The sequence below is a fragment of the Apteryx mantelli genome, chromosome 7 (assembly GCF_036417845.1).
Source record: "Apteryx mantelli isolate bAptMan1 chromosome 7, bAptMan1.hap1, whole genome shotgun sequence".
In the NCBI taxonomy this organism is placed as follows: Eukaryota; Metazoa; Chordata; class Aves; order Apterygiformes; family Apterygidae; genus Apteryx; species Apteryx mantelli.
This window is the reverse complement of record NC_089984.1, coordinates 41,870,977-42,106,755: the sequence shown is the minus strand read 5'-3', so window position 1 is coordinate 42,106,755 and position 235,779 is coordinate 41,870,977. Positions and strand designations below refer to the sequence as shown.

At 40.0% G+C, this 235,779-nt stretch overlaps 2 protein-coding genes across 5 annotated transcripts; one reads left to right on the top strand and one right to left on the bottom strand.

Moving 5' to 3' along the window:
- Window positions 1–10,107: 10,107 nt before the first annotated feature.
- ADAM12 (ADAM metallopeptidase domain 12) lies at window positions 10,108–207,201 on the top strand. 4 transcript variants are annotated; one of them, XR_010884767.1, is made up of 24 exons: window positions 10,108–10,359; window positions 26,317–26,450; window positions 58,349–58,422; window positions 118,722–118,800; window positions 121,863–121,939; window positions 133,640–133,823; window positions 138,692–138,757; window positions 139,095–139,166; window positions 141,642–141,811; window positions 143,019–143,103; window positions 148,447–148,595; window positions 167,461–167,638; window positions 173,605–173,694; window positions 175,175–175,370; window positions 184,276–184,384; window positions 184,495–184,693; window positions 187,861–187,938; window positions 190,176–190,284; window positions 193,161–193,296; window positions 193,942–194,050; window positions 194,498–194,680; window positions 199,509–199,636; window positions 202,271–202,521; window positions 206,876–207,201. XR_010884767.1 is itself a non-coding variant. In XM_067300374.1 (23 exons), exons 1-23 carry the CDS (start codon window positions 10,242–10,244, stop codon window positions 202,329–202,331), a joined length of 2,784 nt encoding a protein of 927 aa, XP_067156475.1. In that variant the 5' UTR covers window positions 10,108–10,241; the 3' UTR covers window positions 202,332–203,571. The 4 variants fall into 4 exon arrangements, 3 of the variants coding, with proteins under 3 accessions (XP_067156475.1, XP_067156477.1, XP_067156476.1); XM_067300374.1 differs by lacking the exon at window positions 206,876–207,201 and having other exon boundaries at window positions 202,271–203,571; XM_067300376.1 differs by lacking the exons at window positions 193,161–193,296; window positions 194,498–194,680; window positions 199,509–199,636; window positions 202,271–202,521; window positions 206,876–207,201 and having other exon boundaries at window positions 193,942–194,013.
- A 2,621-nt stretch (window positions 207,202–209,822) lies between these two features.
- FANK1 (fibronectin type III and ankyrin repeat domains 1) lies at window positions 209,823–226,140 on the bottom strand. The gene is given in 11 exon segments (XM_067299627.1): window positions 209,823–210,512; window positions 210,611–210,643; window positions 210,718–210,807; window positions 211,381–211,456; window positions 211,458–211,534; window positions 216,180–216,330; window positions 219,641–219,706; window positions 220,053–220,135; window positions 223,932–224,032; window positions 224,035–224,051; window positions 226,028–226,140. Coding segments are annotated over 11 exon segments (849 nt in total). The 3' UTR covers window positions 209,823–210,470.
- Window positions 226,141–235,779: the final 9,639 nt, after the last annotated feature.

Sequence of the window (235,779 nt, the reverse complement as noted above, 5' to 3'; positions counted from 1 at the left end):
ATACTGCCCATAAAAATCATTGCAGTTGTTAACCTCTGTTGCAGGAACACTCAATGTGAGCCTGTTTGAACAAGATTGGAATTTGGCCTTTGATATCCATGCTTTATTTTTCTAATCTAGACTGAGATGTAAGGTCAGGTTTTCTGGAAGAGTAATGTTTGTGAGCAGAGCATTGGCCACTTAGGTAACCTCCGGCTGTGTGACCTGTGCTGGACACAAGGAGCCTGGCTGTATTTAGTGCTGTTATTGTCTCTGTTAGATTACTTCACTTCTTTGTGTTTCAGCTTCCCAGTTTGTAAAACGGGATTAATGATGTTAATATTTTCTCACAGAGAAGATAGAGATTTATTGAACAAACATATTGCATGCTAGATAGGTATTTCTAACTACTCGGCAATTGGTTCAATAGGTTTCAAGAGGACAACGTGTGAGGTAAGGTAATGCTGACCGTAAGAGGGAAAGTGCCAGGGCTCTTTCCCCCCAAAACTCTTTTTAACCAAGTAGGTAATGCTACACAGGGGACTCGAGTGAGGGCTGGACCACAGCTGGCTCCAAGCAGAAGAGCTTCTGAAAGGGACTGCAACATCTTCCCAGCGCAGCTGCTTGCTCGATCTGTTCTCTTTCGTGTTCATTGATCCCTCTTGTTGCAGAGGGAGGAGAGGGTATCTCACAGCATCCCTGGGAATACCACAGAGATGAGCTTATCCACTCTTGTACTCAGCACTAAACACCTCTGCAGTGCTGATGGCCAGAGGGAAGCCCCGCAGGAGTGAGACCCCCTTAGAAAGTGCCGCACTCAGGTCCGAAATGGAGAATGAGAGCAACAGGGATGGAGAGCACAGCATTGGTACGACATGGCTCAGCTTATTTTCTGCCATTTGGCACTCCTCTGCGAGTCGTGCCCGGGGCGGGCTCCTTCTCCACCAGCGTGGTTTCCTCCAGCTTCTGCTGCTGGCCATCACCGGCACCATGCTACCATGCTGCCTTGACACGTCCTCCCTTCACCTGACTCATGAACACCTCCACCTCCTGACATACTTAAAGTCAGTGCACTATTCACCAAATCTTTTGGCTTTGTAGAAGTCATATTTCCAAATATTTTTATTCTCCCTAAATGTGGTTTTCTAAATCTGAAGGACAAATATGTGGCAATTAGAAGTGAAAATCGTCTCATGAAAAGAAGCTTGGGAGTACACTTAGTGAGCAAAATGCCTAACACAAATCACTGTCTGGGAATGTTTTACATGATATGAGACCTTTGCTTTAAGAAAACAAAAATGTTCTCTGTTGCAAACCTAATTTGTCTTTCTGGGCCTCTGAAAAGAGGATGTCTGGTAATGCATCCAGCAAACAATTTGAACATTCATTTCAGCGCTACAATCAGGTCATTGTAATAGCAAATAGATGGTCCAGGAAAATGTTGCTTCAGAAAAATACAGGTTTAGCCCTCTACAGGTAGGTATCAATTTAGTAAAGCTTAAAATTTGGAACAAAATTGGCATAATTTCACTTTGAACTTGCAGGCATTTGAAAGTAAAGAGTACCTTTGCCATAGGATAGTAGTTTACACAGAAAACTCCCCAGCCTAAACTTGAAATAACCCCCAATTGTTAAATACTGGAATTTTTCTTCTCTGGATACTGTTCGGAGTACTGGTTTGCTACCTGTAGGCCCATGCCCCAGGTCTTCAGCAGGGACAGATCTGATACCTGATAAAACTACACAAGGATGAACATTTCTAGTAGTAGGCATTGCCATTTGTCCCTCAGCTCTGAAGGTCTGTTGTCTCTTTTCTCAGCACTAGCGTGCCCACAGAAAAACCTTTAATGATGGAGCATCGTTCTGCGGAAGAAGCGTTGATGGTTTCTGAGCTTTTTGCTGTGCCACCATCAACTGCAGTAAGATCTCAGTGGCTAAAAATACTGCAGCTGGCCTCTCCCATGGAGATGTTTGCCCCCTTTGACTTCAGTGACAAAAGCGCCTATATGTGTTGAGGGGTGAGTAGTTATCCATCCTGGAGCACTGACTGCCCACTTGTTCACGGTCAGGGTAGGTCAGTGCACACGGTTGTCCTACGAGGTTGTATTTCACCGCGTGATATGACATAAGCTCATGTAGTCTATTACCCAGGGTGCGTTTTGCTGACCTCTGCCATGGCAGGCTGAACGTCGCTGAAATGTCCCCATTCTCGTGCTCGTCCGCGGTCAGAACCAGGCAGTCGGGGATTTTGTAAGTCCCAACCCTGACTGTGGCACTTTCCAGTTTATGAACTTCTAAATAAAAGACAACCAGAAGCCAGCGGCACAGGCTGAAATGCAAGGAGGACACCTCAGCATAAAAATACAGAATAAATAAATGCCCCAAATCCTTATAAAGGGAGAGAAGGCAGTGCTGATTGATTGTTCTCTTGTGCCACAATACGTGTAGATTACAGCATATTTGATTCTGCTTTCTGAATGAAACTTGTTCACCAGCCTAATGAACTGGAAGTGTTTTTGGAGGTCATGATTTTCTCTCTAGCAGTGTCTGCTTAGCTATGACAAAACTGTTGAAGGAAGTGTGCCCTGTGAAAACACACTTGCTCTGTGTTGAGAATAAAACATATCCTATCTTTTAAGTCAGGCATCTTTTCCTAGTTCTCCTTGGCTCTTTACCAAAGCTGTAGGAGGCAGAATTACTTAATATCCATTTTAGATGACCCACAGAATGAGATAATGAGGTGTATCATCTGCCTAGCAGCTGCAGAATGATAAAAAAGAGGGAAATGTACAAATGTGCTCATGGTACACTCAATTAGATAAAATTAGTAAATAGGAAAAGTGGAATAAACTGCTTAAGGGTCCTTGTCGCATAGACAGGAATATAAAAAAGAAGCCCTAATTGCAGAGATTTTTTTAGAAACCGGTCGCAATGATGTATTCTTAGACTTTTCATGTTTTACATGCTTTTATCTTCAACAGTGTCTTACAAGGACTAGACATGAGTTCATATGTAACTCTGTGAGCTCTTGCAGCTTTGCAAGTTGTGGCTGAAGAAGGGGGAGACTTTTCGGCTTTATTTCACGCTTCTGTTCTTTTTTAGAACTTTGTGTTCACTAAAATAAGTGAACGCTTTGTATCCCCTTGTGGGCTGAGGAGGGGAAAGTAAGTAAAGAAGGTGACCAAAGGGTGGTCGCTGGATGGTGTCCAGGCTGGGCTAATCAGAAGATTACCTGATAATGGTGTCTGCAAGAAAGGTCTCCCAGCAATCGTTTTGCTGAATCGTAATATATAAATATGGGCAGAAAGTGAAAAAAAAAATGTGTTCAGGACAGAAAAACAGAAGAGGTCTGGTTTTGTTACTGATCTGCACTCTTAAATTGTGTCACCTCCAAGCAGCCTGGGGACTACCCGCCCAGGGCCGTGCCACTAATGGCAGTAAAACGGGGTATTTAAAATACCCCCGCACTGATGGCAGCGTGGTCTTCAACAGCGTTTCAGTGATGGCAGTGAAAGGGAATTACCAGTGTATCCTACGCTGCTGATTTATAGAGAAATAAACCAGTACTTAAATATTATATCCACATTAGTTCTTTGTGACTAATGTTATTACAATGAATACCAAAGGAATTAGTAATGAATACCCACTTACTGTAAAGTGTCGCCAAATATATACTTAACTTGTAATGCTACTGAGAGCACATATATAATTTTTGTGTTTGTTATTATGTAAAAATATAACTCTGAGGGCTGGCTGGTCTAAATCTAATTATATAATGACATGAGTTAAACTGCATGAAAGATACATAATTATGGGTTGGCTGTTCTATCTAATACTATCAGCTGATGTTACAAAGCCAACATTTTACTTGAATTTGTTTTAGTTTTGCGAGATTTCACTTGCTGTGTCTGTGACCCAGAGCAGACGGAAGTTTTGCATCAGAATCCAACAATCAGAAAAAGCCTGTAAGAAAAGCAACTCCGTTTCACGCTTCCTTTCATAACTGATGTGGGATCGAGACCTAACTGATTTAATTCTCCCCTGATATGTACCACAGGATGATTGATTTTTTTTGATCTTCCCACTGCAAATACATTTTTTCTTTAAAACCGCCCAGAAGTATGCTGTCTGCCTAATTGACGGCCCAGTGTTTATGATGATGTATGCTGCATTGTTTTGTGGTTGCAGAGGGCCAGACAGGCACCATAAAAATATATGGCTTCATAATACTTTGTCTCAGCTGAATACTATCCCCTTGTGAGACGTAAAAAATTGGGTTCTTTTTTCTTTTGTTTTCAGGGAGACGGGGAAATTTGTAATAACAGGTCAAAGTGCTTATTCTCAGAGTCTGGTCTGAAGACAGAAAAACATATTTAATGGGTTATCTGTCATATTTAAAGGATTCTTAGCAAGGGAAACTTTCCTGCTGTGCATTCAGAACTGCTCTGCCCGATCCAAGGGTCCTGCTGGAGAATTATCACTTCTCAGAACGACTGCAGAGGTGACTAGGAAAACATAAAATGGGGTTTCTTCCACCCTGGAAGAACAGGGAGCTATGCAGGTGGGTGCTGGGTGCTTGTTTGTCGGAGGGAGAGGATCGAAGATGTCCAGAACTCAGGTGTAAATAACTCTTGCTTGGAGATTTCCAGTGTTTTTCTGGTTCTGTCGCAGGCTGATGGGCAGAACAATCATGGTGCTTCTTCCCACGTGGATGAATTTCCTCCTCATTATAATAAATAGGGGTCGATCGACGGCAGAGCACCAAATCAGAGGAGAGGGCAATTTTTTCAGACTGTTCATTCCCGACGGTAGCGGCGCCGGGGCCGAGCGGAGCCGCGGGCTGCGAGCGGGAGCGCCGGGGACGGGCAAAGGCTCTTTGCCGGCGCTGGAGCGCTCTGCGTTCTCCTGACCGTGGGTTTCTGCTACAGGAAGAGAACATAGCTAGGGAGCGCGTGAGGTTTGGGTTTTGGTATTCAAACCTCCAAGGAATTTTGGGGGTTGCTGCTGTTGTCGTCCAGGGCCTCTGTCCGTGGAGCGCTGGGCTTCGGTGTTTGCTCTTGCTGCAGCCTTTTGGCTTTCTCACCCTTGGCCCTGTTACAGCAGGCTGCAACAAGCTCCGTGGCCTTTTCCTATGGAGTGCTACGTAGAGCTCAATCCGCATGAAAGCAGAGCGCGCTCCCCTGCTTTGCTGCAGAGAAGGGGCTGGCGCTGCGGCGAGGGGCAGGTCGAGCGGGCGGCCCACGGAGCCTGGCCATGGTCGGGAGCAGGGCTCGCTTTTCCACATTAGGTTTTAACTCTGAGACAGATGAAAATTACTGCATCTCAGTTTGTAAGTGTATAAATAATGCCAGGAGGGCTGTGCCAGCTTTACTTATATTTGAATGTAATGCTTTAGCATTCAAATAAACTAGATGTTGGCTTTGCTTCTTCTGCACTGAGAATGCAGAAGAAATTTTTAAAAAATGTATACTTTGGGCCATTTCAATTTTTACGATCTGCGAGCAGTAACGAAATGAACTCAGTATTATGTCCTGTGGGTCCCGTGGAGCAGTTCCCAGAAGCATCAAGGTCCTCTACAAGGACCGTGTTTCCTCAAACGCCTCTCAGATACGCCTCCGAGAGAAACGGTCTCCGCTCAGCAAGACCCAACTTTATGAGCACGTTTCTGATCTTGTGCACAACAGGGAAGAAACCGAATGCAGAGGGAGGTAGGAATATATTTACTGGCAGTACTAAGGTAAGATCGCTGTCCTTGCCGTGGATTCCGTAGGCTGCCTGATGGCTTGGTTTGGACCACAGCACTGATTAAAGAAGAGCGTGCGGTCTCAGCAAAGCGTGCTGAAGCGCAGGATCCCTAAAGATACCGAGGATGGAAACTGGTTCCCGTAGACTAGCAAACCTGTAGAATGCAGCTTCTCTGCAGCGTTTACAGTGGACTATTTAAATCAGCGTAGTAAAACCAGTATTTTATGTCGGTGGGCCTAGCTGATAGCCGCTGTTCTGGGAAGCGGGCTATTTTACGTCCGAACGTTGTGATGGAGGCCTATTGCAAAGCTACGCGGCTAAGGGGTCCCGTTGTAGGAGGCGGTATCTGCGCCTGGTGGTTAGAGAACGCTGTAACGCACCACCGCGGTCACAGTTCAGCAGGATCTTGATAATGCAGAGAGTTAATGAAGTGGAGGAGCAGCGGCGACATGAAGTCTCAGCAGCTGGCGAGGGGACACCCAGCCTTTCAAAGGGAAAACGTTTTTTGCTTTTGTTTTGTTTACTCTAAGGACCCAAAACTTCAGCCCGGAGGCCACAAAACTGCAGATCCCTATAGCTAAGCCCAGGCAAGTCCTCGTGCGTTTTGGCACATATGGGAATAAAAGGACTTGGATTTATGGATATAACTTGATGTTGTGATTACAGGGGGTGTTTCTGGTATACAAAGGAGATCATGGCTGATCCAGGAGGGCACGAGAGCAGTGTTACTGAGGTGTTTTCTCCTTACCAGAACCTCTTTTCTTGAAATTCTCCTTCAGCTGTCTGTGGCTTACCACTGTTCGTTTAATTCAGGCTAGGAAGTAATGCAGGGAAACCATTCCTGTAGCAGCAGGGAAGGGGTTGTCACCAAGGGCTTCCCACGAGTGACTCGCAGTCACGGCTAGCCCAGTTAGGGTTAGGTGTTTCACCGACACATCTCCAAGTCCAGAAGCACTACAGCAGTGGGATCCATGGCCCGGAGGTTTGGGCTTGTGGCTTGCTTTCTTCTCCCTGACTTCTATTAACCTCTCCCAGTGCAAATCTGCAGTGACCAGCTGCAGGTGAGAAGACAGCAGGAGTCGGCAGAAGGCTTAGGGACAAGCTGGTGGGTGTGATTACACCGCTACTACACAGCCAAGGCTCAGCCTTAAAGCCTCTGAGTGCTTTAAAAAAGGCCCAGCTAAGCTACCAGCACACTGCTCTCTGTCTATACAAATAGAAAAGAAACAGCGATCTGTCAGGTTTCCCCTTCTCAAGGAGATAAAAATTGAGAGCGAGGAGAGCATTAGCTGTTCAATATACTGCTGCTATGGCAGGATAACCTAAACTGGCAGAGAAGGGAGCGCACGCCTTAGAGAAAAAACTACTAGTGGGATGAAGTAAGGAATAAGTAAACACTTGGAGATAGTAGGGAAGATAAGGAGGACAAAAAAAATGAAAAAAAGCACAAAGAAACAGTAACAAAAGATACAAAGGTAAAGAAACCCCCAGATACAGTGAGAGACACCCCATGCACCCACACAGACACCCCCCTTCCTCTGACCCTGCTAAAGAAGAAAGCTGGGAAAAGGGGGAACTGAAAGCCAGTTGCCCGCGGGGAATAACCTGGAGGATCAGGGTTGTGGCTGCCTTTGAAGTAGCCCCGCAACCTGGATGCAATTTTCATTTCCTGCAGGGGCAACTCAGCCCTGTTCTTCTGAAGTGGATGAACCACGTCTCGTAAAACTAATTGTGGGAGGTGGTTTGACATGAGAAGTTAAAAGGCGAGGTTTGGCCTCTCTCGGGCACATAGTAGTGAAGTAGGGCTACTTCAGAATGACTTTGCTTTTTCCCCGTTTTTTTTTCTTTCTCAAAATAGTTGTGAAACTGCTGTGAAAATGCACTGCTGTTCTCCACAGCCAGCAGTAACTGCAGTTTAGTAGTATTCCTTTATGGATGTCATTAATGAAGTATTTGGGGTTCTTTTGTGATAAACTATCAATTTATCAACTTCAAGCCCATAAAATGAATGTGGTAGAAAGCAAAGGTTCTCTGTTGTTAAGTTTTGGGGGAGGAGGAGGAACTTTGATAATATCTAGTTCATTGATGTTAGTGAATGACGAAGACATAATTGTCTCCACATTCTCTATTAGTGAATATTGTTTCTCAAAATACTACCACTTAAGTGAAAAGTCATCTGGGATTACCAAAATTGTATTTAGAAGTCTTTAGTTTCCTTCTGACTGATTTTTTCAATGGGAAAAGCCCTGCAAAGAACAAAAATGACTACATGGCTTTTATGGCGGCCTGCCACAAGAGTCTTCTGTTTTAATTTTTGCATTTTTAACCAGTGTGCTATGTGGAGTAAATATCTCCTTAGTAAGCAAAGTCGATGTAGTTCTTTAGTTTGTTTATTTTTTAAAGGATGAAATGTTGCCAACTTTTGCTGTCACAATGAAACTGATAAAGGGGGGAAGTAGGAGAATTTAGCATTTACGTATTTAAAGCTGTATGCAGGATAAGGCTATAGGCAGGATAAGACTGACAGCTCAGAAGGACAGAGTTTTACTGGGAAGGGGATGTGGTGAATTCTTTGTACCCATAATTTTTCTCTGCTATCCCAGTATTTCCCAATCTTTTTCTCATCTAAACTACCATACCGAAATCATCCTTTTGCAAAGCAAAACAGAATTTTGAATAATTATATTAAATCCAGAGAAAATATAAACATGTGGGATAATCAGAAGAATGAAAGCGGTTACTCACACAAATACATTAAAAGATATGTAGAGTAGTAATAAGAATAGTATGACTAATCAGCAATGTTTTCTCTTACAAAACAGTTTCTATAGGGTTTCAATTACAGTTATGTAGTTTGGATGCATCTGAAAAATGCGCAGGACGGGATGCCAGTCCTGGGTACAAACTGAGAACGTGCAAACACGGAGAGCGTTGCTTGGGACAGACGCCTGCGCTGCTCGTGTCTCACGTTCCCACCATCAGTAATTTCACAGTATTGCTAAAGAAAGTGTGTGCTGCGAGAGGAGACCTCGGAGGTAAATGGAGGAGCAGCTGGCAACACCGAGCACCTGGAAGGGATTCCTGCGCTGCTGGGGGGAGAGGTCACGGGGACGGGGGAGAAAAGGTACTTTCTAATCCTGGAGAAAAGCAGGTGATCAGCAGGCCTGTTCTCTGTGCTTCTTGACCCCAGCGGTGTTTCCAAGTCTACTTGTGATCCGATGACCCAGCTGACAAGGTAGCTGTTATCCTGAGGAAGTAACTGTGCCCCAGCTCCGGTCTGGGAACAGTGGCGTCTCGCAAGACGCGTGAAAAGCACGGACTGAGGTTGCGGTCAAGCAGAGGGCACGTGCATCCTCCCGCGTGGAGAAGGGCATAGCCTGGAGCACTGCGAACACTCACCAGCCTCTGCTCCAGAACGGATGAGAATCAGTTTCCAAAATCCAGTTTTTCAATGAGATTGCCTTACTGTTGTGTCTGCTGGTGAACAGACACATATTTAGGCCAGTTTTGCAAACTGTTTCACATGTGAGGAACATTGGATCAAGAGACAGAATTAAGAATCAATATCCAAGTTACTAGATTTGGAAAGACTGTTACTGAATTAAAAATGAAACCGCACAATACAGTTCTGCGAGGGTTTACAGGATTGGGACCTTTCCTTTTACTGCTCCAGGGCATTCTGCGAAACATCACTGCGGGCATTATATGCCTTTCAGCAGTACGTTACAGATTAGATAATCTGCATTTGGTTATTCTCCCAGACAGTCGGTAACGATAATTTGAATGAGGAAGATTTTAAAAAATGCATCTGGCAACGCTGTGGGCGTATTTAAGAAAAGGGAAAAAAAGAAAAGAAAAGAAAAAGCACACACAATATAAAATAAAGCAGAGGCACCAGAAATAACTCCGCAATAATTATGAAACCGATAAATAACCCCCGGGCTCTAACGCACGCAGATGGCTTTCCAGGGGACGGGGCTCCGGGAGAGCGTCGTGGCGGCGGGGGGGGGGCGAGGCGGCGGCGCCGGTGGCCCCCGCGCAGGCGGCCGCGGCGCGGTGGCGGCGGGCGGTAGGACCCCGCGGAGGGGCGGCCGCGGACAATGATTTGTTCCATTGTAAGGCGACCTGGGAGCGCGGGCAGCGCGCGGGCCCTGCCCGCTGCCGCTCGCGAGCCGCAATGCCTCCCGCGGGCCAGCGCCGGCGGGCTGCTCGTTTAGTGCAACGGTCAACGCGGTATTTTTCCCTTGCCAAAAAAAAAAAAAGAAAAAAAAAAAGAAAAAAAAAGAAACACCCCTCTGTAAAAAAAAAAAAAACACTTTTTTTTTTTTTCTCCCCTAAGAAAGCAAAGCCCAACTCATCAGCAACTCATGCAGGCGCAGGAGGGGTTTTGGAGTTAACTGCATGCAGGAAATCTCTCACATCCTGAGTCCCAGCTCGCTCCTCTCTGTAACTGTATATTATGGTGCTGCTCTCCAGCCCCAGCTGATGAAAGTTTGTCTCCTTCAGTCTGGGCTAAGATGTCAAAGCGTCTCCATGCAGAGCAGCAGCGCTTCCCTCCTCCGCACCCCCCGGCCCAGATTTTCATGCTGCTGCTGAGCCTCGGCTGGCTCTTTTTAGCATCATCCAGAGCTCAAGGTAAGTTAACGATATATATATATATATATATATATATATATTTTTTTTAAGATACTTTCTCACTCCACGCTCCATTTTAACGGGACAAGCGAAAAAAATAAATTTAAGGGAAAACCCCCTGCAGCCGTTCGGCCCAGCGGGGACGGTTCCCCGGGCGCCCAGGGCCACCCGAGCTGCTCCGGGCCCCCTCCCCGCCGCCGCCGCTGCCCCCCTCCCGCCGCGGCCTCCGCCGCCGCGGCCCGGGCGCCGCCTCCGCGGGGCTCCGCGCCGGGGCATCGCGGGGGAGCGCGCGGCGCTGCGCGGCGCTGGGGGCTCCGCGCCCCCCCCCTCCTGCCCCCGGGTCCCGGGCCCGTCCTGCCCCCTCGGTCCCCGCTGGCAGCAGCCACCAAGGAGCAGGGGCTGAGCTCGGCGGCGAGCGCGGCGCTGCGAGCCGGTACTGCCAGCTGGGCGAGCAACACATGGGAGGCTTTTTTCCTGGAAGGAAAAAAAAAAAAAAAGAAGAAGAAAAGAACAAATAGTGATGGTAAAAGCTTCCTTGCCAAATTAAATTTTATTCGCTACTACGTTCATGCAAAGTGAGGTCAGGGAGAACCAGCTTCAGTTTTAAGGATGTTTTGCAGCACTTGCCTGGCTCTGCAATACCAGTGGTACAGACAGGGGAACTGAGTATGGCATGATGAAATGACTTGTCCCCTTCTTTGTACAGCAAGTTTATGGCTTACTCGGGAATCACCGGAGGGCCCTGGGCCTGTCCCCTTCATTAAGCAGCAGCTGACAATGCATATTGCATCTGAGAGAGGGAGGGAGCTTCTATCATATAAATATATTTAACAGCACTGATAAGAGTGTGTGTGTGTGTCACTGCAAATCCTTGGCCTGTGTCTTTTTTCATTGTAACTTAAAACCTTGTAAATGTTTGCTTGTCTCTAAATTTATGCACAGTGACTTTCACTGGGACTTTGGTGCCGTATTTGCTAGGAAAAAGATAAAGGTGTACATTTGTCATATATTAGCTAGCACATTAAAATCCTAGGGTAGACAGGGCACGTAGTAGAGTTCAAGGGAGCACCTAGGATTTGCGTTAATGGATTAATAGGAGTTGAAGTTGAAACCGCTTTGCCTTTGTGAGGGGTTTTAACTTCTGCTCTGCATTTGTATTTCTTCCCTTATGCCAAATCAGCATTTGGGAGGTAAAAGGCTGCAGAAGTTTTGGGGTAGATGAAGAGAAATTGGGTCCTCTGCTGCTCCGTGACTGTTCCCCTTGGCGTTTGCGGGTCGAGGCAGCGGGCACCGGCTGCTCCGAGTGCAGAGACTGCTGCAGCCCTGACCCTCCTCTGCTGAAAGCTGCAGCACACGGTCAAGGCATGCTGAGACGAGGGTACGCGCGACCGTGTGCCCCGGTAAGGGGCTCCCAGCGTTCCCCTGTGGCAGAAATGAAGAAAGGAACACACCCCGAAGTAGTTGTCCCTGCAATAAAGTCAAAGGGCTAGCCATAGATGGCTTGGACTTGGCACACCAGTTGTGGAGAGGAACAGTAAGTGGGAGAGGAACTCCTGTCAGGCTGGCCTGTTACAAAAGACCTGCTACACCAGGCAATCAAGATAGGGTGTTTACAGTGAGGGCGCTCCAGCTGACTTTAAACAGCATTTCTTGGAGCAGGTGGTGTCAATGTTCTCGTTCAAAGAGCTGAGCTCAGGCTCTAAGGTTTTGCTTGCACGGATTAAGCAAGCTCACTATAGAGCTTACATCAGCTGACCATCGTTACAGTAGCAGCCTAAACCTGAGCGATGGAGGCACTTGCTGACCCTTGCAGCCCAGCTGGATTTTTGGTTTGAAACTCCCTTTGCCATGCTACTTCTCTCCACCTCCTCTTCCTTCCATAATATGTATACAATTTGCTCCTTTGCTACCTCTAGCCGGAGTACTTAGCAAGTATCCGATATTTTAATCTTTTTTTCTCTGTTGAAGTAGAGAGCAGCTTTTGATTTGCCAGAGTGTATGTGCTTTCTTGGTCACAGAGGTGCTGAAAGTTACAGCCATGAGCTTCTGGACCCAGCGAAGCAGCCAGCAAGGAAAAGTCCTCTTGGCTGTGTTGGCACAAACCTTGTTCTGCTGTTTTGAAGCTTTGCAACTTTCGGCTTTTGCAACTCTCGGCTGGCTTTGCTACTGCAACTTATTCCTGGCTGAGTTCAGCTTTGCCGGCACAAGAGGCTCGGCCGTGCTTGGAGCCACCCCGTCCTCCTCCGGCGGTGCGGGTTTCCTCCGTGGGCTTCAGCTGCTGGAACCCACCAGCCCGAGCTGCTGCCCTGTCGCTTGGGAAGCCTGATACTTCCCAAACACCATGTCGCATGCCGAGTAATAGACGCCCTTAATGGTGTTAGTAATTTAAGGTACTGCCAGGGCATCCTTGCTTTTACACGCTGAGTGATTAAGGCAGAAGTGTAAGTTATGAAGTGCCTTGAAAACTGGCATTGAAACACAGTTGTTTTAAAAGGCAACAGAGATGCATAACCGGGACTGCCCTTGTAACAGTTCTAATATTAAAAGGAAGAGGTTATGAATGAGGCAACTTGAAAACAGTTTTGCCTGCTACTCTTAGTATGAGTTCCCTTGCCAATACTTATGGTTTTACAATTGCATTTTTGAATTTCCAAAACTGCTAGCTCTTGGTTGCTGACTAAAAGGACCATCATGAACAAAAAGGGAAACTTGCTGAAATGCTGGCCTCAACAAGATAGCAAAGCTAATTTTGCTTTGTTTTCTTGGTGGAGAATAATGACTAATAGGATGGGATGTAATCTTATCAGTTTATTCAACATGTATGTAAGCTTTTTGCAGAGTCAGGGCCTTCCTGTATTTACAGGGGAGACAACAAAAGTGGGAGCGTGTAAAGGCACACTTCAAAACAGTGTGTTTGGGAGAAACTTTTTAAGTCTCTTTTAGATATTAGGTGTTAGCTGGAAAAACAGCAGAGGGGGAAAAAAATCCTAAAATTTCCATCCAAAATTCTTTACCTTAAACTAAAGTAACTTTTCTGCCAGACATTTTGTTACCGATTGCAACTGCGTTGGCGGTAATGAAAATAAATTACAGAAAAAGATATCTTTCCTTTTCTCTCACTTTAAAACTGATCTCTCCAGCATAATCTGTCTTTTAGAGTCCACTCTGAAGTATTGTCTTCTTTCCAGAGTTTGTGGCGGATATTCACAGTCTGTGTCTAATCACCTTCCTGGTTGATGATTGCCCCTATCAGCTTCCCTGCAGACAGCCTGGCATGAGCTGCTGCTACTGTCCAGAGGGCTCGCTAGATCCATGCCAAAATCCACCAGCTGAGAATATTATGCCCACTCTTCACATTATGCTCACATTGTTAACCCTCCCACTTGCTGGGGAGCCGCCGGTTTGTTTGGTGGTGTTTTGTCAAGCCGCTCATCTCCTGTTTTCCTTGAGCTTTTTGGAAAGGTCGCCATCCAGCCACAGAGAGCATCTTCTAACTAGGGATGGACGACTGTGTTTCAGCCTGCTCGTGGCACTGAGGCCGCCCCGGTGGCGCTTCCCTAATGATATGTGAGTGACGGCTGCAGATCAGAGTTAGGTTTATCTGGTGCTTTCACTGAAGCCGTCAACTGAGGCTGATGCTATCGATCATGAAGTTCTGCTTTAAAAAGGCCGAATTCATGTAATGGCTTATTTGGTTCTTCACCAGGCTTGTTCAGATCTCCTAATCCTGACAGATTTATCACTAGCGGTCCCTGTGCTCTAACATATCTCGAATTGCCAGTGCAAATTGTCCAAGGAGTCCAGCTGGGCTTCTTTTCGCTTAGTATTCATGTGCATCCTTTTGGGCAGTATCGCTTGTTTCCCAGGGCTCCAGTGTTACGTGTAAATCGCCAGCAGCGAGCTCTGTTTGTCAAGCAGGCAACGTGACACCTTCAGTCCCCTGCCAGCGCGGAGCCAGCAGGGTGACCGATGGCGCAGCCTGTACGTGTGCGTCCACGGGGTTTCGACAAACCTGCTTCTGATGCTGTTGCTGCCAAGCCCGGCACCTGGGAATTTGACTATTAGAGACTTTGTGTTTGAGGGCTGATTGGGCAATTTTTGCCTTGACTTTTTTTCCTATGAGAGTCATTGTAAATGGAGAAATGACAGTTCAAGGGGTGGTGTTTACAATTTAGGACTGAAATGCTGTAATACTAATGTGGCCAGGCTCCATGCCAGCAGGCTTTCTTCGGCTCTACCTCTCGCGCAGCATCCCATCCAGCTTAAGAGGTCAGGCTCTTCATGCTAATCCTGTTGGAGGGATTTTTGGTTTTCTCTAATCCCTTTTTCTGATGGCTTCTTTCCCTCTACAAGTTTTTATGTTTTACTCTATGCCACCTCAGATTTTGTTCTTCATGTTGTGTGCTCATTGTAACACAAGTAGCCCTTTCAGATTACTGATAGGACGAATGCACTTCATCTCCAAAACTTTGTAATATTAAAGGCTTAAGTCGCACCCGCACAATCAGAAGCTTCTGTTAGCCCCTGCTGAGTCTTCAGGACAAATCTACAAAGGGTTAAATGAAAACTGCATGACTTAATAACTTCTCTTAGAGGATTGCAGATGATTCTTGGTAGGACAGTGCAGTGCAAAAGGATGATCCCTTTTGGTGATGGTTAACACAGAGCAAAGTGCTTCCATTGTATTAATTTTTTATCTTTTTAATTAAAGGGTCACATGATAGTTGAGAAAAGGTATTGTTTCTTCTGAACCCCGTGCTCCAGGATGTTGACCCTTCTCCCCAGTGCAATTTGGACACTTGGCTGAAAAGTGCCTAATGATCTGGTGAAGTTTGTGACTTTGACTAGTCTGTCATCCATGACTATCTTAACCTTTCCAGCATGTGCACACCAGAAAAAGAAATCTCCAAATAATGCTTTTATGCCCTCTTTGGTATTTTTCTTTTCTCAGCCAGATTTTTAAGCTTGTGATTGTCTTTTATGGTAGGTTGGCTGGTGAACTTGTCAGGATTAGGATATCTCTGTGTTACTAAGCTTAATGCTGAAATTCTCAAGTAAAATCTTGTCTAATACATGATATTAAATTGCAGAGTTACCTCAAAATCTATTAATTGAGACCCAGTCTGTAGCCAGTAGTACAACAGCACTGGAACTAGCGCACAAGGTCCGTGGAAGGCTGGTGTTAGGAATGCACAGTGAAAAATGACACATGGGGTATTTTCCTTTGAGGAAAGGAGATGAAGCCTTGTTCTTTGATAGTCATGTAAACTGTGCGGTAAGAGTATAAGGAAGTCTGTCGGTAGTGATACGACTTAATCAAGCAGTCTTATCAGCAGGGAGCACCACGTAGTTCAGGAAACGCAGTACTAGGCATTTGGACCCCGTGAATTCTAGTTCTTGCTCTGACATTACCTCCTTTTTGCCAATGGCCAATTTCTTTTGCCCACTTCACAAACAGTGGAGTAGGATTAGTAGTATTTGGTGAAATGAAGAAATGTTGTCGCTATTAGCTATTTAGTGTCACATAAGAGTTTGAAAATGTGTTGATATCCAGTTAGCATCAGTGTCTCAGAAAATGACTCGATGAACTGCATTATTTAATCAGAAATGCTGACTCCTCTGTTAAATTACTTCATGTTGTTTCATTAACTTTTTTACGCTGCGTGTAAATGGTGTTGCTGTTCTCCCAGATTTGGAATTAGAATGAGAAACTTTTTTTTTTTTTGGTCCATCCCAAAGGTCAACATGACGAAACCATAGATTGGATAAACACATCCTTTCTTGTCCAAAATATATGATCTAATATGGCAAGAAGTGGAACATTTCATGGGCTGTTAACCATGCTGGATAATATACAGTGAGGCATAAAAAGCTGGATGCAGGACTTGGCACAAAAGGATCTTCCACTAGTTTATTCTATGAGATGTTTGTTAAGAGGAACAGTATCAGTCATTAGAAATATGGTCTAATAGTATACATCAGCCACATCAAGTGAAAAACATTTTTCTGACAATGGTGAAAGTCTGCTGTTTCCTCTGCTTCTGTTTAAACTTTTCTCAAATCTGAAAACAGCTGATGAAGCAGGAGAAAGAGACTTCATGTGTGACTGCCTACCTTTGAAAGAATATTTTCAGAATATAAATGTTACCAAATTCAAATGTTTATGGAATTTTGTTTTGATTCAGTTATGTAGAAAAAGAAATCCCTGACTTTGTCTTAACTCCCCATTAAATAAGTGAGGTGAGCATACAGGCCTGACTCTGCATGGAGCTGGGCATCGCAAATAACCTTTATTCATCAGTGCTGTCTGTATGTACCCATTAATTTCATAACACGCTTAAGATCCTCTGTTAGCTCAATGATTAAAATATATGAGGAAGAGAGTTATTCAGTCTACATTATTCTATAACTCTGTGTTCTCCCGTTGAGAGCGCTGAGGTGTCAGAGCTAAAGCTGGGAATAGAATTTGGTCTCTGTCATGTATAGGGAAGGATACAGCAATCCGCATCTGACTCCTGTTCCATTGCACTGGAGGTCGTAAAGCTGTATTCAGATTAACCACAGTTCTTGCATTTTGTCACAGCTTTTAAAGCACCATCTAAACATTTCAACTGAAATACTATTTACTTGTTCATCTATTGCCTCTTAAGTGAGGAAAATGCATCCCACTGGAGGGAGACTCTGCGTAAACACTTGCTTTTGAGGGGGAGGTGCAGTGTTATTACAGAAAAAAATCTTTACACTTAAGAAAGAAGGAGCTTGTCTATTTAATTTGTATTGTGTATATTCCTAGTTTATGGGTCTGATGCTCGGTTGGGATACATTGTCTCAACGCCGTGGATTTGGCTCATTTGTAAATCTAGGTGTTAACTTAAGGTTCTGTGCTATCCATCTAAAACCTGCTTGAAAGGAACAAAGCGTGTGTTGGTTAGGTGAGCAAAGCTGCTTTAGTGGCATGGGAAGATGTCCTGGATGTTCTCCCTGCCCTGAGGAAACAATAAAAAGAAATGTTCAATATTTTTGTAGCAGATCTCCCGAAAAAACCTGTGAAAATCAAGAGTTATGGACAGATCTTGTGCTTATGGTGACATTTGTTGTAAGGTTACACACGTAAACCTGAGTAGGACAGGAGGCTGCAAGAGCATTAAGTAACCCCAATTTTTCACTAATTTTTCATTTGCATTTCAAGAAGTAGGAAGACACAGACTTCACCAGTAGCTTATGTTAGTACAGGTGCAGTTAATTTTGCTTTCTCTGCTGCTGTGTAATGCCAGTAGCAGGTATTCCCCATACAGAGAAAAACGCATGGTAGATATTAGCTATCCAGCTCAATAGCTCATTTGCTAGACTTGGGAAAGAACTGCAAAAGGTTTCCCGTGCGCATTTACCGAAGTTAATACTGAAATTTGCTTCAGCTGGGTTTGCTCTGTTTTAAGTGTGATTTCCCAGAGAACATCTGCATGAATGATCTGCATGCATGTGAAAAGCACAATTTAAACTCTCACTCGATATTTTTTTTTTTTCATTGATGATCATATATTGTGTATGGGAAGGAACATCCCATGATGCTGTTAAGCTAAGGATTCCTTTAACTCAGTGGGGAAGGCTGTTAAAAAGGATCGAGTAGCACTTTTTATAAGACTGAGAGGAAATTGTATTTTGGGGAGTAGTTTTGAGAGGAAAGGAGCCTGTTTGGAGGGGAGGAGCTGGAGAGGAATGCTCTGGTATTCCTGAAGCACCTTCAGGGGGACGTGGGGGAAGCAGTGCAGAAATGTCGCTGCTGTCAGCTGCCAGGACACTCTCCATACTTGGACAGCTTTATGCAACAGAATGACGATGCTGAGTTAGGACAGGGCATCCTTCACTATGGCATCTTGGAAACACCTTTGTAAAAGGGAGTGTGCTACTCTCAGAGAACAGGCATACTGTCAGCTGGCAGGAGACCACAAATCACCTCACTGTCTGCTTTGGTGTCCTAATGGCATGAGTTGGGTATAATATCTTGGCCTGTTACTTGAAACTGGGTTAATTTTGGTTTCGTCCTCCCTGCTCACCTAACAACCCCTTTCCTCATGTCTGGAAGTGGCAGACATGGAAAGAGGGAGCACAGGATCGTTCTGTTGGGGGCAAACCCCAACTTCTGTTGATATTCCTCACGTGTTGTTAGTCCTGTCCTGCTTGTTTTCATAAGAAAGAATGACTGGGACAATTTGTAAGGCAGCACCACCCCTTGGAAATGAAGCAAACGTAAGACAGGATTTGCAGTAGGAGAACAGAGGTTCTCCTAAGCTGTTTGCTGCTTCCTTTCCAAAGCTGCCTTGGGTTTGAGTCTTGCATCTAGAATTCACCCCTTCCCCTATGAACTCCAAGCATTGAGTCCTTCTGTGGGAGGGAACTGCTCAATACATACGCATAGCCTAGTGCGTTGAAATGCACTCTTGTTTTAAAACTTCTCTGATTTATTTCTCTCAAATTTTGAAATGTTCTATCTAGAAAAAATCAGAACTCTGTCCTTGGACTGGTCCTGAATAGTAATTCCTCAGTCAAACAAAACAAAATCACAAATGAGACTGGACAGCTGTTTCCCAAATATAGCATATGCATATATGCTATACAAGATAATAAAGCTTAGTTTTCACTATTTGAAATGTTCTGTAGTCTCCCTGCCCCCTCCCTCCATTCAATGGCAAATGTTCTCAGAACTCCACTTGTCATATTTTGTTCTTGAGAACAGGGAGGATATTGAGATATACTAGCTTCTTTCCTTGAGTGCATTTCAATATGCATTTTGTATAATGAGAGCCGAAATCCTTCTCGCATTACTTATGCTTTAATCACACTGTGCTCTTGTGAGATTGCTTTAATCGCATTTGAATCAGCAGGAGTAACTCTCTATGATGAGCAATATTTCATCTGCAAACAGAAGAGAAGGCCGGTATCGGGCACACAACTGAAATGAACCTCGCTGTCCTGGATTTGTTACGGTGCCGCTATCTAGCAAAGAATTTGTAGCATCCTGATTTCAGAAATAGATTTTCAGGAACCAAAATGAACAAAAGCTATTTTTAAGGTTTTCTTGAGGACCTGTCAAGTATGATAGTTCCCTTTTAATTTTCTAGTAGATTGCTTTTTGGCATGTGTGAACTCCCAAGAAGTGCAGTGCTGCCTAGTGCAAAAGACATCATTTTGTAGTTTAGCCATGACATTACCGTATATGAGAACTGAAAAGTTATATAGATATTACACCAATATATAAACCATGTGTGTTAGAAAGACAAGTTCAGTTTTGAAATATTTGACTTAGCTATGCTTTTCACTTTCAATCTGTGCCAAACATATGCTTGAATGACTGATGGAGTCATATGGTTCCCTGAATAAAGCACTTTATTGTGCACAGACTTAGAGCCTTCCAACAGTTGTATTACAGAAGCTTGAAGATTAAGATGATTCAACTGCTTAGGGGGTATGTTCTACAATGAACATTTTTATTTTTCTTTTTTTCCTCTCTCTCCGTATTTTTATTTTATTTATTTATTTATTTTTTTTGCTTTAAGATGTGTCATTAGTTTGTTCAGCTGGCCACGCAATGACACTGACCTCAGCAGTCTTCGGCTGAGAAGAATAGCAGCAGTACCTTTAGTTTTAAGCTTTAGCTCCCATGTTCACATTAAAATGTTGAGCCCATGACGTTTTCCAGCGAGTTTACGGGTTTTCGTGGGGGAGGGTTAGGAGGGCTGTTTCCCATTGCAGATTATTTCATCAGCAGAATTGGATTTAGAAAAGGAATAACTCATGCAAGAACAAGTGATGACAGGAGAGAGATCTTAGAATTATAAAACTGAAATATTAAAAAGCCTGTTTTTAATGCTGTTTAGTTAAAGGCCATCAGTGTGTCATAAACTCATATTTCTCATCTGAGCAGTCGCTTCTCATGAAGCCGAGCAGTGTGAAAGATCAAGTGGACATGCTACAAAATCACACACAGGTTAGTTTGAAGTTGACAGACCTGTCAAGCTGGGGAGAGAGCATCTTTCTTCATTAGAAGCAGAAAGAACAGAAAATTAAATTCAGAAACGCGTGGAGTCATCTCGCTGTTGCTCATCCTCAGGCTCATCAAAGACCTTTGCTGACTTTGGATGTTTGAAAAATTTGGCACGTGAGTAGTGATTTTTGCAGCGTGAAGGAAAGACAAGGTCCATGCCTGAGATGATCTATGGAATTAATTGTTTTTCGAAAATTACTTGAAGTTAAATGCCTGAGGTGTTGGGTTTGGGAATGGTGGGAGGAGTGCGGAAACGAGTAAAACTTGGTGTCTAGTAAGGTGGCTCTTTTAAATAACAGCATTATTTTCAAGGCGGGCCATGAAGGGACTAATTTTACTAGATTTCTGTGGAGAGGCCCAACCCACTGCTTAGATGGGTAACGGTTAATGTAAAAAGTAATTTATGATTCCGAGCTAATAAGAAGTCGACTGCAAGAGTATGCAGCGGTTTTTTTTAATTTTTATTATGACATATTATAATTGGCACTATCATTATATTAATAAATTTAACTTGGCAGGGCAGGGCTGGGCCGGGTGGCCCCATGAGGCAGGCAGGGCCCCGGGGCCTGACAGGATCCTGCTCCCCAAGATGGCGGTGCAGGTGGGGGGAGGATCCTGCTCCCCAACATGGCGGTGCGGGGGGGGGGGGGGGGGGGCAGGTGATCCTGCTCCCCAACATGGCGGCGCAGCAGGGAACCTGCTTCCTGACATGGTGGCACGGGGGGGGGGACGGGGGGATCCTGTTCCCCGACATGGCGGTGCAGAGGCTCTCCTCCTCCAAACCACAGGTACACCAGCTTTATTATAAATAAATGGTGGGTGCGACGGGTTTATAGGGCAGTGCAGGTCTGGGCCTCGCTCCTCCGCCGTGTCTGGGAGAGCGAGGAGTAGAAACCGTGTGGAAAAGAAAATCCAGCCCTTCCGCAGGAATCACATTTTTGCTGTTTTTTTTTTTTCCCTTCACTTCAGTCCGTTTTATCTCAGCCCATTCAGCTCTGAGAGCGTTCCCCTTTCTGTTTATCGTAAAGGCAAATAAACTGTACTGCCTGACTGAAAGCTTATTAATTTTAAGTAAATGAGCATCCGAAGTGGATCTGGGCTTCCTCAGGAGGCAGCGGCCCTTAAACAGAGATGTCAGACTGCATGCTTAAGCCTTTATTTTGCACAGAGCTCAGAGGAGCTGAAATACGAAGTGAAAAGATGAAAACCACTCGTAACTACTTGCAAACAAGTCCTTGCATGTTACTGTGTGAAGAAGACCAGTTGTAGAAATACACTGCAGACGAATAATATTTAAGCTGCACAAAAGTCGCTGATAGATAACATCTACTCATCTTGCTCTTTGTACAAAGTATCTTTTATATAACTGAAAACAGAATAAAGGAGCACTGCATGAGCTTGTGGATCAAAAGAGTTACCTTCAGTGCAGGCTGAAAATAGAAAACAGCGAGACCTGACTGTGAAGTTTTTTCATGTGAAAAAAGGGGAGACAAGCTTGCGTTGGAAAGAACTGGGCAGAATTTCAGTGAAATGGAAAATAAGCAGGTGAATGAGTAGGTGCATGTGATAAAAAAGATAGGAAATGTGTGTCCAATAAAGATTTCTAGTAGTACAGATGGCCTGATTTCCCCCCCGCCCCCTCATCACACAACCAAAATTTAAATTCTCTGATTTCAATTATAACACTATTTGTATTGCTGTGATACCACAAGTCCCCATAGAGAGGAGGCCTCATCATTAATGTAATGCAAACAGCTCTAATGTTTCCAGCTTCAAAAAATCCGTAATCAAAATTGGTAACACAGATGAAGAGTAGCAGAGAGGAGATATCCGTGCGTCCATCCCCATGAAGAGCTGTGGCACCGAGAGCTCGAGGGACTTGACCAAGGACATGAAAACCTTGTGTGAGCAGAGGTCTCCGGTGTGGTCACGCACCTCTTTTCCTGGTGGTCCTCTGAGGCACCCTCTCTGAGATGTTGGCCCGTAATCAGCAGAAGACATCAGGAAGTGAAACCTTAAGAAAAAAAAAAGGGGGGGGTCGGGGGGGGGGGACACACATCCACAGGAGTGTTTTGTGCAGTCCATGTGCAAGAAACTACCTCGTATCTTACTGGGGCACTCAGGAACTAGCTATTATCACTCATCCATTTGGGCCATTCTGACTTGGCTCAGATACCATAGGGGAGTATGTTTTACCCTTGGAAAGCATTGCGCTCGCTCCAGCTGCCAGGAAGGGAGACAGCTGCGGGATAACAGGGGCTCGGTTGCAGAAGACGGGTAGATTTACAGCCGTGCTTCCTCACGGGGATGGCTTCTTTGGTGTTTACAGCAGTGGTCTGAGGTTGGGGCCGCGTGTGACAGAAGGCATTGCTTCAGCTTTCCGACGTTGCCAGCGACATCCCACCTTTGTATCTGCTCCGAAGCCAACACAGCTGTTCAGACTAGGTGCTGGTGTGGGATTGCGTGACTGTTTGTCCCATTTTTTTTCAAGGTTTCCTGCTCATTTCAACTTCAGTTATGTCTATCCTCCTTTTTTAGCCTGACTCTCTTCTTGTTTTTTGTGTCTGTCTTTACCCATGTTTCTTATCTCTGTATCCTGTTGTTCAGCTGGGCTCTGTAGGCCTTTTTGACGCTGCCATCTTTCCCTGTCTCAGATAAATATATGGGGTTCCTCTTCATCAGCAGTGATATCTTGTTTTCTGACAAGCTGTTTTTTGAAGCTTTGTAATCAGTCTGCAGAATCCTTTTTAAAAGATTTACCTTTTTTATCTTCCCCCTACTTTTATATTTAAACGGTGATTTCAAGCTTAGCTCACAGCTATATGGGTTGGGTTTTTTTTGTAGTCTTTCGGAAATATGCATAGTACATTAATGTAATGGCCTTAAATCAGAGAAGTATCACTGTCTGATTTACCAAAAAAAAATTGTAATGTGCATATGTCGTACTGAGGGCACTTGGGAGTTAAGCAGATGCATAACATTAAGCATGTGCTTAAGTGCTTTCCCGATTGAGGCCACGTGACTCAGCCATAGTGCTCCCTCTGCCTTTCAGGAAGCTGTGATTCCTATCACATGCAGTAATTTAAATGAAAACATTCGGATATGCAGCAAAATATTTGGCTAAAGGAAAGAACCTACTCAGAAATTGATCTTGTATTTTATAAATGCTGTTGTTTCAGAAGGGTTTGTGTACCCAAAAGCTTCACTATTTTCTTTCCCACAAATATATTATCTGTTCCAATTAAGATATTACTGCTCCCTATAAACCTGTCTTGGTTTCTGTCTCCAGACTATCCACACTTCTGCTATATATGCAATTTTGGTGTTTAAGTAAGTAAAAATGTGTGCAAGATTAAAATTTACTCACTGTAACCGTACTCCTTCGTGCACAAGTATCACTTCATCATGTACATAATCCCAGAGAATGGAAGAAAGAGTGACAAAATTGAACCATTGTTCCTTTTCACATGATATTTTTATAGCAGTTGGGCTTTCTGGACCATGCCATGTAATGAGGGAATAGCACATATGTACACAAATGCAGATTTCTTTTCTTCCCCCCTCCCTCCTTCTTTTTTGGATAATGCTGTGATTTTAACATTTTGCCAAATTAATAACAAAGACAACTTCCACATCTAGGAATGCCAGAAAGACTTTGACGCCTCCCAGTATCTAGGTAAAACTCCATTAAGTAAGACTGCATGGAAGTGATGTAGACGACTGTGTCTGCAGGGGGCAAGTATGCTCGTAGGGTTTCTTAAAGTTTAGACCACGAAAATTTCAGAGTGCAAATCCTATAAAATAATGGAAGAAGGGCCTGCGTCATTTAATTCAAACACTTGAGACTGCTCTAGTGAGCCAAGAAAAAAATCAGGACTAGAGCCAACATTTTCTCGTTTCTCTGAGTTTTGCTTCATAAATTTCTGTCTGTGAGAGGAACTCCATGCTTGATAATCTGAATGAGGAGCTGTGAGGTTCTAGCTACTCTGGATATTAATTAGACCCTTGCTCTTTCTCCTAAATGGATGAAATGATATCTTACACGTGGGTGAACTACATCATCTGTCGGGTTTGGAGCATCACCTCGAAGTGATGACCCTGTGTTCTGCTAGACCATTGTCAGCTGTTCCTTTCTTCATTTTAATGAAGGATGGATGGATTTCTAAAACCCATTCAGAACTTGTCCTCGTGGAGGAGAGCTCAGCAGGATGGTAGGCCAAGAGTGTGATGCATACAACAGGAATTTTGCCTTTCCCATGGTATCTGAACACTATCCCTACCTTCTGTTTAAGGCTTATTCTCAGTACCATTTCCAGGTCTTGTATGGTGAGGTTTTATTAAAACGCTTTCCTTTGTCAGGCACAGTAGAATTAGTATGTTTGGTGAGAGGAAAAATACTTGATAAATGTTGCATGCAAATAGCTTTTTGACATTGTAATATGAATTGAAGTCATCTTACTGTGTAGGAGTAGAGCATTATTTCAGTGAGAGTTTATATTCTCTTCCTGACGTTTCTTTTGCTAATGTGAATGTACATCCTTGATGTTTAGGGATTCTCAGTACTTCATGACCTCCTTGCATGTCCATATAGAGATGCTGAAGCCACTCAAATAAGTAAATATTCAGTCTTTTGTTGTACACAGTCCAGACTTGTTAAAATGAAGCACAACTGCACATTCCTGTATTTACTGGAGTAAAATGGTGCATTAAGAAGTGTCTGGGGGATAATCAAATACTTGGGATTAAAACTGGTAGATCTACTGTGTGCAATAAACTTGGAGGTTTAAGGAAATTAAAACTATCATATTTATGCTGTGACTCAAATTCACAAAATGTGAAGACCGACTGACTCAGCCGCAGAAATGGAAAGGACATAAGGGGAAGCCTGTGATCGTTACCTGCCCTTAGGGAGAGCCAGCACTGTGCAACGGCACGGTTAACTCATCCTGGGGAAACTAGGGCTCTGGTTACACCCTGATGGGACCTGTGCCCCCTCCTACCACCAGCGCTTTGAGTCCGATCCAGCAAGACTCTCTCGGAAGAAGGATTCGGGAGAACAGGGATGAGTAGAGTGATCAAAGCTTTTGCTGATTTCTTACCATAATTACTGAAACACAGTCCTGATAAAATCTTATCTCCTTTAAATCCCTGAAGCTTACTTAGCCTCTTAATAATGATGCTGAAAAACCAGCCACCTAATGCATTCACCCCTGCTTTCCATCTGCCATCATCTTCAATGAAAAAAAAAAAAAAGTCCAAATTCTAGTATGATTCTGATATGACATTTTAACTAGCTGGTGCCAATACTTTCCACAAAAAATTTTTGCCAAAATGTTGCATCCTAGCTCCATATTCTTTGCATCCTGGTATCTCTGCACCTTATCTCACCCAGTGTTTGTGCAGCACCCATCACCATAATTTCTGAATCCTGACTGGAACCCTTAAGAGCAATTCAGGGAAGTTATTTAGTACAAAGACAGCAGTCAGAGTAATATATGAAAACGCCTTCCTAAATAACAGCAACTTTTGTACATCTCAAAGTAAAAGGCACAAGAATTATCCATGTAGTTTTAAAACTGGATTTCAAATGCTATATGGGATTGCTGTTTGCTCGGTTCCTTCAAGCTGCTCACTAGTTCTGCCGTGCAGTCTTTGTCTAAATTGCTGTTACAGAAACATGCCATCTAATCAGAAGTGGAAATAACCTCAGTGCTTCTCTCCCTGAACCCCCGCTCTCTTAGAAATGTGTATAGGTTTTGACACGGACAGTGTGAACCCGCTGTGTTTTAACATTTAATTCCTTTCCTGAACTTATTTCCTTTTGAAAAATACTGCTAGATCCCTTAAATAACAAGGTTCATGTTGTCAGATTTTGTTCCCTACTAACATGAAATGCTTCTTCCCACTGTACCTAGGAGAGAATGTGGATGGTAAATTGCAATCCTCAAGACAACAGATGCCAAAGGACCAATCAAAAGATTATGAAATAATAATTCCCCACCTTCTGAATGGAGAACAGTGGAGACCAATAAATGGCATTTATTCAAAGGTTAGTCTTCATTTTGCCTATTATTTTATTCTAAAGTATATAACAATTGGAAGGCTATAGGGGAAAGTAAATGATTGCACTACATCATAGCTATTATAAGTACGCTCTTTATATTTTAGTAGAGGGTCTGCTGTCTAAAATTGTTACTTACCTAATTTATGAAAAATGAATGAGGTCTTTGGTTAAAATTAATACTTATTTTATTGTAAAGTGGCATTCTTATTTCTGATGATAGAAATGGAAGCTTAAAGTGAAATAATATTTTCGGTGAGGTTAACATATGTTGCTTGAGATTGTAATTTATCAAACAAATCTGCCTGTTATATTTGCCTTTCCATCAGTTTGGGGGCTGTTTTGCTGTGGTCTGGTACAAATTCTCTGACAGCAAGAACTTTAAGGAAAGTTTTTGTTCAACATAAACCCTTGCATTTTATGGAGCCTGTAAACAGGGAGATGGCACCTAAAGCACCATCCCAAGTATTGTGAGCGGTTCACAGAGGGAATTGCTAGGGAGTCACAGTTTACACTCTGCTTTCCCTTCCCCTAACAAGGGGATCATTTACTACTGGCTCTGACTAACCATAAATTGCTTTCCCTCATTTACAAATTTTCCTTCCTTTTTTTTTCCTTTCCATTTCCCTTTTCCTTTTTTCCTTTTTACCTTTTTCCCTTTTTTTTTTTTTTTTTTTTTTGCTCCCCCCTCAGGCATTGGCTGGTGGTATGGTAGCTGACAAGAAGGAAAAAAGGGATGTTTTCTATCTCCTTGGTCTCTTGCTTGAGTATGGGAGGCACATTGCCTGTGCCTTTTATTATTATCAAAGATGTCATGAGAATCTCTTACCTAACCTTTATAACCCCTCTTTTTTAATCCAGTTTTATTCCAGATTACTTTTTAATATTGTTCTTTTAATTGTCAGTATAAGGAGATAACAGTTAAACTTTAAAACCGTTAAAAAAACATAAACATTAGAACATTTTTCTTTACTACAGTTGAAGTTTTTAATGGAGAAATCCTTCTTAACTACTGCCACTGTTTGAGGGATTCACTTTTGAATCATGCTCATGATTGACAGAGGTAGATGTGAAAAGAGATTTTAAAACAATGCATCTGACTTCTAAAAAATCTTGTCTAGATTAAAATTTTGCTTCCTTTTTTTCACCCTAAATGAGAAAGGCCAGTCATAGTTTTGACTATCTGCAGTGATGAAAGGGATATCATTGTGGATATATAATAACATATCTTAGCGAGATAACACAGATGGCTTGGTCCGAGATGTATGTGCAATTCTATTTTTAGATCATTTAATTAGAAACAGACATTCTCCTCATAGGATTCTTTTAGCTACTCACTGTAGCTTTCTGAAAGAGTTACAACAGAGTATCTTTATGTGAGTAATGATAATATGATTTATATCATTAATTTGTTTCCCAGAATTGCTTTCTGGTTAAGATGAACATTAGAGAAGATTTGTGGTTTGGTAGAAAGATCCACATGCTGTATCAGCACTTTTTTTCTTTGAATACTTCTTTTCCATGGAAACTGTTATAAATTAAATACATAAAAGTGCAGATCAGGCTGTGGGAAGAACAACAGCGTTAAACTGTTAGAAGAGAAGAGTAATGAATAACTTGTCACATAAATATTGATCAAAAGCAGGAAAGTTAAATACTGTTGTATTCGATAGTTAAATAGGACCTATTGTTCTTCAACTCATTTCTAAGTGTTCCTCCATTTTATTCCATTTTTAATGCAGTAAAAAAGTATGAAGCACTCTGTACTTGTAACCAGGGTTATTCTTGCAATAGAATATATAGAAAAATAAATAGTGCAGTGGATATAAAAATGCCAAAGTATTAAAGTTATTTTTTGTATAGATAATTGCATTGCAATGAAAGCCCTCATTCTGCAATCCTGTGATCGTAAATACTCTTGCTTAACAATTAGCCCCTGAGGAACCATGCTAATCATTTAGTACAGCATACCCTTTCTTCCTCGTCTTAAGGACAAAACCGTTCTCTTATTTACCCCAGGAGTCGCTGCAATAATCTGTTGGAATATCTCATTCAGAATCTGCCATGAATGATTATTACGCTAATGACTCTCTTGCTGAGGGCCATCCATGCAGTACGTCTTGCAGAACAGAAGCAAAAATGCCTAGTCTTGTTTCTGCTGAAACTAGTCACGTGAACACACAATCCTGCTCACCAGCAGGATTAGAAGCACATCTAAAAATATTGTAAAGTTACTTAGCTGTAACCTAGTTTTATTTTAAATACAATTAGGGTACACTTTTTCAAGGACATGTAATCATATAGGTATGTCCAAGCATTGTTGAGCATGATGGGTTCAAAGAGTGGTAGGAAAAATCCAATTTTAAAATCAGACGTAACCAAATTATATCTAAAGAATCTTGGTCTTCCAAGTATGAATGTAGTATTTTGCTTCTGGAGAGAAAACCTATCATTTACTGGGCAGATAGTTTTTTTTTTTTTTTAACTTCAAGCTGAAGTTGAAAGACTGGAACCAGGATTTTATCATGGTAGTGTTAGTTTAGAAATGCTACTGCCTCTTTCTAGTTTGAAGAGATGCATATACTCATTCAAACACCTTTTCTATGTTGATGTACGTTTAAAATATAGGGTAGGTATACTGGACACAAGTTGCTATGGAAATATGGTGGTTTTTGCAACTGTACAATGCTATTTATCTAGTTAATGGTTGTTAACTGTTCTCCTGGCATCTTTTGTTAAATTCAGAAAGTTTAGATAATTTCCAGTTGGAATATTTTAATGGTGTCCAGTTACATTCCTTTGCTAGCTGGGTATAGTATTCTGTTGCCAATCTTGCACATGCTGCTAAAATTAATGTCTACTATTTTGAGTTTGCAGTTGTTGCTAGTCAGGGCTATTCATGAGTAACTGTATTTGTGGGTGTGTGACCACCAAATCGGGACCCCAAACTATTGTGCAGTGTTGCTGAGTGCTTTCAAACAATAGCTGTCCCTATTCTGTGCAGATGTGACTTCTGTCTTTGCTGAAATTTTGTGTGCGTTATAGAATGTGTTGATAGGCCGTTATACTTAATGCTTAGTTCCAATTCCCTTTCCAATTCTCTCTTTCATTTGTTCATAACTTTGCATTTTGTGTCAACCTTTTCCCAGTGCCTGGCATAAACCCAAAAGGGTTGGGTTCTATTTTTCTTAATTTTTGTAAGGTTTGAACCAAATTGTTTCATTTTTATATTATTCAAGTGTAGGAAAAAGACTCTTTCCCCTACTTGTTCCCAGCTGAATATTTTTCTTCAAACTTGGCTTGAGACTTAAAAATCAAGCCAAGTTTGATGAGAGTTGGGTAAGTGATGTTTTAGTACACAGAACACTTTAGGGAAGATTTTTAGAGGACCATCTGTTTGGCTTCAGCTTTTATCCTCACACCCTGCTAGGGACACACACTGGTTAATGTGTGCCAGATCACTGCATCACAGGAACTGTAGAAGGTCAGGTAATGTTGGTTGTGTTAGACCGGAGCCTGAAGCATGTGTCTTCTCCTTGAGAGAAAAGTGCTGGACAAGAAGCGTTTCCTGTAGGCATTGAGGGGTGCTTGGCTCGACTTGTATGTTTAAAAAGTCGTGGCTGTGGGGAAATGCTGTTTGCCAGGTAACAAGATGCCATCGAGGGCAGAACTGAAATAGCCTGTGATGCTGTGGGTGCTCCCAATGTAGAATTACCCTTTGCTGACATTCATTCTTTTAGAGTGATATACTTATCAATGAACTTGGATTTGTCTCCTGTAACCAGGATTTAGTCCAGGTCTTATAATGCATTAAGTTTCTGGGAAATTGAGGGCATTTTTTGCATATATGATGTGTTCAATTCCATTATGCAGATAAACATAGAGTCCTCAGGTCATCCTAAATGAGCGCAGATCTTTTCAGTTTTGTGACATCTATTACTCAAACGCAGGCTCTTTCTCTGTTGTTAGTTATGTAGCATTTGTAATGCCATTGATGGCACCTGCAAGTACTGAAATAGGTTCAAAGGGTTGATTTACAGAAGTGTCTTGTAGAATTTAGTCCTCTGAAGTTTATAAAAATATACGTGCAAGTTACATTCAATTCTTCTTACTGGGTTACTCTTTGCATCTTTTAGTGCTTATGCACATATTTCTGTAAATTCTGATCTTCAAATCCTTCAGAATGGAATATTAGACTTCTCCATACGTATGTGTGTGCTCCAGATGGGCTACGATTGCCACTCGTGAAGACATACCTGAGGTAGATACTGAATGAGGTGTAGCCAGGCAGCATGGAGCTGAACGTGGCTTCAGAGGAGCCACATGAAAAGCTGGAAAGCACTTAGATGCTTTAGGTTGCTTTGAGTTTGCAAGTTGCCAGTCCAGGTTGCCTTCAATGATGCAAAGAAAATTTTTTATTGATACTAAATTTAGATTGTGTGTAGAGGATAGAGAGTATGTTTTACTGCAGAACTCCTTAAAAATAGTTGGCTATGAGAAGCTAGATGTGTGCAATATACCTGTTAACAGATTAGACACCTCCTCCACTTGTTTTCCAGTAAGTCTTACCTGATTTTTTTTTTAAAGGGAGTGCTGCTGATCTCAATAAATAAAAAGTATACTAGAAAAGCAACTTCACGCCAAATTGCAGAGAGTTAGACCTCACATTAGGTGGAGGATGCTCTGTGGCTTTCCATGCACCAGGACTATCTGATCTGTTGCTATTGGAGTAACACACAAGAGAAGGAAGAGAGAGGTAGAAAGATGCACAAAAAGTGGTGGGCAAAAGATGGGAAGAATTGCAGAGGGTTGCCTACTGAAAAACAACTATGACTCCAATTCTGATGACTGTTAAATCCAAATATAGCAGAAATTCATTTCCCCTTGGGGGAAAAAAATGGATTCAAACATCATCAGAACTGCCTCACCAAATATAAACTTTCAAGGCCAAATTCTGAGCTAGTGTAAATCAGTTTCATTCCTTTGCCTGGGCTATTATAAATCAGATTTGCAAATCAAAATCTTAAAAGTGTTTTTAAAAAAGGAGAAAAGAAAGATGAAAAGATAGAGTGCCTTTTCTTATAGAAACACTTTTTTTTTCTTGCTGTTATGTTATACTTGAATATAAACTCCAGCTATGAAATGCAAAGATAAAGATGAAGGCCAGCTATAAATATATACTTAGACCGTATTTCTTCTATTTTTTAACTGTACAGTTGTCACAGCTCAGAAGATTCTGCATGTAAAGTGGCAGAATATTACCATTTTCTGCTGCTTAGCATGCATTGCATCTCACTGAGCTTGCAAAAAAGTAGGTTTTGCATTTCTGCCTGCCTCATTCATAAAGGATTGTATTATGGATTATGTTCATAAACAAACATCAGAGTTTTCATTATCCGTGTGTCATTTTGGACACTGATTAATCGAATCTCACTATGAAATTCTCCACTATCTGTAGAAGGATCATGTCCTCTGACAGTTGTTAGTTATCTTTACGATTCTCCAGATTTATCAAATGTATTGAATGTTACACAGCTTCTTCTTGCCTTCTTGGGTTTTCTTTGTGCTTTTCTTGTAAAGGGCCTAGTCTGACACATACTGAGGGATTTTTGCTATTGAAACAAAGTGGTTAAAGGGAATAAGAAATAACTCTGAATTAGTTAAAAAGTCACAGGAGTTATGCTGGAGATTTGAGAACTTACACTTGTTAGAAGCTGCCCAGCCTGCTGTGTTATGGATGAGCCTCACTCATTTGATCCCATCTTCATGCTCTTGCGTTAACTTCATTTCTCTTGCAAACTAGCAAGAGTAACACAGCACCTCTGTCCTGGTCACCGATCCTACGTGCTAGTTACGGCTATAATGTAATGGCATGTAATGGCATGTGCACCAGCTTCAGTATTCTTATGAAGTTACTGGTGCATCCATTAGAAAGGCCCCAATTTAACGGGATCACTGCGTGGTTTGCCGTTGCACCTCTCTGCTGCATGTTTCAGTGTTCTCGCATGACCCTACATACCAGGGCTTGATGCATTGACTACAAAGTGAGGTGCCTGCCGTATCAGATAATTAATTTAGTGCTTGGTCTTTTCAAGAGCAAACCCATTCGAGTTTATTTTATAGCTGGCATAGCCTTCGTGCAAGTGATAATTATTTATATTCACTTCAACAGAGCCTCCTGCTGTTCCTTTTCATTTGAAATAATTGCCAAAGTTTAGACCTCTAGACAATTGCATTAAGGGGAATCATACAGTGCTGCTTAAGTCTTTGAAGACTGAGAGGACAGTTTTCATAGCTTTTTTTACATAGTTGTTTTACATATCTAGGAGAGAGAGAGGCATAAAGAGAATTTATAGTCCTCTCCTTATTTTTATGACTCATGAGCATCAAATATAAGATGCAGAGCTGTGCATGCTGCTAAGCCTGTGTCATCAGCTGGGAATGCAGCTTGGCACAGATAGCCTCAGTGGTGTGGGAAACAAACTGTATTAATCCTTGATAAAATTCCATGGGAGATCTATTCCTCAAGCGTCTGATTACCAAACTGGTAGTCATTAATTTAATAACCTAGTAAACAATCTGTTATTTCTCTTGCTTTTTATTATGGGTATACCCCTGCCTTGTAGGGCCACTGTGAGGACTAATTTGTTCAAATATGCTTTAATACTTAATAAATTCTTCTGAATTTATTTAATTCAGGAATAGCATAATTTTTGCACGGAAGCTATTGCGAAGGAAATGCTGAGATTCTCCCTAACTCTGCAGCTGTTCTCATGGTGCAGCCAGCCACAGGAGGGTCAGTCCGACTTAGACAGAGTCTTCAGCCATGTAGAAACAGTGAAGTGGCTCTTGTGCCACGCGTGTCTGATCTGGTTGTGTGGGGGGGGTGCGCAGGGACAGGGAGTGTGTCAGCTCTGCTAGTTCTCAGCAGCAGGTTGAGGACGGTGCTGTAAGGGGAACAGGCCCACAGCTGTGTTGTTCTGAGCCGCAGGGCTGGGGGGGGGATTGAGCGAGCCTCTGGAAGAGTGATGAAAGAGGGAGCCAAGGCTTCGGATGTAGATTAACTCTCTAACTAACCTAAGCGGGTCAGTGCTAGGCTTAGGTGGAATCAGTCTGGAGTAAAGGATGTTGTCTGCATATTTCATAACCCTGGGTAGGTATATTCATCCGTTTGCAATTAACAACGCATCTGTTGGGGAACAAAAGAAGAAAAGCTCTTGTTATTCCCTCTCCCCCTCAAAAAAATACCCAGAAAACAAACAAACCCTCAAACCCTACTCCTACTGCTTTTTAAGTTTGCATTTGAAAATTCAAGCAAATATCCTGTTTAATGTTGGAAAATGTCTTTCTTTTGTGTCTAGCCTGGGAACCCTTTCGGCAGTGCAATTCTCAATGACTTTGGAGCAGCTGCCTGGGCAAAAAAACTTCTTAGAACAGCCACAGTTGAGTTGTGTATTTATGGGGGAAAAATACACAGACAGACAGACACACACACACAGACACACTCTTGAAGTCTTTTCTTTTTGAACAGTGGGGCACGTCCCAAGGAGATTATATTCAATTTGTTTCATTGCCTAGCTGTTTCAGAGAGGATGTGATGATACCAATGTTTAACCAAACAATCACTCTGATGATTGAACTCACCTATGAAATTTGTAAAAAAGTGCTGTTCAGTTGTATCCTGGTTCTAGCAACTAGTTGGATCTCACACAGGAGCTTGACACACAGGCTTGGTAAGTTCCTGGAGTCTGAGACCACCAATAAAAAGTTTGTGTTGGTGATTGAGTAGGGGAAATTCTTTTCTTTGTCTGTACTGAATCAGTGCCCTAGTTTCAAGTAGATATAGTAGTGTTCATTTCCTGCCTAAAATGCTTGGGCATACTGGGAAGTGTTAAGCAATTGGGATTCATCCCAGAAAATGGTACATTTCATTTTTAGTTTAAGCGATACAGTGTGTTAAGTTTGTAAAGTTTTGTGGGATAGTTTAAGCACAATATGAATAGCAGATATTACTGAGCGAGATTGCTGCTTCAATAAACGGAAAATGTAGGGCTTTATGTTAACCATCCATCACCCCCTGCCTCCGTTAGCGTTTTGGAGCCCTCCGTAGGGTGAAATTCCCTTTCATAAGTTTGTACCACGCTGAGCTGTTGGGAGGAATTTTGTCATACTTGGCCAGTCAAGTTCGCCAGTGATATAATAGTCTTGGGCGAGTTGTGTCTCCGCGCTGCCTTACCACCCTGCTCGAGTCTGCCAGCGATTGTGTGTGATGGTACTCTGCAGAAGCGCTTTGTTACTTCTGCTGCCTTTGACCCACCAGCTATGAGGTAGTGTCTCAGACTTAGGCTTTAGGAATCTGTTAATGTGTTCCTCTCTTAGGTGATGTAGCTGAAGCGATGTTCTTTAACGGGGGTTTTCAGACGGGTATTTAAAAAAACAAATAAATCATACTTTCCATAATAAAATGGAAAAAATATTTTGATCTCGATGTTGCAGTTAGTGCTAGTAACCCTTTAACATCATATTCAAATCCAAAACTAAGTTCTTGCAATTACGCTTCATTATAGTGGGTTGGTAAAATACTTGTACTGAGGCATTTTCATATTGAATTAATTTAGTTTATACTTGGCTGTTTCATGTCTCTTGCAACAGATCTTGTGAGCGTAAGGTATGAATTTCAGTGCTGGAATAAAATAATACTTTACTTTCCAGCTATGAACACGTGATCAATCTCTTACAGGCAAAAGGAGAATCTCCCTTGTTCTTATTCTTATCGTGCTTGCCTTGAATAAAGCTGAATACATTACAGTTCCTACAGCAGACTCTCTCCTGCCATATGCTTATGGTATACTGAGAGGGTTCGGCTCCTGAAAGACGCTGTACGAATGGTTGCTGGTAACAGCAGAAGGTTGGACTTGAGGCCTGGGCGAGGCTTAAAATCCTTTGAGCAGGGTAGAAATTAAGAGTAGTTAGTGTATTCTGTGATGAAGACCCTTATCTCAGGAAGCTGTAGTAAATTGAATTGTGCTCAAAGTATGTATATTTTAGGGATGAAGAGGTAAATTTAACTGGTAGCTCCAATGAGTCCTGTTGCTATATGCCTGATGCCTTTGTTGAATTATAATTCAACTTGAATATGATTAACTCAAGCCCTGAGTGATTTACCTCCTCTGTAGTAATACTCCTCATTTCTCAGAAGCATAACAAAAAAATCATAGAGGTTATATGCAATTGAAAACTTGATAAGAAAAATATAATTAGGGTTGATAATAAGCCTTTTTAAATGCAGTTGTAATATCTTGACAATAAAAGGATTTTAAAGTGTTGGTATTTTTCTAGAAATAAAATGACTTCCAAAAAATCTGCCAATTATTTTAGAAAAGCTCATATGGATGAGGCAGAAATGATCAGTATCATTTTGATATGGTAGAAGAAAATTTGTATTCAATTTCTATCTTGGGGAAACTGTGTGTCCTTTTAGTGCAAGAGACTTTTTTCCCTCAAGGACGCAGTTTTAAAATATAATTGAACTTTTGAGGCTTAATTTAACAAAACTATTGCAAATTATGGTATTGTAGACACAGTGGAGTAATGAAGGTTAGTGAGATTAAGGACAAAATGCATTTGGTGATATTGTATGATGCCTTTTTTTGTGGAGGTCTTAGAGGGTGCGTGTGTTGCCAGAGTCTGCAGGCATTTTATTGGACCTGAAATCATCCAAGCCCTTCTCCTCCAAAAAAGTGCTTGTGATATTTCTGGTCAGCGTAATCCAAATCTGCTAGTGCTAATAGCTGCGTGGAAGTATGCGCTTGCTCACTGTACTACGGCATCCGCACAGTCGCTGGAGCTTTGGCAGGGCACTCAATCCTCTGTCCAAACTAAAATGCATTAAGCTCCGCTTGGATCTTCACCTGTGACTTTGCGATTGCCCTTTCATCCTTTACGCTAAGTCCCCGAATGCCGACACGAAGAGCACTGATTCCTCTTGAGTTCAAATCGCACTCAAGAAATTAGCTGCTCCTTGGTTTGGCCCTCAATCCTTTGCCCTTAATGTATCTTCTGCCTTAGGATCATCTTTATTTTCCTTTTGCTGCATGAGCTTGTTTCCTAGCCCTGTTATGACCATCTCCCGCTGTCAGGAGCTGCTGGGCAGTGTCTGGACAGAATTAACCTCCTCGTTCGCTCCTTCTCTCCCCACTTGACTGTATTCTTTGCAGATTGCTTGAACGAGCCTGCAGAAGTTAGGCAGCTGCTTAATTAAAATGGGCTTTTCAGGGTGAACCTGCCAAACCCTTCCTAGCCACACGTCATCATCTGGAGCGATTTGCTTCCCTCAGAGGTGGCAGCATTTTACATTGCATGTTTAAAGTGAAGCCCGTGCATAACTTTAATATTCAGGGGAACTGTACATATTCATTACCTGAGGCCACTTAAACAAGCACAGGAACTAATCTTTTAAGTCAAAACTGCTGCCTAGCAAGGGGAGGGTCAGATCTTCATTTAGATGCCTAATTTTTTCTCGCTGGTGGATGTTATTTTCTGGTGCACTTCATTTGTGCGAATGTTGAAGATGGCAGGCTCCTTTGGGCAGCGATCTCGGATGAAATCTTATACTGGTGTCTCTCAGATGACATTATTTACTTTAGCTTCAGCCATTCCATCATCTTTCCCTAGATGTTTTTGCATTAAGTACATCTTGTACTGAAAAAGAAACAGTGCTGAAGAAGCTCTGCTTCAAATTTTGGCAAGTGACAATGAGACAAAAATTCTTAGATCTGTTAATCTAAGCAGCCATCGTATCCCTGCCCCTGAAAAGGACCGTTTCCTTGGCAGATGCTGAATCTGCCTTTTGCAAAGGAGAGAAGAGGTTCTGGAAATGAATCTGTTGCAGGAAAAGCCAGCAAGAGGAGCTGTGTAATTTCGTCCTCAAAGCTGCTTCTAGAGTGTTACTGTTTTAATATTGCACACTGCCTTCTGCTTACACTGACATGGCCAGCGTGCATTTTCAGCAACAGTAGAAAAAGTGGGATTTCTAAATCACGTATCTCCACCAGAAAGGGCCTTTCTCTTGGTTGCAACAGACAGAAACATTGTTTAAAGCAGACTTTTTTTGGCATTTACTGGCATTACTAAGAAGGAGTTGGCAAGGAAAGCTGGCAGAAAGAGATGAGTTGGATATGCTTTAAAGATTTTTTTTTCCTATAAAATGAATATCCAGAAGCTGTGTAAATGTATTTTCTTTAGTTTAAAAAAGTACATGGAAAGACAACATATACATATTTTTGACTGAAATAGTATCTAAGCTGCCTGTGCCCTCCAAATTCTATTCCCTCAATTAAAAAGAAAAAAAACGAAAAGGCAAAACAAAACAACACCTCAGGAAATCCCTAGAATGTTTATTTGGGAACAGACCAGCCTGTTGCAGTCGTTAGCTTGCAAAGGTATTTCTGCTATAGTGAGAGGGCAAAGTGAATTTTAACCTTTTATTGCCAAGAAACAGCATGTTTGTTAGTGAGTAGCTATTGAGACATTGTGGCATGGCAATTACAGGGAATAAGCAAAAAGCATGTGTCAAAATAAATAAACAAAAACTATATCCCTTAGAGAGAAATTAAAATCAATTTAAATACCTGTAATTAAATATAAAATACTGTGTTTCATACTTGCCTGAATATCTGCTTATTACTTTTAACACTTCTGATTGTAAAAGCCTTTAGTTGCAACAAAAAGATATTTCAAAATGTTGACTACTTCCATTTCTCATTGTGAGTTTAACTGCAGAACTGTTTACAGCCACGGTATGTTGATTATAAAGAAGGATGAATATTGCCGGAATGGTTTGAACAGTGATTTGGGTAAACCCTCCATACAAAAGCGGCTGTTTGCCAGGATCCCAATAGGAGGATGAGGGGAAAGGAAAATGCTACCCTGTGGAAACGAAGTATCGAGCGGCTACGAACAGGGCAAGTGGCGGAGGGGGAGTTTTCAAAGACACAGTAGGAACTTTTGTTTGTTTGTTTACGACAGCAACCAAAATTCCTTGCTTTGTACAGCAAAAATCTCCCCTCTTATTGTTCTGCCTCTTTTTCCATCTATAAAATGGGAATGAAGTTTAATTCAAGGCATGTAACATGAGTATAATTTTTCTAATGGGCTTTTGAAATTAAAATTGTTATTTGTATTCGTACCATCATGCTATACGACTTTTAGGCAGGCAGGACTTTGCTGTTCTGGGGGAAAGAGGGATGGCTTCCATGTGCAGATTAATGATGCATGTGTTGTCAGAACAAGGGGACAAATATTTCCAGGATTTTGGTTCACAAAGAATTTAGTAAGAGGAGTGTTCGTAAAGTTGAGTACAAGGATTTTCACTAGTAATCTTGGAGGCAATTTAAGAGGAGTTGTAAGTATATGAAGACCATTAGTTGAAAATTTTAGAGTGTATGATGAGCCACATAAATCAGTCCAAGTTCCCTTTAGCAACATCACCTTTCTTTGAAGGAAATAACATTGTTGAGAAAAATACTGTATTTTAAAGAACATTTTGAGGAATAGTATTTCTTTTAGTGTATTATGTATTTTTATTTTGAGTGTACATTTTTTACTGCTCTTAAATGTACATTTTAATCATCGAGAATCAATATATTTTTAAATAGAACTTACCAGTTTTAGCATATTTTCATACATCTTTTATTAACTAAATAAAAAAAAGTGTGTTCAATTGAAATTAATTTCAGCCTTCACCTTAAAAGAATCAGCGTGTAGCAGCTTTAATACAGAAATCCTGTTCCCAGGCTTGCGTCAGGATTCAGCTATTCAATCACAACTGAAATTTTTTGCAAGATTATGTGAAGAAAAGGTGGCTGAATTATTTTGTGGAAAATCAAAATTGTTTGCAGTAATCAAAGCATAAAATCAAGTATTTGAGAAAGATGATGTACCATTGAGTGAAACTCCTGTTAATGTTTCTGCTTTGCCAGGACATATTACTACGTAGGAATTACATTTAGGAGCAGAGAACTTGTCAGTGCGTCCTTGTAACTTACCTGTTGCTGTCATGAACTTCATGTAGGTAGACAGAGTTGTTCTAATTTTAGGATTAGGCAGTGAGAAAAAAAATACCGCATTGTAAAATAAATAAATATAGTATTCAATCATTGAAATTATCTGTGTCATCATTAAAGAGCTTAAAAATCACAGCAGGATCAGCTGCTATACAGATGTACAAAATGTCTACTAATAGTGGGAGGACACTGCTACAGACCTGCCAGTTGATGGAAGTCAAGGTAACTATCTGGTGGGGGTGTTCCAACATTCTTGGGTATCAGAGTTGACAAAATATTATTTCCTACAATTCAGAACTGTTTCTTGGCAGGTGACAAAGGGTGACTGAAAAATGTTGCTGCACATTCTTGGAGAACAAATGTCTTATTTACAGCATACCCTACTTTCTTATGCAGTATATGAGCTGAAACAAAATGCATGGTCAGAATGGTGCCTTCAGAAGTTTGTATTATGTTTATCTACAGCAGATGATTGTACACTCTTAAAGTTGAAACCTTCTGATTTTTAGTACGCTACTTTTTTTAAGATATTTGTAATGCGGTTTTATTCTCTCTTGAAAGTAATCAGGCAGACAATGGAGCTCTCCCATTAATGACTAAAACCACAGAAATATCAAAATGTCCTTAGCAGTTTTCATTATAAACCATTTAGAAGAAGACTGCAGTCTCTGCTTGAAGTTTTTAATGGCAATTTTTTTTTCCAGCAAAACCTTTAACTTCCTCAGTGAAAGAGGAATCAATATAACACTATTAAAACATGAACCTTTGTCTCATCAAGGCGTATTACTTAAACTGAATATGAATTGTGGAAAAAATTCTTAAATTAGCCCTCGCAATCAAGACACATGATTTGGAAATACTGAGGTATGCTTTTGTTGTTTCTTCAGCAACTGTCTTGTCACTTTATGTTTTTACATTCTATATTTTTATATTCTATATGTATCTTTCCTTGTCATAGCGATGAGAGTTTCAAAAGTTTCTCAAGAGCAGCAGTAGAATTGTTTTCATGGTCTGTTGTTTTGGTGTACTCTCTGGCACCTGACAGTCCACCATGAGCAAGTGAGAAATACATTAAGTATAAAATAAAATCGTATGGCAATTGATTGCTGTCTTTACCTATCCCACAAGATCATTTCTCTGCATCTCTTGGAAAGTGCAAATCTGCTTCTGCGGTTTTAGGGAGTTGTATCTTGGCTGTGGATGGAATGTCACTGTCACAGTCATGATATGTGGAGAGGAAATAACTTGTCTTATATATTTAGCCTAAGGTAAAGTTTGCACGTACTGAGCATTCTTATTTGCAGCTTTCTGATTAGCGTTATTTTGGGGGCAGTTGATACAACTTCTTTATCAAATGTGTAGTGAAATTTAGGTTTCTTTTAAAACCAGAATTTCTCTGTAGAAGTAAATAACTGTTGTCTGAGGGAATAATACAGCAGCCTTCAGCTAGGACAGTTCAGATTCAGTTGCTCAGAAGTCCCTCAGGGAACGAGTACACACATGGCATCTTTGCTCTTCCTAATTCTTTTTGTAGCTAGGCAAGTTCTTTGGTCTTCAGCTGTTATTTTCTTGTGGGACCTCAATGAGTTGTCTGGCTGAGTTCCTCTCTGAAACTCTCTAGTCCTTTGGCTAGTACACCTTCTCGTTTAAGCTCTGTGGTATGGCTGATAAACCCTCCTTCCCCACTCATCTCAGGAAATCAGTGCAGTGCAGTGAAATCCTATAGAGCCATTCTCTATTTATACGTCGTTGAGCCTGGATGAAAATTTCCAAAAAGACAACATATGCTCTTAAGCATCTAAGTCTTGCCAGAAGACTCTGGCTTGTTACTGTGCTTCAAAGTCATGCTCTTAACATAGTACTCTCACTGATACTTTGCAATCCGGTATAGTAGTATCCATATGTGGCAAACATTTGATATGTATAGAGACACTAATGAACCTTCCCAGAAGCTTTCTCCTTTGCATTCTGCTTACTTATATTAGTTAGGAGTACAAAAACAGAAGTCTGGTGCAATATGTCACATTTTAACAGGGAAAATTTCATACATGTTGCATTTCTTTTAAGTGTACAACACAGTGCAGTCCTGAGACTTTTTTTTTTCTTTAGGGATTGTAAAGGAGTGATAATTCAGTAACTTAGGTGCACATCTGTGTAAAAGGTAGGGCTTGCTTTCTGAAAACAAGGAGTTTTGAGTGGCTCAAGAGCAATTGGTGTGGTGCAAACCTATTCATTAATAATCTAGTGGTTAGAGTACTCGTGAGTGTAGGTAGGAGGCTGTGGATGCTAGTGTTTTGTAGACCTTTGAGGCATTGAATCCACTGAATGTCACAGGAGATTACTTAGTTAATGTGGGGTATCCTGGGTGAGAGAACTTTCCACCTGTCCTAAAGCCAAACGTCTGTTCAGCCAATAATGATCATGGAGCTAAGAGAACAGCGAGTCAAACCCGAGCCTGGCTTCAGTCTAGGGCTCAGGATATTTGTCCTGGAAACGACAGTCTTGAGATTCCAGCCCTGGAGACTGTATGCATTTTATACTAGATGGTCATTGAATAAAATACTGGGAAACAGAACAGCCATTAAAATAAATGAGCAACAGGAGCAATGAACAAGTAAGTAAATTTATGAATGAATGTATGAATCAATAAGTGAACATATGAATTCCTGTATGAATAGGAGTAAAGGCTGCTGGAAACATGAAGTAACCTTCTATATACTTAGCATCTTTAAGGCTTCAGCTGCTGAACTATCTCCAGTGTGGGGCAACTTCCTTCACAAAAGATCTCTCTCACCTGGGGAGAATGCAGAACGGAGCATGGGGAATGGTTAAAGGTCTAAAACCCATGACCTGTGATGAAGATTGCAAGAACTGAAACTGTCAGTCTAGAGGAGAAGAGGCTGGGAGGAGACATGATAAATCTTCAAGTATGTAAGAGGCTACAGGAAGGTAAAGGGGAGTAATTAGTTTCCATGTCACTGTTAGATAAGCTCCCCATCTAGCAGGGAGAAGAAAAATGGTCTTACAAGGCAACAAGTTAGACCTCAGTCAGGACTCTTTAGTAATGAAGATACTGAGAAAAGGACATAGCTACATGCATATAGTGAGGAAGGGAAGCTTTGGAGTCGCTCTGGGTGCACTTGTTTTTCAGAAGAGTTAGACAATAGTTAGACAAACGGCTGCTAATGAGATGGGTGCTGTTGAACCTGACATGGAGTGGAGGGCTGCTTTTTAATCCAGAGAGGCTTAAACTGTGTAAAAAGCACAAATGTTCTCTGTAAGGTTAAGGCTATATTTACTTTCTCCTCTATGCTTTTGAAAATAGAAATTCCAACATACAAAAAAAAAGTTAGGATAAGTTTACACTATCTCTTAAGCATACTTCTAGAAGTGAAGAATGTTTGAGATATACCAAAGGATTGATATATTCCCCACAAATCTAGATGCCTTTTCTTGTATTTTAATATTAACATCGTGAATTAAAAATTACATAACTGAGAAAAGAGTGCATTATTTCCAGTAAGGATAAATTTTATGCCATTTTATGCTATCTATATGAAATATGTTTTTGTCACTTATTTGTCACACGCTGACATTCTGTGTTGGTGCCTTCACCAGCTAAAAGGTGTGCTTACAGGTATCAGATCTTTGAGCTGCTGTTGCATCTCTCTACCATCTGTAATACACAAAAAGGGACATGCTGGAAAATCTGTAACAAATAAAGCCACCTAGGGAATCTTACTATGATAACTGGAATTCAAGCCAACAAATGCAAGCTGTCCACAAAGCATATATATTTAAAATAATTACAGCTGGCAAAGAACACCATAAACTGCATGCACTGCTTTTAAATCAATAAATATTTCTCTTTCTTTTTTTTTTTTTTTGGGGGGGGGGCTTTAGTTTAGAAAGAAACAAAACACAAGAGCCTATGGTTCTTCCAAACACCTCCAAAACCAAGCGATATTTCATGCAGACATGAAAAGTATAAACATTTAATTCATATAGTTTTGCAAGTTCCTCAGGGCAGTGAACTCGGCTGTGCTTTCCTTACTGTCAAATGACAAGCATGCATCCCTGTGGCAATGTATAATGAGTAGCAACAAAGAGAACACAGTGTTTTGCAGCAGATTTTTTTTTAAATGGAGTAGCAAAGAGTCACAGTCCCTTAACAAATTGTTTGGGCAGCTCTAATAATGCAGGAACCCAAAGAAGTTCCAGTTTGTTCCCAATTCTGAAAAAAGGTGATTCTTTGAAAAGAGAATGATCATACTGTATTCCTTCTTGCTGACTACAGGGATTCACAATAGATTCATGATAAGAAGATTACCCAGCTTCTGGAGCCTTCTGTCTGGAAGGCATAATTTCTAATCTAAACCTTTTTTTTTCTTTTCCTTCTTCCTTGTATAGCAAAGCAATTTGTAGTCAGTGTTTTCCACTGTCTTCTGCTACTGCTTCCTCCACAGCCGGTTAGCTGCACATAAACTGCTACTCATCACAAAACACACCAAATCGCCTCACATATGAGGCCCCAAACGAGGACCTTAGGAACGACTGAAATTCAGCAGGCTTCCCTCTACAAGCTAAAAAGATTAAAAACAAACAAACAAAACTCACCCAGGCCCACTTCCTCTGTAGCGCTTGCAGCCCCAGCCTTTGGCCACCAGGCTCTCTGCAAACATTTGATGAGGCTCCTATGGATCTCTGTAGAGGGCTTCTTACATTAACGGCTTCTTGCTCGCTGTTGGTGTCCTGAAATCCCTGTCTAGAGTTAAAAATTCAAGCAAATAACACTCAGGAAAGAGGAAACTGAGAAGTTAATTGTGCCAGACCAAAATCAATAAGACTTCACAGCTCTAGCCCACCGTTTCCTGCTATCCATGCAGAAATAGAAAGATAATGACTGCTCTGGGAAGAAGAGAGCTTGCTTACAGTTTAGCTGCATCCTTTTCGTGAGGTATTCCTGATTTACTACCTTTTTAATTAAAGAATAAATGTGGAAAATGACATAACAGTTTGGATAAAATATCCCAGGAGCAAACACAAAACAACTAGTTTATATTTTAAAGAAATCTGCATCTTCTGAGCCTGACGCCTTATTCATATTGTTGTTACACTGTGAGCTTATTTGATGTCATTAGAAAGTCAGGCCTGAAAGTTTAATTCAACATTTACATTGTATTTTAAGTAACAGGCACAGAAGAAGTTGCACTAAAACACATTTAGGTGCATTTGGCCAACTAAACTGGTATTAACCAAAACTTCACAATGATGTATATTAAAAGTCAAATGTATTCTTTCTTTAATTACATCTAAACAGAACAGATAGGCCAACCTTGTTTCTAAAGCAGCTATCCAATTGTCTGCTGAGTATATTGGTTAAAATAGGTTTAAAAAAAAAAAAAAAAGTCCCTCTGTTAGAGGTACACTTAGCACCTGTAAAGATCAAGGCTAATGTCAGAAATCTTTTCCTAACTTGAAAATGGACTAAAACCTGGCATAGAAATGAAATAACCTGGAATTTGCTCAAAGTAAACCCATAGTCATTATATAGTATTTACACTGTATGTATGAATCACAACTGTTCATTTTGCTATCAAACAGATGGAAGCAAAAAGGACATCATTGTTGGAATACATTATGTGCTGCTTAAACAATGCTTTGTGGAAGGCTGTACAGAGAAAACAAACATATCTGTTTGGTAGTAAAGTTTTGCAAAACAAAATTTAATAGAGCTGGCAGCTAGGAAGCAATTGCATTGTATCTTTGTAGTCTTAGTTATTAAACAGAACTTGTTGCAGGCGGTCCTTTGCAATTTGGTAATTATAATGTGAATGAACAGCTGCTGATATTCAATTTAAAAATGTATGTGTTAAATGTGTCCTTCTTTGAGGACTATGCCATGTAGATACAGTAGATCTCATTTAGGTTTAGTAGACTGTTTTGTCATGCGTAGTGCTAAAAGTAAAATTCCTCCTCTCTGTAAGGACTATGTGGACTCTGATCTCCTTTTCCTAGATGCTTGATTACAATAGAGCTCATCATATTATAAAAACTTACTCAAAAAAAATCAAGGTCAAGTATGGACTGTGTCGAGGACTATGCATCAACCAGCTACCCACTGTAATTATATTTTATACATCTTAGTCCTTCTGTCCTGCCATATACTCTGTCAGTCCTCCCATCTAATAGCACACTCCTGTCTCTACATTTTACCACCCACACATCCACTGTGTTTTCACAGCACTCGAGCTGAACAGCAAAACTAAACCCCTTTAGAAACATCTCCTCTCTCCTTCTATGCATATAATTATTACAGCATACATTTGTGGGGAACCTACAATGTGCTTTAACATCTGGGCACTTTGAGGGGAAAAATTTATGATGATAACTATACTTTTAAGTTCACAATGATAAGAACTGACACATCCTCCAGATTATTTCTGAGAATGTTTTCCGCAGCAGGAGTTGTCTGGCATGCTGAGGAGGGCACAGACAGATGAGCTGTATGTATTACATACGTGTATTGTATGTACAATATAATTGTGTGTGTTGAGGAAGCCCCAAATCTAGACAAATGTGTTTCAGGGTCAATAGAAAATTGTCTGTTCTGAATTGTGCCCAAGGCGGACATTATCCGAGTCCCCTGCCCACTCTTTATATCCCTTCGGTGTCACTTGCATCCTCACACACTCCTGCGACTTCTGCAGCCTCAGGATGGCGGTTTCTCCATTTTTATAGAGAAAGATTACAAAGCAGTTCAAGAGCAAAACAAAAAAGCAGTCCACGCCCTCCCAATATTTCAGTGTTTCAACTAACTAAAATACAGAAAAAAAGAATGCAAATTACAGTAGTTATTTGGAACTGTGTCCATCCGGAACAACACTGAGATGGCCACCCATTTCACTGACCAAGAGCACTGAAAGTCGATTCAGAATGCTTTGAGAAAGCCCGTAAATTATTCTACCACTGAAGCCGGATTTCACATGCTTTTTGTCTCCCGTCAATACAAATCTGGCTGGGCTCAGTAAGTTATATTAAATGCACATGTATCTCCTTCAAGCCACATTTCATGCTCTCCAAAAATCTTTCTCTAAATTAGATCCTTTCATATTCCTTGAAAAGCTCAGTTCTTAATTAGGAAAGAGTTCTGATTTTCCATTTTCATTAATTCATTTGATTTCAAAATCTTGAAGCCAGAGTAATTGCAACTAAATGAAATTTATTCAAAGGCAAAAAGATACAATCAGTTGCAAACAATAAGGAAATTTAAGAATTTTTTTTTTATGTGAGTAAAGGATAGGTCTAAATATCCTGGCTAACCTGAATCCTTGACAATGCAGCAATCTCCAGAGAAGCAATGATATGTATGTTGCTTCCCTGAATGAACTCGCAGGGTTGGCCAGATTAATGCTTAAATCATTTAATTATTTGGCTTTATTCACATGCTGTTCTTCACTTTTGGATCCCTCACACTCCCCACCAATCACACTATTGCACTGCTCCAGTTCTGTGCCAAGATCTCTTAGCTCAGACTTCGTTCTCTCTAAACATCTTTCTGTATTATGTGGCTCAGATTAAATCTTCTTTGCTAATTTGCTATTGCAATCACAGATGTGCTTCTGGATTCAAGTTCCCTTTTGCATCACAAATAATGGAATGCAAACCAGAAGTGAGGAGTCAGCACCTAATTTCCACTGTTTCAAACTGCAATTTGTCTTTGATGGTCTTTTGAAGATGATAAATGAGGTATATGAAGACAGATCAAATATTACTATTTTTTTAAACTAATGGAAGGGAAGATTTCACCCCAGTTTTAGTCTACTCAAGATAACTTGACAGACTTTCCAAAGCTGTACTTCCAAGACACATGAATCATTTTTATATCCTGGAATGTTAATCCTAAAAGAAAGAAGGATCTGAAGATTTTCTAGTAAAGCAAATGATTATACCAACCTATGGGCAGCTTCCCACATTTTTCTACTTAATTAGAAAGGGACTTTACTTACAGGTATGTCATGCTATGACATACGAGCAAGTATGTCACTCGCTCGTCAAGGTAACACATCTATACATTCACCTTCTTGTGGAAAATAAATGTGAAAGCAGCGTGGAAAGCTCAGAAAGCTTATTTAAAAAAGTTCTCCCTACAACAAAAACATATGATTTATCCTGAATGGTACCCAGAGATTTAAAGTATTAATGACCAGCCTATCTCTTGCCACAAAGGCAAAGACAAAACACAGATGAAAATGCCATTATCGTTAATATATACACACAAAAACTGTAAACAAAATCTATCTATTCCTCATAAAACACATTAAAAAAGATATCTAAACAGGAGATAATAGCAGGCCAATATGCAGCTAATTCTTCCTGTAGATAACTTGCTGAGGTATTTCCAATTGCTAAATGAGCTTATAGAAAATCTGTTTCATTTATTATTACTCATAGGTTCAATAAAAAAGCTATAAAATGGTATTTCTAGACCAAGCTCTCACATGACATATTAGATAAGTTTGAGGGTCTAAAAACTAACCCCCAGTATCAAGGTTATACAAATTGATATTAAAGCTCAGCAAAGATCTCCTTTACACTAAATCATCTAGAAATAGCATGCCCTTTCTCCATTGAAGGGTATGAGGTAAATAACTGAAGAGGAGGTAAAAACAGATAATCAGTTATTTCAGTTGGCTTCAGGGTTACTGCTGAAATTTTCAGCCCCTTAGAGGAAAAGCAAAATCAATATGGCACAGCATTTTGAGATGACAAAGAAAGAAACATCTCAAAGGCGTTTGCAACATGTTATAAAAGAATGAAGAAAAGTTCAGTCACCTTCAGCTGCTCTACCACACGGTGTAAATGAACAAAAATATTCCTACTTGTTTGCTGAACTGACTGTACAGTTAAAAAACAGAAAAGTAATAATTCTGCAGAAGACTCAAAATGTTTCAATTACCTGACCTCAATCTCATGAACCAATACAGCAAAACAGAACGAACAAGAATAGTTTTCAGGACAGTCTGTGGATGCCAGGGTCTAATACCCATAGGAAGTATGGGAAAATGGACCTGAAAATAGCTTTGAAATTATGGAAGAAAGCAGCAGTCATTCCTGCAGCTAGAAGATGAAGAGTGAGTAAAATTACATGCTACAAACTTTATTTTAATTGTTCTTTATGTAACAGAACCTCCTTCCAAGATCTGCCTGTGCAAGATCTAGGCCACCAGCTCATTCCATTAGGAGAGCAGGATATCCATCTGCCTTTTGGGACAACTTTCAGTTGCTTTCATGTTAATATATGGTTCAAGTACATTGTCACATGTTTCCCTCCTCTTTTAATAACTCCATTATTTGTACATGAGTCCTGCTTTGCTTTTATCTGCCTGCCACAACACCAGTAGCCAGTAAACTAACACAAGTAATAGAAAATAATAAAGATTATCTGAGACAGATAGGCTATTTTATGCAGTTTTGCTTGAACAAATGCAGTAAAGCTCTGACAGTTAACACAGTCATTTAAACATTGTTGATCATCTCAAATTCTCTATTTTGTATTTTAACTTCAGAGAATTTTTTCAGGACTAAACCCAAATAGAAATTTTAATACAACAGTTTCCCCAAGGACAGATGATACACAAATTATTTAGGTATTCTTACTAGATGATTGTAGTGTCCCATCAGCTCTACAGATTTATTGTCTTCTGAGGAAAAATTCTCACTTTTGGACACAGAGGAGTCCTCATTTTAGACCTAGAAATACAAACCAACTAGCCTTTGTAACAGAAAAGGAAAGATCAAATGAAAACAGAAAAATTGGGTTTTCCAGCTAGGCATTGGAAAGAGTTGGTAACCACAAAAGAGAGTTTTACTGAGGAGCAGTGAGTGAAAATCTGTTGAACACCTGAAAATTTCTAACAATAGGCCCACCGCTGCATTATCTGTCACAACCACGGCCACAGTCTACATCCATAAGCAAAAAGCTACTTTTATCAGAGCTACAAACACTGAACTGCATACAGGATGCTAAGAAAAAAAAAAGACACTAAAAACAAGCTCTGGGCTGAACATGCTTCCATTCAGACGATCTTTCCAAAGAAAACCATCAACAACAAAAAAACACCCAACCCTAACACCATGTCTCTGTTCACTCTAAATTTAAAATAAAACAGGTCTGCAGTACAGCCCATGTGATCCACCAGAAGGACGTTACAGCCCTAACATCCCAGAACGTGTTTTGAATTACCTCTTGCTTATTGTTAACGGTTGAAATTGTCATCTCAGGATTTTGTCTACTTATGATGCACTGCAGTTAAATCCTCTCATCCCTTCCCCCTTTCTGAAAAGCTTTTGAAGCTTTGATGGTTCTCGGAGTCACAGATGCCATGGATCCTAGTCTGCTGCTGCTACCCAACATTGCTTATGGCATTATATTCCCTGAAAGCCATAGAAGTGCCTCTGGTGAAGTCCGAGGATTTCTGTGTAACAAGTTTTCTGTAAAATCAAGAAAGATGTACAAAAGAGACTTCACCCAGCTTTCAGAAAATTAAGCTCCACATTCGAGATGTTTACAATATTACCTAGCATATACTTTGGAAAGAGGCAATAAGGAAAGTGTTACTATAACACATTGTCAACAGTTCACATGGACAACATATTTTTTCACAGCTGGCCTCTACAGTTTTAAGTCACAGAATGGCTTATATATCTCCAGAACTCTTCAAAGTAAGGATTTCCTCAAGCTGTTTACTACTGTTCTCTAAAACCATACAGCATGTTTATAATAACCTGTACCACTGCTGCAACCGAGCATCTCACAGCGCTTAACTTGACAACAATCTGTGAGGTAGGGATGTGCCACTGTCTCTGTTTTACTGATGAGGAACTACAGCATGGAGAAACTAATTGATTTATACATGGTTACATGGGAACTGTGCAGCACAACACAAAATTTAGCAAGTCCTGCCAGAGCTCTAACTACTTCCTCCCTAAACCAAATCTCTTCAGGATGTAAATGTCTCAGCCTTCGTGGCATCCTGATCTGCTTGTGACATCTCAGTGTGTGCCCTTGAATTAATAATAAAATTTAAAAGAACAAACAAAAGCAAAGGACTCTGTCTCCTCACACAGTTGAGACAGCATTATAGTTAGCATTTTAGTTGTCTATGTATTACTTAGGATCTGGTTCTAAGCCTAAATTAATAATTAGAAAAGAAAATAAAAAACACAGGTCAACAAAGTCTTCATATTAGACACAAAATTGAAAGATTCCCTATGAAGTTTTAGGTATCTTAAAAACTCAAAAAATCCAAACCTTATTCTTTGAGACACAAAGATGGTAAAAACTTGGAAAGTATGTTTCGATAAAGGAGAAAGAATTGTCTTCACTTTACATCAAATCATAGAAAATATGGCTTAAGGGACCTCAGAGGTCATCTAGCCTGGTAGAACCCTTTGACTGTCACATCATTAGTAGAGTTTGACCTGTGTCAGTGCTGTCACCAAATGGTAACATTCACACTTGGCTTTGTCCATTTCAGAGTAGATAATTTCTGAATCAGAGCAGCTACATTCACACTTCTGTTGGCAGTTTTAGTATAAAGGAGAAAAGAGAATAGTGAAAAAAACTGCGCTTCTTTCTTGCCGTTAGATCTCCATCCAGGCCATGCGTGGAACTCTCTTGCGGCACCCACAAAACCTCTTCCGCATGTGCCTGGTGCTTTGCAGTTGGTGCGGATAGTCTCTCCAGTTTTGTAAATCAATTCCATAAAGCCCCAGGGAAGGATTTTCGGAAGTGAGTAAGTGTATGGTGGGGAGCTGGAGGTTCTGCTGTTACCTTATGTGGTGTGTTTTAGCCCAAATCAACAAAGACAGAATGGGAAAGTCTTGGATACAACCAGATGACCAAGACTTAGAGTTTGGGTGCCCCTTGACTAAAGGAGGGAAATCTTCTAGCAGGTAAAGGATTGCTCTTAATAGGAAGATAATTTATTAGTGTTTTTATCCACTGAGAATACTGAAAGAAATAAATGACACAAACTTCAATAAGGGAGATTCATGTTAGACCTTAGGAAAACCTTTCTGTTGGTAAGGATAGTTAATCACTGAAACAAATTGTCGGTGGAGACTGTAGTAGTTTTTAAGAACAGGTTATGTTTACTGGAGGTTTCTTAAAACAGGCTAGACAAGCTTCTGTCATCCTTGCCCTTTACTGGGGGATGGATTAAACACCTTTAGGTCCCTGACAGTTGTTTTTGCTGTGATTCTACAAGGAGCAAATGTTCCAGTAAGAAATCTATTGCTGGGGTGGTAAATAAGATATGTATTTACTTTAATTCTAAATATATACGGAAATTTCAGAAACACATTCTGGTTTCTCTGTACTTTGAAGATGTCTGCTTCCCTATTCCGCTCACTGTTTCCGTAAACAGTAATTTTCTTCTGCATCTGACTGCCTTGTGTAACACTGTGTCAAGCTACTATACATGACTACATACATACATGACAAAGCCAGGCTGGGTTTGCTGTAGGCGGTCAAAATAAATGACACTTACCTCTTGCATATACATTTTTGCTGTGCATCCTATGGGAAAACTGTACTTGGGTAGCTGTGGTCTGATACAGTAATGTGCATGTCTGACGAGCTTTGTGCAAGGCTGACTTCCAAAATCTCCTGTGCTTGTTACTGACAATGGGATTTCTCTTACTTTGAATTAAAGCCCAGACAATTAATTATTAAATGTGACAATCTGAGTTTTTGCTGCGTTTTTCATTTTTAGTCCATGCTGAATATCAATAGGCTTCTTGTGTGAAACTAATTGCAATCCATAATTCTTAAATTAAAAGATTTTTTGTAACTATGTCACGAATTGTAGCCTACTTCAGATGAGAGTGTCCCAGCAGTGGCCTGTCAGGACAGTTCATGCAATCTGTGCCTGACGTGACTTAGCAGGTCACAGCCATAGGTCAAGTTGAAGGCACACGCAGAGTCGGTCCTGTCACAAGATGGGCTTTAGCGGAGCTAATAGCAGCTCTGGGAAGTCAGGTGGAGGGGCTGGACACCACTTCCCTGGATTAAACAAACCTACCTATTTCAGTCTGCCATATTAAGACATTATTTAAATCTTAACTTGAAACCAGAGAAGCAAAATCATCCCTTTTGGTACTGATCTCTATCCTCAAATATTGGATTTGAACAGTTGAAAATGCATTTGTCTTTCCAAATTAATTAATGTTGCTGCTCTGACTTTATTTACATTCCTTCTTAGTCTTTATTTTCTTTTATTTCTATTATATAAATGCTAGAATAATTTTTATTTAAAGTTGGATATACTAGCTAACTCATTTATCTTAATCTGATAAAATCCTTTATTTTTGCTTTATAGTGAGGAAGCTATAGTCATAAACGTTAGGACTGACCACTTCATCAATTTTCTCTCTATTCAGCTGTAATGAGAAATGATTCAAAGTATTCTATCCCAATCTCAAGAGTTATTATCAAGGGGAAAGCTAACAGTACTGCAGTGTGATCACAGGAAGTGCCAAATCCACAGCCTAAAGGAAGAGATGATCCAGCAGTGATTAATACTTTTTCATAGATTACTGTGCAGAAAACTATGCTCTGTGGCATCCACTTTGTTTTGAAATTCCAGAATGGACATTCCACCAAGGTGAACAAATCTACTCCAAAGAAATAGCTCTTAGTATTTCATGCATAAAAGTTGTGTTTATTTTTGTGTGTGTGTGTGTGTGGCTCTTATGTCAATGTTATTAGAAATTAGCCCATGAAAATATAGAAAAGTTCAAAATCTACTGCTGAGACTGTGACCATGCTAATGTGACAAAATGTGTGCAACTAAGGAAAAAAAACTTTACTTACTGGTATTTTTCAGCTAGTATTCTTGTAATGTTTTGATGTCATCACCAAAAGAAAGGTGCCAATTTGTTCACCCCTGTTTTTAGGCAGCATGTCTTTAAAACAGTTTACGTGCTAGGTAGTCAAAGACAGGAAGAAGGAAGTATTGCTGTGTCCAACTTGCAGAGGCAAGTTGGAGGAAAGAGGTAGAAAGGATAAGCAAAGCACAAAAAAAGTTGAGGTGCAACAACTTGGCCTAACTGGGGTCAATGGGATTTGGGCTGTTTCCTGTGATGGATCCCAGGTGTCCCAACCAACAGGAAGTCCATGGTAGAGCTGGGCTCTCAACACCATCTTGACACCATCTCCAGATTCACAGTGGAAGCCCTTATTCTCAAAACCGCCCTTTATTTTCTCTTTCTGAATAAAGACCTAGAGATTGGTGTGGTTAAAGGAAAAAAAAAAAAGCTTAATAGTACTTAAAACACCTATTAATTAAACTTGACATTCTTTGCCTGAAAACTGGCTGAACTGCTGGGCTCGGAGGGTTGTGATCAGCAGCACCAAGCGCAGCTGGAGGCCAATCACTAGCAGTGTGTCCCAGGGGTTGGTAGTGGGACCAGTGCTGTTTAACATCTTCATTACTGACCTGGACGATGGGACGGAGTACACCCAGTGAAAGGACAAGGGGCAATGGGTGCACACAGAAGTACATGAAAGCCCATTTAAACATAAGAAAACACTTTTTTACTGTAAGGATGATCAAACACTGGAACAGGTTGACCGAGAGGTTATGGAGTCCCCACCTGTGGAGACATTCACAACCCAACTGGACACGGCCCTGAGCAGCTTACTCTAGGGGACCCTGCTGGAGCAGGGGGGTTGGCCTAGACGTTCTCTGGAGGTCCCTGCCAGCCTCAGCCATTCTGTGGAGTTTTCAGCTGAAACTGGGAAAGGAAAATTAAACGTGTGGTATGGCCAGGGGACAGAGAGTTTCTCAGTTTGAGAGAGTAATTTCCAGGAAGCTGCTGCTTACAAAAATATCCGGCCATGATGGATATCATCACAACTTGCAACTGTTTTTATTCAGTTGGACTTGTGTAATTTTTGAAGCTCAGCCTTTTTTTTTTATGGAATAAATGTTGTTTTCACATTAGTTTGTGCTTGAATCTGGTACAATATTCTGCTTGTGTTTCTAAGTCATTTGCATTAGGGGACTGCAATAAATCTAGTAGCCATAAATCTAGTTCAGCAGGTAAAAACTGAGCATATTGATTTTAATTCCATTGTAAGAAAACAAGAGAATTCTCTGCCAGTCGGCTCATAGAGTGGGTTGTATAGAGTCTCTCTTTCTCCTTTGATATGTTACTATCAAAAATATGCTACTGTCTCACCAGGCTCTTGTTGTTCAAGAAATGCTTTATTCATTTTTTTAATGTGATTTATCAGACATAATTTTTGTTTGGCCTTAACTAAAGGTTCATCGCTTATTGTGGTTCAGTAATTTTTTTCAATTATTGAGCAGGTTCCACTAATGCCAGTTCAAACCAGCTAACATCCTTCAGCAAGCAAGGAGCAAACTAATGGGGGCAAATATCTTTCTCTCTCCCCTGATCTAATTCCACGTAAATTTGAATGAAAATGCTCTAAATAAAAGAGGGAAATTAAGGAGAGTATTGCTTCAGTCATTTAGAAGTCAGTTCCGCCTCTTAAGATATCAAGGAACAATTTTTGTGCATTGGTGAAATCTTGTCATATACTGCAGAGAACTTACTGCCTAAGAAAAGCAGAAAATTGAAGTTTCCAACTAGAAAGGACTAAAGAGCATAAGTCTGTAGAGAAAAAGAAGGTAGAAACATCCAAAAGTATTTATTATGGTGTAAATAATGCTATTTTAATAAGGTTCATTTCAAATTCACATTTTATAATTTTAAAGATATTGTATGTGGAGTAAATGGTCATACCAACATGGAAATTGTTTTATTATTTCCCCTGTAGTTCTTAAGACAGGCTTAGAACAAATGGTTCTTCCTAAAAAGTTTTGACCAGGAGAGTACATGCCCTCACAATGTGCTTTTTTGATTATTCTAAACAGAAAATGTAAAACAGCGATGTAATATCTGTCTTTATAGTAATTCCTGTTTAGTTTTGCAACTCAGTTTTGAAAATACTGGTGTTAAGGGGAGAGCATTATGTTGCTTTATGAGAGTCAAAATGAGTTTTTAAGGTCTCGTAGCAGAACTGAGCAAACACTTTAGGGCAGTGTTCACCAGCACTGCAGAAAAGCAAAATAAAATATTGGAGTTCATTTCACAAGTGTATACCTAGAAAAGGAAAGCAAACAAGCAAACCCCTTTTTGAATGATCTCTGATTCTTTTTCACATTAGAAACATATCTTCTTTAGGTACTTATATGCTCCTAATGACCATACCACCTGAGTAGCTTGTAATTTTTACTGTATTCATCCTTATGACTGTCAGACAGAATAAGAAAAGCTATAGTTTTATCTCTTCCTTCTCCCAGACAGCAAACAAGGAAATGAGCCACTTGCTTGAAAGAAAAATCTCTGCTAAAGCAAGGATCTGAACCTGGGTCTCGTGCAAAACAGTCTGGCATCCTAGCTGGGGTACATTATTGTTCCCTGTAATGAGAATGTTTCAGCTTTAGAAATTCTGAGTGATGATTTTTGCTTTGTAACAGTCTGTTTTATTTTGTACCTTTTTTTTTAACTTTGCTAACATCAATTGACTGTCAAATAAGTACCACAATAAACTCATGAATAAACATATTTATCATCTGCATATTTAGAGAGGGCCTTTAGCAGAAAAGAACCCATTTGTGCTACTGCAATATCTTAATTATTGCATTATATTGTAGTTAATTGTATTTTATTCTCTCAAAACTTTATAATATGCATATCATATGGGTTTTGGAACCAATGCAATAATATTAAAGTGGTAATCAAAATTACCCCTAAATATTCTTCCAATAAATGACTCCCATGTGTTTGCTGAATACCAAGGATAGTCTGAAGCATTTATTTAGCATTCTAGTGGGATCTAGTTTCTGCAAAGTTCACATAGATGCAGAATTTCATCATTGCTCTTTTGTGTGGAAGGGGGAAACGTGTTTGATTTTGCACGAGCAGTGGGGCAGGGTGCTTGGAAGAAGGCAATCCTATGAGTCACAATCTGTGCTTAATATTACCTGAGAGCACTGGGGAGTTGTCAGATATTTTTTATTATAACAAAATTACCATTTTGTTTAGTCTACAGCAGTCTCCTCATAATTTCACTTTTTAATAAACATTTACAAATTTCCAAATCATTTTAAAATCATTGCATTTCATGGGTGGGGTGCTCCGACAGTCATGCAGACCGAGTTTCCATCAGGGCACTGCTGTAACATTCACAAATTTAGACACATTTCTCAATAAATCAGTTAAATACTAAAAACTTAAAATTAGACTGCTGCAGTTCTGTGATTGGCTGGTCTAAATCTTCAAAAAAGTGTACTGAATGTATAGAGGAACAACTGATTTATTGAGATATTGTCAGAATTTCAAAACAAGGAATTACTGTCTAGCTATCCAGTAAGTTTGTTTAATGAAACGTAAGTTGAGTGTAAACAGTCTTAAAATATATGTGAGTTCAGACTTTTGGATTAAGAGTAACTAGCATATGATAAACTGTGCTTTCTCATTTGAAGTACAGCTCTCAAGAGCTCGTATAGATACGCTGGCCCTTGCTGCAAGCAAGGGTTTGAGTCCGTCTGCCTCAGAGCCACTTGTTCAGCTCTATGCCCAGACCTCTACGATGACCTTTCAGAGCTTCCAAAAACTAGTGAATTTAGCTTCAGATACTAACAATAAAAAGGAACTTTTTTGATAATCAGGGGGACGACTGTATGAAGATTGCGCACAGTCATGTTAGTGTTGAAAATGAAATCCGCATGTCTGGATTCCTGCTCCCATGCTAGAATGGAACTGGGATTTCCCTGTGCTCAGCTGTTGATGACTTGTTTAGAAAATTCTCCTAAATACTTGTGTACTTGGTGCATTGTTCTCACAAAGATACTTGAGAATATTATTGACTATATTTCTAATTGCTCCAACACCATTTGTTTATTTATTAGCTAAAACCTAATTATTCCCTATGAGAAGTTACAAAATACATATTAAAATATGTAGCTATTTATAGAGAAGAACTAATTCAGCATCACTCTACTTTCTGTTTAGTTTCCGTGGTGGTTTTAGATCTATGTTGCATGTGCATTTCTACATGCAAGGTATTTAGCACACTTAACCTTAAGGGGATAAGTATTTGTGTTAGAGCCACACTGCTGACTGTGATCGCAGTGCTACAGGTCTGCTATCAATGCTGGAAGTACTAGCTATGTACATGAACATCTCAAAAGGACAGTGGTCATGCAAAGCCCAAGCCTTATTACCTGTACCTCGTTTAAAGAAGAATGCTACAGCAAGGTTGAGCATTGATGAGAGATTATATTAGTGTTTAGAACTAGTTACACTATCATATGGAGAGGAAAAAGAGAAAGTTCAAAACCATATCAAAGAGGTTTCCTGCACGTGATGTGGACTGCATTACTATCTTTATCTTCACAAACAAGGTGCACTCTGTGGAGGGCTGCAAGTGATACAATTGCTTAAGGGTGCGATTTGGTGTCCTGAAGACGCAGGTGTGATGCCCCATGGCACTGTGCTGCCTCTTGCTGTTTGTTAACACTGCGCTGCATGTGAAGAGCTGTTTTATTGCAGACAATTCTCCTTCTTCTGTTTGTAGCTGCCTGTTCCTCCCAGTCAGGGCCCTGATTCTGCAACAGAGGAAGTTTGTTCGGCTCCCTGCCAGGCAGAGGCCTGCAGGGTTTCTCGGCACATCGCAGCAGGGTGGGCTGTCCAGGGATGTTACTCGATTTGGGCTCAGCCACCTTTGTTTTCCTTTTTCAGAATCACCCAGCACTGCTGCAGGTTGTGATACAAGCTGAAAGTGAACATCTAGTCATCAATCTGGAGCGAAATGAGTAAGTATATTTGTTGCATATTCAGTTTATGCTGGAGGTTCTTAAAGAGGGGTTAAAATTCTAAAATCTATAGTTTAAAGGTAACCTGTGCCAAATCTGCTACCTGACACTTACAGAACAGGCCCTTAACGAGAGTGTTTTATTCCAGTTTGAATTGCTTATATTTGAACTCTGCTTATAGAGCAAGAATCCTTATATACATCTGTATTTACATGGTATTGAAAGCGGAAATATTGCCTCTCAGTGTTTTCTTGTCATCTTTATTTTTATTTGGTTTGGGTTTGTCCTTCTTTCCTGCAGTAATCCCTTTTATTTACAGTAACATGGAAAATCCTGCAGACTTTGGAACGTTTTTTTTGGAGGACTCATCCCTCCCTGGCATCCCCTACTGCCATAGGTTGCTTCCACACAGCAGCAGTCGGTGTCCGGTCAGGGAGCATGAGTCAAGTACTTGGGCTTAACGCTGCTGGACTTTTAAATGGGAGTTCTGTGCATTTGTTGGCAAGGAGTTGATGATGGGATGTTTACACTATTAGTGAGATCAGTGATCAAAGCAGAGCTTGAGCCCTTATTTCGGGACTATAAGTATTGTATCTTCTTCCATGTGCTCTGACATCTCTCTTGACAACTCCCATCCCTGTCTGGAAGCTTTCAGAGACAGGATGCCGGAGAATGCCTCCTCCTATGTGCAGCAGGGAAGATAACCTGGACACGCACTCCAGCCACAGGCATCTGAGATGTGGAGCTGTTAGGGGCCACCCTCCAGCTGGGGTTGGTGGCTGGCTGTGCGGAGTATTCCTCCTTGGTTAGCCTCAGCCACATGGTGAGTTATGTTCTCCTCCTTGGCTGTAGGAGGAAGCCCATTTTTCCACCTAGTGCTGCTCTTTGCCTGTAGCTGGCAGAGCTACTTCCCAGCTCACTGCCCTCTTCAAGCAGAGGCATGTGTCTAGGTGTCTTGTAATTTGGTTATATTCAGCAAATCAGAAGCTTGCCAGGCTACGTATATGATACTTGACATAGCAGTAGCTGTCCCCCAGCCCACCCTTCCTGGTGTTGTGGTATTTACCACCTGCAAAGCCCTCTGTGATTTTCCTTGAGCAGAGCTTTTTGAGTAGTGAAAAATACCTGTTTTAACCTGTTGCATCATTTGTAGAAATGCTGGGTTGTATTGAACAGTTTCTGCTCCACATCCTTCAGATGTGGAGAGCAAATCTGACAGTTTAGTAACACGGGACCAGTATCTTTGTGAGAAATTCACCTGTAAGCCCTGAAGTTCAGAGGGACCCTTCTGAACTGCTTGTCAACTAAATACACAGGGCAGACAAAAGGGGTACAGAAGCATAGAGAAATGCAGTCCTCTGCAGGGGATCTCTTTGGAAGTGTGTGACAAGGCCCATAGTGGAACCAAAATCATTGAAGTCTCAGTTTACCATCTCAGCTGTTGAACTACTTTCGCCTTTGAGCATCTCAAGAATATGTTTTGGGAATACAGATCAGGACAGCTACATGCTGCTTGTCAGAGGAAAACCAAAGATCACTCACATCCTATGGAAAAATTTTCCATAAAATGTTAGCACAGAGCAATATGGTTCTGTAGGCTTCCCTGCTGGTGAAATAAAAGAAGCAGAGGTGCTTTTTGTTGTATTAGAGAGACCAAAGACATGAACAGTGCAGCTCTACGTATTAAGTTGAGAGGAGGGAATGTGCATTTGAAAGCAAGCGTCCAAAGGAGAAGCGTTCACGCTGGCTTGAGCTGGTGACAAAGAACTTCAGTGGAACGCAATGGGGCACCTCTTTACTGCTCTGCAGTAAAACAACAAAGAATGCTTTTTATTACCAACCATTTGGATGAACTCTAACATTACCCAGCTGCGACGCAGAATCCAGTTCACTTTGTCATTCAGTGTTAGGCCCAAATCATGACCCTTCCTGATGTTATTTTCAGTAATTCTTAGTTGTTCATTTCCTGTCCTTGAAACAAAACGCGGATGCCACGTGCGTAGGTTGCTCTGTTTCAGTCATTCATCACAACTAGAGGAGGATTTAATTCATTTAGTAAACATGGATTTAACTTTATATGCCCTTAATCTTTGTCAAAGGGTGTGCCTTCCTTCAGGAATGTGGAGTATGCTGCAATTGAGGAAACTATTTGCATTCCATGTCAGAGATTAAAAGAACATAAAACTGCTAATACAGACACTGCTGAACATATTAAACTCACTTGTACCTGCAATAAACTGTTGGATTTATGTAATTCTAAGATGCAATCTTGATCTCTTTTTAAAAGATCAGTAGGATATGAAAGGATTGTAAATTAACTTTTATGAGAACCTGGACCTGATTAACTATTATGATTTTGAGATGATGAGCTTTGCTTCTTAAGAAATATAGTATTTACCAATTTTTCTTTTCTGGTTTACTTATCTCTCTAATGGGGTGTCTGCAAGAAGATTTTTGTTCTAGAACAAATATGTATAGTGCTATAGACCCCTTACCAAGATATTTTGCACGCAGTAGATTATGGACTGCGGAGAAGTGGTGGATCCACAGAGGACTAGTGGATCTGCTCTGGGGACCTGGCTCCTCCAGTCTGCTCCCTCTTCCTGACAGCGTGGCGTTTGCACAAACCAGGCAGCGAGGGGTTCACCATGGTCTTGACCAGGTTTCTCATCTTGCAGAGTTGAAAGTCTCTGATTAAATGCTGGCCTATCCTCTCTGCCTTAATGAAAGGAATTATGTGATTTCTTGGAAAGTGGTGGCTGAACACCTTGCATCATTTCCCTAATAATTCAGCCCTACTCTTCTAGTCACAGTTTATTCTCTGTTCTGCCGCATTCTTGCTTGCTTTGTGATAGTTTTTTCTTCCATTGGTAAAATCAAGGTTGCTAATGCTTTGCATAGGTATTGATGCTAAATTGGTGAATCCAAAAGTTTAAACAAAACAAAAAAGACCCCCCAAAACCCCCTTGAAAGCCTGAGTATGGGAGTAGCCATTAAATCAGCATGCTTGAGGTAGAAGTAGCTATGCTAAACACACATTTTTTTCTTGAATAATAAGTGACAATAGATAAGAAGCTCTGATACTTGCGTGCTCTTATTTAACTGTAGTTTCACATAAAGCATTTTATTCTTTGGAGAATGGTGGGGATGGAGGTAGAGCGGACCCCAAAATTACATAACTTCTGCATTGGGTCATGCAAAAAAAAAAGGATATAATTTTCCATACTTAGTAGAAACAGCTGCTTTGAGTAGCCTCGACATTAAAATCCATTTACTGAAAACCTTAGAGATTTTCCAAAACTAGAGTTATATTTCAAAACATGATTCAGATGCATTAGGCAACCCCAAGTGGGGACCGATGTGTTAAACCATCTGTTATCTATGGAAATATTTAATGTCAATTTGGTGTATTCTGATTTTTAGAATGAGCAAGACGTGTTCATGTTTTTAGGACAACATGCTATAGTTAGTTCTGGAAGGTCTATTGGTACCTAACTTCACATCTTGCAGTTTTAAATCTTCTCTGTGGTTTCCAGCTTTTAAGTTTATTTGTGGACATTTTCATTAAATATTTCAGTGATCAATTTTCAGGCATTGCACATTCATAATTGTAAAAACAGAATTATTTGCAGTGACTTCAGTTTGCCAGTCTCAGAAAACCTACTAGCAAGCTCCTTTTGCAAGCACGTTTCTTGGTATGATTTAGTTCCTGAATGTGATTGCCCTCTTGAGAACCTTAAGTTCTGTTGTACCTTAAATGTTTTAGAAACACTTGTCATTTGGAGAGATTTTCCAGAATCAGCAAATCATCTATCAGCTGCAAAACAAACCACCCTTCAGAGCAGCTGATTTTACTATTCTGCATTACATTAATAATTCTGATGCAGTTTCTGTTGTGCAAGGGACAGTAATGTATGCACATGTAAATTCCTTTAAAGCTTACTGTAGCATGCGGGTATAGACGAAAGTAGGTTTAATACAGTGTAAGTGAAACAGAACCTCCATAAGATTAAATCTGAGTTTGAGAGTAGAACGGTATGTGACTACTGGCTGTTTTTCTGCAACTGGAAACATTTTACACTGTCAGAAGTAGGTCTGCATACAGCAAACCACTTAAGTATTCTTTTAACTTTAAACATGTGAGTAATCCAGGTAAAGTCAGTGGAATTACTTATTTTCGAAGTTAATTTCACGCTTAAGTGATTTGTTGACAAAGGTCATGATTATGAATGACAAAGCAATAGAACTTTGAACAGATGTTAGAGATCTTTGTCAGTTCTCAATTCTGTGTATGTCTGAGTCTGTAGCTGATAAAGATAAAAACTTGAGATAAATAGAGGGCATCTGAGGGACATTAAGGAGATAGGATGGCTTTATCATAAGGACCCGGGCATCGGCAGCAGTTCAGAGCTCAGGTTTGTCTTGGACGGTTTCCTTCTGATGGGAATAGTTGTTCACTCAGCTTTAGAGGGGGAAGTAGCAAGGGTGTAATTTGTACAGTTATGATTGACAGGCTGTTGACAATGTCTCAGGAAACGTGTGAATGGAAAGACAAAGCTTGATTATTTAAGAGCAGCAGAGCTCACTATTCATTTCCCCATAACTTTGTGTTCTTTTTGGTCATGTTTATAACACAACATTTAAGAAAACACGATAAAAAAGGGAATATGTGGGGTTAGATTCTATTCCCCCAGTAAAATTTTTTCTGTTCTACTTTATCAGGAGAGAAAATCCATTCCAGGCCATGGTATAAGTCACCATCCTATCCTTTAAATCCCCTAGGATCCCAGAGATCTCCAGAAGTTTAGAACATCACTGCCTGCCCCCCTTCCACTGCTGCCACTTCTACATGGAGACGCAGCACCAGGGATTTATTGGGCTCTTGGCGGCTCAGTATCGGAGGCTACCTTGAACACTTGACTCCACGGCAGATGAGGTTTCAGCAGTATTTCCTCGGTCTGAAAAGCAGACAGTAGGCAGGTCCTGTCTCCTTTCTGACCTACCCATGCATGCCGTTCTCTCTCTTCTCCTACCCTTCAGGCAAGTAGAAATTGAAACCAGCACAAGGACTCATCAAGGGAGCACGGATGTAGAGGCTGATACTACACCAAAGAGAACACGTACATGCTAGGCAGAGCCGTTTTGGGCAGATGTCAGGGGTAGGAGACCTCTTACCAAGATATTTTGCACAAAGGGTGCCATTCCTGTAAATATGTGGGAGCTTTGGTGACTTGGCCCTCTGAAGCCCAAAGCACTTCTATCTATGTATGAATTTTGGGGTGTGATGCAGCTTTCACTCAAGTCAGTGGACAAATTGACCTAGGAACTAGCTCTGTCCGTAAGCCTTTAACTTTGCACATCTTCGTTCGGAGTGCTAGTGACCTGTCTCTAAAGAGGATTTAGTGTTCAGAACCCTTTTGTAGTCTCTTTTGGTTAAAAAAAAAAAAAGAGAGAGAGAGAAGAAAGTGCTCTCTTCTTCTCTGTATGACCTTTGTGAATAGGAGGGCTGATTGGTTTGCAAGTGACATTCTGGCTGGATTAATTTAGCAGGGAAACAGCCCATTTCCACTGCCAAAGAAAATAGCTGACGAAATTTGTTAATGAATCAACATACTTATATACAATCAGTGGCTTGAAATACAGATAAAGGAAACAAGTCTAAACAAACAAATACTAAATAGCGAAACAGGACCTCTCAGAATGTACTTGCTGTTATAATTCTGTGCAGTAATTTAGCCATAAAACGGTGACCCCTGACTGCTTTATCTGCAAACACTGGAGCCAGCAGCTGTACTGCAGTGTTTCTGTGCAAGCTGACAGTTGGGGTTTCACTTTAATTGAAGTAAAAGTTTCATCTTAATGGAGGTAAGAATTTTTCCCTTCTGCACTGGCAACAGCCATTTAGTACACACCACACTGAACTTAGGAAGATTCAGCTACTGCAACTCCTGGAAAAGTGTATTCACACAGTGATGGTCTTAATCCTTAACTCTAACGGTGCAGTTGTTTGCAATAGCTCTGTGGTATAAGGATGACATATCTAGCATGGACATTCAGGTGCCAAGATGCTGGATTTATATGCTCTTATGCTTTTGCTAAAAGTAGACATGTTATTTTTTTTTGTAAACTAAACCTCACTTCAAAAGTATGGGTTGGATAAATATTTTTTAAACTTTTTTTCCAATTCCTGATAAAAACAGGAGTATCAGTCTTTTATTCCAAAATCTGAAAGTGCCTTTCTGGTTGGAGAGCTACTGATGACTGCAAATTCAACCCATCACCAACTTAGATAAAGTCCATAAATATTTTGCAAATTTAGATGATATGCAGCTTTATCCATCTGTAGGTTCAAAACTATTAAGTTTGACTAAATTGCTAGTATTCATTATTTTAGCGTTTCCTCTTTAAACATTTTGGGGTTTGGCTGAAATTAAGTGTATGCTTGCACTTAATCTAAATATTACATTTTAGGGAAGTTTGAATAAAATCTTTTGACAAGTTTTTTGAATTTAACAGGAATCAAAATTATATCCCTTCTTGTAGTTTTAGGACTTTCCAATACCTATAATCCATAGGTATATATAGAGAGAGATTTTACAAAATGATACTTTTCCATGCACCTGGATTTCCGTAAAAAATCTTGCCACACACTCCTTGCATAGACTGGTCTCCAGACACCTATAGACAGCCTATGGGTGAATATTTAAGTGCAGCATGATATGGAGGCTCCATAGCAATGAAGAAGGTTCCACAGTTACTCGTTCTATAATTGAGTGAGTAGTAGCACAGTTTGGTATTAGCCATGCAAGGCAAGTGTGTGTGATTGGGGCTACCTTTTTGGTTCGAGTTGCATTTATCATGTTGTTTTGGAGCTGTGTGTTGGAGTGAAAGTTTTCAGTGCCATCAGGAGAGAAAATACTGCCTCCTTGATCTTTTTTTCCTCCCTTTATATAAACCTGCTGAAATAAAGGAACAATGAGAGAAGATATTTGTATGCTGATATAACATGCTGGAGATGGAGAGGACAAAAAGACTGGAATTTCTATTCTGGAGACTCTCTTGTGACTGAATGTCATAATCTCTACCATGTCCAAGCTTCTCCTCTCCCTGTGTCCCAGCTGGGCCATGGGGCTGTGCCGAGCGAGCTGGAGAGCGGAGAGGCCTGGGTCCTGCTCACGGCCCGATTCCCGGGAGTACCATGCAGTACGTGGGGTCTAGAGATCCCACGCTGCTTCTGTCCCTACCCTGCAGCCTTGGCTTGCATGAAAGACTGGCAGAGTTGATCCCCTTTCTCAGATGGAAAAACTGAGGTATGGAGCAGTTAAGCCTTTCTGAATTTATGGCAGAATTACAAAACTTGTTCATACAGCAGGCAAAAAAAAAATAGTCTGACGGGTAGCGCAGGTACCGTTTTCTCTGCTAGTATGTTTTCTTGAGAATGCCAGTTTCCAGTGCTGCATCGGTTGACAGCTTTGAACCATTGCAAGACAAGGTTTTGCTTGTTCAGTGTCAGAGCAACCCTAGAGCTGTACCTTCTGATTAAATATATAAAAATATTAGAGAGGAAAATATATTTGCTGGTGTAATAAACTTAATAAAGAATTGTCTGCTTTAGATTTTGTTCCCTAGTTATATTGCAATAGTAGAATATTGTATTTTCAGAACTATATTTTAATCTCACTTTGTACTGCAGAACGTCAGGTTTTCAGCATTTCATTTTAACATCGCTTAGCAGAGAGGTTGGGGAGGAGAACTGGCTATAAGAAGACAACAGGAATGTATACTCCCTCTCTCCTGTGGGCTGTCTGGAGTCAGTGTTGATCGTGATGATAATAAAAACAGGCAAAACGTAGTCATCTGTGACTGCAAAATAAATAATTAGGAAAGAGATGAGAGAGAAAAGCATCTTTCTGTAAACCTTGTAATCTCCCACTGATTGTCATATGCCAGCATGCGTGGTGCAAAAGCCTGTGATGGATGGATGGCCTCCCGGCCAACACCAAATCGTTTTTCAGGCTGGCAGGCAAAGCGCTAGTCTATCCAGCTGGAGCCAGGCGTCGCTTGCAGAGCTCTTGGGTGGTTTTCGCCTGTCGCTGTGTATCAGTTGCTCAGGCAGGTTTCAGGCTGCTTTTGTTTGTTGGGGCTTTTGTTTGTTTGTTTGTTCCCAGCAAGAGTGAGCAACGTTTCAATCGCAATGAAAGTGAAGCATTGAATTTTCCTTTGCAGCATCACATGCACCATAATTGCCCATGATGTTTGGTCTCCTTTTCATAACACGTGTAAAGATACCAGGCCAAAACCAAGAGGCTTCTCCTGCTTTTCAGAACCATTTGTGGATATTGCTTTCTGGCTTCAGAAAGGCAGGGAGGACTGTAAATGAGTTTTCGATTCAAAATTGAGGCCGAACCTGCTTTTAATGAATTTTCTATTAGATATTTTCATTTTGATGCTCAGTCCCAGGGGTCCTATGTCTTTGAATAGGAGCACACATATTGCAGTAAGTCCAGCATCTCTAGAATTTCTCTTCTTTCTGCATCTAGTGGCATTTCCCTGGCACACACTCAGTTCCTAGGGTCTTTAGCTTCTCCAGAAGGCTTTGCAGAGAAAACTGAATAGTGTCGCCTTGCAAATTTTATAGGGAAGGATGCCAACTTTAATTTGCTTTAGTTTTCACTGTTCAATTTTTTTTTTTTTGAGGGTTAGAAAATACAGAATACACGGAAGTACAGTCCCTCAAATGAATTCTCTGTTATTTTATGTTACACCTGGAAATGAAGGAATCAAAAGGAACAATTCGGTTCTGCTCATAGTCCCTCTCTGGGGCATGGGGCTCTGGTGGGTCTGCTGAGCATGGCACGTGTCTCCCATGCAACCTGGCTTCCTAGTTTTCAGCTAAGCTACAGCAAACTGCCACTGTCCTCACTGCAGAGCTTTTCAGGAAGCTACTTGGGGTAATTTCTAGAAGCATTAAAAGTTGATCTCCCTGTCCAGGTGTGTCTGACTGCAGGGGTCCCTGCGCTGTCAGTCATGGAGTGATTTCTTTGGGTTATATGGTTCAAAGAGGAGCGACTAAATACACTTGTCCTTCCAAGTAACTTCTTCACAGCTTTCACTGATTCTTCATCATGTGCATTGAGTAATGGAGTCAAGTTCTATAGTACAGATTTGTGTTTATAGATGCTTAAAGTTATGCAAAACATACTTTATTCTTCGGTGTATGAAGAGCATCCACTCAACCCTTTCCCCTGGGCCTAACAGAGCACAAGCTACACATCTGTGAGGAGGGAGTGAACCTTACTGCTTCTCCAAAGTGCATATATTGTAACATGATAAACTGCCTATATGTCCAGTTGCTGTTGTTATGCAGCACCTGTTTGTATTTCCATCCATTCGGGTAATCATGTCGTCTGTGAGTCTGCTTCCATATTTTTAGCTAGTCGGTGGATGTAACACAAAGGGATTAACAGCAGAAGGAAGACTGGGGGTGTCCTGGCAGAAATGTCAATACAGTAGAAACTGAAAGAAATTGCAACATTAAAAGAAGTTTAAGTATTTGAGGTAATTTTTAGTCTTCTGTACCTTTGTCTCTTTTAAAAATCTCAGTGAGGAATTGAGCTCAGGACCCTCTACATAAGTTTTGATCCAATCTGGCCTTTTTTTTGTTTACTTTCTTTTTTTTCTGTCCCCCTTCCATTTTCCTGTTCCCCCCCCTCCATTTTTCTGTCTTCCCCCCACTTTTTTCCTTTTTCTTTTTCTTCTTCTCGAAACCCCTCTGAAAGGGGTTTCCAGGTGTATACAGGTTTCCATAGACAAAGCAGGGCAGCGTTCAGCTCCTCTTCAAGCCTTTCTGTCTGCGCTGGGTGCAGTCAAGGAGGTAGCGTGCACAGACCCTCTGTAAAAGTGACTGGTTCCTCATGTCTCACAAAATACGGGGAAAGAGGAGGGCCCTGGTGAGGAGGAAATTTAGTGCCTCACATCAACACAAGACGAGTGTGATTTGTGGATGTTTCTTTGGGCATGATCTGATTCAACATCACTGATGTAATGGTTTCTTTTACATTTTTTGAGCGAGGAGTTTGTGACTCAGGCAGCAGGCATGTCTGCATAGCTGCTTGCAAGAACAGCTGTTTCTCTGCATCTGCTTATGGAAGGTTTTCCTCTTAAATGAAAAAAAAAGAAAGAAAAAAAAGAGAGGAAGAAAGAAAAAGCCAGATGCAAGGTACTTGAGGACAAGAATCTTCTGTGTAGGGCTGGATGCAGAGGCAAGTTAGATACTTTCCTGGATGCTAAACTCAAGACTGTTTCCAGAAAATGTCAGTTCCTGTCCAAGTGACAGAGCAGTTTCTCAGGGCTGCAGAGGATGGCAGAACGCGCTACCGAAGAAATACCCGCTTGCGAACCGCGGCGGGGCGGGAGTGCGCAGCCCGGAGGCGGACGTGCTGCTTCCCGTGCTGGGAACCCTGCGCCAGGTTCGTCCACCTCCCCACCTCGATCTGCCCAGCTGCAAAATAAGGTTTACTTTATTTATTTAATTTCCTTCTAGTGGAGCCTTGAGGATTAATTTGTTCACATTTTGAAGATGAAAAGCAGCATATGAGTGCTAAGTATTGCAATACCAGCCAAGATGGATGATTCAAAAAGCAGAGCCTATATGAAGAGTCTGAGTGTGGAGGAAATACATATATGGAAACATAAGCTTGGCAGGAGGACGCGCTTCTTTTTCCCCTCTTTGATGTCTGGCCTCAGTAATCCAGACAGATTTCTTCAAGAAATTGGTCCAATTTATTTCTGTGCTTTTATCTTACTACCTGCTACTTGTTCATTTGAAGTAACTATAAAAAATTTGAGTACCTAGCTGTATGGAAAAGTATGCTTTTTGTATGAACAAGGTAATCTGAGTGCACTGTAATACTCCCCCTGAATGGGACTCTTCTCAGCAATTTATGCTTTCTGAGTCCTCTTGGGATTAGAGCAGAGCTTGCCTGTTCCTTGATCTGACCCACATATTTGCGCTTTCTCAGTGCTGTTTAGTCCAGCAAAAGCACACTGTCCTCCTCCTATCTGATGCTCTTTTTCCCCTAAGGATGAAAGGAGTTATGGTCAGTTACGGTTCTAATTATGGTTCAGTTTTGATGTAGTATCTGTCATGTTACATATTTTATCTGACTAGTATTTTGGAATCCATGTGTTTTGTTTCAGTTTGCATATAAAATGATCGTATCTTACCAAAGTTTTTCTGTAAAAAGAAGAAATAGGGGGAAGTATATGTCTCCGACTCTCATCAAAATAAGAGAAGTCTTGTCTTCAGAAAAGTTGTATGCAACATTTATGAATGTTAAAGCAAACTTCTTAGTCAAACTTAATCAGAAATACATAACTGCAGCTCCCTGACTTCAGGAGAATGGTTGTGGATTTACATGAGAGAAGAATCTAATAGATATGAATGTTATTTTTATTCTGGGTGTTAGCAAATGAATGACGTATTTCTGAAGAAGAATTAGGAAATGGAGGTGGAGATATTTGTTGATCCTTTACCACATCTCTGAAAACCATGGAAATAATGGTTTTCTTTACATTATATACAGCCCCTCATATATACTTTAGAATTTTTGTCTGCTTCCCTCTGTGACCTGTATTGATACAGTCAGGTATCCTGTACAGACAGATTCTCCTTTTTCTTCTCGACGCCGGACCTAGCTTATATTATGTCCTGTCCGTCTCTTTCCCTTTCAAGAGTTGGGTAACGCAAGCTCTACATTCTCCTCCGCCCCCCAAGCATAATTTGTTCTTGTTATAATTTAATACTGAGGCAGTAAATGCCTTATCAGTTTTGAAACAGCGGTCTGGATAATTCTAAGCAGATGTCTCTCTATCCTTAATCACGACATCAGTTATTTCTTGGTCAGTCTTGATTAGCTGATTCTTACATAATTAAAAAGTATAGTTAATGGCCAGTTATATGTGGGTTGAACACGCTGAAAAGAACAGCTTAGCCCCTGGAGAACAAGAGGCTGATGAGCCAGTAAAATCAAGCTAAATGGAATGAGTCTTCATTATGAGTCATTAGAAAAGATGACGCTTTGGCTAACAGATGAAATATCTTTGATGAAGACCAGTTGTAAAAGCACAACTTAATGCTTAATAAATGTATTGGGGTGACTCATAAATTCAACGTACACATTTGTTTCTTTGCAGTACGTGTCAAGTCCGGTGCAACACCATTTCCTGTATTAGATGTGTCCCCTGGCTGGATACAGGCTTTAAAAAAGACACTCTTAAAATCACTGGATGAAAGATTACTGTAAGATAACTTGGCAGAGGCTTCAAAATGAAAATAAGAGTTTTCAGACCCAGTGCATTTGGCTGGAAAAAGGGCAAATCTCCCATTAGCCTAGCAGGCAAGTGCCTGTAAGGTGTATCATGATTTGATTAGATATGAAACTAGTCTAGTTGGGTATTGGATTGGATTAGTGGAAGCTGCAAGAGAGTTTAACTAGTTCTGCAGACCCATTGGATAACTTATGCAGTTTTAGCTGGACACATAAAAATTTAATTTATGAAAAAGCAGGGATTTTGAATGCTAAAAAAGAAATGAAAACCAGAATATATCTTTTGTCCCTACATACATTACAAAACAAAAAAAATGTAATAGTGTTGGAGTAGCATAAAAGCTGTCATTGATTGTAACATAAAAGCTTCTGAAGCAAAGGCGAGGAGGGAAGGTGATAGGAGGATTTGGGGGGGGTTGTTTAAGAAGTAGGTGGCTATTAGTGTCTTATGAAAACAATCAAAAGCGAGTAGCTGCTAGTTTCACTTCTACTTTGGTTTGAACAGAAGTACAATCCCTGTTCATAAAGGAGTTGCATCATCTTTAAAAATCTTGATCATTTTATTTAATGAATGGAAATTGTGGCAAACAAATGTCTTTCTAAACTATTGTAAAAATAATGCTCAAGTAGAACATGCGCTTCAGTTTCTTCAAACTCACAGGTGTAGTGATTTGATATAATTTTTTTTTTAAGTTCTTGTTAAGAAATTTTCATCCGGTTGCTCCTCTTTGATCTTTTTAAAGAATAAGTGCTGTTAATTTCAGGAAAGAAAATATGGGCTTTTATACAAATTTGGAGCAATATCTCCCCTAAACTGCAAGCAACAGTTCCTTGAGAGAAGAACGAGCCATAAATGCCTGAATGTAAAAACGGGCTTATATTTAGCAATCTTTGCCCAAGCAGTTTTGCAAGAAACAAAACTTTTCTCTCCGCTTGGCAATTCCTGGAAGCAAAATGCCCACCGTGCCGCAGGCAGCGTCAGAGGGACTGCTTTAGCTTTGGTTTTCCAGGGGGTGAATTGATTTGTTTCGTTTCCCCACCTCATAATAACGTAATTCAGCTCAGTGGTGCAGTCCCAAAGACACTGCGTGCTGTTTGCTGTAAAGACTGATGTTACTGTGGATCCAAATCCTTGCAGTAAGAGAAAGGGAGACACTTGCATCTTCCTCAGTTTGCCGGCGGTGCGGAGGCGGCACGGCAGCCCGGGGCTGCCCTCTTTCCCGGCGGCCGGCCACGGGCTGCCAAAGGGCACGGCTGCCCTGACCGCGAGCTCTACGTGTGCATGTTGGGGTCCAGTAATGAGTCACTGGGAGCAAGAAGGCCAGCAACAAATATATATTTTTAATAAGTAATGAATTCACTTAGGAGGAAAGGGCAGGGTAGAATGAGTTGTTTAACAGATTAATGTGAATGTCTTCTATAAACCTCCAAAGTCCCTGGTGTGCTGAGCCAGGTTTTGTTTATGTACATGGAAACATGAAATCTTTTCCAGTCCCTGTGCAAATAACACAGAATTGGACTTCATTACGCTGGTTAATTTAACAAGTCCTCGGAGGCTTTTTGTTATGCAGTAACAGAGGAGGAGCCACAAACCCCAGAACTGCTGCACCAGCACAATCTCTTTGAATGAAATAATCGTCCTCGCTGTGTAAGCTCTCCGTGAAGTTAGGCTGAGGTGCCCACGTTCACGCCGAGGGTCTTTCGTGCCTGCAGCGTGGCCGGTGCTGTGGTGGGACGCTTGGGTGGCCTGGTGTCATGGAGCAGGCGGGTGGCCGAGTGTGGCTGGGCCAGGCCAGGGACACCGTTTCGCGGTCGTGGCGGCGCAAGGGCGAGGGGCGCAGGAAGCGCGACGCTGCTGAGCCAGCGCAGGAGGAGCTGCTGGTGCCGCTGGCCGGGCTCCTTGTCCTCCCTGGGGAGCAGTGAGGAGGGTGGCGGTGGTGTCCGTGAACGCCGGTCCCGTGCCGCATCCCGGCCGCGTAGCCCGTGGAGGGAAGGCAGAGCCATTTTCGGTTCATTCTCCAGGTGGTGCCTCGGTTTCTCAAGCCATGTACGAGCTTTCCCTGGAGCAGAAGTTGCGGCATGGTGGTAGCTCTCAGCAAACCAGGGCTGGGGTGAGACCCAGGCTTCCTCCGGGGCTCCCTGACCTGCCGAGCACCAGGCGAGAGCCCCGAGGCAAGCTCAAGCTCCAGCTTAGGGCTCCTGCGCAGCATCCTCGCTCCAGGGTTTGCCGACAGATAAACAGTGGGAAGCACCCACTTCTGGTGAAGCTGTGAGCTTTAATGATGGATTTAAAGATCTTTTCTTTATAACAGAAGGCGCTAAACATCTTAATTCTAAAGCAGGGAATGTATTTATCTCATATAACTGGTGAATAATCATGTAGCTCTGAGAAACGAAGTGTTTTATACTGCCGATATTTCTGCTATGCCCGTTAAATAGAACTAATGCAAACATTGCATAAATATTTTAATAGTTTTTTACTGTATTTCTTTAGAAAATGTTTAAAGAGCCACCTAATGTGTGGCAGGGATTCTTCGTATTCAAACCCTTGTTAATCCTCTTTAATGGCTTTATTAAAATTGTTTAATTGAATATTGATACATACAGCAGTCCTTTAAACGTCCTATTTTATGGATGTTGGTAAGTAGAACAATGTAAGAGTGTTGATTAATTGCTTATTTGCTTAATTCTGTTTGAACTATTTTGACATGAAAGATAAAATGTAGGTACAGGAGGGCTCTTTTTTGATCAACGTTCAGTATTTTATATGCATAATTTGTACAACTTAATTTGAGTACATTTTGATTCCCAGTATGCCCTGTTAGCACGTCTGTGATCACACTCACAGAGCTAGGGAGTCTAAATATTTTACTCTGTGAAATACTCTGTCTTTTATCTCTTCTGTAATGAATAATTAAATAATTTACTTGGTACAGCTTCAGAAGTGAATCCCATTCTGTACAGCATATATATGTTACTGGAAAAAGTAAGTACTATGGTGATATTAGCTTCTTCCTTGGAACCTGTCCTTACAATATTAGAAGTCTGCAGGTAGGTGGATGTCTTGTCTTGTGTTACTTGACTTAAATAGCTGACTGCTTTCGCTGTACTCTCACAAGAAGCGCTGGCATTACCATACATATTTAATCATGACGTGGTTACTTTGCTCATCTCAATTTCCTCTTTGCTTCTTTATCCACACCTTCTACAAAGTTTAAGCAGGGTGAAAATCACTTCAAGAGCAGAGGAACTATGAAAGATCATGTAGAGTAGTGAAACCACCTCTCTAGGGTTTTTGCAGTGCAGTTTTTGCATAGGCCTTCTGTGCTGGGGTGAATTTTGTAAATTTTCCTAATGCTTACTAAGCTTTTGTCCAGACAGTTAGAGGTTAGCAGTTTTATTAAGTTGGTTTTGCCATGTTTAGTATTCATTCACACACTTAGCTGAAACCATAATATGCCTGTGGGCTTGAGTAGACCTGTCAGGTAGCTTTTGAATGGTTTGCCAATGTTTGAGAGTTAAAACATGTTGTGTCCTTACCTGTTTTCACTTCAACAGGAAAATATTCTCATTTTTGTTAGTAGAACTGAAAGAAAAAAATCTATCTTTTGTTAGATTTCCCATAATCCTCTTTAAAAAAAAATACATGGGTTTTCTGTACAGGTAGGCTGTAAGCTGTAGATAGAGCATTCAACCTGCAGCACTGCATGTTTTGCAAGAGCCTCGGATTCTGAGATGTGAACTAAAGTCTGTTGATTTTGCCTTGTTGAAGGCATGTCTCCTTGAAAGTCAGGGCAGACATGTCTGTGAAAATTCAGCACATGGCAACTGAAACCTCTAAGAACTGCAGATGCCACAATTTTTCAACATTTTAGATTAATGTGTTCTTCTGAGATATCACAGAGTTTTGGTGATTGTGATCTACAACCTGAACTCTTTTTTACCTTAAAAATGGAACAGAACTGAAACTTCAGCCAGATATAAGTTCCTCCTCCTCCCTTTATCTAAAGGGATCATCAAAAAGACTGTTACTGCTTATGACAGTTGCCTTGAGCTTTGCCTTAACACTGCTGTGGGATTGCAAAAAATGTTGTAGTGTCACTTGTGCATTATTAGAAATGTTGGAGGAGGAATGTGAGAAAGGACTTGTGTGTAGGCTACACATAGCGGGAGCACCAGTTCTTAAGCAAACATGTACGATGGGAATGTGGGGCACAGGCAGTCTCTTAGCTAAAACTGCTGGGGTTATGACTTCGTATCTTCACTGCAGTGAAATCGCCACCTCTGGGACTGAGGCTCTTTACAGATAGTCGCTTATCGGGAATGAAGTCTGGCTCACATGTAGGTGTTGCCATAGGTGCAACATAGTGCCAGAGGTTGTCTTTATGGAATTGATTGATCGATTGGTGGTGGTTAGACCTATGGAAAAACTGCCTCAGCGATGAGAGAGACATTCTAAAATTTAGGTTTCAGTTACTGAAATTTTGGGGTATTTCCACTTTCACTTTTAGGAACATAAAGCGCCTAGGGAATAACTGAACAGAAATGAGTCTCCATTTGGATATAAGTTGATAATTCCCTTCAGACATGGGCTGGATCAGAATCGAATTAACTCTTCTAGAGCTCCTCATTGTTAGCAGAAGTGTATTTATCAAAAATTAAGCAAGTGTGAACAGCAGACACAGAACACAAATTCATTGAAAAAGATTGTCATACTCTAACAGTTTCACTTCAAGGAGTGAGGCAAAGGTAGAGAAACAACTTGGTGGAATAGTGACAAAAGAGCTGGAGTAGGAACCCTATGTAGTTAGCAAATACATAGGGAAAAGTCTGTTGTGGAAGAAGGCTACAGAAGGAGTAAGGCTTTTGCCATCACTGAGGGCATGGGGAGAAGGGAAGATATGGAGACCCATTTGGCAAAGATTTAGCACTGAAAGGTAAACAGATCCATACAGATCCGACAGATTCCATCAAACAGGAAAAAATCTTGATACTATTGACATGATCGACTTAAAAAAGAGTACGTGCAAGAGAGCTGAAGGTGGCAGAGAAGTTGTGATTAATAGTATGCCAGATCTAAGAAGCAGTGCTGATACTATGAGGGTGTGGATGGGTATGTTAATGCCACAAGTCACAGTATTAACTCACTCAGCTTTCACATAGTCATGAAATGATTTAATGAGGTGGTTGGATAGCCTTCCCAAGAAAGCATGAGGGAAGGCTGTGACTGCAACTCATTTTATAGAGTATAGAATATATGCTATATCACACTCAATCCTGGAAGCTACTTCTAGCTGTTGGGCCACAGACAGTGGAGAACGGTACCCATGCTAGGTCCCGGCCAACTGGACTAGGGAGGATTAGAGAGTATAAAAATTAGGAGAGTATCTCAGTCTAAGCCAAAGAAGACTGTCAAATATGTGATTGACAGTGGAACTACTGATAGGACTAAAATATGCAAAATACTTTAACACTGAAAGCTGTACACCCAGTATGAGATGGAGTACCCAGCTGGCACTGAAAAAGGACATTGGGAAACTGTCTGTCCCCTTAGGAAATTATGTCAGAGATGAGATACAAGGAAACCAATATGACGTGTTAAATCCCAATTAGAAATTGCACAGGAAGAAAAGGTTAGGTCAAGGGGAGATGTTATTCATTTAAGGTCATCTTAATCTGTAAAGCTGTAGTGTCAGCCATGTTCAACTCCTTTGTGTACTACATATCATTATTTTCAGTTGCCTAAATAAAAAGATGTGTTTAAAGAAGAGAAGAGGTAGACGGGAAGAGCGCAGATAACGGTGGGAGGGATCAGAATGATAACAGGATAGATTCTTTTGCTTTACAAAACCTGTATTACAGAGAAAACTGCTGGAAAGTATGCCATAAGAGAAAAGTAAAACAGAACCTAGTAACTTAAGAGACTTTGAAGTATGCTGATTCTACTATAATGTGTAATTTTTGACTGTCTCTGGGATCTTGAAGAAACAATTTTATTGATACCAGAATTGGCTGATGGATTTTGATTGTTGAAGCTTGTATGGCAGAGGAAGCAATTCTCTTTCCTCTGTGGAAAATGCCTGGCACCTAGAAAGGATGCAAATGTAGGATTTTCTCAAATGGAGCACAGTTTCTTCTCTTTATGTGCGTTAGCAAATGAACAAAGACTTGGAGATGGTTTTGAGTTGAGGTTCAGTCAAGGAAATATTAGGAACCTTCAGGCTTAGAAAGAATTTTACGATGAGACAGGTTCAAGCACTAATGTAGCCAAATTTGGAGCTTGGATACAATTGTACTGTCCATGTTTTCTTCTGAGGAAAATGGGAACTCCACTCTGACACACTCAGAGAAGAGCTAATGTACTATTCAAATATTTTAGCAAAAGTCAATTCTAATTTATTTCTCTGTATTACTAATGGCATCACATGAAATGTTGCAAAAGATATGGAGATGGGAATTTAAAAAAAGGTTAAATTGAAAAGGCCTGGTATTTTTCATATCTTATCATTTATGACATTTAATCTTAATTTTGTCTGAATTTGATTGATTTTTCAATTGCCTGAGTTTAGCAAGAGTATGTCATTGCTAGGACACAGCTGCTTCATGTGATACATTTATCATCAATGTAAAAGACAAATTTTGAGAACTGATTCTTATATTTGCACTCACAAAAATATTTTGAGCGGTGGTGTCCAAAATGCAGAGGGCCTTCATCACCCTTGTTTTGATGTAAAGGTATCAAGAGCTGGTTAAGAAATGTCTCCTTTTTGAACCCTCCCATGGATAAATAGGAAAGAGGAGCATACTCTAACCTTATTCTCATTTCCTCTGATTCCTTAGGCAGGGTTTGTTTATCATATTCCACATTTTAATATTCTCTAGTGAATTTGATTTGTTTTATTTCTACTCTGTTTGTATGAAAGGTATCCTAGTACTATTCATTTCTGCCTCTGATTTATTTTCTCCTTTTGAAAAGTAATGATTTATTTTTAAGAACAGACTCAAACTCTGTTTTTTATGCATTCCCTTGCAGAGTACCTTTGGAATTTCTTTTTACGGTATGATCGTGACATAAGGGAATTCACTGTGTGTGTGCTTATATGGACTCCGAACTATACATGTATTAATTATATTACGTATTATACTATGTACTAATTATATAAGGGTAACTTCCAAGGCACATTTTTGTAAAGTTATTCTGGGAAGATTTGAGGCTGTGGTTTTCAGTGGCCATAAAAGAGTTGGTGCCTGTATCAGTAACAGTGAATTCATTTCCAATACTCTTATCCCTGGAAGGTCACAGTAAAATTTATATAACAATGTGGAATAAGATTTGTAATATCCTTGTCATGTTTGATTCGTGTCGCAGAAGTCCACAGCAGCTCTGCAGGGGGCTTGGAGGAAGGACTGTTCTCCATAGCTGTGGTAAATGAACCCTGGACTGTTGATTGGTTTGAACTATTGCATTAGTTCTTGATAATGTAAAACAGTAGGTATTGGATGTTTTGCTGTTTTGCTTACATTTAGCAAGCAGAATCACCCTTATTTCTTTATTTTTACTTCTGTGATACAACTATTTTGACTTTGGTGATCTGACCGGTTTTTATCCTGAAAGACAAGTAGCACGGAAATGGATTCAATAAGACCCATTTATTAGTCAGGAGTCTTCCAAATTATGGGCTTGTTTGGGCTCAAGTAAATTCACACCACAGCCTGGCCACATGAGAAATTAGCTTGGACGCATGTTAATGGTACTACATGGTTAGCAAATATTTAGAATGGCAGCACAGTCACAGGAGCAAGAGCTGGTAAAATCTTCTGGCTTCCTGTTGGTGTTCTGTCCTTCTGATGCAAAGACATTTGCTCATCTGCTCTGATTTAGTTATATGAAGTACTCAGGCCTGTGTTATACTGTATGCCTGCTGTGGGGTTGAAGCACCTTAAAAAAACCATTATTCTAGTTGTATTTCATTTGTCTCCTACTATTGTCTGTTGCTGGTAGTCCTTTTTCTCTCTTTTCTCTTCAGTATCTCAGTGTTGTCTGTTAATCTTCCTGCATTAGATGATGCAATTCTTAATTTTCTTCTTGGCTGGTACTGCATTTTGTCACCTCCTCTGAGGAAGTGGCAGTTGTGCCTCCTGTCACCTTCCCTCCTCGCCTTTGTTTTGGAAGCATCTCCTGTACAAGCCAGGCATTTCTGGAAAAAGACCTCTTGTGGAAAACTACTTTTTCTCCTGAGAAAACACTTTGAAAGAAAAAGTTCAGCCATTCAATTAGGAGGGAAAAGTAGATTTTGTCATTAGTGTGACAAAAATGTGATAGCTGAACAAAAACCTCAAATCAACAAATTATTCAAAGTACAGTTTATGACACTCCAAAATATTTATGAGTTTGGACTCAATATGACAGGCACTTTTATCTATAAAATAAGAGGGCCATTTTGAGCATTTTAAAACTTGTCGTTTCATGATTCTTTTTAGAGAATTTTATTCCAGAACTGCTAAAGCTTGTCTTTGTTACTAGCTTTTTGTTGGAACTTAATGTTTCAGCATAGCAACACCTTGCAAGACCAAGGCCATAGTAATGTATAATGAGAACAGTTAGAATATCATTCATCTTTAGAGTTCATGGAAAACTGGAAGAAGTTTGAAATTTATGATCGTAGAAGACAATGAGTATTTTGCTAGAGCCATTTAGGACTGTCATTTGCATGAAATTAAAGATGTTCTCTTATAAATTTATGTATGAAGTTCTGACAATCCACATCATTTTAGAGACAAAGATTTAGAATGTGATACTGGAATAACATTTGGCAGATATATTACTGGATCAAAGTCTGTTGATATTAATACGAAATCTCAGTTTTCTTTATCTTTTACAAGAGACCTTTTTTTTTTTTTCCTGGAGCAGTCTCCAGTAATCAGTAGTTCTGCAGGATTGTGGCATACCCCGTGCAGGGAAGGGTAACATGCTGTTTTAGCATACTTTACTGCTTTATATGATTGAAAGGCTTCTCCAAATGGGCACTTTTCAGGTGAGTATTCACCTAAGTGAATTCAGTGCAGGAAAGAAGGGTTCCTCTACGCAGTACCTAAGCTTGATGTGCCAAAAGAACAGATAGATATTTAACGATGTGCAGAGAAGCTCTTGTGCTTTGAGGGTGGAGTAACATCTAGGACCATAATACAAAATTCAGATGCCATGAAAGAATGTAAGCAGCAATTCTGTAAGCCAGAAAAAATTAAATGGATGATGTTCTACTAATAAAAAATGTTTGTGTTATCACCCTTGGCTAGCGTTACTGACTTAGCTTGTTTTTTTGTGTTAATTATTGAAAATGGTGTTTTTGTGTTCTCCCCAAAAGAACACTTTATTGTTACAAAAACAGCTGACATCTGTGCAGCTGCCAACACCTTTTTAACAAATTCCATCTTCTTACTCCTCCTGCGTTTTAATGTATACTTCAGTGTGCCAGAATGACACTGTGTTAGAATATTAGATAGCATGGCAGTAGCATGCAAATTAAGTAGCACAAGTTAGGCAAAGCTGAAAAATATGAGGAAAGAAGCAGCAGAGTAGATCCTAGGTTGATGTAAAATCAACGGCCCTACACCAATTTTACTGAACTGTGCTGATTTACACTAACTAGTGATCTCACACAACATAAATTAAAACAAGCATCTTAGAGCAAATAGCTGTAATGACATAACATTCATCGTTAGGTTAATGATTAATTGATCTGATGTTCATCTTTGGTTAATACATTTATAATCAGGATTGCCAAAGATGTCTGTAATATTGTGGTCCGTAGCCACGATAAGCAGTGTCCTCCTGACTGAGACCTCAGACTATACTTGCTTTTTTAAGTGCCTACAGCTACTAATCTGATCACATTTGAAGATCTTGCGTCGTGTCATGACGTTGTCAGTAAAATGTGCTCTAGACATCTAGTTTCACTTTTGTAGCAATTAAAAACATAGTAACTCGTACAATGTTTACTGAATGTAGCTACAACCTTGTGGAGGGATTTCCAAAACATCTGGATGGATGTGGATAATGAAATGCAACTGTAACTTATCTGTATGCAACAGTACTTAATTTATGGTGAATGTTTGTATTTTCTATGGACAATGGTAATCTGTAGAAAGATTGTTTGGATATAATTTTATTGTTTTTTAAATTTCTATTGAATCTGATATTTGGTAACACAGGATTTCCTCTGTAATATGGAGGTAGGTGAGGAAGTAAAAATGTCCAGATAATCTGAGTTATCTGGGTGTTTTTAGCTAGCAAAGCTGTTGCTGTTGGAAGGATCTGAGATAGGGGCGATTCCTTTGATGTCTCCTGCTGTCCTCCTGTGGCACAACAGTTTTACGGCCTTGGGGCTTCTGTTCAGAAGGCCTTTGTTTTACTATAAGATTCTGGGAATTTCTCAACTTGAGATGAATGGAGCTGAAGGCTTTATACACCCTTTTGAAGTGAACCTTTATTACCAGGTGATTCCTTCCAGTCCTGCATTCCTGGGATTCTTTTGCAAGCTATTATGTCATACACTTTTACCAAGCAACAACATAATTTAGTCATTTGAAGATGGAAATTTTAAGATTAATTCAGGGACCTAGGTTATTGAATAAACTTTTGTGGTCTCTGGTGAGTGGAGTCGTAGTTTTTATGGTCACTAAGTAGTAGTCAGTATCTATTGATTAGAAAATGTTACTATTATAATAGTTTAAAATCAAGTACAAATTATCTATATAAGGTGCTTTAAAAGCTTTAATATTTTGTTCTTTCAACTTGTCTTGAACTTAACATTTAAAACCTCAACTTGTGATGCAAGAAAATGTGTATACAAGGTTTGATTGGTGTTCCAGCACGATCAGTACTAATGTCATTAGCACATGAAGAGAAGTCAAAATACACATTGCATTATTTTTGTGTTTGTGTCTGTGCCAGTCTTGTGTGGTGCACTGACTGTGACTGACTTCTTTAGGGGAAAAATATTTTTGAAGATAGTGCTAGTTCCTTCCAGTCTGTTTGAGCCAAGATATCAATATCATTTTCAAGCAAGTTTATTTGAAGGAAATACTTGACCTCGTAGATGATCATATCTCACTGTCACAGTTGCCATGCCCTTGAGAACTAGTCATGTTTATCCCATTGCTCGTGGAATTCAGATGTTCTGCTGTGCTTCTCCTCACTGCTAGGGAGCTGGTGCTTCAGCAGCCTGGATCTGGCAGGGGATTGCGCGACCTGTAAGGGCAGACCAGCCGTTCATGTCTAACCGCTCATTCTCCAGGGCTCTCTTCAGAAGTGGACCACGAGCTGGATAAATTGGCCTGGGAGCAGCTGCTCGTTTCTGTCCACCCCCTTCCTGGGGGCCATGTGGGAGCAGAGCGGGGAATATAAGCTGTGCGCATACCGTGCAATGCCTGCTCAGCAGATCGGAGACTTGCAGGGAGTGCTGGGCCCTCTGTGCACCGGTGAATTTTGTAATTAGAGTGGGAACCACAGTGTCCAGCTTTACTGAAAGGACGTGTGGATCAGAGCGTCACTGCGTATCAGTGAGGTGACGAGTCAGGCCAGAATGGAAAACTTCCACGAAGGCTTTGGAAGGATGGGGCTAGTCTCCACAACAGTTTTGTTATGGCTTAGGGAGATTCAGCAGTTGTGTGTGGCTGCCAGTCTGAAGTAGTTTGGGTTCCAGTGTTCCAATTTGTTCCTTTAGCTGAAAAGTTTGGGTAACTCACTGGTAGCTGAACTCTCAAGCACGCAAAGCAACATAGCATGAACAAGGCTTGGAAGAAGACCCAGCTGTTTAGCAACCAGAATCATCAGCTGAGAATCATTTCGTTTGCCTGCGGAGGAAATTATATCAGATTAATAAGTGAAGCCTTCAGGGTCTGGGCTGGGAGGTACGTGGGGTCGAATAACACACGTTCTAGGCATAGACAGACTGAGACTGCACATGGAGCCAAGGGAGCTCTTTAAGGTCCTCCGAGTCTGAACGATATGGGCTTTGTGATAACCTGATTTGGTCAGGGAATTAAGAAATGATCCTTTTAGAGACCGATGCTGAACTGTTGACACTCATATATGTCCTCCAGCAGTTTTTATTATATCTGCATGAGACTTGTTACATTGCACACTAACATATCTTCGTATAAAACTGCGTGACTGTAATGTTGCTGGGCTTTTAATTTTTTATAAAGGAAATGTGCTGCAGTGCGAGGGTCTGAAAGAGCAGGACACTTTCTTGAAGGTGGCACAATTAAAAAACCGCTACGCTGTAAGGGAATACTAGTATTCTACTGATATAAATCCCTGGTTAGGACAGTAAAACTGACTTCCCTGCTTTGCTTGGGGAGATTCAGAGTTATTTCTCTTTCTCTGGGGATCACAAGGAATCAGTGACAGAATATAAAGGCTGTGCATGAGATTTTCCAGTACTGACCTACTTCTTCTCTCATTAAAATCATTTTGAGTTTTAGCACTGAATTTTCAAGCAGAGTCGGGCCAATATTGTGTGCTAATGAAATTGCTTTCCAAAAAGCTTCTCCAGTAGTTGTGTCCAGCCATTCCAACTTATGTGTCAAAATGTGATTTCAAAAGTATTGAGGAGCCCGTCAGCATTGTAAAACATATTTCCTGGCCCTGGGTGGCTCCGTTTGCATCTCACCGGCTGTGGGCAGGAAGCAGAAACCACACAGAGGACCCGTTTCGGAAGAATCAGCTTGTGTGTTTGCCTCTGTGGTCTCCCTCTTTGGTTCTGGCGGAGCAAAAGCCGAACACGGAGTATGGAGGAACCAGGCAGGAGCATGCGGAGGCGCTGGGATGCTGCCATTGTCCCTAGAGGCTGTAGCAGATAAGCTGCTATTCAGCCTGACGGCACAGAGTACTCTGACTTCCAGGCCAGGTTATTTCTAATGGTACACAGATACTAAAGGACTAGTAAATGGCTGGCCACACTCCTCTTCTCCTCTTTTTCTCTTTTCTGGGGTATTAATGATAGCTGAGGAGCCACCATGGCTGTGTTTTGCTCGGTTTGCAAGCCCTCGGGCAGGAGCGGTAGGGTGGGCGCTGAAGGCAGTCGCTGCTGCCTGCAGCATCTCCGCAGGCAGAGCCGGGCCCGCAGCACCCTGCGGGGCGCTGAAATACAGAAGGGCTCGCTGCGCTAATCAGGGCACCTGCTCGTACTGGTGTGAGTGCCACGACTGCTGCTTTTCTTTGTATTTATTGCTTTATGATTCCTGCCACGCGATCTGTAAATGTTTAGGAACTTTTTCTATTAATTCTTTTGTAATTTGCACCGTAGTTCGGTAGCTCACCCTGCATGGACCACGGTGGCTGAGAGAGCTCTGTCAGAGGATGCAGAAGCAAGGAAAAGATTTTCTTCAGGGTCGAATGCATGACCTTAAAAAAGTAGGAGCTTTACTTGGGTCAGGTTTTTCCTCAAGTATCTAGAGGAAATGCTGAATAAGCATAACAGCCTGAAGGCATGGAAGCCCAATTTTCCTAATATTAAGGGTAGTCAGAGCCAGGGATTTGGTTTTGGTGTGAATGAACTCCAGGATATAAAGCTGAGACCAAAAGAAAAACAGAATTGTAAAATGTATGCTTTAAAGTTAATGAATAGTTGCACTGTCTGGAAAGCTACGCAGGAAATATATATATATATATATATTTTTTTTTCACAATAGCAGTCAGTGATCTATAAAAGGAAGACTTGTGCATTCAGGTAATCTGAAGGATAAAATGTTATTTTTTGAAAGGGAAAAAAAGATTGGTTTTCCAAAAATTTGGGGGATGAGCCGGTGAGAGCCCGTGAAAGCAGCAGTAGTGTGCCCTCCAGTGACAGGAGCTGCCGCAGCAGCGAGAGCCACCGTCTCAGGCACGGCTCGGGGGACTTCTCCGCACGGCGAAGCTCAGGAAGTTCACATGAATTAATCAAAAATCTGAACTGAATACAGGTTAAGTGAACACATCTTCAGTTCCCTCTCACCACCCTCCCTTCAGTGGACGCTTTCACTCAGATATGAAGTGCCCTTAATTTGCTGTAATCATCGTGCCAGCGGACATTTACAGAATTGCTTGTGGCTTGTAGAACAAAATGTACGTGATGAAGGATGTAGTTTCCACAGGCATATGTATGTGTCAGTCGTAAGCTTTTCAGATACGTCAATAGCCTGGTTCGGGAGAGCTGAACGGCGCTGGAGAGCACAGGCAACCCCGCATTTCCGCCGTCTGCAGGGCAAAACGTGTGTGTTTGGGCGGGGGAATCCCAGCAGCTGCCTCCCAAGCAGGTTTCCACGTCAGCGTTCGGCGTCCAGCAGCCGCTCCAGCGGCTGCGCCCTGAAGTTTGTCAGCGGGGCGCGAGGGTTTCCTGCGCTGCCCGCTGGTTCTTTGGCTTTTCCGCGTTGAGGCAGCGGTGTCAACGCTACTGAGTTTGTTGCGAGCGCTGTTACGCCTGTAGCTCCCGTTACGTTTCCAGTGCTTGTGTGCTTAGTTAAGGGCATCCCCAAAAGATGAGCAGTCTAAGGGTAAATAGAAACGTGTTTGTGTAAAACTGTAATGACTTCAGAACTGCATCTTGTGACTTTGAGCGGAGGGGGTGTAACCACGGACATGACCCGACAGCCCTTCGCAGCGATTTTGTCTGAACCGCTTTCGCTGCTTGAAGTGCGGCTGCGCGGGAACTGGAGCGAGACTCCCTCTCCCTCCCTTTCTGCTCCGCATGCACACACGGCTGTGTGCACAGAGACAGGGAAATCCCTCAACGAACAGAAGACCAGGAAAGGGGAGAGAAATCGAGAAAGCGTAACAAGAGGCAGAGAGATTTAAGAGCAGCGTTTTGTTGATCTGGGTGACATGAACAGAGGTTTATGCAGTTGCTGCAGCACAAGTGGGACTGTGTGTCATTCTGCCCTGCTGAATAATCATGCTGCTCACAGGGCCTGCCTTGAAAGTGGGAGAAGGGAAATCCTTTCTCTCTGATGAAGTGAACTGATCACATGGAGAGCAGCTGAAATTTAACTAGATCCCGATTTAATAAAACAGCGGTGTTAACACCGCCTTACACTCTCATAGCAGCACTTTGGAATGTCCCTCAAAGGAGTTGCCAGGTGGGGATCACCTGCTTTTTAATTATTATTTCTTGCCTTTTTTTTGTATGTTACTTTTTTAAAAGGCAAAAAGGACAAAGAAACCTTAGCTTACATAGACTTAACCAGTTTCCTCTTGGATAAAGAGAGATATTTTGAATAAAAAACGTGATATTTTGATGAGGTTGTAATGATGCTGCCAGACTTGCCCTGGGTCACCATCCTGCTGGGGGGTTCCATGGCTCTGCTACTGGAGCCGGGCCGGAGGATTGCTCCCTAGCCCGTCTCCACCTGCACTGGGACCACTGAGAAATACTGGCCCAGCTGAAGTTAGTCCTCCTAGTTTGGTATCCATGCATCTGGCTGGGTACAGCAGGCCTAGTTTTAAAACTTTTCCTGTGCACGATTCCTCAGCCAAATTGGTTGATGACAGCAGCAGGTAGGCTGAGCTGAGAGGAGCTGTGTCTATGTTGGGCATATCTGGACGTTCAGTGTCCCTTCTGTTATTTAATTCCTAATTTGGATTCCTACTTTTTGCAGTCTGAGTTGTATAGGCACATCTCTGTTCGCTGTAGTCTCGCTGTGTTGATCAAACTTCAGGGTGATCTCCAGCTGAGTGGGTGAGGGCATGGAAGTGGGTGCATTTACAGGTACCTGTAATAGAAAAGAATCTAAAATCTTAAAACTTTCCTGGCACTGATGAATATATTCTGTTAAGGAATTCCATTGCAGTGGCATTTCCAGGGTAAAAATACTAATTTCAGTATTTGCTTTAAATTAGCTATGACTGAGCTGCCATACACTTTTCTCATTTAATTTCCAAAACTATGCAATTCTGTTTAAACTGATGCTAAAGAAAAGCATAAAACTATGAATAAAAAATGTACCAGACATGATAGGGCTAGTAATTCCTGATTAGAAATCACTGCTACAATTATTACTGTTGTAGATCAAATTTACAGCTGTCTGAAGGTGTTACATTTAGAATACTTTCATTTGGAAAGCATTATCAAACTTTGAGTACACGTTGGGGTTTTTGCTTTTTTTTTGACCTTATTTACAATCAACATGTTGAAACAGTTTCTCTTTTTATTTTTCTTGTTTACTTCCTATTTTAGAGCTGCAGACTTTTAAAAGAAAATATATTCGTTACAGGGGAGGACCATGCATAATATAGAATTCATGCTATTTATCAAAGCCTGAAAAATAATTACGGAATTTGTGCATGAAGGAATAGAATTTACACATGTTAGTAGGATGATGTTGTTTATCCACCAGAAAAAATTTGTTTGCCGGAGGCAAAAAAAGTGTAGTATTTTGCAAGACTCGCTTATCAAAAGCTTTTGCTAACCTCGCCTGAATTTTTCTGTGGATTTAACTGCCAGCGATGCTCTTCTCTGAAAGAAAACAAAATAAAAATAAGAGCCTTTGGTAAAATATGTCTTCTTTTCAGTGGTTTTGAGGTATTCTTATTCTGACCTTCCAAATAATTACAGAGATCTTTTCAAAAAGGCATGTCCTAGCGAATGCGAAACGCAGCCAGTCTGGGACTGTACGCCGCTTTGAAACCACTCGAGTATTGAGCAGTTATTTCTGGTATAATGACCATCTAGTAGAGGAATTATTCTGTCTTTGGGTACATGAAAAATTTAAATGCATGTTAAGCTTAGCTTAGTTTTCAACTGAGGTTTTTGCTATGAAGATTTAACTACAGCTTTGATTTTATTGTCTTCATGAATCTGCCTACGGAAAGTTGTTGCTTGAAAGCAAGTCATTTTTACTCGGTTGTGATTCTTTGCCTTACTTTATTTGTAAGGATTTCAGAAGCTGCGGGTACTTCTAATTTAGTTAATTCACAGATTATAGGACAGACAGCTCTAGACCCTCCCGCTTCCCCCACAGATCCTCCAAGCAGTCTGGAGCAGTGAAGAAAACAATGCAACATTAGCCTGACAATCTCAGCCTTAGATGCCTGTTGTAGATGTATTTTTCCACTGTAAATTATTCAGGAGGAACAAGCAGAAAGAGAGGAAAGAGCTCTATATCTGAATGAAGTCCCTTCCCCTGCAAAGCCCCACCTGAATAATTTCCATCTGAGTTAAACCTCTGTGAACTTTGGTCATGATAGACACGGTCCCACCTATATCCCTAGAAACATGAAAATAAAACACCAAAAACTCTCCCTTCAGCTATTTTTACCAGGAAGGAACCTTAAAACTTCATTGGAAATATTTACATTTCTTTGAGACAACATGTATATACAATCTTCTAGTTGCACAACAGCTGAACTAAAATGAATGCAAAATGGTCTATGTATTTTATGACTTGTGTAACCTCCGGCTGTTTATCTGAAAAATATATGCAATTTTATGCAATAGCAATTTGGAATGCTATAAAAATAATTACTTTTAAAATCTATACTGCACATATGCAGATGGTTAACAAACTCTGGCTCACTAAGCAGATGAAAATGATATGGGGAAAATCCATGCTCTAGAGATAGTACCATTCCATTATAAATGTACAAAGTATGCAGAAACATCACATCTATATTGTTTTCCAGAACTTACTGTATTTTAATGCCAGATGTTTCGTTCCTTGTATCTCTTGTTATAACTTAACAATTACTGTACTTTGAGTTTGTCCAGACTAGAGTAAGAAACTTGTATTTTAAATGCACTACCTAAATGCTTGTGTAGTGCAGACAGAAGAGGTTACGTTTCAGTGACTCACAGCTGGTTGATCTATCCCCAGCTCTCTCCTGCTCGTTCAGCATGCCTAAATAACATATATCTTAGTTTGCTTGGTCTATACTTGGATTTAAAGCATGGTATTGGTAACACTTTAAAAACACAGCTTTTGCTCCAGTCAAGACAAGGAGCCCACTGGAGCAAATGGGAGCGTCTCTCACCCGGGCCGAGCGCCGCTTGGGCAGTAAGGAGCCAAGCGAGCCACGTGCTGCTGCCGGGCCGGAGCAGCCGCACTGGTTTCCGTTGTTCCCTTTGCCCGAGCGGTTCGTCAGCAAGAGCAAAGACCACTTAAAAATGTACATTTGGTTATAGACCCGGCCCGAGGTTTTACTGAACATTTAAAATCTGTAACATTTTAAATTAAACATTTAGATGCACTTTGAGAGAACATTAGTATCCGCATAGTCCGTAGTACCGCTCGGTCTTTCAGACTTCTGACTCTCTGCATCTTCCCTCTATATGGGATCATTACCAAAGTGCGTAATACTGTTTCACTCTACGTGAGTAGCATCAGGTACATCAGACATTTACAGATATCCCAACAATCACATTTTTAGTGAAATCAAGATTTAAAAAGTCATTTGTTCAGTTAAGACTATATGATAAGCAGCAAATGTTCTGGTTTTCTTTTCTGAAGTCAGCTTTTCCTCAAATTTGTAAAGCACAAGTAACTTCTTTAGTACACAGAGGGATTTTTATCATGAATTAAAACTATTTCAGTTGTCATCCTTTATCCTTATTACTGAGTTACTTAATTAGTAATTTCTGAGAACCTCCATAATAGTAATAACTGTCACAGATATTATAGGAGAGTCATCAACACTCTGCACGTTAATAAAATTTTAGGGTTTTGTTAGTTCTGCAGGCATTCCTGTTAAGCGCCAAATGCTGTTGCCAGTGTTTTGCCCACAGTATTTCATAATTGAAGGAAATCTTTCTTTAAATAAGTATGGACTGCAATTGTAGGAGTCTTCTAAACTGCAATACATTTTCTGCGTAAGTATACATTAGAAAAGGCATCTAAAATATGATTTAACAAGCATGTGACAATAAATTAAGGAAACACATTTCGATATGTGAGAAAAATTGGTTTCCATGAAAATACTCATCTCCTCCTAGTCACAGCTGTGACTTTTGAATATGTATTAAGCACTGCAAGGATAGCTAAGCTAGGAATTTGGCAGTAATAGAATATTCATAAATATACATGAAATGTGAAAAAATACTTTACAGAATTGAAAGTGAGCATTGGAAATGGTAAGCATAGATACCTTGAGATAAAAATTGTGATTCACTGTCAGCATATGAAGCCTTTGCATTTAACTTATAAATGTTATACCATCATTAGATTTTCTTATATATACTACATTTCTTATAACCAAATAGTGTGCTAACAACGGAATAGCTGTTTAAAGGAACAGAAAGAACCCTCTACCAAGGCAGTTCAAGTTTAATATCTACTCTCCAACAGAAACAACTCGTTTAACATTCAAAGAGGGGTCTTGGATTTTTCTATCAACTCACTTTACCTCAGCAAACCAGATGGCAAATATTTCACTGAAAGAGCCAGTGAAAACAGTGTCTACATCTGGCCACTCTAATGTTTTTCTTGCCAGTAAAGGGGAAAATGATATTTAAGTTAGGGTCTTCTATTAAACACGGCTAGGGACATTTTTAGTTTTCCCCATTTTGCATTCTGACACTTCACTGGGCCAATCTACAGGCAGATTTTACTTATTCTGATTTACAGCAGGGAGTGAAATGTGTTTGTTGACATCACGTTTCATGTGACATCTGCCAGCAATGAGCAAATGTGTCTTCGACCCATATTTGTTATTTGCTTGAAAGTGTTTCACGTATGTGTGTAGAGAGCTGTTCTTTCCCATGGGCATCATCTGCGATTTAAAGAGAGAGGTAGCTTGTGAATAGATGGTTAATATATAGCTCCAAAAGTCTTACAAAACAGAGATCTTAGCTTGATTGACCATTTTGAGGTACCGCATTTAAGTCTTCATATTTAATGTAATCAGAACACCAGGGAGATTATCTTTAGGGTTTTTTGTTGCTGTTGCATCACCACTGAGAGCTTTTGAAGTGAGCATTGCACATTGCCTTCAGATTTTTTGATTTCTTCTGCTGCCTCTTAGCTGGTGAGAGTCAAGAAACCGGAAGAATGGAGCATAAGGAAATTGTTTTCATATTTCTTCCTGTGAAATCTACTTGGTGTTAATATTATCATATTAAAAATTCGAATAGTGGCTGATAAAATAAAAAGCGAGGTAATAAACCATGTTTTCCATGAGTCTTTTTAGGAAGGGTAGGTGCGTTTTAAAGAACACATTGAATTCTTATGACAAAACTTAAATGATACAAGAGTTTGTGGTCCACATTGCTGGTAAAGCCTGGAGAGATCTTTGGAAAGGAAGGGTATTGGAAGAGGGAATGTAAAATACCAAGAAAATAGATGAAACTGTTGAGTTGGATTGTGTTTAATAAGAGCCAGTGATTGCATCTCATGTATTTTTATTACACATACAGATTTTTTTTTCAATTATTTTTTAAGTTGCTCCTTAGTGAATTTTGCAGTTGAAGTATACAGTCCTAAATGAATTGGTGGTTTTAAAATATTCTGAAACTCAGAAGAGAAATACATTGTCAAAACAAGTGCACTTTAAAATCACAAATAAACTCAGAGCAACAGTAGTGCTTTCACAGACCTTCTTCTAAAAGCACCATCACTGTTTTCAGTGAGGGTGGGAGGGAAGTGTATAGGGAGATTTGATGTTTTTAGATTATAATTCAAATAGAAAATAGGTGTGATCCATTCAGAGAATCAGGGTAGATTTCATTGGCATGAATTGTAGCTACACCACATATTTAACCTTGAAAGACTTCTGCCAGAGAAATACCATTTTGCTGAAGAAATATCAAGTCTCAGGCTCCGAGTGTCTCATTAAACGGGAATACCTTGCATTCTCTGGCAGCCAGTGTGTGCTCTGAACACTTTATTATCTGCTGCTCATCCACTTGAAAAGCAATTGCAAATGGTTTATCCCCACAAGAAATGCTGTTTGTGGAGGGTTCAAATTAATACTGGGCAGAAGTCCGTACTGGAAATTAATGCATGGACTAAACTGATTAATTGCATTTTCAGACCACAGCATGATTTAAAGAAATACGTACATGTATAAAAAATTGACTTTTGCTGCTGGCTATTTTAACTTGCATCACAATAACCTAATGGACATTCGGTAATTACAGGCAACACGTACAACAGCCATTGGTATGGATTCCATTAAGCTAAAAGAGGAAGGAGGCCTCATAACAGGAGCAGTCACCAGATTTATTGCCAGCTATGCCTCTAATCTTTGTATTCTCTGTTTAAGAAGTTTGTAGCTTTCAGAAGGTCTGTTATTACACAGAAATTAATACATGAGATCTCACTGTCACGAGATTTGTTTTTAAATATTGGTACTCAGCAGAGTCATAAATGCCTTCGTATTTTCCCAGCCCCTTAATATGCTGCTTTCTGGCCCCTCTCAGAGTATGGTAAAAAGGTCCAAAGCGTCCTACATCCCCGATTCCCGATTCATGCTGCATTGCAGCGGGAGATGGGTCCCAGCAGCCTTTTTCTCCTTGCAAGGTCTCCACAGCTCATCTCTTAGCTCCTAGTCGGAGCACTTACACTAATGGCGTTTCCTTCTGCCGCTGTGTTGGATATTTATGCGTAGGTGCATACAGAACGTGAGGGCCGAAGGAACTGTCACACGCCCCAGCCTGACCTTTTATTTATTCCAGGCTGCCCGATGCCGTCCAGCTCTGCCTCTGCAGCCGCCGTTGCCAGCTTCAGCTCCCCAGGACATGCTTTTTGCTGGGCAGACCGCCCGGGGGAGCCAAATCAGACCTTCCAGAAGGGCCTGGTCTAGAGCAGAGCACTGTTCCTTCAATATTTTTCTCTATTTTTTTTCCTGGTGAAGGCCTCAGAGCTGTTAAACTGTCTCTCCATCTTCTTTGCTGTATTCTTAAAGGTATTCTAAATATCCTTTGAACCAAATCGTCTCAATTTTCAGCTTTTTTGGGGACACTCTTCCTTACTGTCTCAATTTTGTGTCCTCCTTTCACTTGGCCACTTTTTCTCATATCCAGAGACTCCGATGGCTTCTGTTGTCGTGTATGTCCTTGTATCCTTCTGCAGTCACTGCTTTCCAAGGTATAGCTCCCCTCTCCTCCCTCTCTACTCTGTAGGTACAGTCTGCATTCATACTTGTATTTTTAGTACAGCAAAATACAAAGACGTTGATCCATTAGAAACATCTCCACAACAGGGGTAATTCAGATTTTCTTACTCATCTTCCTTGAACTGGCCCAATTAACAAAGTAGTCATTTCTGTCTCGTCAGATGAAATTTCTTCCAAGGTTAAGTAAGCTGCATGTTTTATATTTACTTCAGGGTTGTTGCTGACAGTGTAGAGTAACACAGTACCTGCTGCAAAATGCCGTGGAAACTCCCTAGGAGCCAAAAAAGAACACGCTTCACTAATTTTTGAATTCTCTCGCTTCACTCAGCCCTATTCCATTTAATACGTCTTCTATGCGGGTTTTTAGTCAGTACACTGCAAAATACCAGGTCAAACACTTTCCACCAGTTTAAACCATGTAATCATCTTTATAAAAATGAACATGTAATCTTATCAAAGAATAAAATCAGGTTTGTTTGACAGGACCTATTTTCCTCAAACAAAACTGACAACGATTCATTTACAAAACTTTCTTTTGCTTATAATTGAGTTATCACACTTTTTAAAATGCTAGTTCCAGGGCTTTCTTCTTGAATTCAGGTTAAGCTCTTACATTCGTGATAGGGAGAGCAGCTCATAGTGAAAACCCTGCTGGCATGGTGATATAATATTGCTCAGTAAGGTGGGGTGGGTGAGCTGAAAGTCACACTCAGTGTTCGGTGCCTTCTGCAGCCATCTGATAAAGGGGGGAAGAAAAGGGCAGCCACATGCACTAGAGATGTGAAGTATGGCCTGTTATCGAAATAAAATACATGCAAGCCTCTGTGATGCTGCTTTAAGAAATAAATGTTCTTAATTGTTGATATGAAGGACATTAAACAGCTTGGCTTTAATATTTCCCCATCTAAATTCCTCTTGTTGGTTTAAACCCGTTAACATGCACATTCTTGTTTTGATTTGAACTACAGTTGTTTTATTATCATTATTATTTACCTGTAGCTTTTAGCCTGCTGAACAGTGTCGCACTGGCCAGATTTAAGGTTTTCTGATACTCTCAGCAGTTGGTCTAACTCTGAGCCCACTGGTATCGGTGACAGAACTTCCATCACATATTCCCTTTTAAAATTCAGAATACAGGAAGCAAATGGGTGCCATTTAGGTAGATGAAATAGTGAATATGTGTGAGGAAGAAAGGCTGGAATAGAGCTGAGGAGAATAAAATACTGAAGTTTTGAGAGAGAGCATGATAGGGAGCTGAAGGGGTCTCTTTACTAAGATGCATCCAAGATGATAAGACCAAAAAGTCTTTGAATGCAAGAACAGGCAAAGTCACTTTCTGTAGAATCATTGCAAAATTTAGAGCTGGAGAATCCAAGTCTAGCTGCTTTGAATTGCATTTTTTTGCGTGTGTCTGCACCTTGCAAACCACTTTAAAGCCTTGTCTTCCGGAAGAACAGGGTATGATTTTTTATGTGTTAAAAATGTGCATTGAAATCCTCAGACAGGCAAAGTGAGTTATAATTTTAATAGATTTTAGCTGGTAATGCTGAATTCCTCTCTAGGTTCTCCTTCAACTAACTGAGGTTAAAACTCACAAGTAATTTGTGGATCATCTTTTTGAAAAATAAAGTGACTTTGCAAGATCTCCTTTCTTTGAATTCTTTATGTAAGAATTGTTTTTACACTTAAGAGAAATAGTAGTTATATTTACTTGTAACTCATGCTGTGAATCAGAGCTTTGTCTTTTGATGGATAAATGTGGATGTAACAATAACCTTTTTAGACGAGTGCTTGGAAACTCACTGTGACGGAGAACAAAACAGAGGCCATTTGCTGCCAGCTCTTCCATCTGTGCTCACATTGTTCCTCATTGTTTCTTACTGGCTAAATAACATTTTAAAAAGGTAATGATTGCTAAGCATTTTAATAGAATGTCATAGCTGTTAGAGGTTGTCTAAAGCTACTGCAGCTTGAATACCTGACAGCAGGACATCACAACATACATTGCTTGAAGACAGAAGTCTAACAGGGTTACGGTAGAGTTTTACTGAAAGTTAAAGATAGAGGTATTAATGCAACCTTAAGATCAATTATCAGTAAAAAGAGGTATATTTTGATATAGATACCAGTAGTTGTATTTTTAGTACAGTAATTAAATAATTTGTAAATGCATACGTTAGTGTGTTATTATTTAGGTGTGGTTTCTGTAGGACTCAATATCTGCCAGCCACTGTGAACAGGTCCGTCCTTGCCGTATTCTCTTCCAGCATGTTTTCTGACTGAATAGTTTCCCGGCTGCTATACTCTGAATACTGTGGAAGGCACTTTGTGTACAGTGGTGCTCTCAGCACACTCATCACATTGGTTTCCCCCCAAGATGTAGGCATGTGGGTGTAGCTGAAAGATCATCACCTGATGTCAACTCAGCCAAGGCAGTGCTGCCTCTGAATGTGTGCAGACCACAAGCTTTAGGCAGGCATGTAAATGTTGTGGGGAGAAGATATATGCCCTAGCTTTCAAGTGGCTGAGCAAGAGAGGAAAGAGTTTTTGTTCAGTATTATTATTTTTATTCCTCTCTTGAAGTCACGTGTCCAAGTTATGCTTAAGTTTTGATTAGGAATTTTAATTCTCTTTTGGATCTTGCCTTAGAAGCCTGATAAAACTCTAGATCTGAAACTGTTAACATTGTCTAACCAGGGAACCGTGTGTATTTTATAGCACCAGACTCCCTAAGGCTATATGCTATAAATGGCGAAGATCTACAGGTACCACTGTCTAGTCTGCAGAACTGGGGCACAAAAGCATAACTGCATTTCGCAGGTGAATAAACTAGGGAATCAGACTGATGAAGAGTTTCTGAAGGTGCCTCGGCAGAGGAGTTTGCAGTAGACCCAAGGTGTTCCTGCTGCTTGTTTTTCTCTTTCATCTCCCTCATTACTGCATGTTCTCAAGTGTTATTTCAGGTGTTTCTCTTTTAGTAGTCCTTTAAGTATCAGGTGTATTAGTATTTTCTTCCTTGCTGCTCATCATATCAAGGAAGCTTCAGTGCATGTTTCAAGGCTGGTGCGTGTTAAACAGTATCCTCACAAGGGCCAAGTCCATCCTAGCACTTCCCAGTATATCCAGGGCGGAGAGCTGTACCGACACACTTTTCAGTTTCCTTAGGGCTCCTCAGGTAAAACCGTTAGACTTGTTCACCTTCACGCTGTGAGGTACCATCACAGTGCGACTGCATAAATGACAATCTGCCAGTAGCTCTTTACGCTTTAACCCTTTGACCTGTTTTGTTTTATAAAATGGATTGGTACCTCTACAAAAGCTTTTACCGAGCAGGAATGCCCTCCCCACTCTATAGCAGTTAGACAGATGGCCTGTCTTACCCCTTTTTTCTTTTTCTTTCTTTTCCCCGTGTTTACGTTGAAAGCTCTGTGCTGTTATCAATTGACATTTTAAATCAATTTATAGTGATGCAGCATTTTACAAACCCACGCACAAGTCTAAGTACAGTATCATGGTAATTTTGTAGCTGACGATATTAGAGTTATGTGGCAAAGTGATAAGAAATAGTGAACTGGCTGCAGCTGCATATTTAATAAGTCATGGTGGTTGGCTTGAACTGTTTATGAACATTTAAGAGGCCCCACATAAAAGATACTTGTATTCTGGAAACTGCGTAACGTGCTGACTCCTCAGAGCACCATTTGGTTGAATAACAAACAGCATTTAGTATTCTCTGGTGCAATACTAGAGAAAATGAAACTACTGGTATAGGATAATGATCCTCTCCTGTAGTGCACCAGACCATGATCTGCTGCTGCGCTGCCCTGCTTGGCTTAAGCTGCTGGTTACTGTCGGAGAGGCTGGACGTGGTGGAGACTGGTGCTGCAGCAGACTTCTGGGTTAGATAGCCTCTGCCGTGGCCCAGGAGAAAATGGACAAGTGAGGAACTGCAGAAGCAACCCACCAGTTTCTGTGGTGCAGTCTCCAGATACTATACAATCTCTGGACACTTAACTGATATAAACAACCTGAGAAAGTTATATATGCTGATTGTTCAGAGCCATATTTCTTGTATTTTCTATTTTCCCTACATACATCATAATTTCTCCAGTGAATTTTCTTGGATTCCTTTCTGTCTGGTGTTCAGAAGTTGCTGATGTTGGAAATGTAAATAGCATGCTGGTTTCAAAGAACTCGTTTCTGTGGTTATCACTTCTTATATTTTAATGTAGAATTTACTAGTGTTTTCCAAACCTGTATGGCAGTTAATCAGATGAGAGGCAGAAAACTTTTGATACCTATGGATCACCCCAAAAACCTGGGAGAACATGAAGTTGACCTAATATGGTGTGCTGCCGAGATCCCATAGCAGCATGAAGAGCGTTGAAACTAAACTGTGCTGGAAACCCGTTGGCACTGAACCATCGAACAGCACCGGGCCTGACTGGTTTGGGGAGGCAGGAGCCCAGCGGTCAGAGATGAATGAAGTCTTAGCTACTTAAGGCAGACGCCAGGTGCCTGAGGATAGTTGCAGGGAGAGTGAAGTCTGTTGGAAGAGAGGAAGGAGAATACAAATATTTTTGCACCTGAAACGCTCAACAGTCACTCGGAAAAGAGAAAGAAAGTAGATAGACTACTTGTTTCCTCTGAGTACAGTCTGAGTATAGTCAAATATTTTACTTTCATGAGAGTTATGTATCTAGGGATGTAAACCACATTTGTCTGGCTTTCTGTTTCCTTTTCTAGGAAGTTAGTGAGAAAGATAAACGAAGTAGTAGAAATGGAGAAGCCAGGTTAATTTTTTTCTTCTTTTAATGAAGAAGCTTTTTCCTTGCCTATGCCTATGGACTGACTTTGTTATATCATCCGTGTTTCCTTCGGGCTAGGATAGGGTGGGTCTTGCCATATTCTGTTCTTTTGATGTGTGTTCTTCTTTCATACTTTTCTTTCCAAGGTCATCAGAGGAGCCAGTGCTCTCTTGTTTTCTCTGCATGGATATAATAGCCGCTGCCATCCAAATCTTGCTCTCACTTGTCATAGGTAGACTGAACACTGGTACTCCATAGTGCTCTTCTTGTTTTAAGCATGATTTCTTTTTTTGTTAAATGGTCCGTGGTTAAGGGTCATACTTGTGTCTGAATGTTTTCAATGGTTACTATGTATGAAGGAGATGTAGTGCAATTTTCTTTTTCTTCTTGTTTTTTGCCTGTTTGCTTTCTGGACATAGAAACATCTTGGCAGAAAGTGTCCTGAGCAAACCTAGGCTTGTATGCTGTATACGTCCCAGTTAAGACATGCACAATTGAGCACTGCTTCTCTTCTAAAGGGCTTGGTTACTTAAACATATACTCTTACAACCCCTTTCCAAAAAAAAAAAAAAACAACTTAAAAAGCTTCAGCCATGTGCTTACAGTCTTCTGTGAAGAGAGCTGGAAATGCATGTGTTTCTACTTAAATGGGTGCTGAAATCTCAGCTGGATCCAAGCCATAATTCTGCAGTTTCCTATTTAGTTTTGGTAGGCTTTACCCATTGGGAAGAGAAGGGATGTTTTTCAAAACAGGAAAATGAAATTGTACCCCCCCCCCCACGCACAATTGGCAGGAGAAAAAAGAGAAAAGACAAATACTCTTCACTGCAATTTAAATTGACTAGACTTCATTTTCTTGGCCTCAGTTCACTATTGGGATATTTGATGCATGCCTACCTCCACACAGACAGTATTCAGCTCTCCTGTGGATTATCTGATCTGATACGGTTTTGGATGTTTGTCTTAAATTGAATGCTACCTTCTGGCTTACCCCTTTCTCCTTCTACCTGTAGATAAACCGTATTTTCTGTAAAGCTTTGAGTGAAATCCTGACCCCAATGAAGAGAGTTAAAGCTTTGCTGTTGACTCCAGCAGCCAGGATTTTATCTTGTGTGTCAGAAAGCGACTATCTGACTTGCAGCATCACCTACACCAACCAACTGTCAAAGCAGCTGTGCCAGAGCTGCTAATGCTTCATAATGGCGGAAATAGTTTCTCAATGGAAATAAAATATTCCTGCTATGGCATACCTGCTTTTTAACATAGAGCTGTACAGTGAGAAGGTGGCTTTGTCAGCCTTTCTGCTTCACTGCTACTCACACCTGACACCTTGCAATAACTGTACGGTAGATTCAAGGCTCTGCTACAGGGAGACCTGTGTCATCGTCAAAGAAGAGCATTCCTAAACACTGATATTTGCATGGGGGAAAAAATGTCCGAACAGCCCGCAGAGAGCTGCGTCAGTGAATGCAGGCTGACCTGTAATGTATTTGTTACATGAGGCAGCTTTTTCTGATTTTGTAATCCTTAGAATGCCACTTTCCCTTCCTCCTCCATTTTAGGTGTTTTTTTGTAGATATTTTTAAATCTATACCTCCGGACAGATGTTGTTTGCTTGGGGATTTCTCTGTACAAGACTATGTTCTTCACATTTGTGATTCCAGGAGCAGACAATTATTAGGAAGTAGTAGAGCTTAAAAAGAGCATTGCGCATTCTTAATTTTGCTGGAGCGCAAAAGCATGCAGGTAGTCTGTGGGTATGGACTGTAGAGCATGTCTTGCTGTTACCTTGGCATTGATGCTGTAAGCAAAAGGTTTTCTTCCTTTAGCTGGTAAGTTTTCCATAGCAACTCAGCAATAAGTGCTGTGATTTAGCAATTTTATATTAATTTGCCTTTCAGATTAATCCTTGACATCTTAAATTTGGCATTTTATGGAAAAGATACACTGGTACAGAGTAAATTAGTTCTACCATTGCACTGACTTCAGTTGAGGAAATAGACTCATGCCTTTGAGAGGCCAGAGGAGGAACATTCTGGGAAGTAATTTGAACTGATATTGTTGGGAGGGTAATATTGCTTGACATATCTGTTATGACAGCTGAAGATATGCTGAGGCAAGAAATAGAAAAGGAAAAGACAGTTGTTAGGCCAACAACAAGATGAAACCATACCACTTATGACAGCTGTTGGCAGCATGATATCACTGTGCTCATGCATTCCACTGATCTTCTGGAGTATTAGAAACTTCAAGATCATGTTCGTTGTATGTTTCTAGACATCTTCTTAGAGGTAATGCTCCCTGACAGCAGCCAGTGGTAATTGGCAATGTGGATTCTTCAGATACAGACAAACATACAAAACTTCAGCATTTGCTTGCTGACCCTTTCATGGAGTATTTGGTCATTACCTTCATTCTGGAACCATGTGCAGACTCTTAGACTTCCTTGCTTCTAAGACCTTCAAAACCAAAAATGTATGAAGACATATAAGCAAAAATAAGCTTAGTGAGATGCAGAGGGGTATTCTGGGGAGCAGGGGAGCTTTGCCTTCTCCTTGAGGTGTACAGTCACAGGCCGAACTGATGTGTTGTATATCAAGCCAGCCTTAAAAATTTTTCACAAAACAATGTCTTAAAATGTCTAGATAGCAGCAAACTGGCCAGTTGCAAAACCTCATTGAAATCTGATGTTCCTGTGTCTTTCCCCTTCCAGACATACTCCTGGCTATTTTTCTGCCGCCTAGGCTTTCAAGGTACTTTTGCTCAGATTCTGCTACCTTTCCAGCTTTTAACCATCAGGAAGCGGAGACAAGCCAAATACTCTCTGGTCAGGTCTTGTTAAAGTTGAAAATGCCTTTCTGGCAGCATTCTTTGTATCTTTTGCAGTTTTGGGTCTCTGTAGCTGCACTTACTTTCCTGTTTCAGTGACATTGTACCTTGAGTCTCTCATCCATCAGAGAGGATAAGAAAAAAATTCCTCTTAGTAAAGCAGATTTCTGGAATTCTAGAGTGCTCTGCTTTTTTTTCTTCTTTCATAAGCTACGATTGCTGTCTTGCATTGAGTTCAAAGCTCAACTTTGTGTGTTTGCTGCCTGATTTTAATCCATGGAACACATCTCTTTTGCATTCTAATTTTCTATTCTTTCATATCTTTTTCAGCTGATATGAATCACCATAGCTCAGTAGGAGATAATGAGGTTCTGCTGATTTGCACCAGTATTTGTGAAATACTGCCTCCTGTGCACTTTCTAGGTGTGTCAAAACTGTGCTTATGAAACCAAGTATGTATATTCTTCAGGTGGTGCATTATCAGCTGTGTCAATTTAACCCTATGTCTAGAGAGAAACACAGATACACACACTTACTCCCCACCTAAATGTGTCTGTTAGTACCACCACAAGGAAAGTCTGATCGAAAGATGAACTTTACTGTCTGTTTTAAGAGCAAAAAGAACCTTTCCGGATCAAGGTAAGCACACAAACTGCCGGACTGAGGACCATCTTCCAAGGAAGACTTCCTCATAGCTCTAGATGCTGAAAAACAAGTGCTTTGAGACTGCAGACCAAAGCTTATCTCTCTTGGCAAGTTACAGTCTGGGGAAACAGCATGTCTCAGGAGGTCGTGCGAATGGCAAGCCATTGCACTTCTGAAGTGCAGCTGCAATACCCATCCTCTCCGAGGCATGACAAATTAGAGCAGACCAAGGGGAAATTCAGGGCCAAGCGGAGCTGCCTTTAAGGGCAGGCTGAAGTAGGGGAAATTTCACTAATGGCATCTAGAAATGGTAAAGCTATAATAACAGTGGTTGTCATAGATACTTCTACCCTACCTAAAAGCTGTGGCAGAATACATTTGGTTTATTAGTGAAACGAAGGACCTGACTCCCACATGGAAAATCAAGCCGAAATGGGAATAAAATGAAGGTGAGTGGGTTCATTTGCCTGCAGTGAGAAGTATATTAAGAAAAAACAACCACTTCACATTAAAAATGAATCAAGAGGTGGGGAAGAAAAACATTTAAAGCAGTAGAGGATGCCTTAAAGCATTACTGAGACCTGGAAAATGCCTACAAATATTAAGGAAAAGCTCTACATACTTCTTTGGTGTTTGTTGCTTTGACTTTCCTAGAGGTTTATCTTTATTTCTTGTTTTCTTTTGTTCCTTTTGTTGCATTTGTTAGCTGTCTGAGATGCTGGACTAACAGCCCTGAAATTGAAGAGCTTTGTGTGCTACAAAAGCAGGAATGCATAAGCCAGCTTTAGTGCGCTCTTCTATATAGCTGTCTTCCTCTACCTCAGTCCTGCTCTGCCTCCTGTCTCCTCATAGTGAGAGAATAGTTGGGTATTGATATGATATATCCTTCCTGCTCAGGCAGATAACAAAATAGTTGGCAGAATTGAGGGGGGAAAGGGGAATGTGGCTGGTTTGAGGTGTGTTGTACTATGATATCACTCTCTAATCTGAGACCGGTTCATTTTTTCTACACATGAGCCATCAGTTGCTAAAAGGCTTTCCATTATTTCAGGCAAGGACCTAATTAAAACCAGAAGTCTAGAGGGGAAAGGCTCAGTATCCCATTACATGTTTCCCAAATTGTTGAATTCCCTGCTATTTTTTCATAGCTCTGATTGTGTCTTCTGTTCCTTCACCTAACTGAACTGGCTTAAAGCTTTTTTTTTTGTTGTTCAATATATCTAGATCTCCTTGGCAACCTGGCATCTGTTCTGTAGCGTGTGCTTTCTCTGTAACCTTTGTCTGCAGCGCTGCTGGTGACTCGTCCGGCTTTGGGTAGCAGACAGACGCCCGAGCAGTGGAACGGCTCCCGCACACCTTTAGTCTGTGCTTCGTTGTTTGGGCAGCTGGTATGGTACTGATAAAATTTATCTCCTGCTTTCTGCCACAGAAGCATAGTGGCTAATTCCTATGGTGCGGTGCAGTGTAACTTCTCTAATCAAAAAGATATTGTCATGATTTCCGTGTCAGTGTAGACCCAACAGCAGAGCCCAGCTTAAATGAAAAAATGCCCTTTATTCTGGGTAGGACAATTAAGAGTAAAATATCATATGTATTCTCTTCGACATAAATAAGCTTAAAGAGTGAGAAATAAGTTTAAGAAGTTCAGCAGTATGCAAGGAAGCAAACACAGCATTTTCATGTTTCCAGTACAATTGACAGTTACGCATTGATCACCCTGAATATCTTGTGTCTCAGTAGTTCTCAAATAGTGACACAAGGGTGTCTCGTCTTTTTTGGAGGGTCCCACTCTTGGGGTTTTGTTGTTTTACTTCTCTGTTGTTAGAAGCAATCTCTTGCCTTATCCAATAGTATCCAACACTAAAGCTTGGAGGAACATGTGCTGACTTGACTGTAACTCAAATAAAAGAAAGATAATTCTGAAGGGCTTGGAAACAACCAGGAGAATGAAGAAAATATCTTGTCCTTTCATATGATTAATTAATCTTTCTTTTGATATTCCAGTTGTTAAGGTTGCAAAATGTTTCTTGTGGCTACTGAGTGTGCCTCATTACTGTATGTCTTCGTGTTCTCCCGGCTGGGTTTCTCTAGTCTGCACGGCGTTGTTCTGGGGAGATGGTTTTGTACTCCTGGCATAGCCTCGTCTAAGGTACCACCTCCTCCTTCTGTTGTCAGGAGAAGGCAAATTTAAAGGACAGTGTAATGTAGTCTTATCTGTTCTGACTGAGCTACAGTTGCCACAGCCTGGTCTTAAGCCTGCTGAGAGACTAAACTTTTCTCTCGCATGAATTCCTTAGTGATGAGTGCTGTTTCTTTGACTGATATGCACAGGCAGAGGAACATTTTTACATCGCTGCTGTAACTTTCTAAAATGTATTTATTACTTAAATAATTCATATAAAATCCAAATCTACATGTGAAATATTCACACGAGTTCAAATGTTAACTCACTGTGAATTCATTCTGCAAATAGGAGGAAGCCTATGCAGTTTCCAAAATGACTTGGGTAAAATGGCCTTCATAAAATATGGATCTACTTCCTAATATTTGTGTCAGATTCTACTCATTGTAATTTTGTTTTTGTCTTTGTTACCTCAGTCTGAAAGTACCTCGTCAAACCCTTGCTAGCAGTGTTTCACATGGAAGTTAGTATTAAATCATGAGAAATTTTTGTGTGCCCTGTGTCATTAAATAATCCCTCTCTGATTTACCAGAATGTGGATTATAATAGAGGCATTAAAAAGGCATGTGTCTGTAATTGTTTTTTAATGTCATTGCTATTTATGGGTAATTTTAGTTTCAAATTAACCTGGAAAGTGATATAAAAAGATAAAACATTTGATGATAAAGCTGTGCCAAGGAAAATTCATCATACATGATACATCATACATGATATTTCTTAATTGAAGCACTGTTAAGGATCCCAGAATCAAGCAGATTTCTATGTGTAATATATGATACTTATGCAAGCGAAACTCGGCATTGCATTAATTATTGCAAACTCAAACAGTCAAAAACTCTTTGACATCTATGTTTTACATGAACATTTTTCATAGTTATCATAGCTGATCCAGGTATGACTGGCATAGCCCGGTGCATGAATAGCAGAAGAAAATATGCCAGATTGCTAAGTCTAAAATATTTAAATCTGATGCTAATTCAGTGTTGTGTGGAAATGTATGCCCTACATTTTTACCGCAGTCCAACTTTTCATATGTGAAGCACCAGTTCTCAGCGCAGAGGAAGCTGAGTTCATCAGAGGTCTCCTGTCGGGTTTCACATCGCTAAGCAGCTTTCAGTTTATCACTTAAATCTTAGTTTGGTAAGAATGGCTCTCCAGCCATTTCTGTGTGCTGTAAGATTATGGGGAACCAGGTGCATATATTTTACACAGGTATGGCAAAGATTTTCTAAAGGGAATTTGTGATGTTGTATGTCAAACTTGGCCAAGTGCCTTAGAGCAGACTGATTTTCAAAGGGTGGTTGTACAGGTGTTTCAAACTGTGTATCCAAAATATCCATTGTCTTCTAAGACAATTTTATGTGTGTGTGCAAATGCATATAAAGTGTCCCAAAGCGTGTGTGTGTGTGTGTGTGTGTGTTGTATATGCACATATCATTTGTGTTTGTGTCTCTTATATAAATATATATATATATGAATACTATGTATACAATTCTGAAACTTCATTTTCCAGCAGATGAGTTTACATTAATTCCTAAAACCCTGAGCAACAACAAAATTACTTTGCAGTGTTAAGGGGAAAAAACATCACAATAAAAATGAAGCATATTTTTAATTATCTGTAGTCATTTGGATGAAATCTATAATGAGCTTGACGAATGCTGATGCTGTAGGCATCAATTTTTCAAATGGCAGTAGCACCAGAAGTGTCTGGAAAGGCATTGTTAGCTTAGACTACACAATATTTTTGAGGCCTTGGTTAGTAGGAATAATTAAAATGACTTATGTAAGATAAGTGTCATATCTCTGTCAGCAACTAAATGTTAAATGTTATTAAACTAATTACTTCCTTGAATTGTAAAGAAAATTATAGTTTTGTATTTTAACTGCTAAAAGATGGTGTCTGATCCTCTAGTGCAATGAGATTTGCTCAAAGTGGGTGAGATGAAAGCTTGGACCCTGGGGCTTGCAGTGGCAGTCTTTGCTCCGGCAAAAAAACTTAAGTCAGAATCTGTTTCTGATACTGAATCTGTTTCCTAAATAAGTAGAAGCCCTGCCCATTGACACTGCAAGGTTTTTCCTTGGGTTTCTGAATGCAGGCTGAGGCGCCGCAGGAGCGGCATGACGGGGGGACGCCGTGTAGCAGGGAGGAGGTCTCCTCCTGCCTTGGTCCTCCCTTCCTCTTACTCCAGTGTCCTGATTTCCCTGGCCGTTCTTCCTTTCCTTTCTGGAGAATAAGAACACGGAGCATGAGCTGGCGAACAGGGATGATGATCTTTGCCACCTCCATTAGAGCTCCCATGTGCAGTTGTGTCTTCATGTTGCCTCGGCCACCAGGTACCCTGGGGACTGCTGGCCCCAGTGTGTACATGGCTTTGTGGTACCCCCAGAGGCAAGGTTTCTTGAAGAAAACACCAATGGTTGGGATTGGATTGCTTTTTTGTGTCTGTCTTAGTAAGCAAATGTATTTTCTGATTAATGGTGTAATAATAAGCATAGGCACATAAGAGGTGATGGAAGAAGGACTATGGGGGTGTGGGGAAAAGCAGAGGGACTGGGAAGAAGATAAAGAATGGCTAGGGTAACATGCAAGGACTGTAGGAAAAGGGATTAAAGTGGATAAGAAAGAGGAAAGGAAGGAGGCGTGTTTCACCCCCATCCCTTTCTCACATACCTCCACCCTGTAAACTCCCTGGTTGCTTGATATCTGGCCCCTGCTTTTGTTCTGCATACACCCACATTACTTCATTCCCATTCAAAGTCTTATGTTGAAGCAGACTTAGTTGGAAATGAGCCATCATGCTCTGAGAGTGAAGCCTAATGTTACTTGAAAAATTACTCCAGGCTTTTCTACGTCTCTTGAAGTGCCATTTGCAGAAGGCTGGTACAGAAATTTGGATAAGGTGTGAAAGGTTGCGCTCCATCATAGCGCAAGGCGGTCCATCATGAGCAAGGCGGTTCAGGGCAGGCCTGGGAGCCCCGCGTCCTCCGGCCTGAATGGCGGAGGATGTGCTCAGTTAAGCAGCTACCTAGAAAACTTGGAATTACCCCTTTTGTGCAGGAAATGATGCCACTAGCAAAGCAATGCTAGGCACTGAAATCAAAGCCTTACCCAGTGACTTGCATGGGAGCAGCCTGCACAGCACAGCACCCTGTAATTGCTGCCATTAGCCTGAACACATTTCCTGAAATCTGCAGCAGAAATCCTGTTGTGTGACCAAATTAATTGATCTTTGTGGAAGTTACTGCTTTAATTGGAAAGGAAGAGTGTCAGGGGAGAGTCAAACACTCTTGTGAGTTCTTGTTTTTTCTGACTTTCTGCTCTGCAAAGATTTTCCATCAGTCCCTGGCTCATAAATGATTGGGGGGGGCAGTATTTGGGGGAAATGTAGCCAGCTTGCCCTGGCTATTGTTTCCTATTCCTATTATTTCCTTAGTATCCACAGTTGGCCGCTTTTGGAGACAGGATATAGGACTAGGTGGACCTTTATTCTGGCAATGTACAGCCATTCTTATGGCTTTCCCACCTACTTAGTATTAAATGGGCGTGTGTATAAGATTTGCAGGCCTGAGACATAAACCTTTATTTTACACAAAGCTTTCCCTACACACCTCTGCCCTCTTCATCCGGTGCCTTAGAAAGGGAACTGAGAGTGCCAGCGAGGCGCAGGGCAAAGTGAAGGCCTGCCTATAGACGGCAATAGTGCTCTGCAGGTGAGATACGAGTACAAGCATACCTCGTTTTATTGTGCCTAGCTTCATTGCGCTTCGCAGATACTGCGTTTTTTACAAATTGAAGTTTTGTGGCCACCCTGCGTCGAGCAAGTCTGTCGGCACCATTTTTCCAACAGCACGTGCTCATTTCGTGTCTCTGTGTCACATTTTGGTAATTCTCGCAATATTTCAAGCTTTTTCATTATTATTATATCGGTTATGGTGATCTGTGATCAGTGATCTTTGATGTTACTCTTGTAATTGTTTTGGGGCACCATGAACAGCGCCCATGTAAGACGGCAAACTTAATCGATAAGTGTGTGTGTTCTGGCTGCTCCACCGACCGGCTGTTCCCCCGTCTCGCTCCTTCTTCTCAGGCCTCCCTAGTCCCTGAGACACAACAATATTGAAATTAGGGCAATTAATAACCCTGCAATGGCCTCTAAGTGTTCAAGGGAAAGGAAGAGTTGCACGTCTCTCTCTTTAAATCAAAAGCTAGAAATGATGAAGCTTAGTGAGGAAGGCATGTCGAAAGCTGGATAGGCCGAAAGCGAGGCCTCTTGCGCCAAACAGCTAGCCATGTTGTGAATGCAAAGGAAAAGGTCTTGAAGGAAATTAAAAGTGCTACTCCAGTGAACACACGAATGATAAGAAGGCGAAACAGCCTTACTGCTGATATGGAGAAAGTTTTAGTGGTCTAGATAGAAGATCAAACCAGCCACAACATTCCCTTAAGCCAAAGCCTAATCCAGAACACAGCCCTAACTCTCTTCAATTCTGTGAAGGCTGAGAGAGGTGAGGAAGCTGCAGAAGAAACGTTTGAAGCTAGCAGAGGTTGGTTCATGAGGTTTAAGGAAAGAAGCTGTCTCCATAGCATAAAAGTGCAAGGTGAAGCAGCAAGTGCTGATGTAGAAGCTGCAGCAAGTTATCCAGAAGATCTAGCTAAGATAACTGATGAAGGTGGCTACACTAAACAGCAGACTTTCAGTGCAGATGAAAACAGCCTTCTATCGGAAGAAGGTGCCATCTAGGACTTTCATAGCTAGAGAGAAGTCAATACCTGGCTTCAAAGCTTCAAAGGACAGGCTGACAGCAAGACACCTAGAACTGACAGCAAGAGGACTAGAATTGGAAGTGGAGCCTGAAGATGTGACTGAACTGCTGCAATCTCATGATAAAACTTTAACGGATGAGGAGTTGCTTCTTATGGATGAGCAAAGAAAGTGGTTTCTTGAGATGGAATCTACTCCTGGTGAAGATGCTCTGAACATTGTTGAAATGACAACAAAGGATTTAGAATATGACATAAACTTAGCTGACAAACAGCGGCAGGGTTTGAGAGGCCTGACTCCAATTTTGAAAGAAGTTCTACTGTGGGTAAAATGCTATCAAACAGCATTGTATGCTACAGAGAAATCCCTCGTGAAAGGAAGAGTCAGTCGATGCGGCAAACTTCATTGCTGTCTTATTTTAAGAAATTGCCACAGCCACCCCAGCCTTCAGCACCCACCATCCTGATCAGTCAGCAGCCATCAACATCGAGGCAAGACCCTCCATCAGCAAAAAGATTACGACTCGCTGAAGGCTCAGATGATGGTTAGCATTTTTTAGCAATAAAGTATTTTTTAATTAAGGTATGTACATTGTTTTTTTAGACAAAATGCTATTGCACACTTAACAGACTACAGTATAGTGTAAACATAACTTTTATATGCACTGGGAAACCAAAAAATTTGTGTGGCTCGCTTTATTGCGATATTCGCTTTTTTGTGGTGGTCTGGAACCGAACCTGCAATATCTCCGAGGTATTAATGTACAACCTACTTAGAGCAAATAGCTTATTCTTGTGGCAAGGAAGAAAGTGTGGGTTTAGTAAAACAAAAATATTATTTTATGTTTCATCAAACTTGCAGAAATGGCTTGACAACTCCATTTAAATTAAACATGCAAATGCAAGCATACAGATACACATGCAAAAGTAAGCAAAAGTTACAGAGAGAGTGATATTCAGTAAGGGTCTAAAAAAAGCTAGGGTCTCAATGATTTTTCATTCATATTAGAGCCTGGCTTTTTAAAAGTATTACAAATGCTTGCACATAACGTTTGTAACCCCATAGTACTAGTTACATTTTGTTAGCTATTTTTTAATAATTTCTGATTTTTCATTGGAGTGGCTTAACTTTCTGTGTTTATAAATTTTCTGTGTTAGCACTAGTTTTCCTGGATGCTTTAAATGGAGGTTTGTGCTGTTCTGGAAATGTTCAGATGAAACTATAGTTAGACAATTTGCCCAATGACATCTGTTCAGCAGCATAGTTTTACTTGGCTACAAGTGACATATTTAATTGAATGAAGCATTTCAAATAGGCTTTGACAGCTTTCCAGCCCAGTATCTCCAAGCTTAATATTTAATGAAAATATGCCATCCTAGAAGTGTCACAGGGAATATAAAAAATTTGTTTTATGAAAGGCAGTGCTATGATGTTAGAAAAGAATGCATTAAAATATTATGTCTGCCATTTGCAATATATACTTCTTAGCTTCTGAAACATCTCAGTGTTTTCTAGTGAATCTTTTGAGCCATGATTTTACAGTATTGTCTAAGTTGCATGCATATTTAATTCTAATACTGTATTCTGCATGCAAGATAAGTATGTTAAACAAAGCCCTAGATTATCTTGTGCAAGTTTTAGTGGAAGTTTTATAATGGGAAGTATGCATTTCATAAGAAACCACAGTATTGTCATCTGAGGAACAGATCCATGGAAGGGGAGCCAGAAGTTTTGGAGCTGTGTTAGTCTTTAGTCTAGCCAAAGCCAATTCTGAACACTCTGGGTTGTATAAATTTGTCTGGGTTCAGCCTGCAGCGTAGCAGTGCACTTTTGATCTTTGCCATGGATACTTCAGAGATGTAATAGTTTAGTGGTTGTTTCCAGCATAATGTTTAACTTTCGGCACATGGATTCAGAGTTTCACAGCCACTGCCATTATTCTAAGTTAGAACTAGTTAATGTGGCTAACGCAGAAAAATAATTTTAAAGTAGTCAGACTGCATGGTTTGCCTAAATGTACCAAATTGTGGTTTCCATCAAATATCAAGTAGCCAATAACCCCTGTGATCCCTCTTTAGCTGACACAACAAATTGTGGCCGGTGGTGTTCTGGAGCCCTTATTGAAGGTGTCGGCTTTTCAGGGCACAGTGCCTAGCTGAACTGATAACATGATTTCTATTATGCTACTCTACTGGGAAGCTCAAGGGAGTAATATAAAATATTCCTAACAAGGAATTCTCATGGGATAATTCTATGAGAGATGCTGAAAATTGTCAAATTCTGTTCTGGAATCTGGGATAATTGAGCTGGTATATGAAGAAAAAAGTCAGAGCATCTGTGACGTTAACATGAGCTAGATGGTAGGAAGCCATTTCTGACTTTGTCTTTCTGCTCATGTGAGACGAGCAGTTTTAGTCCAGATGCAGAGAAGTGAGGGGAACCATTCCTGCTCCCGCTGGAGAAGTTTCAGTGTAACTCTAAGATTTCTTGTGAAGACACTGGAGATTTTTTGTACAAGAACATTCCAAATATGAATTGGGTAACTCCAGGTGAAACATTTCTTCAGTTCAGATGCCTGTTGGCCATCAAGTAGTTCAATTAAACCCTTTTAGAAATTCATTCAGGGACTCATTTTTAATATAAAAATCTTCCTTCCTGGGGCTTCCAACTCTTTGTAGTTGTGCTGCTTATGCTTTTATAAATCCAAATATGTTCATTTTTTTTATTTCAGACTGAGCAACAGTCGCATCCATTATGAAAATTCTTCATCATCTTGAAACGTTTCCTGCTGTCCCAATCATGTAACGTGCACAGATCTCCAGGCATTATCCTGGATTGTGGACAACCTATCGTTATCATGTACTTAATAGCCTAATTGGTTTTTTTAGCCTTTTCAGGGTGTAGAAACAGCCTGATTATCATTCAGTAGGCATTCTCCAATTGCATATAATACGGAGAGAACTGTTGCTAGTATTCCTCTCATTCCTTCACACATGCCTTGTGGGTTTCCCTGCTTCTTCCCTTAATGACCATCTGAGTGCAGGCAAACTAATGCTATCCCATTATAACTACACTGTGTTTTTTGGCCAAGTCTAAGCCATTTTAGAGAAAGAACTTCTTTTTCCCCATCTGCTTTCTTAGGAAACACGTTGTGTATCTTCTTCTAAGGGAGAATATGTTTTCACCACAATATTGGTTAACAAGTAGTCTCTTCATTAATGTTTTGGCATTAAAATGAAAAATAAATGCTACGGTTTTGGCAAGTAACTGTTTGCCTTAAATGTTTCAGCGAGTGATGGAAGCAGTGTGTGCAGCCTAGAGCCTGAAACAGCATAGGAGGCAGCTGATGTGCTTAATTTCATTTGCATCTTTTGCTATTGAAGTTTAGGGAGGTGAGGTTTGCAGTTTGTTTCCCTAGTAGTAGTCAGGAACCTAGAAAGCTCCCACTCACTCCTTGATTCCCAGCTAAAGTTAGGGAGGTGGTTTTCCCCTGTATTCAGAATCATTTGCACAGATTATTATTTGGGTTTCTATATGCAGAAACCTCATATAGAGCCTACTTCTGAAGGCAGGATGCTTGCAGGCTTGAAGAAAAGGCGCATGACTCTCTCGCCTCCCTATCCCCAGCACGCTCAGCTCAGCTCTCACCGGCGTACCTGTGCTCCAGCATGCCAACCAGGGACAACTCTGAGTGCGGCTCTCACTTTTGGTGTCGCAGTATGTGTTTATGAATATTTGCTCTGCTGGTGCCAGATGATACCCCACTCCTGTGAGGGGGGAATCTTAACATGGACTCCGGTAGACGCAGGATTATATGAGTTCCTGCGTCAAAAGGATTGGGGAGAATGTTTCAAAGGTAGCGTATGATGAACTTAAATTGTCCATGTGAAATAGGCCGGAGGCTACTACCATCTACTTAATATTGACGTTGGGATGCTTGGCTGATTTCCTAGCTATTATAGTTTTATTTTGCTCCCCTCTTTTCCTCCGAACCATTGTGCTAATTAAGCTCTGCGAATTCAGTCTCTCAGGTTCTTCAATTATGACATTGCAATCCCTCTATGGCAACACGCTGGAGTGTAGCAGATAGGATATTATGAAGTGGAGACATTCAATGGGAAAATGTCCAAAAGCATTTCAAATCACTTAAGATAATTAAACAAGGGGAAAGAATGTGGCGTGTTTAAAGAATATGTGGTGGTTTTGTGAATAAGATGATGTTAGGTGCCTGTGCATGGAAAACTCATTACCCATGCTTCACTCATTCGTTATATTGTAATGAGAAACAAGAACTGAAAAATGCCACCGCCGGGCTAGCCTTTCTGAGTATTAGGAGATACTTGCACTGAAACCATGACTGCAGAAGCAGCAAGCTTAATAGACTTGTTTATTTCTCTGAATACATTTTTGAAGAAATACAGCAATTGAAGAAATAACAACTAATTCCAGTATAAAGGTCAAGATGACCTGAATAGAGATGCTGTAGAATTAATGGATTGTGGTGGTGTCAGTAAGCAGAGATTTAGATGACTTTTTTTTATAACTTTCCTGTATGCCACCCTGTTTCACTCTCTTCCCCCACTCGTAGGCAAGGTTTAAAATGCATCGCAAGGGGGCTTTTAATAAGAATTTGAATAACAGAGTGAGCCAGCATTTGGATAGGGGAGAAAACAGGCGCTTTGTCATTCAGGAGGAGAAAGAGTAACAAATATGAATAAAGGTCAGTTGTCTGTCTGAGCTCCAGGCCACATATGTGAAGAGAGGGGAAGCACTGTAGCCAGGTTTAAGACAGCCTTGCACTACCCGTTTCTTAATGCAATTAATTCTCTCACAGGGTAGGTAGAGCAGTTGATGGTCACTGTGTAATAAGTTGTAGGTTATTTAATATTCTTCTTAAAGCAGCAGCTTTTGGAGTAATGTCACTACAGAAAAATTTCAGTCAAAACTAAAAGGTAAGCCAAAAAGAAAAGATAAAGAGCACGAACCCCAGAGGTGTAAAAGCAAATGTTTCTCTCCAAAGTTCAGTAGATGGTTTGCAGCGCCTTCTCTACATCATTAAAAGCAACTCTGAAATATTATAACCAAAGAGTGCATTACTCTGATGCTGGACCCCAGAACAGAGATGTGTATACGTGACCATATTTGAAACTAGACTTAAAGTCAATGTCAGGGGCTGCATTTCCAAACCTTTCTCTAGGATGAGGATTTGGAGTTGAAGAAACCAAAACCGGAGCATACATCTCAGTGCTGTCAGTCTTTTAGTGTCTATGCAGAGTACCCAGCATCCATTCCCTAGGCGTGTCAGATGTCAGAAGCAAAATGTCAGATGTCTGTAAAGCTCTATCTCAGATATAGGGCTGCTTTCTACTTACCCTAGTCTTTAAGGAAAATGTAGAGCTTTTTCTAGAGATGGCTTAGACTGTTTCCGTTTCAAGACGGGCATGGGATTTTAGCTAGTTGTTCAGTTCCTGCCGCACTTCACTGCGTCTCAAAGTCCTTCCTGGTTAATGCCTAATGGCAGTGGGCTGCTGACGCTGCCTGCGAGAGCGCGTTGGGTAGGTTTGGGCTGTACACCGCTGTGTGCCGACCCACGAGAAGCAGCCCCAGGTCCTAGCTCACTCGCTGGCAGTTAGACAGTGCTGACAGAAGCAGGGGTTTATCATTTTAAAAACTTGGTTTCTTTTTCCACCCCTCAGTCCTCACTGAAGCAGAGGCCAAGTTTTTGTTGCAGCCATTCCAGAGCAAGGCACGTTCCTTCGGAGATATATCACAGTGGGCCATGCTGCACCCAGGACTTGAAGGAAACATGTGCCAGGCCATCCAGACATCATCTCGTCTGGCCTTAAAGCAGCACTGTTGAATCCCCGTTGCTGTGTGTCACTCCAGTCTCACAAAGCAGCCTTGGGAGACAGATCCCACTGCCTGTAGATCCTTTTTGATCCGTAACAAAGTTGGCGCCTTTCTCCTTATACCTGTATTGCTGGGGGAATGTCCTGGAGCAGGGTGGGCAACCAAAACAAGCTTCATCCTCAAAGAGCGAAAAACAGGCCCATGTGCTCTGGTGCTGTTAGGAGAGATCTACTCTCCTTAGGCTTTTGCCTAGTGACTTCTCCTACATCGCAGAGGGCAACCCTGTTGTCTGCTCCTGCTGTGATAATGCCTAGATTTTTCCTGAGCAGCACTAGCATGAACTCAGTTCTTGTCATTTTTATAGCCTGATATGCTGTACTTGGCAAGTGGTTGGTTAAGGAAGAATTTGATAATAATCTGCACCCATTTGAATGATCTATGTACCAAGAAGAAAAAGTAATTGTTTCAGCTAGTAAAAGAAGTGCAACTAGGAGAAATTTAAAAAGGCTGAGTATCGGGAAATGCATCGTGACAGCAACATCTGTTAGAACGCAAAGTAATCTCCCTTTGAAAGTGGTGGACTCAGCACTGCTTTTGACGTTTGAAAGTAGACGAGACAAAAACTAATTTGATCTACAGCATACTTGGCTTTCAGGGAGGCAGTCTGCATGATCCACTAGATTTTTCCCATCTCTGACGTCTGTGACTGTCTTTCTGACACTCCCTGGGTGATGAAGTATCATTATAACCTTTTGAAATAATATATTGGCGCTTGGAGAACACAGAGTGATTTTCTCATTTGTAAGTAAGAGGCAGTGTGTTAAATTACCGTTCCTGTTATTAAGTGGCTTGAGTGAAGAGTCTGATATATTAAAACAGGATATTTCCCTCCTCCCAAGCAAACCACCCAAGACTCCACATCTTGGGGGGGCAAGAAAGGGAAGGGTTAGAAGTTTAAATAACGTTCATCATATTCCCTGAGGCTTAGGTGAGTGGAAGCTGCTCGACACCTGAAAATGTTTCATCAAATTTGACAGGTAAGCTTTGTACTGATTTACAGCAGAGGAGGAAGCCTGTGCTGTACCTGTCGTAGATCAGGACGGGTAAAACTTGTCATCCTCGGCCTTAGAAGCTTCTACATGTTAGTTCAGCTGTGGGAAACACGGACAGATCTATGGTACTGGCAAACACAGTGTCTAAATACATAAGTAATTTAACTCAGGAATCCCACTTTTGCATCTTCAAAGAATTAATTAGAAAATTATGGTGTTCCTTTAATTGATTTCTTTAATCCTATTCAGCAGTTGATGCAGTTCCTGATGGCAAATGTTTCCACTTCTTGACGCATTGCAAAAAATTGATAATGGTCTGACACTGCTGAGCACTGTAGCTGTCAACATTTGAAACTCCAGACGTGGTGAAGAATTGCACTATGATATATTAATGTTATTTTGATCCCTGCTCTTTAAAAATTACATTGATTCAATTAGGTTAAGTAGCTTGCCATCTAAATTAATTTACTTTCAGAAACAGAAATGTAAATCAATTTATTATATTACATATCTTTTTGAGGGAGGCAATTAAATTACCTAACAGATGCATATGATGAATTTGTTGTTCACTGTGTTAAACATTATTGCCATAATTGGAAGTTGAAGTGCACCACTCTTAGTTGTGGAATTTGGGTGCTTGTTGCACTTATTTTTGGCAACCTTTCAATAAATGCCTTCACATGACTTGCCCTCCCCAGATACTAATGCTACATGTGTATTCTGCTACGTAGCTTTTAAGATATTAGACATTTTGAAAGTGGGATAACGGTTTCTTTTCCTGCCAGAAGTTGACTCCCTGGTGGCATGTCCTGTACAGGTCCCCAACCTCTACAGAGCAGAGAAAACCTTTCCTCTGGCTTGCTCTCAAACTAGTACTAGCACCGTACACAGTAGAAGAGCAAACAGAGGCCTTAGCAATAATGTGTTAGTTACTAAACTGAAGGAGCATTAATATATATTCCTGAAAAACTTTCTCATATTCTAGAGGCCCTTCAGCTGTACATGAAATTTTCATGATTTGAAACCTGCTTTGGCTGCTACGTGCAGGCATGCTTCTTACTTTATTAGGTGGTCCAGTAGTGGGACTCCATCATCTTGGTGGTCTTGCCAGCCCTCCCTTTGCCTCACTAGGAATCCTTCAGTTCAGCTGGTATTTTCATCAGACTAGATAGCAAACCTTCATCTTGGATAGAAGAACTGATGATAGCAACACCGGGAATTTGTTTACCTGCTGTATTTCCTATTTACTAACTAGAAATATCCTTGAAAGACACAAAAGAAAATGAAGCATTGATGTAAGGGACCGAGACCCAGTAGTTGGAAACTGGACATTGACAAATTCAAGCTGGATGTGAAGTGCAGTGTTTTTGCATTGGGCCTAGTTAACTGTTAAAAGCTTACCAGGCTTGTGGTCGTTTCTTCGTCGTGGGAAATCAAGACAAGAGCTCTATATACTAAGAAAATGCACAGTCCAGTTCCATCATGGTTACTGTACTCGAAGCAGGGCTTAATCAAGTCAAATGACTTATGTAATGTGGGAGGTCAGATTGCTGATCACAGCGCTCCCTTCTGGTATTAAAATCCATGAATCTATGAAATATTTTCTAAACTTGTGCCTGAGGGTAGAACCAACAGAAGCAGAAAGGTCACCTTTATCATCACTGCTGTCAAACACTTTGGAAATAGCAGAACACAAACCAAATTTATTGCTCAATCGCTTTGCCCTTATGCTACATCTGTTACCCTATCCCTTCGCCTGTATTTTGTCCCATTAAATAAGAATTGCTCTGGTATCCTAAGTGAAATCCCATCTCCAGATAAGTGCACAGCAAAATTCTGCCAACTTCAGCAGCAATGAAATCTTACCTTTTGCCTTTACAAAGGCAATGAACCCCTGCTAAGCACAGAACTTAGCAGTGTTGCTATATAAATAATAATTATAATTAAGAAAGCAGCTGCTCTTTCTGAGAATGAGAATGGCAGTGTGGGAATGTAGATACAGCACACTGTATTTCAGGCAGGTTTTCCAGAGGGTGAGATAAACACAGGTGTCAAGTGCGATCCGAGACGCCATCGGGTATTCAGGACGTCCTTATAGAGCTGGTTGGAGATCTAGGGCATCTAAATTGACACTAGAAGCTTGTTTAGGCAACCAAATCCTGCTCTAGCTATGGTGAACGGCTAAGATCCAGGGCAGCTCTTGTACAACTCACCAAACATTGCTGTGTTTTAACATTTAATACACGAGTATTTCCTACAAGCTGGAAAATTTCAAGTGAGAACCTATGCTGGAATATCCATTGTGCTGGGTTTTGCTATCTTCATTGTTTTACTTTGCTATTTCCTTCTTTTTTTTGCCTTGTTTCATTCACCTTGTTTCTCTTCTGCCTTGAGATAGGGGCTGTATGAGACAGGTTCTCTCTCTAATAAGTGCGTATACAGTTCCTAGCACAAAAAGGACCTGATCTCGACTGAGCTGTTGGATATTAATGTAATGCAAATAAATAATGACAATAATGAAAATGAAATATTTGTTCATGTTCTAGTGTTAATGTTCATACACAGTGCAAGAAATATGTACTGAGAATTCACTAGTTTGCACAGTATATATGCGAGAGTAAAACATTCAGCATGTTTAAATAAAAAGAAAGGGCCTGGTTTGTTCAAATGAACATCCCAAAGGAGAAAAGTGTCTCTGAAATGGAACAGAACATTTTGAAACTCTGTGCCAAAGGTTTTCAATAGTCTGAATTCTGCAATTCGCAGAGGGTGGTAGTGACATTTAGGTTTGATTTCTTCTATATAGTGCTTTTGCATTTCACTAAAATGTTTGTCAAAATCAAGTGCATTTGTGTTGAGAGCTACAGCTCACCTATGTTGAGAGTCAGTGTATGTATTTATTCTTTCTTCTGACCTTGTTAGAAATGCTCTTTAGAAAAGGAACTGAGGAACAGATCAATGGCAGGGCTTTAAAAGAGGCTGAGCAGAGGCTGCTTTCCCTATTCCCTGAGTTTACTACGTGGGGAAACTTTGCCTAATTATCACGCACAAACCCTCTCTGGACGTTTCTGGAAAACTGGAATAGCAAGTCAAAATTCTTGGTGTTGTTGCCAAGCCAGGAGGGGAGGTGTGGAGCAAATGAGAACAAAATATCTCATCGCGGACATGGTCTCTCACCATCTCCTGATGTATCAGTTCAAGTCCTTAGAGCTCCATTCATGAATATCCTTTTCGGGTCATCAGGATAGATCCAGTACTCCGGTTTCTGTAATGTTCTTTGTGTGTTTTTCCTTGAATGTCAATGGAAGAAGTTTGTTTCATTTGCTTGAGCTAAACTAATCTTTGGGTGGTCACTTGCTGATGAGTCCAGCACATTATATAGTAAAATGAGTAACACAGGGAAAGCATTTTCCTTTTCCAAAACCACCATTACTTAACAATGTCTAGGTTTCAGATTTAATATGAAATGTGTTGAAAATTACACGGAAGATTCAATCCTGAGATGTGTTGTCATACAGCCCTCATTTGGAAGAGAAAACTGTCTGGAAGCTTGTAGCCTTTTTACAATTAATGAAGGAAGTGCTTAAGTGCTAGAACTTCAGGATCTGGAGTTATACTTTTCCTTATTTCACACACAGTTCTGGTAATCACTGTATCATTAATGTCAAACTTTTATTGCCGTCTCAAATGGAAGCGTGAAAGGACAAAGCCAAGGCGACTGACATTCGTGTGCACTCTGTTTGCTTTCTAGGGGCCTGTTAGCCCGCAGCTTCACAGAAACACACTATTTGAAGGACGGCGCTGACGTGGTTCTCGCGCGCAATTACACGGTAAGGTGGGCGTTTCGCAGGGTAGACGGTGCTTCGTCGTTCAAACCCAGGGCGCTGTCTGCCAGGATCTGAGCCATAGGATGAAACAGCTCCATGTGTGATCTTTTCTTACGGTTGCCTTTGGTACCTTTCCGACTGCTGTGATCCTATGCATGAATTTTTAGGTAGAGAGTTTAAAGGGAAGCTGTGGGGTTTTAACCAGGTGACTGTTAAAAACTGTAAGATTTATTCAGCTTCGTGGAAATATACCCATTAAAATTTCATAAGAAGTTGCAAGCAGCCATTGGTGACCAGTTAAGGAGGGAAGTCCTGGTTTGCATAGGAAGAAATATCTGCTTTCTGTAGTGCAGAAGCTCACATCAGAGGATTCGGCGGCCTGGGTGGCTTTCCGCGTTGCAGAAGCCATGGCTGAGGTTTGGGGGAGGGGGTTGTTTGGGTTTATTTTTTAAAACAGATCATAAGACTATTTCATACATATGTATACATATATAAATAAACACACACACACATGCATATATATATTTATATATATATATATACACATATCTCCCTTGCTAATCTGCTGCTTGTTAAAATCAGCACAAAATGCTTTTTATCATAAATAATTTAAACTGCTTTTTATAAATAAAAACACTTTAAGGCAGTAAAGTTTATGTCCTCTGACAGTATGAATGCCTTAATTAGAAACAATGCAGCAAGTGATTTTAATTACAAAGTTTATCTTTTATCTGCCTAAGAAGTTCCAGCTCCTATGGAGCATTTGTTATGTTACGTTATTTATTTATTGACTATGTCAGTAGAGGCATCGTGCTTCATGTTCCCATCCGCAATGGGCTTTGCTGATGTCAGTGCAAGGCATCATTTCTATGCATAACTTCTTAACTCAGAAGAAGCGTCTTTGTTATAACTCTGGACCTCCCAAGCAAAGCAATCATTTGTGAGTTTTCAGTGTTTTCTTGTTGCTGGATGCTCATATCTTGTTCAAAATAGGAACAGTAGAGGATAGTCTGTTTTAGAAACAGGAAGACTGCATATGCTCCTTAAGGAAGTAAAAGGAAAGGAACAATGCACGCAGCTCTTTGTCGGCTTGATCATGACTATGTTTACTTCTAAGGGAAGACCAGGCTTTCTCTTAAAAAAAAAATCTGTTTTGGTAACAGCAGTAAGTCATGAATAATACTAACATTTTGTTGCCTAAGAGATTTTTTTTTTTTGAGGAGACCAGTGAATTCATTTTTGATCAAACACTGCAGTATTGTTTAAAGGAGATAAGTCTCTGTGATTTTATTTTTATATCTTTTTTACACCAAGGAGGTCAATATAGTCTGTGGTTGAAACCAAACCCAAGTTCCCACTGTAAAGCTGCTTACTCAAGTTGTGCTTGGAAGTGGGTACCAAGTCAGGTTTGGGCAGTTGCAGGTACGAGTGTTTCTCTGCTGCACGTGCTAATGTCAGGTAAGGGATAGCCAGGTTATTCTTCTGCTTTGTAACATTTGAAAAGATTCTCAAAAGCTGTCCAGCGCTTAATCATTGCTTGATGATCTGCAGTAAGGCTAGAGCACTGTTTTAAGTGTGAGAAATCAGCCATAGTAATTATTTGTTTTTAGGATTTGTTTTCATCCATTTTACATATTAGTCTACGAGAATAGAAAGCTTTTGATAGGCGAAAGAAATCCTGTGGTTCAGTGGACATAATGAGCTAAAAATCATTTCCCTGCCAGTCCAATTGCAGGACATGCTCTGAAAAGTTTATAATTTGGGGTACTAAACTTGAGGGAACTTTGGCATCATACAGCATGTGGATCTAACAGTCCATTCACTGAGAAAAGCTGTTGAGAGTTGTATTTAGATATCAGATGTTGCTGTTCTGTTTAGTTGCTCATGTTGGAAATAAAAAATGCTCTAAATAAGTATTTTTCATGGTACAATCTCATCTGCAGAAAATTCAGATCTGAATTATTCCATGTTGGCCCAGCATTTTCATGGTTATTGCTTTCTTTAACAAAATCAAGGTGGTCTTTAGAAGTCTGCTGTGTGAGGTTTTGTAACTGAAAACCATGCCCCAACACTGAAAAGGTTAATTAATGCAGCTAGATAGATGTGAATGAACCGAGTAATAAAAAGGCATAGTGAGCTGGCTGTCAGGTTGAAGCATGAGTGATAACTTTCCTTTGCACTAATAAGATAGCAACCTTTTACGATAGTGTTTTCAGGTTCCAGGTGGCATTCAAAGGAGCCAGGAGAAAAGAAATGCTGGACGTGACACAGTCATTACTTTCCAGCCAGTCCCATAATTGGGAATGTAATATAACCTTTAGTCAACAATAAAATTAACCTTGATTCCAGACAGATATGTATATGTGCTGAGAAAGTATCTCTGTTGTGGTTGCCTTTTGCAAGCTGTGGATTATTAAGGAAATACAATCACCTAGCCACAAAATGAAGTTGGATTGTTGCCTCTTAAAACAGAAGACCCTCTTATCCTTGGTTGTTCTTAATAACGCACAGCCACTCAGTTGGGTAATTCAATAAAAGGTTTCCTTTCCAACATGCTTCTCTTCCCCTTCATTTGCTCTGTGAGTTTTTTTCAAACTACAGGGTTGGGATTGGCTTTCTTATACTTCTCTTTATACATAGCTACTTCCTATAGACATACACAGATGTAAATTACCTTTAATAAAAATATACAAGTCTATAGGAAGTAGTAAAACGTGTCAGTTGATTTGTACTGATTATTGACTTCAAAAATATTCCATATCTTAGCCTTTTTTGCTGTGTTGTTTTATTTAAAGCTATCACAATCATGCATTTTAAACACTGTTGACCCTCTTAAAAAAATCCCTCTGGGATTTTAAAACACCCCAGGTTTTGCACTGGTGAATCCTTTGGACTATTGAGTAAGTGAATACTTAGTGGAGACAGGAAAGATGCTGTCAGTTTAATTCTGAATGCTGTAGCCTAAATTAAAAACAGCTTTAAGATAAAGAAGATGGAAAATCATGAGAAGACAAGGTATCGAGAGTGGTTTTGGCTATTGAAATGTTCTCTCTTTTTTTAATCAGGGTCACTGCTATTACCACGGCAATGTACGAGGGTACCCTGATTCTGCAGTCAGTCTCAGTACCTGCTCTGGACTCAGGTGAGCTCGATTTTCAGTAATACTTGAGCTTCTTAAGAAACCGTCCTAGCACCTGTTGCATTTTTGTTTTGCCCTTTTAAAAGCGTACCAATATATTTACTTTTAAATGTTGCTACAATCTGTGTAAAAGCATTTTCGCTGTAGCTTCCCCGAAGAGGATAACACAAAAGATGATACAATATGGGGGTTGTCCCTGTGGCCCCATGTGTTTCTGTATTCTTTTCGGGCAGCGCGGTGCTCGCTGTGTGTTTGGGCTGTCCAGTCCTCAAAGCTGCTCCACTGGTGGTGGCAGGACTGTGTGCAGCTGCTAACTTGTGCCTCCTCCGGCAGCCTAGTCGTCAGGAGAATCACTTCCTAAACGCGGCTGTGGAGCTCAATAAATTGTGTTCATGGCAGGTATGATGCTCCGCATTAGTATTTTAGCTACTCGTTAACAGAAAAGTTACAGATTCACATTGCTGAAAGCAAAATCTCTTCCGAGTTTGAGAAAGGAACAGGCTGACAACGTTTTAAATACACAATGGACACAGCTCAGGAAACAATTATCTTCCTTACTTGGACAATGAGGGACTGGTATTTACTCACAGAGCTGTTCCAAATCACAGTAATTAACTGTAAATTGGCTCTAGTGTTCTCCCTGGAAAACCCAGTTTTCCTGTCAGATTTCCAGCTGTCTCAACCTTTTCTGGGTTTGTTTAATTTATCTGCAAACAGCATGAGTAGCTGGAGTTTTTTTCCCTTGATTTTATATTTTGCATGATAGTATTATCAAGGCCTTTATACTGGAGTTCTGGGACGAGTAGCAGCAGAGAGAATAAACAGTTTGCTACCAGGACTCCTCTCCCCGCTGGAGGGACCCTCTCGCTGCGGCTGGGAGGTTCCAGTGGTGCTTTCCAGCAAGGAGAGGGGTTTTGTGGGTGCTTGGTTATGTCTCTGGCATCTTCCACAAGCTTCCACTAATTAACCCGTCGTGTGGGCTATGGCCATCAGCATTAGCCAGTCATTCTCACAGTGTGCAAAAAAAATAGCACAATGCTCTCAGTATTTTAATCACTGTTAAAGCGATTGCGTTGCTGCGAGGTCCGCAGAGGTAGGGAAAATTTGCGCCGTGTGAAACAGGGTCTGTACCAATGTTTTGTTCCAGAGCTACTTAGAAAATGAAGAACTCCCAACAGAAACGACTCTTGTCAGCACTAAATGCATTTTCTTTCTTCCTGAATTTTCTCGTTCTCTCCTTACGCTCCCAGAGTTGGGCTCCCAGAGTTGTTTCCCTGTATTAGCTAGCCAGGTACTGCAAGGCAACATACGCTGGCAGTGACATTCTTCTCTCACCTGGTACTGTTGCAAATAAATTCCCAAAGTACAAGCTGACAGTATTAGACTCCTTCCCTGCAGAACAAGTGTAGCAGCATTTTTGTCAGGACAAGCCTTCATAAGCTTCCCTACCGATGCGTGTTTCTCTCCAGCAGGAGAGCACCGGAGGCTGAGGATATGTCTCGGTATCCGTACCCGTTCAGCTGCTGCATTCACCGCTGAGGCTAGTCAAGAGAGCGTCCATGAGCGATAACAGTTTTGTGATAAAGGTGCCTGTTGACTTACTTACTCCACAAAACTCATTTCACAGCCTGGTAGCCAATAGTAATAACTTCCAGTCATTATCTGTGCTTGATTTGAGCCAGGGATGTCTAGTGGAAAGGCTACATAATGTACTGTCAGCTCCTTTAACCATCCAGGCCCTCTCATTAAACATAATTAGGAATAAAAGGGCAGGTGGAGTGAAATCCTAAGTACCGGCAATGAAGTCCAGGGAGCCCTAAGTGTCTTTCAGAATCAGGCCCAGAGGTCACAGTACACCTCTTCCATCAAAACATTTTTGATAAGATATTATTGTAGCAATATGTCCCTTGAGAATTTGGGTGGAAAGATTTACTGCACATGATCGAGTCTGAAATAATATGAGAAGAAATGGGACAGTTCAGACTACTTCACACCTTACTTTTCTGGCAACTTTTCTGGTATTACAGCTTGAAAGAATAGTTATGTATATGAAAACTTTGCAAGGGTGCAAAAGATACTTGAAAAATATGTGGGAGTTTCAGAGCTAACACAGTCACGCAGCGATGTTCTGGGTCTTGAGACTGAATTTAGGTATCTGATATTCAGACTGGAATTCAAAAAGAGTGAAGGCAGGCAGGCACTTCACTCCCTTGCACAGGGACTGGATGTCTACGGAAGGGACTAAACAGCAAGCCTGTGTGCTGCCTGAAGGGGTGCCTAAACCAGCTGGAGGCGAAGAAGAGAGTCCCGGAAAGCCAGCTCACTCCCTGGCTGCGATTCCTCCCCGCAGCCTGGGGCTGCATTAAATGGGGGCAGGACTCGCTGCTGCGGTCTGTGCCGTGCCACCGCTCTTGTTCCTGGGATGGTGTCCTTGCCACCGACTGGCTGGAGAAGGGACGCTTGCTTTTTCCACCGCGTGGAAAAGCCTGCAGGCTCCAGGGGTAAAGACAGGAGCCAGAGGGTGACCAGGAGCCCTAGGAGAGGACAGTCCCTGGGGAGCAGCCTCTTCACTAGCAGAAGCCTGTGGAAGGAAACACTAGTCTAGTTCTCAGAGAGTCTGTTCCTGGCTTGGTGACAATTTCTAAGTCGACTGGACAAATCCCTCAGCTTTTTTCAGTCTCAGTTTCTCCATCTGTGAAATGCATTTAATGAATCTTACCTACCTCACATGGCTGTTGCGAGAGGCTCAAGTTTAAGTGCCTTGAAAATGTCTAATGAAAGGAAGTGCAAGCTGTTAGCTCATTGAAATCTCAGAGCGCTAATATCCTCCCACTCTCACTGGACAGGCATCTTGGGCATCGCTCCATGTGGGGAGGGGTAGGAATCATGTCTTTTCCCCCAGATTAGGAGAGATCATTAAAAAACATGAAACTAGTCAGAAAGAATAGGTTCCACATTTTAGAGTGCTCTGAAGCCTGAGTGCTCAGCAGTGGTCAAAAAGCAAAAAGGATCATAGGAATTACTGAGACAGAAATAGAGAATAGAACAAAAACCATCATTACCACTTAATAAATCCATACCGCACTCACATCTTGAATTCTGCAGGCAGTTCTTGTTTTCCCATCGCCATCCCCATCTCAAAAAAGGAAACATTGTATTTAGAAAAGATACAGAGAAGGGCAAAAATGATGATCAAAGATATGAGCAGCTTTTATCCAAGCAAAGAAAATGGAATTGGATTTGTTAGTTTTGAAAAGAGATGATGGAGAAAGGGGTTATGACGAAACTAGGTTTAATGTCATGCTGAGTAGGGGACAATTGCTGAATATTTTTCATAATCCCAGAATTAGGTTGCATCATATGAAACTTTGGAGCAAAGAACAGTACTTTTTCGTTCATCACGTAATGAAGCTGTAGAAGTCGCTGTCAGAGGTGGTTGTCAATATCAAAAGTATCAGTAGATTCAAAACAGGATGCGAGAGTTTGCGGCGGGGGAAGCCTCTCCAAGACTATCAAGCGCAAGGATGTCCCCGAGTCTCAGGGTATCGGAGCTGGGAGTATGGACTGGGGCGTGCTTGTTCTGTTCTTGCACTGTTCCCCTAAGTGCCCGCTGCTGGCCAGAATCGGAGGCAGCATGCTGGCCTGGAGTGGCTTTGCTCTGACCTAGTATGACCACAAAGTTCTTACACACAGTCCAGCCCCATGGCTAAGCATCTGAGATGCATTATTAGCTTATAAATATGACATGATTAGTCTGCCTATCATAAGCTATGGAAAGAATAAAGTGTGAAATATGCAAACTAAGACAGGTTTAACTAGTTTACACTTTTGGGGCAGATAGAGAGGACAAGATATAAAGATAACTGAGAAGCAGACTCAGTTCTCTTATACACAGACGCTCACATATTCCAGCTATGATACATCCTCTCAGACATAACAGTAGAATATCTCACTTCATATAGGATTACAGTGGCATAAATAGTTGGACTGACACTGATAGCTGCCTGAAATGCAGGTTAGAGGAGAATGTAATCGTGCCATAATCCGTAGCCTGCTAGCTTCTCTGGAGGAGGAAGAGCTGAGTGGCAGGGAGGAGACAATATATGCCTAATGCACGAAATGGGAACAATGGATAATCAGGATTTCCGGCGCTTCCATCTGGGTGAGAAAGCCAATTAGGTTGTCAAAACTCGTGGGAAGGTGAAAATACAACAAAGTCATTTCCTTCCTGTCCTGTGGAAATACCCTTCTGTTTATCTAGCTCAGAGGCTCTTCAAGTTTATTAGCGAATAAGTGAATCTTCCATACATAATTTTAGCCTCTAACCATCACATATGCTTCTTCAATCATAAATTTGTATTCACCTGAATGCTTTTTGCCCTATTACTTTCTCTGCAAGCGCACAAGGTAGCATATACATACAAAATCACAGCCTAGAGAAGAGCACAAATTCTGGGCTCTGCATGCTGAAGTTCAAGGGCTGGCAGGTAGCTTGAGACCTCCCCTGAGACCTCCCTGGTGGTGGGAGCCTGAGAGAGATTCTCAGAAGAGCCTCAGTGGCTTAAGGACACAGGTCTCACAGGAATCCATTCTTACTAAAATACCTAAATGCTCTAGAGAATCTCAAGAATCTCAGCGAGTTACCTAATTGCCAGATAATCAGCACATTCACACATGCAAAAAATATTCAGTCCTTGTCCAGCCTCATCAGCAACTGAAGGGTGCTGTGTCCAAGATGACAGTGACAGGGATAAGGCCACAGAGAGTGATTTTTAATGGCATTACATGGCTATGCTACACAAGGCTGACAGTATTAGAACCATCCATTTGTCAAATGGTTTGGCTGAACCCGCTGCATCCTAGACAGTCAGCTGAAGCAGAGATTTAATTATGACACTCCAGACATCAACTATTTAAGAAAAGAAATGGAAGTAGGAAACCAGTGAGAAAAAAATTAAATTTCTCATAACTCCTCAAGCATGGCTCCCTCACAGAAGGCGTGATTTTATCCAAAAAAGAGATTATGTGAAAATCCCAGCTGAGAAAAGCAAGGGTTTGGATATGTGCTTTTTCTCCACACTTCCTGAAGAGCTTTTAGTTCATGTAAATATCTTGCATGGTTTGTAAGTTATCTGACCATGAAACTACCAGAGGTTTTTGAGCTTAATGTTAGAAAGCATTCAGCTTCTGGGGTTGAATAGCTTCTCTATGTTGTTTGCTCAAAACGTTAGTGGCTCCTGGATCACTGCTTTGGTCTGAGATGAACATTAGATATGTCCGTTCGTTGTCTGACGTAATCCCCCAAGGGCCACTGCTGCCGCAAGGACAAGGGTAAGAGGCTGCTCCTTACCCAGCTGTTTGCGTCTGCCCCTTTCCCAACAGGTCAGCGTCCTGTCAGCACTTACTAAAAAAGAAAACTGAAAATTCTTCTATACATTTTGCAGCTTGAAAAAGCTTCTTATGAGCCATAATATGATGTGCAAATTTGAATCAAGCTTTCTTTCACTGTTATGCCGTTTACTGCTATAAAATACACTCACTAAATTGGCGTTGTTGCCAGTATCTCTTTCCTCCTTCATTTTCCTCTATTCTCTGTCTTGTCACCCTGCAAACTTTGTTCACATATGACACTTTCTCTGATAACACAACTAGTGTTTCTCACCTCCCCAGAGCTGGACATGAAATTGCATTATCACTTTCAACTCAAGTAACTCCCTGCTTAAATTCCAGGCATCAAAGTTGCAGACCTTTATGCATTCACTCTGGACAAATCTGTCTTGCCCAGAGAAAGGATTAGCATACCTAACTGCGTGTTACAGTAGTCTCTGGGTATGACTACGTTTTGCACACTGCACTGTAGAATTGATTTTAAGATTAATGTAAGGCATTGGCTAGAATAACATGTTTATTTGATTAATGATGTGTCTGAGAGAGAATACCTCTACCACTACTGCAATATGTAAACCCAATAATGCTGCTGCTTTAACTTCCTTTTGAGATTTTGGCCTGTGTTGATTTGGGTCAGATTTGTTATTTTAAGAGAATTCTGGTGGGCAGTATAGAAGAATAATAGCAATACTTGGTCTTCTGTAGTGCTCTTCACCAATAAATCATTATTATGTGCAGTCACTACAATTTACCCCATTTTACAGATGGGGAGCTGATGCACGGAGAGGGGAATTGCCGATCCAAGGCTGCCTGGGGCAGTGGTGGAGACAGGAGAACCTCTGTCTCTGGAATCCAGGTCCCGTTGTCTGTGCTTCTCAGTCTTTTTAAGTTAAAGCTTTCTGAAAATATCTAAAGACTACCTAGCCCCTTGGAAAAACAGTTCAGAGATCATCTAGTTCAGTTATCCCAATAGTATTCATTTGCAACTAACTGAAAACAGACTAAAACTGAAGTTTTCATTCATTACTTCAGTTTTCCTCCTCTTTTGGTTGCTTGCCTGCTTACATGCCTGGGAATCTGTTGTATAAAGTCCTGGGAATGCAGGATTTATAAGAAGAATAAATAAAAAAGCCTTATCACTTTACAGGTCACCTTCTAATACCAGAAATGTTGAGAAACACAACACTGAGTAACTGCTATAACTCCATTACAGGCATCACAAGAACAATGCTCCGAGGCCACATTGCTCAAAATCTGTTATCTGTTCAGCTAAAACCCTCATGGAAATCAGGGGTATAGCTGTGAGATTGGGCCCTGTATTTGGAGAACTGATACACTCTTAGATTAAAGTCTTCCACAAATGCTACGTGACTTCGCCATTGCAGACAGCCTTCACTGCATGCTCATCGCTTGAGTGATCTTTCACATTGGCCCACTCGTATGGGCGTTGGCAAATACGTGTTGTGTCGGGGTCTACGCTCACACAGCTGCTTTGCATCCTGGCACAAGGGCCAGGTGCTTCACAAATCCTGTCGGTTTTTAAGTAGCACGTGAGTACTGCATAGACTTTACTGTGTCTCTGGACAGAGATAGTTAGACTCAGTGTGAATAAGTGGTGTGCAAGTGTGACAGCCCTCTGGTCTAATTATTTTCTTACAAACCAAAGACATCTACATTCTTCTTCCAATGGTAATAGGGCTTTTTATTATTATTATTTAGAAATGAGTATAACTTTGAGCTTCATTAAAACCAAATGTTTAATTGCATTCATGGATATCAGTTTTATTGATTTACTTAACAACTTTCCCCTTACAGTACAGCAGAATAATATATCACAGTTTCATATACTGCTGTCCTAGCCAAGTTTTACTTCAGCGTCACAATTTCTCAGACAAGTATGCATTGATGGTTTATGTTGGCAGGGCCTTTGCTTCTGCTGACAAGTTGGAAAAGAAAAATCCCATTTATATTTTGAGATTTCCTAAAGCCTGTTGATTTATGAAATTCAGCTGGCCTTGCATTAGGTTTTGCTTTATTTTGTTTTTTCCTTTCTTTTCTTTTTAAAGAAAAAAACACCCCATTTGAGTTTATCATGTACTTAAGTAGTGGAGTTATTCCGTCTAATTGCATTTCCCCAGTTGAGAGATTCCTGGCAAGTTAAGCAGCAATTAGTAACAAATTAATTATTTCAAGTTAGATTTTACAGAGCTCCCACCACAGTCCATCCCATCAGCAGGTTCTCTGTGTGTCCGTATGGCCTACGGTAGGCAAATACCAGCGAGCTTGTGCTTAGGGTTGATTAGGAGCAGTGTGGATGTGGTTTATTTGGTGCCGAGCACCAGACACAAGCGGAGTTCAAACCCTGCTGCGAGGCAGAGTAAAATATTAGCTCAGGCTCAAGACCACACTAACGCAGCTTCCAGTTGGCACCGAGCCTGCGAGCTGATGTCTGGACATGCTGTATGGTATAATTCTATTTTCTCCCTCTCTGCTACTGTCGATGAAGAGGAGGGCCTGCTTGTTTTAGACAGGGGTTGAATTGTCTCGGCTCGTTCCTGGTGATGGTGGAGGTAAGATTACAGTGTGGAGCTGCTCTGGGAATGGGGTGAGGGTCAGTTCCCACCACTGGGCATAAACGGAAAGGTTTGGGGAGCAGGGGCCTGCAGGGGCCAGGAACCACCTGGAAAAGATGTACCATCTTCTGGGAACGTGCTGACACAGGAGTGTGGGAGAACCATCTTCAAGAGGAGACACAGAAGCAGTGTAGGAGTAACAGAGCCTGTTTTGAAAAGCCTGACAGAAATGCAGAAGGAAAAAAAGTAATTATGGATTTATTTTGTTTGCATCAAATTCTGAGTACTGAAAGACTGGCAGGTATTGTTAATTTTACCCTGCCACGCCAAAAAAGAAAGGAACCATAGTTTTTGACTAGCTATATTTTTAAGGTGCTGTGTTTGGCCCCTATTCAATGGGGAAAAATGCAATAGCAGGAAAAGAAAATTAGTCAAAAACAGAAAGTGGGCCAAGATAATTCATATTTGATATTCATTATCTTATTACGGATGGTCACGAGCCAGGTGCTGATATCCTGTAGGCTGTACTCAAAGGATAAGGGTGCATTAAATGAAATGTATATTTTCCTTATGTTGAATCTGCACATTTTTGACCATGGGATTGCTTCGTATGCAAAGGTAAAACTGTTCTTAAAGGCTCGTGCTGTCACAAGAGAGATGGGAATTTCAGTGACAAGTAGAATTGACTGTCCTTGGTTCTGATGTGCTCAGTAGAAAATAAAATTAATCACTCTGGTATCTGCTCATTTGTCCATATCGCCTTGAGCTAAGTAAAATGAGCGGAAAAGAACTGGTTAGTGACTTTAGGCAGTGGTTGGGTATACAAGGTGTGCACTTGGAGACCTGGCACTGATGTTGCATGTTTCTGCTAGGAATTCTTAGCACCAAAATGCTGTTTTGTTTTTTTTTTAAGAGTTTTACCCAGCAATAGGATGCTATTAAATCCCTCCCTTCTTAGTGTAAATAATTAAGAAAATTATATAAGTATAAATTTTTTAAAGTGAATGTTCTAAGCAGGGTGAAGTTTAACATTAAAAAACAAAAACACTATGTGTTTATGCAGTTTTAGATTTGTCAGTAAAGGGAGAGATGGTCAGGCTGGCCCATTTCAAACATGACTAACAGGGTTCTGCCTCCACTGCTGGCTCCAGCAGCCTCCCAAATTAAATGATTAATTGCACAAGGGAAAGATGACAACCTTTATTTAATTATGCTGATTACAGAGTTGCTGGTTATCAGAGTAAAGGGAATATGTTGTCCTCGTTTCCTGAATTCTTAAAGGAATGAAGTAGATCTAACCTAATTTCTTGGAGTTGTATGATGTAAGGTCACTCAAATCATGGGGCAACTTCCTTGGAGGTCTCTGCCGTGTCATTCAGGCTGTAGTGCCTTAGCTATGGCTAAAAGGGTTGCTGTGGTAGTTTAGTACTGTTTTCCATCTATGATATATTTAATTTTCAAAGTGTTTTCAGAAACACTTGATCTACAACCATGCCTGCATGGTGGGTAAATAATATATCTTACCTGACTTGCCAGGGGTACTAAGGAAGCTGCAGATGGATTGTCAGACTCTGAGTCTTTGTGCAGATCGGTAAATTATGCTCCTTTCTCGTGTGACAGTTCTGTGAATGCTATAGCATGGCCTTTTTAATATATTCTAACTACAGTTAACAGAAAAATGTTTGTTTATTGGCTTGGCTGAATTGAAGTTAACGATGTTTTGTAGCAAAACTGTATTGTCTGTTGGCTTCGAACCAAAGTTTCAGTTAATGGGTTAGGGGGCCAAAGACTTTGAGTTTCTTAATCATATCTTTCTGTTCTATCTAGGACAGCTTTTTCCTAATAATTTTTTTTTTAATCAGTATTTATGGTGTCATTAACCTGCTGCTGAGTCTCTGTTTGTTTTTTTTTAAGCATTCTGCAGAGAAATTGTATAGAGACATGTGAGATACGTGCTGGTCTCACAGTGGTTGTAGTATCTCATTTTTGTTGCAGTACAGACAAGAAATAAAAACAGCAAACACTTCCTATACACCAAAAAGACACACTAATGAAATGTAGCAAGGTTTGGGCTGAAAATGATAGCTGTTAATAGCATATATAGACAGTGTAGAGCAGATTGAAGGAGGAGCTGAGGAAGAATGTCTTTGCCAATTACAAGTTCCATAGGAATTTTAGGCAGAATGTTATTATTACTGCTGAAACAGTGCTTAGGGATTCACGCCCACATAATTTAAAGATATGTAAGAAATTAGTAATGCAATGCAGTTTTAATTGATGAATACCTGCAACACCCCTGTAAGTAAATTTTTATCCATAGTTTACAAAAGAGAAATGGGTTTTAAAGGATGCCTTTCTGTGCCTACACAGTTAGCCCGCAGAACCTGCTCTCCAGTGCCATGCAGTAACCGTCTGGCACTCTCCCCCTTGGTTGTCACTGTGTGCTCAGGATGAAAGTTAGACTCTTGTAAGTTAGACACTGAATACTAAATTCCTTCTTCTTACTGTAATTTCTACCTGAGGCCTGGCTTTAAACCTAATTCATGCTTTCTAAGGGCATGCCAGTCCTAATGTAAAGCACAGCAGTCTTCTTATTCTGTGGTCCTTCCTGCAGTTGCAGTCATGATTACTAGTTCAACCAGCGTTGATGGAGATTGCTCTACTCAGGGCCAGATAGTTGCGGACATCCTGTCCCCGTGCGTGCAGATCACGGGGACCGTGCCACGCTGCTCACCTGCCTTGCGCTGAGCTGGAGGAGCATCTCTGCAGCCTTATGCCAGTGGCCTGCCTCAGCAAGGGGACTCCAAAACAAATCGCTCTTTTGTCAACATTGTTGTGCTGCAGCAGCTCAGGGTAGCTGGGCAGGACCCAGCACAAGAGTCCAAGCGCAACTTTTACTGGGTGAGTTGTCAGCTGTGTGCAGTGAGAGTGGGTTTGGATTAGGAGGCAGCACATGAAGCCCAGAATTGGTTACGTGAATAGGTTCTTCCACAGGTTTGCACAGGTGGTGCAAGTTGTTGTTGTATGTGTTTCTAAACCCTTATTTCCTCTTTGCATGCTGTAGCTGACAGTAATGCAACAATAGTTTTTTCATTAATGGAAAATCTTTGAGATCCTCAGATGGCGGATGGTATTGCAATAAAAATAATTATTCTTGGGAGCAAAATGTGTTAAACAGGAATCCATTGGTGAATGTATTTGAGCTTCATTTTAGCACCCACTATGCAACATTTAATAATCCATTTAGATACTGCAGTGCATCTTTTATCTGGCAGATTTGTTGCTTGCATCAGCATTTGGTTTAAAAGGTATAATGCACACTGCAGATCATAATGCATACTTTCACTCTGTACCTTTTCTTATAAAAGCATTTTACCACATTTCTGTTCCTTACTGTTTGCCACGGCTCCTCAGAAACACATGCATTGTGACTCCACTCAGCAGTGGCAATGCATCACTGGAAGAACAGAAAACATAAAACACAAATGTAATTTTACTCTACAGCACAGCACTTCAGAAGAGGAAAATTTTCTTTGAGCCATTGCTTCTTGTAAAGTACAGTATGCTGCAATGACAAATATACAACTTTGATGCCTCCTGCTCTACCCAGGCGTGACACTGTAAATCAACGTTTTGCTTTTTCATACTCTGTCATTATTAAAACCTGTTGTAACTTTGTTGAAAACAAACATACATTAGCACTTGAAAGCCATGCATCTTACTCTGCTCTCTTATGTAACAGGGGAATTATTGTATTTGAAAACAAAAGCTACATTCTGGAGCCATTAGAAGGTGCTGCAAGTGAACACAAGATCTACCGATCAGAGAACTTGAAAATTGCCCCAGGATCTTGTGGCCACCATTTGGACCTTTCCACCATGAGGGCTGATGACACACCACACCATTCTCAAGCATTTGCTGGCAGGGTAGGTGGATGATGCAGTTTTATGTTCCTGGTTTGCTGAGTACCTGTCTGGTAGCATTTCCGTATTACTGTCTGCCATAACTTTGTTCCAAGCTCAAGAGCTGCTCCTTATGATTCACAAAGACAGTTTTTAAGTGGTTATCATTCCTTCTCTGCTACGTAGGTCTAGATTACAGGTTTCCCAAGAAAGAGTTCTGCCTTGGAGAAGGGCAGTAGCTAGTGCTGCTGTCCTTCGCTTAGAGGTCAGTTGTGATCTGCTCAGGGGTTGGATGGGCTGTTCCCTGCATGTTTCAGTCCTGCTGCATTGGCTTTCTCCATGAGCTAATCCTCAAGTTTCTTATACCCCTGCTGAGCAAATCATTAAACCATATAGTCACTTCTGTTGAAGTCAGGTACTTAAGTACATGCTTAAAGTTAGGCAAACATGATTTGCTAAAGCTTTAGTACTTTTTCTTGCTCTTGCTTACGTAACTTTTTTTTAACTCTCTTTCTGGTAATGAGATGGCACAGAAAAGTGTGTGGTCTCATATTATGGTAATATATTTTGATTCATGTTCCAGTTATGATTATAGCAACAATTTATGACCCCATAAGAACACTGAGCTATGTCTGGAATAGTTCTTGCCCACCCAAGATGGAAAAGAACATGATAGCTATGATGCTTTGCTAATAATATGTTTTGAAACTTAAATGAACCTTTAATTCTAGTAGGAAAGTATTCTATGCAGACAAAACAAATTCTCACCATTTTATTCTACAGATGTATTATTGTAATTGTTTTTATATAGGAAGAAATGCTCCTAACGTAAAATGCATCTAGCTAATGGAAACAGGAGAAAATGAAAAGAGCTACAAAGCAGGAAGAAGAAATACACTAACAAATTCATGTGCATATTGGATGGGGAGTGTAGAAAAGACTGGTTTAGGTGTTCAAAATTATACAATGGTACAAATCTGCCCTCCAAGTTTATTAAATGTGGCATGTTAGGATTTATAGTCACATATACTACTAAGCCTTTGCATCAAGTTAATTGTTAAGGAAAGCAAACTAAATGGCATCGCTAGGTATTATTTATGTAGTGGGATTAAATTGTTTTACATTGGAGGAATATTAAACAGTACATCTCCAAATTTCTTTTTGCCCCATAAATATTTCATTAGCTATTATATGTACTATTTTATGGGGTAAGCTTATTTCTGAAAATGCCTGAAGTCTATAGGTTGAAAGTGCTGGCATGTATCTGAAAAGAAATTTGTTTATGCTTTCTGATTAAATATTCCTTATTAACATTTCCTAATATTTTATGTAGATGACATGAGCTTTCTGTTCTTTCTGGGAAACATGTGGAATATCAGAATAAAGCCATGGCCTTTCAGCCCGTCCTTCTGTAAACACAACTATAACCAAACACAACTAACCAAAATGTGCTTCCTTACAGTGAAGCTTCAAATATCTGTATAGGTTTATACACTGTGCTAGAGTGTTTTTGCAGACCATAGCAAAGCTTAGAAAACTGTATTTTCGGATAGAGGGGACTATTTAATGTGACTGTAAAAGTACTTTCTAAATCTTTGTTAAGTCTGTCCCAAAATATTTAGTAACTTTTAACTAAGGTTTGCTGACGTTATCAGTTTAACACTAGGTAATGGAAATAAAAAGTGTGCATATAACTAGCTGATATAATCAAAGTAATTTTACTGTTGCCCTCAAGTTTCTTACATTTTGTTCATGGCTTCAACTACATGTCAGAATTCACCTTAAGTATCTGAATAACATTTTTTACTGTGGCTCAGTGGACATAATTATAAAACCTGTCAACGTACATATCATATAGGTAGGTAAAATATATATAATGAGTATGTTGGATAAATTTCTAATATATGAATTTTGCAACTTGTCAAAAGTAATCTGGGGAGTGAATTTTCACATGTCAATGTTCTCATCAGCTAAATAGACTGTCAGGATGCATTGAGTATAGATGACCTGCAAAACATGGGAAAACAAGCCTATTCCAAATTATAGTGGGTCACAGAAGTAAGCAGAAATACAGTCTCAGCTTTAGTGCACTACGAATATTTTGGGTTTCTTGGAGGGTTTTGGAGGGCTTTTTCTTTTTTCTCTGACCCTTCACTCAGCTGCACCCAATGCTTATTGAGCTGAGCTGAAACATTAGATCAGTATATCACAAGGTTAGACTAGCCTTTGGTTTAGATTTAAGTATGGATGGACGATGGAACAAACAGCAGAGACCCTCTCAGCTTCCCAGATCCAAACACGAGGTATAATTGGCCAAGTCAGATAATATAGCAGAAGTCTGGTGTGTAAGACAGCCCCTACAGTACGTCTTTCCAGCCACATAAAATAGTCATTTTGGTGGTGTTGGAGAGCTACAGATCAGGCTGGTCAGTCGTGTGTGGTCAGCGGATCATGGAGAAAGAGAGAAGCTGCGGCATGGTGCCGGGAATCCAAGCTGTACCAATTCCCAAGCAAGGGAACATGAGGAAGGACTACATGAGGATGGGGCAGCAGCTTTGCAGTAGGATCAGGCATGGCAGAAGTGGGGGAGGAAGACAGCAGCAAATGGAACAAAGTATATTTTTTTCCATTCATGTCTGTCTGTCATGGCTGTATTATTGACTCTCCGTTTTAATTCCGAATGATTAAATCAGGAAATGGATTGTGCAGTGATGCAGTTGGCTGCAGAAAGCAAGCTGAAAGAAGTGATAATTAGGTACATTTTATAAATAAATATTGTATCCAAAGAACACACATAGCCTTTGGGCAAATCACAGGAATGGATTTGTTATGCTAATCAGTCACCAGAGGCTCATATGATTATACCACGCTAGCCAGTTTCTCTTAGGCTAAATCTCTGCAGTCCAGGCGAATTTACTTTTGGTTAAAAGTAAACGGTGCAAACTGACTGATGTAACAGAGCTCTTCTCATATCTTCATACCTGGGTTATCGTGTCTGATCTTTTACTCTTCAGCTGGAAGAAGGCTAGAGGCATCTTGGAGGTGCTTCTCTGATCAGGACCACATGAGAGATTTCTGGTCTGCACTGGAGCTGCAGCGTCTGAGAAACCAGTTCTGTCACAAACAAAACCCACGTGGCCATTTTTGTGCTTCCCTTATGTGGCGTCTCGCTTGTGTCCAATGCATTTTGCGGGGGTAAACTGAGCTCTGACAGAAAAGCCCCGGTAGCCTCGGATGCACTAGACTGCGACATGGCAGGCGCTTTCTATTGAACCTGCTGCTCTTGCAGGAGCAGCAGGAGGGAATGTGTGCTGGTTCGCAGCCCGGCGTGCTGCTTCGCACGGCTGCTGCCCCGTGCGGCAGACAAGGCACGGGCGCCTGTGCCAAGCCTACGCGCACACCGTCTCCCCATCGCGGTGACAGCTGCCTCCAGTACAGCAAAGAAGGTGACAGAGAATCCTAATGCTGGAAGAAATTGCGAGACTATCCACCCGAGCTCCTTTGTCAGGCCTCGGAATAAGTGTAATCCAACAAAGTGTTTATACCATCGATGTTTAGTTCATTAATGATATCTTCTGCTGCTTCCTCAGTTCAGAAATACTGTCCAAACTGAATTTATTTTTCAGTTTCAAAACTGTATAGCACTCCTAAATAGGAGATTTGTAATGCTGGAAAGTTAGAGTTGCGGAAGGCTGCGTTTGTCACGTCCCTCTAAACTTAACGCTTCTTGTGAAACATTCTGAATTGCGAATCGGTGGGTAACAAAGAGGAACGCGTTGGTGATGTGAGGAAGGCTTGCTGCAGTCGGGCTGGAAGGTCTGGCTGTGAGGTGCAGTACTGACTTAGCTTCTTAGGAAAATGCCTTGGGAAATGTACAGCTTGCCTTGGAACATACGGTTTGCACTGGAAAGCTTCAGTCATGTTTTAGGTTATAGAGAGTTAGTTCAAGACATCATAGTTACTTAGTAAGTCATACATCTGCTTAAAACCCTTAAGCTCTGGCATGAAGGTCAGATAAACTGCTGAGAGCTCTTTTCACCACCTGTCTTATTCCAGAAACAAGGGAGAAGCGGTAGAAGAGATGCTCAGCTGGCATAAATCAGAGAACCTTTGCAAACATTAATAGGTCACTTCAGTTTAGAATAGCAGAGGAGCAGTCGTATGATTAGTACTGTTACAAAATCATTTAATTTTCTGTAGTGATCTTTTTGCAGATAAGCATTATGATTAGATCTGCATTTAGAACTGCAAGTATCATGACATACTGTTGTATATGAAGATGCGGATGCAGGATTAAATGTATGCTTTTTATTTTGAGAGCATTACAGTTTGCTTCCTGAGACACTAGCAGTTCTTTCTGTTTTTTCCTGCAGTTATTCTTGGGTTTTTTTCCTATGTAATTTATCAGCTGCCCAATTGCTCTCCCCCTGCTTCACTCAGTATACCTTTATCCCTCATTTTTCTTAGCAGCCAGTTTGTCTATTTTGTGGAATGTTTGCTAAACGTTGTATTGTCATTTCTCTAAATGTACCCAGAGAAGAGCAAGGGTCTTTCTACCGCAGATGATATTCCCCTAGGAGGAAAGGATAACCCAAACATTTTAACTGCGGAAAGCTAGAAGGTTGTGAGAGACTTTGCACCACTTTCCTACTTGCTCTGATCAAATCTGGGTTGTTTTGAGAGCACCACATTATCTGTTTCTGTTCTGGTAGATAAAAGGATGACTTTCATGAGGAAAAGGAAAACAATAAAATGTATGTATGTAGTGAAACCTTTGGAAATCTGAGATGATGTGTATCTGCTTTTGCAAACACTGTCTTGGACTGAGGCAAAGCTGATTCCAAGGATGACTTACTGCAAAAACAAACTGCTATTTTCATCTTTTTTGTCAGTACAAGAGGGAGACTCTGAAGACGACAAAGTATGTGGAGCTTGTTATTGTGGCAGATAATCGCGAGGTAAGAAACTTTAAAATAAAAGGTATGGGAAGTACAGGTGGGAAACGGGTGGCTTAGTTTAGTTTTCGTGGTGCTGCAAATAATGTGCTTCAGATAATAACACGTGGTTCTCAAAAGTAATGCTTCTTACCTGACGAGCGCTAAGCAGTGGGCGGCCCTATTCAGATAACTGTAAGGCTGATATAGTCCCATGAAGGTCAACAGGAGTTTGCTGTTGGCCTTTGGTTGCCCTTTGTAATCCCCAAACATCAGTGACAGTGCTGGAAAAGTAAGGTAGCTGCTGGGGGGAAATATTACTATATTAGTGCTGCAGCATATTGATCTTTTGCATTCTAAGTTTCAGAGACAAGGCAAGGACGTAGAAAAAATTAAGCAGAGGCTGATAGAAATTGCAAACTATGTTGATAAGGTAAGAACATTAGAATTATTTCACTTTTTAAAGCCTTACTACACTTCCTGAAGGATATTCCTGTGAAATCTATGTCACTTTCACTAGTAAATTAAAACAGATTCTAGAACTTAAAAATTACACTTTCACGGAGAGAAAAAGAGCTTGTCACTGAGGTTTGCTGGTAAAAATAAGTCCTACGTTTCCAGTATTTCTTTTTTTACTAGATCAGCTATGAATCAGCTCAGATGTTCTGTGGCAGAGCCCAGCCTAATAGTAAGGAGAGCAATAGCAAGGAGGAGCAAGAGTTCTGTAACTGAAAACAGACCTTAGCTTAGTCCTGAAAAAATTCCTTTGTAAGCACAAAAGAACTTCCAAAGAATTAATTTAGGCGAAGGTACTTGCTAAAGATTGGGCCAGATGTACTGTTGTCGTGCCTGCTGAGAAAGTTTGCTGTCTTGGACAGTTTTGCCTTTACTACAGTATTTTTAGGTTACCCAGCACCATTGCAGACCCATCATTCCAGTAGTACTCCATGGACACAAAACTGTTTGTTCGCAAAAAGTGCAGAGAGGTGTGTGGTTTCCCCACGATTGCTTGTTCAGTGCCATGCTGTATGCGGCTGTGCTGGTAGAGGAGGAAGGCGGTGCGGGCGATGTGGTTTATCTTCCCAGCATCCCCTTCCAGTGCATCTGGCCCTACTCAAATCAGCAGCTTTCCCAGCTCCTGGCACTGGCTTTGCCGCATCTCTTTATCCACCCAGATGACTTTGTGCTGGTGTCAAAATGTGTATTTGAGAGCCTGGCCACTGTTCGCTGTTCACCTCCACTGCCTGTGATAGGCCCACCAAAAACAGTGTCTCATATTTTCTGCTGCCTTATTTGAGGCGCTAACACATCTGCTGCTTTCCTAATACTCCAGTATTTCAGGATAATGTTTCTCTCCAACCAATAAACCCAAGAATGTAAACTTAAACTTTTGACATGTCTTTCAACATCCTAAGCTGTGAGCTCTCCTGTGCTCTAAACAGTGCTCAGTAACTATATGGAATACGTATATTTGTGGAGGCACTGTTCCTAAGGAGCTGCACAATTTAGCCCTAAGATTTTAATAACCTGGGAAGAGGCTTGTTCTGAGGAAGAATTTGGAGAAAAAAAAGTCATTTGCGGTATCAAGAGGTGTTCCAGTTGTAAGTCAACAAAGGAGAAACATATAAAGACACGGTCAATAAGCTATATAGCCCAAGGAACATAGCAGAATTTAAAACATGCTGTACTTAGGGAAGCAGGAGTTTATGGCTGGGTGAGAGCAGCAGTGTTTTGCCTGTGGAGATAAGGAAAGGGACATGCCCTGGCTTTTTGTATGTGAAGTAATTTATTGACAATATACGGTAAACTCTGAGTCCTCTAGGTGAAAGGCACTACAGTGTTTTTTGAAGAGATTAAAGTTTTCTTTTGCTGTGCTGTATGGTCAGAAAAATGAGGACTCCAGTAATGAAATTATAACTGAGAGAGTCTAATTTAACTGAGAACTTACCCATTGATGCTTCAAGGACAGTAACTCAAGGAGAAGCATTCTTGATTAAAAACAGGATGCTGAATAGACCTCCGCTTCTTCTGTAATTGTCTTGCTGACTTATTACTGGAGGAAGGGTGTTTATATGTTACCTGTTCAAAATTAATTTTGCATGTTACAATATATTTATGTTTTATGCTCAGTTTATGCTCAGTAAATGACAGTTCTGTCCAAACGACTGTAATGCACAAGGCAAAGATCTAATACATACTTTTCTCAGACTATCAGCCAAATCGGTACTTGATTGATTCTTGAGTCCTTCTTCACATTAGTCTTAGCGTAAAATTGTTATCACTGCTCCATTGTTAACTCTGCCCCAGCTCCCCTCTTGTAGCAACGGTGGCATTTACTAAGGTGATAATAGTTTATGTAGCCAACAGTTCTATGATTACTTGTTTTAAATCTGCTTTGAGCAAAACTCGGTGACGCTGATTTAATTTTCAGCAACTATTCTGAACCACGACTGCAGCAGAATACAGTAATACTTCTGCTTCTACCTCTTGACTTGCAGTGATGCTAGTAACAGGGGGAAATTGTGGAGTGAGTCATCTGCGATAGCAATAAGTTTATGCAGAAAGTGGAGGGCGTATTAAGGTAGTTGCAACTTTTGGTCTTGAAGAAAGATATCAAACCTAGATGAGACATAGAGAAGTCACATGTATATGGATGTCTTTGAATGCCTTATGATATTTAGTTAGGTCAGAACTTAACCAATGTTTTCTCTACATCATAGATCATAGATTGTCTGAGTCCAGTCCTATAAGGTGCTCATTTTTGCCCTAGAAGAGGCAAAAGGGAGACTCTTGAAAGGGACTGTTAGGCCTCTGCAAAAGGGGTTTATATGCACATTATGCCTCTGTTGACATTTTCTAATCTAATGTGTTCTAAAACAGGTCTTAGCATGTATTTTTTCCTCACTAGTTCTATAGGCCACTAAATATTCGAGTAGCCCTGGTTGGCGTGGAAGTATGGAACGACATGGATAAGTGCTCTATTTCTCAAGACCCTTTCACTAGCCTCCATGAGTTTCTGGACTGGAGAAAGCTAAAACTACTACCTCGTAAACCCCATGACAATGCACAGCTAATAAGGTATAGTTGACCGTATATTTAATATTGGCTGGGATTTCAGTGATTCGAGAATAGCTGTACTGAATTCTTGTTCAGCTGTTAAGCTGTCGTGGTGAACATCTGTGCTCCTGAGGATTGAAGGCACTGCTTTGTCTTTCCATTCTGCAAACATAAGGGTACTTTGCAGGGCCCTTCAGCAGCATGGGCGGATGGTACAGATGAATTTCCTTTCATAGCTCTGCAATAGCTCTGTTACTTATAGGCCTTCCCTCTATACAAGTCTCATAGAATTGTGGATAGATTATAACCTGATAAATATTTTGGGTATGAATTCTCAACCAATTTAAGCTAGTCTAAATTTAAACTGTTACTGAAAGAGGTAGTCCTGCCCTCCCTGTGAAGTAGAGCTTTATCTGAAGCTGATCAGTTAGTAGGAAGACCTCAGTGAACTTTAAAATGGAGTCTAAATTGGTCAATTCATTTGTATTTGTAATTTAAAGTTTAAATGTTATATATCTTTCACCCTGTTGCTGTTTCCTCGATTAAAATAATTGAGTAAACATGCTCAAAGTAAGAGTACTCTTAAAAAAACACAAGTGAGAGAAGCACCTCTTTCTTGAACCAGACATCATTATGATCAATAAACCATTCTTTATACTATACAGGTAAACATACTTTATGTATTAGTAACTGGAAGGTGCTCTCTTTGCTCATTGCACAGATATTCTTACATTTTCTGTGTGAGAATAGAGTGAGCCCTTTCATATTGTCTATCACAAGATATTTGATTACTCTGCATGTCTATTAACGCTTTGTTTAGAATAATTTTATTGTAGGCAGACTATTATAATAAGTAGTATATAGACTTCCCACTGCATAAAATAACTCTTCCCTGATCTAGAGACATTTTTTATGTTTGTATTTGTATTCCCAACTTCAGTCAGGGAAAAAAGAAAGGAAAAAAGAGTCCTGTTACAGCAGTAAATCTGGAGGATGGTGATCAAATGCATCTTTCAAGTAGCAGGAATGCTGTCATTGTCACTTTGGCAAGTCTGCATGACTAATCCATGCTTTTCATTGTTTTCAACTTGCAAATGTCCGGAGCTGACACATTTGAAATGGGATCTTTGTTTGAGACTGGCAAAAATACAAGACTGAAAATAGTAGGGCTCTCTCTTGACATTAAATGGTGATTCTGTGGTTCTTTTCCTTTACTGCCCTCCTGCAGTGGGGTGTACTTCCAAGGGACTACCATTGGCATGGCGCCCATAATGAGCATGTGCACTGCAGAGCAGTCTGGCGGGGTTGTCATGGTAAGTGTTAAAAGCACAAAAGTCGAAACTGGCCAACCGATGCAACATGTTCTCAAGGGCTGTAATAGTGAATTCCATACCAGAACATCAGCCTCTTCTGTCCCTTTTTCAGTCTCAGCCTTACCTATATCTACATGCAGCTTGCTTGTAAATGTTTTAAATCATAGTTTCCATAGTGAACAAAACAAAATCTTGCATTAAAATATAGCATGACCTATTTGCAAGAATCCTCAAAGTGAATGAAACTACTCCTAGTTATCAATAAATGAGGTGTAGAGGTACTGTGAAAGGTGAGAACCACGTATTTGTTATGCACCTGAGTATACTAGTGTAACATGCAACATCAGTCTGTACTGAATCTCTTATTATATTGATTTTGTTCTGCATTTACAGTTTCCTGTGTAAGGCTTTATTTTGTGTCTTTGCAGCAGAGTGGTTTTATTATATTGCCAGAAAACGAGCACAAACAGTGGCAGCATTTGTTCTACTTGCATCTCTCTCTCAAAGAGTATTACTGTTAGATTCTAGACACAATGAACATACAAGTAAGCATCTTAGCCAATATCTGATAGTGGTTCTGAAATACTTTATTTCTGGAAAAATGTATAAAATTTCTGAATTTTGAACAATGTTTTGGGCAAGGAAGGGTGGGGGAGAAGTTTTGAATAAACTAAGCTTTCCAATTCAAATACTTTAAATGAAATTAAGTGTGGAGTCTCAGAGCTGTTAGGCTGCTAACAGGCTAAGCTGGTGACCTCAGAGCTTGGTAGCCATGACTCTCAGCTTCAGAGCACAATGCCAGGAAGCGGTAAGAACCTCTCAGATTTTCTCTATTTCTGAGTTCACAGGAAGGCACCTGGTTTTCAGCACTTTTATGTTTTCTACAGTTCTGTCTAGACTTTATCCACCTTAGCTGATTTGGTGATTCTCTCCAGCTCTGCTGGACACTTCCACAGCAGATCCCTCGATAGACAAGGTTCAGGGACTCAGGAATGCACAGTGCTCTTAGAGGTTGCATGCTGTCTGATTCCTAGTTCTTCAAAGCATCATGGTGCTAACCTGGAGCCCAGGACAATAAGGTTTTTGCCCCAAGACAATCCTCATAACAGGCTAATTCCAGAGATACAGCCATTTGAAGCCCTTGTTTTTCTTTCCTTCTTAACTAGCGTGCATGCTGAGGTTGCTCCACAATGCAGGGCTACCCCATGGTGTCCCAGACAGGTTGGCAAGAAGCCAAGCTGGGATGGTGTACGCATTTGTGGAAAATGATGGATAGATGGTCCAGACTAGAAGATCTTACCAGGTGAGCTGGTGGAGAAAGTCACATCAAAATTGTAGAAGAGACAAAGATCTCATCTCTTGGTAGCATTAGAAAAGCTGTTACAGCTTTTTTTTTTTTTTTTTTTTTTTTTGCTAAGTACCTGGGGGATAGGTGCAAAAGGAAAGGAAGAAAGGAAGGAAAAGAGGAAGGAAAAACCTTTAGGAGTCTCCTGCAGCACTTCTGAATCTTGACAAGGGCATATATCAGGCAGACAGCCCCTGTTTTATCCCTTTCTCCATCAAGACATCAGTCCCTGCTTTGGCTTTATCAGCAGTCAGGGATGCCCTTAATTAAGATTTTTTTGTCCTTTTAATTTAGACCATAACCTTCAAAATGTGTTACAGTGTATTTTACTGCAAAGTCAGTCCTCTACACTCTGGAAGCTGACACTTTAAACAAACAGCAAAAACTGTTTCATTCCAGTAACAAGAAAACAAGAATCAGCATTTCTTTAAAGTGCTTTCAGGGCTCTGATGGAGGAGACACTGATTTATAGGTCCATGAGAAATCCAGGGAGTGTGTAAAGAATTGTGGGCCAGACTGCAGCTTTAGTCATTCGGGGAAGCGCCGTGTTTCTCAGAGACTCTCACCTCAGTGCACTGAAACTTTTGAGGCTTGCACAATGTAAGGAGAAATGCTTTCCAGTTCCTTAGCTAAATCCTCAAAAAGAACCAAACCCAAACAAACACCCCAAAACCCAAATGGGCAGCTCAGTCCAACCTCTCCCCCACAAAATAACAAAAGCTAATTGAGTTGTATGCAAAAGAGTCTTGATACAAACCTGTACATACAGAAGAAGAAAGCTCTAAAATTGCAATACATGCAAATGAAATAGTGAATGCGTTCTAACCTGGGAGGTTTTGGTGCTCAGACATCTCAACACTGGGCAATTGAACATTTAGCCTTCCTTGTAATTTGACCTACGTTTTACCCATCCCATGCCAAACACTCATTCCCAAAGAACTCCTGCACTTTCAGTCCTGAATGTAGAGGCAATGGAATCATTGCATGAGAAATAACTTTTGAATGTAAAATTGGAAAGGATTGTCCTTGTATGATCTGATTTTCCTGACTGTTTTTGCAGGTACTCAAATCTACTATATCTAAATTCTTCCACCATGCCTCTCTGAATGCCTGCCCCCTGCCTGCTTTTCTGCAGGGCTGAATCTCTCAGCGGTATAGGAGACCCCTGTCTCCCACTAACACTAACAGGAACTCCAGGCGGGGAGAGTGGGTCTCTGCATACGAGACGTTTTTGGTGTGTCAAGAGCATTATCATTTTGCTTCATTGTGATAGCTCTGTTGTTGTAGGGAGACAAAACAAATGATAGCATAAAACAACTCTTTGAAATAGGCTTCAGCCTTCATTCTTCTATTTCAAAAGATTTCCCACTAAATTCATGGATTTAGAAGTAAAATATTGCTAATTTGCTATGATGTAGTGCAGTGTTCTCAGCCATGCGAATTCCCTGTTGAGGTTAGGGGGATGCTAGGCTAAATGACAAGGGTTGGGACTGAGGCACAAACATTGCAGTGAATTGCTTAAATTACAGGGAAGTGGATTTTAGAAAAGCTGGATTGCTACAACTGAGTGAACCTGCACGGGACGTTCCAGGATGGGGGCATTAGTCTCTTCTAGCTGCAGGTGACAGTATTTTATTTTTAAGGTCAGAACTGAATCTCAGTGAAATGAAGCAGCTGTGTGTTTTGTGCAACAGCTTAGGATGTCTTAACAGTTGATGGCTGCCTATTCAGTGGTTGTGAAACTGTTTAGTATGACTTTTACTACTCAAATTAACTTTGAAAGACCTTAGTGGAATCAATCATCAAAGTCGCATTGCTATTCATTTCTTTAGTACTTGTAGTACTTAAGTAGTCTCAATATCAAATGGGACATGTTACTGTTTGTTTGATAGTCTTCATTTATGCTGTCTTCAAATAACCTCTTTTGCTGAGACATCACATTCCTTGTTTTAAAAACCCACTCTAGAAACTGATAAAATAGCATTCCAAGTGGATCTGAGCAAATAATGAGAACCGCATGTCTTGCAATAATTGTTTGCCTATTCAAGACACAAATTACATTTCAGAGCATTTATTGCTCTAATTCTAGAGTGGACTGTGTGCATTCTTTTCTTCATTTTTAATTGCCAGCTTTGGAGGTGTTCAAGTAAGTGGAATCTCTGTGCGGTACGCAGAAAAGGGACTGGCAAGATGAAGAAAAACTGAACTCAGTTTGTTGTCTGTCTAGATGGTTCAAGTTTTAAAGGCATTTCTTGATCACAGAGCCCTAATTTAAAGGCATCACTCCTGTTCTTCTCTGGTAAATTAGATGGACATTATATCATTGTTTTCCTAATACTCAGTCCTGGGTTGTTTTCCAGTTGAGCAAGAAGTTGTACTCTTTTTATGACATCAGGTTCAATTACACTGAATTCTCTAAATATTTAATAAATTACCATAAGCAGAAAGGTAAATCAATTTGAATGAGACTAGTATCTAGATGAGACATCTCCGTATGTAGGCATCATGCAGGAATATATATTTTCTTGGTTATTATGGATTATTGGTTATTACAGATTATTTTGCTGCATGTGTTTGCTGTTAGATTTTTTTACTAAGACAATTTGTACAGTTTCTTTTATCAAACAGGCATCTTACATTTGCATACAGAGTTATATTTTATTAGTCACAACTATTTTTTTAATTCAGTTTTTAAATTCAGGAAGACCTAAAAAAAGACCCTTTGTTAAAAGATAAAATTCTTTTGAGTTCATTCCAAATACAGAAGGAGTAGTTTCTTGTTTTCAGAATTTGACTCTATTTTCTTTTTGATTTTGTTTTCTATTTGAGAATTGATTTACTAAAAAATTTAGCACATCCAGCTGAAAGAAGAAACTCTTAAACCTAAACCAAAGCATGTATTAAGGGTTTGATTTATATATAGCTAATGTTTTAGATGTTTTTACCTTTCTCTTAAATTCAGTGTGAAGACTGGCGTAGCTGATACTAGAGGAGTTATTTAAGCTGAATATATTCATATATGCTTTTAGAGGAGGCAGCTGTACCTAGTAATTCCATTTACTGACTGTTATATAGTGGATCATACATTTATATTTCATGATGATGCCTTCTGGGGAAGCTTTTATATGAATGCAGTGGGAATTTTTTCCCTTAAGGAAAGTGAACAATGTGGAAAGGTCTCTTACTTGTGATCAGTCCAAAACATCGGTCTGATCAGCAGTCTGTAATCAAACCATGCAGTGAATTTCTCAGAAATATGTGTCTAAAAACCAGCATTTCAACAAGGATTAATGTGATTATTTCAAATTGGACATTTGCAACGTTTAGAATATTCATAGGAGTTAACAAGAGGCTATCTAGAATTTCATCTTGCTTTGTCTTTTCATTTTAAAAATAAGGTTCTCAAAGGTCCTTGGTTTTTCACACAAGAATTTTGAATTCTTCTTGGAATTTCTGATATTAAAGAAACAGTGTGATGAGAATTAAATAGTCCAAATGAAGTCTCTTGCTTCATTTGCAATTTACCTCTTGACATGAAGGATCTTCTCTCGAACTTTTCCCCCATCTCCCTCATGCTCTCCACAGAGTATCACCCTTCCCAACACTCCACACCTGGACTACTGTTTTCTGCTACTGCCATGTCTCCTGAATTTTGGGGTGTCACTGGGCAGGGGAAAAGTAGAAGCTGGGGACAATTTCAGGCCCTAAATAGAGATGACCAGGATGTTCAAAGCTGCCCAATGGTGTCAAATGTCTAGGGGAACAAGGTGGCCAGGACTGATAGGCTGCTTTGAAATTCCCAGTCTGTACCTGGTATACATAAATTTTAAAATGGTTTGATTTAATGAATTTAAAATTTTGTGCATTTAACAACAATATAACCACAGCTGGTAAGTTTATAAAGCGTTTTGAAGGATAGGCAATGGGACCTTAGAAGGGCAATGTGTATTTTTAACCACTTTTTTAAGCTGACTTCACTATTTTTTTATTTTTTTAAGGATCATTCAGAAAACCCTCTAGGTGCAGCAGTTACCCTGGCTCACGAACTGGGTCACAATTTTGGAATGAATCATGATACATTGGAGAGGGGCTGTAACTGCAGAGCATCTACGGAGAAAGGGGGTTGCATCATGAACCCCTCTACTGGGTAAGTGCAAGGTAAACGCTGGCAGGTTATAGTTGATTCTTAGGTTTTGTTTTGTGTCTCAGGAACATTTAAGGGAGAAAAACCTTTTCAAGACCTGTCAAATCTCCTTGAAGTCATCTCCCTCAGGCTGAAACAATTAAACTTGTTATCAGAGCAAAACATGTACCATTGTACTTTTCTATTTCTACGTTACCAGTGCGAGAGACAAAAATGCCATAAGCAACTGGTTGTTAATTTTTTTTTTGAATCAAATGACACTGCCAGTGTTGAATCAGAATTTCACCTTCTCTTGTCTTGCCAACTGAATATCGTAGTCATAATAGGAAATGAGCAAGGTCCTAAGGCCAAGTCTAAGATGAATATGTAGGAAATAAAGTAATGGAGGAAATATATTATTAGATCCTCTGTAAAGCCTTTGCCTTGTGCAGAGAGGGTTTTCAGTTTTGCACAAACTTCTGCATTTCACCATTCATTACAAGCGTGAAGCGGTATTAGCATGTGAGCAAATCAAGTCTGTAAGCTAACTGGGGTTAGGGCTGTTCAGTGACTGGAGGAATATCTTCTGAGAAAAGACAGAAGAAATACGGGAAATAACGGCAGCGGATCAGCAGTTGATCTTCTTCTCTATGAGTCAGTGCTGAGTGGTTACTTTTTTGAAAATAAAGGCCCTGTGTCAATGGAGAGGCCTGGTGTTTTATAGACGTGAAAAGTACAGTCACTTTTTTAGGATGTGTCATGACCAGGATAACTAATTACAGCCTGCTTCGCTACATTTTAAAATACTATTAGAAAATGGACTGTATAATGAACGAGTTCTCCATGTTCATATTCAGACAAGAAACAATGGGATTAAATTAAAGTAAGAGAGATTAGGTTTAGCAAAGCTTTCTGACAGTAAATGTTGTATTGGAATGGATTGCCTGCAGAAATGTGACTGGAGACTGGTAGGAACCAGTTGGACAAATATCTGTCAGCAATGTCTTGTAGGTACAGCTGGATCTGCCTTGGAGCAAACGGATGGGCTTAGATGATCTTCTGATGTCTCTTCCAGGTCTAGCATTCTCTGTGTGTGCTTAAACTTTATCCATTGCTTAAGAATCTCTTCTTCAGGGATTTGTGATCAGCTCAGTCTCTGCTAGCTCCGGGACTGCATGTTTCTGGGAAAGGATAGCAGACCGGGAGAGGCCAGGGAGCGTTGTGCTGGAGAGCTCCCTGCTGGTCAGCCAAACAGCAGCTTTGGCATTTCTTCAAAGGCCTGCTGTCACCCTCCTTCAAGGCAGAAAAAAGGATTCTGGCCAGAGGCCAAGCACAGCAAGTTAGGGGACAAACAATGAAAAGAGATTTGAATGTTTGGAGGAGAATGAGAGTGATTTCTATACTTTGGAAAAGAAAAATAGCTTGGCTTTTCTAAAACAATAGGTAATAAATATCCCTGTGGAATTACATTCTGCAGCACATCAGGGCTATTACGTACACTGTGAAAACAAACTGAAATTGGAAACAGAGCTCTGAGAGAGGTGATGTGGTGTCTTCTATGCAGTGGTCAGACAGGTCCAGGATCTGAGCTCCTGAAGGATGCATGCAACCTTCTGAGATGCTGTCAGGGTAGAAATTTCTAGACACTTTCTGAACTCATCTTGTGAAGATATCTCTAACGTGAGGATAGATGGCTCTTCTGTAGTTCTGCCTTCTGCACCATAGTCCTTTGGGTTTATCTGAAGCCATCTTCTGGCACCTGGCATTCCAGTTTGGTCTCTGGCTGTTGGTTGGCTCAGAGCATGGGCAGAGAGAATGGTTACACCTGCTTAACGTATTCCTCATAAATGAATCCAAGCAACTCAGCTCACTTTATTCCAGGGTTTCTGTAGCACCTTACAGATTCAAGGGTGTGCTTTCTTCAGCAGTGCTGTGCACAACACCAGCACTCCATGGGTGTGATGGTTTTGAGAAGTGGCTGTCAGGTATACTTCAGCTTCATAATGCTCTTCAGATCTTACCAAATTTTATATACAACTTATGCCTGAGGAAGTGTTGTGGCATTCACAAAACAGAGGAGGCTGGTTTGCAGTGACTATTGATTTATGAATGGAAATTTTAACATCAGGTTTGTAGCCTTAGGCTTTACCTTCATACCGTGTTGTCAATCTGTAATAAGTATTCCAGGAGCATACTTTATGCCTTAAGCCAGACTGCATTTTACCAATTGAAAATTAACAGTTTGAATATTTACTCAACATCTGACAGATGGGCGTATTCCTTTAAGCACCATTATTCAAGGAACACCAAAATGTTTTCAGCTCTGGAAGTAAGTGCCTGACTAAAGGAATATTCTCTACCTGGGAAACATTCTTAAAATAGGAAAAACAAAGAATATCTCAGGGAAGTTAAGTGCATTTGGCTTGGAGAGGCAGCCTCATCTCTCAGTATACTCATTGGCACCCACACTGTGCCCTTCTAATGTCTGTTGGTTTAAGCAAGATTTAACAAGTGCAAGAGTCGGGGAAAACATTCTTGGGCTGAAGCTGGTGTAAAATGTATGAGCCCCTGAGAAGACTTTATCTGAGTACTAAAAAGAATAGGAAATGGCTGAGTTATAACAGAAAGGCTTCTGCAAACTCAACTTTGGGGTCACTTGTGTGGTTCTGCAGCAAAGGGGAATGTTTGAAGGTTTTTTTCCTTAGAAGTGATTTCATTAATTATTGCCATCTTCCTTCAGTTCTTACATTTCAGTCTTTGAAGGGGTTAACATTCAAAACTTGTCTTGGAAATTACTTCTTGGTGGAAACAATCTCCTGGGATCAGTGGAATTTAAACTCTGTTGGATCTATCCTTTAATGAGCTTCCTATAGCTTTTACTCTTAAAAGATACCAGCAAGATGTGTACCACTTTTGTGTGAGCAAGAAGTGCTTTAAAGACCCAAAGCTTTAGCAAAATATATTCTGTATAACACAGAGCTATGCATATAAAACCCAAAAGAGAATTTGTGGCAGTTCAGTTCTGTGTGAGATTCAAGTATCTGTTAGGGAAATCACACAAAACCCACAATAGAAGTTTGGCTTTTTGTTATAAAAATAGTGTCAACAAGAAAGTATTTACTACTAAGGCATTGTTCCCCTTTTTGATGCATATGTTTTAATGATATTCTTTCACTTCTTTTAGTTGTTTTGACCATAAACTGTTCCAAGTGAAGAAGAAGAGTATAAGGAATCTTAGAGAAATTTATAGATCTTCTACTGAGACTGCAGCATCTGAAAACAAAGGGACTAAGCTGAGAGTCAGTGAGGCCATTTCAGTACTCCACTTGTTTTCTAAGTACCTCCCTGAAGTTTCTACTACTAGGAGATTCCTGACAGCTAGATAAATCCCAAATAGTTCTAGTGAAACCTGAGGCATTACTCTGGATTTACATTACTGCAACTAAAAGATTTTAACACAACCTGCAGAGCAAAATTATGCTGATTGACAGTGCTTGTCTATTTAATAATTTTGGAAATGTGCTTTTAATGTGTTCCTTCATCAAAATTGTGCACGCCTATCTCCATGGTGTTTGAAACCAGGTGAGTTTGTCAAAGTCATTGGAAGCTTTTAAGCTTCATACATGCTTGAAATTTCTAGCCAGCCTTAAGGGGAGCAAAACTTTTTTAGTTAGCTTTCTCCTCTCCTGTAAACCCAAGCCTTTGTACTTCACATCACCCATGTATCTGTACGCTTGTCAAAAGCATGCTCTTCTAATATATACATGGGGGACTTACACAGCTAACTAATCTTCAGTGAAGCTGAGCATACTGTAAATGTGTTCTTCCCTCTAACAAAAAATACTCCTGGATGACTTTCCATTTTTTCCCCTCATTTAGGTGTTAACAAGAGCACAAGAGTCCACTAATGATAGCTAGTTTTACCAAGCACATTCATATGTGCCCCCCTTTCCAGTGGGGTTCCAGAGTCCTGTTGGCTTGCTATAAGGAAAGCATCTTTCCCCATCACCTCACAGAAATGTGTTGCCCTTACCACGATCAGGAGAATTCTTGTTGCTGAATCATCTAAGCCACAGGTAATTGGAATGCAGCAGGCTCCTAAGGTAGAGCCATTTATTTCACCGCTCTTTGCTTTCATGCAGCAGCTTTGCACTTCTACAGACGGGTTTTCACCATGCTGATAGAAAACAGGATGACTGGAAAAGAGCTGCTCTCCAGTCTCTCCTCCAGTCCCTTCTGCATCCAGCTATGGGAATGATAGAGATTTTTCTCTGGTTCTGCCCTGTTAACCACATCCTATGTCCTTTGCTACCCATGTAATTGTGAGATGAAATACCTCACTGGCCTGGAAGGGTGCATGTCTTAACCAAAATCTGAAAGCTGTCTTTACACCTGCAGATCAAATGGGGCTTTTACAGCTCCATTCAGCAGACCCCATTTGCCCCATTGCACTGAAGATACCAATGGAAAATGTGAACCAACTTGCAGCTTGTTCCTGCCAACAATTACAATAGTAGCTAGGTAAAAGATAGGGTCGTACTGAGGAACGATGACTATCTCTGCAAGGACATGCCTTCACATGTCTAAGCTTGAACTCTAAACACTGCCACCACTTTGTGACTGGTCTCCCAAGTCCTACCGCACGTCATGTACAGTCTGGCAGCAGGTCACGTTCTGACATGATGAGTCCACTTCCCCTCTTACTTCTACCTTGGTTGTAAATTGTTCTCTTCAAAGACCATGAAAAAGAAGAGATAAAATAAATGCACAGTAATTGAAAATAACAAATCCTTATGAAAAGATAAATACTGTATGAACTATTGTTTCAAGACATGGATGCAACTGGTATAAATCTGTGCGCTTTGTCAACAGCAAAACCCTGCATGTGAGAGAGGGCTTGGCCACAGCTATTTGCCTGACAGCCTTTCAAATTTGCCTGACAGCCTTTTTTCATTCCATAAATCTTGTGTTATCATTTCTGTTTTCACAGCTAGAATTTGAAATCAGTAGGTCTTTTTGATTTGGTCAGGTTTTAAATTCAATTTCCCCAAATAAATATGACTGCATATGTTACAGGGCAGTGGAGTTTGGACTCCGACTTCATGCTGGTGGAAATACCTGGGTGTTGCCTGTGCAGCAGGATAGTTTGGGGCTTTGTTATACCTATGGGACCAGGGTTCTTGTTTAGCGATCATAAGCAAGTGAAGAAAAAGGAGAAATGGAATCCATTCTTTAACCTCTGAGCTATTGATCATTGTTATAGAGGATTTTTATGGAACTGTGCCTCTCAATAGAAAATAACAGCTAATTTTGAGTAATTGCCTTTCAGTACACTATTTCACTTTAATTACTGAATTTTTGGAAGCAGGATTTGGAGGAAGAGAACAATTAAGAACACAGAAAGAGCCTACAGTAGAAATTGTACAAGGTAGATAGAAAAATACTGGTTCATTTACTATTGAACTTTGGGGATTTTTTGTTTTTTAACAAATCTGGAAATTAACTGCTGTTATCAGTATGTTTTTAAATAAAATTAAAACCTTTATGATTAGAATTAAAAAATATACCCAATGGGAAGCAGCAGATTTGTGAATGAGAGTGAGAGCAAAAAGAAAAAAAAAGCATCTGTAAAGAATCAGTTTAGTGACAGTCACAAATTAAACTAATTTGCTCAATGTAAGTTGGGGAAGAGGGGGAAAATTTAAAGATGGGAGGAGTCACCAGGAGGGCTTCTTTTAGTTGCTGCTGAAAAAGAACATCAGTACATACTATATTTTAATTCCCTCTAGGAAGAATTAGATATTCTGCACTGAACATTAGTTACAATTAAGGCTAAATAAAATATTTAAGTGGAAACACAAGGTTTTTTTCCCTAGTAATAATACCAGATGTCTATAACTTTTCTTCATGAGTGGCTAGAAAGTGACACCAAGCAAGACTGTGAATTGCAGAAAAGGTATTTTAAATGTGAGCATTCCTACTTGCCCCACTAGTGATAACCCGGTCGATGGTTTCATTCCATTAACTGCCCAAGCACCCAAGGATTATGATAGGAATCATTTGTTCCTTGTTGCATGTTATAAGCCAGTTCTCAACAGGAAGCTAAACTGTTCCGAAAATGTAGCGGTCTCTGATTTGGGAGAAGCAGCTACCTGCCACTAAGAAACGGTGACATTTCATGCTTTCTTTTCATGTTTTAGCTTCAGTAGCCAATGGGAAGTGAATTACTCTTCAGTTTATGTCATTTATAGCATCTGTTTCTGCTGGTAAAGAAGAACTGGTTGCGTTGACTACCCTCTATTGACAACCCTCTGTGGTAGCAAGTATATTATCAGAGCCATATAAAATAGCTATTTATTTGCCTTCTCCTCTTCTCCCAGTTACCCAGTTTCTCCTGTGGTTTCATGTTGTTGAAAGTTGTATTTTTGTGTTTTAATTTTCATAACTTACATGGTCTGATTTGGATTCTGGAGTGCTCAGTCTTTTAAGATTTCTCAAGTGTTCCTGCCCACCGTAAGGCTTAGCAGAAGCTTTAGCCCTCGCATACAGCCAGCACTGCAAGAGTGCAGCAACCTGTGGGCATCCTCTGCGCCAAGCTGCTGCGGCCCAGGGGTGATCCTGAAAATTCTCCCCAGAGACATTGCAAGTGTCACAGTTTGGATTAGGTGTTTGTTCTTTCTGCTAAAGTAAAACTAAATGTTAGGTCACAGTCATGTGAATTATGTAGCTGTGTACCTGGTCTCTATCTAAAAGCCATCAGATATTTCTAATTATCAAATTACACCCACAGCATACTCCATGAAATACTGGTTTTGGCAGAGAAATTGGCCTAAGTTCTGAATCCCAATCTGTCTGTTCCCAGGCTGCAGTTTGCGTCCTCCTCCAGTGAATCAGAACATCTTGTGTGGCTACATGACAACCAAGATCACAGAAGTCATCCCAGTTAAGAATAAGACTTGTAGAGGCAGAAGGTTATATTTAATGAGGATTATTTAGTGACCTATTTTGCAGTTCAGGCTCACAAACAATTATCCTGATGCAAGGGAGAAGTGGGCGAACAGCAAGACTGGGGCAGAATGAGGAGACACTCAGCAGCTTCTTCATCTGTCTTCACCAACAAGGGCAGCATCGGGGGGAACTGCACCCTGACCTTAATGTATTAAGCAATTTTTGGCCTTTGATAGTGCTGAAGATCTGTTCTTCCCTCGCATATCACCCATTACCATTAATGAGATTTAGGACTGCAGGTCAAAAGAAGGCTAGTAATAGTAATGATGATTTTTATAATGCATAGATATTGCATAGATACTTGCATGATAGATGGGCAGCTGATGTCTTTTGGAGAACAATTCTGCTCAGTAGGCTCAGCTCTCTGTTAAGTATTAATTAACTCCCTGTTAAGTATTAGTTTCAATGGCAATTCCACTTTTTTTGAAAAGGGATCTCAAGGAAGCAGGGTACAGGGAGAGCTTGATTTTGGCTATTCAGGTTTTGAACTTCTGGAGTCTACCGAACTGGGCTGTGAAAACACACCCCTCAGAGCTTTGCACCAGGCTGGCTTCAGGAGCCAGTCAGATGTGCCATGAAATCAGCATCTTGGCTTTGGTACTGAACTCAGTTTGAAGTGAAAAACACTTATTCGACACTGCATAAGGTTAAAAAAAAAAAAAAAGTTGTCAAAAGGTCATGCTAAGAATGGGATAGAGATGAGGAATAGTTTGGGAAAGGACTTTTTAATTTACACAGACTGGTTCTCCTTTCTCCTCGCTAGACATCTCACAGTACCTCGTAGTTTCAGAGCTGTTAAACATTAGATAATCAAACCATTATTAGTTAGCACTGTATTTCCTGACCCCTCTCGGTTTGTTTTCAGTTGTGCAGACCTTATGTTGCTTTTTTCAGTCTGGCAGCTTAGAGACATTAAACTGTGGAGTCAGCAGAACTCTCTGGAATTACCTCTGTTACAATTTGAAGAAAATGAAATTATCTTTAAGATGTAAACAGTTTGTAATTAAACTCTGAAGCTGTTTATGCTTCCAAACCGGTCTGAGCTGAGCTCTGCACAGACAGACTGCTTTGTTGTCTTTTTTTTTTTTTTTTTTTAATAAACTTGATATACTGATGTAATAAATTGCTTGTGACAGAGCTAGGTCTGTTGTGCCAGCAGTGCAACTGCTTATATAAAAAAACTTAAGCAACATATCCCTATGCCCTAGTAATTTAGCACACAGCACTCTGGTTCTTCCTTTAGTAGGAAACAGCCACAAGAATATAGAATTACGTCAGTCTTTCAGTTAACTCCAAGTAGCCCCATGTCAGTAGGGCATCCGGCATCCCTTTTTATTAATAATCTCTATACATTACAGATATATTTAATTGCTGTAGTAAGAAAGATCAGCATTCAAGAGTTAGTAGCGTTGGTTAAAGTAAGAGTGGATCACTGCTAACAAGTAACACTCACAGCAATGGGGCAGGTATTTAAAAAATATTTTTTGGTTTTTATTTTAGTTTAGTCTTTTACATTTCAATAGATGTGCTGTTAGAAAAGAAATTATTTTGCTTTTTTGGTGTATTCCAGAGGAGAACTCATACAGATTTACAACCTGCATTTTCTGTAAGTGAAGCTGACAAGGAGAGGTGACTTCTCAAATGAAAACACCTTTTACTTCTGTTCTGATTATTTACAGCAGATACTTAAGGACAAGTCATGTTTTCTACTGTATGATGTATCCAGAATGAGTATGGTTTTACTGGCTTGGATGCTGGTATGTGAGAGTCCAGCTGCGTTTTGTCTTCTCAGTGTAATATCCATATAAAATATAGCTCTGTAAGGGACGTTTTTCTCCTGCAGTACTGCCATTGCTGTGACTCATGAGAACAAATCATATAAGGACATTTCCCTTTGTCTTAGCTTTCTGTTTCATCAGAAAAATGTTTCAACCTGCAGGGACAAATCTGTAATGCAGTGCATGGAGAATTAAGCACACAATGCCCATTTTTAATTGGTGTTAATAAATTCCAAATTCCTAGTATATAAATGGAAACATACCTTAAAGGGCATATTCTTAAGGTCACATGAATGCTTCTTTTTGGACGTGTGTTGTATGCCCTGAAGCACTTAAGGAACTGATGTTGACTTGGAAGTCTGAATCATTGTAATTAAATGATGCCTACAGCTGCATTTGCCACAGTTGTCATGGGAATCGCAGAGTCTTTTGTGTCTGGGATAGATGTACAAAATGTTTAAAATTCTGAGAGAAGAGATGTCCATTTTACCCTAACAATTGATTCTTGCAAAGTGAGTCTTTTGATTTCCTAATGTCATAGTGTATTATAGAGCCCCATATGCATTTACTGCAGGATTCTCATGGCAGAAACGCAAGTAGGTTCCATTTCAGCTTTTTAAAACTGTATGACACAGCCGCGGTGCTGAGATGAAGATAAGCCACCACCTATTTTAGTGTAAAGTCATTGAAAATAAAGAGGTGGAATAACTTTGGTGTCCTAGGGAGCCTTTCTGGCTTCTTTTAACATAGCATGGAAATTGTGTTCATCATTGACATCCTCCTGGCAGCAGACCAACATTAGATGTGAAATCCAGGCTCCATTGAAATCAATAGGAAAGCTCCCATTGACTTCAATAAGACCAGGATTTCGTGAGGATACCTATGGATTTCATTAGATTTGTTAGAAGCCTTTCATTCCTGTGAGTGAAAGCTTTTGTTTGCCCTATAAGGACCCCAAAGAGACAGATCTTGGCTGGATCCATTCTTTTCTCACAGCTTGAAATAATGATTACATGCAGTGTTGATACTAATTAGCTTATTTTCTTTGTCCAAGCTCTGTGAAGAAGGAAGGAGAAGCTAGAATAAATGATACATTTGTTATTCTATATTTAGGAAATTTTTTGACAGAATTCCACTTCCGTTTGTCTGAAATTATTTATATGACATGGGGAGAAAGCTCTTTTTATTCCTCAGTGCTTATCTTGTAGCATACACTGTATCAACACACACCAGGAAGGCAGGAATGCTGTGGGAATGCGGTCTGATTTCTGGCACTGTTAATGCCTTAGTTGTTTTTCCTCTGGATCTCCTAAAAGAAGAAAAAAATGAGCTATGCTGCCTGCAAATCAGATACTCCTGTCCTGGAGTCCTGATTTATTAAGAGACCAGGTAGTACAGACGTTAAGTTAAATCAATCTGAGCCTGTCCCCCAGCTATATATCCTTTCCAGTTTTTGCAGGGCTAGCTTGTTTTCCTGTAGAACCCAAGTCTTGCAGACTGGTATTTCCATAAGCTGCTGCTTCTTAATGCTTCTTCAACTGCTTCTCACAGTGGACAGCTTCTTCATCTGCCTTCTTCAGAGAGTGGCTTCCCAAATCTCTCCTGGGTGATGAAGCTTTCTCCTCATGGGGGTCCTGCCCTCCTCTGAGCCTCCTCCCGTTACGATGCTGTCGTTTGGTCTGCTCACCTGATGTACAGGCTCATCCCTGTCCCAAACCCCTCTGAGGCCAAGTAAATACCTGCAGTATGGCAGGTGGTGGCCCTGCCCAACTCCCAGTAGGGCCTTACTGTCTTGGGGCAGTGGCAGTGTTGTGGCTGAATGCAGAGCAAATCACTCTTTCATTTGGTCTGACCCGTGTACTCTTTACATAGTACGTGTCTCTCTTTTTGTGGCCCTGCAAGAAGTTATGGGCTTGAAGTTACCTGATGAAATTCTGTGGCCTGTGTTAGAGAAAGATCAGACTGTATAATCATTGTGCTCCTTTCCGGTCTTTAAATCAAGCTGGTCACACTGATCACAGCATCAGCTGTTTGGAATAACTGTGTATGCTTCTTCCATTCCATAGGGTACAGCGTATCATGAGTTGTGTTGCAGGATACACACAAACAGGACAGGAGCTTGTACTGGGGAAAGCACAAAATGTCCCTAAATAAGTATCATGAGTTATTTTTCTGTATAACCATTTGGGTTTGATATTCCCTTTTGTCTGTTTTGTTTGATTTTTTGAAAAATATTTTGCTGCCTCACCCAAAATATGCTCTTCACAAATTGATCCTCCTCTCTATGAAGTGACCCTCTCAAAAGCCCATTCTGCTCCTGATCTACTTAAAAAACAATCCCAAGGTTTTTTGGAGGAGAAAATCAGAATGTAACTAACTGCTTAAAACAAAAGTTGATTGTAAAATCCCATTGGGAACTAAATGAAGCGTCATTTTGATGCAGTACTGTCCTGGCATTTCAAGCCAGGTCAGCCAGTGCCTTTTATCTAACCAGAAACTGGTAGGCAACTGACCTTCAGCAAGGTATTTTGGGCGGCAGGGTGGACCATTTATCTTTATTTGCTTATCGCTTGCTGAGGAAGTTATGTTTTGTGTGACAAATTTAAACACAGAGCGTTCTGGTTGGGCTTCTTATCTACGATTTCCTTCAGCACTGGCAGCTGCTGGCAGGCACAGTCTGACGGCTGCCCTGGTTGTCTTTAGCCTGGGACCAAACCTGACCTGGCCTTTGCATCCCTCTCGCTGCTATTTGTTGCTTTTTTACTTTTACTGTAGTCAGCATTGGAACAACCTCAACTTCTAAGTAGCTGATTGCGAAACCTAAACTCTCAGCAATCCAGCAAATTTTATTAATGAGGTAGTGGCCTAAAAGGAAACAGAGCAAACGATGAGCCAGAGGCTAATTGAAAGTGATTCTAGCTACTTTCCTTGGCTGCCTGGTTTCCAACAGGAAAAACAGTCGTCTGAGTACAGTTCCCATAGAACTTTTTGCAATGCAGATAACTCCAGCGTATAGTTAGAATACTGTCGAGACTGATGAATTGGTTGGTATTGCTTCACCCCCAGAACACAGAAATGAAAGTCACAATAGACCTCTCAACAAGAAAAAACTTCTCTGACTGTACATTTGTCAAAGTAAAAGTAACTGCTACTAATGTTTTATTTGGCAGTTTTGTGACTGCAAAAATATCAAGCCATGACAGTGTATACTGTATAAAGCCATTACATGTTGTTCTTTTGCAGAAAGTATTTTTCAGAACCATCCAACCATTTGTTTCATCACTGCTTTCTGCCCTGAAGTCCCACATTCGGTATTATAAATCTGCCTTTTTGAATATTTCTAGTAGTTAAATTCTCACCTTCAGTTTAATGGGAGAGGTCAAATCTCAGCTGGGGCTGTGGCAATCCAGTCTAGGCACCTGAAGTAATGTTACTTGAATGCGTTCTGGGAATTTGCATTATCCCCAGGGCCAAATTAAAATAAACCTAAGGCATTTGTGTGTGAAGTTTAAGCATTTACTTGGAAAGACTTTCTTTTCAATAATCCTGGAAATTCTATTGTAGCACAACAAACCGCTGCTGCTACACATCAATTAAATTAATCACTAGTGTGACATTCAGAGTTATTTATTGGAAGTGTGAAAGCTACCTTGTAAAGAACATGCCAAAAGCTATAGGCAAAATCCAGGCTTGTTTTTAAATCACTGACCATGAACAGACAGCAAGAGCTTTGATGTCATGTATAACTACATGGCCCAGTTCCGTGCTCTACTTTATTGATGCTCTAGGGATTAAAACTATAAAAGAGGAGCAAGAGAGTGAAAAATAGGCTAGAAAAAATAAGTATGAGTTGTCAGACATCTAGTTTCTTCTGAAGCAAACTTCCCATTTCAATACTGTATAATAGAAAAAAACTCTACCTTTTTAGCTAAATCCTTTCAGTACTGCTAAAAAAAGATGTGCCCTATCATCCTGGGACTGGTGACCTATACGAAGCGCTTTAATGTGTTGCCTGTGTTTGGCCTGCAAGTGTCCGCGCCTCTTCCAGGAGCCCAAGGTGACCTCCAGTTTGCCCCGTCCTCCTGATTGTCCTGGGCGTTTGCCATGGGCAGAAGATTTGGGTGGGAGGGAGTCTGCAGCAGAAAGGAGTCCTCTGGTGGCTAGCTTTAGGATCTCCCCTTACCTTATTGTGTTTGTAGGATCTACTTTAAAACTGTGTGTGTGCATGTGCCTTTCTCTCTCTCTCAAAAGTACTTACAAATGAAGCCATCATTTAAATAATAGATCAAAACCCCCTCCATACTATGGTGCTTGTCTAATTTTAAATAACTGCTATTAAAACATGACACATATGAAATAATGTGTAATGACATAACTTTATATGCTAAGAGGTCTGTAGTATTTGAACACCTATTTAAATATCAAAGAAAGCTGGATTTTATCTCCTGTTTAATATCTAATGTCTGTGATGTTCTCTATGCTTAATGAATTCATTAACATAAGGTATTGTATAGAACAGCTGAAATGTCTAAAAATGTTATCTAATAGCAAATTCAGTTTAATTCTACAAGGCTCATATCTCTTATGAGACCATAAAAAGTTGTTTTGAAAAGATGGAAAGCAGTAATAACGTTTGGAAGGTTAAAACCAAAGAGATTGCTTTTTAGTGGGAAGGAATGATGTCAATGAGGAAGATAAATTGTCATAGTTCCTTGAAATCAACAGCTCGTTGGGTCTGGAAACATTCATTTCACTTGAGCTTCTACCTTCTAGAGTAAGTTATGTTACTCTCGCTACTGCTAACTGACATTTTGTCCATAGGACAACTGCTTATACTGGAATTAACAAAAGCAACCCTATCTCCATTTTTATAGAAAAGAAATTTTTTTTAGGTTCCTGTGTGATATTGGGATGTGCAACTGAAAACCTACACATTCATCCTTAAGTCTTCTGTAGGGTCTGAACAAGGGAGAACTCAAACTCACATCTTCTACCTCCAAAAAAAGGACCTGGTTCACTCTCTTCCTCTCTTGTTGGTCACTGTGCAGCCAAAAATACAGGATTTATGGGACTAAGGAGAATAAGTAAAAGCAAGTATGGCTATAGCATGCTTAAGAAAGCATTCTGAAGAGAAAGGAGACTCCTAGTTTCTTTTCCCTTCTTCAGATACAACTGGCAAATTTTTGCATTGAAGTTTCATTGGCTAAAATGAATAGGCGATTTGGAGCACCTTCATTCTCTTAAAATGCAGTGCTGATGCCTGAGCTATTTCCAGATATGGCCTCTCAGGCTTCATTTTTTCAAGCATTCTGGACAAAAACAGGTCCCAGTTTTCTGCACCTTTGGAAATTAGATAGTCAGCAGTTGTTTCAATAAGAATGCTCCAGAAAATCAAAATGCCTTTTTAAAATTAATATAATCTCCAATTATCTTATTACCTCAGGGAGAAAGGTCTGGTGATACTTAAAAGAGCTCTTAGGGGCTGTCATGCATTTTAATTGAGTGAATAATTGTAAAACACTTCAGGGCCTTGGGTAAAAGGCTCTGTATAAACATTGCTATAATACTGAATAATCAGGTTGCTATATGAACTGGAATAAATGAACCCAATAAGTAGACATACAATGTATATATACATATAATGTGTGTGTGTGTGTATACCAGTCTTGTAGATAGAAGAAAGCATATACTTCATATGTATTCTACAGTTCTTGGAAAAGAAAAAATCTGAGATTTGATAATGATAGTTCTAACAATCAAATGTTTGTTTTCAAGATGTTGTGAACCCGGGGTTCATCCTCCTGTGCAGTATTTGGTGAATTGCCAGGAGCCTTGATGGGGATACTGCTTCAGTGGTGCTTCTTGAGAAACAGCAGAATATTTTACAAAGGGAGGCCTGTACTGTATGGGGAAGGAAGCTGAGGCACGTGGAGGAGGCAGACCTGAGGTGCTAAATGCTTGGGCACCTAAAGATGTAGATAGGTATCTAGTAGTTTGAAGTGAAACTCCCTTGTTTTTCTGAAGTGACGTGCCCAAGGTATCACAGCAATCCAATGGCAAGTTTTTGAATGAGCTAGGATCTCCTGCATCCCTAGTCAGTGCCCTCCAGGCCTTCCCCACCTGGAGTAATGTGAGAGTCAGCAGTGTCAAAGGAATCACACACCAGCCTCAAAGACAGGATCCGCTCCTGGTTCCATAGCTGGTCTGCCATGTTATCCTGCGTCTGCCTGTTTCTCCTGAATGGTTTGGCTGTCTTACCTCTTTAGACCATAATTTTCTGCGGCAGTGATTCTCTCCTCTTCTGTGTTTGTACACCCTGTTCTTCAGCCCATTAGGAGAGAAAATACCTCTGAAATGGAGATGATGGAGAAGAACTTTCACAGTTCATGCAGAAAAGAGACTATACTGGGCAATGCAGTGCTAGTACAGACAAAGAATTCTCTTTCTTTAAAAGGGGCTTGACACTTCCCTTGAGGATGCCGCTTCACTTAGTTAATGAAAGGAGCCATCTAATACAGGCTAAATGCAAAAGTAGATAGAGGAAACTGGCATTTGAATGACTTCAGTGCTTGAAATGTAAATGAATGGGACAAAACCAGACTGTTTCTAAAGGAATCAGTTACCAGGCATCATCTTACTCCTGTGAATCTCTCATTTGTAGAAGCAGACAAAGCCAGTTTGCTTCTTGTGGGAAGCACGATATTTGCTTTGCTTGAGATTATGCACATCCTTTAAGCACCAAGGATACACTGGAAAATGCTGTTGATTCAAGAGGGGTAGAAAGACTCTGAAATGATTTTCCTTGTTGTAAACCCACTGAAGACAGTAAGCAGTACCAGACATGATTTGGGTCCTGTAGAGTTATACCCACGCCCCAAATGGTTCAGTAAAATGATCCATTGTGCATTAAATTTACAGATTCCAGGGATGTAGAAAATGTGTGTACCACTCAGCATCTTAGAATAGGAATTAGGCTGGACTAAGCTGGTGCTAAAGTTTCCTTTCTGTCCCTTCTGCAATAAGAGTAAGGATCTGTAAAAGGAGATGACCAGAGTGAAGAGTAGTGATATAAACTGATTGCTGCTAAAGAAATTGTTACCTCTGGAAGATTCTTGAATGGCCTGTGGAAGAGAGTAGCAGAAGGTTATTCCAATAGGATAAGTGCCTGGGGCACCACAGAAAGCCCAAGATCTCTCTCTAGTAATGTTACTGAAATCTCAGAGACAGATCAAGGATTGACTTTACTCTGGAAACTGATCTACCTTTTCCCACTGAAAGATAATCTCCAGGTGAGGCTTGAAGCCTCGCAGCAGGACAGTGTGGGGAAGCTTGCTGCATTTGTTCAGAGTTCCTTTCACATGACTGTTATTCCGGCATTTTTCTCAAGCTCCAGATTCACTTAAACAACATGCCTAATGCTACTGACATCTGATAGTTACAGCTTCCCTTCCCATCTGCCAGGGCTTTCATGCTTATGATGAAGCAGCTTAAAAATTACAAAGACAGCCAAAATGTAGTCTAAAATCACAATGATCAAATGCTATAGCTGTTACATGGGATTTTTTGTTTTTATCAAAGAAATGAAGAATGATTGTGTTAAAGATCAATTAAGTTTCCAATGGAAATACCAACTGGTATCAATTGATGTGGGATCTTCTCTTGCATGAGTGTGGTCACCCTTCAGTTGCTCTCTGTTTCCGGTTGTTGGGTTCATCTCAGTGCTAGTATTACTTTATTTGGACATTATCTGGTAAAGGAAAAAATATTTTCAGAAAGTTTCATCAAATAACATGTGCTGCACTGATGTCAGTTGAGGAAATCAGTGTCAAGAGCAGGAAAAGCCAGAAGATGAATGGATGTCTTACTTCAAAATAGGAAACAGCTTGAAGTTCCTTTCAGGGGAAACAGAAGCCTCATTCATTAACAATGACATTATTTCACCCCTCGTACAGAGTAAGGATTCTGTTCTCCCTGTGACGGACATACACATCTCACATTCTCGCTCATGATTGTGAGCATTCATGGATACAAAGGAACAGCGCTAAATTATTGGTTGTTTTGACCAGCGAGCTGTTCTGATGACCTGTGTGTGGTGGAGACATCCGGCACAGGGAAAAATGCATTATGTGTATTCCTGAATCCGTTTCAGCCGATGTAAGGTATGTATGTCTCCCTGTGTTCATCTTAGTGGGTATCAAAGTAAATCTATGTAGCTGAAGTGAGGGATCTTGCTTGGATGAGGCAGTATACATTTATTCACACTCTGATATGAGGATCATATCTGATCAAGCTGTCATATATTTTATGCAGGATTTATCAGTCAGACATATCTGTGATGCTTGAGTTTTTGCTGGTATTTGATAGTAGTACATCCATTTACTTATTCATAGTCGCATACACAAAGCTTTGTGTCCTTTTTCCAATCAAATGAAGAGTGGACAGTAGTCCCCAGTTTGTGATACCCAGTTAAGACCACCTCCAGTTACTCGATATAAAAAGGTCAGTAGAAGGTTTCCCAAGTACCTTTATTTTCTGTGCTGTTACCCTCAATACTTTCCCTGTTTCCCTTGGAGCCCAGAGCTGCTACTAGCAGCCTGACTCCTACTTCATGCTCTTCTGAAATTTGATTATTCGTCTTAGACTCTCATTATGCCTAAACATTGACGCTTCCCAGAAACCAGCTTCTTTTAACTGAAGATGCCTACTAACTTTCTGAAGTCACATGTCAGTGAACCACAGAGCTGTTTAGTTTAACTAGGTAAGTCCTATAGTGATAGATGAAAATTTTCTTCTTTGTCCTTTACCAGTGAGCTGGCTGTTGTAATGCAGAAGAATCTGTAAAAATGTAACTTTAAGCAGGCACAAAATTAATTCTGTTCTGTAAGATGCCCCTAACCTCTAACCTTTCTGCAAGATCCTAGTTAACTCTCCTATATCAGGGTAAGAATGTAAACCTCTGTTACATTAATAATTGTCAAACACTTCTTTTTTAATAGAAATTATTCATTTCTGATATCTGTAGGCATCATCATCTACAAAGAAAACATTTCATTTTAGAATATTAGAAATAACAGCAGTGCAGAAGTTCCATCTATAGCTTCCATCTATTATCTTGTTTGTCTATAAAGATGTACTTAATAATACATGACTGATGCAAAGCATTTAGTGAATAAAGCCCAGATACTATCAGGATGACTCCCTGTGATGCCATTATGTTGAGTTACTGCTTGACTGTGGATCAGCAGTGAGTAAGGACCTAGGTCTTAGGGGAAATAAGGCAGCTTGAATGTTATTTTACTACTTGTTTGTGATCCAGATCTGAGACTGGAATGAAATCCTCCAGAAGAAAAACACAGATTATCTGGAAGCATTGGTACTACACTGGGTTATTTTGCTGACGTTATCTGTGTGTTTCCCAGAGGAAATCAAAGATGGACCTGCAGAAGAAGGCCAGATTCTGCTCTCAGTAGTGTGAATTCAAAATATGGGTACTTTCAATAGTGTCTTTGGAGTCACTGTGATTTAAAATAAGAACTGTATTTGCTTTAATCATGCAGTTTCCAAGTTCGACTTTGATAAACTGCAGAAGCAAACTTTTATCAAGTAACTTGGTGTTTTTCTCTTTTTTTATCCCCTAAAAAGAGCAGGATGTTTGCCGTACTGCAGAGCAAGATGAATGAATTTGCCATTTGAGGCTAAATTTGCCAAGGAGGCTTAGAATATTTTTCAGTCCTGTAAATGCCAGAAGCCTCTATACAATCCCAATATTTCTTTAGGATCATGATCAGATTTGCTTTCTAACTGCTTCTCTCATTTTTGTATATGTAATTCCAAGTGTGAACAGTTCCCGTCCTGAACAGCAGCCACAAATTTAAGTGCAAATGATGGAAATTCCCTTACTCACAGTCAGGAATTATTATAAATGTTTCTGGCACAATTTCACAGTGAACTGCTAAATCTCAATCGTATGTTAAAGGATTAAAAAAATGAACCCTCCCTTCTTGTTTGTGCACTGGTGGGCTAAAAGGTCACCAGCCTGACAGGAGAGAGAAGTTTTCATCTGATGATACTTCATCTTTTTTTTATATGTATTTCTCTTATAGCTATCCCTTTCCCATGGTATTCAGTAGCTGCAGTAGAAAGGACCTGGAAAACAGCCTGGAAAAAGGAGTGGGAATGTGTCTGTTTAACTTGCCTGAAGTCAAGGAGTCATTCGGTGGACAGAAGTGTGGGAATGGCTATGTGGAAGACGGAGAGGAATGTGACTGTGGGGAGCCTGACGTAAGACGCTCTTCTTGAGAATTGCTACTCACCTCCTATCTACAGATTTTTAATAGAAAAAAAAAAAGAATCAGAATCGGTTTGGCATGTTTAATGCTATTTGGTATAAAACAAAATTTTCCCTCCTCTGCTTCTACCTTATAATCCTAAACCTCAGTTAAAGTCCCCCCAAATGGGGGAATCTTTGCTTAACTTGCATTATGAGTTGCTGAAGTTGGTCTTTAGTTAAGAATATGCTCAATTTGCCTTTAGAGGACAAACTCTCTCTTCTGAACTAACAGAGCTTCTGTCATGGTCCTAACAAGATTCACAACATAGAAATTCCTTTGAGTACTAGCGGATAGTCCAGACCCAAAACAAATTTGTTAAAATTACTCAGATTTCTCAAGATACCGTGGATTAACTGAAGATTTGTTTCCAAATTTGAGAAGACACTGAATTAATATTGCTTAGGTATTTTTTCCCAGCAGCCTGCTTCAGTTTTCAGGTACAGTACCTTTCCCACTTCTACTATGAGATTTTCCTCGCCAATTACCTTACAGCAGAAATAGCTTTCACTGCCTCCCAAAAAGATTACTACTACTTCAGATATCATTCCATTTAGTTTAGTGAGTGTGTTAGAGGACTGCTCAGATCAGAAGGAGATAGTCAAAGCCTAGGAATCAAATAATACCTGAACAGGCATTCTTATCCCTTTGGCTTCCCATGTTCATTGGCTATATTGAACTTCTCTGAGATGATCTGAATTAAATATATTAGCAGATGAGGGATTTGCTTCCTCTGATAAATATGGTTCTGCAGACAAAATAGATTGGGGCAGTTAAAACAGAAATTGCTGTATTCTGTCTATACAGTGTATTGGATTTATACAAGCCATAAGGATTTCCTGACAGTTCACTCACTCTTCAGGGTAACGAGGTTGGAGAAAGCAGGCTTATCTTCTTCTTTAAAGTCAATATGAGAGAATGCAAGCAGCTAGCAAATGTCTTTCTAACCCAGTTATCTTTCTCATTTTCACTTTTGAATGTTAGCTATACCTTTTCAAGTCAAAGCCACTTAACATCCGCAAGCAGTGACTAGATTTGCCTCTTTCTATGTTTTTTTCTTTTTTAATTATCTTGGAAAACTACACCTTGGGCCCAATTAAATTAATTTGAAATCTACTGCTATAATCTGAGTGGTACCAGAAAAAAACATTAGATTAGCTAATAATTCATTGCCCAGTCATTTAGGCGAGTTGAGTTATGTCAGTTCTGGCGCAGTATTTTATGACATGGGAAGCGGTACAATAAGGCTAGAGAATACTACATATGCTGGTTGTTTTTATTGCTGATCAGAATTAAATATCAATTTGAATATGTAGATATAGATGGTTGCTAGGGATATTTCTCCTTTACTCAAGGAACTGTTTACCCTCAGGAATGTGATGAGGGGTTGTAAGGGTCCGGCGGGGGCGACGCCTGGACTCCCGGCAGGAACAGATACACAAACACAAGGCACACTAAGGTCAATGCTGAGCGTTTATTACCTCTGCGTCTGAGCGGGGGTTCCCCAGCGATTTCCCGATCGAGGCAATAAAGGAGCAGGAGAGTCCCTGGCACCGCTGAGCATCGGTCCATGATGAGGAACACCAGGGGGGCACTATACGTGGGTTTTGTGTACTACACACGTGCGCAGTGGGCACATTGAGCTCATCGCTAATCTCAAGTCAAAGCCCAGGTGCACACCACACTGGCATAGGCCCAGCTACATGGCTATGGGTCAACATGTCCTGTTGATGCTCCTTTTCCCATGGAACGGTCTGGCTAGCTTCCATCGCCTATCTCCTTGACATTCTTCCGCACTTTCCCATACAGGGGTTTAAGAAGTATTCGTACTACTTGCTAAGCAAACCACAGATTTACTGTGTCTTTTAACTAAAATATTAGCCTCATGTTGTGACTTGTGCTCAGCAACATTCCTTAGCGGTAAGGCAGCAATGGATTCATAAGGGTGGAGACTCATGCCTGTAGCACGCCCCCACCCTCCTGACACTCCTGTTAACACTGATGCGGTAGGGACTGCATAGCCATCTCCATCCACACTATGGTGTCATATGCTCAGGTGCTGCTCACCTTTTTGAGTGTATTGGATGCCTGCATGCCCACTGCCAGGCCAAGAGATTAAATCCTGACCAAGAATGGTATTACCAGCCAAGCTCCAACCTTATTTTGTATTAGATTACCAAAAATGTTCAAAGTGCAACAGTGTCTCTGGAAAGAGGGTTGATGTAGATTACACACACAAACACAACAGAAGGCAAAAAAGGTCATAGATGATTAACTGTGGCTTTTGGAGCACATCTAGGAGCAAGAACTCTGTGAGACATTCTGCAGGACCTACAAGTCATGAGGGTTACACGGGAGCATTCAGAGAAGATAGGGTCACAGTGGAAAAAAAAGTGGAGTTTTTGCTTCAAAATTACTGTGAAAGAACTAGGGGAGGTTTCTACAACAGAATACTTTCTTGGAGGATTCATGAGAGGATCTGTCTAAATTGAAGTGATGGAAGATGGATGAGATGAACATGGATAAACTGGCAACACCAGCTGAATTCACCCAAGGCCTGTAAAAAACTCAGGGATGGAGTAGCTGACCTACTAACCATGGTCTGCAAACTTCCCTTGGTCCCTGAGGACTGAAAGTTGACAAATGTGACTAATTTTATAAGTGTCTGCAAGGACATCAGAAAACTACAAACTGATAAATCGGAGGTCAATACCAAACAAATTACTAGCAAATGTAATAAAGAGCTAGCTGTCCGAATAGCTGTGACATGCCAGGGAAGCGTCAATATAGTTTTTGTGACAGGAAACCCTGTCTTATAAACCTACTGCAGTTCTCTGAAGGACTTGACAAGTAGATGGAAAGGGAAGATCCAGTTATTACAGCCTATTTGGAGTTCAAAGGGGCTTTAGACCAAAGCCCTCCGCCAAAGCCATTTTAGGAAACTAAGCAGTAGTTGTGGGATGAGAGAATATTCTTGCATGGACAAAAATGGGGTTAAAAGATAGGAAATACAGGGCAGGCATAAATGATCAATTTTCATGGTGGAAGGAGATCAGCAGTGATGTTTCTGGGAGAGGTATCCTGGAGGTTACACTATTCAACATATTCATAAACAACTTGGGAAGAGGAATAGTCTTGAGTTTGCTGATGATATTACTTAGGACTGTAGAGATGAAAGCTGACTGTGAAGAACTGCAGAAGAACCTTATGAGAAAGCTTGACTGGGCATTAAGATGACAAATGAAATTCAGTGCGTAGAGTGATGCACAACCTGAACATCACATATAACATGATGGACTCTGAACTGACTCTGACTATAGAGGAACAAGACTTCATATTGTAATAAATAGTGTCATGAAAATGTCAGCTCAGTGCTCAAGCGTTGTCTAAAAGGTAAATAGGCTGCTAGAAATTACCAGGGAAAAAATAGGAAAACTAAACAGAACACCTGTAGGCCGCTATAAATCTGCAGTGAGCTGCATCTGAAACTGTGCAGTTTTATTCCTAACCCTCCCTGGTCTCAAGAAGGATAAAGTAGAATGAAAAAGGTTGAAAGAAGAGCAACAAGGATGATCAACGTTTTGGAAGAGCTCTCCCTGGAAAAGAAGAAGATGAAGGAATTTGTGATGATGAAATCATGAGTGACTCGGAGAGAGAGACTACAGAGTGATTGTCCCCCACAAGAACTGTGCAAGTGAAGCTAGCAAATGGCAGCTTTTTTCAAACTAGCAAGAGGAGAGTGTTCCCCAGATTGCACAGATGAGTTTTGAGTTCCCTGCTGCTGAATCCTACAGGTGTTAGAAATGCACGTGGATCCAAGGGGAGACTGCGAAAGTGTCACAATAGGTGTGTTCATACTCTTGTCCTTAAGCATTTTCTGTTGGGAGGACACAAGACTGGATGGGTTATAGTCTGACCCAAGGTAGTCTTTCTTGCGTTCTTAGAAAAGTGGTGGAAACAAGGTGTCTTGTCTACAGTAACTGATGCCATGTAGATGATGCTAGAATTGCTGATGAGGTTAGTTTGTTTGAGATGCTCTAATCAGCCCAGGAGACTTGCACCAAAAAACCCAACTCCCATCATTTCTGTCCTCATGAACAACAGAGCAGCAGTTTCGGCTGATGGCCTCCCACCTCTCTTCCAGCCTCCAAAACCCCTGTGAGCCTATTTGTTTCCTTGCCTGTTTGTTTATGTTAAAACTGTTTGTGACAATTTAATAGCCCAGGCACAAAACCTATTAACCAAGTTGGTTCCCTGCAGTGAGTAACAAGTGGGTGAGCAGCAGATGAAAATTTGCAAGGCGGCAGTGACAGCCACCAGAGATCTGTGTTTTTATCTCAGCTTGTCTGTGGAAGTTCTCTTGCTTTCCATGGACTGTTTGGTACATGGCCAGATGATGGCATATAGATGACTGTTCCAGAAGTACCTTAATTGGACTGACGTTGCCCTCCCCTACTCTGCTTTTCCTGGATTGCTATTGAGGCAAGTGTATAAAATGTGCTTTTGTGTAGAGGAATGTTATTTTTTAAATACAGCAGCTGCATAGAAATATTTGAGTAGCCTGCTGCCTTCCAGCATGACCAAAAATAGGTACAGGGAAGTCATTCTGCTACTTCAGAGCAAGCATAGATGTAGCTTTGTGTATACAGGCAGATATTATTTAAGGAAGCAGTGAAATGCTGACAATCATTTAGCTCATTGTTTGTGAGTGCAGTGGTATAATCAGGTAGCCTCATCTTCCAGTTGGAAAGCTTTACAAAAGCCAGCAAAGTAACAAGAGGCTGTGAACATCATTCTAACCCACTTATTTTTCCTCTATTCAGTATAGTGTTAGTGATCCCTTGTTAAGTCAAACTGACTTAACACAACTGAAGAGCAAATTTATTTGCTGCTATTTTTGTTAGAGAACTGAGTTTCCAGTGCAGCTCATTTAACTTGCAGCTTGTGAGTAAAATCTTGGAAAATCAAATCCATTATTTTCCGAAACTTCTTACTCGCTCCTTCTACTGAGAATAAAGTTTGTGAAACCACACGTGCCACCATCTAATCCAGAAGTGTGAAATTGGGTTGTATCAGTTAGTGATAATGCAATTCATACTTTTCTCAAAGCTCTGTTATTGGAATACCCTGATAAAAGATTACAGCTTGTGGATTGTCAACTACATTGAATGGTGTCGTCATCTCTTTTTTTGCAATAGCCACCCGTCTCCATGCAATACAGAATTTTGGCAAGCAACTATCACAAAATAGAGAGTCGTAGTAGTGACGTTGAGTAACTCTGTAGCTCACGGTCTAGATCCTCAGCTGGGTTAATTCAACTGAAGATGATGGAGTTTGTCCCCTCAGTGCTTTGTGTTTTGTGTTTTGTATTTAGATTAGAATACTTTCTTGGTATTTAATCTAGAAATAAGATACTACTTAGGTTTATACTTTTTTATAATATCAAAAATTTCTTCAAAATTTACTTTACAAAATTAAAAAATCTCAGGTTTTTTATCATACAATAATTTTCTCCCTGGTTTCTGTGGGATTCTGCATACCAACTGTGGGCAGAATTTGAAGCTGATAATTTAAACCTGATTTCTAAAATTTTAATTGGTGTCATTCCATTGATTCTTGTGGAACTAGAACAGCACAATAATTTATGATAATCAGGATTGGGATCGGTCTGCTGGGACTAGATCTATAGCTTGGCATTCCTTAATGGCTTCTCTGGTTTTACTACAATTATTATAGTTGTAGATTCTAAGGACAGAGAAGACTGCTTGGATCAAGCCGTAGAATTTCATGCATAATTCAATAATTCCTGCATAGCTTTTTTTGGCAGAGCTATAGCACCTCTTTGAGAAAGCTGGCCTTTCTTGATTTACAGCTCAGTGTGACTGAAAGTTGTCTGCTTTACATCTGTCCTCCATCTAGGAATGTACCAACCAGTGCTGCAACGCAACTACCTGTACTCTGAAACCAGGAGCAGTGTGTGCACATGGACTTTGCTGTGAAGATTGCCAGGTGAACCGACCGAAACGGCTCTTATTTGTGTGGGGTGGGCAGAATTCCATGATCTTCTCAACTGCAGGCTAGTAAGGATGCAGAACAAATAAACTGGTATCATTAAACATTAGGACACTTGCGTTTCATGTAAGGAATTAAAAAAATTATCAAACTGTAACAGTTATTGAAGGGCCAGATCAATAGACTTATTTAATGGTGTCTGCACTGTTTCTAGCCACTTCGTTTGTGCATGCAAAACCTCTTCTTTTTCATGAACTTGTATACTGTGCTCTTTTTCGTGCTGATCTGGATTTTGTGCTGTGGCAAGCAGTCATTAAATACTGGGCTATCTTTTTAAGGGAAGACTCTTAAAACATTAATTCTGTCAACAGCATATATATTTTTAATGGCAGATCATCAGCTCTTGTGGACTCCTAATGTACTATAAAAAGCCACCTTGCCACAGGCATTAACCTTCTTGAATTCTCAGACCAACTTTTGCATATGGGCTGATAAAGCATTCAGTGAGTTTCCGTTGTGTCTGTGACAACCATCTGCCTAAATGCTCAACAGCAGCATGCTATGGAAACAACGGCAACCTGTTTCAGTGCTTTCCTAGCAAGTGCTTTTAAGCAGAATCAATCTTGATGTCATTTTGCTTTTTACCAAAAGCACTGTGGTGATGCAGTTAAAAAATTAGTACTGCTCCCAGAACACTAATTTTCTTCTTGTTGATAAGTAAGTGTTCAGACTCCACATTAGCTACTCGTTGCCTTCACCCCTGAAATGTGTAGCTGTCCTCATAAATCAGGCGAGGAGAGGAATAGTTGTGTGGACTAGCTGGGCTGTCGATTAAGTCAAAGAAGGTCTTGAAGCTTGTGACAGAAAGATTTTTATAAGGAAGTGATCCTTCATCTCAGGAAGCAATCCAGGGCACTGAGTCCGTATTCAGATGGGGCAGTGGCTTCGTGAGTTACTGCTTCGATGAGGGATGTTAAGGCTCTGTGACCAGCTGTCTGCCTTGATCCTGCACCCTGAGAACAGAACATGCACCCAGGTTCGAGGCTGGATGTGTGAAAATGTTTCTGAGCTGACCTTTGGTTAGTGCTGCAGTGCGTCCTGTGCTATTGAGCCCAGTATGTTTTTACATCTGTGTTTTTAGATTCCTAAGAAAAAACAGGATTGCAGGAGGCGATCTGAAAAATTGAGCCATACTTGCAAACTAACAAAAGGCTAGATTCACCTCTGACCTGAGCCACATGAGGCATGTTTGCAACTGCAAGCTCAGTTTGGCCCTCCTTCCAAAAATGTGCCAAATTCTTTGCAACATGTCTTGAATAAATGTATTTAAAGGGCTGCGTAATCTTTATACTGTTCACTGTGGTCATTTGGTGCAGAGCCATCGAAAAAAGCTGTTTGTGTGCTGCATGGATTATGCCACTGCATAACTCTTATCGAGTGGAATTACAGCAGTTCAAGGGGTTTGTTTGTTTTTCAGTTAAAACCAGCGGGGATTTCTTGCAGAGAGTCAAGTAATTCCTGTGACCTACCAGAGTTCTGCACTGGCGCCAGCCCTCACTGCCCAGCTAACGTCTATTTGCACGATGGACATGCTTGCCACAGGGTGGATGGCTACTGCTACAACGGCATATGCCAGACCCATGAACAGCAGTGTATCACGCTCTGGGGCCAAGGTGAGTTTAAGAGCCAGGAGTTCTGTTTATCGGACAGACTTGAGAAGAAAATTTGTGTGATTATAGATGGATTGGGGGGAATTTTATACGGTACCAATCTGTATCTATTCTTTTCTGAAATGGAGAACTGAATAATGAGGGAATCATTCTGTGATTCATTTTCTCCTTGATTTGCAGTCCTGTTCAGTTCTTGCAGCAGGAGGCAGAGAATTGCTAGCTTCATTCTGCAGCACTGCTGCGACTGGCTATGTGAACTTCGGCAAACCATTTGATACCAGCTTTGATATGGCCTTACGTTATCCTGTAGAGTGCTGAGTGCTGCTGAGTCAGGGTAAAATCACATTCCTTTTCAGACTGGTGTGTGAACTCCCACCCGTGCTCTAAATTGCTCATCTGCAAAACATAAAAGATGTCTGTGTACATCCCAAAATAGAGTTCAGTATTTGACATTAGCATAAGATTCCTGTACCGGTGTGTGCATTTATTAATTGGTGTTACCCTGTAAACCTACCTCCTAATAATACCCTTAGCAGAGTAAGCACCGAAGCAGAAAGAGATTTTATTCTCCCTTGGGAATTCATTTATTTTGCAAAAATTTAATAGCATGATCTCTTGGGTTATCTTAAATAAATGATATTCCAGGAAGGCAGTTCACCTTCCTGTTATGTCCTGTGGCTTTTCAACTGAAATACCAGCATTACTCAGGAAATTTGGATTCTATTGCCTGCTGAGTCACCTTGGACAAGTCACGTCTCCTTCAACATCTCAGTTCCCTCTCTCTCAAATGGGAAAAACACTTTGAATGCTGCTGAAGAAAAGCACTATATGAGAGCTAGGTTTTATTATTTCTTTCAAGTTAACTTTTTCCACTCCCTTAGCCTCTTTCAATTCAGTATCTCTCTATCTTTGACTCCATTTTAAAACGTATGTATAAATATAATGACACATATCATTCTCTTGGTCAGAGCCCTCATCAAAAGTCTGTTGAAGTATTTATCTGTTATCTTCATAGGGGATTGGACCATTTGCAAATTTTTTTTTAAAGAGCATTAAAGCAGCTCAAGAAATAATGCCACTAATGCAGATAGAAGGGTTGTGTGTAACATGTGAGAGGAGTTCCAGTTCATAATTAAACTCCCCAAGTGGCTCAAATCATGCATCTGAAATACTCTTCCGAATCCCACTCGTGTCATAGACTTAACATGAGCTCATGGAGGCATGTACAATTATAGCCTCCAGTCTTAGTCATACTGGGATTTTTCATCCCCTGGATACAGAGACATTTTCTCCTGTATAAAACAAAATCTCCTTATGAAACAGTTTCCCATGCCATGGAAAGTTACTCAGCTGGACTGTTAGTGATTTCTGTTGCTGAGAAAAATTCAGCCGAAGGTCAGAGAGCTGAACTGCTGCAGCTCCGTTGCCAGCTTCGTTTCCTCACAAAGCACTGCCTCCAAACCTCAACTGAAAGGCTTAATTCTGATCTCATTGGTGCAAGGATAAATTAGAAATAATGCTAGTAAAGTCAACGGAGCCAGACCCCACAAGGGAGATCAGAAATGTCTTTCTATTTTTAATGAGAATGGTGTGACAGCAACAGATGCTTTCTCCCAGTGGAATTACTGAGCTCTGGCAAGGTAGTGGCTGCTCCGTGGCTCCGTGTTGGTTCTAAGGCACAAGGTGGATTCCTGAATGCTATCCCACATGTAACGGCATGTAAGGGGATACTGCATCTTTGACAGTAGAAGGGTGTTGCCCGTTTGTGCCAGTGGACCAGAGTTTTTAAACTATTGTTAAATCAGAAAGCCAACAGTAATGGAAAGCAAAACAAACAAACAAACAAAAATCTTCAATTAGTATAGCAGAGAGATTTCAAGCAAAAAAAATCAAGGCCTGTAGTCTGGATTTAGAGATGAGGCATGTGGGTGTCCCCTGCCAGATCACACTTTGATCTCCCTGGAGTACGAGCTGGCAGATGAGGGGTGGAATGGCAACGAGGGCCAGGTGGGCCATGCAGCTGCAGAAAGAGGACGTTTAAAATCTCACCTACTTTCATGGGACAGACAGGAAGCCTGCTTCCTCCCAGCTTGATTTGCAGAAGAAAGAGAGACTAGAACGTTCCAAGATATTTTCTCTGGGCTTTGTATCAAAAAGATATATTTGAACCTTTTACTAGATTACTGTAATTGTTTAAAAATTGTTTTTAAAAATGTGGGTGGAGGGTAATTGTGTGGGTTGTTGGCTTTTTTTATACAAACTATACCACCTAGGAAACAGGTCATAGTTCATTTACATTAATTCCTCTTTTTTCTCCCAGTAGAATAAATCCATGCAGGACAAAATATGATAACTTTTATTTAAACTATATTCAGTGTATTGAATTCCTTATCAGGGTATTCTTTTCTATATATTTCTTTATTCATAGGGTTACAGATGTCCAGTAGCCCAATGATAAATGTTGATCTTAATTTTTTTAGATCTGGTTAAAGAAAAATGATGAGCATTATCAGAGCTTGTTTATATTAGGCTGAGCAATAAGAATCTGTTTCCAGAAAGAAATACTTGCATTACATCGGGTTTCTTTGTTATGCTTAACAGATAAGTTCAGTTCAAATGGAGAAATACTTTCTGTTATTTCCTGTCTAATAAAAACAGGGATTTGGAGCTGAATAGTAATTATACCAAACTATTATTTTCCCTGTGTTTATGTGAGATCTGTCTCCCCCGAGCCCATCTCACCTCCCACATAGGCTGAACATGCCTCTATGGAGAGGACTCCCAACTTTGCTTCTACCCGGAGGATGTTGTTTGGGGCTGGTGAACGCCTGTCCCCATGCCTTCCTCCAGGTGAGCCCCTCTCTCTGCATCCCACCAGAGCAGACTTGCTGGGAGAGGGTGCCGAGGAGCAGCTGGGAAGTGATGGCGTGTTTGGCTGAGCAGTGCTTCTCACTGGTGCTCTTGGTCAAGAAACCATGCTCCCCAGTCAAGAAAGTGAAGAGTGGGAAAAGGATCACATGGCCACTCCAGGGCATCTCCCTACTGCTCACAGAACCTGCAGTATTTTAGAGTTAAAATGTTATGCCAGGGTATTAATACCAGTAGAGAGGTGACTGAAGTATGAGAGCCAAACCTTAGTGTCAGCTATGGCTTTTCCTTAATCAGAACTGTTCCAGCCAAGGACTTCAGTGACATTAGGCATGTGGAAGACAAATATAAGCAGATTTTCCTTTCCCTGCAAGCCCACTTGGGCAAAACTGCATCACACCAAGTATGTGCTTGGGTCTTCCTCCAAGTCAAGGCCTCCTGCACAACATCCCTAACGTGCTCCAGCCAGCCCTCACTTGCAACAGGATGGAGAGCTCAGAGTGGAAGAAGGGAGTACCTGGGGACAGTCTCTGAAGATAGCCATAAACTCTTGTTAAAGACCCAGGTCATTCTGGTCTGCTCTCAGAACACAGAGATTTGTCTAGTCTCTCCTTAATTCATGTCATTTTTATCTTTAAAGAGCAACATGCATGAAGTACTTGAAACCTTTTTTCCTTCATATTCAAAAATGTCAAATTGCACTGATTTGACCTATTGATAGTAGTGTGACTGAAAGATGCATCAACAGTAATGCCTTGTATAATGTCTAGTACTCCACTGGCATTTTCAGAGAGCAACTAGATACACAGATAAAACAATTTAAGAGAGAGAAATTATTGATTACCTCGGAATAGAAGATTCTCAGCTTTAGGCTGCTGCCGTTTTCTACATTGACTGGAAAGTGATCTTTTAGGGACGAAAAGGAAATGTTTGTCAGTATGTTTTCCCCAAGAGGAGAAAAAGCAATGAGTTTGGGGAGCCAATGGCAGGCATTGACTTAGTAATTAGAACGTACTTAAATTAGTTGCATAGACATGGTTATTTGTTTACACAGGAACAATTATAATTTTAATGTCAATATTTGTTAGAGGGGCCTGTCACTGATGTAAGAACTTTGGATTTTTTTCCTAGTATGGCCCTAAAGGCAAAATAAAGACGAAGTAACACAGGGCTTCCCCATCTAAATCAACTGATCAAACTATTTCTAACTACTTTGGGGAGAATACTAATTTATTTGAGCACTGTAAAGATTTAAAATATCATTTAGCACAACCAGAAAACTCAAACTACTTTGACCATTACAAATTTATGGCCAGGCCATTTTGGGTTGGGGATGTGAAGGGCATTAAGCTATATTCTGAGCGCTAGTAAGAATGAGCATACTCCTTAAATGCAGAAGGAACAGCTCAGACTCGTCCTACTCTTTCCCAGACTTAACAGCAGGGATCACCAAGATGAAGAGAGGGAGGCCAAGGGAAGATCATGGAAGTTTGCTTTGCATCATCAGTGCAGTTAGACAGACCTAATGAGATCGAAAATCCAGGTGCAAATCACATGACACTTAGCGCTGTATTTTTATGCTTATGTTTATTTATACAGTCTTTTATGGTGCTTGTTAGTGCACTCTGAGTACCAGCTTGTGCCTTTTTTTCCTTCCCACACCTATGCATAGATACTGTATACACTTTTTAAAGTAAGTCTGAGATAATGTTGGGAACTGAAACTAAATATCCTCATTTCCACCTTCAGTCTGCTAACTGGTGTTTCGCTCTGCTTGAAATCAGCACCATGGTCAGAAATTTCTCTCTTTCTGACTACTGTGAAGGTATTTGCCCGTTGAAGCAGATCTGGGGTGATCTGGAAAGACACAGCATTTCTGTATGGCTTCTAAAACCATAGGACTTCTCTGTGTTGTGACCTTATAGCTAAAGAAGTGAGTTCATCAATATACGCTTTTGGGGGGGATGGGGGAAGTGTCCCCAGGCTGACAACTGCAGTGGTGAGCTTTGACCTGCTGCAATTTTAAATGGCTGATTTAATCCCTTGAATAAGGCTTGGCATGGAAAGGCTGACAGGACCTTAATTACAGGGTCGCGATACTATAATTATCAATAGCAAAGTGAAATAAACTCTGTTCATCCAGTTCAAAGCACTTAATAACCACTGGATATCTTTCACAAATCATTTTGTCTTTGCCTGTTGAGGTAGCAAAATGGAGAAAGACAGCACTTTCTGCTTCAGTTTATGTGCTGCAATCATGATAAATGGGTTTCCTCCAGAAACACAACATTACGATTCTCTTCCTTTAGCATCCTCTGAAATCTTCCTTTTAACTTGGTAGCTCCATCTGTTCAGTTTCGTATAGTCTTACATGTTTTCAGCTATAATAAAGTCCAAATCTTGTGAGAAGCTAGTCAGGAGAAGGAACAGCCATCTGAATCCCAAGCCACAATGTGTTATACTTTCATTTAGAAAACAGAAATTGGAGCTAGATTTTGGTCTCCAAGCCCCAAATGATCGTTGGGTAGCAGGTGTTTTTATACGCAGAGTGCTCAAAGCCTGGCAGGGGAGCATTTTGTTGTCCTCCATGAGATCTGTTCTCTTGTCGAGTACTTTGCAATGTGCCCTTGTGGCCAAGAAGGCCAATGGTATCCTGGGGTGCATCAGGAGGAGTGTTGCCAGCAGGTCGAGGGAGGTGATTCTCCCCCTCTACTCAGCCCTGGTGAGGCCACATCTGGAGTACTGCATCCAGTTCTGGGCTCCCCAGTACAAGAGGGATGTGGCACTACTGGAGCAAGTCCAGCGAAGGGCCACAAAGATGATTAGGGGACTGGAGCATCTCTCTTATGAGGAAAGACTGAGAGAGCTGGGCCTGTTTAGCCTGGAGAAGAGAAGGCTGAGAGGAGATCTTATCAATGTGTACAAATATCTAAAGGGAGGGTGTCAAGAGGATGGAGCCAGACTCTTTTCAGTGGTGCCCAGCGACAGGACGTGAGGCAACAGGCACAAACTGAAACACAGACAGTTCCATCTGAACATGAGGAAAAAGCTTCTTCACTGTGAGGGTGACAGAGCTCTGGAACAGGTCACCCAGAGAGGTTGTGGAGTCTCCTTCTCTGGAGATATTCAAAACCCGCCTGGACGCGATCCTGTGCAACGTGCTCTAGGTGACCCTGCTTGAGCAGGGCGGTTGGACTAGATGATCTCCAGAGGTCCCTTCCAACCTCCACCATTCTGTGATTCTGTGAATATTGGTTGGAGTTAAAATTCACTGTCTGAGCCCTGAAAGGATGCTACAGATTTATTGCTCTTCCCAAATGCTGTTTCCATCATGTGTAGCATGCTTGACTTCTACATTAAAAAAAAAAAAAAGACAAAGTTCCAGCAGATGAAAGGGGGTGATATATACCTTAAACTCTTTTAGTTTTTCAGGAATCCCTTATTCCTTCAACACCTGTTTTTAATGAGTCTTTGTTAGGTCACCTACAGTCAACGCACAGGACTGTGAGCGGTTGTTTAGCTTTTGGCAGTCCTTGGAGCCACGTGCCATGCTGGGGAAAGCGTGTCTGTGCTCCGGGCTGCTGCAGGCACGTCCTCCAAGGTTGTTGCAGTGGTACTCCGTTGGTTGAACAAGTCTTGGCACAGGATTCCCAGCTGAGAAGAAAGGAGGCCGATAGCAATTGCAAAGTGTTATGGTTGATAGGAGTCCTTATTGCTTTGGTGAAGTAGGTCTGAGCAAGTCATTCTTTGCAGATGTTGGGGAAAAAGCAGTTAGTTTTACTTGGCCTTTTACTTGCACCACCTTTTTTCCTTCCCTCCCTCTCTGTTCTAAAGCTGGCATAGTATATGCACATTTTAACGTTTGTATCATGCTGAATAGTTAATGTCGCTGCCCTGGAAAGATGAGGAGGAAACGACATGCTGAAAATGGAATTCATGTTTTTGCTTTTTGCACAGTGCTTTGTCTAGATGCTTTTGTTGATTTATGATTATTGCTTGTGGTTTAATGAAAAGAAGTGAAAGGATCCTGTGTGAGTCCCTTTTAATAGTTCCAGATTTGAGAAATATTCTGAACTCAGCAAGCTTGATAGTAATCTTCCAAAAAATTTCAAGCTCTTGTCCTTCTCTCCAGGGAAGCAGCAGCTCATATTCTGCTCCTTCTGTGCCCTGCTTTCAGAGTTTTCCAGTTTGCATGTAAAAATGTTAGGAAGAAGAGAGGGTGCCATCCTAAGCCTCTCCAGGTTTTAACATTTTGTCCTTAATAGCATTAGGTTGCTGTTCAGCAGTATATACTATTAGTCAAGCTTCTGACTGTGAAATGCGGATAATTAACTGAGGCTTTAACCTCTGAGTCATTAGTGAAAGGAGCCACACTAACTGTAAGTTTTACAATTGTATTTGTATTTTGTTCTCTAGGAATTGGAGCCCTTCTTTAAACCTTCTTCCTCCTTGAAGACTTTTAGATGAAATCTTCGGGATGGTTTAAATAAATGATACATGTTTTGCTCACAGCTATATGCTTACACACTTGGAAGTGCCTCAAAACATTTGAAAACTGTAATGTTAACTCAGATATTCTGGCTCTGTTAAAAATCAGGGGACACTGAAAAATGGTATATTCTCAGCCTCTAGGCTATCACATCATTTATTGTCAAATCTTTTTGTTTGAGTTTAGCTGATCTATCAAAAGTACAACACTTCTTGTTTGTGTTCTGTGTGAGAGATTTTATTCTGAAAAATGTCTTCTCAGCACAGGTTTATCAGTGGTACCAGCACTAATGCAGACAGTTCTCTAGGTATCTGTTAAGAGTTGTAGCCAGTGTGTCTCCATACCATCCTGCCTCCTCAGAGCAAGTCTGTCTGTTGGAATGCTTGAAATGTTGGCAGTGATTTGTCTGTGCTGTTAAATATCTTCATGGGAAGAAAATATGGGGGACTAAAGAGCCTGGGCAAAGGACCCTTTAAAATTCATATTTTTGCAACAATTATTGGCTGGAAATAAAAGCCAGTACTTCAAATTAGAAAGAAGGGATGAAATTCTAATGGGGGATTAGTTAGTTATTGCAACAGTCAAATCAGTGAAGTAGCTCCTCCACCTCTTAGATATTTCACATCTACACTTGGGTGCTTCTCTGGAAGATATTTTGTAGTTGGTCATAATCTGGAAAAGAGTGGACAAGAGATTTTTCTGTATTAGAGATTAGACTAGATGGTACCTTCTAACATATAAAATGTAGAAGTAGGGATGAGTAATCTGACTGCGCAGACATTTCCAGGATTGTTCCCATCACAGAAGTTACTTTGGTATTTATTAGAGTATGTCTGCATTATAAAAGGCAATGTCAGGTACGAACCAGATGCTGCCTGTCTTCCCAGATTCCTAGTTCTACCACCATGGTAGAAATAATCCCTCTTTCAAGCTAGTCCTTCCTCTCAGGTATGGATTTACTGCGGACTAAGGTGGGGATAGTTTGCTCTCCTCTCCTCAGCACATTAGCTTGAGCGAATTGCAGCATATTCTCTTTGTCTTGTCATGTGGTCCTGTTTTTATGGCCATATAGCGCTCCCATTTGCAACTGGATTTGTTCTGGTTTCTCATTGTACTGGATTGTACTTTAAAAGTCCTTTCTTTAAAAGTGTTTTCTTTGGCTTCAGCTCTTGGGCTTTCACTAGGATCATGAGAGCTCCTGTAAAAAAGGGAGTTAACTTACCAGCTGGCCTGCATCTTTCTTGCTAGATTTGGCATTTGCTAGTTTTTGTTTCCTAGGAGGATTCTCAAGAGGGACATCATCTAGAAATTCCCCAAAAGAATGAGTTGTGTGGTGTTTATTGCTTAGCATTGCCAAGAAAAACAAATAACTGTGGAAAACCCATACGTTCAGGCTCTTCAATTAGCATGCTGATCAAGCACATCTGTTTTGTTGCGTTTCATCAATATGCAGATCACATCTTACCTTCCCCTAAAACATCAGTGGAGCTAAAAGAAGATTATTAAAAACACCTTGTAGCAGATGAAAGTTCTGATGTGATTTTGTTTCAGGTGCGAAACCTGCTCCTGGGATCTGTTTTGAGAGAGTCAATTCTGCAGGTGATCCTTACGGCAACTGTGGCAAAGACTCCAAGAGCTCCTTTGCTAAATGTGAACCCAGGTAGGGTCTTTCTTTACAAACACGGGAACTGTGCTGCAAGGGTGAGGGCCGGGGGCTTATAACGTTTAAAATTATTTAACTAATTTGGGGGTTTTGTTTATTTCCTTCAGAGATGCTAAATGTGGAAAAATTCAGTGTCAAGGAGGAGCAAATCGACCTGTAATCGGTACCAATGCTGTTTCCATAGAAACTAATATCCCACTTCAGGAAGGTGGAAAGATTCTGTGCCGTGGTACCCATGTGTACTTGGGGGATGATATGCCGGATCCTGGTCTTGTGCTGTCAGGAACCAAGTGCGCAGATGGAAAAGTAAGGCTCTGAAACGCTCCCAGCCAAGGCGAACATCCCTGCCCTGCTCTCACAGAGTACTTTGTACTAAACTGAACGTTGTTTTGCTTTGGGATTTCTTTCCGTAAAGAATTAGGGGGTTGTCACTGTTTCTGGTGCTCACACCGCGTCAGATTTTTACTCCCTTCTTTTGGCCACTGTTTTGAATTAGTCTTGCAGATGCAATGCAAGTTGCTTGAGTTCGTACACGATTTGTTAGAACAGCCCCAAGTATCTGTTCGTGTAGGATAGATACTTCCTGCCAAATAAGCATAGCAAAATACATTACAGGGTAGTTAATGAAATTCTGATGAGTTCGGTGTATTCATTGGTGGAAGTGAGACCTAGGGATTAGCATTATAGTTAAATTGGTTTGTATGTTGCCTAAATTCAGAGTTCGATGTTTCAGGGTTCAGCATTTAAATTTACCAATATAATTTTCCCTGAACCCTCTAAATGCCCTTTGCAGCACTTCAGAGTGCTTGGCTTGTAATGAGCCCTGGTCTAGGTATTTCAGCTCAGCGAAGAGATCTTGCAGTTTTAACAGATTATACAATTACATAAAATCTGGAGTAGCACGGAGATGAGAGCAGGAGATGGTGATGCCTAGCATGAAACACCTGAAATCAGGTGAGTTTAGAGCAAACGAAAGGGGAAATACTTTTGCACAGAGCATGCTGTGAAAACCGTACAACTTATCTCCACAAAATGTTGCTGATGTCAAAAGTATGAATGTGTTCAAAAAGGGAGTGGATAGCTTCACTGGGGGAAAACTCATCAAGGGCTGCTCGCAAAGGCTCAGCAGGTCCTTAAGCTGCAGGTTGTGCAGTGCACTGGGGCAGCGTCCTGCTGGGCTGTTGTGTTTTTATAGTTTCTTCTGCCTCCACGACTGGCTGCTTTTGGAGAATGTTGACCTAGTCTCAACTGGCTGCTCTTATGCTTATAATAGGAAATGCAAAATTTGAGATTTTCATGCATTTTCATACCAGTGCCCCAAACTTTGCCAGTGTTTATGGCGTTTCTTGGTAGTTTTGCAAAATTCTCACTAGCTTCGCTTCAGGTTTTGGAATGTACTCGTGGGATCTGCTGATTATGACCCCCCCTTTTTACTGGCAGGAAGAGCTGTCTTGGTAAGAACTATTAGCAAAATATAATGTTCAGCTGATTGATGTTCAGCCATCAAAACTGATTTTAGTGCAGTCATATTTTGCAAGCATTGTAAATTGTCTGGCATGAGTATAGTCCAAATTTCTTATGGGTGTCCTGGGATTTTTATTTGGAGAGAAGAGGAGCAGAGAGCAGTGGGAGACAGTCACGGGTTTACAGGAATGAGAAACGGAAAGGAGGCCACAAGCTACTGCGTGAAGAAGGTTTCCATACCCTCAGTGGATTACTGGCAAAGAGAGGGAAAAAAAGTGCTTTGATAATTTGTGGTAAATTCAAGTAAGCCTCTGAATTCCTGAATGCTTTTGAATTACGTTGGATTAGCACACTGCATTGAGAACAGGTTTAAAACGTGCCCCTAATGCAACTACAATCCTGTTACAAGAAAACAACCCTTCTAACATTTCTAAGTCAATCTGTTATAAAAGAGTCTATAAAATGTCTTTTCAAAGAAAATTCAACACTGGAGAAGAACCCCATTATGTTTGACTAATGAGTATTTAATCTTTCTAATCTATCTAATCATATACATACACACTATAGAATACACAGGCTAATACTTATGAAATTGTATGTTTTACTTTGAGGACATTAGTGCGTTTGTATTATGGATTAAGAATATGAATTTAAATATTCTTGAGTTTTCTAAGCTGAAGATACACAATTTGAAATGCAGCCATTTTAACGTGATCAGAATTCTGCGTGCTGCTGCACTATGAATATCTGAATTGTGAAAGCTGCTGTAATCAGCCCGTATTCTCTACATGCGTGCGTGTTGATGCCAATTCACTCTAATTTCCTTCCATTTTTCCTTCTCCCCAGGGGATAAGTGCCCTTATTAAGCATCCCTGTTGTCTCCTTCAACACTTTTCCCAGCTTAATGCTAATTATTGTGACTGACTTGTAGTATTGCTGAACTGAACTGCAGTTAAATGGGAGCAAAATTGTGCACTGTTTTATTTATTTATTTATTTATTTATGGTCAATATAGCCTAGTAACAGTCATCTTAGTCCTAATTTCTTCTTCTTTTTTTTTCTTCCAGATTTTAGTAGGATAACTTCTCATTACTGATAGCTTCATCAGTCATTTGACTGATAGCTTTATTAGATGGTACTTATCTTGCCTTATCCCAAATTTCAGTTATATTGACAGGGTAAAGTTTGCTGGTAATGACTGGAAAACAAAAAATTTTGCATTTGATTACTTTGCACATAATGTTTGCTTACTTTTATTTCCTGTAAGATTATTATTGTACGTTCTGTATGGCTGGTTTATATTTGATATCAAAAGATAATTTAGCCCGGGAAAGTTGACTGTTAGAATGGTCTCAGTTTTCCTGGAGGACAGAAATGAGCCCATATATATCAATGACCCCTCGGAAATACTCAGGTTGTCCTGGGTCCAAATCCTGTACTAGCGTAAATCAGTATTGTGCTATTGCTGTAACTAGAACTGTGCTGATTTACAGCAGTAGAGGATCTGAACTGGTCATTCAGGAACCGTCTGCTGTTTGTGGAGACCTGAGTGCAGCCAGGTCCAGTGCATGAAAGAACCCTGCTTCGTGCATTGCTACTCCTGGAAAAAATGTCACTGACTGGGTTTTTTTAATTGCCTTAAAAAAAACAAACCCCAAGTGGATTCCACCAGTTCCACATCAGTGAAACTGCGTGTGTTTACACACGGTCAGCATCACACCCAAATAAGAACGATTTCTGAAATTCAGTATTGCCCGTGATGCCAATCGAGCAATGTTCGGTTCCACAGATTTGGACCCAAAGGATTTATAGAGGCATGAATCTGAGGTCCTTATCTTTCTGTCAGTGCATTCTGTTCTATCGGTGCGTCGTGTAGAGGCGAATCTTGGTAACTGCTGGAGGAGCAAGCGGCAGCTGAAAAATGTGCAGGACTGGAGAGCGATATGACACGTTGTGAGCAGCAGCCGTTGCAGCGCTGTTCAAACGCTTCTTCACTTCCTATTTTGCAGATTTGTCTTAATCGCCGATGCCAGAATACGAGTGTTTTTGGTGTGCATAAATGTGTAACAAAGTGCCATGGACGTGGAGTAAGTATTATAGGAACGCTTTTTCTTGCGATCGGTCAATAGCCATTGGACAAGAAATCGTTTTATGTAATAGCTTTGGGATCTATGATTCTTTGTAATATATCAGTGAAAGTCAGTGCAATACTTTTTTCTCACATATTTCAGTTTTCAGTGTCCCTTATGTGAACTGCAAGAATTGAAGTTATTTTTATTTAACAAAGAAATATTTATCAGGAAGTAATTATCTTTTTTTTAATTAACAGTATGTGATAAGAAGGAATTTTGTCATCTTCAAGGCTACTTTAAGTCTAACCTTCCTTCATGAAGAATTCCCATTAACATTTCAAACAAGACCATTTCTGTGTGGGCCCAGCAGAGTTAAAATATGCATTTGAACTGAGATATTTCAAAAAAGCATTTCCAGAAGTATTAAAGTAAAAGCATATTCATTAGTTTCATGGTATGAAAGTGACGTGGTATGAAAAATATGATGATATCTGTTAATAATACCTAAATGTTCTGAAACCTAGTTTATATTATGGAAGTGTTCATTATTTCAAACTATGCCTTATTAACCTTGATTTTTCTAATGACCTGTTTGTTTTGGTGAAAGGCTGTGCCATCCACATTGGGAGATTCATATGAAACTCTCTGTCCTCTCCTGTGAAGGGATTTTAACTTATTTTAACTTATTTTATCATCCAGTATTTGAAAAGCTGCATAGCGTTGATGGTGCTGCATTTCATCACTGTGCTGCAATGAGCATCAGCCTACACCGGCATCTTTATGCCTGTATGATGGAGCACATGTGGTGACTCCTGAGCAGCCAAAAACGACCTCGCATAGCTGGAGATGGGAATCCCTGTAGCGCTTTAATTTAAAAATTAGTGCTTAATGAATGATATTTTTAACTCTGTTCCTGTCCATGAAAAATGAATCTTTTTTTTTTGCATCTTACATGACCAGAGCAAGCCTAAGCTAAACAAATGTTTTAATTAATACGGTGCAGACATCTCCAGTACAGTCGTACGGAAAGCCTGCCAGCTGACGCCGCCAGGAAACGCATATTTGAGAATGCATGTGAACTAACCAATGTCTTGCTCAGAAATCCATTCATCAGTAGATCTACTGCGCAGTTTTTCCACGGCCGTGGAGCAGCGATGGTCAGTGTTAGCACAGATTAAAGGACCACATTGACCGCATTGGGGCCATAAGCCCCAAAACCTTCCTTTTAAAAAAAAAGGTGATGAAGAGCATCTACATGCAACTGTGCCATCTTTGTCCTGTGCAACAAAGCATTTGGCTCATTCTGTTGATTTTTTTCTGTTGATAAAGCCTGGCTCTTCAGCGCCTGTGTTAGCATCGTAGGCACCCCCTACGTGGGTGGTAGCAACAGGGAATAAAGACCAGCCCAGCCTTTGTTAGCTGTTTGGGACTGTGTGGCCTCTCCCAAGGAAAAAGCCAGGAGTCTACTAGCGCCTTCTCCTTCGTGCAGTAGGAACAGGCTGATGGTGACTATTGGGTCTGGTCCTTTGGAGGTCTCTCACTCTGCAGGGAGCATTTGGTACATCAGCTTTTGCTAGTTTTTCCTTAACTCAGAGAAAACCCACCAGAATACTGAGCAAAATATCTTTATAGACAGTGCAGATGTGATGTCAAAGGGAGGGTTTCCTCTGGCCTGCTTCCAGTTTCGCATCCTCTCCCTGCAACTCGTCCATCTTTGAGCTGGGGGAGCTGAGCAGTGGAAAAATCAGTATGCAGCCTAGCACAAGCCTTTCGTGGCTGGAGTGTTCAAGCAGGCTGACGAAGCTTTACAGCGTTAACAATGTAAAGAGACGCTTGTTCCTGTAAAGGGAGACGGAACAAAAGTTAGAGGGCAGATACTGCTGCTGGAGGGAGAGGTGTGATTATCCTTAGTACGTTAACTCCAGTGAATACAAGCCTACCTCTCCACGAACGCTCTTCTTCCATTGATCCTACACAGTTTGTGCAGTTATTGAAGGTGTCAGCTGGTGCAAGCCAAATTATTACCTGCCAAGCAAATAATCCTTTTTTAGGCTCCCTATTACTACGCAGCCTCTTGCGTTCAGAGTTGTGGTATGTCCTCTGAGCTGCCCCAACAAGCAGATTCCAGCACAGCGCTTCAGTTACATGAGCTTCAGTTCTTTCAGATGCGCCACTATCTGCTTAGGAGACCGTTTTGGCCAGTGTCGTTCTCGTGTATCTAGGGTAAGACTTTTCATGTCTTTGCTTTCAAGGTCTGCAACAATAAAAAAAACTGTCACTGTGAAGCTGACTGGGCCCCCCCATACTGTGACAAGCCTGGGTTTGGTGGCAGCATGGACAGTGGACCGATCAGGCAAGCAGGTTAGTAGTAACCCATGCCTTACCTGTTATTTCCATGATAAAAAGTGAAAATACAAAGGCTCTTATTTAAAGTAATGAGCTTGCAAGTTTGGAAAGTAAGCCAGATGATAGCTTACTTTCTACAGATGGCATTGGCACCAGCTTGAAAATGTTTGGTTTGTAGATATATAGTTGAGTTTAGTAGGTCTGAAATATGTAGGAAAGAGTCTTGATCTAAATAGAGGGTGAGGAGCTAACACCAATATTTGCTATATCTTGTTGCCATGGTAGAGAGATGTTGCAATGCTCTAGATTTACCTAAAGATAGGCCAGGTTCCAAAGTATTCTACACTGAGTGCATCTTAATAGAATTATTTTATTGTACGCACAACCTGCTTTCTGCAGTTGTGTGCCTAATGAAAATCAGAAAAGGCAATGACTACAAATGCCAAATCTTGGCATATGCATGGCCTATTCTTACTTTCGAAAATCAGGAATGTATTTGATCCTGTGCTTGTGAGGAGGTTCTTCTGTATTGTGGAACGTATCAGATTAAAACTGTATTTTATAGGTAGCTTCCACACATTTTCCAGAAGTTCACCTATATATGATAGTAGTAGGAGATGTCTATTTTCTGTAATTGGTGTCTTTAATTTCCCCTTGGTCAGTCTCCAGAACACTGGTTAGTGTATCTAACTTCACCCATGGCCAACCTCGGATGGAATTATTTCTAGGCGTGTTGCAACGCCATAGAATTTGATAATCATCACATGCCGGTTTTTCTGCAGAGCGCTGGAACTTTAATGACTTTCATGGAATTATCTCCGATTTATGCCTGAGCAACTGACAGGACCAAGAGTCTACTCATGTTTGCATATATAACGTAAAATTTGCTGGGAAATGATCTGAATTCTTTTCATATGAATAATGCTATTTAAAACCAAAATGGCTTGTGTACTCTACATGCTAGATCCTACAGCGAATTGCAATGCTGAACTTGCTGCATCACAATCATTTCCACCACGACACTTTGCATTACGATTTCACTGTTGAAAGATCTTTTTTAAATAGCTACCAGCTGGTAAGATAGCAAAGAACTGTGCTCAGAAACTGAACGAGTGTGAGTACTTATGTGTTAAATGTTTTCTTTTAAGATTTGCTCTAAAGCATTATAATCCTTTCTCAGTTTACCTTGTATCCAAGTAGCTAGGGAACTGCAAAGTAGATCATTAGAATGTGCCGCATAGACAGCTCCAACTGGAGGAGACAAATGTAATGATAATTTGTGCATTCTGTGTTTTGGAAGCTAATACTTCACTGTTACAGAAAACTATTTCTAAACTAGTTTAATATGGTGTGGTAGTTTTACCAGCTATCTATCTCTAAAGACAGTGCCACATTCCATAATACTGGGAATAAGCAAATATGGAAATTGCTAGAGTACCTAATTTTCTTTCCCCGACACTTGGATTTAAATATGAACACTCGACGGGGCGGCTTGGATTATGATCCGAGTATTTTGCACATCCCTATTCTGCACATGAAACTGCAGAAGGATTAGCTCAAGAAAATACATTTGTCTTAGTCAAACGTGGCACATGGTCGCATAAGTATTTAGTAACTGATTTTTACCCAGCTGACTTCCAGCAAACCCATGTGTTTGACACTCCACATCTTTCTTATTAAGAAGCCTTAAATATTTGATTGTTAGGTAAAGATAAATTAATTTCAATGGCATAATCTTAGTTAAATAACTGTATTAATCATTTAGGAATGGTGAGGGATTTACTATTCTGCAATACGCTCAGATAAAAAGCTCCAAATTTCCTGCCCCGAGAAGCTCTGAATGTAGTTTTTTCGGTCAGTGTTGCTGCCTGTGTGCACCAGCATCTGAGCGAGCTTGGGCCAGTAGACGAGAGCCAGTTGGCTGAAATTCAATCAGGATACGACCGAGACAGTGATGATAGGTTACCAGAGCAAAGATTAAAGATGGACCTCCTGCTGCGGACGTGCGCATTTTTGAGGTCTGCAGTCCTGAAGAAACACAACATCCTCAGCTCCAGGCAGCAAGCACACCACACATCATAAGTGTCATCAGAGCTGCGTCTTTTACCTCTTTCTGAAAACAAGAGTCTCTTTCAGCTGCGAGCCTCGTGGTCAGGGCTCACGTCGTGGTTGTGTCTCACTTAGGTCCCGGCAAGGTGCTTTTACTGAAAGTACCTTAAAGCACTGTGAAACCCGAAATGCGCCCGAAGGCGCAGTCCCTTGTTAAGCGGCACATCCCTTGGACAGCGTGCACCGCCGCCGCTGCCGGCGTTCCTTTGGCTCCTTGCTCGCCTCCGGATTAGGCTTGACGGCCACCTGGGTTTGAGCACAACAGCCCCGATTTCGGAACGTTTGCCAGGTGCTAAAGCGCAATGAAAGCCCTTAACATCTGGTTATAAAGGAGCGAGAGGTGCTGCTTATGTTTGGGGGAACAGAACAGTTAAAAACTGTGCACTTAACATACACCAGGCTGTGGCATTCCTGCCTGTTCTCTCTCCCTCGACCTCCTTTTCCCTCCCGCTCCGGAAGTGGGCAAGCCGTGCAGGTGGCGCCGGCCGGCACCGCTGCGGTTGCCGCCCCGTGGTGGGGCTGGACGCGGCATCCAGCCCGCACACGGCAGGGCCCCCGTGGCCGCTGTCGGGCTAAGCAGGACCTCAGCACAAGAGAGTACGCACAGATGTTCACGTTTGGGTCCACGTGCAGCCGGCGAGCTAAAGAAATACAAGTTTATTAGTCTTTAATGCATGGGTTACTCACTTAACTTGTGTTGCTGTTGGAAAGCCAGGCAAGACAGCAGTGTCCTGCTCCCTATACACAACGCATTTCAGGTAACTAAATGTGTTTTGTTTCAGATAATAAGAGTTTAACCATAGGAGTGTTGATAACGATTCTGTGCCTTATTTTTGCTGGGTCAATCATGTATCTGAAAAGGAAGACTTTCATGAGATTGCTGTTTACAAGCAAAAAAACAACAATAGAGAAACTAAGGTATGAGCGTTCTCCTTAATTATAGTCTAATACAGGTTAGTAGAAAATAGCTGTAAACATGGCAGCTCTCACCTTGCACCTGTGTCACCGAGCGGTGTGAATATGATGAGTTACAAAGAGCCACCCTTAGTGAAAGCAGTCACGGACTTTTACCAGCAGTTATTACGAAGCATTTCTGCTTTACTTTAACTTTATTGATTGTCAATAAATAATGCACTTTTTGGCTACATATCTCTTTCCTTTCATGATAAGAAATTAAAAAGTAAAGGAAGTATTGCCTTGATTTCATTGGCTTGAAATAGTTTCATTATGTGATGTGGCCTTTTATTTAAACTCAGTCGAGTGAACTGAAACTTCCATAGTTGAGGTCATTACTGCTTAAATGTTAGATTCATTAGAATAGTCTCTTGGGTGTTACAAAGCTGCATTTCCACAGATTGCAAAAAGCTAATTTAACAGACTAGTGGTTTCAAAAAAATCAATATTTATTTTTATTCTGGCAGAGTGCTAGACAATTTTTACTTCCCTTGTTTACTATAAAAAGTCAGAAAGCCCTTGCAATATCTCATTCTGAAAAGACTTTACTGTTTAAAACAATATTATAAAGCAGAGTCTTGTGTTCAATAAATATACACTGTATTGCAGGTCTGTGAGTCCAGCAAGACCTTCCAATTCATCTGAGCCTAATCATGTTCATTCCACATCTCTCAGTAAAAACCTGATCATGAAGCCACAAAATACAACCATACAAAAGGTGAGTCCCTAAATAATATAAGAAAGAGCCCATTACATATTCTCAGTGTCACTGAAGTAATTTATTATAATGCAATTATTACATGATATCAATATCAAATAGAACTGCAAACATGTAAAATGGGAGAAGGTGTCGGATTCAAAATACATTTATGGTTTCCAAGTTGTAGATAGGTGGAGAAGTCACACACAGAAAAGAAATAGTTTAGCCTTGGGATACAGCCAGCCAGCTTACACCAGAATACAGCATCTAAACAGTGCCGGATTAGTGCTTGAACAGGACTCTGGAAGCTGTTAATTGCTTCTCTCTTTACAGCAGAGGTGTTGAAGGTAGATTAAAGCAGAGCAGAAGAGAAAGGAAGTGAAAAAGCCTAGATTTTAAAGCAATAATGTTTAAATCATCTCTTGAAAATTTTAACTATGTTTGGGGGTGGTGCTCTTTTTACAGAGAGATGGTCCAAGAAGGTTGCTGCCGTATCAGATCATTGACATTAGCAACCCTGTGAAGACGCAGGATTTACCACAATTAAAAACGCCACAGCGAGTCCTACCACCCCTTCCCCAGCTGCCGTGTCATCCGACTGTGCCTGAAAGGCCCTTGCCAGCTAACCCTGCTCTTAGGTTTGCCCAGGTAACCACTGATTTTCTTTTAGCCCCTCTTCTTCTATTTAACATTTAGTGTTTGAATATGTGCATATGATGACTAAGAATGAAGTGTGTTCTTGTCTTTCATACTGGCCTTTTTCCATAGTATTTCCTGTGTACAGGCTACAATATTAGTAATGTGGTAGAGATAATTTAACAAAGATGACTTAAGTTCCCATCTTGCTCAGGGAGGTTATATTGGTTTACGCCAACTGAGGCTACGATCCTAAAGTTTAGGATCCTGAAATCAGTTTGCTCCAGCGAAAAGACATAATAGGGAACTTGTTTATATTATATATATAATTATTTATATTATAATTAATGATATTAATGATATTAAATGTTCATATTATATATTATAGGCAATCACAAGCTCATCTTGCCTGCTGTCCACCCTGAGGGTAAACCACAGGGTCTGCATTAGCCAGGTGCCAAATATGTAGTGTACCTCAGGAGGTAAAGCTGCAGGTGTTTTGCCCAAGATGAAGAAGTTTAGTAGCTTGACGTGGCTCTGTTCTGCTGAGGGTGTATAAATTTATCTTTTTTAGAGCACAGATCTGAAGAGCAAACTTGTACTTGCCCACACTGTTTCATGCAGACATCCTGCTGGGTGCAAAGTTTAAATAGAACTGGGAACATTTTTTTGTTTTTGTAATAAGATACATCTTGAGGTCACACTCAGGATAGATGCAGTTGTCTATATAGTTGTCTATACTAAATTGTCCCTTATCTTGTCATTGGTTGCATTTGTAGCATGACTGTGTCTTAGCAAAGGAGCCGTGGTCAGGCATCCAGCTATTTCCGTTTTATATAGACATTGTGCTATTGTAGATACAGTACAAGATTATACATAAGTGTATATCATTACTGCCAGGCTGTCTTAAATGAGTAGCATATTGGTTTGCTTGCACATACCACAAATCCATACTCAGAGCTGTGCCTTGGGCGACTGTGGCCATCTGTATACAGCCAGGATGTCTCAGGGCAGGGCACCTTCTTCATGCAGCACTCCTGTGACTGTCACCCTTTCCCAATGATTTATAGGAGCGTGTGGCTATGATGAACGTTGCTGAAACGCAATGTTTTGAAAGGTGGCTGTGAAAAAACAAAGAAACAAGAAGGGAAGAGACAGTGCTGAGCTGCCATGACAGTGCGCATAAATACTATGACAGCAGAGAAAGTACATCTAGTTTTAGTTTTGACCAAGTCTGAACATTGAACCACTTAGGTGGGATCAACTTTAAGTGTGGACAGTTTATTAATTGCATTCAAATTATTTAAGCTTTTCCTTCTTCCCTTTTCCATCTTGCTAGTTATTTATTTTCCATTTCAGGGGAAAGGGAAATATTGATTCTTTCTAAAATCAGTTTTATAGGAAATCTAAATTAGTACTGTTATCTTTGTCTTTAACTCCAATGGTTTCGTTGTTTCTTTTCTTGCATTCCTTAAAACATTTTGCGTATTTCACATTGGTGAAGATAAAATTTTTCAAGTATAACTCCTCTTCAGTTTCTTAATTAAATGGTTATTTAAGGAAAAAAAAAATTAAAAAAGGAAAGAATTCTCCTCTAGCAACTTGCCAGCTTACGCCATCTCCCATTAGCAGAAGGCAGATGAAGGAAAGGCTTTTCAGGAACACGCTTCCACTTTTCGTTCTGATGGTACCTCTGTATCTGCCCGGCCTGGCATTGCATGGGAAAGCAGCCTAACGCACCGCTGCAAGTCATATTGCCAAGTGCCTTCCCCTTCAAATCCCACGTGAAGTGGAAAGTGGAACACCAGACCTCTAGTACTGTCACCACCAGAGAGTGACAGATCTGAAACTGCCCCAAAGCCTTTCAGCCTAACAGCTCACGTTAATTGTGGCTCTATACAATCAAGCAAAATACTGGTATTTCCAATTTTCAGTCGCTGTGCGAGACAGAAGCAGGACAGACGGGATCAGCTCTAGTGAGTTGCCATTAGAGAATAAGCAGAAGTAGCTGCTTTTGAAATTATGCCCATAATGTCAATTCAAGATTGTGAGAAATAGCTACTTTTTATACTGTAGGAACACAAAAAATGTTGTATTGGCAGAAAAACTTTTCTTCACAGTTTAGCTATTTTACCCCCCCCCACATACCCCATCCCCCCAAAAAGCTCGGAGGAAGTAAATTACCTTTAGAATATTTTTGGTCTAATTTATATGGATATTGCTTAAAGCATTGCCTCAACACTAATCTCTTGGAACTCAATTCACTAGGTCATCTATAGAAAGCACTTTAAAGATCATTGCTGCACTCTTAATGCCATCCAGATGCTCAATACCGCAGTATAGGGCTGAACAAGCGTATCTGAAACCATTCGCTGGCTCTCGTTTCACGTCTGCCGCTTTCTGCTTCGCCAGGCTGACAGGTGTATTTAAACACAAGCTACTTACCTGCTGGCCTCTGGACTTGGAGTAGTCCTCGGCTGCAATCTTTGACTGTACCAATATTCTCCTGAAATTATAGTTAAGCACATGCAAATACCCTGCAGAACGAATTCCCAGAGAGCTACGGCACAGCACACATTGTAGACTGTAAAAAACATATTTTCCCTTCTAGGGGCTGTCGAGACAGCAATGAATGGATAGTATTGTACAATATATTGTCCTTTCAGATGCAAGTAAAACAGTTTTTTTTTTTTTAAAAAAAAAAAAGCAAAGCTAGCAAATAAACTGCTGTCAAGTTTAATATTTAACAATCTTTTGACTGACAAACACCTTTTTCTTCTTTCAGCTGTGCTCACAGAGCAAACAGATACTTAAGGGCCAGATTCACACTCAGTACAAATCAGCACAGCACAACTGAAATCAGTGAAACACCGCAAGTCTATACTGACAGGGATTCTGCCCGCACAGTCGCATTTAATCACTGGTTTTTCTTTTACTGTTTGTATTCAGCCGCAGCCTCTGATACTGTCAACATCTTATCACTAAAATATAGCTCATATTTTACAGGTCATCTTTATCACGGGAAATATAGCTTGCTATTTTCACTCTTCCCTAGTGAGCTTGAGCTGGGTTCACCTTCTGCCCCAGTAATTCTTGCTAATACCTCTCCTTTGAGTGGGATGCCACCTCCGACGGGCCTTCCCCTCGGCCGGCTAACACACGGAATCCCGTTAAGTTCCTCTCCCAGTAGGGTGAGGAAGACGCCCCTCCGTGCCCAGTGCCTTTCAGGCAAGAACCTTCTCTGAGGTGCTTATTCAAAACATACCCCTGAAGCAAATTAAAACGTGATATACCTGACGTCTTTGTAGCAGCTCAGTATTACGAGAATTAATTTTTCATTTTTCTTTCTAGCATAGTTGTAAAAAGATCTAGTGCCAACACTGAAAAGTATACTTCTCCGAAAACAGAGTCTGGGTGCATTGAACGCTAAGTTACTGATATAAAATTGGACAAAGAAATCTATCCATAAGCTCTCTGTGCTGAAGAACAGAAGCTCTGTAGAGAGAAAAAAAGAAAAAAGAAAAAAAAAAGGGAAAAAGCAGAGAACTCACGTAGTGAAGCCTTTATCAAAATGCCACCCAACAGTCAAGCTGCACTTCCTTTTTGAAAGAGGAAATGTTGGCCATGAGAAGCAAGAAAACAAAGGAACGTGCAAAACCAGTACTGAAAAGCTGATTACTGAAAAGGATTCATGAGTAATTCATGCTTTGGGCTGCTCGTTTGATTAAATCATTCAGAGTTTCCTCAACGAAATTACACCGGCAAGCTCTTCTTGTTTCTCTTTGGTCAACTTGACTATTAGTTTACTATAACCTTATTACTAAAGAGAAAACTAGTCTGAATTTTTTTTTTTTTTTTTTTTCAGCGAAAACATGACCGTGCAGTTCAAACAGTAGAGGGATCTGAAGGAAGTTTCTGGATATATCAGAGAGTCTGTGTGACTTGAGCAAGTCATTGACTCTGTCCCAGTTCTTCATAATGAAAACTTTTCCAGCGTTGGCATAGTTGATCAGATATCACAGCAGTGCATTAGGCAGCTTCATTATCTCCATACCAAGATTTTTAATACAGAAGCTGATTTTCTGGGGCAAACCATCCTCCTTTAACCAACCATGTAGTTGGTTAAAATTCAGGTTAAATGAAAATCATTACTACTTAGACCTTTTCATTCTAGAACACCTTTTGAAATTTGTCATCTTGCTCATTTTGTAAACTATCTTTTTTTCATTAGATGACAAATAGACATGTCTTTCTCCCTTCTTCTCTTCTTTTTTCTAAGATCAGTAAATCTTTATGTTACTGTGTGTGCAGTGTTTCAAGGACCACGCAGAAGAGACATCAGCTCATGCCTGACAGCAGATGACTTGTGTTCTTTATTAATGAATCATTTAATTCCACAGAAGGAAAGCACAGCTGCAGCTCTAAAAAATTTCCACAAATACTCCCAGTTCAAACCAGACTCGAGCAGTTTGGTTCTGTGGTCATCGACATTTGCATTTTAAAGTCAGCTGTAGGATTTCCAGCTTTCTATAAAATCTCTTTTACAATTTTATGTATTCAATCTATGTTTTCCTTCATTTACCACCACTTAATCATTAACATAGATGCACCCAATATTTCTGAAATAAAGAATAAAAAGAATCAACATACCTACAATATACCCTCAAACCTTTATTTTAACATGTAGATACCTGTTTATTGAAAATATGTTAAGGTTTACTCATTTAACTGTGTCTGGCCACAACTACGCTGAACTTACCTTTGACATAACATGTTTTTCATAATAACAACTGAGTTATGTCAGTTATAAAGATTAATATGACCTTGTGTTCTGTAACAGGAAACCCACAAACCAAACCCTCCTCGGAAGCCTTTACCTGCAGATCCGCTGACCAAAACCCGTTACAGCGGTGCCTGCACACCGGCGCCTGCACAGCCGAAAGCTCTGCCTCAAATCACTCCCGTCAGGTTAGTTCTGCTCATCAAAATCTTTGGCTTGATTTGAAGCAGCTTCTTCAATGAGAGGTACAAAATGTCTTAGAGCAGATCTGCTATACTCTTGGAAAAAGCAGCATCCGTTAAGCCTAATTTTAATAATTCAAGTAAGAATTCAGATTCCCTCCGTCACTTACATAAGCACATCAGCACGCTGTTGTCATGCAGCAGGTACTGAGCAGTTCTGCGGCCAGTGAAACCAAAGCCTGGCTTTCAAGTTTGTCATAAATTTGATTACATGCAAATTCTCTGATGCCTAACGAAGGATGAGCTCATGATACGATGGAGATATAGAGTTTCTCTGATTTTCCCGGCCCACACAGTCTCATGAAACTTATGGGGGCACAGTACTGATTGGGCAGCTAGCTATCCTTTTGTCAAATTTTGTTGAATTTTTGTTTAAACTAACTACTGAGCCAAAACTAGCACCCTGCTAAGCACAGACAGGTAGGGCTATATAAACCTTATTTCTTTAGGAAAACAGATTAAAAATAATGAGCTTTATTCTAATTGCATATACATAAAGAGATTATGCTGTAACTAGAGCTGAGAGCTACGCAACAAACATTTTCTGCTTGCTCCTAAAAAAATATGCGGTATTGGACTGCTTCTCAGTGAGAGTATGTCAGCATAATTGCACTAGCTTCCACAGAACCATGAGAATTTATGCTAGATACAAAAGTTTGGCTCTAAGCATCTGACTTTCTGTTTACACAAACTGCTCAATAAATACAATTCCTTGAAAAAGAAAGGAGTTAATAAGCACCATTTTCGAGAGAAAAAAAGCTCTTTCAGAAAAAAGCTTAATTACTCAGGAGACCTACAGAATTAGACTGTCTGAATATCAATCACCAATAAAAGCAGTTTTCCATCCACACATTTCACAGTGGAAGAACATCAGTTTATATCATCTGAAAATATAACCTAAAATATTCAGAAAACACAAACTGTACACTTCCAAAAAGGGACGGTTAAAAAGTCAATCTTGAAGTGAAGTAACTATTCCCCACTGGAGGAGCAGACTATAAAGGTGTAATCAAGGCAGATCTATAGGTTCAGATTCTCTCCACAGTGCATGCAAGACTGTATATGGTAAGTCTGTACATGAATTATTTCACCAAATCAAAGATGTTTTCATGGCAGGAATTGCTTATAAAGAAATTTTGCCATTACTTTATGTTCCAGTGTTATCAGAAAGTAATCCATTTGGTAATGGCACAGAAATATAGCATCACCAAAGATAAAAGGATGAGGAATGCAGAAACCTCATTATATTAAAATGAATGTGTGTGTATATAGATATATGTATATATCAGAATGCATAGTGAATAAAATGGATAGGGGACTAAGGAAATGAGGTAAATAACTTTAAATAGTAATAGCAAAGACTTTTGTCTGTTCCATCATAAACACAAGAATTGTCTGAAGAATTTGTGACTTTTTTGATATAAAACGTGAACTTTGACCACTAAGCAAGAATGCTGTCAATCAATCAGTGCAATCCAGCTAGCTTATATGATGAAAATTATGTGACAAGATGATTTTTAAAGTACGTACAGTCCCTAAATAAATACATGCAAGAGACAAACAGTTTGGCTGTAGCTCACAGTGCAGACTGCAGTTCTCAGTAGCACAAAAAGGTCTAATATTCCTGCCGCAACTTCTTTTGCGGTACCTCTTTGGATACCCAGCTGACTGAACAGTAATGTTGTCAACAAGATTGTACTGAGGAAGATAGGACTGCTACCTTATTGAGCAATTACTGATAGCAATTTAAAAGATTTTCTTCCAACTCTTTTTAGTAGCTGAGCTCATTCCCCACTTCTTTTAACTGGGTATTTGATATGCTGAGACTTTTTAAAATTGATTTTCCCAGGACCATAGCAATTGTACAATAAGACTCTAATTACTGAGCCACACCATTTCCCAATTACTCTGCAAACAAATATCTAATCTTTGAAGAGTTCCTCCTGCGATTTTCATGCATTTCTCTGTGTATCTAAGATTTCTGGCTTTGCTACGGGCTCAGCTGCAATACCGTTACCTGTTGTTTACACAGGGATTCTAATTGCTTTAAAAAACAAAGGTTTTGAAGTCATTCTTATTTTCTTACCCTATTGGGTCTTCAGTTTCTTATGAGTAAAAAATGAGCTCCAAGGAAGACAGGGGTAGTATTTTAAGCCACAGGAATTCCACTACTGCGGCACTTCTCAGGAAAATTAAAAATAGAATCGAGGTAGTTTCTTAATACTTCTAGTAAAAAGACCGCAAGGGCGAACTCTGATCAAGTCCCTCCCTATGAATTCTGTACCCTCGAATAGGATCTTCTGAAAGCAATACCATTGCACGCTGGCTACCTGTACGGCTTTGAACTGACTGCTGCTCTACAAGATTAAGCAGCATTTCTGAAGGGCTGCAAAGCTGATGAGCACCTGTCAAACTGAAGAGTTTAAAGAGCAACACGTGAAACATTGAGCCATCTTATTTTGCTGGCCAGACAGCAATTAATTAACACAGGAACTCACGTGCCTGAGAGCAGCAAAAGCAGCCTGCCGCTACCACTTGAGAAGTTTAATAACAATTTTGTGTTTTCTTTCTTTCCAACAGACCTGCTCCTAAACATCCCTCACAGGTACCCAGGTCCAGCAACACTGCTGATGTGAAATGAGTGGAAAACCGGACACCTTTATTTTAAAAAGTGAAGACAGAAGTTTGCACTATCTTTAAACTCCAGCTGGAGTTCATTTTTAATGACAATACTTAGAATTTTTAATGTTTAAAACAGCATAATTTTTAAGGATTCTGAGCTACTGCCTTTGGTGCTGTGCTGTGCTATGGTGCTCTGTATACTTGCTCAGGTACTTGTAAATTATTAATTTATGTTGAATATTTATTACAGTGCAGTGCACTGTAGTAGATATTTTTACCATAGCTGAGTTTTCCTAAGAAGGAAGCCTTTTTTTGTAATATTTTAGTGAACTTGAATAATTCTGCTCTATTGGTCCTACGTAGAGTGTTTAGTTTTGATCTGTTCTTTATAAGCAACTCCATCTCCATGGTTTATAACAAACTTTTTAATACGTACATCAGGGTAAAACCTCTTTTCTGGAACACAGTGAAATGCCCGATATCTGCACCCGGATGTGTAGCATCGAGATTAACCAGAGTAACACTCGGTGTTAGCAGTCGTACTGTAGTTTCAATTTTCATGTTACTGTTTGAAAGAAATCTGTGCTGAAAGAGCATTTTTGACAAGTTCTCTTACCGAAGAAGTACTGTATATCATAAAACCATTTTGTAACCTCATTTTCCTCAACCACACTACGGTTAGTACATACTAATGCAGATATCAGGCCTTCCAGTGTCATTACGTTTTTGATGCATTGGTATTTAAAATCAATCTATACTGTGTACGGTTGTACCATCTCACTGTGTTGTATAGCTATACGGTTTAGACTACACTACATTACACATGGGGGAGGGGGAAAGCCAAGCATTACAAGGAATTACACTTTGAAAATCAACTTTTATTTCTTTTGCCTCATTGCTCTGCTTGTCAACTGTATTTTGCATATTTACTACTGTTTTGTATTTAACTTCTCAAATATTGTTCTGGGTTTCTTACGTTTTCAAATCAAAATACATACATAGATGTATGTTTAGTACATAGATATTCTAAGATGCAGAAAAAAATCTCCATCTCTCTTTACTACATACATTACATCTCATCTCTTCTGTACCTTCTCATTAGCACTGCTGAATAAAGTTATTTCATATATGCTGTAATAAAAACAATTTTCAAATATCAATTAAAATAGAGGGATCAGGAACTATTACCTTACACAGGTTAGTTTCCTAGTTGTTTGTAGTTTTTTTTCTTTAAGCAAAAATAAAAGCATTGATAGAAACTTGGATTTCATTTCAGTAAGTGTAATTGTATTTAGTTTTCCTAGAAATATAGCAGTCATGTTTATGGATAAAGTAAATAAACCAAAATAAACCATAGTTTAGTTTGTAACTTAATAGCAAAATAAAACAAAATTAAAATTTGCTTCACAAAGCAACCATAATAGAAAACACCAGTGCATTTTGTACTATGTGGAGAATTACTACAATAGTAGGATGTTAATTCATCCTAGGCTTGGCAATGCAGTTGAAAACAAAATTTCCAGGTGACATGAGAACATTTAGAAGATGCTTTTTATGTATGTGAGATATTTGCATTTAAAACATTTTAACTTCTTCTGTCAACAGTAGCTTTGTATCTAGAATGGGGGGAGCCATCTCAATACGCAGCAGAAAGAAATGATCTCATTTCTTTTCTTTGAATAGGCCATTTTTAGAATGCCAAATGATTACGCTGTATCCACATATTTCTGAAAACAGCTGTAAGAGATTCTTAAATCGCAAGGTGAAATTGTAAGTAGTAAAAGAAGAACGCGAAATTAGGCGACAAGAAAGTTTTTAATATCTGATTGCATCTAAAGCTAGTGCCGTTTTTAGATGAAACCGCCTAGATGGCCTTACTAAGCGGCTTGTATCCCTCAAAGAGCCCTGTAGCTGCCGTTAGTACGTTCCTGAGCTTTTGAAGCGCACAAGCATCAACACAAGCTGCCCAGCAGCACCTTACCTGCCACTGCTAGAGGAAGGCGAAGCTCAGCCATTCTTCAAAGGATGAGGAGCGAGAGCCTGGGGCTTCTCCAGCTGACCAGCAGAAGCCCCGAGGCAACGCGGCACCATTAACAAAATACCCTTTTATTGTCTTTAACAAGTCATCTCTCTCCCCAGATAATATCTGAAAAGTTTTTTTAACAAGCTGTGAACTAACTACTAAAAACCGCTCAATAAGCAGAAAAGTATATGTCAAATTTATTAACTATTAACGCTTTTCTAAATTAAACAGCTGAAGCATATGTATGCAATGACTTGGAAGGTAGTTTTATAGTTACGAGTGTGAGATTACATGTATATATCATCTAATGGAGTTGCTATCTTAGGTTATACTTGGATAAAGCTAGAGATTTTTATACCTTTTGAAAAAAAAAAAATCCTAATTCCTTAGCTGAAACAAAAAACAAACTGAAAACATTCTGAGAAATGACTACTATTACTTGAAACGAACAGATGGTAGTTACTGACACCCTACAAGCTGAATTTTATTTTTGAAGCAAAACTGAGACGGAGGTATGATGTATAGAACAGTCATATAATCTGGAATCTGCGCAATTAGCAGATATGCAAATTTATTTATACATACTCAGATGCAAAATTCTACAGGCAGAAAAGATCTGTAGCTTTTGGAGATTAAAAAAAAGCCCATCAAACAGTTCCTTCATTTTTAGTTCAGTTTTTTTCCCCAGGATGGGAGTAGTAGATGGTGGTGTCAGTTGTTTTTTAATATATATGCAAAATTAGTGATTAGACATGCAGATTTCATGCAAAATGCCATTGTGAAAACCAGATGAATGGTTTTACATTCTCAAAGACAGTCTAAGCAGATTACCACGGGATGCATCAGGATGTGAAATGTCCACGTTTGCTACTCTGTGGTAGCTGCTCATTGTACGTACCTGTGGCAGCTGGTTTCGAGTAAGTGCTGTCAACACAGGCTTTTAGGGCTGTTGTAACATGTACATCTACCTCTATACTCAATAAACTTCAGCTTTTAAATTACCTTTAACAATTAAGATGCATCACCCTTTAAATAATACTTAATCTTTTATGGAGTTCAATTTCTCTTCTTGAGAAAGAACAGAACATCGCTAAACATGCTGACGGCTACTCTTGCTGTCGTCTTCTTCCACGCACACTTTTCAGCCTCCTGCCTACTCAACAGGAGATGATGCAGTTCCCGATCTAGGTAAGTCCCCCTTTCAGAGGCAAGGAAAGGGCACAACGACGTGCTCCCTAAAGCAGTGCATAAAAAACGCTATTATGCTAATCAATAGAACAGTAATTACAAATCACCATAATGAGAAATGAATAAATATGCAAAAATAAAAAGCAAATGGCGTGCTTACCTTCCTTCTCCTCCATCAAATCTCTCAAGTTTTAGTTTTCCTAGATTTGTTTTAAATAGCTGTCAGTTATCAGAGAGCAGCAACATTATTTAAGTTCATGGTATCCCTTTTCAAAGGCCCAAAATTTTCAACAGATACATATTTTTTTTCTTAGTTTCAATTCTGATTTCTTCTGATCGTTTGAGTATGTAATATTCTCTTTTACTAATTTCTAATTATAGTACTTTATTTTTAAATTAACTATAAATTGCAATGTAGCAGTAAACAAATTCATTCTCTGCAACACAATGTTACAAACTCAGTAATGCTAAAACTCATTCTACACACAGACCATCCTTCCAGATAACTAAACTACATGTTGCCAACAGAGAAAGCTGCCCCCATGCACTAGCATCCCTCTTCACAAAATACTGTTAAATGAGAGAGAAGCCTTAAAAAATTAGAGCATATTGAGATAAGAGTTTTAAAAGCTTGGAATTCAGTCAATTCAGAGGGAGAACCCCCAACAGCATCATGATGACAAAGATAAACATTTCTCTTCCATTCCCCTCTCCTGCCTTTTCTTTTCACAAATGAGATGTTGTTCTGGCTTCAGGTTTACTCCTCTGCACAATGGCTGCTTAGGGCACTCTGAAAGGAGAGCGATATGCAGGTGGTGCGTGTCTGTACAAAAGAAAAATGAATTTTTATCTCTTTCTTACATGTCCTACTTTTACATACCTGAATTTATATCCTTTAACATACCTATGAGTACACATCTTCCCAGCATAGTCACCTGTGCACAAGAGATGCATCAGCCTAAGAAAAATTTTGTTTATTTTTAAATAAAACATTTAGAAGTGACCCATGACTGTAAACAATCAGACTGTAAACAACCAAACTAAGAGAATGAACAGAAATATTTTAGAAACGTGTTAAAGCAGGATATCTAAAAATACAAAGCATATTTTCATTCGAAAAAGTGCTATTGTTAAAAAATGATGTAGCTGTGGTAATTTTAACCGTTTAGTATGTCCCTACAGACTGCCTGACTCAGTATGAACACAGACTAGAGTCACACAAACCAGCATACTATTTTTATGCACCATTCATTTATAATACTTAAGTTCAACTTGCTAAATTTTTCAATCTTTGCTATGTAACAGGTTTTATCAATGTAACAGGTTTTGACTTATGTATGCATTTCTTACAGAATCTTCTGTTCAAAGGTGCTTCAAGTGAACACGATCTCGTAATTCAATAGCTGAACAATCTGCTTACTGTTAAGTACTATCTCTCAATAAATATGTTCTTAATTATATTTGGTTTTGCCTATGTAATTACCCTAATTGTTAATAAAATGCAAGCATTTCCTCAACATAAAATATATCATGCTAAGAGATAAGGGCATCTTTCTTTGTGCAAGTTCTCATTGCTCTAAATACACATATGAAATAAAAAAAAACATTATGGAAGAGAGTGCATTTTTTCTTGTATATATGTTTCATTGCTACATCACTGCTGTTTATGTATGCAGATATTCCCAGAACATGTTTAAAATTTTCCTTCTGTTAAATAATATAGAAAAAGGAGAGAATTTGCTAAATAATAAAAAAAAACTCAGTTAAACCAGGAAAAAACATCCCATTCCAAAAAAAAAAAAAAAAAAAAAAAAAGAGCTAGTAGATGCATGGGCTATTCTGCAAACTGAAAACATAGAAAGAGGTAAGCACCGAAAGAGCAAGTAGCAGAGAGAGAGAATAAAAAGTGACTACCATTAAGCAGAATGTCTAATACAGCAGTCTTTGCTCAGGTGATTACAGAGCAGAAATTTAATACTGCAGAAGTAGCTTACCTGTTTACCAGAACTGACTTCGGGCAAGTAGACTAGACAGGCCACTTTTCAAGATGTTAAGTATATAGCATTAAGTGGCCTTGCATTTTCTGCTTTTCGGCTATGTGTGAGCATGCCAGCAATTTTAAAAAGCTTCCAACTCTCTGCCCTGCGGGTTTTGGAAACCTTGTGTCTGCAGAGGAATCATCATTACCTGCAGACCCTTTTCATTGTGGAAAATATAAGCAATGCATACATATTACTACTGCTGTTTGGAATTATTTACGTGTAAATGACCCTGTGGGGAAAAATAAGTACATGATAATGTAATATATTAGCTAATGTTTTATTTGGAGGAAAGCCCCCCCCCCCCAAAAAAGCTACTTTAATTCCAAATTTTTAAATGTTTCAGTGCTTGACTTTGAAACTTGATGTTACCTGACATAAAGACATCTAAGACTTTTTTTTTTAAAACCCGAAAAGACAAAAATCACATCTGATGGCATGCCTGACTCTTTACTTTTCCACCCTTTTTGGCGATAGGCAGTAGCAATAGATGGTCTTCTGGACACATCAGTAGACAGAGGACACAACACACATTTGATCATCAGTGTCGCAGACACTTTTGGCCAGCAGAAGAACCCCAGAAAGGCAGCGGCTTGGCTAGATTTCAGCCAGACCCTCCCTATCTCCCCGACCCCGTCCCATCCTCCTTGCCCGCCTCTCCCGATCCCCGTGCCTCACTCTCCTAACCTCGCTCTCACTCTCCTCTCCTCTTTCATCTCTTCTTCGTGCTCTTGGATCACTATCCAGTGTCCAACCGCAGCCCCGGCTCCCCGGCTCGGTTTCCGTGAAAACTTCCAGAAGAGCCGTATTTTGAAATCTGCATCACATAAAAGAGAATAAATAGAAAACTTGGTTCCACAATTTGCTGTGGCTGCTTCTGATTTTGAAATATTGAGTTAACAGAATACCAGGATATTAATTTCATTGCAGATATTACCTTGAAGTAGAAGGAATAGAAATATTTTCTGATATAAAAATGGTCTGAAAAAAAAAAGGAACAGATGAAAGCAAATCCTAGAAATATGGTGCTTTTTCCCCTTGTACATCTTCTAAAGTTATCTATACATAAAAAGCAGACAGCAAAGTAATATCAGAGGGAGATTTGACTATATTCTTCAGTAAGGTAAAGTGTTTCTGAGACAATTTGAGCAATTTTTTTTCTTGTAAAGCGTTCAAGTAACTTCTGGATTTTTTCTTCCAATTGTATTTAATCTGCACTCAATTCTTAAGTTTCAACAAATTGTTTCTACAAATTTATCTGTTACTCTGGCAACCTGCCTTCATCACAGCTGAAAACAAAGATGCATCAAGGACTGGTAATATTGGCATCTTTTGGAAAAACATAACAAACAAAAAGTAAGAAGAAAGCCACACTGGATTTTTCATTATCCTGAAAGGTAACAAACTTTGATTAGACTTTACCACAAAATAAAAATTCCTTTTTCTTGGAGCAAACTTTGTGTTTTAACATATAATCACCTCAGAAGTTTTTACAAATTATTCCTTAGGTAGCTGGTAGCATGATCATTTCAAAGTAAAAGAATACACCTGAGAGCACTATAAATTTCATTTTACTAAGAGGGAAGAATTGCAATGCATTAAATAAAAATGTTTATAAATGGTAGTCTACACACATTTTCACGCTCTACTATGCAGAAGACCATCAAACATATCGTTGTGCTTTATATATATAATAACTTATATATAATTTATAAACCCCATTCCCCAAGCTTAAGAGTATCCTATTCCCTTCTGCAAGGTATTACCTTCTGCAATTTGAATAAAAGCACGACTATCCCTCACCTCTCTGTAACTGTTAATCAGCCGTTCTCTCCTCCTGCGCAATAGGCACAGCCTGCTACTAAAACGGTGTTGATTTAAAAATATAACTTCCTCTATTTAAAGTTTAGTTCAGCTACCCATTTCCGAGTACATTAATACCCTACATACAATAATGCAATAATTTTAAGTAAATCCAGATACTATTTGATGCCAGGCTAGGTCAAATGCTAAAATAATGATTTTACATCTTTAAAAGGAAGAATAGCTTTGTTGATTTGAATTCAATGGTGACAACTCATTTTTACCTCCCAACCAGTGTTGCTGTCAGAGAGGACTACAAGGAAGTTCTGTCTGAAAAGGCCCCAGGTTAATTATATCAGATTATTCTACTATTCAGGTTGCAAATAATTGAAAGCCAAAAGCTCAAGTGTATATAAATATATATATAATTTTATTTTTTTTTAAGATACATCAGGTTAATAGTTGCCTAACAAGCTTTCCTGAAAGAATGTTAGCTATCCGAACACCTTAAATGTATTCTTTATTTCTAGAGCAGAAGCTAAATGTGCTGCACAAGCATTGTACTCATGATCTGAGGCAAAGAAGCATCTCCTTGGAAAATTTAAAGATGAATATTAACAAGCTTCAGTAAGAACTGCTAATTTTATTTACTAGAGGGACAGTCATGAAGACAGAAAGGTCTTGAAGAACAGAGGGGAGCATTAGAGAAGAAAAAACACTTCCAGCATTTCATTTCCAGAAGCGTAAAGAGGATTTGCAATATTCTTAGGGGAATATCAAAAAGCATGTTTGTGTATGAGAATATTTTCCTTTACAACTAACTCTAGATGCAAAAGGTTTTTGTTTTCAATGTAAGGAAACAATGATTGTAAACCTACAGATGCACTTAAAAACAGAAGAACTTCTGAAAAAGAAGCTGAGCTCCACATTTTAATGAATGCCAAGTACCTGGAAAACTGAACACCACAGGTAAAAAAGGCAAGTTACAGTGCTTAACTGGAGGTCCAGTCTTCATACTTCCACTTTCCTGGTGCAAAAACACTCCCTTTCTTTTATTTGAATCACCCATTTCTGAGTTGGAAGGTAGGAAAACAGCAGTTTTTCCTCATAGCTTTTTCTTCTTGTCTTCTAACAAATTAACCAAGCTCTAAACAAACAAACAAAAAAATCAGAAAAATGGAGAAGGAAATACGTTTAAAAAATAAACCCAAAGCTGGGAAATCAAGATACAGAAATTATTCATACCTGCCTGTGAAAACTTCTAGCTATTTGCAGTTCCTTACCATAATGAAAGACAAAAACAACAGCATATTCAATTTAACAGTTAAAAAATAAAAGAAGGGGGAAGCTACGTTTACTTCAGCAACCTCATTTTTAACAGTCGCATGTGCTCCCTTCTCCAGCCACAAGGGAACAAGTTCTTCGTGATTATTTAATGTCACCTCCCGTAAGTTTAATGAAGAGCATTTTAAAGGAGTTACGTTATTGTTACCTGCCACATGTCAACATACCTTGACACCGCGCAGGCCCCAATCACACGGTGCTACCCACTACCATATATTCCTCGGCACGTACAGCGTCTCGCAGACTTCGCTGGGATTTCAGATGATCACAGAGGATCCTGCGTAGTGACTCTGAGGCAATATCTGGGTTTTAGAGAACAAGGGCTCAAAAATAATACACAGATTTAACAAGCATTAGGCATCAAAGACATCTGGTTATAATAAACATGATGCAAAAGACTGTTTCTCAGTTTAACATTCGTAGGTATGTTCTCAATAGCCGAGCTGAAAACTTAATATTGTTATAATTATGATCTGTATATTCCCAAACAAAATTTCAAACAAGTTTCCAAGGTGTAAGAGAATCTGAAAACTCGTCCTATTACAAATGAATGTGGATCTCTTAAGTGTATCTAAAGTACCGTATTCCACGTGTCACTGGGGGTCTCTTCACAGGGTCTCTTTTCTTTCCTTCATAACCTTTCAGAAAGGAATACATCATTTCAGAAATACCACCAAAGGTGTCTTGCCATCTTTAATGTTCACATCGGCTTTAATATTCACATCTGCTCCAGCTCCTATTAGGAGATGCTACGTCCTTATTTCCAGTTACTGCAGAAACTCCCACCGGGGGTGTCCGTTCCAAGCACTCACCTTTAATGTTTACCTGTTACAGAAAGACGAATACTTATTAAATCTGAAGATAATAGATGTCTGTTCACGTTGTTGATCTGACCCAAGATCAGATTAAAAGACCATATTTTTAAAAAATTGATTCAATATCATCATTAATTATATGGTTATATACGTGAAGTCCGGAACTCTGCATGTTGTTGAAAGAGCGCCATAATATCCAATACTTTGCAGAATCATACACATTAGAAACAAGATCCTTTTCTGGCTTCCTAAAGCACCTGGGAAAACAGTTACAAAAGATAGTTGTTGCACCTGCAGCCCTAGGAACTTTCTCCCAGAGCCCTAGGAGGAGCACGCACTGAAACAACAACCCTAACTCTTATTTTAAAGGTATCGGATTGGTATGTGTTTTATACCACTCTAACACAGGGTGATGGTGACGGACACTGAAGTCATGCACTAAGGTCTTAACGAAGCATAAAGCACTAAAGCGCTTTAACATCACTGTTGCTACTTACAACCCACGCAAGGATGCAGTGCAGAACCATTAGATTAGTACAGAGATCATTAATTTTATTTTGGCAGTAACTAAACCCTAGTAACTTGGAAACTGCATCAAACAGACGGTCTGAAAGAATTCCTAGGCAAAGCTTGAGCAGGCTGCACGCGACTTACAAATCTGGATAAAAACACAGGTCAAGAACAGTTGCAAAAATTAATCAAACTCCTCCTTGATCATCACTAGCATGATTTTGAAGCACATTAGAAAGGTATCAAGAATATGTTCCTTCAGTGATTTGTTAATCTTTTCCTTAAAAATGCATTTTGTATAAATTTTGGACTATTACTTCCCTTGAATTATTTTCAACCAATGATTTTAAATTACTAGCCTAAAGAAAAATACAAGCTCCAAAGACCGAAAAATCATCAGGGTTTACCAGACAAGAGAGATTACACAAAATTCCAGTATTCTCAATCAGTCAATATGACGCAACTCCCCCGTGACGAACACCATGAAGAAAGCTTTAATAGCGGCTCACGTTTGCAGCGGTCTGAAGCTTGCATTTGCACTTTGGGGCACCGGGACCCTTGCACACCTCCTGCAGCGTGTAGCCCACACGTGTGCCCCCGTGCAGCCCGTACGTGCACTGCAGCATCCCTGTAAGAGTTACGCCAAGTGTCCAAGCGCAGCGTCGCTCCCGTGTCACCTCAAGGGCGTGAAGGACCACGCGCAGGCAGCTCAGCTCTCCTCAAGACGGTTCTGGCCCTTCCCCATCCAGAAGACCCTTTCTTCACTTCCTCCCTCTTTATCATTTTTGGGTCTTTTTCTGTCATTCATTCCTCCTTTTTGTTGCACCCTCTTTGAGCTCTGCTGTCTTTTTGACAGACTTATGGCTCCCCCGGCCAATTTTATGTAAATCCTCCAGATAAACGAGCTGCTTTTTTTCCTTCTTACTGCAGCCCGGCCTGTCTTTCGAGCATTAACTTTGTTTTTCCAAGGCACGTGGATCCAAGTCACTCCTGTGACAGCACTGTGCCTGGCTCAGATGGGCAGGCTTAGTATTTCTGTGAGTGAGGGGAGCCCCAGGCACGAAGCACGCTGTGCCTGTAGTGCGTTTTCTATGCCAGGCCACAGTTTAAAGCCAGATCCCAGGTTTACTACCGGAGTGATTCCACAGGGTCAGCTTAGCACAGCAGCGCAGGCTTTGCTGTGGCACAGTTCTCTTGCCAGACCATTTTTTCAGCCATTCAGGCAAATCCCAAACGTAAAGGTGATTACAGAGGAATATCCTATACAAGCATCTTTCAGGAGTCTTTTTTATTTTTTACTTTGTTTCTAACTTCTGTCATGAAGCTTTGCAACTTAAATGTATTCTAGTAAACTCCAGGAACACTAGCATAAATAACAGGAAAGATAAATAAATGGATTGATTTGAACAGGTGAATTACACTTTCAATATGCTCATATTTGAGATTTATCTTCTCTGATAGCTTCGACTTTTCCGGACTATTAACTATGGTCAAGCCATGTTAATAGTCCAGAAAAGTTGGTTGTTTCTTCATTCTGAAAACTTGGTTGTTTCTTCTCTCTGTCAAGCTGCACCTAAACACTATTTCAGCGCTGACTGTTTATCTCCTCCATCTCGAATGTACTGAAGTTTCTGAGGCTGAAAAACCCCTAAAACTAAAATACTTTTTCCAGCGAGAGATCTGATTGCTACTGGAACTTCAACTTAACCTTAATCAGTTCTTTCTTCACCACTTCAGCCCAATGATAACTACTGACCATTCATCTGCCCCCAAATTTTTTTCTTTCAAAGCCAGTACTTTGGCTTGAACCATGAGTCCAAGTTCTAACTGCTGATCCTTTTACATTGTTTTTTACAAGAATAAGGTCTCCTTGAGGGCTCAGTTACTGCTACTAGAATCTCACCCACGTGAAGAAATTCACCATCTGACTCCTTGAGAATGGGAATAGCTACAAGCCCTGGACATAAAAAATAAAGACCAAATTTTCTCTAGATGTCTATGAAGTAGCCAGAGTGGAAAAATCAAGTCATGAGAATTTCTGTCCTGCGTATCAGTTCAGTCACTGGAGTCTTGGAGTGCATTAATATGAATACAAAATCGATTCAGCAGATCTATCAATGGTGAACAGAGCTCGTTTCATCAGATACCAAACAGTTTCAATGCCTTCCATACAGAACGTGCCTACTCCTACTACTGAGGGCACAAAGATGCAACGTTAACAAATATTATGGCTCCACGAAAGTTCCAGAGAAGGTGCTGACTTTGATGGTTTTCCAACTGATATTCATCTCCAGTGGTGATCTGAAGTCAAACACAATACAACAAGCAAAAGGGCAAAAGCTTGAAGAAGAAAGGTTACTGACCAGTGCAGTACAGTTCTTGGAGATGTGCCAACTTGCATCTTGCCCTTTCTCTCCAAAGTCTCTCGGCTTTGGAGGAACAAAAAAATACTACTGCCCTTTACAGTCTGGAAACAGAGCATGAAAAAAGACAAGGCAAATGCTTCCTAGCAGCTACTACTAAATAAAAAGTTTTCCAAACTGTAACGCTCAAGACATATTCACTCACAGCAGAATACGTCCATTGGCAACGCATCTCGAAGAACTGCAATTCCTGGTAAGAAACCTTCCCTTCCTTCTCATCTAGAGGCATCAGACCATAAGCATGAAAAGCATGTTGTACTGTACTGCATTACAGATTCATCAAGTAATAGAAAATATACAGTTTTAGGTGCCTTAGCCATAAACTTACTGTTAGAACAAATATCCAGCAGCATTAAAACTATGAAGACAGAAACTCTGATAAACTACTGACAGCCAAGACAGTGATACTTGGTAATTAATGAAAGTGCTCTCCTCCAGCCCGCTCTCCAGACCTGGGACTATGCCACCTACGCTGACTCTCCATTTGATAGCTTACATCCTTCTACCATCCCCAACCACTCTCAGCGGCATTTCTCCTTCACCCCCAAAGCTGCCAGAACAGAGGTCCTGAATGCTTAAGTTAATCCTAGGAGCAGAGTGATGTGAGGTGAGGGATAAGGAATCTCAGCACATCTCACGACTGCCAAACAAGATGGCACTGAGAAGAAAGGGAATTTGTAACGAGAGAGAAAAACCCTCTAGTCTATAAATGGAATACAAGATTAAACTCCATCACACAGTGTGCAAGTTTTTAGTAACACTTACTAAATCCATATTATCCTGACTACCTTTAAGACGATCATTAGGTAAAATTTAAGCTTATCCAACACGTATCCTGTTTTTTCCTGCCCCTTGCTCTGTCTGCGCTCCTGAAGAAGCCTCTATCAATCTGATTTTTCTCAATCTACGCTTGTTTTACAGATCATCAATTTAATTTCTCAGTGCTTTACATTCTCTACTATTCTCAATTAGAATAACATTATATCCCTCAGTTCTTATCTCTGAATCTTCAACTTTTCATTTAGCCTCTCAGCAGTCTTAAATCAGAGCTTTTGAACACCTTATCAACTGCAACCATGTTGATTAAATTATATCACTCATTTGCTAATATTTACTGAGCCATTACTAAATATTTCCAATTTTGTTTGCTAATACAAAGTTGTGTCTCCCTGTGGTGTAAAACCAAAAGCAGGCAATCCTGCCTATCTCCAGCTTTATGGAAGCCTGTAACTAAAACAAAATGCTGTATTTTTACTAAAGCTACAAGACTTTCAATTTTAGCTAAGGAAGGTTCCCAATCATATCCTCTATCCCCTACTAATAGGAGAATTTCCCTTATTCCCTGTTCTCTGCTGAGGAACTATTATTTCCCCATTAATGAACTATAGCTAAAAAGGAAAGATCTAATAACAAAAAGACTCCAATGAAAGCACCACTGTCCTAATGTCTAAGAGGGTACTCTATTTGTTCATATCATATTAGTATTTATTAGCATAAATGCACCCGCATTTTTCATTCAGTTTTACAGTTCTTTACTCTTCAGAACCTATGTTACTGTCACCATCCTTTCATGCAAAGAAGTTTCCATTAAGCAGCAAGGCTCCTTTGCCCAAAGGTTGCAGAAATTTGTCAACGCCAGACTAGCGTGAGTCTGAAAGATCAGCCTCTTTAGATTTAGGACAGTGGTGCCTTCTCAGTGAAATGTATAGATAAAATACCTACCTTACAGCCATCATTATTCATCCTTTCAATAACATCACAGTGTCCTCCATCTACAGCCCAGTGCAGAGCTGCACACTCTCCCAGACCTCTGGCTTTCCAAGAAGCGCCTTGTGATTTCAGATACTTAGCAATATCCAGGCGACCAGCAAAACTGTAACATTAAAAATACAGAAGAAATTAACCTGCTGTGAAAACAGGACATCACTATCATTGCTCAAAATTTTATGGGTGTTTACTACCATGTAAGGTTCTGACAAGTAAGAGTAAAAATGTATCAGTGGTAACCTAACCCTGTAATAGGTGAAAGAGCTGAAAATACTTGGCCTTGTACAGACAGGGAATAAGACTGTAATTATATTTTTAAAATTTGATGCGCTCCTAAGAGCTTTCTGAAACCCTTTACAGGGTCACCCCCCTTCAAAGAACAGTAAGATAGTGGACGAGAGTGCAGAAGCATCAAATCTGACTGGCATGCAATCGTTCTACAGTGATGTCTCAGAGGCTATAATTAACAGAACTGTAGGGCGCTCTCAATTACTGAGTCTTCAGTTCAGCGCTTGGCCAGATAAAATTGCTGTGTCAACCACTGCAAAACCAGAAATGTCGGTTATCAACAGTAGAAGTTTTCTGTTTATTTTTAAATGAGAAATAATTTATATTTATCAGTGCTTTTATGAGTACTAGGACATATTTATCCCACTAGTAAGCAGACCAACTGCCACAGAAATTAATATGCAAAGTGTCACCTACACTATCATTAAATTCATCTAAAAAGTCTAGCTGTCTTTGATATAGCAAATTATAACATTATTCAAAATACAATATATTATACTGGCTTACCCTATCACTAAAATAATAATTCTACACTATATCAATATATTTACCAAATATGTAGTAAAGAATATACATAAAGCAAATTAAGCTGTAAGCAGAATGCAAGTGCGATCACTGTTCATCATCTTCAAACAGTCAGCTGTAGAGTCACAGTCCAGTTGACGCTGCAGTGAAATGGATTTGTAGAAAGAACTACTGGATAATCAAGTGGAAAGCATGTTGAAAGCTGGGTAAATGGGTAAATGCAATTCAGAATTCAGGTAATTAGTCTAAAAGCTTTATTTTAGCTAGCAAGAGTAACTATCCTGTTCTACAATACACTGTATCCACTGAATGTACACTTGCACACTGATTTAGGTAGAAAACCTTAAATGCTTCCTAAGCTCCGAAGGTTTCCAAACCCTGGGTCCTTGGTCACAAACGTGTCCTTTAACAGAGACGAGAACAAGACAATGCATTTCTTTCAAGCAAAGACAGTAAATCAAAACACCCACTTCTTAAACAAATCCAGAAAAAAGATTACAAACTTTGGGACAATACACATAAGAAAGCATATATGAAATAGCGATCTGCTCCTGAAATGTTTTAAGCAGTGCAGGCACGATCACGAAAGAAACCATGCAACGCTATTCCCTCCTGCACAATATATCAAAATACCATGCAGAACAGCATGGCTAGATGTGGGATTTAAAACTGCCCAGTAAGACCAGCACTATTTAACAACATAACGGGGATATCGACAACTTCAACAGAAGGCAGCTGACAGACATACTTCAAGGGCGAGACCTATGTGGAATTACAGAAGTTGGCTGGCTGTCCCACCAGATAAGGAAATATGACAACAGTGAAAGAACATGTGCAGAAGTAAGTTACTGAAGAGTACCAAGCAACAGCTAAGAGAAATAACTTCCATGGAGGACCAGATCCCAGAGAAGGAAAAGCCAAGACAGTTAATAAAAATCATGAGAAGAATACAGGCTTTAAGTACAGGATCCCTGGAGGCTAACATCAATTTTACCACCCTTCCCCAGGAACATCAGTTCTATGATTGCCAACCACTGCAGCTGAATAGGTGTCAAACAATACAGCAATCAGCACACAGTATTTTTTATGGGTTTAGAGTGTCTAAGAAACAACTAATCCCAAAAGAAGTCTTTACACCAAGGTGCTGTAATTAAAGCCATTGAGCTAGATAGCTCATGCTCCCTTTTACGGACAAGATGGAGATGGCGTTTCATAAAAACTGAGTAATTAAAGACAAAATTACCCACCTACAGAATAGTAAACCAAAAATGACATTATTTGGATGTTATTATTCAGTCTACAGAAAATTCCTTAAACTCTGTAAATGAAGAACAATGCACAATGTAGATTAATTTAATTCAGAGCCACCTGCCTCTTTCTTAGGAATTATGCTTTGGAAATAGTGCTTCTCCACATCCAGTAAACTGTTCTCACCTACCATAACTATCTAACTACAGTTCTTTAATCCTTGAGCAAAAGGGACCTAAAAAACTGACCTACAACCAGACAGAAACAGGCATTTCACTATAGATTGGATTTTCAGTGAAAACAGCGTTCTACCATTCTCCGAAAATAATACAAAATAATCAGTAGAATGCACAGCACAGCATATGAGACGGTGATGCCTGAGCAACGCAACCCAAGAAGCACGCTTTGGATGCAACCTTCACTCCCCAGATTAGAAAACAAGTGCTAACATTCTTTGCCTCCGAATAAGAAGAGGGAGATTTCCTTCGTACAACTCCCTCACAAAGTGTACACAGAGCAGGGAGCTCTGACACAGGAAAGGATGCTGCTGGTTATCTATCAATGCTTCCCTTGTGGTACAGCAGTCTGCCGGAGATGCAACTTGGGACAGGCTTTTTTTAAATAAGGATATCAATGTTGCTTGATTCCTTTCTTTTCAAATCTAGGGGTAAATACATAGATTAGTAAAGGAGGGGAAAAAAACACTATCGGTCAGAGCCAAGTACATACAGACGTTTGTAAATACATAGAAAATACATGCAGCATAAGTATTCTCTCTTTAGATTTCTTCAGAAAGACACTACTACTGACCTACAACATTCAGCGCTCAGAACTGAGACAAAAGGGGATTAACAAAGACTCCCTCTTTTCAGAATAACATGGATATGAAGCTCCAGACACGCAGTTTTACTATAAATTGCTATGGGATTGTATATTATTATCGCTCAGCTGCTTGACCCCACTTGTCTAGTTGAAAATTGCCATCCCCTCAGGACAGTCTGCAAGCAAACTCTAACCTACTTCAGTGCAAGTTCAACCAGCTCCAACTACATTCACTGAAGATTTAACTATGTGCCTCACTTACTCTGAAGCAGATGAGAACTTGCACAATCCCATCCGTGGGCTAAAAGAATGGTAACAGCAAAATCTGGAAAATATTCTACATCCCAAGTCAAAAATTCTGATATTTTGCAACTGTGGTCAGAAATAGACTAGAAATAACAATCTCCGACTATGAAAATGTAATGTCATACCAAAATATATCATATGTTTTAATATATGATATCACTATAAGTATAGATATATGTTGCAATATTTGTTATATAGTCTCTATATATCAAATATATTCACACTACACCTTTTTTCCACTTCCATTCTTCTGAGGTACATCTGTTCCCTTTTATATGAATATTTTCATAAGTCTAAGATAAAACATAGAGCCATTAAAAAACCTTTTGATATGTTTTCACTAAAATAGATATTGAAAAAAATTGTTTATGCTAGATTTGCATATGGATCATATTCTTGATAGTTTTTTAGAATGTTTAAAAGCAATGTTATATTTAAGGATTTTTCTTCATTAAAAATGAATTCAGAAGTAAAAAGATTACTGTGATTATAATCTTTATTAACGAAATTGTTAGATTAAAACTATACAGTATATATTTTTCCCCAGTGTACCTTGATCTATTATTTTGATCCAAATACAGGAAGGAAAGAAAAAAAAAATCAAATCCTGTTGGATGAGATAAAGGAAGGCAGTAATACCTGTCATGTCCTTTCTGAGAAGCAATCATCAGAGCAGTAAAGCCCAATTTATCAGGAACGTCTACCTTCCCAGGTCTTACAAGCTAAAGGGAAAAAAAGGAAAGAAATTTTACCAAACAAATATTGGCAGAGGGCAACTACTTCTATAATGATTTTAAATATTCTAATCATCCATTAATTTTGTCAATGGTATGAGAGCAAATGATTACAGAATACACTTTAGATAAAATTTGCAAATATAACAGCTAAGTCTGATATAAAAGTATGTATAGTCTCTCAGAACATACTGATAATTGAATTTCGAAAGAGTACAATAGAATGTTATTTGTAGTACAAAACGGACAAATTCATTTTAGTAGCATTGTATTAACCTACTACTGGTACATGATTAGTTTTCATATAAAATATCAGAACATTGCTTCGTGAAATATCTTCCAGTTTACTAACACGAACAACAGAAACTATACCATGATTTTCAGTTAAGTATGTTTCATGTAATATATTATGCAAAATTGTTATAAGAACTGATAACATTAATATGACAAAATATTTCAGATAACTGCCTTCCTTGGAGACTCTGTAATGGCTTCCAAGTCTGTCTTAAAAATACCTTCTAAAAACACCAAAATATGATCAAATGAAGTTTTTGTATCCTTTTACTTGCCAATGAATTTTAAATTCTTTTTATTAAAAGAAAAAACAGAGCTTATGTCTGAACTTTGAATTTTCATAGTTCTTGATGTGTTTGTTAGCTACGTAACCCAAAAATATTTTTCAGATAAATACATAATTCTGGAAAGGTCCCAGTGTCGTCTAGAGAGACACCTAACCCAGCCACTCCATGAGGCAGGAGGATAAATAAGGACAGTAAAGGCTCACAGAAACAAGCTGCAAAACGTACATATAAAGAGCAAACCTAGAGGCAAGGACAAAACAAAAGCAAAGAAGAACACAACCGAGAGAAGGAATAGCGCTTAGCTGCTGAAGTTGCTTACATGGGGGAGGAAAAGAAAAGGAGACACAGAAGGGAACAAGACAAAATATGAGAGAGAGAAAGAGTATGCAAGAACGGAAAATAAAGACAAAGAAACTCGAAATTTTGCCACGCTAAATTTAATTCACATATTTTACTATGTTGCTATACTTTTGTGGAAAACATGTCACGGCTCTGATAGGATAGACTGGGATAGACTGTGATATTCAGCCACAAGCTGATCCAAGAGCAGGACAAAGCAACATCAGCACTGGCCTACCAAGGCAGAATGGCTCAACACACGTGGCTAGTAAAAATCCCCAGAGAAAACACGCTCAGGTTAGAACATGGGAAATCCTGACTCAATAAGGAAACAGCGTTTTCATTTTTTTTACCATGAAGCAGTCAAAACACTGGGACAGGGACCCAGAGAGGCTGCGGGATCTCCAACCCTGGAGAGATTCAAAACTCAACTGAACAAGGCCTTGAGCAACCTGCTCTAACTGGACCTGACCTGAGCAGAGGGCTGGACTAGGTGACCTCCGGAGGTCCCTTTCAACCCACGAGAGTCTATGGTTCTAGACGTGAACCTTTTCTTCCAAGAGTGGAAAATCTTCACTGTTTGGTATAATTTTTAACAAGAAATTAATCTTTCACCTAGGCTGATTAAATATGCCTTCCCCTTGGTTTCATATAAGAGATCTGACCTTTCACAGCAAATGTGATTATTAGATGAAAAAATGAATCTGTGCAGGTGAAGGTCACATATTTCTCTTTTGAAATAAATCCTTCATGTATTATCAGAGCTGTTCAGTTGCAAATGTTCAGGCAGTCATACTGCATGGTGATAACACCTTTATTTACAGAATTTAAGGCTCCACTGAAAGCAGTGAATAAATGATGAGATCATTGGTGAAGACACTCACCAATTAACAAGCAGCAGCTGTTTGTCTTCTTTTTTAGGCTACAATTGATTAAAATTGCACGCTTCATTTAAGCAGAATTTTCTTGTACTTTACCAAAGAGGGAGAGAAAACTTCTTTCAAATAGAGTAGCTGCTTTTCTGATTTATTAAACCTCTTTCCAATTGAATACAAATTAGAAATCTATTCTGTTTTATTGTGCACAATCTGCAGACACTATTTTTAAAAATCAGGGTTAAAAAAAATTTTGTATGTTAAGCAAAAATAAACTATAACAAAAAACAGTTGGTGCAACAAGTTACACAGCCTTAAACTATACTTCCTTTGCTACTTAGTACTTGCCTGTGTGTATGGGTGTGTGTGTGTATATATATACATACATATATATGTGTGCGTGCGTGTGTGTGTGTATATATATATACACACATACACACACACATGCATGAATGTTATATCTATGTAAAACATATAGTAGAAAATGACATTTTACTATGAAGACTTTCTGGATGTTAGACCAAGCATAGGATTGCTATGACCCTGCATGGTCTAATCTGCAAGGCAATCAATCTAAAGTAAAACTACTTAAAGAGATTTCTGCTTCGTGCCATTATGAAATATAAAAGCTTGAATACAGTTTGAAAATATCTACACAGGGAATAAAAATTGATGACAAGGCACAATAAGACACATTGACTAGAAGTTGAAACTAATAAAGTATACATGAGAAAAAAGGCATACCTTTTAAGCTGTACGGGTAATTACTCTCTGGAACAACTGACCTACCACTGCAGTGGATTCTCCACAGTTATTCTACTTTAGCCAGGGACAAGAATTTATGAAGAAAATCCTATGGCTTATGTTATGCCAGAGGTTAGATGCTGGCCATAACGATCTGGACCAGGGGCTTATGTAACCTGTACAGTAATATTTTGTAAGTATAAAATTATTTTAAGCAAACTCAGGTTACTTGAAAAGCTCAAGGTTCATTATAAAGGCATGAAGAAATAAGTCTCAACCTCAGAAGATCTACTTGCAATCAAATGAACCTGCTCAAGTTTACTTTACTACACTATGTCTCTGAAATATTCCATACATCAATTCTTTAATTACTATGTATTTTAAACATCAACAGCATCTATAAAGACATATTTTCATGTTTTAGGAAAACTCTTTCCTTCACTGCAGAAAAAATTCCTCCAATGCCAACTTTGAGTTTTAAGAAAAAAGGTTCATGATAAAATTCTAATTCCCAAAGTCATTTCAGGTATCATTTTAAAATATGCAGAACTAGAACTTCTGAAAATGAGTTGCCTTATTCCAAGCATACATTATTCAAGCCTCAGAATGTTTATCAGAAAAAAACCTTATTTTCTTCTCTAATGATTTTTATGTTATTCTCATGATACCTGAACATCTGCCATTTACAGAAGTTACTTTTGCCTCTGTCAGTTTAAGAACTCCATTTCTATAGTTGGTCCTTTCACACTTCAACTGCAATTTTTAATAACTTCAGAAATACAACTTATTCAAGGCAAGCAATTCACTGACTAGAATCTTGGACTCCTGAAGAGAAATGCAACTGATAGTTTCAGTGAAAATGATTTCTAAGTAAGTCACAGAAAGAGTGTGCATGTCAGCATCTTTCATTGACAGATATGTTTTTGCTATCATAACCATATTCTTCCTAAACACAGAAAACAAGTATACAGCTAAGTCAAAAGGATACATATCATTTTATTTTAGAAATTATTTGAGATAACACTTTAGAGATTATTATAACTATAATTTAATCTGCAGATTAATTTTAGTCCATATTAGTTGATCTGAGTATTGAATTAAAATTACGTGATGTCCCTAATGTCTGTTCAGAAAACACATTATGCTTTTTGATCATTTCCATTTTTATCAATTTTTTCAATCCGTGTAAGGAATTCGCAAATTAGTCACTTTACTATAAATTAAAATTCTGTACTACTTACTAACAGTGGACACAGAGATAACTGGTCTATGAGCACAAACTCCTTTAGGACTAGTGGCCTTTAATCGAAATCTGTCGGACGCTCTTAGCTCAAGGGCATCTACAAATGCTGTGTAGCATATCCCCTAAAAAGAAAGGGAATAAACAATCTCATATGATCATTCAAATATTCCAAATATTTTCCAAATATTTCAACACACAGCAAGTGATTAAATGTTTCTAGAGTGTTTTCAAAACATATGCATTATCCCTCAAAATAAAACATCCTTAAGTTTTGCATCACTGCTCCCATACTGATCCATCTGTCAAATCAGGGCGCCAGGACATAATCTGTATTGGAACGTAATGATTTTTTCAATGTAAGCTAAATTATAAATTAAGACCAGAATACAAATGATACAATCACTGCTATTCCAGCTGGAGTAGGGCTTTTTTCCCGGTTTTGCTCATGTCCCTGGGGATAAGGTTTCAGCTGAACAGAGGGAAGTCATCCTTACTCTGGAGTAGCAGTGACTGTTTTAGAAGCTATACTAGCCCAACTTTTAAAACTGTCCCGTACAGGAAAAAACTAATTTGCAAGTAACCTTAACTTTGCATGTAGATTAGCTATTCTCATATGAAAAATGCCAACTATAGACAGGAAAAGCCATTTGTACATATAAATACCTCATTCTCCACATGCAGTTAAAGCAATATCTGACTATTGTACATCTTTGAAAAACACCAAAGAGGTATAAACACATTTTCATTTACAGATTATCTACAAATCTAAATGATAAAATACTTTTTGCAGGCGTATAGATTTCAGGAGGGGAAGAGCAGGTTTTATCATTTTATTTTACAAAACAAGTCTTAAGTGAAATATTAATCAAATATTTACAAAAATTCTGAAGGCCGGCATACAATACCTGCTATTTTACAAAAATACTTCTTCTGAAGAGCTGTTTATTAGAAATTATTTTTTCTTTTAGATAACTTTGAAAGCCAGATATAGTCACAGAGGTATTTATGGACTATAAGGAAGCCAACTTGACAAAGCATAAAAAGGTTAGTACTAATACAGTCTAATTCTGCCACCTAGTGACCTCCAATATAAATTTCCTAAAGACATCACTGTATGTGTCAGAAAAAAAGCTACATTCATCTGGAAGAAAAGGAACAAAGTATGTGGCCATGCAACCATGCAATGCAAAAGGCTTCAGAGATCCCAAGAAGATCCCTCTCCTGGGACTCTAAGGAAAGCCAAACTGTACCGTGGTGCACACACGCTCCCATCCACTCTGCAACTGTTTCATAAACAAGCTGCTTGGTTGCAAATAAAGCTGCATATCAACATACAAAAACAGAAGACAGCAGAAAAGGGGAGGAAATAAAGGAAATATTAAAGCATTAATATCTAAATTTATCATCCTAAATCAGTGGTTTTCTTTTTATTCCTTTATACACAAACAAGCAATCTCTGAACTTTATTAACACCACCACTCCATACTTATTTCAAAGGAAAGGGAAGCAGAGAGACTCACTACTCATTTTGTGATAACACCTAAAAAGTGGACATGGTGTCTAAGCATATTCTCATGGGAAGTATTGGTTTGCTCCAAGTGACCGAAATACTCCAAAACTGTAAAGAGCTTATTTTGAGCACGTAAGCTCTGTAACTGTTAGTCAGAGATACCTAACACATAGGTAGGATACAAACACCATCCCCAGTGAAGTTGACAAAATTTTGCTCGTTATCCATCCATGTACTGACTCTCTGTATAAAAGAAATGGCACAGGGGAAGATTCTGAACAAGGAAGTCATTTCAGCAAGTCCTGAAATTATTCAGGACTCGGAATGTCCCCTTCCAACGAAAAACAGTATGCAGCAAGGTAGAAAATATTCCTTGATAATACTTACAGGTAAAATTAGTACTTATTCAAAATGTTTATTAATAAATTACTTTAGATATTAATATATTGCAAAACAGTCTACTTTTACTTTTTACTCTTGCAAAAGAGACTTAACTGTCTTTGCAGCAAATATTCAGCATTTCAGTCATTTTCAAATTTAAAATGCTTTACAAATTGTAAGATAGTAATACATTAACTTTGCACCTACATATATATGATGCTGTAAGTATGTTATTTTGGGTCCTCTTCTTCAGCTGAATACGTTAACCATCGCTCTTGTGGTACTCTTCTTCCTGTTTTTCCCTCTGGGATCAAAAGCATCTGAATACTGCAGCGTCACTTCTCCTGCAATTGGAGGACATGGTTTATTGTTGATCCTTCTTCCAAAAAATGAACAAATATTTCAACACATTACTTCTGTAATACAGTATGTCTAAATATTTTTACATGTGATAAAATGGATTTTGGGCATTTAGTTGTAAAACTATGTTATCCTTTGATTTAGTACTTGTACCTATAACAGCTACTTGGAGAACCATAAGTACAGAAAAAAACTATGCACATATTTTGCATCTTTGTTTAAATAAGGGAATCGACTTCTTAATTCACTATTTGATGGAGAAATAATATCTAAAATTATTGCATGAGATTACTTTAGAAATCAGGCAATGTTGCCACACTGGTATATTGGACCTATACATTCAGTTTTAAAGCAATCTCTACTCCTCACCATAAACTTTTCTATACACACAGAATTCCTCTTACTGAATTTCTTTTCAACAAATCTGAGATGCAGCATGTTTCAGAAAACATTCTGGGAAGGCCATATCCATACAAATATTGCAAAGTTTCCTTCGGAAGTTTCCTTTTACAGAGGCAGTGAAACATTTATTATTTGGTCAATATGACACTCTAAGAGACAGGCGCGTGTGTGTTGATTCAGATTTTCAGTCATATACCTTTCTGAAACCAGTATAAAATGAAAACTGATTTTCAGTTATGTCTTAAAATGTTGCAAAATATACTTACGGGTTTGAAGTAACTACCAGAAAACAATCAGCATTTTCTATGAGCAATATCATACTGCCCCATACCGTAATGATACAAATTCTTTTATCTTTAAGCTAGTGAGCCAACATAACTCCTGTTGCATTTAACAAAAATCACTCCTCAGCTATTCTGCCTATGATTCATACTATTGTGCGTTCATTCTATATAAGCCTATTTAAGTTAAATGTTAACTAAATTACTTCTCTTATTAGAAAAATATCTTACAAAGATATTCTAAACCTCGTATTAGTTAATTATATCCCTTGCTTGTAAAACTTGTATCACTTTAGTACAACATGATAATTACCAAAAGAGGTGGGCTTAGATAAAAAGTAACTAGGTTCAGCACCAACAGTAAGGGCTTTTTAACTGTGAAGAACTTCAAAATATTGCACTTTGCACACTGAAAAGCCCGTCTTATCTTTCACACCTTTTCTGAAAATATGTCTTCAGCACATACATTTGGGAATGAGGAAGGATTTCCCTTATCTGTACTGATCTAGGACACACGTGTTGTTATATACTATGTGCACACAAACTCAGAGTTCAGCATTAGCATAACTCTGAGTAAAATACATTGAGTCTGCACCAAAATATTTTTATTTCACAGAAGTAGTCAGCTTTGTCCATAAGACTTCATTTTTTTTAAAGTGCCAACAGTCTGTTTGCATTTTCCTCTACAGAATATATAACTACGGTTAGATGGTATGAATGCTTCTAGCAAGTTTTTGCCTCCTCTCTGTATAAGACACCCCCTTCCAGGGCAGATTCCGTTTCAATTTACCACCCAAATTGTTACAATGTCTAGAGTTTTTCTCATTAGAAGAGACACAGGCGACTGGCCTGAGCCATACTCGTAGGTGCCTGCTCTTTTATGATAAAACAGTTTCATTTCCTAATAGGAAAGTTCTCTCTCATTACAAAGCAGTGAAGCAACAGCTAACTTGAAGAAGAGTACTTTAAACTTCATATTCCATTATACTTTTATGCATCGTAAACTACAATTTGCATAGTTTTCAGATGCATACAGGGGAGAAGAGTGTATTAGCAAATACAAGACTTCAGCACTTATTACCACTTTCAGAAATTGTAAACACCAGAAAAGGAACAATCTTGTAAGAGGGGGCCTGAGCTCTTCCTGCAGCTAAGTCCTCTGCTCTTCCATTTCATGATTTGCTCTCACTTTGATCTCAGGAGCTCTAAGTGGAGAGAAAACACTATATTTGTTGGCAATATTTTACAGTCGAATTAGCTAAATCTCTGTCCGCTGGATGCGTTTTAGCAATAGCAAATGCTGTGCTATGACTAGTACTGTACATAAGACAATTCTAATACTAACCACAAAAAATTGTTAGTATAGTTAGCAAAAAAATAGTATTTTAGTATTAAAAATACTAACTCTGTAAAGTATTAGAAAAATTGTGTCTTTTGACTAAGGAAATCACATTTTCCATGGATAAAGAAAGTCTTTCCAGAATTTTCTGTACTTTAAACCCACTGAATAATAAGTGCAGGAGAAAGCAGTCAGTTTTAGACCCGTTACTCAGCTATTTCTTCATTCAAATCCTTATCCCCCATCTCGGGCACTCTCTCTTCAGCAGCCTGCGTGACTACAATTCAGATTTTGGCCCCAGGCACAGAGGCAAAGTTCAACGTAATGCCGTTGCTCTAGTGTCATCATGGATAGGAGAATTCATTCATTAAGATATGGTTTTTTTGAGGAATGGGGGGGGGGGGGTGTTTTTCTCCCTCAGGTTATTACATCACCTGGTCACTTGATTCCCTACCTAAAAACACAAAGCCTATCTGCACACAGATTTAAATGACAATGATTTTATTGCTTTAGCTATTATTTCTGAAAAGCTTCCCCCACACACACTTAGCTTGACTCATGTGTCTCACTGAACAGTTCGGTAATATTAAATGAGAGGACACTAAGAATACAAAATAACAATAAAGACACTTCAACCATTAAGAGAAGGCAATAGGTAAGAGACTTTTAGAAAATCTCAGTTTCTAATTCAGCCTGTGTCTCGAACATAGCTGCAGCTAACATCATGAAAGCTGGAAAAACGTCTAAATTTAAATTGTCACCTTCCCTCAAGCCACCTTCATAAACTGGAAATATCCAAACAGTAATCAAAATGAATATCAGCCAAAGTTTAAATTTATTATTTGCAAAGACATACCACTGCCGCCTTATGTTGCTTCTTTGGAGGAAATGCTCAAGCACCATGACCATACTTCTCATTCCATCAAACCTGCATGGCTTTTCATTAAGCAGGAAACCACATGTAACAGTTGCTTTGCATTAGAAATATTTTAACTACAGGAGAAAGAAACTAAAAAAACCCCTCACCACATATCTCGGAGAACCCGCAGCAAATTTTGCTAACATGCTAATCCTACTCCTTTGCGAAGGATTTCCACAGCAGCAGTGAGGCCAAACAACTGCAGATACAAATAACAGACTATCAAAAGAACTCTTACAAGTAATTTTTGTAGAAGCTGGGGGAAGATTATGGTTTGCCGTTACCTTAGCAATCTGAAATGACCTGCAGCATGATTCACAACGGGGAATCACCACCAGATCCGGGTCACACTGTAGCAGACCTGCATCAGCTTTTATACCCCGCCAGAGCCAGGACTGTGATAAGTTGCACCACTCCTTTATAAAAATGTTTTATTTTATAAAAATGATTTATTTAACACAGGTCATGACTGAAAGCAACTGAAAAGAAAGAGCGCAGAAGTAATGATTAGGTGAATTTGAATATTCAATAATTCATTCACAGTTTCATAAAAATCTGTTTCATTCTTAAAAACAAATGATACAATTTAGTCCATCCAATTATGATGTGTTCATTAAAAAAAAAAAAAATGCTACCTGTAAGCACCCACAAAGGGCAAAGATGCTACATTCGCTTCCTGCTTCAGAGGTTCTTAAAAAGAATTAAAGTAATTCTTATTCAAGGTACCGGATTTTATTACCATGAGCATATAGCACTTCCTAACACACTGCAAAATGTTTCTAATTGTTGCGGTCTGTTTTAGCACTCTCAAAGGAAAGAGTAAAAGTTCTCTTTCTGGAAAATTTCAAGTCTAAAGTGAAATTAAAGATGTGAAATTATCTCAGTAGAAACAACATAATTACTGAGAGTGAATATAAAATAATAAAGTAGGTATTTCTCTTAATTAACATGTAAAATCATACATGCTTTCTTTTACAGAGGTAAACAGAAATTCAAGATCAAGAGATCACTGATTATTTAGCATTTACTTTGTCTTTCCATCTGAAAAACGTAACCAAGTTTGATCCTATATAAAGGCTTACTATACCTTCAGAAAACAAGTCATATTTCCATAATTCTTTTAACCACAGACATCTCACCAATATATTAATAATGTTTTCTGGAAGAAAATTTGGCTTGATTTATATCAACGGCAAAACTCCCATTCGATTCAAAGGCCGAGGACTTAGCTCTACGTCTGTAACGACACAGACGTTCAGACTAAACATCAGCTGTTCATGCAGTGTCAAGAAGGCCTTGCTTTGGCAGGCTGGAGTCAGGCCAATTCACACGAACTTCACTGACATTTTGGCTTGCATAAGGACTGCGGGGTTAAAGCCAACGAGCAAAGATTGACTCCATCTAAGTTTGTAACAAAACTCCTACTGCCCTGATCAGGGTATGAATTTGTTAACATCCTGGGCGAAATTAATCCAAATGGTGGCCAAACTAATGAAATGGGATTTTCTAGGTCTCAGCTGACACCGACATCATTACAACAGCTCTGTAACGAAACACAGCAGTGACAGTGACCACAGCTCCAAACAAAGCTGATTTTTCTTTTCCGGGCAGACTGGGCCCTGCCGGTTTCCCGTGACAGTCGCAGCGTGAGCGGAGGAAACCAGCCTTGCCAGCTCCAGTTCAGGTCAAACAGGACTGTACTGAACCAAAGTATTCAACCTCAGCAGGCAAAAGCCAGTGCTTCACATGGGCAAAGCTTTCTGCCCTCTGCCTCCGCTGGTATTTGCAGAATCACAGTACTGTGCTCTGCACTAATGCAGTATCTGTTTATCAGAAGGTGCCCTGTATGTATAACATATCCACATTTTCACACCTCATGCTTCACTAAATAAGTTACTAAGCTACAAGTTATGTAAAACTTAGTAAGGGCAAACAGGTACTAATAAATGAAGATTCTGGAGTTCACCTACAACAGATTAATAAAATTTGTACTTACAGAAGAATAGCTGTGAAATAATCTGTTTCATTTCTTAATATAAAAGGAAAAGTTAACTTTACACATACTTTTTCTACCGGCATGAACTAAGACATTAGAAAGCCTATACCTTCAAGAAATGAATAAACTTGTGCGTAGAGAAAGGCAGGCACCTGTGGCATCAAAATGTTTTTTTGGAATCTGATGTTTTATTCTATCAGGAAAAATATGAAAAATACCATCTTCCATTAAATCCTAAAGAGGAGGTAAGAATATTCAACTTGCGATACAGAAAATTAATTCTGGAGTAAAGAGACAGATACTATTCTGACTTTTCTTTCAATAATCCATCACGGTGACACCGACCACTCCAAAAGCTGCATGCTTGAGGCTAAAAATTGCAAAGAAAACTGAAGCGCTGAATTAGCAAAACCACCGGCCAACCGCTTCGATTCAGCCTCTGCTGAAGCAGCAGATCTGCTCGTCTCGTCAGTAACCTCTTCCACAGCTTAACACATTTTTTGATTTGGGGTTATGCAGTTTGCAGAACCTGTACAACTCCCACTCCTGTACCACTTTTCCCTCAACTTTTCTTCCAATCTATTCCACCAGTACCAGCAAAAACAGTGCTTCCTTGCTTCTCAAACTCTTTGGGTTAAATCACGCCTCCTCCTCAGCAACAGCAGAATCCTGCCGACTTCAGCATGACTGAAGGTCCACTTTCCACTCGATCCCTTGTCGTCTGCCTGTATATCTATCACAACCACTATCCGCCACTACCTGTAGATGCAAGTGCTCCCCATGGTTCGCATTGCACACCTTTCTTTTTCACGGCTCCACTTCCCTTCCACACCTTCCCATTTCCCCCCTCGGGATCTAGAAATTCATATTCCAGAGCTTCAAAGTATTTCTGCCTTCTCATTCAAGGAAAAAAAATACAACCACGTTACTAACATTTGCACAAACATAGTTCCCAATTTGTTCTAAGATACTTTCCAGAGAAAATCTTTCATCTGTTTATTAAAGCAAAACCCCCACTGTCTGCCAGACAGCCTGATGTTTCTCTATTCCTTTCACCGCTGCACCACTAGCCCCATCAGACATTCTGGCCCCTACCCAACCTTCTTGTCTCTAGTTCCTGTCATTTGGAACAAACTGTGTTAATACCGTCTAGCTGACTCTTCATCTCATTTCAAATCCAAGTCCAAAAAATCCTTTACTCTCTTCCCTAAGAGTTATCTCTATTTCTTCCTCCTCCTCCTGCTGTTCCTGCGCTGGAAAGTGTTAAGGCCACAGTATGCATGAATATTGTATTAATGACTTCAAAAGAAAATGCTGGTCTTGCTTTTTCAAGATGAATAGAAAGCAGATGAAGATATCTCATTACATATCTCATTACATAAAACTTAACAAACCACTAATAAATTAGAATAAAATTCTGTTTAGACCTTCTATCTTCTTTCTTCTGTAGATGTCCTGATATTTAAATAATACTTAAAGCTGCTCCCTAAAACAGCTTAGGAAAAAATACATACTTGTGAAAGATACATACAGCTACTATTTTGCTTCTCATATCGTCATTCCAATGAAGGGTAAACAAATAGATTTGATGCCTGACAGGTTCTGGGACAACGTTATAACACAGCTATACTAGAGCTAATGAGATATCCAATTGTTCTGTTGAGCAAATGCTGCTTTGTACTCCTGTTATGAACATTACCGCAGTGATAAATACGGAAGTATACAAAAAACACATTCTGAGCCAGTTTTTTTTTAATTATGCAAGTTAGAGGCATTCAGCCAGTCAGGAGTCCATTCCTGGAGATGGCTCAGGGGACACAGCTTAATGCATTCCCAACCCTTTTCCTTCCCTCTTCTCCTCTTGCCACCTCCCAATCAAGGAACTGAGCACATTCAGCAAATTCAGCACAACCCGAGAAGCTCTATGTTTCTTCGGCAGGTGTAATAACCTCAGCACTTCTGGGAACCTAACGCCTATTACTGCATATGGACAAAACGCCAATTATTTCCAGAAGTACTATTTAGGCTTAAATGGTACATAAACATACCTTATTTGATAGGCTACAGGCTACTGATTTGGTACTGGGGAAAAAATTGAACAAAATTGAACAAAAATTGAATCTGTATAGTTAATTTACTTTTTCTCCTTTTAAAAATAAAACTTACTTAAACTTCATGTGAATTTATCATAACCTATATGAAGTCCTAAACTCACTATAATTCATTGGTAAAAATAATACACAAGCAGTTTGTATTTGTTGTCACTACTGAATGGAGCAAAGTCACTGCAGTGTACCCAGAGCCTGCTGAAATGGTAAAACAGTTTTTGACCATTAAATCCTCCAAGTGCAAAGAGAATATTTCTTGATTTGAATCTAATTCAGGATAATAAATATCTCATTCAAAGTTGGAGGAATGATGAAAAAAAGTCACTTGCTGAAGAAAAGGGAAAGCCTTACCAAAAAAATCCTATGAAGAAAATGTAGGCAGAAGCCAAAACACAACACCCTTAAAATCCCGTAGGAAATGCTAACCTCAAACCATCCTCTAAAGTCACTACCTATAATGCCAAAATTCCTTTTCTTAAGAACTCTGACTGGAATTTTAAAATGTTATATTTTTTCTTCATTAATTTCAATATTATTGCATAGGTAAAACAATTACATTGTGATTTTTAATTGAATTCCAATTTCCATCCACAAGAAAAAAAAAAATCATCTAACAAGAAGGGTCATTCACAGTTTTAACCTAATAAATTTGAAGAACCTCAAGAACATGCAAGTTTAAGGATGCCATATGGTTTTGGGCATTTCTAGCTTTCAGCTAGAAAAATAATCAATAACCTAGGCTCTGCTTAGCTGAATAAGAAATAACTCCTATTAGTCATGGGGTGGATGCAAATGTTCGCGTACAGTGTCAGCCAGGGTCTCTGCATTATGTTTATTATTATGACTCTGACAGCGTGATACACAGACATCTCAGCAGGCCCTGCTGTAATCAGGACAAATCCAGCAGCACTGATTTCCAAAGGCGCTGTGCTGAGTCTCATGTTCTCATTCAGTACTGAGGAACCAGCGACTTAAATCTAGATCTTTTTTACTTAAACCACTTTGTTCTAAACCAATCTATCCCTAATAGTCAGTACTTTTAAGAGCAGTAATACAGCACTAATAATATTTTATCAGCCAACAAAACCTTAAGTGGAAATTAACACAAAAAAATTGTGACTCTTCTGTACAACAGCACAGAAGTGTATTTATATGAGGGGAATTCTCTGTTTTAGTATTATAGCTTACTCAATACAGAGCAATATAGTTACAGCATAACCAAAGTTAAGTGTTGCTGTCACTAGGCCAACAGAGAAGCTAACACAGTCTTCAAACGAAAGGGATTTTTTTCAACGTTTGTTTGCTGTCTCTTGGCCAGGCACCAAACTTCCATATTCGTATGAGTATAAAAAGCAACCAAAAACATTCCTGCAGAGACTATTGAACTGCCATTTTTCAGTAACAGGACTCCATAAATCACAGAGATGTTCTTCTTTTGAGCCTGGGAAGCTCCATCCCCAGGACATACTAGTGTTTGGGGTTCAGACAGATGACAGCTCACTTAGACCCTGATCCAAAGCGCAGTGAAGCCAGTGGGCTTTATACCAGGCACACAGACAGAAATATGTTACCAGGCATAAATCTTTTTATGTTAAAATAGATAATTAGCAAGGACTTCAGGACAAATGTAAATTAAGATTAGGAACAGCTCCCCACTCTCAGGGATTCTGGCTGCAAAGAGGCAGTTCCACATCTCGGTACTGACACGCAGCAGTGCTGGAGGGTTTTGGCATCAAAAGGATTTTGGGCTGGAAAGTAGGATGGAAACAGGGACTGCTCTTGATACCATGTTCTAGTACTCATCTAACAAGAATAAACTACAATATTGCTTTTTAAAAGTGCGATATACTTGACATCCATATTTCATAGGCCTCGTTTGTTTCATTGTAAACCAAATTTAATCCAAAATCCTTTATTCAAACATTTTTGGGAAAAAAGAAATGGCACCCTTAAATTTCCATTGCTCTTGCAAACTATTGCAGTCAAAATGGAAGAAAATGGAAGAAAAAAGAAAGAACACTGTAATACTTTTGAGATTACAAATTCACATTCTCTGTAATTTACGCTCAAAAAATCCTCCCCCTCTCAAGGATTTAATAGCAAAGCTGCAAAGAGTACCTATATATTCATAAGGCTTCATTAAAGATACAGAATAAATTATGTGGTATTTACTGCTTTGCTACAACACTATCATAAGCACTTGCACAATAACATACAATTTAAATGAATAGCAAGGCTCTCATTAATATCTTTTGGAAGCAGCTTACACCCTGCTTTACTAGAAACACTCAACTGCATAGGGTGTTTCTGTCATTTATTAGAATTAATTAAATTCCACTGTAGAATGCAAAAAAGCATATCTTGCAAATCCTTAAGGGCCTGCTATAAAGACAGCAATCAGATGTGATGATCAGGAAGCCTTATCAGAAAAGGGTGCAGCAATCCAAGGGGCAGAAGCTCATGCTCAGTGGCAAGGCCAAAGCCAAGAAGCGAGGCTGTACTGCAAGCGGCATTCAACAGTCTGGTCAAGAGCAGGGATCAGGGCTGGAGTGAC

Excerpts from the sequence above, each read along its gene's own strand:
- ADAM12 (XM_067300374.1), top strand. The coding sequence starts at position 10,242 with ATGTCAAAGCGTCTCCATGCAGAGCAGCAGCGCTTCCCTCCTCCGCAC. Across the intron at positions 184,385-184,494 it reads TTTGCTAAATGTGAACCCAG|AGATGCTAAATGTGGAAAAA; the intron begins GTAGGGTCTTTC and ends TATTTCCTTCAG. Across the intron at positions 187,939-190,175 it reads CAAAGTGCCATGGACGTGGA|GTCTGCAACAATAAAAAAAA; the intron begins GTAAGTATTATA and ends TTTGCTTTCAAG.